This window comes from Pararge aegeria, chromosome 8 (assembly GCF_905163445.1).
Source record: "Pararge aegeria chromosome 8, ilParAegt1.1, whole genome shotgun sequence".
In the NCBI taxonomy this organism is placed as follows: Eukaryota; Metazoa; Arthropoda; class Insecta; order Lepidoptera; family Nymphalidae; genus Pararge; species Pararge aegeria.
Window position 1 is genome coordinate 5508194 of NC_053187.1, and position 270520 is coordinate 5778713.

General features: G+C 35.2%; 2 protein-coding genes across 2 annotated transcripts; both read right to left on the reverse strand.

Moving 5' to 3' along the window:
* Nucleotides 1-56593: 56593 nt before the first annotated feature.
* Nucleotides 56594-195994, reverse strand: LOC120625958. The gene is made up of 31 exons (XM_039893238.1): nucleotides 195790-195994; nucleotides 123598-123763; nucleotides 123018-123097; nucleotides 117600-117722; nucleotides 116221-116390; nucleotides 111654-111808; nucleotides 110362-110530; nucleotides 109845-110004; nucleotides 108565-109309; nucleotides 107881-108024; nucleotides 106603-106803; nucleotides 105643-105821; nucleotides 104692-104838; nucleotides 96496-96614; nucleotides 90048-90226; nucleotides 81701-81824; nucleotides 80322-80433; nucleotides 79462-79740; nucleotides 72993-73164; nucleotides 71907-72025; nucleotides 71239-71499; nucleotides 70039-70209; nucleotides 66541-66735; nucleotides 65356-65554; nucleotides 64495-64632; nucleotides 62513-62599; nucleotides 62070-62214; nucleotides 60684-60756; nucleotides 60509-60613; nucleotides 57472-57547; nucleotides 56594-56729 (listed from the first exon to the last, which is right to left on the reverse strand). Exons 2-31 carry the CDS (start codon nucleotides 123707-123709, stop codon nucleotides 56713-56715), a joined length of 4956 nt encoding a protein of 1651 aa, XP_039749172.1. The 5' UTR covers nucleotides 123710-123763; nucleotides 195790-195994; the 3' UTR covers nucleotides 56594-56712.
* Nucleotides 195995-218888: 22894 nt separating this feature from the next.
* On the reverse strand, nucleotides 218889-220721 carry LOC120625977. Its single transcript, XM_039893259.1, has 2 exons — nucleotides 220498-220721; nucleotides 218889-220187 (listed from the first exon to the last, which is right to left on the reverse strand). Exons 1-2 carry the CDS (start codon nucleotides 220678-220680, stop codon nucleotides 218889-218891), a joined length of 1482 nt encoding a protein of 493 aa, XP_039749193.1. The 5' UTR covers nucleotides 220681-220721.
* Between the last annotated feature and the right edge of the window lie 49799 nt (nucleotides 220722-270520).

Consider the following 270520-nt stretch of genomic DNA (forward strand, 5'->3'; position numbering starts at 1 on the left):
ACTTCTTACTTAACATGTGATTTTGGCCATCACTTACGCTTGTAAGACAGTGGGTTAACACTGTCTTACAAGCGGATGTCCCGGGTAAGATCTCCGGCAGCACTGTATATGAACTGCTACGTAGTTTCGTTTCGTTCGTTTAAGGTTGCCTGGCAGAGATCGCTTTTTAGCGATAAGGCCGCCCACTGTACCTGTGTTTTATTGTGTTGTTTTTGTTTATAATTTAATTTCTGTTAGGTGTACAATAAAGTGTATTTTCATTTGATTTCATTTACGCTACGTTTAATATGGGGTGCTGTGGTTTTTAGTAGAAGGTCCTAGGTTCGATCCCGGCGGGGGCATTCGGAAATTTCGAATTTCTGAATTTTTTCTGGTCTGGTCTGGTGGGAGGATTCGCACGTGTACCGCCAAGCAAGTGAGCGTACCGATATGATGGCGCGTAGAAATCGATTAATAATATTAATAGTTAATTTAACTGCCATACTGCAATCTCACCTGTTAGGGGAACAGGTTAGCCCGCCCTCCATGTGATATTGCAGTCAAGAGCTAACTGGTAGTGAACTCTAAAACCTCGGTTTTTAGATTCGATTAAAAGATTCGTACCAACGATATAAAGAACCAACCTAAGTACATTTTTACGTTTTAATCAGACGATGCGAATAGCTAATTAGATGTTCTATAAACTTAATAGAATTTTTTTATGAGCATACCTAGTGCTCTGACGGTAAATAGATATCGTTATTGTGTTTATGCGCGGACCAGACAAGTTTTACGGTGGTTTTATGATTCCACTATCTCGGATTACTCGTTACCTACTCGTATAACAGCCGAAAATATAAAACTAGACTACTTGATCGACGATGCCGAGAACATTATTTATGGAGGCAGTCAATAAGTCCGTTGAGGAACGGTCAGGAACTATTTGTATATAAACCTATTATGAATCATAGATATAAGTATATCAATAATGCGATTTTTTAATTTCACTACTAGTTAGCCCTTGACTGCAATCTCACCTGAAGGGCAATGGGCAAAGAGCCCTGATGTCCAAAGCCACATAAATTGTTTAACAGACAAGTCAACTCAACGTATAATTCATCTCAATTATCTAAAGTACATATATTATGAATCATAAATATCTACTAACTCACAGCGCCGTAGTGCCGTAGGGAAAAAAAGGAATAAAAGACACTTGCGTCCTGCTTACGAGACGAACTAAACTTGCGTAAAATACACTTGCGACCTGTACACGAGACGTATTAACCTTGCGCCAAAGACACTTGCGACTTTTATACGAGACTATCAAAACTTGCATAAATGACACTTGCTTCCTGTATACTAGACGTATTAAACTTGCATAAGCGACACTTGCTTTCTGTAGACGACACATACTAAACTTGCGTAAAACACACTTGTAACGTGTATTCGAGACGTAGGTACTAAGCTTGCATAGACGACACTTGCTTTCCGTATACCGTATACGAGACATACTTAACTTGTCTAAAAGACACTTGCTACTTGTACAAGAGACTTTCTAAACTCGCATGAACGACACATGCTTCCAGTATATGAGAAGTTTAGTACGTCTAAACTTGCATAAAATACACTTGTAACCTGTATACAAGATGTACCTACCTACTAAATTTGCATAGACGACACTAGCTTCCTGTACACGAGACGTACTAAACTTGCATAAAAGACACTTGCGACTTATACGAGACGAACTAAACTTGTGTAAATGACACTTGTAACCTGTAAACGAGACGTACTAAACTAGCATTGACGACATTGGTTTCCCTGTATACAAGACTTACTAAACTTATCTACATAAAAGTCACTTTCGACACGTACACGAGACTTACTAAACTTGCATAAAAGACACTTGCTTCCAGTATACTAGACGCACTAAACTTGCATAAACGACAGTTGCTTTCTGTATAAGAGACGCACTAAACTTGCATAAACGACAGTTGCTTTCTGTATAAGAGACGCACTAAACTTGCATAAAAGAAACTTGCTCCCAGTATATGAGACGCACTAAACTTCCATAAACGACACTGGCTTTCTGTATAAGAGACGTACTAAACTTGCATATAAGACACATTCGACATGTACACGAGACTTACTCAACTTACCTAAAATAAACTTGCGCCCTGTATACGAGACGTACTAAACTTGCATAAAATACACTTTCGACATGTACACGAGACTTACTAAACTCGCATGAACGACACTTACTTCCTGTATACGAGACGCACTAAACTTGCATAAGCGACTACACTTTGCGTACAACATCTTTGGGAAGAGGAGGTGTGACCAGTGTTGTCAACTGTATTCTGATCTGCTGTCACCACACGGCATAAAATATAGGTTCCTTCAAACCAAAAGTGAATAGTGTTTTTCTAGGCAGACGCTCTCCAGCTTAGGCTTTTGTTAGATGTGGCTGGGTCCAAATATTGTTATTAAGTAGATACTTACTTAAATAGGTTCCACTGGCGTCGTCTAATTAGCGGAGATTGCAAGGTAATAAACGAGTTTAAAATATGCGAACTCACGAATTGTACGCAGAAATTAAAGGAGTTTGGAGGAAATTTTGGACCAAGCGCTAATTACAAAATGGGAAAGTTCCCCAATTTCCAATCTGTTTCGGCCTCAGAGCAAATAATAAGTACCTACTTATTTATCTAACCTTGTTCAAAATTTGTTTTTAACGAATATTGTTAAGAAGTAATACTTACTTATGTAGTATTGTACCTAATCCTTCAAAATAATCCTTCTAAAGCAACAGAGTAAATCTAAATAAACGTATTCAGACGTTGCGAGCTTTGCAATTATGTCGGTTTACCTAAACGCGAAGAATAATTTCGCATATTATAATATTGCTTAGGCGAAAGGAAAGTTTGCAAGTCTCATATTTCCCATATTACCGGCAATTATAGGACCCTATGAGAGCTAGAAGAAAATAATAGACCCACATTTGACCAGCGTGGAGGAAACAGTCTGTGTGAAGAGGGCCTATAGGTGGCCGTTACACTAATACCATCCACACTATTAGCGGCGTAAATCTAAATAAACGCCTCCAGACGTTGCGAGCTTTACAATTATGTCGAGATAAACTGTGGTAGAAAGGTATAATTTCGCTTATCAGCTTGCTTTGGCGGAAGCCAAGTTTGCGATTATTGTAGGTTAGGTAAATCATGTTTATCACATAAATACGTTGTGCGCGAATCCACGTACTGTAGGATAAAAGAATGTACAGTAATATTTTACCACAGATTTAAGAACATAAATCTCATACAGCCAGTAGCGTGCACTGGGTTTCTTAACAGGGTATGCATACAGCAGGAAAATTGCATAAAACGGCAAAAGTCCTCCTCTTAAAAGAGTTATACATTTTAGGGTAGGCAGGCCACTGCATACAGCCATTATTGCATGCAGAGCATTGTGCCCAAGAACAGAAAAACGCCTCGCGCACATTTCAGCACACGATTTTAGCTCACAAACTTTTCCGATTTTCCCCATTTTATGCTAAACGTTGAGAACATTAGAGGTACAATAATTTCTGCCAACTGCTAATTGGAATGAAGTGACCGACCGCCTGTCCGAGAAACACTACTAAAGTGGAGTGGTTCTTGAATTCAATATAATTCGTGCACACGGTTTCTGTAAGTTCTTAATTCTGTGTATTTTACCTATATCACAGTAAAAAATAACAAATAAGGTCTGCTGGACGAGGAAAATAAACAACTTAAAGATCTTTACAGAAAGTTACATCACCATTGTCTCAAATGATGGATTTTCTAAACGGGTTTTTTCAAGAGATTCCACATTTTATGGTCGTGTGGACTTTGTGAGACTAGATTGTTTTTTCTTTGTGATTGAAGGCCTTCCCGACGCTTGGTATACCTGCCGATCTTCGTTACCCAACTTCCATTGGTTTTCGCGTTACTTAATAATAATAATTGTTTATTGTTCAATAAAACATAGGTACAGTTACATTACATCTGCACAATAGATATGACTTATATTAATGTTATAATTTACACGGATATACAGAAATCAACTGTCCCTAAGCTAGGTATAAACCTGTGTTATAGGCGACAGTGCTCTCCTTATAAATATGGCTCGTTTAAAACAAAACAAAATGAAAGATATGAATTCGGAAGTAACGTTGGTAATCATATTTGTACTACGTTTCATATTTTGAACGTTTTATATATATCAGTGAGTGTGTTTGAGAGTGTGTGTGTGTGTGTGTGTGTGTGTGTGTGTGTGTGTGTGTGTGTTTGTGAGAGAGAGAGAGTAAGTGAGTGTGTGTGTACATTACCGAACTAAGATAAAACTTCAAGCAACTTTTCAGTTTCTGCATATGTTTGCGTGAGCAACCACTCTGACACTTTTTTACATTTATTTCCATTTAGTGGATATATGTTAATGATGATTTCATGTATTTTTTATAAAGCATAGAGCTGAGGATGTAGAACTATATACTAATGTGCCTATAGGTTATAAGTGGAGTAATACAGTTAGTAATACAGTATGACTGTAATACGAAGCTTGACAACTCATTGTGATAGTTTAACTCATTGTGTTAGGGTTACCGAAACGTCATCTTATGTAGGATTTTGTTATTTTTGATTTCACACTCATTTTATAGGGTTCTATATGAGCCAAGTATAGCTCGGCCCATCACCAACACTAACATCATCTATTTTTATCAACGTCGTTTAGTTTAGCAACTTCAAGTCCACATTTTTGAAAGCCCCATTTTTCTAATTTTCATGATTTCATCATTATCAACCCGTTCCCGTGCGGATGAGATGCTAGGCCTCAGTCCACCACGCTGGCACAAAGCGAATTGGTGGACTTAACACGCCTTAAAAAAAATATATATTTTTTATCGTAATAATTGACGGACCAAGCAGATAGCTCCCCTGATGGTGACTGGAAAACCATCTCTCTTCAGACCGGAACGCAGCATTGCAACTATGCTGCTTAGCGGCAGAAATAAGCATGGCGATAATACAAACACCTCTACTACTACTATAATTGAGGATTCCTCACGATGTTTTCCATATGTAATTGCTTGAAATGTACCTGAAAAGTTACATGTGCGTATCGGAGATCGGTTTCTGTCCCCCACAAAGCCAATAGACTATCACCGCTTCAAGTATTATGTAAGACGACATTATATACAAATATAGTCAGTTCAACGGGTACATACCACGATAATATTTTGGTTTTGTCGATATTTCGACCCAGCTGCATGGATCGTGGTCACGACGGTGCCTACGCAGTCCCTTCGTTACCACGATCCATGCAACTTGGCTGAGATATCGATAAAACCAAAATATTATCGTGGTATGTACCCGTTGAACTATATTTAAGAAATGTTGATTAATCACGAAAATCTTAGTTTCAAATCTTTAATCATATACAAATATTAGACAGTGGTTATTTTTGTGCACTCTGTCACTGTATAACTGTAGGTAGAGATAGATTTTTAGCCATAAGGCCGCTTGTACCTGCGTAATATTTATTGATTCTATAATGCTTGTTGTGTTCTGTTATGTTTTGGTGCAAGTACTACTATAAAGTGTGTTTCGTTCATTTATTATAAATAAATAAATAAATAAATATACTACGACAATACACACATCGCCATCTAGCCCCAAAGTAAGCGTAGCTTTTGTTATGGGTACTAAGATAGCTGATGAATATATTTATGAATATAATACACATAAATACTTATAATATACGGATAAACACCCAGACACTGAAAAACATGCATGTTCATCACACAAGCATTTTCCAGTTGTGGGAATCGAACACACAGCCTTGGACTCAGAAAGCAGGGTCGCTGCCCACTGCGCCAATCGGCTGTCTGTAATTCATTCAAACACACCGATTTTAATTTCGTCGTGATTAACAGAAGTTTATTTCGGATCAATCGTCATTATTATTTTAATGCACGAAAGAATTCCAAAGCTGTGGGCACGGGTCGTTTGTTTCTGTATAATTGGATCAAAGTCGTCTGGAACCGATTTCAATTGGAATACCTACGTTAACATTCGAAACTGCGATAGGGTACATGCTGCCAGTGATTTCTCTATTGGAGCTTTATGTTATACTTACTTATGCATTTTAATAAATTTGACTCTGTACCTAGTTTTAAATACATATGACCATTTAAATAATGAATGAATAAATGAATGCGACTTGATGATATACAAGATTTACAGAGAAGAACTGCAAAAACTTAATTTGTGGTTAGGTATTTTTAAATCATCGTGTGAATATTTTTATAACTCATCGTTCACAAAAATATCCATGTCAATATATCGAGTATAAAATTAAGATTGTAGAGGCTTGAAAGTCTTGATATTCCGTAGCTTTTAGCAATATTAATTTTATTTAACAGAATCTACTTTACCTAAAAACTGTTTGAGCACGAAGCAGCAGTTCGATAAATATTTAAATATGTCTCGATTTTGTTTTGGGTATTAAACCCCTTAGGAACCCACGTCAACCACAGGAATGATATGTATCCTGTTGCTGTCGTGAGGATGCAAACTATTGCATCCACTCCACTTATATCAAGCATAAACAATAATTTCACGAGCTTGGAAAGTTAAAATAATTATTTATTTATTTATTTACATGAATTACCCAAAGACACTTTTGATACAACCCAAAGCTTCATTTGTAACACACATTAAAAGATTACAATATATGCCATATATCACACATATAAAACATTACAATTTAAAATAAAAAAAATAATTTATTTTTGTGTTTATAATGTTACATAGTGATAGAAAGGTTTATGCCTCTACCCACCTACAATAGAGGAGGCGTAGCATTAGTTATGTTTACAAACCCGTTTGGCCTATTTCAGAAAAATATTCAGGCGGCGAGGTCCTATTATGCAAATTTATAGCGTTTCAGATGACAAGATTATTCCAACGAAAATAAAACTTTACTACGGTTAGTACCTACTTAGGTGCGTTTGGGATCCTTTTGTTTTGCTCGTAAGTGTGCGTAGGTATACATAAGGCACCTATATACTTAATAAAGTTGTGTAGCTGGCTATTAGTTATACAATATTTTCTTTCTGTCCGTCATTAGTATTTTGACATAAGATACAAGAAGACAAAAAATTGCGTAACTATGCCACAGCTTAACAACGTTTATAAGTTTTTTTTTTTCGTTTTCCGCGGGAAAATGCAAAGGCGGGGCAGATCAACGAGGATTAGCTATTACTTGTTGCACACTATTTTATTCAACTCGGACGATTACTGAGTGCACGAGCTGATGACGTCATCCATATTTATATGGCGAATTCAAATTTCGAATTCGCAGTATGAATAATTCGCCGCGTTCCGCACGACGGGTAGATTTTAGTGTTATCGAGTGTAAATAATAAACAATCTAACGAGTTCAGAATCTGTCCAATACCGAATAAATAGATCTGCATATCGTCTGCGAAAGGTACAGAAATCATTCGTGTGATTGAGCTTATGCTTTTATACTTATAGTATAAAACCTTACGTAATTTTGGACCTACCAATGGAGAAGTTTAAACAATCCTGCATAACACATTAATTTATTGACCTACTATACAATTGATATTTTTTTTACTGACATGAATCATCCGGTTTCGCTTTAATTTCTCAAACGATAGGGAAATTAATGTTAAATTGCAAATTATCTAATGTTGGAAAAGAGCACCTGCTGAGTTTCTGGCTAGCTTCGGGCGGTAGAGTCAGCCTTCCGAAACAGTAGTAGATTCAGTACAAATACAGATTTGAAGTCTCAAAAGTGCTTATATGGAGTAAGCCTACTTAAAATAAAATATGTTTAGTATTAGAATAAGAATTTAAAGCGAAATAATATAAGTACCAATGTTTGTGTTATTTTTCTCTCGACATGTGTTTTATCAGAGGAGTTACCTCAATGAATCCACAAAACGCGAGCTCAGGTGCCGGTATCTCCGAACAAATATTTTACGCCGACTTAGACAAAACCATTGGAAACTTCTTGATACACCGAATAAAAGTGAAAACATATGTTTCCCGGACTATTAACTCCAATGTGTAAATGAAAACCGAAATAATATTTCAGAGGCTTTAAAAGTACATTATTTACTGTCTCTAAGACTTATCTGTGAAACCGAAACTCTAATAGTTTATGAGTAAACCATTGCCATAGTTTTTACTGAAATAAATCAGACACAGCCCTAACATTAGGTTCATGCAAAATTAAAATAAAGTCACTTAAGCGTCGCGAAGTATTGGTATGGTACGTGTCGGTCTCTTATCTTAAATAGGGTGGTCATAAGTAAACAGTTGAATTAGTTTTTATGGAAAAATAAATATGCTTATTTTGATTTAATATTATTACAGGGTGATTCCTTATGAAATATACTTATGGACCCTTCAACAGTATTTCGTAATTCCGTTACACGTTGTATAATGTAGGTACCTACCTAGACAAGTCTTTATATTCAAAAAGTGTGCGAAAAGTATAAGTATTCAATTACGAATAGTTAGGAACCTATATATCGTCTGAAAAACCAATAAAAGTGAAGGAGTATCACGAATATTATCGCCTACATTCGTGAGTATACCAGCGCGTTTATGCATTTCGTCTGTGGAAGAAAACTGATGGAACACCTAATTTTAGTTTTTCTTGGATATAGATATCATAGATTTCTTGGAGATAGATACCAAAATTAACCTATTCTAACAACTTAATTTTATATCAAGTTACGTCTTCTTAAGGCTTCACGCCTTAACCGCAGCAAAATCCCGCGGGATTTTTAAAAATGGAAAAAAATACGCCTTTCTTCCTATATCGCAGGTGCCATCTTGCATTCCACAATTTTAAACAGATAACATACTTCACTTCAGTTTAGTTTGGGATATCACCTATGTAAAGGTACAGATTGCGAACCCTTGTAGAAGTAAGGTACCTAATGGAGTAATGGAAACTATATCAAGTAGTTCCTGAGTGAACTCTCCGTAATATATCTCGTAGAGTACCAATATAACAACTATGCAAAGATCTTCCAGACTTGAAGTTAGAACCGAGATAGCAACTAGGTACTTAAAAAAGTCCAAAAGAAACATGGTCTGATGGAGACAACCATTCTGGGGAAATCTTATATGGTAACACTATCTAACTGTATATAAAGTAGGACTGTAATATAAAACAGTTTCCAAAATATTCATTTTATTTATACCTTCTCTTTATTTCCGCAACACTACAAGTTAGTATGAGGAAATAGTAGAAAATAGAAAAACAAAGATAGTAGCTATGTCTGCCAGGCACCTTAGGAATAGGAAAGCAAGAGGAAAGAAGACCAAAGGAAATGTCGATAAATCTTCTGAAACAGGAGTACCACTATTCTGCTTTACATAAAGCACTTGTAAAAACTAGATGGCAGACATTTCATATTCACAAAGAAGACTTGACCACATTTCCTCGATAAAATTGATGCCCCTTAAATATTCATGAGAGATATTGTGTGCCCTTAATTGAACTACAAGTTTTTGTCGGTAATTTATAGTACCGCTTAATGTCTCACTGCTTTGACGGCCGATTTCCGCAGTGGGCAGCGATCTTGCTCTCTGCGACCAAGGCTGTGGGTTCGATTCCCAAACCTGGAAAATGGTTGTGTGATGAGCATGAATGCTTTTCAGTGGGGTGTTTATCTGTATATTATGTCTTTAAGGATATTTTTCATAAAAATATTCATCAGTCATGTTAGTATACCCATAACACAAGCTACGCTTACTTAGGGGCTGGATGGAGATTTGTGACAAAGAAATACCATCGCAAAATAAATAATTTCCGTAGTAATGACAAGATGGCGACGCAACGCTACCTGTTCGACGGAAGACGATAAAATCACTGCCAAACAAGACAGATAGCTGTTTTTATAGGTAAATTAATGCATTTACATATACATATAGGTAAGAATTGATTCCTAATGATATTTAGTATGGATGTTTGAGTTTGAAGTCGGTTTTGTTTTACATAATTTTTACTAACTATTTCAGTTTTGGCTCGGTAGAATTTCCATCATTTCGGTTATGGTTTGAAAACAATTTTCATAATGTAAGAGCTAGCGCGGAGGGCGGACGGCGGCTTCATCAAATATTAAATTCCCCGCACCCGCACTCTTATAGTCAAAGAGCTGCTGGAATCCCTTCGTACCAAATTTAAAGAAATAGGTATACTTACATTAGTAGCCTCGCCATATATTTATAATAATATAATCTTTATTAAAAAAAACATAAGTAATTATAAACAAAAAGTCAATATAAACAGTCGACTAACTAGAAACGGACATAAATGTGGGTATGGGTATATGCTTTTGTAATATGATACCGAAGGTGATATTAGATCTACCTAAGTTTAAACAATGTATTAAAACACATTTAACAAATCATGGTTACTACACGATGGATGAATTCCTTAACGACAAGGCTGCTTGGAAGCAGGCCACTCCGCTCTCATCTCTCACAAAACAGAAAAATTCTAAAGATTGTTAAACTTTAAAATAATGTTGGAAAAGAGCAATCTGCTGAGTTTCTTGCCGGCTCTTCGCAGTGGAATCTGCCTTCCGATCCGGTGGTAGAGTCACTACAAACAGACTGACTTGTCGTTTCAAAAGTGCTTATTAATTAGGCCTACTTGAAATAAATGAATTTTGAATTTGAATTTCAGTGTACTGCCCTGATGATGCATGATGTGGCTGTTAGAGGTATGGCTGTATATTTAATTTTGGACGGCTGATTAGCGCAGTGCGCAGCGACCTTTCTTTCTGAGTCCAAGGCTGTGGTTTAGATTCCAACAACTGGAAAATGCCTGAACATGATTTTTTTTCTGTGGCTGGGTGTTTTTATCTATATTATAAGTGTTTATATTATTCATCAAATATTCACCAGTCATCTTAGTACCCCACATACCACAAGATGCGCTTAGATTTGGGCTAGATGAAGATGTGTGAATTGTCGTCATATATTTATTTATGTAACTTATAGTGTACGCAGTTTCTACGGGGCATCGTGCGATAAAGACATTCCATAATATAAAAGTTTCGGTAAGATATCGCGTAGTTATCGATTAGAGTTACGGGTTTAACATAAGCTTTACTGGTTAGCCCGTTGCCATCTTAGACTGCATCATCACCTTTCATCAGTTGAGATTGCAGTCAAGGGCTAACTTGTACTGGATATTGACAAAGTGGGAAAAGTGTAGAAAATGCTAAAAGTTTCTGCCATAAGCTCCCAAACTATCTCTACATTGCGAGATGAAAACTGATGAAATACCAGTAACACTTTATCTACCAAGTATAAAGGTTTATTTGCAACATTATGTAATAAAGTAGAGTTACTATTATATCTCTTTGTGAATACTGAAATAGTACTTAGTACCTACTAATATTATAAATGCGAAAGCGTTTTTGTTTGGTTGCTTAGTTAGGGCGTAAGGAAAGGACTCCTTACGACCTAGCTAGCCTACAGTGGCGTGCACTCGGTTTCTTACCAGGGTATGTATACACCAGGAAAATGTAAAAAATCCTCCTCTTATAAGGGCTATATTTCAATTTTAGGGTATGCAGTGCTTTTGTGCATGTATGAAGTGCACGCCTCTGCTAGCCTACCATCAACTTGTTTTTTGGTATAGAATCAGCTGCAAGGACGGACGTAACATAGGCTATTTAGTTCAGGAAAAGATACGGTTCCACTTGATTTGTAGAAAAGCGTAATAAACGCTGACGAAGAACGCGGGCAACAGCTAGTTATGTAATATATTTAGAAAGTTACTAATGTAAATAAAATAAAAATAAACGTTTTTATTTTATTTACAGTAGTAACTCTCTTACTCTCTTATCTATTTTATCATCTCTTATGGTTTTTAATTTTGAGTTTGTTAATTAAAGTTTTATGGATAAAATTAGGTGGGGTTTAACTGCCTCGTTGGTAGAGTGGCTAGCATGTTTAATTACGGATTCTAAGATGCAGGGTTCACGTCCTGGATTGGGCCAACTGGTTATGTATTTGGTTATTTTGTTAAATAATTCTCAGGAACAGCCCGGCGGTGTCAACCCACGTGTCCGGAGAGCACGTATAACCGTCGCGCGTCGGTCCTTTGGTCCTGGCTATTGTCGTGTGAAGATATTGTCCTGTTGTTATAGCCCGCCAACCTGCATTGGAGCAGCCTGCTGCTCTATGCTCCAAAACCATCTCTTCTATTTATTTTTTTATTTATTTATATATATGTATCAAAACAAGGTTTACTATGACCTACAAATATTTGAATATATTTAGGTAAAAGTCATAATTTGGCCCTGGTGTGGGTGAGTATCTGACTCCTAACTAGTTATAACTGTATTTAGGATATCACATATTCTACCGCGGACTAGTGGCGTGTACAGGATTCATATTTTTAATACTGTAATGTAATGTAACGTACTTATAAAGTGCACTGTTAAAACACATCACTTATTTCTTAGAACTAAATATCAAAACATGATTAAATAATAGGTCTATAAACTTAATAAACACAAAACTTAACAAACTAGTATTAAAACAAGAAACTTTACTGCATATTATTACTACTTGACATATTTTAATAAAAACTCACTCATACAATACGTGAATACCGAACAACATTGCCTACTGAAATTTGTGTGCCTACCCACCGCTTGCGCCGCAAACGGTCGCTGCGTCGTGCGACATAATCCGCGCAATGAATGCAGGCGTACAATAATTACACCGAACTAGGCAATTAATGCAGGAAGCGCCATTAACCTGGACGTACTTTCTATGAGAGAAAGAAAGAAAGAAATCACAATATCATGTGAAGTGTTACAAACAGTATATCTTATATTCATATAGAAACAGCATGCCCGTCTGTAGCACCAGACAGAATGGGTTTACAGCTCAGAATTTGCCATCTATTAGGCTGATTTTCAGCTGATACCGGAGTGACATTACAGCAAATGTAGAAAAATAAACATAATAAATACAATGAATCAGGTCATTTCCACTCAAGTGATAAAATCAGAAAAATTATGATAATATTTACAAATATTTAAAAAATAAAAATACTGTAAATCTTATATCTTTAAACGAGCAATTCTTGTATATATATAATTGGAATCTCGGAATCGGCTCCAACGATTTTCATGAAATTTAGTATACAGGGGGTTTCGGGGGCGATAAATCGATCTAGCTAGGATTCATTTTTAGAAAATGTCATTTTATTTGTGTTTACCGGTAATAACCGATTTGGTGCAGACGAAGTTGCACGGGTCAGCTAGTTCCTTTATAAAAAAATAACATGTTGCAATAAATATTACGAAGCGGTGATAGCTCAGTGGGGAGGAGCTCGACTTAACTTTCGGGGGCCGTTTTTGAATCCCAAGGCGCACCTCTACCTTTTCTAAGTTATGTGCGTTTTAAGTAATTAAAATATTAATTTGCTTCAACGGTGAAGGAAAACATCGTGAGGAAACCTGCATGCCTAAGAGTTCTACATAATGTTCTCAAAGGTGTGTGGAGTCCGCCAATCCGCACTGGGCCGGCGTGGTGGACAACGTCCTTAACCCCTTTTCATTGTGGGAGGAGATCCGTGGCCTGAAGCGGGCTGGTAATGGGTTGATAAGTGGAGGATGATGATGATGAATAAATATTTAGCGTCAACGACCTTCCCCAGCATTGGGATAATATTAGGCTGATAATTAATAAAAATGTGGCGCAAATTGTAGACTAATTAGATAAGATTGTTATTACCACATCTTAAATAAAGAAGTTATTATAGGCGACTGAAAGAACGTCAGAAAACAAATTGAGCCTAGTGCGGAAAGATCTGCTTCAATTATGAGCCGAATGCGTAGAAGCTCCAACAGTATTTTGAAAAATTAAGCAATACATGGGAGAATCTCTTTATGGAGCACTGGGTTGGTACACACCAAGTGCCCAAGAGGGTACTTACCGTAGTTAGGAGATATTTATATTTATAGGTTTGAAAAATTATTATTGATAAAATAGTAAATAAGATAATTGTTACAAGCTATGGCATTTTATTCGAAATAAACGTTATTATTATAAAACGGGCAGTAGAACAGAGTAGTACATATCCCATGAATAGGTAGCTCCTGTAGAAACTTCAGAAGTACTTTAAAACTGTAACTAATCTCGAACCCTCAGTTAAACTATTGAATAGCTCTCCCAAACAGATTAAGACAGTGATTTCATACTAGCTTAAGCGTCCGGCTAGTACGTTATTAAATCTCCTTGGCCTTCGTGTAGGTATATCGTGTAGAAGATCGAGTACATGTCCGGAAAATTGGTTCGGGTAATATGGAGGACTAGCGTTTAGGTCTAAATTCAAGACGTAGATTGAATGATAGTCCACTCCAGACTAAAACATACATTATCTCCAAAAAAAATAACTTAATTCGACTACAAATGTCCGTTTTCAGTAACGACGGGCAAGGTAAGAGTAAGTAAGTAACGCCTAATAAAAGAAGATTCCTAGGCATACATTTACCTTTCACTGATCGATTTTAACTAGGCAACTCATATAACCTTAATTGTCTATGGTTCTTGCCACATGGTGTGGTATTTTGTGTTTGTATTATCATATTTTTCATTTTTTGTATGAATTTCAGGTTATTACAAAAGACCGAATTTATATTTTTCTCATCTGTCAAGTATCAATTTACGAGTCTTTACGATCAGCCGAAAGTGTCGTATCTGCCTGCTTGGTGCATACCGTGTGCTTACCCTGTATGCACGCCACCGATCGTCATCTGCAACAACTAAACCGATTTAAGTCCACGGTCTTGGGCCGCTTGTGTTTAGAGCTCCCAGCGACTTGACAGCGACCAGCGTCCAATTCGTTGGACGTCGTATTATTTATTATATTTTTATTATCAAGCAGAAATAATGAATGATTCCGAGATAATATTTTCATTTACTACTTCCTTATACCAACAAATTCAATTTGAAGGCATGGTAACGAACCATCAAAATTAATTAGAGCAGATTAACGGAAGGGATGCGCCCGTTACCTTTTTAATCAAGATAATTGCTGGACCGATCGAATTAAAAGTTTCATACCAGGTAATCCGGCTAACCTGCGAATACCTTGTTACTATTTATGTAGCTCAATTTATTAATTATCGATTTGGTTTACGTTTTCTTAACGCGTGATACTATGTCATACCTTTATACCACAAAATATTGTATATACGTATAATACCTGTATATAACCTGTATATATAGTATATAGTATATAACCTGTATCTAGGAATCAGGTTCAAGGATTTTCATGAAATTTAGTATTCGGGGGCAATCGATCAAGCTAGGTTTCATTTTCGAAAAAGCTCGCCTTATCCGTATTTTCAGGCAATAAAATCTTCTACAATATGATTAGAATACGGGGGTAAATTTCGCCACAATCTTTAAGGTTATGCTGTATGTAGGCTCAGGTAGGATTTGGAAAAACGGGCGGTTCCGAAACCTGATGATTATTTTTTCCCTTAAAAAAAAAACAAAGCTGGGTCATCCAGGCTTTTCACTTTTATGTGTTTCGTGTGATTTAAATCAAGGAGTTTACATAACGTTTCGTTTCTTAATAATTTTTTCTTTTTTTTAATACTTATAGTTTTTTTTTAATACTTTCACTTCAAGAGGCTAAATTGAACAGGTCACGTATCCGAGAACCAAATGAACGATAGGTTAACCCCTCCAATACGTGGACGGAATACTTTGATACAACTCCATTTTGTGTTAATAGAAAAAAATGGTAATTTACACACAGCCTCGTTGGTTTAGTGGTTAGCATGTTTCGCTACAGATCATGAGGTCCTTGGTTCGATTCTCAGGTCGGTCCAAAACTTGTTAAGTATTAGGTTAAATAATTGTCAGTATCAGCACAGTGTTAGGAATTTGCCGGTGTCCACCCCCGCGCCTCGGAGAGCACATTTAAGCGTCCCAGTTATTATCAATAACTTGTAAAAGTCGTTAGAGCTCACCAACCAACATTCGAATAGAGTGTTGGGTCTATGCTCCAAAAATATCTCAAGAAGCCTGTGCATGCAGTGGGAAGTTAATGGCTGAGAGTGACTGTGGGACAGATTATTAATCAGTCTGACCAAGTATTGCTGGAGATCTGCTTCTTATAAGAAGCTCGGCGATCAATCTGGTTACCTGAACTTTGAGATGACCAAGTATTGCTGGCGATCTGCTTCTTATAAGAAGCTCGGCGATCAACCTGAACTTTGAGAAGTGACCGGGTGCTTTTATTTAACCATTGTCTGGATGTTCTTTCCCACGCCCTTTTGCCTTGTATCTTTCTGTGGAAAATCATTTGAAGAAGATTATATTTAGTGCCACGGAGAACATGAACCCAATATTCTATTTTTTGTTACCTCACATTGAAAAGAATAACAAATAATAATAATATACTACGCAATTACACACATCGCCATCTAGCCCCAAAGTAAGCTTAGCTTCTTTTATGGGTACTCAGATACTGATGAATATTTTTATGAATAATATACATAAATCCTTATAAAATACAGATAAACACCCAGACACTGAAAAACATTCATGTTCATCAAATAAACTTTTCCAATTGTGGGAATCGAACCCGCGGCCTTGGACTCAGAAAGCAGTGGGTCGTTTGCCACTGCGCCATTCGGCCTTTTACCGTTTATACCAAATTCCCAATACTGTTTTATTTTTAACTTTGTCTTTGTGGTTCGATAGGTTGTTTCAAATATTACGGGTTGATTCAGGGATCTGAGTGTAAACATTAAAGTGATAAAGTAAAACTTCGAACACTTTACAGTGTCCGGAAATTAAGAGCACAGGTTGCCATGTCAAACGTTATCTCAGACAGACACGTTGTCCGGCAGGCTAGCCACGTTTATACTTTAACGTAGTAACAATATAAATTTTATTTAGTCGAGCTTCTCCGCGTTGCCTTGGTTGAAAAGGATTTTCTTTAAAGCTATCGTAGCTTTTATAATCTCATCTTTACTTTATTTAAGCCTTTTGGGTTGTTTTCTTTTTTTTTTATAATCATGGTCAAACCGCGCAGTACTTGTTAACTAGTAATCCTAACAGTTCGCGTTTGTTATATTTACGTTAGGATTAATATTACGAATGTCAATGTTGCTGCGTGAAAGAAGGATAAAACAAAAAATTTACTTTCCCATATCGAATATGTAAGCTTGCACAAAAAATATCGACGAATCCCAAATTTTTGGTGCTATTTTAGTATTAGAATCATCTATTAGATATTTTTTTAATACCTATATTATATATTTTTAAATATCGATACGGTAGGTATATTAATACCTATTATAAGTGGAGTTTCGTCTTTGATCTATGGGGTACCATAGATCACACATTCCGATCTTATTTCATAAAAATCCGTTTAGCCATTTAAGCGTGAAAACTTTAGTTATAACAGACTTGCGCTTCCGTGCAGTTTTCGGAAAAGACCGTCAGATCTATATATCCGTGAAATGAGAGACTTAGTCGTGAGACTTTCTTGATCGAATAAGTGAACGCAGAGATTACATATTTCTAAACTGATCCCGTCCTCATGCTCTCGTAATGATGTAGTTAACGTTTATATATCAAATAATATATATTATTAATATTTCATATTAATGTTATAAACTGTAATTAAAGTGTTTGAGCTATCATCTAATACTACATGATCACTGCAAGTCAGAGAAGATTAACATTATTTGACCTGGCGGACGGCCCACTTGATGGTAAGTGGAAAACCATCGCCTTTAAATTGAACAACAAATCGCAAGGCACGCAACAAAACGCGACCTACAAAGTGCCACTCTTTATCCGTAGATCTGAGACGTAGGTGTTAATACTTATATGCCTGTTATAACACCAGCAACCGCGCCCTTCAGACCGGAACTTCATTGCTGTAATGAGCAGAAGAAATAGGCCATGGCTCTGTCATAAAAAGCTCGACTACTACTGGTAAATAAATTCTAAAAGACAATACACTAGTAAAAAGGCACACAGTTTACCTAATTCTCGTACGCCTTCTTTTACAGAAATATTTACTCTTACACGTAAATAAATTGTAACTATTGAATTTAATAAATAAAAACAAATAACAGTCTACAAACTTGTGAATAGGCATACAGTGTAATTCCCGAATGCCTCCCTGCACCCGCGAATGGTATAAAAACAAAACCCAGTTATGAAAGTTACAGTATTGCACTCTTACAGTTTTCCGAACGAGCCTTTCCAATTAGCATTCACAGTAATGCTATAGCGAACGATACTTGCAGCGTCTATTAAAAAAAGAAAAGATGGAATAGAGCTCTCGCCTTGAGCAGGTTCCGTAGTTATGGGTAACCTAACGCGACATAAAATCGTTTACAGACTAGAGACACCAGGATACAAAGTTTGCGGTTAATTTCATACATTTTTCTGAACTAGGCTTTCCAATTAGCATTCACAGTAATGCTACAGAAAACGATACTTGCAGCGTCTATTAAAAAAAAAGAGAAGATGGAATAGAGCTCTCGCCTTGAGCGGGTTCCGTAGTTATGGGTAACCTAACGCGACAGAAAATCGTTTACAGACTAGAGACACCAGGATACAAAGTTTGCGGTTAATTTCATACATTTTTGTGAACTAGGCTTTCCAATTAGCATTTACAGTAATGCTACAGATAACGATACTTGCAGCGTCTATTAAAAAAAGAGAAGATGGAATAGAGCTCTCAATTTGAGCGATTCCGTTAGGCATAACGCGATTAGAAAATCGTTTACAGATTAGAGATCCCATGATGCAACAAACTTACATTTGCGGCTAATTTCATACAGTGTATGTTTTTCATATGTGTAAACGCAATCATTTTACTTTTTGATACCGTTTGGAATATGGCACGTACTATTAATCAAAATAGGGCATGACTTTTACAGTTTATTAGGTACGTATAGAGATGATCAAGCTAATGGGACTTCATATGCACTTCAATACCAAAGTAAAGTATACAAGAAAGGAAACCAGACCTTTAATTACTCTTAGAGAATTTCTGAGGGAGGAAGAAAAAGGATTTTGACAACCAGCTTGAGAGAGGAGCACATCAAAGCGATTTCTAAATACCTACCTAAGTTTTCCGTTTTCCATGACTTGGCACGGATCTCTGTAAACGTAAAAATGAGCCTTAATTAAAATTGTTACCATTAATTAATCACGCAAACATTATCTCAGGTCTTCTATTTTGCTAGCAATTAAAAACTTTAATGGCTATTACATGTATGAACTATGAAGATGGATTCTTCCAGCGGAATGGCTGGTAGATTAGTTCCAAGTAACTGTTAAGGTTTCGTTGAAATAAGTTAAGATAAATTAGAGAAGAGGACGCTCTACTAAGAATAACGAAGTCGATTCCCAGGTCAGGCCAAAAATTGTACGCATTGAGTTTTCTATGACTTGGTACGCATAAACGCTGGCTGAATAAAATTGTTTTCCTGCATTTTCAGTATCTGCCAGAAGTGTGCGTTCTCCATCCAACTGCCATTGCTTACATCAATATAATTTCGATATTTTGCACGTTTCTTTTCAAGATTGTCACCCTTAATTTAGGAATTACTTTTAATTGATCGATTAATCATCGTTAATAATTTTCTTTGTAAACGAAACGAAATAAATAAATAAATATACTACGACAATACAAACATCGCCATCTAGCCCCAAAGTAAGCGTAGCTTGTGTTATGGGTACTGAGATAGCTGATGAATATTTTTTTTTTATGAATATAATACACATAAATACTTATAATATACAGATAAACACCCAAACACTGAAAAACATTCATGTTCATCACACAAACACTCTCCAGTTGTGGGAATCGAACCCACGGCCTTGGACTCAGAAAGCAGGGTCGCTGCCCACTGCGCCACTCGGCCGTCAAATGATTCAAAAAGTGTTAAATTCACCTAATAAAATCTGTTTCTTATTAAAAACAATCGAGATGACTCACATCTGTAACCAGCTGATTTCTGTTAATTGAGCAAAATGTACCTATAGTTTCTATATCAGGTAGAATAAACGAAACTGATTCAGTTTCGTTGATTTTACCTGAATAGTTCCGACACAAGGATTATTAATGGAAACTGGTTCGAAATTTTAACCGGTTTCTCAGGCCTGCTTACACATTTTAAAAGCCACACTAAAGGAATTGTTTATAAATACTGCAAAATCCTCGTTATTTTCTCAATAGATATTATAATTTTTTTTTTAGAAACATTAACGTAACTAAAGCATTTATATACTTTTACTTTTGAAACTCGTAATAACGAGGTTATTACTCGTTCTCATTCGTTTAGGCTCTTTCAGATTTTTGCCTGTCCGTGTATTAGGTGCTTTGTTTTATATCCTTGATTATTTATTTAATAAGTTATTAAATCATCAATATAAATTAATCCCATTGCTAGCGCTTCAACTTCATTTATGTTTTAATTGTTCAGTAGCCATTCAATTATTATCACAATAGCAACCCAATCTGCTTAACATGATCTGAAAGTGCTGAAACAAAGCGTTTCGAATAAGTCCGGAAGCCTCATTTTAATAAATTGCTTTTTAAACTTAAACTTTTACATTCACGGTTAAAATTGGTATCATTAATTATTCAGTAATTTACGGGCAAAAGCGAAATAAAAGGCTTTATGATTAAAGCGAGCCCGGTTCAATCAGTTTCACTTAACTTTGAACCCATATATGTGGATCATGTACTCGTACAGTTTACCTTAATAGTTATTCGAGCGCTAACAGTAATTATATTATTATAGCAGTTTAGCAATTGCAACATTCGAGGGCATTATAGAACCTCCTTTAAAGAGGAATTAAAAATAATTTTGAAGGGTAAAGTGTATATAAAAAAAATTATGCGATGTTCCGCATGGTTTTTATAACACCCCTGTCGTTTATAAGTTTTTAAATTTTATGTGTATTTGTGAATGTGTGAGTTAACGAATAATCCGTTTTGATCATATATTTTTTGTTTGAAAGGTGAATTAGTTCAGAGTGTTTTTTCTTTGTTTGGTTAAACTCGGTCTAAGATGGCCTTAACACTCTGAAAGTTTCCTATTCATATACTAGGAGACAAGACACCAGGACCCAGGTGGTACATTTGCGCCGTCTGAGCCTCTTAGCAAGACAGAAGTATGTCGCCAATGCATCTGTATTTGAATCGAACATCCGCCGACACAATATGTGGTGAACATTAGTGTGAAATATAATATCAATTAGTTATTAAAAAGTATTAAATAAATTTAATTAGAAATTCAGGATTAGTATATTATCGAAAACATATAAAAAATAGTTATTAAAATTTTTAATATTTACCCACTTTAAACCTTCTAAACCTTGAAGACATGGGATTGACATACAATCTTTCAACATCCATTTTATATAAGAGTGTTTTAGGAGTAGATTTCCGAAATAGAAAGCCTATGTTATCGCCTATCTTATCCTTAACTGTGGAACAAACTGACAGACCGGTTTTTTCAATTAATTTTTTTTTAAGTTACTTATATATTTATAAATAGATTTAATAAAAACAAAAATTTGTTATTACATCCTCTAATTTTTTTATTCGTATAGATTGATAGATGGGTTCTAAGTTTTGCTATTCTTGGCAACCCTGTCTTCTCGTACAGTTTCTGAACTGATTATCTACGCGGTGGCAGCATGTGTTCGAGAACAAAGGATTTATAGTATATCTTATGTTGGTAGGATATATAAGTGCTCCGGTGTCGTAACCTCTATCACTCCATGCCTCTACACAAAGGCGTATTTACTTAGAAGTTCTTCCATCCGTCACCTACGCTGTAGTTTACATGCATTTAATTACAATCCACAATTTAATCGATTTGTGAAACTTCGTTAATTAATGTGTCTTGACTTAGTTTATCACTTAAACATGTAACTAAATACATTAGCGGTATTAGATAATAAAAAATAAACCTTAGTGTCCGTGCCCTAGATTAAAAATGGCAGATCTGTTTGTTGTGACTCTACCACCGGTTTCAAAAGCATATTTTAAGAAAAGAAGCCGGCAAGAAACAGCATTTTTTTTTAAATATTAACATTTATTATTAAACATCTATCTTGTGTGCAGATGCGATCTCATATCTTATCATAGTATAAAACAAAGTCGCCCCAGCTGTTTGTACGCTTCCGTCTCTAATTCAGTTTCAGCTGTGGATAGTGATTCAACAGGATGGTTTGTAACTTTACGAGTATATGTAGTATACGTGCATGTTATAGAAGAGAAAAGCAAAGAAAATAAAAGATTTGTAATGTACAACAACAATATTTTTCCGTGCTTATATTGCAAATCTGGCTAAGCCTCGATATAGATTGTAGCTTGAATTATGTACTACGGAATTGTCCCTAGTAGTTTCTTTAATAAAGTCAGTTTTATTTTTTATCTATTTTTACATTATTTGGGTGTCGTACGAGGTGACTAAGGAAATATAACTGGGAATACTTCAGGCAGCAGTACTTCTACCATCTACTGCGATCGCCAACCTGTTTGCCCACGTGGTGATAATGGGAAAACCCTCCAGCTCGGAAGGATCTTTAGTCTAATTGTGGACGGTTATGGATAAGGCAGCTTACATCACCATGTTGCCTGTTATTATTTTAGAGAATATATTTCGGTAAATGGGCTCAGGAATTTCACAGTCCGATTCTACCACAGAACAGCGAGACGCCGTGAGCTGTGGCGTAATTGTGTTTGACATCCAACCAACTAACACGAAACGTTTTCCATCAACTTTTTTCGTATCAACTGCTTGGAGCGTCCTTTTACTATCCTTGTTTTCTGAGTATCTTCAAGGCCCTACCTATGAGGTCCATCAGGTATGACGTTATCTAGACTTTTTCATTAAAAAAATATATATATGATTAAGGTATAAATGAAAATCATTATCAGACCAATTACCTCGCTGAAAGTCTACCTGAACTCACTAAAGCCATTAAAACGGTACTTCGTTTAAATTAATGTTCTTTTATTCTTTGGATTAGGGTAATCCAATTACGAAACAATTTTCTTAATTGTCTTTTCCTCGATGTGTATTTGATTAGACTTTTGGGGGAAGGGAGGTTACCAAGAATTATTTTGGTAGGAGTCTAGTTACCACTGCCAAGTGATTAAGCATTCGTTTAATTACAGTTATATATATATATATAAAGTGTGTGTATGTGTGTGTGTGTGTATGTATGTGTGTGTGTGTATGTATGTGTGTGTGTGTGTGTGTGTGTGTGTGTGAAAACAATCACTGTATTCAGAAACATCGTTTGATGCACGTGCTGAACTATCTTGTATCAAAATGTACTATTTCCTAAGGTGTGTGTGTTTGCAAATATATATTTACCTAGGTCAGGTAGATGTATGAATAATTGGAAATGGGGCTACACCGAGAGCCATTTACCTAGCTAACGCGATTATTCACCGCATTGTGCGGTATCGACCGTAGAGCCCGACCAAATAGAAATACCGAAAGGAAATTATAACAGAACCGCTTCACATGGCGCCATAGCACTTCTAAATAATAAGATAGGGGAGAAGTTATAGTTACTGTACTTTATATTTTTATTTCATTTTCGTATTGGTGGATTGGTGGGCTTTGACAATTATTATATCACATAATAGTGATGATAATATAGACAGATTTATTGACTATCTCTCTGATGAACAAGGGACAGTGTAATTTTCAAACTTCGTTCACTTATCAGAAAGATCCAATATGTAATTTTTTTCCTGCGTATTTTTGTTTATATTTATTTATTTATTTGCATCTAAGCCTTAATATAGTCTTGAGGCTCTCTCAGGGTGTAGCAATAAAAAAAAGTTTGACGTTTATAGACTAAAGAGCAAGAAATAAATATTTTCTATAACATTTTTAAGTCGGTGCCCAGTAAAATGTAGAAAACTACTGGTACTCCTTGCTTGATTATTGTGATATTATTATGAACAATGTTCATACAATTATGTAATTATGTAATTTAATGTGAAATGCAAATAAATTGAAATTGAAAATTGAAATTGAAATTGATTCTATATAAAAAGGTATACGAAGAAGATGATCTATACATAGTACCTAACTTTAAATCGGAAACACGATTTCTGGCTCATGATTCTACCTCATTGATGTTAGTGGTGTGTCAAGTACAATTTCGATTTCATGTATGTCTGAATAATTAGACACTATTAAAAGATTGTCAAGTTAATAAATCTATTATAATATTTAAAAAAAATTCAAAATATGCATATAACAAACTTACATCTGTCGCCCAAATCGCGAGCTAATATTTTCACTGAATAACGTAAACGTGAACGCGAAAGGTGTTTCTGGCATTTTGTCAGTATTTTCAACTCGTGTTATTCTCTCTCGAATCGGGAATCCAATATTTTTGATGACAGTTACAAACCTGCCGCGCCGCGTCGCCTGGGGCTCTTGGCATTATGAAAATTGTTTTCCTACAAATGCTAAAATATTGTAATGGTTTCCTCATTTACTGAACGCAAAATATAAAAGCTTTGGAACTCAATATAATAATATAAATCGCAATAATAGACGTGATATTTTCCATAACAAATTTTCACGTGTTAGAAAGTTGGTAAATAATAGTTTAAGGTATTTAAACAATATATAAATAATATTTATATTTTAAAGTTAAAACCCCGTCATGCAATACTAAATTTTGTAACTACGTCACTTGCTTTAAGGATAAAGGAAAATATCGTTAGGGAACCAGCATGCCTAAAGGTGAAAGTTGCTTCATTGTAGGCGATATTAATATAGATATTAAAAATGACACAAATGATACGAAATCAGATGAATACTTAAATCTTACAGCCCAGTATGGCTTTGTCCCTGGTCATCAACTTCCAACTCGGAACTATTTAACTATTGCATTGTGAACGCTTAAAACATTAGAGGTAAAATAATTACTGTCAACTGCTAAATATTATGAAGTGACTAACTGATTGACCGAGAAAACCATTTTAAAGTGGATTGGTTTTTTTATTTTTTTCTGTACACGTTACTAATTCTGTGTCAAATTGAATAAAATATCTGGTACATATTGAAAGTTAACAAAAAAAAAAACTTAACTTAAAATTACTTACTTTACAAAATTAATGTAACAATAATTAATTAAGAAACTCATTAGGATCAGCAATTACACCGAATTACCCGAATTCGAATTATCGATCGATAAAAGATAAGTTGAAATACTTTACTGTTTGCTATAAATTGTGCTTAACAAACATGACTTACAACATCGGAAGTGTCAGGAACAGGAACAGGAAGCATCCTTTGATACGGCTCGTAATTAATAGAACGGCGCACGTATTGCTACGTGATAGGGCAGGGTATCCCTCAATGTTTATAAAGGTATACGCATAAGGTAATTTTGGACCTACCAATGCATAAGTTTAAAGAATGTGTTAAAACACATTTATTACAGCGAGGTTATTATACAATTGATGAGTTTCTTAATGACAAGGTTGCTTGGAAGCATCCGCCTCCGCTTTCATCTCTCACAAGATAGAAAAATGAATGTTAAAATGTAAAATGTAAATTTTTGATGTTGGAAAAGAGCAACTGCTGAGTTTCTTGCCGGCTTCTTCTCGGTAGAATCTGCCTTCCGAACCGGTGGTAGAGTCACTACACACGGACAGACTTGACGTTTCAAAAGTGCTTGTATTAGGCCTACTTGAAATAAATGAATTTTGAATTTTGAATTTTCGAATTTTGAATTTTGCATGCTTTTCTCATGTTAAAAGTCAAAGATGGATAGGTTTATGCATACCATCCAGGCCTCCTCTGTTATATTATGAGAGCTTAGATTTGCCACGCTGCGGTTAGACAGGCTTTCTTAACCGAGACCAACAGTTTAACAAACTTAAAAGACTAAACTTCAACAGGGCCCTCATGTATCAAATTTATCGAACAATTTTAGTTCTGTACTGCTATAGACCGTAGGGGGTAAAGAAGATACGCCATATGAAAGAAGTAGAAAGTGCTAGGCTGGTCTATTTTAGTTACTTTCACAGCATTATGTCATATGGAATTTTACTATGGGCTGCTGATATTAGTACTATTTTCGTGCTGCAAATTCATTCGCTCTACGAAATGGGTCCGAGAGAGTCATTGAGATATAAATTTAAAGATTTTAGAATAATGACAGTGTGTAGTCAGAACACATTTGAAAATTAAATGTATGTATGTAGTATGTTCATAAAAACATTTCTAAATTTAAGAAAAAATGTGATTGCAATAATTTGAACATTAGAAGTAAGACTAAACTTACAGTGCAATAAAATAAAAAGAAAAAGAAAAAAAAAAGTCTCTTAAAAAGTTCAAAGTTTGTATTAAATTTAAGCTTATAGAAAAGTCCTATTTTAGTATTAAGGACGTAACTTATTTATATATTTACCTTAAAATAATTGTTTTATAAATATAACCTAAAATAAACTATTTAAAACTAAATAAAATCTAAAACGTCCTCGAAACCACCACAGCGAGGCACAGTTCCTAAGATGCTGGCAGCATTGCCCCTTTGGATGGCCAAACTAATTCGTTGGCCAAGGTAACTGCCCTCTCTAGGATCACCGGTAGACTCGATAACCCTTTTCGATAATTCTTTGAAAAGAGCTCTTTCCTCCGGACCCCACGGTCCCAAAGTCTCTACTCCAAAAGGCACAAAAATGAAGCTTCTATCCAGGTTTTCATATTTACGCCTCTTGGCCAGCTCGGCACTGGTAGCAGCCGCACCCACCATTGACGAGGTGGCCTGGATGTATGATGCAGCTAGGGTATCAACACAAGTTGCATCCAACAGCTGGTACGTGATCGGTAGCAAGAGATCGTCGAATGATGTCGTTGATGGTGCTATGGCGAGAGAAGCGACCAGCGCTTCTTGAACAGGAGAGTCTATGGTAGCCGTAGGTGTCAAAGCTGTCACCGCAGTGGCATCGATGAGGCTGAATTATAGAGGCGCCAAGCCTCAGACCAATCACCACCGACAGAGTGGTGTGGTCTAACGTATTAAGGACTATGTAATCGATAAAAAAGCTTGGGTGTGAACTGGGTTGATCTTCTAATAATTTTAAATGATAATGTGAGATGGTGATAACAAAGAAAACACCCGGCTAAGTTTATTGTGGGCTTTTTCTTAAACCAGGACGCGTTTGGAACCTAGTAGCTTTAGTTTTAAGTTTACGAATATAATTTTCGCCGTCATCACACTACCATGTACTTCTCATAAGTACTATTTGTAAGTATATCAAAAGTGCCACATAAATATATTTTTGACTTTGACAAACATGCTCTCCAAGGCACGGACGTGGAAAATTTGGTGACTTTAGTTCAAAACTTTTATGTTTTTGATGTGCTGGGGTTAAGACGAAGGTTCTGTGCCACAGAACCTCCTTACGGGGATATACTCGTATGTACTCGTACCTGAACTACAAACCAACTTGTTAGATCGCTCTTGTTGGCTTTGTAATAGACGGGGAATCCGATGTAAACTTCCTGGACGTCAACCAACCACCTCAGCTGCTACGTTAAAGTGTAGGGATCAAGACAGCCTGACCCCTCGTCTAAAAGTAGAGAAACTTGTGTAGGGACGGGTAGCTATACGTTCAAACCTCACAGCTTTGACAAGACCCGAAAAGCGAACCCTGGATTTCGTGATCCGTTGTTACTTACTTGCTACCAACGATTTAACATGAAATAGCAAACTAAATAAATTTTCTGGTAAACGACTAACAACAACGACTAACTATATGTTATCTACGTACCAACTATAATTATAAAATAAACATAATTAAAAAAAAAACAATTTAGCATATACAAACATAACTATTATAAATTGTCAGTAAAAATAATGTTGCTTTTAATGTAGTAACATTACGTGAAAACTAGGTCTTGCGATTCAATCAGAAATTCCTCATTTTATGCTTTTGCAATTCAATTATACGGGAGCTTTATTTAGAATTGGAATTTACAATAAAAGTTTATTACATTGCTTAATTACATCAAGCGGTCTCATAAAATAAAACTTTTAAAACAGTTGTACAATACTTCATCATCATCACCATGTCAACCAATGGACGTCTACTGCTGGACATACGTCTTCTGTAGAGAGTTCCAAAACCACGGTCTCGTTCCTCTTGGGTCCAGCGGCTCCACAGAAGTGTCCACCGAATCGAAGGAAAAGTTAAAGTCAAAAATATCTTTATTCAAGTAGGGGCCTACTGTGGCACTTTTGATGCGTACATCACATGAGAATTACACGGTAGTGAGATGATGGCGATAACCATATTCATCCTTAATCCTTCATCCATATGAATCCTTTTCCGTGTCCTATTTATACACATACATAGTATATACATCTACATTGATAGTATGCACAGGCATCCTATGAATGTAGGTGTATGTAGAAGATTGCATTCTCGCGAAGGCTCAAGGATACAATCTTTTTCCTGATACATAATAAGTAACTTTATTGAAGTTGCAGGTTTTCCTAGTTAGAAACGTGCTTGATTCAGACGTAATTATTGAAACGTTTCTAAAAATATTATTTGAAAACTATGCAGCTAAAATGGAAAGCTCAAGAGTGGAATTTTAACAAAAAAAATATTTTTATTTTGTGTGCGGTACCTACTTATTTATTTCGACGATACTTTTGGAATATCAATCAGCCTTAGACAGGAATCGACATAAAGCTCCTTTGAGAAATGTTGATAAGGTAATCAAAATTATACTTTATAAAAAAAGACTAAGCACTGATATTTTACTGTACAAATAAACGCTTCTAATAAAACGTTTTCTGTCAGACGCTTGCTAATCTCGTCCTCTGATCTTATCTTCGGGCATAATCAAGGAGCCTTCCTACGTATATTTTACATAGCGTTTTACAAAACGAAAAAAATGTTGACTTTAAGGACTTTATACACGGGGCAGTCCGTCGCCTTGCAACTCGGCGCAAGATACATCTCATGCTATGAGTTGCAGGTGTACGAGTATGTGCCGTAAGTTTTTCATAGTAAAAATGGTTGAACACAGCAGATGGCCCACTTGATGTTATTGAAAACCATCGCTTGTTAAGAGAGCAATAATTTGTAGCTATTTCATCTACAGTGTACAGTGCCTTAAAGATTTTTCACAAAAGATACTAAAATGAATAAAAATAAATATTTATTTATCAAGAGTTATAAAAAAATCAAATGAAATATATTACATTTTTCTTGCCTTTTTTTGGCAAATTTATTTATTAAATCATTTATAGCTGAAGGCGATTTCGCTTTTTGTAAAAGTAATAAGTCTAATAGTCGATCTTGCCCCATCGAAGTTCTCAGGTAATTTTTTTATCAATTTTAATTTTGAATTATGTAATGATTTCAAATAGTGAAAAAAAATGGAACAAGCACTAAGGAATACGTCAACGATAAAAATGCTTAAGTGTAAATTATTGCTCTAACCAAGTTGCTCCTTTAATAGTTTTAAATGACAATGTGAGGTAGTGATAACAAAAAAAAAACTACCAGAGCGCGCTTTGATCCCTCGTAGCTTTAGTTTTAAGTTGACGAATTTAGTTATCGCCATCAACTTGTACAGTATTTTCCACACACACTTAAATGTATATCGATAATAAGTGACCATGACATTCACAAATAAAAAAATAAGGTCATGTAAACACAGCAAAATAATTATAAAGACAGAGGACAGACAGAGGACAAGAGGGTTTACCCATAATCACCATGCTGGGCAGACGGATTGGTGATCGCAGTACATGGCAGTCGTAGCATAGAGGACGCCGCTGCGCTCCCGTTATATTAGTTAATTATTCTTAAGATGCCGTTTGCCTCGTTCCGTGAATGGAGCGCTTTAAACAAAGAGGACTTGAATCTGCGATTAATTAAAGGTAAATGTAGAAGTTTCGAGTTTATTTGATTTTGTTCGTTTCTCTGAGTATCAGTAATTCTTTCTTTATTAAATAAGTAAGGTCTATAATTAACAACATTATCATTAATATCAAGAACGGAAGCTTCAGCGTATTGTCATGAATCAGCGTAAGTATATATTTTATTTTATGTTTTGATTTGTGTATATTTTGTTTATGTATTCGTATGTAGTTATTTGAATGTAGGTTAAAAATAATTTTACACGACCTTTTTGTTCTCGCTCTTGTTGTCTCCTAATCCTAAGGTTGCCTGGCAGAGATCGCTTTTAAGCGATAAGGCCGCCTTTTGTATTCTACTCCAGTTTTTTGTGTTTCTCTCTATTCGTCCTTTATTTTCCTAACTGTGTAGTGGTGTACAAATAAAGAGTTTAAATAAATAAATAAGTACGCTGCTCGCTATCGGTGTATATATAAAACGAAATGCTGTCAAGTTTGCACTCTACGATTTTTTTTGACGTATTTATAATTACGTTTTATCGATGGCGATTGTAGCATTATTATACTATTGTAAACTATGTAACTCAATCTGCAAATAACTAAATTGAAATTGAGAGACATTGAAATTATAATTACGGTAGTAATGATTCCCTAGAGATATAAAACTCGCGTTTATATATTTTGACTTTAATTATTGTGAAATTGATAGTGCATTATAAAGCTAAAAGTGCCCAAAAGATTTTGAGCCGGTTATTATATTTCTTACGACTATCTCACAGTGATACTTCAAAATTATTTAGCTATCTAGTTAGAACAATGCATACCCAAGGATTTTTATGCTAAAAAGGGGGTTTTAAAAAGACGGTGTTCACAAACATTTGTACTTGGGGAAAAAATCATATTTTTAAGATATTAAATAAGTTCATGTTGCGGTTTGCCACAAGATTTAAGTAGGTACTTTTGTAGCATCTCTTCTTCATATATTTCAAAGCAGTGTATGCAAGTCGAGTTAGTTAGTCGAGTAAGACGCGAGAGTCTGAAACCCTCAAATTTGAGAGTTGACAGTGCCTTAATTGAATATTTCTATTAGCATACGATCTATAATCACTTTGAATTTAGTACAAAATTACTTACATAATTAAATTTATAATACAAAATAAGTTTCAGGTCCAGAATAGGATAGCACTTTGACGCGCCTTTGAAAATTGTAATATGAATAAACGGAAATATAAACAATAATTGATTTCGGTCCGACCGCGTATTCAAAGGGAATTTAATGCGAATTACTTTGCGGTTTCCTTTTAGGATTTAGGCTGCGTAATTGGGTATTACCAATTGTTTTTCTGGTGCTTATTTTTTGTAGTTGCTTTTCAATGATATGCAAGTTGTACCCCGCTTTAACTATGGGTATATCTACTGAGATATACCCATAGTTAAAGCAGGGTACAGCTTGCATATAATTGATCGGCTACTACAAAAAATAAGCACCAGTAAAACAACCCCGTTCACTGGAACGGGGTATCTTACGTAGAAATATTTATTCAAGTTTAGCTCTGGACTGCAATATTACGTGGTATAGTCGTAAAAAAGTAATAGGCCCGTTTTGACATTTGTCATCGCGACGTAACTAGTTATGTAACCATCCGACTCGGTACTCGATACTCACAATAAATAAATTCAAGTTTATATCAGTACTTGATTAATATGATTGTAAAGTGTTCGTTCGTTCAAAGTATTCCTTTAACTTCACAACCAATTCGTGGGACTGGCTGTTGATTATACGCCCACTTTTCAACATGCTGAAACAGAGTTCGTACTATATAACAACAAACACAAAAATCGAGTCAAATCACTATGTTTAAATCAATGTCCAAAGTAGAAGAGCCATAGTTAACGTAATAGTAAACAATATATATCAAACTGAAACGAGCGCACAGTCAACTTTACAAGATGGGGAACGAAAAACTGCGCAGTGCGCGCGGGGACGCTTCAGTCATGTGCCACTTGGTCAGATACATCAACTCAGACTCATTATTTAGAACCCAGTGTCATCAAGTCAAAATTTTATTTGCGGCTTTGAGAACCAAGCTCATTCTTTGCAGTAAATTTTACTACACAATATTTAATTTCGATATTCAGTAAAAAAAATGGTTACAACTCTAGTATAAAAAAAAGACTGAGAACGTAACTGTTTTCGAAACGTTTCGCAACAATTATAAATTGCATGCTACTATAAAGTAAGCGCAAAAAGAAAACTCGCGATATATTCTTTCATATTATTTAACGTCCCAAAAAAATTTACGTATTTTTTAAAACATTTTATGTAATTGTTTTTATTTTATTGTTTCTTTCAGTTTCGTTTCAAGTTACATTCTATGGTCTTGCACAAATGTCAAAAAGGGCCTATTAAATTATTACGACTTTAGTAATTGATGATGCACTCTAAGATGGTAGCAGGCTAGCCTGTTAGGGGTATAGCAATTATATTAAACCTCTACACCTTGTTGGTTTCTAAGCAATAACGTACCGGAACGCTCAATAGGCACGCTTTTGTCGGTAGGGCAAACAGACTAGAGAAAAATTATAAATTCCTCTAGTGCCTCGGCCGGTTATAAATCCAGGGTGATTACGTATCTCACAACAGGCTCGCGACAGGCGTAAATCTCTCTTATAACTTTTGCACACAAAAAAAATTTAAAGTGACATTGACAGTAAAGGCGCTTTGCCGTCACGCTTTTATAATATGATTCCAAATGTAATTTTGGACCTACTAATGCATAAGTTTAAAGAATGTGTTAAACACATTTATTACAGCGAGTTTATTATACAATTGATGAATTTCTTAATGACAAGGTTGCTTGGAAGCATCCGGCTCCGCTTTCATCTCTCACAAGATAGAAAAATGATTTTTTTAATGTAAAATGTAAATTGTTAATGTTGGAAAAGAGCAACTGTTGAATTTCTTGCCGGCTTCTTCTCGGTAGAATCTGCCTTCCGAACCGGTGGTAGAGTCACTACACACAGACAGACTTGACGTTTCAAAAGTGCTTATATTAGGCCTACTTGAAATAAATGAATTTTGAATTTGAATTTAAAGATTGCACGATTTACGCCTGTCGCAAGGCTGACGTGAGATACGTAATAACCCGAAGGCGCTTATTCAGATTTACACTCCTAATAATGACGATGCCATCCTTTGTGATGGCGGTCCCGCCATAATAAATTCTGCTAAACACGACCCGGGCAGAAATCACGGACATTTCGCTGTACGCGATGTTTGTCTATCTTAAGATACTAATATTATAAATCGGAAAGAATTTCGTTTGTTTGTTTGTACCCAATAGGCTCCGAAAGTACTGGACTATAGCAATTTCTTAGCCAAAAGAAAACTTAAACTATCACGAAGTACATAGGCTATAATCTATTAAAAAAAATTGTAGCAAAATTTTCCCATAATTACTTGGCGTGCGCGGACAAAACTATTGTTAATACATAAAAAAATAAGTATTTTATATACTTAATATAAATAGATTTTTTTTTAACTACACGTGTTCTTTTTTTTACCAGAATACATAACTCAAAACAATATCTACAATTTAAAAAACTGTTCTTTCGGGATGCTTTAAAAACAAAAGCAAACGCGGACAATGCCGCAGGCAACAGCTAGTACCGATATAATATATTTGTGTGGTTTGGTTGATTTTATATAAAACTAGCTGTCCCGGCGAACTTCGTACCGCGGATATTTTTTTTTTTTTAAGAATTTTATATTTTAATACTTATTATCCTATTCCGGTCTAAGGCGAATCCAAAAAAATTAAATATCATAAAAATTGGTCCAGCCGTTCTTGAGTTATAAATGGTATAACTAACACAACTTTCTTTTATATATATATAGATGATACGGAAGGTAATTTTGTACCTGCCAATATATATAATCAGAATACATAATATACGTGTGGTCACGGCAGATCAGAATACAGCTTACCACTCCACTTCGCGCGCATGTCGTACGAGGCGTCTAAGGAATATAACGGAGTACGGGCAGTGACTGTGCTACTACTACATCTACTGCGATCACCAACCCGTCTGCCCAGCGTGGTGATTTTGGGCAAATATTCTCGTTGGCCTTTAGTGCAGCTGTTGACTGTTATACGCTTTTTATGACGATTGAAAAATTGAAAAATTATTTATTGTGGCAACATGATTACAATTAGTAATACACAAACAAAAAGTATGGACGGTCTCTGCTGCCTAATTAAGGTAACCCTGTGCTATAGACATCAGCGACCTACCCTTCTTAATATTGATTAGGTACTAAAATAACAAAATCAGTGCATTCTTAATTAACTAATTTACTTTATTTGTGTGTGTGTGTGTGTGTGTGTGTGTGTGTGTGTGTGTGTGTGTGTGTGTGTGTGTGTGAGTGCGATTATGTGAGTGTGCTGTGTGTGTGTGTGACGATGATTAATTATAACAGCACATTTTTTAGGTCTATCTTAAAATGTACTCTGATAATATAGGTACCTACTGGACTGAATGTTCTAAGGATGCTTTAAAAATCTCCCAATTTTAAATAAAGTAAACCAATGTATTCGAAACTTTAATAAGATTTGAAATTTTTCGAATGTATGTTTCCTTTATTTCAATAAAAAAGAAAGAGACTGAAAGAAACATGGTCCAAAGATATATAGGTTGTGCTTTGTACTGGTTAATTCTTTCAGTATAACTAATATTAAATGCTTTTCAATCGAGTTTTTTTATAGAATTTTCTCTGGTCTGACATAATGGCAGGCTTAGGCTTTTTACTAACCTACCGATAAAGACGAGCCACTAAGTAATTTAGCGTTCCGGTGAGATGCCGCCTAGAAACCGATTAGGGGTATGCAGTGGCGTGCACTTCATACAAGTACAAAAGCTCTGCCTACGATAAAATTTTTGCATAACTCATAAAGGAGAATTTTTCCATCTTATGCTATCTTCTTTCTTAATGCTGATCCAGGTCAAAATATCCTTTGCACGCCACTGGGGTTTCATACAACTGCCATAAGCCTAACAGGTTAGCCGGCTACCATCGTAGACTGCTTCATAGTGGTAAGTGTACCACCGGGTGAAATTGCTTTCAAGGGCTAAATCGTAATGGAATAAAAAAATATTTTCTTACTCTGGGCTAATACTGAGAATTTTCTTAAAAAAATCCCTAATACTTGTTATTCCGGGCAGTTTCCTAAATTGTTAATAATCTGCCAATCGATATACACTATGCTCTACGAATTACTGCGCTGTGTGGCTGTTCGCACACATCGTCCCATTAGCGAAATTGCTTATCACAAAAGGGGACGGCCATGTTACCCGCAGAATAGCAGGGTTCATCTTTTAAGCTTAAAACTTTAATAAACTACGTCATATAGAAGTCACCTAGAAACTAGAATGTAATTTCTATATGTAATGCTAACAAAAAATCCTAAGCCTTTCTTCATGATTTATTTAGTAAAGCAGTCATTCAATCAGTCAGCAATTTGATTTTCTGCAATGAGTTGTTGGAAGAACGGAGATTAACATAGCATATTTATCATCCCAAGAAAAGAAACGATTCCAATTGAATGATGCCCAAAACAAGTACCGAATTTGTTAGACTGCTGCTGCCTACATCTAGCTGTATGTTTATACTTTCAGTAGCTTCGCATTTATAACATTGTCTTTGTGAGACAATATATTACTCTTAATAAAAAAAACTGATGTTAACTATCTACTTACCAGAATAGGACAAATTTGAGATATCTACGTATTATCTGCGAAAGGCGCAAAACTCCTTTGTGGTTGAGTATACGATTTTACAACATGATTCTTAAGGTAACTCTTGACCTACCAATGCAATTAAAACAATGTGAAAAACCACAGGTATACATTTGATGAATTTCTTAATGACAAGCTAAATAGGAAGCAGCCAGCTTCGCTCTTATGACCCGCAAGCGAAAAAAAATATTGATTGATTGAAAAAAGAGATTGGTTATTAATAAATTATCTTAAGGTCCTAGTGGCCAAAGTTATGCATAGTCTGTGATCTATAAAACTTCAAGCAATTCGAAATTACATAAATACAGATTCGTAAAGCAATGAATGGTATTAAAGGAATCCGGTGTAAGAAGAAAGGAAGGCGACGAAGGAAAAATAAAATCGGAAATGGACGAAAAGAAAATTCCGATGTTAACATCAGCCTTTTCTTTTATATTTATATAGTTTTATGATCTTTGAGTTTAAATATAATATGCTATAGATAGATTATAAGTATGTAATAAAATAATTATTTTACAGCGTAGGAATTAAAGGATAGAAGTCTTCAAAAAACGTCCGAGACGACAAGCACTCTTAATGTCCAGGAACCGTTATTAGCACTAAAAACTTGCTATGAGAGCAAGTTTTAATTTTTAATTAGGTAATTAAGGTAAAGATAAGATAATCTCTCGTAGGAATTTATCTCACATAAAAGAAACAAGAGAAAGTCAAAAGAGCGGAAGCGGCATACGCTCCTTTTGAAACATGCCATCTGAAAATTAAATTTCGATATTTTATTACTCGCAGCTTAACCCTCGCTTTAAAAACGGGCTACGTCCTTGTAGCCATCAGTCGTGCGGTCACGGTGCGTTTACAGTTAATTGACAATGCGGTTGCCACTTGATGCAGTTAAGTACCTACTGTTGGTTTGTTGCCAAATCGTATTGGCGAACCGCATGCTTTCTCGTGGTAATATTTGCGTTCAATTAAGTATGTTTGCGTGCGTTAAACCTAATATTTATAATGTATATAATCGAATAAAATATAATGGGAAGTTTGGGCGCGCATACAGACACACACGAACACACACATACAGTCAGTCACACCATTGCATAGTTTCCTTGGTTTCAATGATTTAATCTACGTATGGAAAGGCACTGGCTTCTGGGTTTAGGGGTCAGGAATCCAATCAATTATGTGTACCTACTGAGTTTTACTAATAAAGATTTAGTATTTCTGTTTCTATTATTTTGCTCCTTGTGTGTGCAATATGCAAACCTACCCAGTGCTTGCAACGGATTATTATTGCTGCAGCTGCACATTCTGCTAATCTCAGATGCAGCTCTCTTCCTCATTATGCCGTACAAATCATCAACGTGAGCATCTGAAAACATCTGTGATACGTTGCAACAACGCGGCCACCGCAATAGTATCTCGAGGCCATTATTATATTGCACACGTAGATTATTGCAGGCCCTTTGCGTGTATGCCACCCACAGGCTGCACGTGTAAAGCTAATGGCAATAATCTAAAGACTCTTATGCATTCTGCATTACTATATTAATATCATGTCTTGTATACATTCATTTCTGTTATAGTTATAAATAAATAATGTAATTCCATCTAGTTTGTGTAAGTGGCCCTGCCGTGCAAAACAAGATGTAAATAAATAAATCGTGTAAACTCACGGGTCAGTATAATATAGGCTGCTTTACTACCAGGGATGTGCTGAGCTGTTTTAGCCACGGATATGTATGATATCCTCAAATTATGACTCTAAGAGTATGCTCCAACACTGTTTGTACAGACTTGCTTGGTTGTATAAATAGGGCTGCCAACGCCTATAAAATTTTGTACACATTAGCGTTTTAATATGAATTGCTTGCGTTCACGTAGATATTTCTTATTCATATAGCTTAATTTGCTTGTAAATACGTTTAGGTATTTGTTTAAAGCTAACGGGTTAGATGATCTTACTTGAAATTAAATTAATTATCATGCGAAGGTAATAGGTATTATTAATAAGAAAGGACGCTAGTGTGCGGTCTCCTCCTGTGAAACCAGTATAATACAGGGTTAAAAAAAATATACCAAAAAGCTCTCGGCCTTGTATTTCCTATCATTAAAACTAATAACTTTTTTTCTACGACTTTTCGAAATTCAGTAAGTAATAATTTATTTCATACAAAAAAAAATACTAAATCATGTCATTTCTGTAGTAGAAGTTTAAGTAAAAAATAAGTCACTGATTAGTCAAGTAAATAGGCTAGATTGTAATAGGCAATAAAGCATCTCACTGATGCTCTATGGTAGAGGAAAAAATAATTATTATTTCTGTAATGTGACATTACACTGTGCAAACCAAACCGCCGCGAGCGTAACATCTTTAACCTAAAGCTGCAGGACACAGATCTATGCAGACTCTGCAAAGAGGCTGCGTAGATGCCGCTGCACTTAATCAGTTCCTGCCCAGCTGATGCCCAGCTGATCCAGTCGATGCATAAACGTAGCACTCTTTTAGGGAAGTATATAATACAATCTGGATGCAAAATTTCTTCCAGCAAAGAAAGAGCTGCTGTTCCTGGCGGCGAATATTGCTTGCTGGGAGATCTAGACAGCGGCGTCACAATAGATCATAACTGGTCGACGTGACACCCGGGACCTGGCGAACCTGAGCCGCAAGCAGAAGAAGAAGAAAGTGCGAGTCGTGGTGCGCGGTGTAGCCGATGCTACATTACAGAGTATTTACATGTTTTTTTCAATTTTTTTTTCATTACTCAAAAAATCTAAATTCTAAATTCTTTTATTTCAAGTAGGTCAATATAAAAAAAACGTAGGTAATAGGTATTATTAATAAGGAAGGACGCAAAAAAAAAAACAAACAACACTTTGGAAACGTCAAGTCTGTCTGTTTGTAGTTACTCTACCACCGGTTCGGAAGGCAGATTCTACCGAGAAGAAGCCGGCAAGAAACTCAGCAGTTGCTCTTTTCCAATATCAACAATTTACATTTTAAAATTCATTTTTCTATCTTGTGAGAGATGAAAGCGGAACCGAATGCTTCCAAGCAACCTTGTCATTAAGAAACTCATCAATTGTATAATAACCTCGCTGTAATAAATGTGTTTTAACACATTCTTTAAACTTATGCATTGTTAGGTCAAAAATTACCTTAGGAATCATATTATAAAAGCGTATACTCAATCCCCATAAAAGACTTCTGCACCTTTCGCAGACGACATGCAGATGTCACTAATTTATGACTCTATTTAAATTGTAGTCAAAAGAGGTTTTATTTTCCTTAGCAGGTGTGAATGTTGTCTTTACTGTTGTTCTTGATAAAAAGTTCATCGGTCTGTTAATAATTAACAATAACTATGATGTTATTGTCATCTACGTGACCTGCGCGGCAACAATTTGATTGAAAACGAGTCAAGCATCTAGCGGAGTACATTAAATGGTTGCGGTATATAAATTACTAGCTTTCCCCGCGAATTTCATTTCGCCTTAATATTTTTTACATCACAATGTCTTTGTAAAGTACAATACGTACTTACTCCGGATTATTGTAACTCTCCAACGGTCACATCAACCTTTCAACGTTTATAGACAACATGACGTGCGCTGGCAGTTGTGTTTTATTACTAATGAACGGCTAGATGTGTTTTGATTTTAATTTTTTTTTTTTGATTAATATTATATTTTAATACTTGTTATCCTATTCCGGACTCACAGGAATCAAACTAATTAAAAATAATGAAAATCGGTCCATCCGTTCTCAAGTTATAAATGGTGTAACTAACACGACTTTCTTTTATAAATATAGATATTCGAGGTGAGGCCTGAGGCTGGGTAGATGCGCTCGGCTCATTAAGTGCTGTTTGTTGAGGACGGGCCTGAATGGGGCAGGGCCTTTCATGCCTTTGTACACATTAGAAAACGAGGACACAGCGTTTAAGAGCGCTTGAGTACGACATCCGATCCATATCCGATAAATAGGCTCGCGATGAGATAGTTTCGCTCCGATACCGGAGAATGCTCAGGTTCAGCTTCGGGATGCTCAAAGAACTTTACTAAGGGATATTGCAATTGTTATATAGGTATATATTTCTTTAATATGTTTTCAATAGTTCAATTATATATTTCATACATAATATAATATTTATGATACGTGTATGATATATTTTTAAAGACGAAACTCTGAACGGTTATGGAATAAAAAAAAAAATTAAACTCGATGTTTCGGTGATCTTCGTACCACCTAGATCACGTCACACAAATATAATTAAATTAGGATATTTCAGTTTTTAAAAAATTACCGGTTTACGATTCTTGAACCAAGTTTTAATTTAAAGAGAACAATAAAAAAATAACAAATTAATCCAGCCTTTTATATATGTAGTTATCAGTGGCGTGCCCTGTGTTTCTTACCATGGTATGCATACAGCAGGAAAATGCATAAAACGGCTCAAATTCTTAAACGGCTTCTTCTATACGAGTTAAATATTAGTTTTATGGGTAGGCAGTGCTTTTGTGCATGTATGAAGTGCACGCCACTGGTAGTTCTGGACCAAGGGTCTTAATAATAAACGAGGTATAACGTTGGAATAGTTAATATATAGTGTTTTTAACGCCCTGGCAAATCTTGAACTAAGGCTCTAAGTAGCCTACATGATTTTCTCACTCGCAATCGTGGTGTCTTTTTTGGTTTCTCTGTATCGGCAAAGAAAATGGACCTAGTATCGAACATTCTGAACTTCTGATTTTCGTTTTACAAATGTTGCTTGTCAAAAGGACGAGCTTAAGAATTGTAGGCAAATGTGAGCTTTAAATCAATGCGAATTAGACTTTTATTTTAATGTTCAAGTATTTCCATACTCGAAAATGACTCCTCGATAGAGGGAGTTAGTGTAGAGGTGAAAAGTGCTGAGAGTTAAAGAGTGAAAAACGTTCCGACGTTGTGCCACGTTTAATTGTAATGCGCGTGGATTACACTGTACAGGTTATTCCTTGATGAGTGCCGCAGAATCTGGCATAGTAAGCCTTATTATCATTTTATATTATTATTTTCCACTAACTGCCTCGATGGTCTAGTGGTAACAATGTTCAACTACGGGGTATGAATCCCGGGTCGGGCCAAGGATTGTTTTTTCTGTTAAAGAATTTTCAGTAGCAGCTCGGAGTTAGGAAATTGGCGGTATCAAACCCCACGCCTTGAAGAGCACGTTTCTACCTCGATGGTCTAGTGGTTACCATGTTCAACTACAGGGTTCGAATCCCGGGCCGGGCCAAGGATTGTTTTTTCTGTTAAAGAATTATCAGTACCAGCCCGGAGGAAATTGGCGGTATCCAACCCAACGCCTTGGAGAGCACGTTAAGCCATCGGTCCCGGTTATTATTACTTAAATGTGATGATAGTCGTTAAAGCCCGCTAACCCGCATTGGAGCAGCGCGGTGGGTATATGCTCTAAAACCGTCTCTCCTGTGAGAGAGGAGCCCTGATCCTGCAGTGGGGCGCGGTTTATGATGATGATGATATTCCACAAAGTAACATCAAACAACTGATAGAATTTAAGTATAATTAAACTTTCAATAGCTGTAAATTTGTGTGCGATATACCTATAGAAAGCTGGATGAAACTTAATACTTTTTAGTCTTTAAAAATACTTAGAGGCGCAAACACGTCTAGAGCCATTAGTGGTTTAGCGGTTTTACGATGTATTTTTCACGTTAAAAGCAAGCGATAAACAAAATAAATGCTTATCCGCCGCCGCATTTGAATTCCAAAAGGTTTAGAGGTGAGGGCTAAAAAAAAACAATCAGACTTTAGTAAATCCGAGGGGCTGGATTAATCTGGAAGTGGAATGGAACTCTTATAATTTTTCCGACTAAGCTCTAAAAGGAGAAAGATTATCTCTGTCTATGCTTATATGGTAATTGGTATCGGTCAATTAGAAGGAGCTATTTTAAGGTTACTTCTGTGGCAGGTTTTTAATGTGTCGAAGAGAGAAGCGTTTTTTTACTTAAATATAATTTTAAGAAGTACTGGATCGATTACGATGCGACTTTTTGAACTTAATAACTACTTATGTTCTGAAATATATTTTTAGGTTATATTCTTCATGACTAGGTATCACTGCGGGAGAATGATTGGCTATGAGTTGGTACTTGTTTAATTTTTCGAGTATCTGTTATTAATTAAATTTTCTTGGTTTTAGGTCTGATGTAGTGCACAAACGCTTTCAGAGTCACGTAAACAAGCGTATAAACCGCCATAACCGTTATGGGGAACATTTTTAAAGCAAGGTATTTTGTTTATAAAAATACTGAAAAGGACCCTTAATAATTGGTGGACAACTCCTCTGATCCAGTGGTGATAGTTCTAAGTAGAAAGTTTTAAGTTTAACATATAAATTAAATTCAGAATTCATTAACTTTCAGAAGGCCAGATGTGATAAACCTTTTAGTTAACTTGATGTGATAAATCTTTTAGTTTTAGTTGTAGTAGAGCTTTTTATGACAAAGCCTCTCCTGGGAACTACTACCATAAATAACCTAAAGATATCTATCTCTCACAATTCTCTCAAATAAACTATATCTACAGTATGTTTTATGCTATGAGTAGACCATCACCTAACTTAGATTATAGGTCCCGTTGAATGGCAATATCCGACACAAGATAATTTTACGCGTTTGCTTAAGATTATCAATAATAGCAGCCTTTTTTTTACAGAGAAAATGCCTTAGACATACCACTCCGTTAGGCCAAACGGAGTAGTTGTGGGACTTTCTCCCACTAAAAACTCCGTGTCCCTCGATAGACCTATTCGTGAAAGTACGGGATTCACTTGCGTATTCACCACACTCTCGCCAAAGTTTTGACCCCCAATGCGCGGCGGGTCTCATCGTTGATGACCTGGTCACTGCCCAATTCTCCAGGTAGGCGCACGCTACTTGGCACGCCGTTTTCTCAGGCTTGTCGTTAGTCGGGTGACAAACTTCCCCTTAAATTCACCGACCGTAGGTCATTGATTGCCCTCCGGCGCGTGCATCTCCTGCGAGAGGGGAGTGATGATGTCTTTTCTCTCTCTCTATCGCTCGGCCGCCTTCTTTCCGGACAGCGGTATTCCCTGCGTACTCGCTCCGAACTATCGTTTGAAAGAATCAATATAGCAACCTAGGACTTACTAGCTTTAAATGTTAGAGTATGACATTTACTCCAGGAACTAATATTACGCAGATCCGCATTTATTGTATTAAAACAAGACTTGATATAATGTGCCTGCAGGTACAAAGATGTATACCTACCTGTGAATCTTCTGCGTAAAGGTGAAATGAAGGAAGAGGAAGTTGAAGGTGGTTGGAACTATACCTCCAAGGTGTATTATATACTTAATTATAGCATCTTCACAGGTTAACCCGCTACCATCTTAGGCTGCATCATCACTTACTATCAGGTGATAGTGTAACTAACTTGTAGTGGAATACAAAATATAGAGAGTAACGCTGTTTCTATCCAAGATTTTATAAGGTTAAAGTAAAAGAGAAAAAGGAGTTCAGCAAAATAAAACATACAATCTAATCGGAAAAATTTCAACCACGGAACGTTAGTGTTAAATAAAAAAAAAAATATATATATAAATAAATATACTACGATAATACACACATCGTCATCTAGCCCCTTGGTGTATGGGTACATTAAAAAAAGACTTTCATGGCTATATAAAAAAAAACCTTATTTGATACCAATATTGAGGGAGTTGTGTCTGAAAAGAAGTGATCTGCCATTTTATACTGACGGCCATCTTAGATTTAAATTTTGTCGTAGTGTATACTAGTGGAAAGAAATTTTACTAGTCAAGCATTTGTTACCCATATTGAAAGAATTTAAAAAAAAATGTAATTCGCCATTTCGTGGTGGCGGCCATCTTGGATTTCAAACTTAGCATAGTTACAGTATTCTTCTAGTCAAGTTCTTCCGTTTGATATCCTTATCGAGAGAGTTGTCAAAAAATATGTAAGCCGCCAATTTTTGGGCCACCTTGGACCGATGTTCGTGAAACAAAGCTAATAGCACTCGCGAAGAAACCATATTTCAAAAAAAAAATTCAATATCAGTTCATCCGTTTTGCCGCTACGATGCCGCAGACAAACACACACCCATACAGGCACGACAAACTAATTGTAAGACTCCGTCGTTTTGTGTCGGGGGATAATTAAAACAAAAAGGTACTAAGAGTGTTCTTCTTTCTACTGACTAGGTACTTATTAAGTACCTCACTCCGCATAGTAATCCGATCCTAAATGCCTCTTAAAGCCTCTTGTAATTTGGCAGTCGCTTTTGTTCGCTAAATATCGTATTGAAAGGGATAATTATGAAGATTTTTTTGTCTACTCAGCTACTAGCTCTTTATCTTATCATACTTCAACTAATATATAGTATGATATTCGCTTGTACTATATCTTTTTTCAAATTTATGTTATAAGCTTGACACCGACGCATCTTGTTCACATATAGTGGCACTTTGTAGAACGTGTTCATCGTACGCCCGAAGTGTTGCTCTTTTTAAAGGATTAACCAAAAAACAATTATAGGATAAGCAATTATATATAAGCAATTATCGCAATTATAGGATTTAGAGATAAAAGTATGCTGTGTAGTAAGTATTGCAAGACGTAAGATACTTCGGTATCTTTTAATATCATATTTTTAATATCATTTTTATGACAATTGTAATATTGCATTTTACAAACGTTCCGTGCATATGTCTAGTGAAAATGTAGCCTTTTTTACTCTTGGATAGGTCCAAGGTCCTACAAACTATTTTTGTTATTGACAGAATCACATCATACCCAAGTTCTAATATTTGTAAGAATGTACCACTTAAGGAAACACAACTTTTTAGCGAACTTTTAACTTTCAATTTATCTATATTAGTTTTTTATTGCTACAAACAACCTAATTACACCAACATTTTGTGCATTATCATTGGTTTATTTGCTTTAGCAGTTATGCCGCATTGAAATAGTTGCATCACTACACATAAAATTACGGACATTTTTAAAAGACGATCCAATTGCAATTCACTTTTTTAGATTGTTTTCCAATTAGGGCTATGCCAAAACCCGTGCATTCGCGCTGAGGAAATCTAATTGGAAATAGGAATCGTTTTGAAAAAGATGAAAAGTTCTTATGATTTGTGAGCTCAGCAATCGCCGCTCCGAATTATGTTTGTACGTCAGCTTTATGATTTTTTTTTTGCATTAGGTACCTATGTACATTTTAAGACCTAATGTAGCCCACTAAAGAAATTTTAACAATGGGATATTATTGCGTTTTAAACAATTCTGCCCGTCAATTGTAGGTTAGTTGTTCTTTTTTACGGATACAGGCTTTTGTTTGAAAATAATCAAGTCTGAAAGAAAGCCACGAAAATCACTAGATTTGGGATTGCTTGTTTAGCAAAAGGAATATTCAAATGTCTTAAAGGGGCTCAAGTTATACGTGGTTGGAAACAAATATGCCAGGAGAGCGTTATACATCTTGTGGTATCAAAGACGTTGACAAAAAAAAAAAGTTATACTTAAACTCGTAATGTTGTACTTACTCGTAACTCATTATCACTATATTCAGTTCAGAGGTCAGGCAGCTTCATGTGTACAAGTGTTTGTACGTAGCGTTAAATAATCGAATTGCACTAATCGTCTAGTCGAAAAGTTGCAAATGGAGATATTATAGACTATATTAGAGCGTACATTTGTCAGCTGATCATGTTACGGAACATTGGAGACGGATTCTTGAAGTTTTATAAAAAAAATTGTCCGATAACATAAATAGGTCAAGAAATAAAACTTATATTCCAGGACGTGCTATCGAGACTCTGAAGAGTCCTTAACATTAATATCCTCATTCCTCAAGGCTCTTATCTAATTAAGGCCTGAATGCCGAACGACCAATAAACTAACCGACCAATCATTGTCTGCTTACCCTGTATTTTACCTGTATTGCCTATTAAGCCGATTTAAGAATTTTCTCTAGAAATTTTGAGAAAATCGATGGTAATAGGTCACCAAATCGGTGATAAAGTCTCTTTAATTTCAATCGAGTTTCTGAAGTATCCTGGATATTTTTCGCCTAGAGGCTTTTAATGAAATAAGTTCTGGATGCTAAAAAGGCAAACAAAGACACGAAACTTTGACTGGTTCTTACCTTAATATGTCTGAGTAGTCCATTAAATGGATTTTATGATTTTTCGAGATATCTTTAGAAATAATTCATATAAGTAAGCAACATAAAAGGTTAAGAATACTGAGAAAGACATCTTACATTCCGGGATATCGAATCGAGTCTCTGAAGCGTCCTTGATATTCGTCTCCTAGAGGCTCTTTATCTAAATATCTGCTTTTATCCAAATACATTTTATATTAATCCGCCAACTGAGGTATTTAGGTGACCCAATACCTGTCATAGCTTTTCACATCGGTGCGGTGGATTAACTTCCTGATGCTTGACATTTCATAAAATGGCTTTTTATTTTTATATAATCTTACATGCGAGCCTTTTCTTTGTAGGATTACGTACCAACATAGAAAATAATACATAAATTGAACATTTAATAAACCCTCGACTTTCAATGTAGTGCCTTTTCAAGCCCTTAAATTTAATACTTATATTGAAAGTTGAAAAAAAACTGTTACCCCCATTCTGTGGCGGCAGCCATCTTGGACCAATTTTCATTTGACGCTGTTAAGAAACTCCTGACTAACTCACCTTTCAAATAAAATCAATATGTTGGTTATAAAAATAACAAATAATGCCAAAATAAAGACGCTTGTTTTTCTTTAAACATTGATTTATTTTCATTAATAACGGCATATTTGAGTTTGACTGATCTATACTGATTGATATTCTATACCCTTAGTTCCGTAAGTTTTTAAACACGTGAAATCCTTATTAATTCATGTAATAGTTAATTACTTAAACCTGTAAAATGCAAGTACTGCGCTGTATTTTACTTTCCGAATTTAAAGACTGATGATTTTATTTCATGATTATTATTAGTGTAAGTTTAAAGTAGGGCACTATATTTTTCAATTCTATTAAGTATATATTGAATGTTGTTCTTTCACTTAATAAATGCGTCTCAAAAATTTAACATAATTTATCAGTTCCGATGTAAAATAACCGCAATAACGCACTTTACTTGACTTTTAATTTTAAAATATGTTTCATGCAACCCGGGCGACGTAAACTGGCGTGTTAAGCTAAAGTGACGTGTAGAATATATAATGGGGAAATAAAAATGAATATACACGTGAAGCTAAATTTATTCATGAACGGTTCCAAGCAAACTCGGACCATAACATTTCTTTTTTAAATACACTTTTCTGCCAAGTATTGTAAGAAGTTTGCCATTTAAAAATGGCACCACATATAAAGCAAAATTTTTTGCAAAAAAATTAACTAAAAATGAATATATATTTCTTTTTTGGGCAGTCTTGTAATAATAAAACAAGCCATGCCCCGTGGTTTTATTTTGCGTTAATTATGGATAATAAAGTGATTGGAATTTCACAGTTAAATTGTGATTAAATGTACAGAAAGTAGTGTAAAGTGTTGTTGTGTGTTGTTAAAAAAAACTTCGTTCCGCATATTCTACAATACATCCATCTATAATTCTTTACAGACCCATATATATATGTATATAAAAGCGATACAACAACTTCAATACGGATGGGTCTGTAAAGAATTATAGATGGATGTATTGTAGAATATGCGGAACGAAGTTTTGTTCTTCTTGCTCGTTGGCGCAACACTACTTAGTGGAGATCAAATTAAATTTTGCTGTGAGCACTTAGCCCGTGTTGAAGGCTCTCACATTCACTTAGCGCCCGGGGTCCGTCGCTAGTAGCAATTTGGCACTAATTAAGAACCAATTCGGGTTGCTATTAACCACATTTCACTCTAATTAAAACTGAAATCTGTCCATCGTAGTTCTTTTTCGTCGACATGATTTACGTGAAGAGAGAGACGGCAATAATGCATAAACTATAATCCTCTTTCAATACCTTCTGACAAACTTCGGATAGCCTAAACAAAAGTTTTCCCACTTTCTTACTTCATGTCAAGAGACAAAGACAAAATATATGAATAAGCTATCCGCCACTTATCTGGTGAAACTACCAAAACTTCACATTATTCAATTAGGCTTAGCGGGCTTATTAAAACCCATTAAATCTTAAGTAACAATTATTTTGTTACTGATAGTAATCGGGACCAACGTAACGTGTTCTCTGAAGCACGGTGAAATAGAAAAGAATAAGTGTCTCTAAAGCTGGTCAATACTATGCAGTGAGTTTGAGTTAACGATACGTTTGGAAATACACAAAGAAGTAAAGATAGGATAGCCTTTATTTTTAATCTTAATGGTCTCAGACGTAATTAAATTTACCAATACAAAAATATTGTCGACACTTTAGAAATGTTATTTATAAAAATTAAACATTGGGAATATTATTACAAAATTTTAATACTTAGGAAGCGTTGCATCTTTTGACGAACAGAATTTATCCAATGGTTTTTCCTTTGTAAATCCCCATAGTACTCTCGTTCTTTTATTCGCGAGCAACCAAAATATAATTGAAAATGCACAATGGTACACTGTAATTATATTTATGAATACAAACATTAATGGCGTATACGGCACCATGTACTTGAATTTGAATGTAACATACACCAGTTTATAAACATCGCTTATAACTTGTTGAAAACAGAAAGTAAAAATAAGTATTATCATGACCAGAACAATACGCGGATTGTTCTCAGTTTTACTTTTGTTTGTACTTATAATATTCTTCAGAACCAAAATCAGGAAAATACCGTTAGCGCTTAGCACCGGCCATTTAAGTAGGAATAAGTATAAGACGAAAAACTTCACGTCTCGACCGTCTTGCAGATTGTAACCGATAAACAAAACGCCAGAAACTATACCTGGTACAAGCCATGCTGCTAAAGATAATTTCAGCAGACTAGGTGTCCCGACGTTGAACACTTTTACAAAACTTTCGTACATAAGTTTGCTAAATATGCACATCCAAGTAACAAGAACCATTTCGGTGTAGGCGAGTGGAATCGCATCTAAGTAAATTGGATGAAAATAAGAGGGGCGGATATCAAAAAGTTGTGTGATGTCGTAGAAATAGCGCACTGCAGAGTAGAGAAATCTTGCGATCATAAACTGTATGAGAACTTGGTTCTTGTAGATTTTCCTCCACTCGATGAAAAGTAAGGCTGTTAGAAGTAGAAGCACTAGGGCTATAATGCTCAGCACCATCCCAAAGGTGCTTACGGCGAAGGTGAATGTTGTTAGGAGTTTGGAGTGCTGTTCGTGTGATAGAACGATTACCCAATTGATAGAAGTTTCACAAATCTTACACATCTTCAAATTTAAAAGTCTTTATGAACCATAAAGGTTTCGTTTTGTTCTTGATATGTGTTTTTTCAAAGAGTTTGCCCAAGTAAGTTGGTGAACACTGAGTCTGACAATCTTTTAAATTAGTTTTAAATCAAACCACTTTCAGAGTTCAATTCACTTTATCTCTTTGTAAATTTGCATCTTCTTAAATTTTGATAAAAATGTTAGTAACACTTCACTTTTTAAAACCATATTAATTTTCAAGACAGGCATTGTATAATACTGTTTTTTAAAGTTAAGATAATTTTCAATTGTTTTTGTACTTCAATCTATACACACGCCTTTCTCGGGTAGACTTTTCATGTAAATTACATTGTCGCTTCCTCGTAAATACGTTTGATAAGGATTATCATTAATAGATTAGGAAGCTCTCGAAAAAATTCATTATTGAAATTATTTGATGTTATATACAAACAATAGGTATTACAAAGACTACGAGTACATTGGGCAAATCCTAGGGGGTTTTTTGGCTGATACGTTTAAGAATTATTTATTAATTGCTTCTGCCCGCGACTTCCTTTGCGTGGACTTCAGAATTGGGTCTAAAGCTTCGCTCGTTAACAATTTTTAATCTTACCACGGGAACTATTTGAGAGATCGGTGTAGAGAGTATATGTCCGACATGCACACCAAATTTCAAAGCGTTCTGCCTGCGGCTTAGCTCGTAAACAATTTTCAATATTCCCTCGAAAAACTACATAAAATAATAAATATACTGCGACAATACACACATCGCCATCTAGCCCCAAAGTAAGCGTAGCTTGTGTTATGGGTATTAAGATGCCTGATGAATATTTTTATGAATTATGTACATAAATAATTAGAAAATATATATAAACACCCAGACACTGAAAACATTCATGCTCATCACACAAACATTTTCCAGTAGTGAGAATCGAACCCACGGCCTTGGGCTCAGAAAATCTGCGCCAATCGGCCGTCAGGAACACTAAAGGAATCTGGATAAAAGGTAGCCTTTGTTCTTTTCCATGCCAAAAGCCATACGTATGCCAAATTTCATCCAAATCCGATCAGTCACTTTTCGTGATTGATTAACAAACATTTTCACATTTATAATATTAGTAGGAGTAGCTGACACCCGCGACTTCGTTCGCGTGGATTAAGGTTTTTTTATTCCCACGGGAACCTTCTTATTTTCCGGGATAAAACGCCTATGCCTAGCCTGGCCTATGTCCAGACTACAATCTATCTCTGTAACAAATTTGAGCCAAATTGCTTCAATCGTCGCGGCGTGATTGAGTAACAAACATACAAACTTTCGGCTATATAATTTTCTAGCTTCTGCCCGCAACTACGCCTTCGTGGATTTGGGTCCAAAAAGAATTGAAAAACGTGAAAGTAATAAGAAATCCCGGAAGAACACGTTTAGAGCGTGATAACCGAATTAAACGCGGAAGTAGTCGCGTGCTCAAAGCTAGAACCATATAAAGAACAATTACATTATTAACAAATTATTGGTGTGCAGCAATTATTTATGCTTTTCCCATGGGAACCATTTCAGAGATAGGGATCAAAAGTAGCAGTAGTAGCTTCTCGACTTCTGAATTGGGTCTAATGTTTCGCTCGTTACAAATTTTTAATCTTACCACCATTTGAGAGTTCGGTAAAAAAAATACATGTCTGGTACCTAGTATTGGGGTCTTGCTCCTTATGGACCTAAAACCGGCGTATCGTGGCCATCCGCAGCACTGGTTTTGCTCTCGGTCACCCTCTTTATCTCCTAAACTAGTCAGAGAGTAAATCGTGCGGCTAGTTGATCGTTTCAGTAAAGTGTTTGATTCTTATTTTACTGCTTCGATACTTTGGCCGGGTCATGCCGCCAACTGGCTGCTGTCGGAGCCACAATTGATGATTTGTTTTGCGCAAATTATATAGGTGTATAGTACATAAAGGGCTCTTATGACACAATGACAATCTTCAAGTGAAAGGAATTGTTTCTTCCATAATTTTGTTTTGAAATTAAGAGTACATACTTAATTATACTTAAATGCGAAACTTAAACTATAGGTATGGTAGTCGAACAAATAAAACTACAATAAGTGTAAGAAACACAGAGAATATATTTCAGATATAACATCACGACAGGTCCAAAATAAAACTCACTCCACTTCAAGTGAGGAATAGGAAACCACGAATATATAAAACTCTATACAAATAGTTAACAAGGTGAGTGTCTAACATTACGATACAATTTATTGCGTACTTCGTGTAAACGTGATCTTATGCCAGAGTTAAGACTTAGGCTGAGTGCAAACACCGGCTTGCCGCATGCGGTTACCGCATCACATTCATCTGCACATTGCGTACAAGCTGAATGTTATTAGGTAATGTTTACTTCCTGAGTATGGATTACTAAGTAGTCGGTCCATTAAGAATATTACAATTATTTGAAAAAAAATATTAAAAAAATAGTATAGTATATTTAAAAATGATGGAAAATATAAGCTATACTGCCACTCTATAGGTGACTGATAAGTTGAAACTGTTTTCCAAAAAATGTGCAGAAAAGGTTGAAATTAAAGGAATAAAATCCTGATCCTAACATAAGTTTTATAAGGGTCGGTTAATGTTTGGTAGAATACCCTCGAGATTTGACAGTTCCCTCCTCTATTTGTCGGATTTCTGCAACTTCAGAGTCACATTAATTTGGAAAGTTACACTAAAGTCACACATGGCAGGTTTTGTTTACTATAGCTACTAAGCTGACGCATGGAAACCTCCTTACAAACCATAACCTTTTTTTTAAGGAGGGCCTTTAGCATGTTTGACGAAATTTATCTTGTTATCTCAATGTAGTTTTTGCGGTAGCCGCATGCGGTTCCCTGATGTATGCGCTCTGCCTGTAGGTTTTAAATTTAGCTTAGACTATAGAATTAACGGTCATATCATGATTTGAAATAAAACAGTTACACGTTTCGTGTTACATAAGCTATTGTTTTATAATAATACTAAAAGATTATTAAGATACAAGAAAAAAGAATATCACAACATAGTTCAAGAATATACAAATATGGTGCTAGTATAGGTGAAGTATCGACAGAAAACCTTTCGTTTATCAAATAAAATAATTAAAATCATTGATAAAAATCACAATAAGCTACGTTTGACTTTTAGCTAAGTACATTTTACATAGCTAAAAACTGTCGCTAGCTTTAAGCTATGTAAAATATACTTGACTAATAGTCAAACGTGATGATTGCCGCGCTGTGTTTTAAAAAAAAATTGTTATAAGTTTTCTTGTTTAGTGTTTCTCGGTATCTGTCTTATTTTACTGTTCGTTTGTTTTTTTTTTTGTTTTGTGTTAAAAACATAGTTTCATTGAAACTTTTTTGTTACTGTTCAAATACCGAGATTGTAATACTTCTGTGCCGATTCTTAAATAATATGTTCTATGGCAATAATAGACGTTGCGATAGAAAATATTTTATCATGTTTATTTTATCCTGAGAAACGATTTGGCCGATTTCTAAGCGGTCTTGCTTCTTTATTAATAACGGTCAATAAACCCGTGCAAGATCTTCTTTAAAGGTTTTTTTAAGAAGATTTTTAGCGACGTTTTGAGCATATAGGATAGATAGGTTGGCCTGCACAGCATTTTTATTCAAAAACAAATAACACTACTTGTTATTGTTTTTATTCTTACTTACTATGAATCTATTTTTTTATGATGTATTGTACATTCGTATTTCAATTATCATTTATATGTACCGTATTTTACGGTTACATTTTTTTCTAATAACGGAATTCTAATAAATTAAAGAGCCTAAACTAAAATGCGGATAAAAGCTTGTGAAGAATTTTAAACAACATTTTTAGTAAAATGTCAAAGTTTAAAGTAGGGCGCTGCATTTTGCACTTAGCGGATGTTTAAGAGTTTACTTCTGCAATAGGAACTTCAAACGTAAGTTTTCTGCGGATGTTTCAAGGGAAGAGTTCGATCAGATATATTATGAGAATAAAGTTATACAACAGATAAAACACATCTTTTCAAAGACACTAACTTTATAATCTAAAAATAAGTGCAACTACCTATGAATATTATTGCATTTTCTAATTCATAACATCTAATTCAGAGTTAAGTAATTTAGATGAAATCTACTTTTACTAAAAACATTACATTATTTTGTTATAACTAAACAATTTTACAAATACAATCTGTTTCACAAAACGCTTCGTATTGACAATTTTAATTAGATTTATTAATGACATATAATAATATATATAATTTATTAATACATATTGATGATGACATTTAAAAACCTCACCGTAAAAATAAAAACCTGTAAATCTCGAAAAACTACTAAAATGAACAGTTTAAAAATATTTGACACAGTTGTGCGTGCCGTGCGCATTCGAGTACGTGCGTCTTTTATTAAATAAGTATTGTTGGAATAGAACAACCAAATGCGTGAAAAAAATGCGTGTGTGCTGTGTATTTCTTTAAACCATGCCCAGCGCACACTTCTATACGCTGTGATTTTTAGATTCGTTCCGAAGTAAATCTACATTTTTATCTTTAAATAAGCCGATCGTAAAACGGTAACTTCTAATTATTATAAATGAGAGTTAAATTACAAAATTTAGAACAAATTGAAAAAAAAATCGCACCAAAGAATTGTACAATGTATTTTATTAAGTATTGTGTAAATGTTAATAACTATAGACTAGGTGTTCACTAGATTTAATGTACGCTAACGTTATTCACTTTAAATGTACTTATTAAAAAGTCTTTATAAGGGATCACAGTTTGGAAAACTAGTTCGATACGATGATCGGGGAGATTATCTATTATTTAAGATTATCTTAAATTTTAAGTTTTATATTTATTAATAAAAAAGCGAGCCAATAAAGTTTTAAAAAAGAGCATAATATCGACTTTTAAATAGCCAAGCCTGATGCCAAATCTGGCGACTCCCATTGAATCAATAAAACATCAGTTCAATCCGTGACCTTAGATTGACTGATTTATTTAATCTTGAAGAAATACATTGATTGAGATCAAAGTAAGAGATTGATTCATTTTGTTGTTTGTAGTTATGCTATTTATCGTCGAATTCTCAGAAAAAATCAACATCTAATAAATTTCACGAGAGATTTATCATCGAAATATACATCGACAAAGACAAAGAGTCCAACCCGGATTTACATCCTGCGACCGACCAATCACAACAAGTGCATTTATGCAAAGTCCTTGTTTTTGATCGAACTGCTATTTGAACTCCACCGGCGCAGTTTGAACGCATAGGTGTAGCCATCGCTTTATTTTGATGTAATGTCGAGTGATAACTGCTCTAAGGAGATGCAATGGATAAGCAAATATTCTATAATACAATAATATTTTTTTTTAAAGTTGTTATTGTAACAAATAGTAGTTTTTTTGCAGATAATAACAAAATTAGACAGCATCGTATTAAAAGCTGTAAATTCAAAGGAGTTTTTTTCTATAAAGAGTCACGCAGCTAATTCAATACACCCTTAGTTTTATGTTTGTCAGTATAGGTATTTCTGGAATCTATTCTACTTATATCTTATCTCGTTAATTATCTATTCTAGTAAATTAATAACTTAAGGATATTCTAGTTACCTCTAATTACTCCTAACATTAGCATGAAGATGTGTTTAGTTTATTTTTCGTGAGAATTAGAACCAGTTTCATAACTTTATGTCCACAGATATTAAAATCGTTGCGCAAAATGTTGCATACACGGAGTAAAAAGTAAACTATTGCATGTGAATCAGTATTCCCAATTTACTTGCTTAATGCGAAAGCACATAAATCGTGATTTTTTATCGTTGAACCTCAAAATCCCCTTTAATCTAGCAGATTTACAGTAACTTTAAGCAATATAAAGAAAATTACCACACCAGAGATAAAATATTTAAACAAAGTTTTTTGCATTAAGAAATTTGGAAACAGCAGATGAAAGTACATTTCGAACATTATTTTCTGCTGCATGAAACAACGGTTATTGGTTGAATCCACACAACCGCATCGACACTCGCTATGGGATACTTTTTTAAAGTGAACTGAAACTTAATTTTCTTAAAATTTTATTCTAGTGTAGAAGCCGATGTATGGTAGGCATACGTACGTTCGGAGCAATAATAGTTATGGAATATCTATTTAAAGTGCGAGCATACATATACTGACTTATTTATGACTCTTTATCACTGGAGATTAGCAACAGATATATTAAATCAAACTGGTAATTTTTTTCGTTAATTTTTTTTTACGTAACGGAAAATTCACATGGATGAAGCATTCAATACATCGGCAAATTAGTAGTCTTATGAACGTCGGAGTCTTAATAAAAAGTCGTACTAAATCAATGAACTATTGCTCAACCTACATTCATCTATAGAGATAAAAAATAAAAGTTCCGCTAGTTATCTTTTTTACAGAAAACTGTTTTATTTATTTTGTGGAACTATCAGCAGTAAATAGACTTGACGATTCAAAAGAGTTAACCGAATGAAGAATATTTTGATTTAGACATTGACTTAATGTTATGTATCTACGAAATGGATTGCAGACAAGTTTGTGAAACTGCTTTGAAAACTAAGCTAAATCTACAAGATCACATTGCATAGAGGCTGGAAGTCTAAAATTACTTAGGTACCTATTCTAAATAAACATACTAGACTATGCAAATACCACATTAAGGTAAAAGAAAATGATAATTTAAACAAGATAATAAACAGCATACCAATCCTAATATTATAGATTGATAATTCCAATTAGATAGCGATTATTATGCTGCAGATAATATTAAATATTCACGGCATAGTTAAAAAATATATCCAGGTAAAGTGTAAAAACTAAAAACTGTAGATAAATAAAGTTCTATGCCGTTCCAATTTCCATACAGTTCGGAAATGTTGTTCCCGGCATTCGAAGTACAATCATTCGGAACCACGCTTTGTTAACTTCGCTCATGTTCAGAAAAAGGCTCCCAAAAGTAAACAATCCAAATCCTAAATCTAGTAGCAGAAAAATATTCCATAAATTATACAAAACAAATCATTTTTTTATTGCTTCTGCAAATATAAAAATACTAAGTTTAAGTATTTAAAATATTTGCTTGTATATTAATGAAATAAAAATAAAATATAATGAAACACTTGATTCCGCAAATATAATCAGATTCTGACTTACAATAAAAATATTATGAATTCAACAAACGTTAAAATTATAATTATTGTTAAAAACAAAATTCGATTTATTTCGATGGAGCTAAATTATGAGGTGCACAATATTTTAATTAATTAAAACAGCCATACATTTCAAAAATTTAAATAGTAATCCAATTAACTAATTGTGCGAAATCATTATATAAATTAAAATCTGCGTTATGAATTTGCTAATAAAATGAGACCAGCTCGTTAAAATAAGTAAAGATAAAACCTAGAATTAATTACGCTAATTCGATTTAAATTCTTTATTTTTACTCCACCATATGTTCTGAAAAGAAAGAAAATATTTAGTAAAAGCTTAACAATAAATTTCATAAACTACTACGAGTATGAATGTGGGGTGTGGCAATTAACATTGTGTGACATTATCGGCGCCCATAATTCCACTCGCTCACATTTTGAATATATATGTTAATTATTTTACCAACCGCTCTTATAATAATAAGAATTTTTGATTCTCTCTACTGCGATGTAAGTGAAGAGGTAAATGATGTTTTTCACTTACTTTTGGCGAGTATCCGATTGACGATTAAGATAAGCCCTAATGTATATCTTAATTAAAATTTTATGAATATTGTTATTTTAAACTCGGTTTTAGTGAACCTTCCTGTAGTTTTTCGGCAACCGATTAACATATTACTTAGTGATTCTCTCAAATTGTAATCGTTTTGAAATTATTTGCATTTAGGTATACGTTTATGGTGTTACTGTAATGGTAACAAATGGGTATAAAAAGTCACGAAATAAAATAATAATCAAAGTATAAAATTACTTCAAAAACATGAAAAATTTAAAAATTGATAGTTATTGTTGATGTTAAATCATTATGATTGAAATGTTTTACGATTAAAGTTAGTTTTACTTAATAGAAATGATGTCATGGATTTTCCGCATTTACTCGATTAATTATTTAATTTCGTGTAAGTAAATGTTTCGTAAATGAAATATAATTTTTGTAAAAATTAAAATTATTATAAAATGATAATATTAGTATAAAAATCCATATATACCTTGTTCTTCTACTGGAGTATGATCTTCGTCAGATGAATCGACTCTCTCGATCAGAGAACTTTGCTTTGATAATGACTGTAACAATAATTTTTATATTATTGGCATTCGAATACATATTTTTTTTTCTGGAACGATGTTTGCTTTGCGCTTGTTCGGCTTGTGGTAAAAGTTAACTGACCGCATACTAGATTACATCATGTTTTAGTTAGATAGGATGGACTTAATATAACTCCTTTTTAAGAGTCGTAAATTCTTAAGCCCCGTTTTTAAATAAGTGAAGAGCGCTTGCTTTAGAAGTATGTACGTATTAGTATGACGTTACAGAGTATCAGTAGTCGAAATCGACCTTTCATTACGAACGCAGGAATCTTATACCACGGGTACATTTGGACAAAATAGAGTAAAGAACTTCGTTCATGACTGGGGTCGTGACCACACACTTTTTTTTTGATTAATCCAATGAATGTTTCCTGTGAGTATATTCAATAATAGAAATGCTGACCCAAAATTAACCTAATTTAACATAATCTCATCTTTTTGATAGTTTCTTATAAATTATCATGCTATCTACTAAATTGCATAAAATCTATAGACATAATAGACATCTCTGGGAATACCATAATAATAGAGCCACAGATGTCTTAAACCATTACCAGTTTTTAAAACTTATATGTGTATAAAAATTAAAATATAAGTTTTTAAATCTACAAATGAAAAGTTTTACACTCTTAATTGGCACACTCTAAAGTGAACACAGTTATTTTATTTCTGAAAACTTTTAGCAGTTTTAAAGTTATTATTCAATTCCAATGAAAATCTTTCCATCTGAGATTGGTTCAGTTTGAACTTATCGAACTCATTCAATAACTTTCCTTAGAAAACGGAGGGCCAAGAAAAGAATCCATATCATCGGAAGAAAATTTACTTTTAAAGGAGGGAATATTAAATATCTGAGATGTCTAGACAGCACATTCAATGGGTTCATTTATACTAGCTTCTGCCCGCGACTTCGTCAGCGCGGACTTCAAAATTTGGTCTAAGCTTCGCTCGTAAACAATTTTCAATTTTCCCTCGGGAGCTACTTAAGGAATCGGCATAAAAGGTAGTCCATGTTCTTTTCCATGTCAGAGGCTTTCATCCAAATCCGTTCAGCCGTTTGATTTGATTTGATTGAGTAACAAACATCCACACTTTTACATTTATAATATTAATTAGGATTAGCTGTTGCCTGCTACTTTGCCCATGTTTATTTTGGGTTTTTAAAACGCCGCAGTACTTCTTTATTTTCCCGGGATACAATGTATAATATGGCCGCTTTTAGGATGCTAATTATTCCTATGCATAATTTGACCCAGTAAGTTAAGAGTTAATGCTATTTCTCTGAGTCCCACGGGTAACTTTTACCAGCAACTTATCCGGGATAAATTTGACGGCCGATTGGCGTAATGGTCAGCGATCCTGCTTTCTGAGTCCAAGGCCGTGGGTTTGATGAACATGAATGTTTTTCAGTTTCTGGGTGTTTATCTATTGTAGTTTAAAGAACTACGTAATCGATAAAAAAAGCTTGGATGTAAATTATTGCTCTAACCAGGTTGCTCTTTTAATAATTTAAAACGACATTGTGGGATGGTGATAACAAAAAAAAAACACCCGGCTAAGTTTGTTGTGAGCTTCTTCTTAGACCAGGACGCGTTTGGAACCCTCGTAGCTTTAGTTTTAAGTTTACGAATGTGGTTATCGCCATCATCTCACTACCGTGTAATTTTTATGTACGCATCAAAAGTGCAACCTATGGGCCGGGCCTACTTGAATAAAGATATTTTTGCCTTGGCCTTTGCCTATCTGTGTTTTATAAGTATTTATGTATATTATTCATAAAAATATTCATAAGTTATCTTAGTACCGCTAACACAAGCTGAGCTTTAGGGCTAGATGGCGATGTGTATATTGCCGTAGTATATTTAAATTTATTTAAATATGCCTATGTCCAACTGCAGGTAGCAAGCTACATATTTAGCATTGGTTGCTGAAATTCATCAAGAATGGTTCAACAGTCGGGCGTAACATAGTTTTAGTCACTTTTTTGTCTTTGTTTCTAAAATGAACGGTTGTACATTTACCATTTTGACCGATTAGTAACATTGTGTTATGATTTACAGAATGTACCTACTTCTCATATTTATTTATTTAAGCGAAATAATCATGGTCACTATAAAGTCTGAACAATATTTCGATTTGTTCAGAAATTATGATAATTATCATTTATGTGTGGTAAATATTGTATTAATACTTTTTATTTTATTTTTTACTTTGTAAAACTACGAGGTTAGGTTTAATATCTTTACATCTGCATATAGGAAGACAACATAGGGTCCTAACCCTAGACGACCCCCTCTTTGTGGGAGGGGAACAGTGCTCTGTAGTGGGCCGGTAATGGGTTGATGATTGAAATGATGGTGATATAGAAACATGGTGATGATGATATTAAAAAATGCATTTGCATTTATTTGGCTTCTATACAGTATTTGTGGTATAGGTACCATAAGATAATAGTGTATTTATGATGATTGAAAAAATATTTACCCGAAATAAATCACCAATTTGCATTATTGGGCTTATCCTTAAAACATTTACAATCTTTTCATAGCTAGCCGCCTAAAAGTGTTCACATAAGTAACGAAGAATAGCGGTGTTCGTTTATTTACTTTATTGTAATAGATTCTAGCAATACAGATTATCTTAAAACGAGTGTCTGAGCATTCCTTTGTGCACACAGAAATATTATCACTTTATCTAGTACAATAGAAAGAAATACAAAAGCATTCTAGTAAACTAGTAAAATATGCATTTTCTTTCTTGTCTGTGAACTTTTCTTAATCCCGATTAAAGTAATTTGAGCTTCTGCCGATATCATGCTTCTTAGATACATGTTTCCATTCCATATACAAGAATTGTCCTTTATGGAATGGAACAGCCTAGCTATAGTTAAGAGCAACGATTTAGAAACCTTTTGAAATAAAAAAATCATTAAGTTACCTTATTAGAGCGCCGCCGTGGAGGTGATATTTTATTCCATAAAGCTTCCAGCTGATCGAAGTGTTGGGATTGTGCTATTGCAGCTTGTTCTGGACCCAGGCTTACCTACGAATTTTTATAATTAATATCGTGAACACAGAAAAGATTAAAATGATTGTAGCAAAAAAACAATTACCTGTGAACCCAAGTCCTTATTTTTCGCTTCTTGAATTTTAGATATCTCTTCCATTGATGCTGATACGGAAAATCTATAAGTAAGAAAAACTGAACTCAGTTATTTACGATTGGGAAAACGTTATCTAATTAAATATCTAATTGCTGTGTTTGAATTTTATGATTTATAATAGCTATTTTTTTAAACGTAGCAAGCATTAGGCGGGTGGTAGTACTTTTTTTGTTAAGAGTATCTGTTTACTTTTGAAACTAAGTTTAGACTGTGTCTATCTCTGACGTAAGAGGAACGACTCAAAAAATTTAAATTTAATAATTCAAGTAAACCTACTCTCTAAGCATTCTCCAAACGTCACGTCAGACTGCTTCCAGAGAATCAACTCCTAGTTCGTAGACCTAAAAAACTTAGAGAAGAAGCTGCCAAGTAACTAAGCAATTGCTCTTATCTATGCCATAGAATATAATTATGCATGGCAGAGAATGGCATAAGCACAGATGTAGATGCCCACCGTTAGGGCGTACATTGAACTATAATCAAGTAACAAAAGTAAAAAATTCAACTATGTAATCTAAGTTACTAAAAAATACCTGATCAAAATCCGCAACCAATCATGGTAATAGATAATTTCATAGATAATCATTGGCTTGTTTAGAACAACTTTAGCATGTAATAAAACATAAGATCAATATTGATAGCATGCAATCACATCAATAAAACTACGAATTGTAATTTAAATTGGAATTCCAACATCACATTACATTTAACAAAACAATTTAAACTCTAGAATTATAAACTAACCTCGATGTATATAATAAATTGGTTTTAACACGTTGTTTCAACGTATGCATTATGCAACGATGTTTAGCGGCTTTATCGTGAATAATTAAGGGATATAAATAATGTGGTATATAAATTTATTTATTTATTTAAACTCTTTATTTGTATACCACAACATTTAAAATATAACAAAAACAGAAACATCGAAAGAAGTAGTAATACAAAAGGCGGCCTTATCGCTTAATAGCGATCTCTGCCAGGCAACCTTAGAATTAGGAAAAAAAAGAAGAGGAGAATAGACTGCTGGTGGTACAAATATTAAAATACATACATGCAAATAACTACATGCTAATACATAAACTAGTGTGCACAAATAGATAAAAAGTAAATAATATAATAAATAAATAAATATAAAAATAAACTAATATATATAATAACAACACTTACATAATTAAATACTTTAACATACAATAAATGAGTAAGTACATATATACATACTATTAAAAGTCGTTAACGATATAATGGGCCTTAACTGCTCTTTTAAATATCGCCAGTGATTTTGAAATTCTTGTGTGTATTTATAAATGTAGTGTAGCTGTGCAAAATTCTTACCGCCTCTTTAACCGTTCGTCAACTTGCGCCATCATGGCTGCTGAAGTAAGATGTCCATATTTTTTCTGCCACGTGTACGTGTCTAATGAAACTTCCTTCTTGAGTAATCTTCTCATAGGGCGTTTCGGTGCTAGTGGCCGTAATTCTGGATAAATATATTTTGAGTGATAGGAATGCAAGTATGAATATTTAATCATTATTTCAAGCTATTCGTAGAGTTATGATATTTTTATAAGTATTGATCCCATAAGAAACATTACGACAAAAGTTTATTTATTATCTTCATTACTGTAATTATTCTTTTGACCAACAGTTGTTTATGCTAAATTTCATCAAGATCGTTGTATTCGTTGAGCTGAAGATAAGAAAAAACCAACAAATAAACGAACCCATCCTTTCGTATTTATAGTAAGTCTCGTAAATGGAAGCATGGATTGACTTACCATCGACGTCCTTCGTCGGCGCGGCGTATGTCGGTATTTTGACGTAGGTAGCGGGGGTGTTGTGGAGGCATATGATCGGCAAGCAACCTGTTGATACAGCCTTTATTAATGGATCGCATAATAAATTCACTCCTTCGTGAACAACACAAATGTTTTGTTCTATATTCGGGAACAAATGTATTGTTCGTTTGTCTTTCTTCGTAAATAACGTATCTCTATGTTTTAATCCCTTATCTAACGAACCAGGTAGATTAGAATTGTTTTTTTTTTTTCAGAATTACTGAGCTCAATAATTGCATCCATGTTTTTATAAATTATAAATGCCCCCATACATAAGTATTAAGTTTTTCTGTCGTGTACCAGCCTGGAGTTTTGTTTTTAAGAGAGCCCGCTAACCATTTAGACCCAGATATTTTGACTGTTTTAGTAACTGCTTAAGTCCGCCAAACCGAACTGGAACAGCGTGGTGAATCAGTGCTATAAATCCCTCAATACAGAAAAGGCCAATTCCCGCAAGTGGAATGACAATAGGAGAGCGATGATAACAGTGAATAAATCTATCTTTTTATAATTCACTGAAATGTTAGCCTATCTCACAAAAAAATACAACTGTTATTCTTTTATGAAATGGAATTGAATACTTGTGTGAAAATTGATTCATAACATGGCAACTCCATTTTAGTCATTCTAGGACGCTGAGGGATTATCCCGAGAAGTTCACAGCTCGCGGCTATATTTTGCCTTTCCACATATTCTTTGGAGTTATCGTTTGGCATTTGTAAATCTCCAGACGTGATCCTTTCCGCGTTGGTACTGTGTAGTATTTTTCTTTGATAACAGAAAATAATAGAGTTTCGAGGGAGTTATTTTAACAAAAGGATAGACTGAGATGTCGGTATTCACTGGCTGAACGGACACTGGCGAGGGATCTGTATTTGTGATCTATTTGGTTGGAAATTTATCATCAATCCAATCCAAAATCTGTATATAGATTTTCTCATATCCTGTCTATAGGGTGTTTCTACTTATTTAGTTTTTTTTATCGTTAGCTTTGGAGTAAATTAATAATTTACTCGTAGGCCACGGAGGTGTTATAATCATATAAAAGAATTGAGGTGCTAAAGAATCAAATCTAAAAGCGTACATATTTTAATAAGATTGCTCAAAAGTTGCCATATTTTTAAACCACCGCTATACCACTCATAGTAAACATTTATTGAATGGCCAGTTTAACTAAATAAGAATTTGCCCTTTAACGATTTCATGCCATAAAATATATAATTATATATTATATATAGTAGCTGTTGCCCGCATTCTTAATTCGGTTTTTTACAAATTTCTTGGGAACCTTTTGTTTTTTTGGAAAAAAAATGTTACTCTCCGTCCTTTAAACTATCGTTGATTGCATGGTTAGGGCGTAAAGGAAAGACAAACAAACACACTTTCGCAATTATAATGTTAGTAGTGATTATTCATCCATAAAGAACCTTAGGCAATCACCCTACTGGCTACGCACAATCTCCATTCAAGGTTAACATTTAAATCAGAAGTTCTGCAGAAATGATTGTACACCTTTTTAATATCCATCATCATCATATCAACCCATTACCGGCCAATACAGGGCACGGGTTTCCTCCCACAATGAGAAGCGTAAAAGCCGTAGTCCACCACAGTGGCCCAGTGCGGATTGGTGGACTTCACATGCCTTTGACAACATTATGCAGAACTCACAGGTTACGGCAGGCAGGTTTACGCACGATGTTTTTCTACACAGTTGCAGCAAGTGATATTTAAATAACTAAAAACGCACATAGCTTAGAAAGTTAGAGGTGCGTGCTGGGATTCCTACTCAGCCTCCCGAAAGTGAAGCCGAAGTGTTTACTACTATTTCATTTTAACATCTATAGTTTCAGCTAAATCGGACGTGTGTCCATATGGTGAGCGGAGGTCATTAGGGATTATTGGCTCTCGTTATACAATACCTCGGTCCAAAAGATGTACGACAATACGTGAACAGTCGCTTGTGATTTGAAATCCCAACAAAGGGACGTGAAGTGCGAGTGACGTCAGCGCCAAACCTCTCTTCGTCTCCCAAATGATAAGAGTCTTGTCCTCCGCGCCTAATAGAAAAATCTTTTTTTATTATCCGTTTCAGCCAAGTTCCGTTGCTTTTAGACAAGTGATGTCAGGTTATAGTATTTGAATCAAATAATAAACTTAACATTTTTATAGTATATCAATTTATTTCAAGAAAATATATTTCGCTCGCAGGTACGAGTATGTCAAGAGTAAGTTAACAGTGCACTTCACCTAAATGAATTTTTAATAAATTCCTCTCGTTTGCCTGCTCATTTCTCAGCCATAGCTTCAAGAAAAAAGTTCAATATCTGAGATATTAAGGCACTGTTAACTTTAATTATGATTTCTTGGAACAGTTCGTAAACACCAAACATGGGAACATTCTCATTATGAAATTAAGTATTCAGCTACGTATATATCTACGTTATAAGAGGAAGTTATACGTTAACTAAATCTCATGTCATATTAGTAGTATCTACCTTCTTTATTTATGGCTACGCCATTTTCTTACTTTTGACTTTAACGAATTAACGAATGTGCTGATATAAGTAGGAGTTTATAAAATAAAATTGATTACTTTCAGCATACTCTAAAAAAGTCTTCTAATTTACTGTAGCGAGTAAAATCCTTAGTTTCCTAGACATCATATCTCATTAGGAAAAGGATCTTTCTTTAACGAGTTAATTTAAAACACAGTCGCATAAAGTCTTTGGCATTAAACTTTTATTACTACGGAAATTTAATGCCTTAGTTATATCGCTTACCCGAAACTGCAATGGATCCATCTCCAGTAACCTTAACACAAGTAACTTTCCCTAAATGTCCAGACAGCAAATGCACATCGGATCCTGTGTTAATGTCCCACACAATTAGATTAAAGTCCCACGATCCAGACACAACTTGTGTCTTGTTTGTTATGGATACTGCCACGCAGGTCACTATGTCCGAATGACCTACTAACACCTAAAAAAAAATCGATCTGTAGATAAAAAAATATATACTTATTCCATAAAGCAAATTAACATTACACTATTTCTCAATATAACTTGAATATTTTGGATACAAACTTTAACCATGACGGACTACAATTGATGAAACGAAAAATCGACAGAATACTCGTAAAAAAAATTCACTAAAAGAATCTATCTAAAAGCAGTACGTCTTCTTTCTTATGGGTTTTCACTTACAGGGCTTTACTATTATTTATACAACGTGTAACCGAATTCCGAAATACTGTTGAAGGGTGCATAAGTATATTTCATAAGAAATTAACATGTAAAAATATTAAATCAAAATAAGCATACTTATTTTTCCATACATTCGAATTCAAAATATGCTTAGTTTTTACTTATGACAACCCCATTGAAGATAAATAACGATACGCGCATAATACCTAATAAAGTACCTAATAAAGTGGCAGGAGTCACTTAATTTTAATTTTGCACTTGATATCTGATATTTATCAGTTAAAACTATGGCAGTGGTTTACTTCAAAACTATAAGGTTTTCGGTTTCACATTTAAGTCTCAGAGACAGTACATTATGTACCTCTAAGGCCTGTGAAGTAATATTTTGGGTTTCATTTACACGTACATTACTCTTGCACTTTCATTGTCTTTAGTATGAAAATGAAATAAAATGTGTCGTCACAGGGTTATACGATTAAAACCGTTTCTTTTTATTAATAAATAAATAGCGAGCAAACGAGCAAGCGGGTCACCTAATGTTAAGTGAACACCGCTGCCCATGAACATCAAAAGCACCACAGGATCCGCTAAAGTGTTCGCCGGTCTTTGAGACACTTGTTTTTCAGCCCCATTAAGATCAAGTGGAAATACGGCGGATGGAAACCGTTTTACTTTTTGCATGTGCAGTGTACAGCCGAAGAACTCCAGGCATCCATGTAGTCTGGATGAAATTGTACTTAGGTTATCATTTTTTATAAGTACCTGTGATAATTTTCCACCATCCAATTGCCAAACTTTCAGCGACATGTCCATGGAACCTGTCACCACATGTTGCGAGTCGGCCGTCAAGGCGAAACATGTCACTCTTTCTGCGTGCGAAACTGAGCGCTTTTCCTCACCGCTGTCACCTTCAGCCAGTGCCCAGATGCGAACTGAGTTGTCTCCATCTGATAAAACCTAGGAAAAGAAGGCCACTAATTACATAATGCATATAAAATTACCTACATCACCATCAACCTATTACCGGTCCACTAAAGGGCACGGTTCTCCTCCCAGAATGAGAAAGGTTTAGGCCGTAGTCTACTATGCTGGCCAAGTGCGGTCGACTTCACACCCCGTTGAAAACATAATGGTGGACTCCCAAGCATGCAGGTGTGCTTTCTTTGTCTTCCGCCACCGTTTAAGCAAGTGATATTTAAATTGCTTGAATAAAAATTACCTTAGGTAAACAAAATGATTTGGTCCAATCGAAATGAGTTGTTATAAGAAGCTTTGTTGAATTATCCTCGTTGTCTTAATTAACGCTTTTGCTCGCTAATTGGTGCGTTCATTACCTTAAGTACAAACAAGTTGTATTTTTAAAGCTTTTAAGAGTTTACAACCGAAAAATGGAATCAGACACCATAGTAGTGTATGGCTAAGCCGGGTTTAGAAATATTTTAAGGCATATATAATATATGCTCATCCCTGTAACTCATTTGCGACAAGGATGACATAAGTGAAAAAGTGATTATCAATCAAGTACAGAAGAGATGAGTCGTCATCGTTGCAAAGCAGCGATGCGGGCACCTCAGCTGGCTCGAATGGAAAGTCGGAAAGTCAAATTTTCGACCAAATGATAAAATCCATGATTTTGGGTTAATTTAAGTTTCAAACACCCTCTAAGTATTATTTAGGCGCCTTTATAGCTGAGTATATTTATAGTTCTCAGAGAAAGCTAAGGGTAAATTTAACTATGTTAATTCCTTTCAGTAAAGGAAAACGTTACATGCTTTCCATTTACATGATTACTATACCAATTCTTTAACCATAAGGACAATTCATTCAACAAATACATAATATTTCTGTAGAAAAACCTCACATATAAACCGATATCGTGTTTGTATACTTTCGGAGCCCGCATTTGTTAGTTTATAAAGAATAACACAAAACTTGTTCCTACGGATTAGGAATTAAGATCTCGGTGTGAATGATAATAATTGTTACACCAATTCCATGAAATATGCTACTAAAAATACATAAATTTGTCTCAAGGGTTTTTTTTTGTCAAGTAACACATAAATTAAGGAGAGTTTCGCCTGAATTTAAAGTAATGGAAAAGTTTAAATTGCCCGTAATGGCGAGCAGTAAAATATTAAAAGAAAAACTTTAAGAATTACTTAAGCTCATTTGGACAAGAAAAAGTTTAAAGAGCTTGCTAATAATATTTAGGAAAAAGATTGAACATCCAATTTATTCTAAAACCTTTAGAATATATAAATTGCTGAACATTAGAATAAAGATATTACGGATTATGTAAGTGTTAATTAAAGTAGGTACTTAAGTATCAACGAGAATACAACGGAGAATACGAGTAACCTTATTATCAAATAAAATCAGACCTAAATTATAGACTAGAAAGCCTTCAAGTTCTGCATGTAAGTTCTTCGTTGTCTAAAGTAATCATTATTTTATTGTCACTCATCCTGGTCAATCGGAGAATGTAAGGACAATGACGTCAGTTTACTTTACTTTTTTTTTTTAATTTGAAATACATTTAATCCAATGAGTTCAGTTAGAAAGTTAAATTTTACTAATACCGATCACAATTCAAATTTTTGTTTTGAATGAAGATTTTTCTAAGTTTTAGATCAAGTTATTTTAAATTAAGATTAATAAAACAATGGCAATAAAACAACTTTTTAAATCGAAAATGAATGATTTGATGAAGAAAATCTGCCTTTTTGACAAAGGACAAAAATTTCAATTATTTGGATAATTCCCTTAACTTGACTAAAAACTAATCGACAACCCATTGCTAAATTAATCGATTATTATCGATTCATTATAATATTTTTTTTTATGCACATGGCTAATTCTAAGTACGTAGTAGTAGAAAAAGACGCAACAACCAACATATATTATATATTTATATATAACATATAAATATATAATATCTGTAACACAAACTACAGAATTCACTTGTCGAGTTTCCATCCACACGCATTATAATTTGTCAATAATTATTTGTATGGAAAGATAACTTTAATTTGTTAGCTAAAGCTATAATAATAGACGATCAAAACTTTCAAACTAAAACAATCTAGGAAAGTTGTAGATTCCTATACCTAGCTATGATCAATAGTTCTATATTATTATCAAGTTAGTTTTGATATCCATTAAGATGTCAGTGCAACAGCATCCATACATCGCGTAGGCAAAACCAAGATACCTCCCTTGATACCGAATTGGTTTTCACATTTGTATTCACATTTATCTTTTTTCACCTTGTATTTTACATTTATGTTTTGGGGTTTTATCACACAACATGGTAAATTATTTTAAAAAATTCAATCTGTACTAGTAATTTTTTGTTAATCGAAGATTTGAATATTTGTAGGTCTATAAAAACTCACCCATGTACCATAACCCATCTAACCTAATTCATCTATGACTGATGATGTTAAACAGTAAAAGCTACACCATTATAGTAATTTATGCAGTGTGAATCGATGACGTGAATGTTAGAACCTAAAAAATATAATCCATCAACAACCCATCTATTATGCACGTCGAAGATTTAACATTCGCGACAGCTGAGATTGATGGCACAGCATCTAGAAATCGTTACTTGTTATTAGGAATTGAACTAGTGATAAAATATGTAAGGTTCGACACCATTAGAGCTCTGAGAACGTTGATCGATGAATCTAGCAGCGGATTTATTCTAAAGCTAGAATTTGACTAGAGCTTTAAAGTAAGCTTCTGTGCGATTTAACTGAGAGTTAATAGATCAATGTCAAAGTAAAATATTTCTTACACTACAAAATTTTAATGCTGTATTGGTTACTGCAATGTTGGTAAGACTAAATTCGTAAACTGACACTAAAACTATTACACAGTAGAAATTGAGACATGCAAGCACAAAAACGTAGTTATGCTGTATAAAAAATCAGAAGATCAAAAATTTTGTGAACACCCTTTGATAAAATGATCAAAATTAGATTCTTTGTAGTCAATCCTGTCTTAAGGGGGAACATTGCTTTGTAATCATTTATTGTAAAATGCTAACACAAATTTATTGTACCATTAATTGGTCATAGAGATGGAAGTAAATCAGTGTCAACAATTATTGTCTTAGCAAACCTAGAAATTGAACTAAATATAGATTTTGTTTAGTGTTGTATTAGGAGTAGTATATAACAAGCCCAAGCAATAATATATTTTTTTATTATTTTCATCATATTCTACTCTAGAAAAGTGATTGTATTAGGTACTTACTGCAAACTTCATATTCAGAGTGACATCAATGCTAGCAGTAGGGCACGTAGCAGAATGAAGAATAATGCCAGAGTCGACAAGCCAAACGTGAACGTTCCTTGCACGGTCACCGGACATAGCACGGCGACCGTCCGACATCATTAGGAGAGTTTGTAGTGCAGATTGGTGGCCCTAGATGTAAAATATTGGTTAAACCCAACAAACGAATGATTTCAGTATTCAGTATTCATTTATTCAAATTGTAATTACTACAAATTTCAATAAAAAATATCTTAATTTTTCATTTACATATCATCATCATCATCATCATCATCATCAGCCATTGTGCGTCCACTGCTGGACATAGGCCTCTTTCAAGCAGCGCCAACTTTTCCTATTTTCGGCTTTCCTCATCCAGTCGATGCCTGTCACTTTTCGGAGGTCGTCGCTCCATCTAGTAGGGGGGCGTCCGATACTCCGTTTACCGACACGCGGTCTCCACTCGAGAACCTTTCGACTCCAACGTCCATCGGTCCTCCGACAAACGTGACCAGCCTACTGCCACTTTAGTACGCTAACACGAAAGGCTATGTCAGTTACTTTAGTTCTTCGGCGAATCACTTCGTTACGGATCTTATCCCTCAAAGAAATACCAAGCATAGCTCTTTCCATAGCACGCTGAGCGACTTGAAGTTTGTGAATTAGCCTCGCTGTCAGTGTCCACGTTTCGGCACCGTAAGTCATGACCGGCAGGACGCACTGATCGAAAACTTTTGTCTTCAGGCATTGCAGTATGGGTGACGAGAAGACTCGGCGGAGTTTGCCGAACGCTCCCCATCCCAGCTGTATTCTTCTATCGATCTCCTTCTCGAAACTGTTTCTATCCAACTGAACGATTTGTCCAAGATATGTATATTCTTTAACAGTTTTGAGAATAGACCCATCGACAGTGACTTGCCCCGGAACGATCAGATTTACACAAAAATAATCGTGTAGGTGTCAAGTCAATTTAGTTATGAATAACATTGTTTTAGGCCCAAGTTTTTGTCAAGTTTGAGTCTGTTAACATACTAAAGTTTTCTCAAAATTTGAATCCAGTACTCCATAATGATTTTGCAAACAATTACATCACCAATATTCATCGGGTCATTCTAGTTGTACGTATAACAGACGAGGTCTTCATAATTTTTAATTTTTTTATGATATAACTTAGATACTAACCTTATAAGTTAACGAAGATGAGTTATCAGCAAGTTGCCAGACAACAACAGTTCTATCTTCAGATCCACTCAGTACAAGTAAATTGTTGGGGCTAAATGTAACACAAGTGATATGGCCCAAGTGTCCGTTCAATGTAGTCTGTAATCTGTGCGTGGAGAGTTGCCAAACTCTCACCAAGCCTCGAGCACAACCACTCGCAGCTAACTGTCCATCCCGTGACACTTCTAAACAGCTTATTGGAATAAGCTCGCTTTGTTCGGCCTAAAAAAAGAAACTCCTCAGTTATTTGAAACGAAAACTGAATTTTAGATAACGAATTTAGATACAGGTAAAGTTATAATATCAGAAAATAAGTTCGAAATAAGTTAGGTTAGTTCGTTTACATAAAAGTTCAACTGCAAAAACCATAACGGTCGACAGAATTAGTTCTGGTATAAGTTTTTTATTAAGTTATAAATGGCGGACCTAGCAGATGGCCCACCTGATAGGATGTGGATAATCATCGTTTAAAAATAGAGCAACACTTCGCAAAATATGCAAGGTATGAGTCCTGCAAAGTACCGCTCTGAGTCCTTAATCAGAGGCGTAGGTGTAATTCCTCACGTGAAAAAATTGATGTTATGGTTAAAATACACTTTTGTTAAAGATACATGGAACTTTCAACTTACTTGTAACAAAGTAATATTTGTTGTCGATTTTGTTTGTCGTCGCTTCAACTGTTTTGTTGGTCTGAAGTTAGTTAGGTTATCTTCAGTGTGAAATGAATATATTGTCACTCGGTTGCCACCTAGGGAACAAATATATAAATAATTTAAAAATCTAAACTAAAATAACTCTAGAAACTTTAACTACAGTAAAGTTTAGGTTATGATCCTTTAAATTCTAAAAAACATTACACTTAAATGCGGTTCTTGTCATTTAAACACATTGTAGTCTAGAAAAATAGAAATGATTTGTTTACAGTAGTGTTTTTTGGGGAGTATTGCTAAACTAAAATGTGGCTTATTGCAGATTATTCAAACGTACCGACGTTTTAGGTTAGCAATTGTTTATAAACATTTGAGGTTTTCTAATAAAAGTGACGAAAACTACAAAAATTGAAGGAGCAATTACAGTCTGAAAGTAGATAGTCTTTTATTTTGGTAAAACTGAGGGTAGTTATACTTAAACTATTTTCAAAGCTTTTACGTTCGAAAGGATATTCAAAAAACTTAAAAATACAATTAAATGTTGTTAAAAAACAAAAAAATCTACTTTTTGTATAGATATGTAGTATAATAGAATTGAATAGAATGGAATAGAGTTGAATTGAATAGAATGGAATAGAAGAGAATTGAATAGAATGGAATAGAAGAGAATTGAATAGAATGGAATAGAATAGAATAAAACAGAATAGAAATTTACAGAACAGAATAGAACAGAACAGAAAAGAACAGCACGGGTCCCAGAATGCTAAGGGGTTAAGGTAGGTCTAGTGCGGATTGGTGGACTCAACACACCTTTGAGAGCATTATGTCGATCTCTCAGGTTTCCCCACGATGTTTTCCTTCACCGTTTAAGTAAGTGATACTTTAATTTATTTATTTTAAAATACTTAAACCGCACATAACTAAGATAAGTTAGAGATGCTTTGCTTGGATTTTGACTCGGCCCCCGAAAGTGAAGTCGCACTCCTACCCACTTTAATTATGCACATACTCGTACAATTTAAAATATAGTAATGCGGTTAGGTTTCATTCCGATGTAATACTTACCAGCAGCCAAAAGAAAGTGGTCTTTGTCAGCAATTGCCAGAGCAGCTAGGTCGTGAGCTACTGCCAATGTACGAAGGAGCTGGGCAGTATGCAAGCTGTATATGTAGATACGTTGATCAGCACACCCGACTGAGATTCTGGATGAGTCGTGACCAACGCAGAAGCACTTTACCTGTTACAATAAAAGAACACATGAGAAATTCATTGGTCAGAAAGCATGAATGAAAACACCCTTCGGCCGCCTAATCATACAAATATAGTGTTAGGAAACATGTCGTCCAAATTATCTAAAAATTTATATGATTTATATAACGAAGCGGAAAGTTATGTCTAATTTAGTGGCATTAGCAGAGCGGCATAATCGCCTTGGCTACAAAGCTCTTTAAATAAAAATAAAAAATAAAAGAAAAGAAAAAACGCTTTTACACTCAAAAGGGTTAGATGTACATCGGGGTACACACTCGGTAAACCAGTTTCGTACAAAAATTATTTTTTTCCTACTACAAAACATTTTATTCTTTGTACATAAAACTAAAAAACAAGGTATAATATTTTTCGGTCACATCGCAAGGACAGGACATTTTTAGGTACTTCGTGATATCTTTCAGACAACCAAGGAAAAATCTTCTTCTCTTTTATTTAATAAAACAAGCTAAATTTCTATTGGAAAGGCTTAATTGTGTTCCGCAGTAATATATTCTAAATACAAAGAGGATTTTGATTTACGCGCAAAACAATTTACCGTCTATTTAAGTAATTACAACTTTTTTACTTGGAAACAAAGAAAGCATGGCCATAGGTCGAGTTCGCATTGCCTTTGTTTAATTTATTTACGAATGTAATGAAAAAAAGGAATCTGTTAAAAGGCTGTAAAATCTCCTTCGAAACAAAGTGTTGTGTTCAGAATTTGATTTTATTCTACCCTCCTCGGGTATAGTAATCGAGCATCAATGAATTGTTTTAGCTCTTACTTACACTTGGGTGTGAGAAATAAATTACCTTCCATTAGTAGTAAGTGCCTCTCAGGCCGTTTCATCTCATCATTGGGGGACGATCTACTTAAAACTGCTCTCTTTATGGACATTGATGATATGATGATTTGTTTAAGAACTTTATTTTATCTGTTTCGTTATTTCTATTAAATGTTGTCATTAGCTCGAGATTAGCTGAGGATTTATTTGCATTTATTGCTCACTAATATTAATATGTATAAGGACAGTGCACTATGCTTTTAAACTATATCTCCTATCAGGTAAAAGACTCGAAGAAGCGAAGGAATCGCATGCTTCCGAGAACGTGGTGCGAGCACACGTCCGGATGACGTTAGAAGTCGGGGGCCTCGTCCAGCGTCTACGCCGGCGAAGACGCTGTGCAGAGGTTGATTGTGTGTTCTGATAGGGAGAATTGTCAGTAGTAATCTGATCGTCAGGAAGGATATGTTAAGGCCTCCTCTTGTTGAAAGTAGCGCTAAGGTTAGGTGAGTAAACAGAAGCCGCAACTATGAGAGGGTTGGGATGTCGGATAGACTTCTCAAAGTATATTTTCGAGAGTTTTTTGAAATATTGAGCAATAGTTGGGAGTTTGAGATCTCTATGGAGATCGACGTTGCGTACGAACCAGGGACACCCGGTAGCGTTGCGCATGAAGCGGTTTTGGAAAGTCTGGAATCTCTTATATGCAGAAGGAGGGCGAAACGCGAAGGCGACGCTCGCATATGACATGATGGGGAGGTAAAGGCCTGCGCCTAGCAATAGATCGTTAATTGGCTAGGTTTTACAATCTTAGAAAAAAAAAACCGTGGGTACTTGGTGTCGCTCATCAGTATCAGTATCAACCCATTACAGGCTCACTGCAGCACACGAGTCTCCTCTTAGAATGAGAAGGGTTAAAGCCGTTATCCACCAAGCAGGACAAGTTCGGATAAGTAATAAGAGTTTATACGCCCTGAAGAACATTAGAGCGAGAGCACTCAGACATGCTGGTTATCTTACGATATTTTCCTTGACTTGAATATTTAATTATTCAAAACGGCGTCACACCGAAAAGTTAAAGGTAAGTGCCGGAGAACTCGTGCTTGGTGTCGCCTACGTTATTTTATTTTATACTTGTTGAATCTAAAGTGCTAACGCCAGACAGGCTGACCGCCTGTTGTGTTGTGAAAAAATCAAAACAACCGAAACAACAAGTCTATCATCGAGTCAAAAGAAGGTATATTGTGCCGACTCCGCATAACCTCCGATTGTGGCAAGATGAATAGTCGTTAAGCCACGCTTCTCTGTAGCTGAGTTCAAACTCTAGGAATGTAGTATTGTGTTAAAAATTTCCATTCATTGCTTACTTTTGGAGCAAACACTTTATAAGCCTACTTTAATATATTTATGGATATTGTCTCAAAGTAAAACTCTATCCAGTCAGATCATCATTTTCGCTATGTTATTTATAACAAATAAGTTACGATAGCCAAAAAGGAAAGCTTTTTTCTCTCCAGTTATGTTACCGATGATAAATTGCAGGAACTTATACTATAAGTATTTTGATTTACTGATTTTACGTGCTTGTTTCCTAACAAACTTTGTAATGGCATCGACATTGAAACTTGTTTATCTTTGTAGCGTTGTTTAGCACATAACCGAACTCCTGCCCTGTCTATTCGTCTACCGAAATCATCGTACGCACGTGAGGTTTGTAAATTGGCACAAAGGTTATATGAATATGAATGAAGCTCTGCATGTAAATTAAATTATGCACAAAGCTCTGAGACTTTTGCAATTTGTTTTTAATGTTTTATTTAGGCAATCTGTTTAACTGTTTTTAACTAAATTATCTTTGTTTTCCCAATTCAAATATACAAGGAATAATAATCATAATTTTATGTACTCCGCGAAAAGCAGGAGAATCTGTACGGTGCAATTTATAATTTATACAATTGTTAACTCTCAACAATAAACAGATCTTCCGCAGCGTACCGGTACAAAACGTGCGTAGATCTCCGAAACCGGAACATCCTCAGAAGAGCTTCCCAACGAACAATTGTTAAGAAACTTTTCAATGAATAATTGTTAGAACACACTGGACTTAAAAATTCACCTGCTTTTCGCGGAGTAACAAAATGCCTATTTCAATCCTACAATTAAAATAAATACCACTGTAAAATTAACATTGGCGGAGATTTATATCTGAATTATAAATTTCTATCCTAATTCCAAATCTTCAACATAAAGTAGTTCAAATTATATTACAACACTGAAGTCAAGCAACTATATTATTGAAATGTGAGCTACAATTCCCTCATAATCTGTCCTTTGATAAATTTAAACAATAGCACAAATTTGCGTAGATAACCAAGGGTTTCAATTATAAAGTATTATTACGTTACAAAAGGAAAGTTCTCTTTCGTAAACATCTATTGTGTAGGAGATAAAGCTCTCGATACACTCTCATTCTAATTTTCAATTTCAGAATATTTGAAACTCGCAGTAAATGTATATTTTTAAAATTAAATTAAAACAGTTCTTAGATTTGGAATTTAAAAACCATTAGCGATTGCTTAGTTGAACGTTGGGCATATAATTCGTATAATAACAAGATATCTATACTTATATACTTACGGATTTAAAGATATCATGAATAATTCTGGCAACAAGTACAACAATATAAACCATAAATAGTCGTGATCTTTATTTAGATATAGTATTTAGATGCCTATCTCAAATATTTGAGTACTGATTTATTTCAATCATAAAGACCTAAGCAACCAATCAATCTGTAATAAAGTGCGACAGAGCTTGTAACATATTTATCTTATTTATAGAACCTGTGTGTTATTTATATATATTTTTCTCATACCGGAACTAAAGTATGGTGGCTATAAGGAGTACAGAGCCTTAAGGTAGTAATAAATTATCAAGTCGAATTATATTTTACGAAAGGTAAAAGATATGCAAGGTCGCAATCATGGTGTCCTTTTCGAGGACCGTAACACTGTAACATCAAAGTAAACTAGACCTAATGTTATTAATTTGAGAGCTCTTTCTTAAATCTGCTTTCGGCAGAAATAAGCATGGTGGCAGTACTTCCCGGGACGAGCTCTGTCACAAAATTCTCTACTAATGCTTAAATTATGTACGTATTTCTAAAATTAAAGGTAATTCCATGCACTGTTTTTTTTCCTTTTATTTATTTACTAAGCATACTGAGCCGAGGTACCATGCCTATTGAGAAAATGCTTCCGTAATTGAATTAGGCTATTTCAAGTTATTGTAGGATGTTAAACAAAGTAACTTCTTAATTAATGTTTGAGACACGGCCCCGGTACTTAGAAGTAATTATTTAAAAGTCGAATAGTTAATTGGTATATAGTCGAATACTTACAGGATACGGGTTTAACCGAGAAATAAGAAAGTTGGATACAAGTGCTTAAATTCTTGAGTTTCTTGTTTTCTTTTCATCAAAAAAGCACTTTAGGGCAACAATATTAAACAAACAGATATTTCTTAAAGAATGATTCGTCAAAATTTGGATTGTTTTTAAAGTAATCCTTAGTTGATGAAATTTAAATTAAATAAATTATTTGAGATTGTAAAACTTATCAATTCTGAATTGTATATCTAAACGTATATAACCATCGCAATGTTACCGATATTAAGATGGTTATTATATCTGGCGCCCAATCCATTTATTAAATTTGACAACTAAATTAGTTGAATGTTTATTTAATCAACCACAGTTGTATGGGTAAGACTGGTTAATAAAGTTAGTAATTAATTATAGTTATATTTATTTTATAGAAAGGGTTAGTATACAAAGCAGTCCAGGAAATATGTGTGTATTACCCAAATGCTAAAAACTGGGTAACACCCTAATTAAGAAAACATTCGAGGAGCTCATTCTTATTTTTCATTAATGAAGCCAATATGAAATTCATTTTTCAAACAGAAAATTTATTCAGGTTTCAAAGTACGTTGTAATAGAAACGTTGATCACGTTCACGAAGTTCTAAAACAAACCAACAATGGGGTTGCCGGTTGGTTGAATTTAAATATTCGAGTTGAGTTGAGCGAGTTTGAGTAGGAATAATGAAACAAGTACGTTCATTTCAGCAGCAGTTACTTAATCAACACAATAATGATTTTGCAACATTTACTCACGAAGCAGTACAATAGCGCAAAAGTTTCGGAGATCATTGAAAACGTTTGTATTATAATAAGCAAAGGGCACGTTTGAAGTATATTGTTGCAAACTAACAACAAAAGAACATTTTTTAAGGGCTCCTCAACGTGAAATGACGAAATTAAGTTTTTGTTTCCTTTTGCTTGACGAACCAAGACTCTTTATGGTGGAGTTGAATGGAATGGTTTAGGTATCCATATTTTTATATCTCCCTTGCTGTTCTAGTTGGTGCAGTTTTTAACATCCGTAAGTGAAGCAATCAAAGCAGCCAATCACAAGAATCTTGTTCGAATGTGCGCTTATTATTGGTCGTACGCTGGACGCAAACTTGAACGCCTAAGGACGAAGTTTGTACACCATAGTTCGATCTTGGCTTTAGCATTTGGCATTGCGACACCATCAACACGTACTTTTACAGATAGGTTAATATCTAATTATATTTAATTATTGATAAATTCTTATGTCGCACTTCAACTGACAACTCCAACCAAATGATTGAGTGTTGAGAGACTGCACTGCATAAAGTTATGCCATATTTATTAATAAGGCCTTTATGAATCTTTTTATTCATCCTCTATCTCCTATACAATATTATAAATGTAAATATGCGGTGTATGCATGTGAGTTTGGGCTTCTACTTATCACTGGTAATTTATTGCCTCGCCATAAACCCAAGTAAGAGTTAAAACAATTCAGCAGTTCTCATTACTGCGTCCAATGACTGCGGGAACAATTTGGGGAATTCCCATCCGGTTTACTCATTATACCCTCATTTGCCTCGTTAGAGCACTTTACAAATGTAATGCGGTTCTCTGATTTCATCAGTAAATTCTTGACTTGATGCCACCAACTCTTGACGTATGAATAAGAAAACCAGGAATACAAGGATAACTAGATTGGATCTAGGCACGACTCAAGATCGATGTATTGATTCTCAGTTGGACATGCAAAGCACTAGACCAATGCGTCTTTCAATGGAGTCTTTTTTCAAAGGTCCATAAATTCCTATTTAATTTTTTGAACATTTTATGCTTTCAGATTAAAAGCTTGGTACCATTCTGTACTAGTGGGAAGTGGTTTGTACTGATGCTGAACTAACAGAAAAAAATCCCACGAGCACCGTTTATTTTACAGGTATACAAAGTTTATTCTATTCGAGAATATAATTTATCTCTGTGCTCTGTGCCATTCAGCTGTTCTGGCGTAATTGAGTAACAAACATCCTGATATCCAAACTTTCGCATTTTTTTATATTATAGAAAAGAAAAAGAATTATTGGAAAAGAGATTATTGGTCTTACCTTAGTCTTGTGCCTTTTCAGTACATGCAAATGGGTGCCGGTTATAAATGTCCGTATGTGTAGCTCGTTTTCACCCTGGAGCGTGACGAGGAATACATTGTCCTCAGTAATTTCCATCGCGTGAATCGGAACGCCGGTCGATACTGTGCTGAGCAGTGTGAAGCTGTCAACGTTCCACGTGCAAACGGCGCCATCTTGTGCACACGTCACTAGTATGTCACCATCTTGTATGACTTTTATTGTCGTGACCGGCCCACGGTGATGGTCTAGCTTGGTTACCTGAGAACAAAAATGTAGAATCAATATCTCTCTTTTAGTCTTTAAAATTGTAGTGCTTCGTAAAGTATACGTTTCCTAAAGATGTTCTAGTAACGGAGCATAATGTGTATTTTGAGGATCTGAGAAGTGTTGTTGGAAGAATGTGACATTTTGAGCGCTGAATCCAGGGATTCAGTTCATGTTTTTAAGTCTTCCAGAATTGGAACTTTTGTTGGTCTGTTCATGAAATTGACGATATATATATTTAATTTATTACGGAATGAAATCATCCATTTAGTTGGTCCAAACTAGATATTAAAAGAAATAAAAAAACTACGATAATCACCAAAAAAACTTTAAAGCGCGGTTTCCCTAAAAGTTGTTACTTATTTAGGTTATTCATAAATATAATTAAAAAAACAACAGACCATATAATCAGTCATGTTCAAATTGCACTAACATATTCCCTGTCATGTACTCGTATATTAATTTAAATTAGCTAATTAAAACTATCAGTTCATGTGTATAGTCAACCATTTGTTTTTTACAGAACCGTAACCTACATAATCCACTCGAGATAAGTTAATTTGAAATGGTCTTACCAAAGCTCCATCGACGAGAGATGTAACAATAACTGCAGAGTCTTCTCCTCCGCTGATGACTAAGGATCGATTCACTATTGCTGCCACACATAGGACTGGTGCTATGTGCTCTCTAAATATAACAAAAAAAAATATTTCTTAATGCATGGAATTATAATTCTTTGGAATGGCGCTTGTATATGTATAGCTAAAGGAAGCAGTGATGGCCCAGTAGGAGGACTTCGACTTCACTTTCGGGAGGCCGAGTTCAAATCCCAGCACGCAACTCTAACTTTTCTAAGTTATGTGCATTTTTGCAGTTCAAATATCACTTGCTTCAATGGGGAAGGAAAACATCGTTAGGCTCGTCTCTGTCAGTAGTGCTCGTCTCTGGCCAAACCAACCCACTCGACCAAAGGAAATTCAAAAACGATAAATTCCCAAACTGCCCTTGCCGGGAATGTAACCCGGGACCCCCCACTTAAAATCACAGCTCTCACCGCTGCGCCAAGAAGGTCGTTAAAATCAATTTTCGTAACCCGAAGCTCAAATACGTAAAGCCAAAAATGATTACTGGTAGGTACAGTTTCGCACATTCTGATAAGCAACTTGCAATCCCTAAATCAAAACAATTATTGAACTTCATCCCCGAAACCACTATGGTATTAACTTAGGTATTTGAATGCCAAGCAAGCCAAACGCGGATTATATTTCAAAGGGAGTTTCATAAGTTAACACACGAAACCATTAAATTGTGGATTTCACCCTATTGTGTTCCCGTTTAAGGAAAGGTTTTATTTTGCAGCTATCCATTAGCTGTTGTCTCAAAATTCTCAGCCAACTCAGTTAAACCAATAAATGCGGTTTAACATGACTTATAATGTAGATATACGGCATTTTTTTTCTTTATCTTTACATAGTATAAAACAAAGACGCTCCTTCTATTTGCAGGCTTAGTTTTTTTAAACTGCACAACAGATTTTAATGTGGTTTTCAGCAATAGTCAGTTTGATTTATGAGGCTTATATGTCATTAACATGCATATTATAGTAGAATGAGACCACGAAATGGCCCAAGTGAAAACCATTGCTTATAAACAAACATAATAACACCACGTAGGGCATGGAACAAGTCCTACAAAGTGTCGCCCATTGTTAATCCATCATATTCTCATACGGACTGGACCGTAGCAATGCTATGTTACTCGCCGCCCTTTCAACCAACTCTTTGCCAAAAATCCAGCTCATCCTTAGATCCCTATCTATTATTTTATTAAGTAAGGACAAACAATGCAACAAATACACTCAGCAATGTCTTCTAATTGAACTAACGAGGAAACGTAACGCCTGCAACATTAATAATTGAAAAGTTACCCACATCATTCGTGAAACGAAACTTACAGAATTTTTGTCTTGACAGCCAAAGTGTGCAGGTCCCATACAATGACGCTGGTGTCTTCAGAGCCGGTCAGAAGGTATTGCGATTCTCGGGTGACACACATACATAGTATCCGCCCAGAGTGACCTAGAACAAAACTAAATTTATTAAAGGTCCATTATAATAATGTTGCCAGTGGAGACATTACTTAAAAAAAAAAGTAAGAGCGGAGAATTAAATTATATTTCCAATGTTTTAGAGAGTATGGATTACGAGACGATACGTGTATGGGTTAGTCGTTTTTTGGCGTTTATTCCTTTTTTTTCTCGCAGTTATGTTAAAGTCATTTTGTAAAGAGGATAAATAAATAAACTTAATGAATAATTTATTTAATTGATTAGAATTCAACGAATGTGCTAATAATTCCTAACTGTGCCGGTAGGTATTTCGATACCAATAGGTAATTTTTTATTCCACTACAAGTAATCCCTTGAATGCCATCTCAGCTGTTGGTTAGTGATGATGCAGTCTAAGAGGGTAGGAGGCTAACCGGTTAGGGAGTATGAGCCCTAATACCCCTAATAGGTTTCTACGCGAAATTGCACCGGAACACTGTATCGCTTAGCGGCACGTCATGTTGGTAGGGTGGTAACGAGACATGGTCAAAGCCTCCAACCAGACCAAACGTGACCCCAACCAGAACAATACGGCTGCATATTCGATATACTAAAGTCTATGAGACTCGGACGATGCAAATATAATTAATGGTGTCTAGTCGTTATCGAAACAACTGCTATAACACTGGCAACCACATCTTTCACACAACCCTTTAAAAACAATATGCCAACAATTCTTTTTGCTGGCAGAAATAAGCGTGGCGGTACTAGTACTTCCCCAGTCGAAATCTGTCACAAAAGCTGTAGTAGAACTTTTGTGCTAAACGACCTTTAGGACGTTTTAAAATTAGTATTTGTCCGACGATCAGTTCAAGGCGGGTTCCTATGTGTGTGTGGTCGTTTGAGTAGTTTTTGGGAATTTGAGGGAACGCGACGTCATGATTAGAACTGGTCTTCAATTGGTGTTCAAATAATATAATATTGTTTCACAATTTTAAATAGTGATGAGCGTAGAAGCAAGTAGAGAAGTTGTGACATCGTTCAGGAATGTTTTACAATTTGAGTAAAAAAGTATTAGTTACTAAAAAGTAGGTAGGATATGTATTGAACTATTTATACAATTTTAGTGGTAAAAGAGTTTTTTGAATTAAACAAAGTTCGGGTCGACACAGCTTTCATACATCTTCAATCTTGATCATCAACATTGTTTAGCAGATCGATAGAAAACGAACACAATCTGGTAAAATATTGAGGCAAATCTAGACGAATTGCGGAGTTTTTATTCGATCGTAAAAAGTTAACAACTTGTGGCTCTGAGGTTTAGTACGAAGTAAGTCCAGCTGAACAAACTTTATTGTGCAAACTTTCGTCGCGAATGACGTATGTGCTCGAAAATGCGTAATACTCGGGATTTATTTCTTCATTTTCTAGGTGTCGACATTTGGAAAGCTAATTTGGAACCAACTGAAATTTCTGGTCGTTTGTTTTGTTTGAACAGAGCATTTGGTTGAGAGCTCTCGTTGTAAGTTTAGTAACCACACTGTATGATGGGATTGTTTGGTGTTGAAGAGATCTCAGAGCATCTGTGTTTTCGGAGACAACTGTTTCCAGTATTGCAAAATCGGGTTACAAAATACCGCTGTACTGCAGCGCATGCAGTATGCCACTATCTTTATGCAAAATTTAGTTAAGACCTAGTTATAAGTCTAGCTGTGCATGGGTATCAAACGACAGAATTAAGAGCACACAGAGACCGTGTACACGACTAATATTGAAGCTTCAAAAACCACTCCAGTTGAGTAGTGATTCTCGAACAGCTGGTTAGTTATTTCACTCCATTTAGCATTTTAAAGTTATTATTTTACTAATGATCTAAATATTTACCATAAAATGGGGAAACTGGGAAAAGTTTATGAGCTAACCATTACGGGTGTGAAGTAAGACGGGTGTTTTTGGACAATGTACTGCATGAAGTAATAGCTGAATGAGGGTTCTGTATGTTCTTGACTCTGTGCATTATATAATCTAATACTGCAATCATTTTATCATATCGACCCATTACCTATAGGGTCTCCTCCCACAATGAGAAGGGGTTAAGGCCGTAGTCCATTCCACATGCCTTTGAGAACATTATGTAGAACTCTCAGGCATGCAGATTTCCTCACTATGTTTTCCTTCACCGTTGAAGCAAGTGATATTTTTAATTACTTAAAACGCACATAACTTAGAAAAGTTAGAGATGTGCGCTGGGATTCGAACTCGGCCGAAAGTGAAGTCGAACTTCTATCGGTAATGATTCAAGCGGTGGTACTGCGGTATCACTGCTTCAATCATTTGAGATGTTTAATTGAGTATATAAGATAGTCTATATATATAAAAATGTTATGTTGTTTTTTGTACGCTTCAAAAACTCAAAAAGTTTTGCACCGATCGAGCTGAACTTTTAGCAAGATATATAACACGCGTCAAGGATTGTTTTTATCTATTTTTCTCAACCATTCAATCACAATGTGCCAAAGCAAAGCATGGCAGGGTACAGCTTGTTATAACTGGAGTGAAAATATATGATAGTTTCCCTATCCATACTAATATTAAAAAGAGCTTATTTCTGTTTTTTTCCGTAATTAAAGTATGGTATGTAATTCTCTAGGATACTAATGAGTCAAATTTTATCAAGGCAAAAAACGAACAAAAAATCCCACTTTTATAATATAAGTATGGCTAACTGGATCATCATTATACGTCTATGAATATCCCACTGCTGGGCATAAGCCTCCTATACCTAGGGCAGTGTATTAGCGTATAGACTCACCACGCTGCATCAGTGCGGGGAGTCATTATTATATCTTAACTACGAGTACCTATTGCCCAAGTTCTTACAAATCCCTTGGAAACCGTTAGTTTTCCTGGGAAGTGGGAAGAAAAGTAGCCTATATTACTCGCCGTCTTTTCGACTAACATATGCCAATAATGTACGTATGTAATAACGTACCTAGAGAAAGAACAAAAGTGCAACACTTTCGCATTTATAATATTAGTAAGGAAGCAAGGATATGACTTGTCGATCAGAATTAACTTGCCGAGGCACGTGGGCAGATAAAAGATAATATTCCAAGGGATGAAATAAGAAACACTTTATTCAATTGTTGTCGGAACGTCCCAGAGCTGAGTTTCCGAAAAATGAATTATGCTTATTCCGTAGCGTCGCTCTCGCTTAATGAAGATTGAGAATATAACAGCGTCAGGAGAGGCGAGGGATCGTAGTAAAAGGGATTAAGTATCTTATCATTACGTGAGCAAAGTTGCTTACAATTCATGCATATACATCTGTACAATATGCGCCTTTTAATAAAAAATATATTACAACAATACACACATTGCCATCTAGCCCCAAAGTAAGCGTAGCTTTTGTTATGGGTACTAAGATGACTGATGAACATTTAAAAAAATAATATACATAAATACTTAGAATATACATGTAAACACCCATGCAACATTCATGCTCATCACACAAACATTTTCCATTTGTGGGAATCGAACCCACGGCCTTGGACTCAGAAAGCAGGGTCGCTGCAAACTGCGCCAATCGGCCATCAACCGGCCGACCGGCATATATATCTATGTGTCTACCTGTGCCTGATTTAACATTCCGGAGTACGTGTGTTTGTAGTTTGCTCCTATTAAACGTTTAGACCAATTTATATGATATATTTACTTGTACTTATGAGGACATTATCCTAATCCTCGCCACGCTTTTAGAGCGTAAACCCACCACGCTGCAACCACGCGCCAATGCGTAAATTATGGTAACTGACTATTAAAGAAGCGGTGTTAGTTTATTGGTTAGGACTTCCACCTTTCTTCCGAGCTTGATCCCTGTCACGAAACCTACGTAAGTCTGGTTCTTCTACGAATCTCCACATTTCTGATTCGATCGCGTAGTGATACTCCGAGCTCTCTCCATCGCTGCTGAGTGACTCTGAGCCTTCTTTTGAGGCCCATAGTTAACGACCATGTTTCAGAGCCATAGGTCATCACTGGCAACACGCACTGTTCGAAGACTTTCGTCTTCGGGCACTGAGGGCTTATTTATTTATTTATTTTATTTCTTAATCTTTTCCGCGCGAGTAAATGCACCACATCTTGTAAAGTCGCTCGACACAGTACACGGGGCATATCGTCAAAGAAATTGACGACCTACATATACGAAGCCCTTTGTTTATGCGACGACAACACAGCATCAATGGCTCTTGCTTTCTCATCCCACGTTCGTTTAATTAGCACGCCTAAATCTCTCGTCCATATTACTCGGCAAGTTTGTTTGTCTTACACAAAAACGGTTATCCCGCATAACGTTTGCCCTGTCGTGTAAATATGCTGAGCATAAAGAGGCGTACTATAAAGTCTTGCATGTAGGATTTCGGGTTCTGTACAAAAACAAATACATATTCACTACATAATATAAATAAATATATAAATATACTACGACAATACACACATCGCTATCTAGCCCCAAAGTAAGCGTAGCTTGTGTTATTGGTACTAAGTTAGCTGATGAATATTTTTTTTTATGAATATAATACACATAAATACTTATAATATACAAATAAACACCTAGACACTGATGACAGCTAGAAAAAGATGCGAGGCTTCTTTTTCATATACAATGGCAATGGGAAAATTATTCAATTGATTTTCTAATTAAAATTCGGCTTTGTGTGAACATTTTAAAAGTTAGTGATAAGTGATATACGGACGAACAGCTAGCAGACTGCTTGTGACATATAGATAGAGATACGGACAGCAGAGAGTCATTAATATATGGCTCCGTTTTTCCCTATGGGTACGAAACCCTAAAAACGATATCAGCGTAAAATTACAATTTCGACCCGACCTAAAGCGATTAATGTTATTGGATTCTTCGGTGTATCCAGAGCAAAACTCACGGGTTTCCAATTATTTTCTATAGGTAAAATAAGGCTGCCTTACCACCAGAGATATTATGCGAGGGATGTACGAGATCGGCCAATACGATCACATATCTTAAGGCTTTTAAAAAGAAAATAAAGGAAAAGTTAAATTATTTTACGCTTACCTTTATAAGATAGCGCACTAGTGCTCCCTCGTGACTTATAGACATATATATATATAAATACATATATACATATGTATATATACGCTATCTTATAAAGGTAAGCGGTATATATATATATATATAAACGGATTTTGGTCATACATGATTTTATAAAAACTTCAAGCGCTTAAGCAGCGCACGCAGCGAAAGCTCACAAAAGAAAAAACACGATTTTGAAATGTAGAATACATTGGTGCTATGCGCCTATTGGTTTTAGCGTGATGATATAGTATATAGCATTTCTCGATAAATGGGCAATTTAACACTGAAAGAACTTTTCTAACCGGACCAGTAGTTCTTGAGATCATCATCCTATCAACCCGTTACCGGCCCACTACGGGGCACGGGTCTCCTCCCACGGTGAAGAGGGTTTAAGGCCGTAATCCACAACGCTGGCCCAGTGCGGATTTGGTGGACTTCACACACCTTTGAGAACATTTTGGTGAACTCTCAGGTATGTAGGTTTCCTCACGATGTTTTCCGTCACCGTTAATAAAAGCACATAACTTAAAAAAGTAAGAGGTGCGTGCCGGGATTCGAACTTGCTCCGAAAGTCGAATGTCCTACCCACTGGGCTATCACGGCTGTTTAAAAATGGATGGGTTCCCACTAAGCTTCAAAGTACAGCTGGTTCCTCAATTGATACAAAGGCTATATTTTCCATATATCCCGGGAACATTACACTGGGGTTTTGGCAATTCTACGTCTATCTTAAGGATATGAGCTATATATTTGCTAAATTTAATCAAGATCAGTGCATTGGTTACGCTGAAAATAGGTAACAAACAAACGGATAGAGAACGGAATATCTCATGGAAACACAGCTTAAGGGCTAGCTCGTTGCACGCACCTGTACATGTAATGGTAAATTGAAATTCATGGAATCGATACCTTTTGAATGATGAAATTAACGCACGTCTCCATGGATTAATTTCAGTGAGTACAATATCTAATAATACTTTTGTTATTATAATTTTCATTTTAACATGTGATTTTTTAATCTCTTGCCCGCATTATTCGTCCGTGCTACTTGCGGTTTTTTAAAAAACCCGTGGGAACTGTTTTTTTTTCCTGGGATAGAAAGTAGCCTATATTACTCTGCGACCTTTCTATTAAATCTATGTCAAATATCATGTTCATTGGTTGCTTAGATAGGGCGCAGTGGCGTGCACTTCATATATGCACAGAAGCACTGCCTACCCTAAAAAATTATATCACTCGTAAGGTAGGAGGATTTTTCCATTTTCTTCCAAGTCTTTGAATTATGCATACCCTGGTCCAAAACCTTGTGCACGCCACTGTTAGGGCGTGAAGGACGGACAAACAAACAACCAAACACACTTTTGCATTTATAATATTATTTATTAAGGACTAAAAAGGACCTGCTGTTTCCCGCGCGCTTTGTCCGTGTCGGCTCGTTACGGTTTTTCAAATAGATTTAGTTGAAAGTTTGAAGAGTAACACAGGCTCCTTTTTATCCCGGAAAACAAACAGTTCCCACGGGATTTGTAAAAAAATTACAGTAATCGAGGACGAAGAGGGCGGGCAACAGGTATATAACTGTCAATAACAAAAGTAGTACTCCTTTAAATATTCCTTTTCATAATTTGTATTAATACAATATTATGAAACAATACCACTAGCAATTAGGTTCTACATTTACCCCCTTTATTTTCTTGCTAATCGGTAAACTTAGAGTAGGTACACACGACAAGAGTCGAACGGTTAGTGAAACTCTATTAAGGCTTTACAGAATTTCCAGCAATATAGGTTTATTAATATAATAAACGTCCGGTCACTATAAACACGGAGGTAAACTGCTTTCGGCCGGCGTATATACTATATTCAATTAAATTCATGAAAGCCAAACTCGCCCTTTTGTTTAGGTTGAAATTATGGGCTGAAATATACGTTAGAAAGGCTACGATGTTCAGGATGTTACGACGGCATTATACGGCTATTGGATATATTTTAGATGCCGTATCGATGAAACACTATAAATACAGCAGTTAAATAAAATTTATGCATCTTATTTTGCGGACAATATTCCTGAAATTGTCCGCATGAAATACTATGTAATATATTTGAGTGGTGTGTTTGATTTTTCTACATTTTTTCATGAAATACAAATGTTGTTGTTGAATGAAACAAATTCTTTTGCGCATTTATAAAATTAGTAACTTTTTAGGGTAAAGTTTTCAAGACCAATAATTAGTTGTCCTAGAACGTTCAGTTTAAATGAAAATGTGAAAATTACTTTTATCAGTAATAAAAATATTGTTTTTTATCAGCTGCGGCGAAGACAAAAGGGAGAACGTACAAGTAATTACTTACCTCATTGATGTATTGTTTTCAATTTCAATTTGAAATAACTGTTTTTTTCCGGTCGTGTTAAATTTTTCCTTCACAAATTATTTATTTTATATTTAGTACAAAAATAATGGACAAGAAAAGACATGGATAAGAAACATTTACCCCTATAAGATACCTCTTCCAGTGACCCTTAACACTAGGTACGCTAAGTTAAAAAGGGAAATATAGTACCACAATAATTTAAAGTAACAAATAACATATAAATGCAGTAGATATAAAATTTACAAAATAAAAAGCATCAATATTGCTATTAATAAGCAAAAAATTTAATTTATTATTATTATTTTCGACAGTAGTTCAATATTTGACCTACACTTTGTGGTATTATCTTTGTTATCAAGTGTAAAGAAATACCACTTAAAGGCAATAAACTGCTCTTTGAAACTTATTAAAAAAATTTTGTTCACCTACATGTACCAAATAAACTTACCTCCATCGATACGTTATACAGGTAAGTTAGATTGATTAATCTTGAATCTTTGAAGTGAGTTATTTACAAAAATGACGTTGGTCGTTCACGCAAAAGGTAATAGGATATTAATAGGCCCCTTGAAATATACTATTCAATGCTATTGACATCATGACATGCCAGATCAGTGCGTAGGGTTAAAAGTAAATATCATAACTTGCACGTTCCATTGACGCTGCGTATAGCCGCCCGCCTAAGAACACCACGCATATAATTCATGCTGTTAAGGTAACAGGTAAGTATACAGGTAAGTTTGTTTGATAATATTAAATACTTACCTTTGAAAGTGTGGACTTTAGAGTTGGACATGACGTGCCAGAGTTGCGGATCACCAGCAGAGGGCGCTAGGACAAGGTGTTGTCCAGAGGGCGCTAGTTGCAGTAGTCTCACGCCTGCACCCGGCGTCGATCCACCTACAGATACTACGCGTACTGTTGAGGCAATCGGTGGATGTAGCCTGTTAAAAAAAAAATGGGATATTTCTTAAATATAGTTCAACGGGTACATACCATGATAATATTTTGGATTTGTCGATATTTCGACCCAGTTGCAAGGATCGTGGTCACGACGGGACTGCGGAATTCCATTTCCTTGATCTTTCATGCTGTATTTTTATATGATTTAGCAAGAGGCAGTCGTGACTTTTTAGACAACAAATTTTCGATACCAGCCAGGTACATCATCATATGATATGTCGTTATATTTTTTTTGGTAGTAATAATTGAACTGAAGGTAAGTGGAAACCATACCCATTTAAAAATAGCACCGCTTCCCAGGGCATGAAGTGTTCCCACAAAGTACTTTGTGTAAATCAACCTATAATAACATAGCTACGCTATTCAGCCCGGAACACAGCAATGCTAATTGCCGGCAGAATGGTGGTAGTACTTCCCCGGAAGTTCTCTCACGAAAAGCTCTACATAAGATAAATTACCCATTGACATCTTTGAGACGTCTCTTCAAAAGTTCAAAGTTTGTGTTAAACGTAAGCTTATAGAATAGTCCTATTATAGTATAAAGGACTACGTAATGGATAAAAAGGCTTGGGTGTGAAATATAGCTCTAACAATGTTTGCTCTTCTAATAATTTAAAATGACATTGTGAGATGGGGATAACAAAAAAAACACCCGGTTAAGTTTGTTTGGGCTTATTCTTAGACCAGGACGCGTTTGGAACCCTCATAGATTTAGTTTTAAGTTTACGAATGTGGTTATTGCCATCGTCTCCCTACCGTGTAATTCTTATGTACGGATCAAAAGTGCCACCTGTGGGCCTACTTGAATAAAGATATTTTTGACTTTGACTTTGACTTTGACTTTAAGAGGAGGACTGTGCCTAGCAGTGAGTTATTGTTAGCAGAACGTTCATATCGACTGATAATGAAAACCGATTTGAGTTCTCTTGAGGTAAGGACGAAAAGTTGAAGCTATAATCGGTCACCCATTTATCAATTTGGGTCTATGTTAACAGGTCATCTTAGTACGGCAAAATATCATCAAACCGAACTATGAAAGAAATATTAAATAGATAGATCGAGATATCACAGAAACATTACAATAGAGCAATTCACATAGAAGGTATAATTTGGCTGCCTTATCGCTTCGGTATAACGGTATTCAATCTATAATAATACCGTAATATGACGACATTATTGGACGTTATAAGTTCTAATACACATGTTACTAATGGTTAGCGGCCTCTGTAAATGAATACCCACTTCTTTGTTTTATAGCTTTAATATAGGATTTGTACGTTCTTATCGAAGGTCGGTTCCAATTATCGAAAAAGATTCTGACGTCTGAGTAAAATTGTATTTAAGTATCTTGTTTTAAAGCTTTTATCAATACTTCTACATCAAGCGCTTTTGTTAAATTAGAATTGCAGAATTTTAGACTCTTAATTAAGTATCATTAGGTCCATTTTACTTTGACGGTACAGAGTTTCGCTCCTACAAAACGTCGTCGATTGCGAGAGTGCAGATCTTACAGTAAACATTCTAAAGGTTTGTGATATTGCAGCTTTTATTTTAGCGGCGCTGCCTTTTCATTGTTGATTTGAAGAGACCCTTATTATAGGTAGCGTTCCAGATCTTGGCGGTGTATATTAGAAACAAGAAAGCGAAGAGAGCTGGTATTGGAGTGTATATACGCAAAAAAAATATCTTTTCTAAAAATTAGCAAAATATAGAAATATAACTAACACTAATCAAAAAGCCGATTTAAAACTTGATACTATGAATAAAATAAAAAGATTTCAATTTCAAAGAGACGGCACACGTATTATTAATTAATTACCTGTAATAAGGATCCGATGTTATCACTTCAGTCTTTAATTTACTTTAACTGTAGCTAAGCTCTCTAAGTCTCTCAGAAAGAGAAGAGTTTAGGCCGTAGTTTACCACGCTGGCCATGTGGATTGTTAGACTTCCCCACTTGAGAATATTATGGAGAACTATCAGGCATGCAGGTTTACTCTCGATGTTTTCCTTCACTCCGAAATAGAAGTGCATGCCGGGGTTAGAACTCCGTCCTTCGAATGGAAAGCCGCCTTACCTACGCTGACACCGCCTACTTCTCGTTCATACACACTAAAATACCCCAGAAATAAATTAACGTCGTTACAAAACAACAAAATCTAATATAAAAGTTGGCTTTATTAAAAACATTTATCCAAACAATTTCAGCCAACATATTGTGGTTTTATTTGCTGTACAAAAGATGCGGGGAACAGGTGCGGTCAGAATTTTGCTCAGCTGACGGCAACTGGGTCGGGAACCGCAATCTCTATAAGTCAGGGCTGTGACATAACGAAGTACAAATTCGTGGTACGGAAAATTATATTACCTTGTATTGTCTAGCTTCTGCGAACTGGTATTTTGTATGTATGACTTTCATAAAATTTCACGTTGATTGAATTTCATTGTCGCCCCCAACATTAATTTTTGTGAGTCGTTTATAATTTTACTTTGTCTGCTGTCTGGTCAATTTATTCAGATACTATTAGACACCTCCTCCCTCGAGTGGAAACTCGTTGAATAAAGTGTTTATGGTAGGTAATTATAGAATATGAATTTCCCGGTTTTAATGACACCTTTATAGTGATATTAGAAAAACTCTTTCAAAATAACGATTACTTTTGACGATCCTGGCACAGTGTTGCGATGCGGTAGTGTATATCCCTGCCAGAGCTCTTAGATTCGACACCCGGCACTAGTAATTTTGGAAAATTTGAGAACTTATAATTTCTCGATTTCCTCTGGCCTGGTTTTGTGGAAGGCTTCGGCCGTGGCCAATTTCACTAGCGACAAAGACGTGCCACCAAGAGATCTCGCATTCCGGTGAAATGCCTCATAGAAACTGATAAGGATATAGATTTAATATAAAAGCCATTCTAGTTACAGGTTAGCCGGTAGTATCTACACTGCATCACCACTTAACTGGGTGGATTTTCCAAGGCTAACCAAAGCAAAAGAAGCCCACAATGTACTTCAAAGAGTTTAAAGTTTGCGAGCAGAAAATCATGCTGAGAATAATTACGATTCAGGCCTGAAGTAAAGCAATTCACGTCCAAGAACTTTGTGTTTTTAAAACAAGGCGCAAGTCGGAGTCCTTTTAAATAAAGGAGGTCGCTTATTGCTTTTTTCGCCAAGACATCTATTATACTTTTCTCTAATTGGCGAGGAACATTCTTATTTGATTTTCATTCCGGCCAAATTGCTCACTAATAATGAAAATTGATTTCAGAAAATTGTCACAACCCTAATATAAACTTCTGCTGCGAGTGTGTAGGTAGTATTGATTTAGAAGGATAGCTTACAAGAGGGTTGTATTACAAGGGAAACATTTTTTTCACTCCTAGTTATGTTTAATTAGATTCTCATTACTGCAATTTAATTAATTGATCCATGGGCGTTGGAGAGAGCTATGTCAGGAGTATCTGCGTGATTAAACCAGGAATGAGGAGATCCGTAAAAGAACCAGAGTTACGCACATAGCTCAACGATTCGCGAAGCTGATGTGGCGGGGTTGGAAAACCGATGGCTGGAATGGAGTCCTCAAAGCGTTGTTAGACCTCGAACGAGGTGCACAAATGACATCAAACGAGTGGCAAGGAGCCGTTTGACCCTAGCGGCACAAAATCGTGGTATTTAGAACTCCCTAACAAAAAAAAAATATCAACGGTACAAGTAATTTAAATTTGTGTAACATAGGCTGCCGTAGATCACATACAGTGATTTCTACCAGTCAGTTGAGAAAGGGAGTCACTTATAAAATGAATTTCGGTGCGCAAAGTACTAAGAATATACAAACATATATAATAAAATAAACATACACATAATACTATAGGTAAGGAACAAAAATACCGTTAAAAAATCTGAGAACTGGTGCTGTGATTACTATATATGTATTAAATAACCAAATTTAAGTCCTATCCCAAGTCTTTTAAATCAAATTCGCAGATTTTTCTCGTGAAAACACAAAGTACTTTTTAGCTACATACAAATAATGAAACCTCTCAAAGATGAATTGAAGAATCAACTCACTCCACAATCACGAGAAATATTTCTACTTTTCTGCATTGGTAAAACTAAATCAATCGATCTTTTTAGGCCAATGAAAGCTTCAATGATTCGATACTACTACTCATGCTTTACGAGTATAATACACCCATTTCTATGAAAAGGTTTCGGTAACGGAATAGGGTAGCCTTTTTCATGCGTGAGAATAGACGGCGAAATAGCTACGAAGTTTTTTAAACAGGCGATCTTGGTCTTTATTATTTTCCCACGTCCCGACGTCGCCATTGAAATGATTTTATTTAGGAGCTATTTTTGGGAACCCAGTTTTTACACGCAAAAACGTGAAAAGTTACGTACTCTATAACCTAACATGGTTACTTCATATAAGCTTCATAAAAAGTTTAGTGCCATAGAGCAATGCATTTTTATAACGTAAAAGTCGTCCCATTTTTGCTATAAGTGCTACCAGAGTCTGGTGACTGATCTAATGACGTCGTATATCTGGTTATTTATAGTTATAATTGACAGACCAAAAAGGGTGATGGTAAGTAGAAAACTATCGTCTATAAACAAATCAAAACTTCGCAGGGCATGCCACAAACAACATACTGCAAGGTGTCGCTCTGTGCCCATTAGCCTACGGCGTGGATGATAAGCCTCATGTATCGGTAATTCATCATGGAAGAGAATGCTGTGATCCCGTGGACGGCACACAGGACCAACGCATCGCTATTGAGACAGCTTAAAATTACAAGAAGGCTATCAACCACCTGTCTTCAGAGGAGTACTTAGTGGTCACTGGCAAAGTGCAAGGAAAGAGACCTCGAGAACGTAACCCGATTCAATGGTTGGTTATCCAATCCGCACTGCTATCGACACCAAAGTTCATATTGCTTTACACGTTTCTAAAAGCCGAGTCAAATGGCACAAAATCGTCCGAAAAGTTGTAAGTGGAAGGGGTAACGACCCTCAGCAATGAGGAACACGACGTAGAGAAAGAGAGACAGGTAATTACACCTGCAACCACGCCCTTCAGACCGGAACACAGTATTGCTATGCAGCTTGGCGGCAGAAATAAGCATGGCTGTACTTTCCTGGACATGCTCCGTCAAAAAAGCTTTACTACTACTTCATGAAATATAATATGAAATTCAAGTGCTGCGAAGTACCTACACAATATTCACAAAACATTGCACTCGTGCTGCTTCGAGAGGATACATATATATATATATATATATATATATATATATATATATATATATATATGCTGCCCATGTTCGAATAGGTCTGCGGATCACGACGACCTGGGTTCTTTCAGTTTATGCTTTGAATTCGTCTTTCCTACGAGGAAAGAGTAAGACCTTAAAACCTCTTTGCCTAGCAGTAAGCCTTTAAAAGCCTCGATTACTGTTACTTTTTTATAATACCTTTATAGTATACCCATACCATAGAAAATAAAATGGGCTTTATTGCACACCGGAATCAATAAGAATAGCTAAAAAGGAATATCGTACAAAATTTAATCTTTACAAGATTACGTTAAGGAAAAATAGAGATACAGCGTTGACGATCTATTATTGAATATTGGGTTTTCTATCAAAGTATTTTCAGGACGTACCAATCTGGATTTAGGAAATTACTATGCGGATATTATTCCTAAACATGTGAGAATAATCGCTTAGAGGAATCAAACCTAGAATTCTTCTCTACTGTAAAAGTGTATGATGAATGAATGAATGAATACACTTTTATTGTACACCAAAGAAAAAAAAAGTAGTTACAAAGATATAAATACATATAAAGAGAGTACAATTTGGTGGCCTTATCGCTACATAGCGATTTCTTCCAGGCAACCAATGGCGTAAAAGGAAAAAACATAGAAAAGAGGTAGGTGGTGCAATAAATAAGATTTAAAATTATACAAATATATAAATAAAATATATATATATATATATATATATTTTATTGTAGTGGGTCATTAAACTTGGTATAACGTTGAAATTAATTCGATAGCTTAGATAGGGCGTGAAGGAAGGACAAACAAATCAATGGTTTCCCGCATGAAATGGCTATGTAGCGATAAGACTGCCAAATTGTATACGGTGTGTTGTTTTTCTTATTTTTACCTTAGATTGCTATGTAACAGTTCATTCACTCACTTATCAGTAACTGAAGAAGTTCTGTTATGAAAAACGAAACAACTTACCAGCCGTTAAGAGGCACAAGAAGCGGCTTATCGTATCCATCGCACCACGCCATGGCAGCGGTCACCAGAGTCGCCAGAACACCACGCCTCGCAACCGCTGGTCGCAGCCACGCTATTATCTGCACAAGAAGTCCATCCAATAAGTTATTTTGCATGTTTTTTTTAAGAACTAAACTTTACAGTGACAGTCTAGTTGGTGTCCTCTTCTCACGTTTTAAATTTCGAAGGTATTTTAGCGTCTTAAGCAAATAAATATCACTTGAAGGTTCACGCTGAAGGCAAACATCATGAGGAAACCTGCATGTCTGAGGGTTGTCCGTAATATTCTCAAAGACATGTCAATGCCATCAATCCGCGCTTCGCCAGAGTAGTTGACTACGGTTTGAACCCTTCTAATTCTGAAGGATGAGACCCGTGCTCTGTTGTGGGTCCGTAATGGGTCGATATTTTTGAATGTACCTCATCATATCAACCTATTACCGGCCCACTACAGGGTCCCAGTCTCCTCCCTCTTCATAATATTATTTTTCACACTATTTTTTCTAACTGGTCTTATTATGTATGCAGTCTTTTCATTACTTTTTAGTTCAAAGTAATTTTAAAGATAGAGAAAAACAAATGTGGTGAAATTAATAAACGCAAATAGAATATGTTTTTAATATTTTTTAAACGATTTTACACTAAAAAGTAATTGATAGATTGTTAACATAATAAGGCATGTAAGAAAAAATTAAGTGTACAAGATGCAAACATCAGCTATATCATGTATTGTGTATTAAGAAGTTGGTCATAGATCGTTTAAAATAGTCTTAAAATTAAATTTATATACTTGTTTTCCTGGTGATAATCAATAACTGTTACAGACAAAGTTTTGCGATCACAAGATATTGATAAATAATTACAGATTTCCTTCTAATATATATATTTTTTATTTGTATTTTTGTAGAAATTGATGCAACAATAATGTTTTATTAGCTTTTGAATAAGCCGCATTAACAAATATTTCTTGTAATATGTGGTTTACGCAGTTGACGCCGCAGTGGGTAATTAGTTGTACTATGTATACCATTGTGTAATGTGATACTGTGTTGTTGTTTGTGAACCCAAATAAATAAATAAATAAATTCGTATAAAAATTATACTATGCCCTTCAGCATTCAAGCTAATGTATGCTATTATCAAGACCGGTTCGGAATATGAGTCGAGCATACAAGAAGTAACAAGCAAATAAACGAACAAGCAGACATACTTTCGCATTTATAATATAGTATGTATAATAGGTTTATAGTATGGTGTGTAGTTAATAAAAATTTATAAATTTTTGAAAAACATGTAAAAATTTCGGAACCGGTAGGATTTGAACCTGCGACTCTCTGGCAATTGCGGCCTAAGCTCTGGTGGAATGAGAAGCATAGCTTAGTTGTGCTGAAATTAATGTAAATATGCCCCCTTTATCAATCTTATAGCGACTGTAGCTTAGTCGAAAAGCACTCAGGCCGCGATTGCCAGAGAGTCGCAGGTTCAGAGTGACGGTTCCTAAATATGCATTATAAAAACTTATAAATTTGACATTTCCTCCAAGTTTAGGTAAAAGTTATATAAAGAAATAATTAATTTAACTCACTGAGTAGAATATTGAATAAAAAATAAAACATTTCCTCCATCTCAACAATGCTGAGTATACGCTAATTAGCCGCTTGGAATAAGATTAAACAAGGAACATTCGAACACAATGGAAATGGTCTTAAATTGGTTTAGGACAATAGCCGAGTTGGAAGGAAAATACAATGAAATTCTTCTCAAAGAGCACAAGATTTGGTTTAAATGTCGTAGCCTGCGGAGTAAGCTTAATTCTCAGAATAATTATGTTCTGGAGTTTCGAAGCTTTAATTACTTTGATGGCATTATAAAGATTACTTTAATATAATAAATGTACATAACTACATTTATGATATTAAATATTTTATTATTATAAAAGTAAACTCTATTTATCTAGATATATATTGTAATAGTAAACTCATATATCTATTTGATATATATATTATAATAGTAAACTCTGTAATGATATAATGAAAAAGTACCCATTATAATAGAATTCCTATTTAACCCCCGACGCAAAAACGACGGGTTGTTATTAAGTTTGACGTGTCTGTGTGTGTATGTGTGCTGTGTATGGCACCGCATTTACCGAACGGATGAACCGATTTTGATTTTGTTTTTTTTTTGTTTTTAAGGTGAATTAGACGGTAGTGTTTTTAGCTATGTTTGATAATAATCGTTTCAAGATTGTCACAACTTCCTCATTATGGGTATCAAATAAAAGGGGCTTGACTAATCACAAATTTTAAATCCAATATGCCGCCATCCAATATCCGCCTTCACAAAATGGCGAATTACTATATTCAATAGCTCTCTGAAATGGGTATAAATTGAATAATATAATAATGTATAATATGTTAAAAGCCAGCGGTTTTTATTTATTTTTATAATAACTACCTACGACCGGTGAAATAATAGGTATAATGTCATATGCCACATTAGTCACACTACTGCAGGGGTTCCCAACCTTATTAAGCTAGCACCGCATTTACAAGTTAAGATTTCTTTAGGGGGATTGCGTCCAAGCGTAGCTATTTAAAATATATAGGTACATGTTAAAACAGATAGGCGCAAATAATAAAACATCTTCACTATGCAACTAATAAGCCCCAATAGTAATAGTAATAGTAATAAGTTTATTTCAATTAACAGTTACACAGCAAATTAAAAATAGTACAAAATAAGGCAAACATAAGGTATTGTGTATCATGAAACCCAAATTCGATAATACTGCTATAGTGCAAGACTGAGTCGCAGTTATTATCGCCCGTCTCTGGAGCGAGAACCATACACTTAAATTAAATCTAGTGAGATTAATAAAAATAAAAACCGAAAAACTTTTTGAATTTTTTTTTTTTTTTTTTCTACATTTACATAAATACATCCATAATTTTTTTTTTTTTTTTTTTTTTTTTTTTTTAAATATAATAATTAATTGTACTTAAAAAACTAAATATGAGTGTGTGCGTGCGCGTGTGTTTATGTGTATGTGTATGTGAGTGTGGGTGAGGGTGAGGGTGTGATTGTATGTATTATTGAATAAGGTTTTCAGTCTCATCATAAGTTAGGTTAAGAAGCCAATTCGTTAATTCTATTTTACATTTTCGTGATGTTAATGAGTAAATGGATATTTTTTTATTAATTTTGTTATAAAGCATTGAACTTATGAAGTAAGAGTGGCGACCAGCTAAAGCGGTTCTGCGTGGTTCAATAAATAATTTAAACAGAGTCCAATAAATAATTTAAACAAAGAGTTAAGAAAAAGTTAAAACTACCCCAACAATAGGATGGCTGAGTTTGGTGATCTCCATCCAATTGTTCAAGGTGTATGTAGGACAAGCCCGTGTCAGCGCGCGATTGAACTACAGGAGGAGAACGCTCATTCAGCTATTATTGCATACAGTGCGTTGTGTACAAAAACAGTGAAAACGCCCCGCGCACATCTATGTTGTTTACTCACCAATTTTTCCCATTTTCCCACATTTTCCCCATTTTATGCAAAACGTTTATAGCTCTTATACAATATGGTATAATAATTACTGTCAATTGCTAAATGTGAATAATGCGAATAAAGTGACTAACCGCCTGTACGAGAAACACTACTAAAGTGGAGTGGTTTTTGATGCTTCAATATTAGTCGTGTACACAGTTTCTGTATGTTCTTAATTCTGTGTCCCTGATCTAGTGAATTCCATGTTTAACTAAGGATCACGAGATCCCGGTTCCGATTTCTAGGTCAGCTCAAAAGTTGTTAGGTTATAGGCTTTTCTGTTAAAGATTCTTAGTAACAGCCCGTTACTAGGAATTAAACGGTTCATCACGTATCATGTTCTTCCGTAAAGTAATACTTATCGTACTACTAATATTATAAATACGAAAGCTTGTAAGGATGGGTTGAAAGATTTATGTTATTCTTTCACGCCAAAACTACTGAACCAATTCGACTGTAACTTGAAGTAAAGATAGATTATACTCTAGATAAACACATAGGCCACTTTTAAAGCTACGATTTATATTATATTTTAGAATAACAGTAAGGGTATTTTAGAATAACTAAAATTTAAATTTTTCAATAAAATAACCTATTTCTAAAAGCGTTTTATAGCGAAATATAATAAGTTTCAGACAAGTCCGTATTTATAACGAAACATGAAACTCTACGCGGATGAAGTCACGTTACACCGTAGTTTATAATTAATTATTGATACAGATTGCGCTCAAAATTAAATCGTACTTTATGAACTTAATTAAACAAGCAATCTCCTTAACAGGATATTATCAACAGCAGTTCTTGATTGTCATTATTCGAAGCTATATATAATCTCGAATTAATAAATGAAGAGTTAATCTATAAAACATTGTTAATACTATTTATTTAACTACCGAGTTTAAACCCGCGACGCAAAAATGAAAGGGTGTTAATTGTGTCTCTGCGTATGTGTGCGAATGTCTGGTTTGTTGTGTGCGAATGTGTGTGTGTGTGTGTGTGTGTGTGTGCGTTTGTGTATGTGTGTGTGTGTGTTTGTGTGTGTGTTTTTCTGACTGTTGACATCGTATCTTCCGAATTGATGAACTGATTTAGATTATTTTTTGATTATGTCTTTACCTATTTTAGTTACATAGCCGCCGCTACAAAATGGCCGATTATATATTTTTCCACAACTCCCCCAATATGTGTATCAAATGAAAGTGCTTGACTAGTATACAAGATTATTGCATTTGTGTATCTAGGGATTTTTAAATTTAAATTTTATATTGAACTACATTTTCTTTAGAGATGATCTGATGTTCATAATAAAGCGTTGTTTAAATTGAAATCGATCCGCCAATCCTTTGCCAGGGAATGAGTAACACATGTGATTGGAAATATTAATAATATATTTGTGGCTCTGGACTGGAACTATTACCTTATGTTATCAAAATATTTATAATTATTAATAAGCTTAAACAAACTTGGACTTTAAAAAATTTTTATTTAATTTCATTTTATTACAATTTTATGACTTCGATTTTAAAAAAATATTTTTTATTTAATTTCATTTTATTTCAATTTTATTATAACTTCATTTCTATATTATTTTAATTCTATTTTTTTAATTTTTTTAAATTATAACCTTATATATTAGTAAAATATTTTTAGACATTTATTTTAAAATAATTGCAAACGTTGTGAAAACGTGTAATAAGCTGAACATTCACTTAACTCACGACGTAGAAACTTGTGACAAGAGAAAATGTATTAGCTGTAGGTTTTTCTAAATAAACGAATCACGATAGTAACATATAAAATCAATGGCTATATCTTCTGAAGTTTATGTTAGGTGTGTGTAACTAAACAAACCTTAGTAATTTACGTTTACTAACCCTAAGGATTATGGCGGAACTAACGTAAGTCCTATTTAGATGACACTTCTTGTTAGTTGGGATACTCCAATTTCGAAGTAAGCCTGCGCAGGACTGATTTATCTAAAGCCCAAAATTGGATAAGTTTTGTATCGGCTAGTATGAGCAACATAATAGTTACAAACTAAATTTAAAGATATAGGTATACTAACGTAGCCTCACAATATATTCATAACAATATAGTATTTGTAATACAAAATATTAGTATATATAAACAAAAAGTGGATATAAACAGTCGACTTACAAGAAATGGTCATAAATCAGTGACATCTGCATATCGTCTGCGAAAGGTGCAGGGGTCATTTGTGGGATTCGCTTTTATAACATGATTCCTAAAGTAATTTTGGACCTACCAATGCATAAGTTTAAAGAACGTGTTAAAACACATTTATTACAGCGAGGTTACTATACAATTGATGAATTTCTTAATTGCAAGGTTGCTTGGAAGCATCTGGCTCCGCTGTCATGTCTCCCAAGATAGAAAAATGAATTTTGAAATGTAAAATGTAAATTGTTGATATTGGAAAAGAGCAACTACTGAGTTTCTTGCCGGCTTCTTCTCGGTAGAATCTGCCTTCCGAACCGGTGGTAGAGTCACTACACACATATAGACTTTACATTTCAAAAGTGCTTATATTACCTACTTGAAATAAATTAATTTTGTATTTCTTTGAATTTAAATATAACTGACGGTATGTGCACATTACATCTGAGTAGTCTGTTAGTTCTATAATATTCCAACTTTTAAGTAAGACGTGATTTAGCTAACCTAAAAGTTGATAAATTTTGCATCTTTCGTTATTCCACAAGTTAGCCCTTAACTACAATCTCACTATGTGGTTATTGATGATGCAGTCTAAGATGGTAGTAGGCTAATCTGCTAAAGGTATGGCAGTTGTATTAATCAAGTTGTTGTTAACCAAGACAGCTCATATCTTTAACACTGCACCAAGACAGCTCATGTCTTTCTATCTAAATTTGTTCATGGACACAACTTTAAAGCACGTAAATAATCAACAATTAGCCTCAGGTTCGCTCAGTTATCGTTTGTCTATCAGATATTTTTATAATTTTTAAAACTTTTCATCAAAAAATAACACGAAAGCTACCGTGAATCGGACGATTCCTATCGACCAGCTTTTGTTTGTTGCAGAGCTTCTATTTTCCATTCTTGATAACGAGCTACGAATTTAATGGAATGGACGTTATCGTAAGCTTTAGGTAAAACCGTTACAATAACGATTTTTTGCATGACCGGTATTTTACAATATATATCCACTTTTTGATGTACCCTTAAATTTTTACAACTGACATTAGTTTTGAAAGTTGAAACTGTTAGGGCCAGCGCACACTGGCGACGGTATGGCAGTTAATTTTTATCTCAGGTAATTTTGTTACAAGTTATAGCTAATTCAATAAATAAGTGATTCAATTCAATCAATTTCAAACCTTTTGTAACTGTTTATTACTCCGGACCATCTCTAGGTACTCCGGTGTAGTGTTTGAGTAAAATATAGGTGATATAATACAAATGAAAAAACAAACAAAATAAGACGCACTTTCGCATTCCTAATAGTGTATAGGGACTAGCTGTTGCCCGCGACTTCGACCGGGTTTTCTTCGGTATTAAAGTAACACGTACTCGTAAAAATAAGCGACGCAATAAGCTTAAGTGCTACGAAAATTGGATCTTTTAATATCAAACGGCGTCTAAAAAGTCCTTCACAGCAAATCTATCATGAGGTTTATCGCGTATGACATCGGAGCTATAATATAGTATATAATATATAATATGCTCATATTGATTGATGCCAACCTCTCTCAGTTAATCTATCAAACATTATCGATGGTTTTATTCATCTCACTGATTAGTTTCAGCTTCCACTCATATTATCAAAGCGATATAGGTTACAAAAATATTTTTGTCTTACTGATCTAAAAAGTAATTATTATTTAAGTAAATCTTTTTCCTTTTATAATTTTTTTCATAATTACTTATGGATACTCAAAGTAAATAATTTACTTCTTTTAGTTCGGTAATCAATAAAGCGCTGTTTGTTCTGCTGCAAAATTCTCTTTTGTTTTCTAGAATTAATTTCAGTTTTCGATAGATATCACAGTTTCTTAAGGTTTAATGGCCATTAAAAATGCAACCAATTATATAAAAAATTTCACAACCGTCTACGTCACATAACTTTTTGGTTAGATTAATACGTGTTATAGTTGTTTGTACCAGTAGCCTATTCAGTTCAATGTTAATCAAAATCCAAACAAATTTAAATTCTAGTGTAAGTACGAGTATATGATGTGCGAAAGTGTTATGTATTAATTTACTTTACTGTACTATTTTAATAGTATTGTCCGTCCGTTTTGTCGTCTAATCCTGTTTTTTATATCGTTCCAATACAACTCCTATCTGTATATATATTTATATATTTATCTGTATTAATATCTTAGTATGGCAGTATATTATAATATGTATTTATATATAGCAACAATCAATAAGGCCACCTTTGCATATTATTTTATGTTTTGCGTGCATTTAATTTTTCTTTTTCTAAAAAAAGGCTCGACATTATATCAATACAATTTAAATACTCACTGATTAAGTAAATACATTCAAATAACGTCTAACCTTACATATAAATATAAAATATAAATATAGTGATATGTATGCATGCTATGTAAATTTACCTGAGCGCCCAATTGCATCGGATCTCGTGTGAGGATATCGCTGGATTTCCTCACAGCGCCGTATACGAGCTCGACATCCCGGTCCAGGATATAGCAGCGGACGTGCTCCAGGATGCAGCGGAGATACGATATTGTCACTGTCTGCACCTATACGGACATTCAATAAATTTACTACGGAAAAAATGAGTTAACGATTTTCTGTCATGTGTTGTGCTGTTAATAAACTCTTAGGGCCTTATTAAAACCGTGGCATAACGTTGAAATAGTGATACAATATTTTGTCTTTCTTCACTCTTATATATTTAAGTGCTCCTTATATTGATCTTATTGCGTAATATAATTAAATTATTTATATGACATCGAAATTTCACTTTAAAAATCTGACTGAATCGGATTTTTTCTTTTGGTGTGAACGGTGGCGTAACTTCAGAATAGTTAAGCAATGTTTTGCAACTATTCCGACGGTATGCCACGTTTATTAACATAGCACAAAAAGAAAAACTCCATCAGATATTTTTTTAGTCTAAGTATTTTAAATTTCAGGTTTCGGAAGATTTAGTTACATGAGAGAGATTAAAACATTCAACGTACAGAGAAAGAAAGTAAAGCCTATTGGTTCCATTTCGTTCTCATTAATACATAAATCTATATACTGAATAGAGATTTGTGTGCAACATAATTAGAAACATTGTACTTATATCTAATTCAAATGGAGCATGGAAAAGCCTGATTTCAATCAGATTGAATGTGGCAATTAATTCAATCGATTGTTTGTTTTAAGTATTGTTTATATTGCACGGTGCACATTTAAAAAAAAACTCAAATTAAACAGACAACAGTTATACTGAGGGAAATAAAATGAAAACGAAGCAATGTACGGAAACATCCGATAATAGATAGCACTATAAGTTTTCAGAAGAAAGTTCGTTCAGTAAGAGCACAAAAACTTACGGCCGCGAGCAAGAAGTCAAAGTTGCAGACAGTCAAGTCCTTTAGTTTGGAGAAGTCTCCAGCTAAAAGCAGATGTAGCCATGATTCCTCCACGTGTCTCTGTGTGAACGCGGCGGCTGTTCTACTTGCTGAGTGGAATGGTGTCGAGTCAAGGAGGGCATCATCGTCGTCTACACAACCTGGATAAATAAAAAAAAACAATAGAAAGCTGAAGAATAATCCCGGTACTTTTGAACATACTTGCTTTTAATTATTAATCAGCTATATTCTTCCCTCTCTCAGATTTATTCAGGAATACATAAATGCTTATATCATAAATCTTAATTGGCTTTAATTTATTTCGACGGGGAATGGTATACCTTGCAGCTTTGGTCTGAATTGATAATATTTTACATCTTAGTGAAACAAAATAGTTAAACTGGCAAAATAATAGCAATGAAATGTCTTCATGTCTTCTATTTAATATGTCTATGTCTATTTCTGGAATATTTCTCTCTGATTCTTTTTCCTCTTTCATATTATACGCAGTGTATAAATACTATACGGAGTACACAGTATACAGTAATAAACGGAAATTCCCCATAGTCAGAAGTTTAAGGTAAGTTTTTTGTTAGCTTAAATTGTATACCAAAACCTTACGCAAATTTTCAAAATTAATAAAACAGAAGCTAATCAAAGAGATTGAATATATAAACATTTTAGTATAAACGCCGTAGAGCAAAAAAGAAATTGTTGCGACTGCCAAGATGTGGATACTCAGAAACTAAACCGGGAAAATCCAGTGAAGGGAACGACATTTTTTTTCGCAATAATTATTTAGGTAGAACCTACCTAAATGATCGGATGATGCTGGAAAAATATAAATTGAGAGGATACCAGGATCTTCTATCAATCGATTTCTGTCCGGTTAGTGAGTAGGTTGATCATGGACCATAGAATTTTATGCTCGATGGAACTTACCAGGTTCATGTGTCTCGGAAGTATCAGTATCATCAGTATCATTTAGAAAGTTGGCAAAGTGTAGCGCAGCGAGATCAGAATGCGCGTCTCTGAGCGCACTTTGCACGCGCACATATCTTCTTCGAGCGCGCGCACTTGCAGCCGCTGCGCGCCACCTCCATGTACTTCTACCAGATACCACGTTCTCAACTATTATTGTTTCTGCGTACGGAAAGATTCATACATGGCATTTTCATAGAGACAGTTTTTTTTGGGCGCACTAACAATGGATTAAAAATATAACCGGAATCACAAAATCATTATAAAAAGTAATTTACTGATTTTATCGCGTTTATTATGCTAATTCTTTCAATGGCAAATATGCATTAAAAACGTGTATCGTTTTTACAAATAGAAAAAAAAATTAAACAATATATTTCACAATTTACTGTTGTGTTTAAAAATATTGGCTTTACTTCTTTAAGAAGTAAAATGAAATGCTTTATAATCCTCTAAATTGTTCTTTTGTTTTATTATGATTTCATATTATTATCACAGATTAAATTACTCGTGAAACGGAATGTCGTAAATCTACCATACTTTAATTGACATTCGTTAAGTTGGTCTATGTCACTGAAAAACTGGCACTTGTCAGTCAACACGTTGTTGTTTTGAAGTTGTAGTCAGTCTAAAATGATTTTATGTTTTCACGATTTGAAACATCTAAATGAACTCTTTAACCGAACTTTAAGGTTTAGATTGTTTCCATCAATTTCTCAGTACTCCGGTAATACGAGGCAAGGGTAATTATAACATTGTAATATAGAGATCCTAAGGAATAAATCAACATGCGATTCATTAATATACGTCACAATATTTGGTGGGCCTATTCCCCCATTAAACGGTTGTCTCCTTGGATATTTCATAAAACCACTTTGATTAAATCAGCCAGATTAATAAAAAATCATCTTAATTTTAACACATATGTTTTGTTGTGTTGAATTTCTAATTTTCATCTCATTGTTCCTACTGTCGAATTTTTGAATTTGTATCAAGTAGAAAATTAAATAAATCATCAAACAGTAAAATAAGCCTTGAGCTAAAGAATTTACTAGTCTACCATAAATTGCAAAGCACAAATATCGCAGTCAGAATTCTAAAAGTTAAATTGAACAAGAAAGGGTAACATAAAAGGCACATTGAATACACGTAAGCTGATTGCCTAAAACTTTTGAAAAGAATCCAATCTAAGTTGAGTAACTTTGCAAGGAGAAATCTAAATACGTAATTCATACTTACTCATCATATATTTTGCGACACATAAAGTGGAAAAGTTGAAGTTGGCATCCTTTAATGTAATAACTGCTTCGCTGTTGCTAGTTGGCATCAAAAGTTCCAGCAATTCGAATTCCGTGAGACCAAACTCCGAACAAGTTATGTAACCTGAAACGTATACTCACGGTCAAACTACTGATCATATTTTGTGAAGTAGAATTCTCATGAATACGCTAGCGGTGTTCTAGCGACAATGGAACATACCGGACCGTCCATTAATTACGTGAGGTGTTTTGGTTCAACCCACAATCTCTCATCTCAGGTGTTATTTCAAAATACATATTATTAGCATATATTCTATAATCTGTGTTGGGTTTAAAAAAACATGGCTTGATAAACTTATCCTACTTTGCATTACGACACATTTTACTTTATTTAATCAAGTTTATTACAATTTGGCAATGTTGTCTTGCGGAAAATATAACGTGATACTTGTCAAATCAACAAAAAAATTTTTGATTTTATTTATCTAACCGCACTTGCTGTTTTTATACTTTACACTAAAAATTGTTCAAAAGATCGTTTCCATCATAAGACAACCAACAAATAATTAAATATAGTCAGTTCGCATCGTATTAATTCGTTCCTAAACACCTCATGTAATTAATGGACTAAGGAAATTAACGAAGATAAGAAAATAACAATTACCAGCCAATTTACTAAACGATTTTGAACCGAACACGACTTCCAAGTTATCAAAGGCACCGTCTATGTTATCGCCGGAGCTATTATTTTCAGGCGACTCCTCTATCGCGTCCAACAAGTAGTAACAATTTTGAACTTTGAACTTTTCCTTTTGTGCCGGGGTCAATTGCAGTTGTTCTAAAGGCACTGCGCTCGTACAAAACAAGAATACATTTCTAGGCAAAGACATAGGTAACCAGGATAGACCGGTTACGATATCACATTCTAACGGGTTAACTCTGTGAACATTGTCAATGAATATCAACAAAATTTCGTCTTTCATTTCCTCACATCTCTTGAGCAAGCTCTGAAACCAGTTATTTATGTACAGAGGGTCGAAACTGGCGTCTTTCGGTAGGTAGCCTTCAGGAATGTTCAAGATAATAGATATCTGCTGGCACATCACCCTCAGCAATTCTAAATTGTAGGCCGATCTCGGCGTGGCGGCCGAGAAGCGTATTATCCTCAAGACTGGCCTGGGAAATAATTCCTCGCATTTGAAATAGAGATGCGTCAACAGCGTACTTTTTCCAGAGGCGTCAGGCCCATATATCAGCACTGGGGGATGCCGACACCTATTCTCGTAGTTTTCTTTGGCGTTATCTAATATATCTCTAACTGCGTCTTCGATTTTCTTAACATTTACTTTATAAAGACGATTATGTTCTATACATATTCTAAGGTGAGTGATGTGTTCCAAAAATACTTCCTGAAACAAAAAAACAGACTTCAGAAATTAAAACACTACCTATCACTCGTTACGATTGATGATTTGTTTGGGTGAATTGAAATTTTATTTTAAACAGACCCACAATATTTTTGAAATAGCTCTATTTTTTAAGGCCTTTATGTCTATCTCTTTGAGGGTAAAAATGGTACTGCTTACACAATATTAAACAGCTGATTAAAGATAGAAAAGATAACAAGAAAGAATCTCTATTCGACGATTCCGCTTAGACAAATCGTAAGATAAGTGCAGGATGAGGAAGCACTTTGGCCTCAGTAATAAGGAGCCTATCTAGCTTTTACGCACTGTTGCAAGACTATCAGCTTTTACAAAGACATCAATGGCATTGAACAATTATATCTCTTTTTTATTCTGAGATAATACTTTATATTTTAGACAGTAGGGAAATATGACGGCAATTTTAAAGTTGGATTGCATTTTTTTCATTAAAAGTTTTGTAGTATAACCAAGACAAAGGAAAATTTATTAAAGAGTAGTTAATAATTTCACGTAATACCTGTACAGTCTTTTTCCTGCCTTTGCCCTGATCGGGTTCGGTACTGAGGCTGTCGTCGACCAGCGACGATACCACCGCCTGAACCTTCTCCCTGAAGGGCGATAGTTTCTCTTCATTATCTGATGCCACGTCCGTTCGGGACGAGTCTGCTGATGTTGGTCTAAAATCATCCGTCTTAGAGTAACTAAACAAAGTTTTAGCTAACTGTAACTAGAGAAGCTTCTTAAATTAAAAATAATTATTTGAAATACGTATATCAATACGTCAATACGACTTGTTTACAAACACGTAAATTCACCAATTTGAAAATGTTGCCATATCGATTTTATTTTCAAATTTATAGCCAGTGTCACTCGGGATAGTGTTAGGATTTTAACGATACTGCATAAATTCAAATCTGTTCCGGCATTCGGAAGTCATGGTAGGATAAAATACTCAGACTCAACAAATGAGCAAGTAATCAGATTGTATACTAACCAACCGAATATTAAATATCGTATTTATTTATTATACTTACTCTAATCTAATAACATGAGTCTCGGGTAAAATGCCTTCAAATTTCCTTAGTAGTTTTTTTAACCTTTCGTGCACTAACGCTGTTATTTTGGAGTCATCTGCCTCTAAATCTGGAATGTCTCGGAATATAACAATAACACCCTTCGGATGCTTTCCATTTTCCAACAAATCTGAAACAATTTAGTTTACATGATTATCATTTTTAAATAATTAGCCAATAGTATATTCCTGAAATGTGTAACTTTTCTAATAATTGATAATCTGTTATTTCTATGATTTGACACTCGTCGCTACTCACCTATTCTGAATACTTATTACTTCGTGATCGAACATTAAATATAATTGGTTGTTCCTCTTTTAAAAAGTATATAAAAAGCTCTTAGTTACTAAAATATAAAGAAATTAAAGATCTTAATTTTAAGACTAAAAACTTTCAAAAACCGAATATTGAAGATGGAATCAATAAATAATTTACTTTACAGTATTTGACAAGTCTTAGTAAATTAATGATACTATATAATCTAATAAGTAAGTACTTCTAATAGAAATTAGGACTTCTTAATATTTTTTCATAAACGATAACGGTCCGGAGAAGAAAACTTTAAAGAGGTATATTGTTCCGAAACAATCTCCAAGTATCGTAACATTTCTGCAGTATGTGAGCAGTTATTGTTTCGAGAAATCAGGTTAAACTCTTGAACTAAATCCCTGATTAAACTTGTAGTATGGGTATTATTGAAAACTGTAAGTGATTCAATTTATAATTAAATATGACAGATGTACACTATTAGAATTGAACTGTGTTATAAATAAAATTTCATTCATTTTATGTCACGATGTTACTCATCGTTCAAAAACAAAACTCATAGCATCTTTTAAAAACTTTGCGCTTTTTGAGTGTTAACAAGAAGTGTAAAAACTACTGTTACTTACTCTTACTACTTACTCTTCTATACCCTAAGTAGGATCTTAACTGTATCTGATCCCGGCTAAGTTTATTGTGGGCTCTTTTTGGACCAGGGCACATATGGGACCCTCCTAGTTTTATTTTTAATTTAACGAATGTAGTTAATACGATCTTCACAATAGTAGTAACATTTATTATGTATGAACGCTTAATAAGTGCCCGTGATAGTTCTATATGCAAGTTAAGTTCGGTTTAAGGGTTAGATAAATCAGTCTTTCAATTTTTCATAGGTCTATTTGCAGGTACTTGCAATACAGGATTAGTATTTCTGAGCTTACGTTTAAAGTTTTTTATCAAAATTGAATTCAAATTTAGGTTAGACTCACCAATAGCCGTTTCACATTGAATCTCCAAAGGACTCCGAAGCAATTCAGCTACATCGGCACCTCCTTCTAAAGCTTCTAACGCGAGCGTATTGAACACCTTTTGAACTGTTAACAGCTTTTTTCTCTGATCATCCCGTTCGAGTAAGTCGCTGTACCTGATAGAAAAACGATCGATTTAAATTTATTAGAAACTAGCTGTTACCAGCGTCTGCGCTTATTACGATTTTTTTGGAATGAACGTGGGAGCCGTATGTTTTCGTGAGATAAAATGTAGCCTTTGTTAATTTTGGTCCTTTCAAATATCTCTATGCTGACAATGAAGTTGTTGGTTGCTTAGTTAGAGCGCAAAGGTAGGACAAACAAACACACTTTCGTATAAATATAGCACAAGTGCGGTAATTTTAAATAAAACACGCGTGTCTAATATCTTGGATTATGAGCCTTATATCGATTTAATAAGGTTCTCGTTAGGAGCAAGTATGATGCAAATGTTAAATTATATTTGTAAATTATATTATAATTACTTTAAATCCACATAACTTAGAAAGTTAGAGGTACGTGCTGGGATTCCAAAATTGAAGTCGAGCTCCTACGCAACGCGCAATCACCGCATCATTTTCGCTTATCGCTTCTTGGCCTTTTGCTAAGATGAAAGTCTAGATTTTGAGTATAAGCCGTATAAGAGGGGTAAAAGTATTAAATACATACCTCTACGTACAATACTTCAAGGTCAAATAAATGAAATATCTATTTTGGCGCTGATCGTCGTGACCGAAATAGTTTATATGATCGGATTCTTGATGCCCTTTTACAATCCCTACATACATATATGGTATACATAAGCCTACCTAAAAAGGGTCAACGTTTATTGAATAATGCAAGTAATCTTACCATCCTGTAGGTTTCTTTGGGTCTTTTCTCGTTTTTACAGTAAAGATAAATTGGGAGGTGCTATGTTCATGTAGGGTCCCCAATGTAGTTATTAAGGCTCTGAGGATTTACTACCATATTAAACCAGTATGTATTTTTTAAAGATATGTCTACCTTGACGTTTCTAACAATAGAAGTTTTGTTGTAATTTAGGTATTAGAACTAAAATAAGGACTGAAACAAAAGTTTCATCGATATTAAAATAAACCTTTTTTATGAGATGGTAGTAAACCCCGATACTCTGCAATTGAAATAGTATTCACTATTTATGCATAAACTGTTTTTTTGTTTCAACATCTCTGTTCTGTATCGGAGGTTGGTAAAAATAGACGAGATATATCGCTACAGCTTACTTGGGATGAGTTAAGTTATCGGAAATGTTTGCCCTCATTATTAATAAAGTAAATGTTTTCTTACCTGTCTTATTTTGATCTTTTTGTTAATTTTTAGAAAATAAAGTTTATATTATTTTTTTAAGAAAATAATAAAAACACACTTACACAAAAATAATCTCTTTTTATTTTGTTTGGTTTTCTTTATATTATCACACTTGTTTTTCTTTATATTTTAAAAAGTTCTATACACAAAAAGTAATGAAAACATTGTAACACAAGTTAGAGAAAATGGAATGTAGGCAAAATATTCTGCAAAACGTCACCATTTTTGTAAAAGCTTTCTGCGCAGATTCAAACGTTAAAGCTCACCAGGACACATCAAAACTGCAATCACTAGTGATTTACTTTATTCATACTAGAAGAAGTGTTTCGTTCCTGTAAGAAGCATGTCCCTACCGAGATATACTATAAACAAGATTAAGATGGCCACGTAATCCCAACTCTTTACCGGACACAAAGTTTTTAGGACTTACTTGTATACCTTATAAGTAAAAAAAAAACTTCTGTCCTATTAAGTAGTAACCCTAGCGAGGCTTTACTAGCGCAACGTAATCGATGCACATTATTCAGCTAGTCGGTCCCCAATAGTAACAGGCTGGGATTAATGGAAGTTTGAAAGCAAGGCATTTGCACAATAGAATAATGCTACAGTAAATAATATTCAATGAATATTGAGTTTAATGTGATAGGTATAAATAGATAGATAAATTCTTTATTGCACACAATTAAGGGATAAAGATAATATATGTATATTGAAAACAGAAATACAAGAAAAATAAAAATGCGCAAAGGCGGTCTTATCGCTATAATTCACCACCATCGGATAGATCTGTGTAGTGCATTATGTATACTTCATAAAATCGAAAGTGTGTATGTTTGTTTGCTGCATATTTTTGACGAATTTTGTCACAAAGTTTATTCTTTAAAGACTGTCGAATGTCGGATATTATAAAGAGAAAAGATTGTTGGGTTTGTTTTTTAGTACCCAATAGGCTCCGAAAGTAGTGGACCGACTTTAACCATTTTTTTGCCAAAAGATAGCTTAACCATCACGAAATTATAATTAATAACTAAATAATAAAAATATATAACAATAATAAATTAATTATTAATAATTAATAATTATTTAATAAATAACAATATGGCAGCGGGCTAACCTGTTAGGGAGTATGGTAGTCATACTCCTAATCGGTTTCGCTAAACGGGAACGCTAAATCGCTTAGCGGCACGTCTTTGTCGGTAGGGTTGTAACTAGCCACGGCCAAAGCTGCCCACCAGATCAGACCACAGAAAATTAAGAAATTAAAAATTCCCAAATTGCTCCTGCGGGGAATCGAACCCGGGACCTCTTACTTAAATTCACAGTTCAAATTAACCGTTGCGCCAGGGAGGTAGTTCAAAAAAAGTTATCTTTAAAAACCACAACCGATTTTTTTTTTTACAATACACAACTTAAAAGTAGGCTTTGAGAACAAAAACAAACGCAGACGAAGTCGCGGGCAACTGCTAGTGTTATATAAAACTGTAATTTTAAACGAATGCCCAGCAAAACGTAGGTATTCGTTTATGTATGCTTTTATTCCGAATTTATATTTTATATATGGAAGGTAAATTATGGTCACCCTTATAAGGTACAAAGGACTCTTGGTCGTTCTATAAATTACTTTCTTTACGATCCCACTGAGTAATCGGATCTTATTCCGGAGAATGATCGTAAACTGTTACGGCCCAAATATAGGGTTCGAGATGCGAATAAGGAGTATCACTATTAGTATACTATAAATTAGGTGAAAATATACCATTTTTGATGACGTTATATATATTTTACAATACAAATAAATTGTTTAAGACAATGGAGTCATTCGGTAAAGGTTATATATGTGCCGTATGGTCACGGCAAATCAGAATATAGTAATCACCATCGCTCTTCATCGCAGTTGTCGTACGAGTTGACTAAGGGTATCAAATCCTGGAATGCTATAGCTGCTGGCTTGTCTTTATTAAATCCCGTGGGAATTGTGTGGGATAAAGTGTAGCCTATCTTACTCTCCATCTTTTCAACAAACTCTATGCTAAAAACTAAGTAGATTGGTTGCTTAGTTATAGCCTTAAGGAAGGACAAACAAACAAACACATGATGTAGTTAGATATTTTTTTCACAGGCGTTTTCTAATTACACAGCCAAATAAGACATTTTAGCGAATTACCGTCGGGCACGAAGTAAAAATAATATAATACGGCAATAAGAAATGTGGCAATGAGTTGTGGTGACGTTGACAAGTTATTTTAATTTCGCGCGAAGACAACCCGGATTATCGTGACGCGGTACATTAATAAAAGGTTTTAATTAAAAGAAATATAACGGCTCCAACCGTTCGTAAATTATTCCGGATATAAAGAATCGAAAAAATTTATTCTTCGAAGACCACATCGTAATTTCATTATATTGGAATTGTTAAAAGTTGATTTTTTTTTCAGGATTTTGTAGGCTTTGAGTAACAATAACATAGATGACGTTTCACATTGAGCTACAATTTGATTCGTTATCCACTGTAACTTAAATCGTAAACACGACACACAATTTAATTTTTTAAACGAATTTTTTTTCAATTAGACTCAGTATAACCTTGAAATCAAATTTTACGAACATATACTTTTGAGGTTAACAGGCAAAAAACAGTTCTCCTGCTGAAAATCGAACTGGAAGAACTGGCTGCGATTACGTCGTAGGCGGTATTTTAAAGAGCACATTAAGTCCAAAATCCGATACCGTCTGAGTTATTAAGCTACTACTCACCCCCGTTACAACAAGCCCCTTGTCTCTCTTACTACCACCGTGCTTATTTGTGCCGCCAAGCCGCATTTACAGTTTAATTACAGGTCAATGAGTCTTATCACCTACTTCTCTGGTTGATGGCCATAGAGTGGCATTTAGTCAGAAGTGTCTGTCTATTGCATGCTCTGCGAAGTGTTGCTCTGTTTATAGGCGATGGGTTTCCACTTACCATCAGGTGGGCTCTCTGCTTCAGATATATTACTATTAGAATAATAAAGATAAATACTTGAGACCTCCCTGACGCAGTATTGAGCTTTGTGGTTTTTGTAGTGGGAGGTTCTGAATTAGGCTAGTTACCAATCCATTGGCAAAGCTGTGCCACCGAGAGATTAAGCATTCTGGTACGTCACGTAAGCCAAATTAGGTGGTGCTGATATATAACAATGTGGCAAGATGATCAACTTACCATTTCTCATCGCCTTCTAAGTGGTAAGTGCCGTCGCCATTGAGCCTGTAGCAAGCACGTAAAAGTGCAGTTTGAGCTGATTCAGATCTGATGAGATGCTCGAACGTTTCTTCCGGAATCTTGAATGGTAGGACTGGTTGGTAAGACGATGCGTCCCCGCCAATGAAGCACTAGGAAAAAACATTCTGTTTTGCAAACATGTAAGTTCTTAGGAAAGGTTTCTTATTTTTGTATAAGAGTAAGGGTTGAATACTTAAATTGGAATTCATTGAAGGGAGGTGAATAGTCCCCCAAAATCTAACATTAAGCATTTATGTAGGGTTTGAATGATGAACCAACCTTTATTGTCTGGAGAGAATTGCTGAAGAATCCCTTATTACTGAATAGTTTAATACATACAGAAAAATCTCTATGCTTTAAGCCGTTAGCGTAACCTTGACCTTAATTGTCAATTGACAAAGTCCTCGTCCAAAGGAAAGGTCTAGTAGATTTTTTAATAGCTTGGTTGTCAAAATTTAGTCAGCATTCAGCCCCTAACATTGCAAATTGGGCTAGCAAAGGGTTAGTCTATAATTTTTTTTTAAAGATGTTTTTATTATTCGTTGGTAAGTTTTCTAGTAAAGTAGTGAAACATAGTATATATAAGTGAAGTTTTATCCTTTCCCTTTTTTAATAATTTCTACAAAGCATGTCAGTGTCTGATCAGTATTACCAAGAACTTTGACGATGTTTTTCAGTATTCGTCGTTAAGTTACCTGGTAGATACATGGTTACCAGAATTATGTCGAACGATTCCGGTCCACAGCTGAACCCGATAGACCCAAAAACTAAACGTTTATTCACGAAGATGCCAGCGCCCTCGTGCGCCTCTAAAACACTAGAACGCTGAGCTGTAACTTAAATTAACATAAGCAACGATTTGCGTACTCGCTTTCCGTTTCCGTTTTAAGACCATATGCAGTTTTTATCGGATTTGAAACACAAAATAGCTCTAACATACCTACTCTAATATTTCAAAGCAGGGGATTGGCTTAAAATAATTCACTTCAAAATTATAGGTACCATAAAATGTCACGTTGTTAACCAAAATTCTTGTTGAATTCGCTTTTATTAATTAGTAAATATTTATTAGTAAACACCCAAGTCTCTTTCTTGACTTTGCCGTCTCCCGCATCGCGCCAGTACGGATGAGAACAGAGGCCAGATTAAAGAGGCCACCAAACCTGTACCGATATTGCTGCAGATCTCTTGTCCCTGCAACTCATTTGATGTCCTCTAAACACTTAGTGGGTGATTTGACAGAACTACCTACACTCCTTTCCTTTCCTCGCTGTTCTTAGTCCATGCCAATATGCTATTAACTTCTTGAAAAAACTTACTAGAAAGTATCCCGCCTTTGATGTGCGGTTGCAGCATCGTATTTCGTCCAGATGGTATCGCAGCAACGACGGATTCGACTCATCCCCACCGTCCGTCCCATAGTGCATATCCACGAACTCAAACTGTAGGCAAAACAAAATTTTCTTCATCATTATCATAATTGTCATTATCAACCCATCACTGGTCGACTACGGGTACGAGCACGGATCTATATCAATCAACAAGAAGGGAAGGCTGTCTAGGGAGGTTGGTGGACTTCACACGCCTTCGATATTATTTTGGAGAACCTTCAGGCACGCAGATTTCCTTCACCGTTCAAGCAGATTGTATTTAATTGTTTAAAACGCACACTTAACTTTAAAGTTAAGGTTATATGTGCGTGCCAGTGGTCTTAAACAGTCCTCCAAATTCTCCTAAAACTATGTACCATATGTAATGGCATTATGTCAACGTCTGTAGTTAAACTTAGGCTTGCTATCTTGCTATTACTGTCACTGTCAAAACCACATATAATTTCACTCACACATGAAAATACGTGGAGTGCTATTGTATCTTTTATCATAATTTTACAATAAATAATATTATAGGATAAAATCACAGAAAAATAATATTTTTAGTTATTTAGTTCAATTTAATTATTTCAGATGTCCAAAACACGTTTCAAGAATAGAATTACGGAAGTAATATCTACGAGGGTAGAAAATCAAATGTAAAGCTTCGTAAGTGTCTGTAACGACACAAAATTAACGCCTGTTCGAATTTTGAATTTTAATTCTTTTAAACCAATAAATTTACCAAAATTCGTCAACATTTCGAATTGCGGTATCAATCATACAGTATTTAAATTCCAAACTGAAGTTAATTTATTGGTCATCATTTTCATCAATATTCTGAAAAAATATTGCTAACGACTTAATTTTTTTACAATCTGGATCGTATCTAGTTCTTAACAACTATTAATTGTAAAGTCAATATCTCCTGAGGATGCTAAGGTGTCGGAACTGTTTGGTGTGGAGTATGATGATTAAAGAAATTATAAATTACACCGTGCTTTTCGCGAAGTAGGTGTAGCAAATTAGCTTGATTTTCATTTTTATATCATAAAATTCCGCAAAGAATAGCCTGCTTCTATCCAATTTTTGGCATGAATTTAGTTTGCAACCTGTAGACCCAGCAATTGCATAATTTTGAGCTTTAGCAAATATAAAAAACAAACGCAGACGAAATCGCAGGCTAGTAGTACAAATAGTACGAGTATATAAGAATGTTTATGTTAAAGGAACAGTATTTTCATAATTTTCAAAATAAAGTCTAATAGACCAAGATAATCCTAGCGTACATAGTGGTTTTGTCTGAGCCCAATTTAATATGCGAGTGGTTCGAGTGAAGTGAAATTTCAGATGTTCATTTCAATGAATTGTGCGGTAACAATTTTGGGGAACTAGGAAGCGACTGCGGCTGATCCAGCTTTAGCTACTAAATAGGGTTGCCAGTTGCGAGAATAAAATTGTCAGTTGTACATTCAATCTAGGTACAGGTGATTTCTTAATCCTATCAACGAGGTTTTCAAAACTTCTATTTTTTGTCCTTATCCTGCGCGATGTGAGGTCGGCACAACATGTCTTCTTCTTCCATTCACTTCTATCAGCCGTCTTCTCAGTAATCACTTCATTTACACGCACATCTTCTTTCGCCATATCTTCTTTGCCTATTTTATACTTTATTTTGGATAGACTACTTCGGGTATATACTTATCTACACTACTTCGATAACAGAATAGATTGAGATGTTTTTAAATCTAGCCTACTATTCTCTCCAAAAGTTTCCCTTGCTTACATGTACAAATGAAAAAACTTTGTTGGGTTGTTTGCAAAAAGCTACGACGTAGGAGATATCCGTACGTAGAGCCTTTGTTAAAAGTCGGGTAGTCAATACTTTAACTGATGCAACAGAAAAGTTTTATGTTCTACGATTGATAACTCTGGTTTGCAACCACAAAACTTGGCTTATTTTGTGTAGAAAAAACTCAGACCCGGAGAGGATGTGTGTGTGTGTGTGTGTGTGTGTGTGTGAGAGAGTGTGTGTGTGTGTGTGTGTGTGTGTGTGTGTGTGTGTGTGTGTGTGTTTGCGTGTATATATATGCGTGTGTGTGTGCGTGAGTATACATGCGTGTGTATATATATATATATATATATATGTGTGCGTGTGCACGAGTGAACTTAGTATTATATTATATAGTCTTCGAACACAAATCCGCGAACCCGACTCAAAATTGGAACATTTATTTGCGTAGGTACATCATTCATTGAAGCGTGAATTATATGCTTTTATAAAATAGTGATTTAAACAAATCAGCATTAAAAACTATTGCATCATACGTTCGTTAACCATATTATGATGCAGTTCTGTGCTCTTTAGATTTCGGTTACTGAATCAAAGCGGCTAACTGAAAAAAAACAGCTAAATGAAACAACTGAAACAAACCAGCTAACTGATACCCTATGTTAAATTCGGTACTAAAGTTGGTATGTCACAAATTGCAATCTGCAACTTTTGCAAACATTTTGTGAATGAGGCCACATTACATAAATGTAGATACAGTTCAATTTAGTATGTTAGGAAAGCAATCAGCAATTATTCCTAGTTAGGAAATTACTAAATACTTGTCTCTTGGGTTGCTAGTAGTGGAATGGAAAATGGAAATGGTTTGAGCAATTCTTGGATAGCTTAAGCTTTGATGTCGACCTTCCTAGCGTTGTGCTAAGCGCTGTGGCCTTATAAATACGAGGCCCTCGGTTAGGACCACTGCAGGGGCAACTTAAGAATGAGCACGACTAATATTGAACAATCAAAAATCACCCCACTTAGAATGGGAAAAAGGGAAGGTAAATAAGTCAATATTTAATGATCTCAAAGGCGCGAGAAAGTTACCAATTTGCACTTGGCCAGCGAGGTGGACTATGACGAAAACTATTCTCATTCTGAGCATTGTACGACCCCGTAATCTGTTGATGATGTTAATGAACAGAGAAATAGGATAAAGCGAATAGAACAACGTGAAGCCATGGGCAGCGCTATTAGGTAAATAAGGCAACATTTAGGTCGAGTGCCCAGCTCCCGTAACTCACCGAACGATATTGATCCCGCACCGCATATGTGACCGCATGCATTCCCGAGCTAAATGCCTACACATTGCAGGCAATAATTGTTTTGCTATGATAATATTTAGTAGGTAGTTTAATGGTGCTTCATACATTGGAAACAGCATTAGCAGAATTTCCAATCGTTGTTGATAAATAGTTCACAATTTGGGTTGTCTGATTTAGAAAGTAAGTCAGTGCTTTCGATACAGAGTTGTCATATTGTAACAAATTGTTACATCGCTAGGGTTTGTTCATAAGAACTCCTGATTACTCTAGTAAGACTCTTCTCTTCTATACAAACTTCCAGAACAAATTTCCAATCGCTGCTCAGTCAGTCCAGAATGGTCACAGAATGTAACTTTTTTCACACATAACACTTTTTTGACTTAAGTATTGAAAAGCAGACTGACTCAGTCCCTTCGGGCACCCGCTATTTATATCGCTTCGCAGGCCTAAAACCTTCTTTTCTCGGAATTAAACAAGGAAACAAAAGGAACGATCTAGAAACATTTCGCAATCTTAAAGAATCACTTTGTTGCATCGTAGGTCGTTTTCGATAAAAACACGTTACGTTCACTTGCGATTATAACTTTACGTTCGTAACGTATTAAGTTTCCTTGAAACAATATTTAATCAATGATTGTCTTCAGTAATCTTACATTTAGTAAAATATTAAATCAATGGTTTTTTTATCAATTATCCCCAGCATATAAATGTTAATGTTTCTCTTGGGTCTTAGAAATAAAAGCGGTTTGACAAAATACATATGCAGACTGTCTTGCACTTTGTAACACTTAAACTGTAAGCACTTTTCAAATGTTGGAACGTGGTAAAACTCTTATAACAAAACAACAAACTTCTAATTCTCCTACGAGACATTAAGCCTGTATTGGGATAGTTGATCAAGTTTTTGAACTAAAAATCTCGGTCTCTCCTAGAAGAGAAGAGAGTTCGATTAATGAACAAAAACTGATGATTCCGAAGATCATATTATAAATTCGTAACTCCTGCTTTACTTATAAGCCTGAACTGAAGTAAATTATTCAAAAGCGGATCAATATTTTAATTTAGTAAATGGATTTTAAATGCTTTTAGTAATATTCAGAGCGCTCGCATAAGGGTAATGAAGTTTCCCGTTATCTTACGCAAAGTGCAGGTAGTAACCTGAGAAATCTTTTTAGTAAAAAAGATTTCTTTTCCATTACGTTACATAGAGCTTGAAAATAGATACTTTTAAAAATTTATCCAGTGAGTTAAAATTATCGAAAGAAACTATGCTAAACTTTTAAGCCAGTGGTATAATGAATAAAGAAGCTCAGCTCAGTCCACATGAGCTCGAATATTGCTGACAGTATTTAACCGCCCTTTTTAACCGACTTACGAAAAAGGAGGAATCTATAAAATCGGTTGAATTTTGTTTTTTTTATGTTTTATGTTTGTTACCTCTGTCTGTCAGAACTCTGTCATATGTCAGTGGATAAACCGATTGGTTTTTTTTTTGTTTCAAACGGTATTCTTTCCATGCAAAAGATTAAGATAACTAACTCTGAGAGATTTATTCAGAGTTTTTAAACGGCGTGGGAATCAAACCTGCCAATTAATTAAAACGAGCAAAAAAATTACATTTAAAACTTTACGTTTTACGTTTAAGTATAAGATACTTAGAGCCGTGCATTCTAAGATGTTCAGGGGCTACTGGTAGTAGTATGGCAGTTATAATAATGAAATGTTGGCAGCCATAACATATCATCAATAGCGTATAATAGTCCAATGGTGGACTAAAGGGGACGAGTGGTTTTGCCCCAAATCACCACGCTAGGCAGACGGGTTGGTGATTGCAGAAGTTGGTAGTATTAGAACAGAGGACGCTGCTGCCCGTTTCTTATTACATTCCTTTAGTCGCCTCGTAAGAAACTCGCAGGAAGAGGGGTGGTGACAAATGTTTTCTGATCAGCAGTCACGAAGCGACTGTAGCGGCATGTGACTTCTTGCGGTGAGGTATGTAATACTCTCGAAGATTGGTAATTGAATATACTTCATCGTCAAAGTTAGCCTAATTTATATTGATTGAACTAATGTCCAACCAATAAAATGATCTTCTTAAAAACTAACCAATCAGAAAACGACAATACCTAACCAATACGAAGATCTGCCCGTCGTAGTATCTCACTGACATAAAGCGGATGCACCGTTACGTTGGATGCGAGGACATAAATGCAACGGATATCCACATTTAATTTAAATCTTAATGTATATATAAATTCATAAAGATACCTCGATATGTCGGTCATCGTATGTCGACTGCAACTCTGGGCCCACCAACTCGAGAACTTGGCGTCTTTCTTCCCGAAAATCTACGAACATACAATTTAAAATTTAAAAATGCCCGCTTTCATTATAGTGTACATTATTCTACTAGTCATTGGATATCCATATTTACAGAGTTGTGAAAATAAATAATAAATAAATAAATATTCTACAACAATACACACATAGCCATCTAGCCCTTAAGTAAGTGTAGTTTGTGTTATGGGTACTAAGATGACTGTAAATACAGATACATATATGAAATTAGCTAAGCCCTATTTTGAACCATTTTTATCAAACTCTTGTTTGTCGGACCTTACTTCCAGCGTTTGCAGTCAATGGAAATCTCGTATTCCATATGTTACACATGATTATTTATAACGATTTATCGATGTAGCGATATAATAAATATCGCTCCGAAATACTATTTCACATTAGTTTAACATAATGGAGGTAACACCACCGTTTATTTAAACGTGTTATTAGAAAAAAAAAAATCTACAACTTTGAAACACATGGATGTGAAATGCGATACCACAGCACTTACCATTGTAAACGGAAGCGACATATATTTTGACGACTCGGGGCCCGGGCCACTTGTCGCTCTGCTCGGTGAAGCCCTGTAGGGCTTGGAGCACTAATGGCTCCGGAGCGCTCATTGCGCCCCGCTTTGCCCCTCACCTTATCCCGCTGTCATGCCACACCACGCCATGCTGGGGACAAAACAAGAATTCAGATTTCATTTACTGTTACACAGGTCTACCGTAGAGCTGCAGAACAAGCTTCGCTTTGCTGGAGCTTTGTTTAGTGTTTCTTACATAAATAATCATTATCATCATTAATAATCCTTTAGAAGCCCACTACAGAGCACGGGTCTCCCACGATGAGAAGGGTTTAGGCCGTAGTCCAGCCTTCACACGCCTTTGAGACTAAGTATTATGTAGAACTCTCGGGCATGCAAGATTCTGCTCTCTGTGAACTGTCACTCTATAATTCTTCGTTTGTTTACTATAGTCTATGATCTCCTTCTACGTATTCTTCCGTGCTTGTGTATACTGTGTACCTATACTTATTACCGTGCGAAAATTAAACGCATTACTGGTTTTCATGGATCCCGTAGAAGGTATTTATTAAAATAAATATACATATAAAAGATAACCACAACCATAATCTCCTATCACTAGGTGAGATCGCAGTCAAGCGCTAACTTTTAATGGAATAAGACAAAACTAACGTTGTACAATTTAACAATTCTGCAATAAGATTAATGATGGGCCTCTGCTGCGCTCCGACTAGATAGCTCTTTACCTAAGTGAACATGTGAAGTCTACTCGTTTAATATGTAATAATCATACCCGGACAATAGGGTAAATAAAAGTGTCTGGAAAAGAAAATTTGCTCTATACTTATTAATCTTTCATATAAAAAAATATATCTACCAACGAAATGAAAAAATCATATTCGTCGTTTGGGAAAAATTGGACGTAGATAGTATAGAAAATCAGAGCAGATAAAGCACAATACACGCAAATGTTTATTTTCCCAAGTAAGTAGAATGTAAAGGTTTCATTTTGATGAAATGCAACAAAAGGTTCTGATAACAAGGGAGTAGCGATCTCATAGATGGCGCTACTGGTACAAAAGGCTCTAATCAAAAGCAACTCGAATGGCTATTATTATACGCCTTTTTATAGCGTGCCTCCTTCACTGAATAGCGCCTTGGGTGTAGGGTGCCTACGAGTTTGTATATTTTTGTAAAACAATTTGTTTTTTGGTTTAAAGAAATTTAATACCCAGCTTATCAAATGTCATAACTGTCCTAGCAATGTAACGTGAGTTGGATAGTTTGTTTAAGGTCACGTCCGGGTAATTTGTTATTTATTTTTATTTTATTTTTTATTTATTCATTAGATTCATCAACAGATAATACACTGAAACTAGATTAGGAACTACAAAATTTTGAAACATAAAGTTGTAGTGTAAACCCAATTACTGGCAAACCGGTATGCGTATCTGAAAAAAAACACAAGTTCGCAAGTTGTGTTTTTTCAAACACGGGTTCGCAAGTTTCCAATGATATTATGTGATATTATAATGATATTATAATAATGATATTATTGTTGTAACGAAGAAAACACTGTATAATAAAGTATCTGTTTATACAAAAACATAAATTGAAACAAAACTGTGTTATGTGGATCTTATCGATAATTTAAACGGTCTCTTTTTGCAAACGTAACATTTTACTGTTTTTTCCCTTATATAATTTACCATTATAAAAATTTCGTGAGGAAAGTTTGACATTTTCATAAATTATGGTTACCGTATTGAAAAGATTTATTGATAGTACCGATAGTACTTTGTACCTATCGTTGCGGGAGAAATGGAGATACGACCGTTTATTTTCATTAGGCATTGAGTACATTGTCGTTAAAACAAACGTAATGGCTCGCAAAGTATTACCAACGAACATACTATAATGATCATTTATTGAATTGTGATTCTGTTATTTAATATATTGCTCTGTTTTGCATGGATAATGACATGATAATTTACTTACGTTCTGATTTAAATAATATTGAATTAAGGTAATGGTTTTATGTTTGTGTGACGTACAACTATACTTATAGCTTTTTTCATTTCATAAGTCACTCTCACTTGAACACATTCACACGACTTACTTAGGTTTAATAAATCATCGTCATCACATCATCCCATCAACCCATTAGTGGACCACTACATAAGCGCTGCATTGGTGACTTAATCATAATGGAAGTTGGTTGAAAAGAGATGATTAAATATAAATAGGTCCGCCCGCAATAATTTAATTTCGGACGGTAAAATTTAGACAAACAGCGAAATTACGGGAACGCAATTACCCCTGTCAATTACAAAATGCGCTAACACAATAGATTGTTGTGGTCCGGCATAATTAATTAATTAACATTAATTAGTATAGGAATAATATATTATGTGCTTTATTAAATCTTTTTGAATTTATATCAACGTCAATAGCTCACAGTTAAGAGTAACGCCCATAATTAGTGAGATATGGCCATTGACTACCCTACCTCTAGATATTCGATGTTATCACTTATACAGTTTAGAAGTAATAATGGTGCCCAAATTTGATGTTTACTACTTGTTATACTGCATTCTGTAAAAATACCCGATAAAATTTAAAGCGTTCTGTTTTCCTCAGTTCACTATAGAACTATTGCACTTATTGCATCTTAGTGACTTATTGTTTTTCATTTCCCGTAAGTCGGATTATATCGTCCTAATCTTCTATATATAAAATGCAAAGGTGACTGACTGACTGATTAAGCTGCCGGCCTGATCTGATCAGTTGTGTCGAAGTTGCCGTCTCATCTGACTATGATAGTGAGGGTATAGAGAGTTCACATGTGTTCGCGCACACACGTGCACTATCATATCTCCTGCTTGCTTGGAAAATCTGGTCGACCAACATGACATGACATGAAACTGTATGTATAATATTGTAAAGAAACATATGTCTGATTGAAGATTCTTTAATTCTCGTATTCTTTACAGGTATTTCAAAAAGACTCTGTTCGTATTGACTCTAACACGACATGCTTTGTAAAAAGACTAAAGAGAACGGTACGAAACTTGCTAAAATCATATGATTTAAACAGGTTGAATTTCCAACTCTTGAAAAGCAAACAGAAACGAAACCGACAACAATTGATTGATCAAAATCAAATATGTGTTTAGAGAAATACGATATATGAACCAAACAAACTGCTCGCAAATGCAAGTATGAACCAGACAATCAGTTAAATTATCTAAGCGTAACGATACCTGTCAACTTTATGTGCTTCGAGCACAAATACAGATAAGCAAATGGGACAACAGCAGCAAAAGTAAATTGCTAATTATCATAATTGATTCCGACTAATAAAGCGCATAAATTCGTTTCTGTACAAATTAATAAAAAATTTAAACAAAAAAAAACGTGTGTGAATTTTAATTTATCTCTCGCCTTATTCTACGTTTGTAGAAAAAACTACACTAACAATAGAAAAAGGTATTGCTTCTATTATTTAAAGTCAACTGTCAAACCATTTTTAGAAAAACTAAATTTATGACTATAGCTTACTTCATGGTGTCGGTTTTTTGTGACGGAGTGCAAAAATTTACTCTCATCATTTTTCCCTAACGCGCCAAAAGAAGTATAATTTCAATAATGAAGATTTACACAGCAAAAAAACGGTTGAGTAACGGAGTAACGGAGTCCTAGGGAAAATTCTCACTAGCAACAAATAATTTTTCATAAAACCAACTTGCATTGATGTCAAGCCAGTTCTGTACACCCTGAGCTCAAGTTATCTGGAGTAGGCACATCATGTCGTATTCAAACTGAAAGACTGTTGTTTCGGTTCTGACGTATCTTTAACGGCTGACAACTGACGGCTACCCTCGTCTTGGATAAATATTGTTAGTTGAATAACCAATTCCTTTAGCACAGGGTTAAGATTGTAATTTTCTTTTACTAGCAAAGTCAATTAGTCTCTCTTAGTATTGAATATGGAATTTAGTATTGTGTGTAGTTATGTTATTTGGGATTTATTAAAGAAATCGTGCATCTTCAAATTTTACATAATACTGAGACACTCATATTAATGCTGATGTCGTATTCATGAATACAAAGGCGCTCGCTTGAGCTATCGATAGTGATTCAGTCTTAAAAGCTTATATTGCTCTTGGGTTTGAATTTCAGACTCGGAATTTGAAAAAACATGGGAGTGAAATTACAAGATGTAACGAACTGCGCGAAAAGTGAGAGGGGAATACACCGTCCACTAGCTCATTTTTAACGATGCGTTCACACACCGTCACAAAAAACCAACACCCTGAAGTTAGCTATAGTCGACATTTTAGTTTTCCAAAAAGGTTTCACAGTGTACACTTTTTGTGTACTTATTTTTAAAGTTTTGGGGCTCATTCCGTTGTACAAAAATCTCATAATGTAATGTTCAGTGAAACTTGGTGGTTCGATAATGAGGTAACTAGATAATGCGTTATAATAAAACTTTCAATGTATTAAATACCGACAAAAAAGACTAATAAGGCTTGAGATAAAATTTTTGAAAAGATTTTTGTCTTGTTACGCCAAAGAAGTATAACTTCTAACGCGTGCACATAAGTACACACATTTTTTTTTCCTTTTTTTTATTTAAGAAGCAAGCAACACAAGGCTCCTTAAACCCTCTGCAAAGGATCTATGCCGAATAACAGTTTTAAAGTAGAATTTTTTATTCATTAATTATTTATAACATATATATCCATAAATTAAATTTCATCATTTTGTAGTTTTCGGTGTTAGATGTACTTAAACAATACCACATTATAGTAGATATCCTATTTAAGAAAGTTAGAGTTCAGAACCAAATATAAATAATAAAAGAAGAAGAACATTATAAATGGACGAGTTCCGTAAACCCATTAGTTCTCAAGTAAAATGTTCATTAAGAGCAGTTGGAAACAGATGTTACTAACAGAGGAAATATAGTATATGGTAAGAAAAAAACTCTGATACTTGTATCATGTTACATGGAACGTGAAACGAAAACAAGAAAATGTCGACTTAATATCCTGATCCACCAGACATTAGATCCGAGCCAATCCCGCCAAAGTTTTAGTAAATATACAATACAAGTGAATTGTTATACTAAATATATATTCTTTCAATACAAATATAAAAATAAACCAAAGAAATTTTTCTCTTCTGACGAGTCCATACATAATTTCGTATGTAGATACGTAACTTTTTCTGTAAACTATCAAAGACGAGACAAAGGCGTGCCACCAAGCAATTTCAGCGTCTCGGTATGAAGTCGCGTAGAAACCGATTATGGTATGGGTTTAGTAGGTATAACCTAACAGGTTAGCCCGCCACCATCTTAAACTGCATCACCACTTACCACCAGGTGAAATTGCGGTCAACTTATATTGAAATATAAAAAAATTGTATTATTTAAAGTTGAGAGTAAAAATATATTTATTTTTACAAAAAAGAACCGACTTTGTTATGTACAACTAAAAAGCAAGGTATAATATTTTCTACATTTTTAAGTCGGTGCCAGGTAAAATGTAGAAAGTTACTATTGATCATATACTTCGTATACCTTAATATGTAGAAGCAAAGAAGAAAGTAAGTACCAATAGTTTAAACATTTTATTTTATTTTTGGAAGGTCCCCTCGATTTATCTGCCATTATTAAACCCTGATTTCCTTATCACGGGACCACCTTTGAAATATCTTATTTCCAAGAAAAAAAGAATCATCAAAATCGGTTCATAAACGACGATGTTATCTGCGAACAAACATAAAAAATCATATATACGGTCGAATTGAGAAACTTTTTTGAAGTCGGTTAATAAGGAACAGCCATAAAATTACTGTGTCAAAATAAAGCATCACATTAAATTTCATTGGATAAGTTTAAAAATATCATTGAACTGACGAGTTCAGTAATTTCCCCTGAGTGTTAACATTTATACCATTGGAAGCCCTATTCAAAATGTGGAGTTTACGCTTTTATAATTTAACGCCGAACGCAGTTTGAGACCAGTTATTTCTTAATTTCAAAGTTGAAACATCATGTAATTTAACCATGATTTATTTCACTGTAAGTTAACCATTGATGTAAGATCAACTTACTTACTTTGGGGCTAGATGGCAATGTGTGTTTTGTTGTAGTATATTTATTATAATTATTAAAAAAAAACTTGTAACTGATGGCGTAGTATAAGATCGTAGCTGGATTAACTGTTAGTGGAACGGCAGTTATAATTTTTGGTGCTGTTCGGTGCTTGGGGCGGTGGAAAAACTTTATACCTATTAAAACTAAAATTCTTTTAGCTAATACATTATTACTGCCTATTTTGGATTATGCAGATGTCTGCTATTTGGATTTATCTGAGACCATGCTAAACAAACTTGAGAGGCTGCAAAACTTATGTATACGGTTCATTTTCGGCATACGTAAATTTGATCATGTGTCTCAATATCGTGCTCAATTAAAGTGGCTACCAATTCGGTCTCATAGAAACTTACACGCTCTTTCTCTCCTTTACTCCATTTTATATTATCCGCAAACGTCGCCATATTTAAAAGAGCGATTCACCTTTCTTGGTAGCAATGTTCACTTAAATCTGCGAGCTAATAATGACAGCTTGTTACACGTTCCTGCTAGTCGTTCATTGGCGTTTGGCAATTCTTTTACGGTAAAGATGGTTAACCTATGGAATGAGCTGCCGAGGGATATAAGACAGTCCAAATCATTGTTTAAATAGTAATATGTATTTAAGTTTATATATTGATATATATATGGATATTTATATACATATATATAAATATATATGTTTTAACTATATATATGTAGTATTAGTATGTATTGTATATGTAACGTTTATAATTAGCACAATTTTGGTATTGCCCTATCCCGTTTTATCTAATATGTTTCTTCAACCAAAGGTTGTCTGGAGGAGATTGCTTCAAGCGATAAGCCCGCCTTTGTGCATATGTATATTATCGTTTTTTTTTTGTTAACCTGGCTTTATATTTGTATGTGCAATAAAGACTTTTCTTCTTCATCTTCTTATATTTAATCCATCCTAGAAGTAGTACTACTAGCAGTATGGGTATGGGAATATTCTTAAGTGAAATTGAGCTGGTTGAACAGGTCTGATTTGCATAGTAAGTTTCGTTTAAACAGTTTTCATGCATCGCGCACACTTTAACTGAAAATATGCTACATAGTTAGTTTCGGCACACTGAATGCTATGAATAATTCAACAGATAATTTAGCTTCCTTGTCAGCTTTAGTATTAAGCTTTTTGAGTTGCTCTTACATATCCGTTTGAATAAATCTCTTTCATTTTTGTTAACAGCTTCCACAAATTCATAATGAGTTTTGCTCTTATATGAGTTTTGAGAAAGAGTGCTGTAAAAAGGTAAAACCTCTATGAATAATTTCAAAAAGGAACGTAGCTTCTCCACTGTAGGAAGTATCCCTATTTCCGAGCGAATTTATTCATAAAATATAATATTACAAGTTGAACCTACTTGAATTATTGTTATAGTAATTAATGCTTATTTTTCTTTATTAACCTTGTAATCTGTTTCTTCATATTGAGATGCAACAGATAAAAAATAGGTTAAGGCCGGGTAAAGTATAATATGCCGGTAAAATGTCTCGTTAATGTCTTACTAACAGATAATAAATAGACATGAATTGAGATCTACTGGAGTCATCATCATCATCATACAAGCAACCAATTGACGTCCACTGCTGGACAGGTCTTTTGTAGGGCGTTCTAAACTCCACCATTCTGGGCCGCTTGTATCCAGCGGCTCCCCGCGATTCGGGCTCGACCAACGCTGCGTTTACCGGTGCGGGGTTGCCACTCCAACACCTTGGAACCCTAACGTCCATTGAGCTATGTGCCCCGCCCATCGCCACTTCAGCTTTGCGACTCGGTACTAGCTAGCGAGCTATGTCGGTAACTTTAGTTCTTCTACGGATTTCCTCATTACTGATTTGATCACGTAGAGATACTCCTTACGTAGCTCTTTTCATCGCTCGCTGAGTCTGAGCCTTCTTATGAGATATACTGCAGTAATAAATTATATTTTGTCGCAGATACGGAACCAGATATGGTAGTTTAAGTTTAAAAAAAGTTTTTTTTTTTTTAACTCAAGCAAGCCTCAAGAAAGTAACATAAATCCGGACGCAGCTGCTTCATATCAAAAAGTTTACTATAATTATTATAAACGTAAAGTAAAAAGAGCTCAGAAATTATGACGTAGTTTATCTTTTAAATTGCCTTTATTCTACGCGGGCAGAGTTTCTACACCTTGTCTTAGGTTACGAAGACGCTCTAGACTATTATTATCAAGAGATCTTTTGATCAACATAATAATCGTCTTTGCACGTTGAAGTTATCTAAATCTAATTTGACATCATTCATTCACCCGCAGCCCATTAACGTCCCACTGCTGGGCACAGTCCTAGTCACTCATAGGATAGACGGTTTTAGAGCGCGCTGCTCCAATGTGGTTTGGTGAGCTTTAACGACTACTATCTCTTGTGATATTAACTGGGACCGACGGTTTAACGTGCATTCCGAGGCACGGGGATTGACACCGCAAATTCCCAAACTCCGGGCTAGTACTAATACACAAAACCTAACAATTTATGGCCCGATCATGGCCTTTAGTTGAACATGCTAACCACCATAAATTTAATTGGTGGAGTAAATTGATCCGATAGCTTAGAAATTTCCATCAGATTACAACAAACTCATCCAGGTTTTTGTCCTAATATCGTTTGCGTAACGAAATGCAAATAAAAAGCTCGGATGGCGGTACGGAGGAGTAACTATGTAAGGTTGAAATGAAGGGTTTTCCCTAACTCACTCCCTTTACTCTTGAAATAAACTTTATATCTACGCTTGCATTTCCTACGGCAGTTTCAGTTATAGAAACACTTATCATCATCATCATATCAACCGATAGACTTCTACTGCTGGACATACTAGTAGGTCTTTTGTGGGGAGTTCCAAATTTCACGGTTTTGTGCCGCTTGAATCCAGCGGCTACCTGCGACACGCCTAATGTCGTCCATCCACCTCGTCGGTGGTTGACCAACGCTGCGTTTACCAGTGCGGGGCTGCCATTCCAGAACCTTGGGACCCCAACGTCCATCCCTCCTCCTAACTATGTGCCCCGCCCATTGCCACTTCAGCTTCGCGACTCGTTGAGCTATGTCGGTAATTCTGGTACTTCTACGTATCACATTTCTGATTTTATCACGTAGAGATACTCCGAGCATAGCTCTCACCATCGCCCGCTGAGTGACTCTGAGCCTTCTTGTGAGGCCTATAATTAGCAAAAATGTTTCAGAGCCATAGGTCATCACTGGCAACACGCATTGTTCGAAGACTTTGGTCTTCAGGCGCTGATGGATTTTTGACGAAAAGAAGTCACGAGGCACGAAACGTTGTCACGAAACCAAGCCATAAAAACACTATAATTTTACAATTTTTATCAGTGTTTTTAATCGATTAAAATTCTTATCACTTAGCTTCAACGGTGAAGGAAAACAACGGACACTCCTTGTCCGTTGTTTTCCTTCCGTAGTTGGCCAGTAATGGGTTGATATGATGATGATGACTGTTTAAGCTAGTTTCAATTGTTGTTTTTTAATTGTTTTAAAAGCTGGTGGTGAACCAAATCAATTTAAAAAAAATCTTTTAACTAGCATTCGCATTTCCTACTGGTATTATTGGTATATTACCTAATATTGCGTGAAATGTGGTGGTACGAACCCCTTTACTTTGGACTGAGTAATTTATTTTTTGTGCGAACAATATCGTGAACATTGCGAGTATTTCAGAACACACGCGAAGCATTTCACAAAAAGGAAGCATTAAAAACTTTTTACAAGTAAATATTTCAAGTACTACAAAAGAAAATAAAAATAACAAGGAGGCAAATTCTATTGCCAGAATTTCCTGTTTTTGTGTTCCTATAAGAAGCTCAGTTCATAACTTTTCTATTCCTTTGTATAAAGTCTTTTGGTAATAAAATTTTTATTCATTTCAAACCCGTTAAAAGGGCCTTTTAAAAGTATACTTTTATTTTTGATACTATTATTGGAGTCAGTAAATAAAATTTAAAAAGTTTTATTTCAACTTTCTTATTGAAAATAAATCTTAATAAATATCATTAGAATAATTTCCCTTTTTTATGTTTTTTTCAAGCAGCGAGAAAGCATCAGATAGTAGCGGTTTATTTCGCGTTTGTAAATTTACTGCGAATGTAATGTTTTAAGCGGCAATAGCCTAACAGTTAGGACTTCAGCTTCTCTTTCGGGGGGCTGAGTTTGAGTCCCATCACGTCCCTTTAACTTTTGAGTTTTAATCAAATATCATTTGCCTTAACGGTAAAGGAAAACATCGTGAGGAAACCTGCATGCCTGAGCGTCGGCCTGGACCTTGGCCTGGTAAGGCCTAAACCCTCCTCATTGTGGAAGGAGAACTGTGCCGTGTAGTGGACGGTGAATGTGTTGTTGTTGATGTTATTTTTTTAATTATCCTTTCTATTAATTATTACACTTTTCGATGTAAACAATTTTGATAGCTGAATTTTCAGTCACAACTTGTTTTAAACAAGTAATTTTTTTGAATATTTGTTACCTGCACGTGAATAATCATAGTTTTGAGAGAACACCGAAGAGTTACCATCGTTGTCGATTATAGTCGCTAAATTGTCGAATTAGGGTGCAATCAGAGAAGCTGAAGGCAATATTTCGCTGAAACAGCTACATTTCAGTAATACTTACAGCTGCTCATACAACGTTGACATAGTTTATAACATATCGTTTGAATCTTTTCCTATCCTGTTTGCTATTTTTAAACTTTCGATTTCATATCTATCCTATCCTATCCTACTTATATTATAAATGCGAAAGTTGGTATGGATGTGATTTTTACATCAGAAGTTTTTGCGTGCATACCAATTTGTATGATATCTTAAAAAGGAATAGATTTTAGCTATAGTATAGGCTACTTTTTGTTCCGTAAAAATAACAGGGCTTGCGGGACTAATGGACGAATCCGCGGGCAAAATCTAGATCGGTGGAATAATCTATTACATAAAAATAAAAATACTGAGTACTCATCAAATTTAAATCATTTATGCTTGCTTTCACTAAAGCTAGTCATCGCCTAGATCTAATGCCTAATGGGTTGCCTGTCTATAAAAATACGTTTCACCAACTCTTAGGTGATAACTATTTATGACAATGTCTAGGAATCTCCTTAGGTTAGGCGTAACTTATTTACGCATTGCCTTGTTCGGGCATAAGTCTTAGTTTAGAGGAAACGGCTATTACCACGTTATTTTTGAGGCAGTGTAAATTATACCAATAAAAACATTTTAGAATAGTAATGGCAGGATCGCGTGCTTATTGCCGTGTTACGGTTTATTTATCGCTGTAGGCATACGCGATCCTTAAACTGTTTGCAATATAGGGTGTTTTGAGCCCGGCAGCTATACGACATTTGTCCAAGAAACGAAGTATGTACACTGTAGCTGTACGCAGAACTTATACGATCCTGGTACCTCCAAACTTATAAACCGCTCAGCACTGCACCAAGTTTCATGGGCGTTCATTTTACTTCAGGTGACCCGCGATTTATAAAAAAAAGACCACTAACTTAAAGTTAGTAAAGGTTTATTTCTTCATTTTTTTAGAGCAACGGATGGTAAAAAAATCGCAATAGGAGGTGCATTGTATTCCTTTGTTACGTAACTCAATATGGAACTAAAAATATTCCTCTGGTTAAAAAAAAATCACGTTAAATGTGTTCAATAGAGCTTCAATACAGCTGTGCATTCAATCATATTGTGTGTTTGAGAGCGTACAACCGATTGAATTGATGGGCGCGATATTTTCGGAGGGAATCGGCACATGGATAACGTGAAATCAACCGAACCGAGAGTTCACCTCTCGTCGTAAATTACGTAGGAATTCATTCGATTTCATAAATTTGATTTATATCTACTGAAATTCAACGTTCTCCCATAAATCCGCTTTGTTTATGAAGAGTCTGCTTTTATGGTTATAATAGAATTATCTGAACTTGTTTTTTTTTTGGGGTAGTATTTAAAGGAGCGAATATGAATGTATATTCAATATCGGTATTATTGAATATGGCTTACCAAAACGGACAGATAGATAGATGAACACTTTATTGCACATTATTTCGTCACTAAGAAATCATCATATCAACCTGGCCTAATACATGGCACGGGTCTCTTCACATAGTGAGAAGGGGTGAAGGCAATATTCCTTCACGCTGGCCCAGTGTGGATTGGTGGACTTCACACACCTTTGAGAACATTAGGTATGTTCTCTGGCAACCAGGTTTTCTTTCACCGTTAAAGCAATAATTTATACTTGAATTAGTTTAATTAAAAAGTAAATATCTCAAAAACAAGAGAAGCCTAATTCTTACCTACTGGGCTACCACCGCCTGACTGCCTCCAAGAAAGGATTCTGTGAAAATCCACTGCCAAAGGTTAAATTGGGGTAAACTGTAAGTTTATACGAAAGTCTGTCATTTTTGAAGTTTTGTTCGTTTTTTAATTTTGTTTAATAAATGTAGCCTAAGGAGACGAATTGAGAAACTGTTAGCTACATAAATAAATAAACAATATAATTCTTTCCAAAAAGCTTACATCTAACATTAGTGGCATTAGCTAAAGTCGATCTTCAGCTTGGTAAATTTGTGAGCGAATAAAATCTAGTTCATGACTATTTATTTAGTGTAATAAACGTTTCAATCGGCAAGGTGCACTTATTTTAATGTATTAATAACTATAACGTTAAGTGGCCCGTTGGATACTTCGTAACATTTGTCTAAAGAGCTGCTTGAAGTCTTACAAGAGTCAGGAGTACTTATTCCAAATCCTTGAAACCAAGCACGTAAGAGTACGCTAAATATTTAAAATTACAGCGTCGGTCTTAACAATCTCGCTTATCAAGGCAACGTTACATCGTTGACAGCGCGGAAGTCTCCGATTTGACACATATCAGGCGCAAAGCCTTGTAGATCTAAGACTTAAAGCACAACAAATCCCGGGTAACGATGCAATGCCTCGTAGCCTTGACCCCCAACTCGTCAGTTTTATCAATTCTAAGACGACACGCATTATCATTCATACGAAATATTACATGCTTGCGACAAATGGTTGAGACTTGATTTGTAAGAACAGTTAGAAATTATTAAAAATAAGAATGGAGGAGGAGGTTCGGATTGCTAAACGAACAAATAAACTTATCAACTTCACCTCTATTGAATATATTCAGAGGCACTAATGAGGTGGGAGGGGCTTAGATAGATAAGGAAGGGTAGGGGGTTCGGGGTAGAAAAGGTATAAAAGGCGACACATCTGGCTAATTTGCACTTAACAATCACATGATATATTATGAAAATAGTAAGTAACAATACAATGAATAATGGTTAAGTAACAATTATTGACCGTAAAGTTAACATCTCCTGAGGATGCTCCGGTTTTGGAGTGAAACGTGCGTAGAGGGTACATTGAAGATCTGTTTGGTGTGGAGCATAAGGATTGAAGAAATTATAAATTACACCATACAGATTCTCCTGCTTTCCGCGGCTTTTAATTTTCATAAGACGACAAGCGTCCCTCACACAAAACTATAGCATTTTAACAGTCCGCTCTCTTTTCATTTAACGCGACTTCATCGAGAGCTTAAAGTTACCGATCTTAACCAGTTTGCATGATATAACCAGTGGATATAGTCCGCGGTAACAGCTACTTTGTAAAGATAACATCAGCTACCCAATTAATCCACTTGATTGATTGAACTTAAACCAAATTTTCAACACAGCCTTATGACTTGTGGACCAAGAGCTGGTGTCGGTATTTTATATAGTATTTATACTGGTACCTAAAAATATATGCATACCTACTTATATATAAATAATAATAAATATAAATATATATAATATACTACGACAATACATATATCGCCATTTAGCCCAGAAGTAAACGTAGCTTATGTTATGGGTACTTAGATGACTGATGAAGATTTTTATGAATAATAAGCACAAAATACATATAAAACTTAAAATACACTGAAAAAATCATGTTCATTACACAAATATTTTTTCAGTTTTGGGAACCGAACCCAGAGCCTTGGACTCATCCCATCAGTCAGTCCCTCAGTCCTTTCCCATCAAAATTCAGAGCGTACATAATATTGCATTGTGAGAGAGTCGTTGGGCTGTTATAGGCTATTGATTGATGATTGATAATAAGGATTAAAACAAAAGAAACCACAACATTTTTGTTACTTGAACTGAACGCATTAACATTTTACTAGTAACGTACCGTGAACTATTTTACGGTAATTGATGATGAAGTCTATGCAGGTTAATCTGTGAATGGTATATTAAACCGATTTCCGTGATTGGTTTCTATACAGCATCGTACCGGATCGGTTAAACGCTTGGTAGATAGTTGTCAAATATATCAGATCAGAGAAAATTTTGTACTTAAATAGTTAAACCTAAATAATACGAGAATTTCTCGAAAAAAATCCTCTACATACTCTCGTATGTAGAGGATTTTTTTTTCAAATTCTCAGTACCAGCCTCGGGTTAGGAAATTAGCGTTGATCAACACCTTCGCTCGGAAAGCACCTAAAGCCGCACCTTAAGCATCTTTGATATCTTAGTTGCCATAAAAAAAACTGACAAGGGATAATAATCATTATTATCATCATCTAAACATCATCTACGAGACTAAAGTCTTGTGCCCAGCAGTGGGAATTACACATTAGTAGGGATGGCAATCATTGATATCGCGTTAGTTCATAATATTTTTACCGATATCAAAAACTTATGATTTATAGTAAGTATTCTTAGACCATAGAAGACCTTAGATGCTATCGATGTTAAGTTACCCGATTATATAGGTGATGATTAGGCAGGCGTAATTGATATTTAACGTTACAGGAAATACCCGAAAAGTTGGAAGGAAATGACGCATAATTTAGGGTGTTGCTAATTCCTACCGTCGCGTGACGAAAATGGTGTTCAATTTCTAGTCGGGGAAAAATATTACGGTTAACGAACCGATGTCATTAGGGCCAGTCGTAATGTCGTATTTTATGTATGAAACGGCGGGCCGATAAGATTAGGTAGCTAAATAAAAAAGTAGGATAATATGTGATGTTCACACGTAATGCATTAATTTAATTTTTCCAAGGAGGTTTGACGTCAGACTAGTAGCTCTTACAAGAATTGCCCAAAACCTGGTCTTGGCATTCAGAATGGAATAGCATGGTTGTCTTCGAGTTTGAAGAAGTGTATGTTTCACCGACCCACATAACATAGGAAATACAAACAAACATAGGGATAAGGGAAAGAAGAAAAGGAAAAAGAAGTAGGATTTTATTACAAAGAAACGGCAAAACTCATGGAAAGAACAGAGTAAATATACCCGACGAGTTTGGGATCCATCCGGACGTTGGCGTATTTTATTCGTGTACGGTGAAAAGCAAGTTATTATTTTAAGATAATTATGAAAATTCAATACGGCACATCAAATTTTAAGCGTTAAAAGTGGTGACCTAATTAATATTCCGAGTTCAACTCTAACCAACTATTTATAACTATTTTTTTTTAAATAAACGTTTGAATGTAAGATAGAATTTCGTGGACATTATTTCTTTATATTGTGCAATTTTAAACAAGGTATACAGATTATTATAGTTTAATTTCATGTAGTCGGATCTTACGCTATAAGTTGAATTTTGAAAGTAAATTTGTTCGGTAAATTAAGTAGTCTTGGACGTTAACTTAATCGTGACAATTTCGTTTTTAATATATTTAAACGGGGAAATCTTTTAAAACCCTATACATGACTGTTTAAGAAAGTGTTTTCTTTATATTTAATGACTGCAGTTGCGAGTAAGTATATCTATAAATAACCAAAACGACTTTTGAGATTGGATATGAAAATATTGAGTATCTTAGACAAAAACCCGATTAAAAAATTTATCACTAGTAGCTCAGTCGCATAGCTATTTATTATATGAGTCTGCTTTCTAAACAAGCAATATTTCTCATATACGAAGCAATAAAACCGCCTCTTCCCGTGTCCCACTTCCTTATTTATGTTTTTGTTTTTCTTGTATGTTCTATATCTCTTGTGGTGACAAATAGAGATTAAAAGTAAAAAGATGCAGCATTATTGAAAAGCTACTGAGTGATTTTACTAGACCACTGAGTGCTATAGTACCCTTATTAACATATATAGGTCACGTGTAAATTATTTTACTATGCATAGCAGCAATTTGAATACGTGTACCTACAGCGCGCAGTGTGCTCAACTTGTCCATATTGAATTTTAAAACACGCCTATTGAGTCACACGAGCACTCATCCAAAAGTTATACGCAGTCTGTTTCGGTTTGCATTATTAATCTGTTCTGTTATCCGGTATATATATATGTCACGTTAGAATATATAAACATCTTTATTTATTTTTATTTATTTATTTATTTATGCACTTATTTGTACACCACAAATAGTAAAAAAGAACAATGGACACAACAAAAATAAACTTAAAAAGTAGGATACAACGGGCGGCCTTATCGCTTAGTAGCGATCTCTTCCAGGCAACCTTAGGATTAGGAAAACCAAGGGAAACAGATTGGTGGTGTATTATTATAATATACATAACATAATATATATATAACATCATAATATGAGTTTAGCAATAATAATTAACTGGTTCAAATTTATTGCTAAACTCATATGATTGGTTTTTAAAATTGTACAGCAAATTGCATTTTCTGACATGAAAAGGATCCGTGATTGACGTAAAGGTAATTTTTTTTTCAAACTTGTCTATCTGCGTGTGATAATCTTGTCAAAATCAGTTTAGACGAATCCGAAGATCAAGCCAAGAGCAGCAACTCTTTAATCACCGCAGAACACTTAGATAAAATTTTATTTATCTCTCCAATCAGATGGAATTAAAAAAAAAAGGTTTGCAGTGAACGTCCTTCACTATGTATTAATAAATGAAAATTAATCGTAGAATCGTGCCAATCCTGTTGTACCCAAATCTCTAACCAAACTATTTTTGACAGATCAGTGTCAAGGCAGTGTTGTCCTTTTCACACTGTATCCTCTGGATAAGGATAACACTATTTTTTAATGTCAATTTCGTACAGTTCACAGTCAATTCAGTACTTTATGTATAACAGATTTGTCTATTTAGTTACCGTGGAACAAAATATCATTTAAAAGATGTCTTAGCAATTAGTAACGTGATAAATAACTAACAAAAGTTTGATACATAACTTTATTTATTTAGTATGTTTCCTTTAGTGCGTATGGTAAATTATTCCCGTTTCCCTTTTCCCAAACCCAATCCCAACAACAAGATCCGCATAAGTAGGTAAGGTAGAATCCATTATGCGGTTCCCAATGAAGCCCAAATATTTGAGACTTTTTGTACTTCTAAGCCCGTAATCCAACTTTTGATTGTACATAAAACGGAGGGTTCGCCAGCCCTGAAGCTATCGGCAAGTCCTTGCGACGCACCTGTTGCAAAACTTTAAATGAAACGGTCAAATCTCAAACAATGTTTCAAAGGAAATTGAACTTAATAACTAAACCGAAAAGAGCTCAATTTAGGGTGATCTGACTTGAAACGTGTTGTGTATGATAAAATATTGATCCGTCTTTGTAGAGGCATTATTTTGCGAGCCCTGCCGAAATTGGGCCGTGTTCTGTTGGTTTTCAAATGCCGATTAAAATTAATGTAATTTCTGGTATAATTTTGTATATTTTATAACTTCGCAGTTTAGTGTCGCAGTAGAATTTTACTCCGTTCTAAGGAGTTTCGTTTATGTAAATATTTATTATGGAAATCGCCTGATAAGATTAAGCGTAGGTAGGTTATTACTTGTTCATTTCAAAGGTACCTCTTTCCATTCTTACAAAGTTCATATTATATTAGCGAGAATTACAAAGATATTTAACAATATCTTTGATAGAATAGCCAATGAATGGGGTATAAAATTACGTGAAATATTGAAGCATATTTTTTCATCAAAGTCTGAATTTTTTAAACGGATACCAAAACCGACGATTTTTCCATTTTTGAGGTACACTAACCGGTTATCGGTAAACAATTGAAGATCAATATTTTTATTGTCTTACGTTTTGTCCGCTTTCCCTCTATCGAATAATTTATGTTTTTTTTTTGCTTCAAAAATAATCTTAGATAGATCAAGCGAGTACCAGCATATTAACCTTGCCTGCAACTTTGTCTGTTATGAATTCGTTGGCGATTTATATCCAAACTATATTTTTCTCTCCCATTTCCCGAAAGATAGAAAAATGATTGTAAACGATGATGTTGGAAAAGAGCCGGCTCTTCTTGGTAGAATCTGTTTTCCGAACCGGTAGCAGAGTCACAACAAACAGACTTACTTGACATTTAAAAAGAGCTTATAAAGTAGGCCTACTTAAATTAAATGAATTTTGAATTTGAATTTAGTTACAAGGTTTCCACCACCTAGCTACTGGAATTTAGAGCGATTTAAAAATAGGAATGGCACCGATATTATGTCACGTGTTTTTGTATTTCTTTGCTTTAGAGTTAAGTTACCTATAATTCAAAATGAATTTAACTGTATGTATTGCCTCCAATACTATAATACGGCATGATGCTTTTTGCCATGTACAAAATCCCTACTTGAAAATAAAAACAACCTATATTCGAAGCTGAATTTCTTAGTCTTAAGTAACAAATAACTATGTAAAAAAACGTATAAACACAAAGCAACTATGAATTTATCGATATATCAATATTTAATCGGACGTATCGTATCCAATTGCCTCGTCGGTCTAGTGGTTAGCATATTCAACTGAGTCGAGGTCCTGGCTTTGATTCCCGGATCGGGCCAAAACATGTAAGGTAAGTATTGGGTTTTAATTTTTTTCTAATAAATCATTCTCAGTACCAGCCCGGAGTTAGGAAATTGTCGTTGTCAACTCCCGTGCCTCGGAGAGCATGTTAAGCCGTCGGTTCCCGTTATTACCACTAATAGTCGCTAATACCCACCAAGCTGTATTGGAGCAGCGTGGTGGGTGTATGCTCTAAAACCCTCGCCCCCATGAAAGAGAAGGCTTGTACCCAGCAGTGGGACGTCAATAAGGTATCAAAACCAATATTAATGTCTTAGTCCGAACTCCCTAGTCGAAAAGATCAACGCAGATACACAAAGCTGAATTTCGCTACCGTAAGCAAACACAGTTTGATTTATGTTGAAACGCTAACACCCATTGATCCCGACGGAGCTATTCCGATGGTAAATAGTGACATGATGGCCGACTTTGACACACAACAGAAGTGCTTTGAAAACTGAAATGTTTGTACGCAGTTATGAAAACTACTTAAAATCAAGACACAGAAATGACGATGATTGTTGACGATGTGTTTGATTGTATCAGTCGGAATGGCGGGTGTATGATTTCCAAATATATCAAAACTAAATATTACGCATTATCGTTGGTGGATTTATAGAAATATTTAAATATTTCTGGGGGTGAAATGTAAGCTACAAATTAATTATGATTTTTTTGAATTTGAATTTGGTTCTTGTTATTAGTAGTAAAATATGATAAAATCGTTAAAACCTGCCAATCCATGGGAACAGCGTGGTGGATCTAAGCTCCGGGTATAAAAGAGCCCTATATCCATCATTATTTATTACGTGAGTGACATATTTGGATGAGGCATTGATTTTATATGTTACTACTGGTATGAGGATGATTAGACTATGATATATTATATTTGTCTCCTCTTTGGATGCATCTTTAATCTAATAGATAATCAAGAATGTGTCAAAATAATAAAACGTCGATTGTCAATAGAGTATTTATGTATATAACTCAAGGGACTCACTGGATTCGGCATAGAGTTTGGTTTTGGGAGGTATTTTAAGGCATGAACCTATTATACACACAAATTTAATAGATTTTTTAATAAATAAGCTTTTATCTCAGAGGTGGAGTAGGTGTCGAAAAATATAAGATATTACAGACTCAAATATATATATCAGACTAAAATGAACGATCACTGTTAATATTGGCATTAAAAAGAACATGGAGATCATAACCGTATCGAGGACATAAAAAGGGGTAACAGGAGGGTAAGAGTGATAAAGCGAGTGAGAATGGCGGGCTTGTTTTGTCTGTTATGAGCTTATTTATGACGTCACACATGTTTATGGCGCCAAGTAGAGCTTGACATTTACATAAGTATACAAAAACACTTTTTCCCAAGTAAAAGCTTAGAAAGTTGAGAACAGTTCTACGTCGCTACTCTCTAACATAATATAAAGAAAACTTTTGGTACCTACAAATTTAATGTTTTTCTTCTGAAATTTAAGTACTTTACAACATTGAATCGGCTTTGTAAACCGTTTTGCGTCACAGTTCTATATAACTACCTATTGGTAATAAAAGCTAGAAAAACAATATACGTTTTTAAATGTTTATAATTATTATATAATAGGTGCTGCACGGGACTTCGTGCACCTGTTTACGTATTGTTTTAATCTTGCTAGTATAGACGTGGGCTGGACATATAGCTCGGAAGGTGCAAACGTCTCCTCGAATGGAAGCCATGGGGAGAAAAGCGCTCTCAGGGACGATCACAAATGCGCTGGAAGTACGACGTGAAGAAGGTAGCCGATTTGAATTGGATTCACATAGCAATGTCGCGAGAAGTGGAAGATTTTGAAGGAGGCCCACACCAATTTGGTCGATAAAAGACTGAAGAAGGAGAAGTATAATTTATTTTTGCAGGCTAAAATGTATTTTATGCGATGCTAAATAACTCTATGATGCAGGAAGATGGCAGAATATGGAAAATGCATTCTCGTATACCAGCAATATATCTATTGCAGGGTAGGCAGTGCTTGTGTTCGTGAATGAAGTACACGGCTCTGCCTATGACCGTATCCAGGACGGATGTATTAAATTTCGACAAAATCGATGCATTGATTAAGCTGTGCATAGGTAAAAAACAAACAATTAAACACACATAAGTATCCCATTTATAATATTACTATGGGGTAACACTGAATTTACAAAATAAATATACTACGACAATACACACATCGCCATCTAGCCCCAAAGTAAGCGTACCTTGTGTTATGGGTACTGAGTTAGGTGATAAATATTTTTTTATTAATATAATACACATAAATACTTATAATATACAGATAAACACCCAGACACTGAAAATATTCATGTTCATCACGCAAACGTTTTCCAGTTGTGGGAATCGAACCCACGACCTTGGACTCAGAAAGCAGGGTCGCTGCCCACTGCGCCACTCGGCCGTCTAAAATAATGTGATGTTTTCTGGGCCAGGCTGAAAGGACTCCTTATAGAAACCTTTTAAATGGTGCTGCGGCACAGAGCTGAGTAGGTGACCCGTTGATCACAACGAAGCAACATACGCCTAAATTATTGTTTTTTTTTTCTCTTTCTCTCTGTTCCCTTGTTGAAGTATATTGTAATTTATATATTGTGGTTAATAAATATTAAATAAATTTATAAATTGATTTTATCCGGTCTCGGTAATTATTACATGTTCGTGATTTGTTAAAGACGCAGATCTATAACGCATTGGAGCGGCGTGGCAGGTCTAAGCTGATATGTTACAAAAGACCAGTAGCTTGAGTACAAGATTTGTGTAGAGTCGTTTTAAAGTATTAAACTCTGTATCGTCTAAGAAAAATGGACCTAATGACACTCGTCCTAAAGTAGCAAATCACGTAATTATGTTTTTTGTTTTACAAACGTTCTGCCAAAAGCCCGAGCTAAAGAAATGTGGGAAAGAGCTTTAACGCAATGCAAATATGATCTTTATTACTCCGATGTTTAAGTATTCCATACTCGAAAACGACTCCTCAATTGCGCAATTCTTGTACTAATGCTGGTAGTAGGCAGTGGCGTGCATAGAGGGTATGCACAGGGTATGCAGATGATATAAAATGAAGAAAACCTCCGGAACGAGTTATGGAATACTTAAGGTTAGGCTTTGTAAGAGTTATAAAAAAAATCTACCCTTAAGTATTTATAACCTGTACTGGAGATTTTCTTAATTTTATATCATCTGCATACCCTGTGCATACCCTCTATGCACGCCACTGGTAGTAGGATATACCTAACTATATTATATTATTATATGCTGTCTCCAGGCGTCACCGCCCTCGCAGTTTATACGGTGCCTAAGAATAAACAGGGAAATTAATTTAATGATGGGTAGGCTTCGCGGTACCAAGTCGTTGTGTATTTAAATGAGATATTTGCGTTGATAACCGAGACAGGCAGCTTAACGAACTAGGCCAGACCTTGAAAGGAATATTATTATCTGTTTAGATATTACTAGCAGACCCGTGCAACTTCGTCTGCACTAAATCGATAATAAATAAAATAAATAAAATAAATAAATATACTACGACAATGCACACATCGCCATCTAGCCCCAAAGTAAGCGTAGCTTGTATTATGGGTACTAATATGACTGTTGAATATTTTTATGCGTAATATACATAAATACTTATAATATACATATAATAATGATTACGTAGTAGTTACATAAAAGAAGAAATACCCAAATCGGTATGACGTCTTTAAAAATCATCGTTATATTTCAGCCAATTTACAGAAAACCATAATAAAATTTACACTAAAACCTTCCGCAAATGTCACCCTATTCATTAGTGAAAACGAAAATCCAAAGTTTTTCGCGCCTAAACAGATAGACGTGGCGGGAGACTTTTTTTATAATATGTAAAAGATTATTCTTGGTTAGGTTAATAATTAGGAATATATGTTAGTTTCTCGTTGTTTTAATTCATAAAAACTCACGTTACCAATTTGATTTTATCGTTCTGGCTGCGATACTTTTTATCACGGCTAGCGTAGGTATAAGGTAGGAGATATTTTCTCCATGGGGCGTGGGGAACATGTATATCCCCACCCACAGTTTTAAACTCTCAAGGCGGCCTTATCGCTTGTCTATATGTTTTTTACTATCGTTCATTTTGTTAACTTGGCTTTCTATTTGAATGTGCAATAAAGACTTCTTCTACTCTCTAAGCATTAGCGAACGGATATACATGCACTATTGTCAAACAGTGGGAGTTCCGAAATTTGATCTCCGTCATGGGTAATTTGGGAATTTATAATTTCAAAAAATTCTTTGGTCTGATCTGGTGGGAGGATTCGGCCAGTTACCACCCCTCGACAAAGTGCCGTGCCTCTAAGCGTTTGACGTTCTGGTACGATGTCAAAACCGATTATAAGCATGCGTTAAATATAAGGGCCACCATCTTAGACTGCATAAATCACTTACCATAGTTTGTTAACTTGTAGTGGAATAAAAAAAATACTCATTATGAAGCTGACTGTGCTCGTCAGCACAATCTTCGATTTCTCCTTGAATCCTTAGTCATATCTACGTGGCCTTTACCTACCGTTACGAACCGGTATTATTCCGCATACCATATTAGGTACAATAATTAATTATTCCTTCTTGCTACACGTTAATTAATCCATATCAATATTATAAATATGTTATTTAGTGGTTGATTTGTAATAAGTTGTTTTATAGGTTGATTTATGAGGTAGCTACTTGTTTGTTTGAATCGTTAGGATCAACCACTGCACCGAATGGGACGAAATTTTACACAGGGATAGCTTGTTTTCTGTACATTTTATACTCATAAAACTCTTTGACTCTGTTCCCACATGATAGATAAAATCTATGGAACATTGATTAAAATGTTACTTCAAAATATCCATAGAAATATTCTCCAACTTAGAGATTTGTGAGTAACGGAACGTACAAATAAAATAAGTATCACAATCCACAGTGAAACAAACCCGATTAAACAGTAGGGAAAGTGGTCAATGTCTTAAATTTCTAACATTAGAATGTATGTCAAACTGAATATAAACTTTTATAAGTTTAAACTGTCTTTAAAAATAAACGAAATGTCATGTTATATATCTGTTATAGTGGGGGCAGCAGAGCTTGTTGGTGACAGTCTCTTGCGATATAATCGATATCACCGACGCGACGGAAACTCGTTGGGGCTTATCTCCTGATTTTAGAATACTTAACACTTATGCAATCCTAGTAATTTGTAGAGTACATTTAGATTATTTGGTTGTAAATATAAGGTCACCGCAGATAAGCAGAGAGTTTTCAGACCCATCCGATTCGTTTATTTTAGACGTTTTTACAACTGAAGATTTTTAAAGTTATACTTCTTTTGGCGCGTTAGGGAAAAATGATGAGAGTAAATTTTTTACGATGCGCGCGCACACCGTCACAAAAAACCGACACCCCGAAGTTAGCCATAAGGTTTGACAGTGTACACTTTCAATTGTCAAAGTCTGCGGGTTTATTCCAGTGATTTAATTAATTCAATTGTACTGTAGTAAAATTTGGTTATCCGATAATGAGTCTATGAGTATTCCGAATTTAATTATGTTTATTATGTCCATTTCTTTAATTATGTAGATTTTTTGATTTTTGTGATATTTATATAAACTTTATTCAACTAGATAATGCGTTTTATTATAACTATAATAAAACGCATTATCAATGCACTTAATACCTTAGTGTCGTTCGAAAAGATTTTTATCTTGTTTCGCCAAAGAAGTATAACTTCTAACTCGTGTACATAAGTACACACACGTTTATTTTTTTTTTATTTTAGTACAAGTTGGTTGGTTGGTTGTAAGATGTTAGCGGTCTTACCTGTAAAGAGTATAGTACCCCTTACCCTACGTACCACGCCTGGTAAAGGCCACGGCTGAAGCGTCCCACTAGACCAGACCAGAGAAAACTCAGAAATGATTAATTCTCAAATTTACCCTACTAGGCATCGAATACCCACATTTGAAAGACCACAGCGCTCACCTCTGCGCCTGAGGTCGTCAATTATTTTTAAAAAAGCTATAAAGCCATTATACAGCAGAACAGAGCTATAACTATTATTGTAGAGTCTTCGTGCGTTCGACCGTTAGCTGGGATGTTTCAGCTTTTTTTCGAGCTACGAATATATGCGTTACACGTTCCACCAAATGTGTCCAAGAGAACCTCGGGTTTTACAAAACGCTGTTATCGATCAAACGAAAATGCGTTGAAAACTAACGAATGGCTTCTGCTTCCATTTTTTTACTACAAAAATCGTAAATAGGATTATGTAGCGGCCAGTGCAATTCTCTAAAAGGCTATTACTGCGCCGAAAAACGGATTCAAATTTTCCCTCATAAAGCTGGTTGCGCATATTTTATCTGCGATAGCCATACGAGCCGCATCTCTTTGCTGTTATGTTGATTGTCATAAAAAAATTATCCTTACTGTATGTATGTAATTAATATGTTGTATCATAAAATTGTAATTTATTAATTCCTAGTATTAATAAATTGTATCGATAGACTTATTATTTCATTAGTATTCTTGCTATGTTCCAGTACTGGAATTTATTTGACCGAAACCCCTAAAGCTTAACATTTTTAATTGAACAGATTTACTATATAATTTATATTATAGGTATGTTATATAATATTATACAGTCAAATGTTTTGCTATTCTTCCAGGAGTTACGTTCTCTATCGCCGAATTTCTGTATCAGATATTTAACAAATTTAGTAATGACCTAGACAGTAGACCATCAATATGCCAATATATCATCGGAAATAAAAAATAACGTTCAATTTAATTGATAGGACAACCTTTTTTTTTTTAGTTTGTAAAAAGCTATACATATTTGTGTCTGTGTGAGTGATTAAATACGGTGCGTACGGCGTTTGCTAATAGATATGCGATCTACTTTATTTAACTGGTATATATATATATATACATATATACCTACAGGAAAGGCCTCAGATGTGGTCTTTGCAATAAAAATGAACCGTTATGAAATCGTCACATCGAAGCGGCGATAGCGCATTGAGTTCGGCCTTACTTCCGGGGGCCGAGTTCGAATCCTAGCACTCACCTCGAACGTTATGTGCATTTTAAATAATTAAATATCACCTGCTTCAACGTTAAAGGAAAACATCGTGAGGAAACCTGCATGCCTGAGAGTTCTCCACAATTTTCTCAAAGGTGTGAGGAGTCCACCAATTCGCATTGGGCCAGCGTGGTGGACTACTTCCTTAACCCTATCCCAATGTGGAAGGTGACCCGTGCCCTGTAGTGGGACGGTAGTGGGTTGATATGATGATTATGATGATGATCGTGCTGTATATCGTGCAATATATAACACGTCTAGTTATATGTATGATATAATCATAAATCAGCATGATACGGTGATAGCTTAGTGGTTAGAAATTCAGCTTAGGAGAGACCTTTTTTTTTTTGGATTGTTTTTTTTTGGTTAGCTGATTAACCCTAATGATTTTAACAGCGTAACTCGGGCTTGTTGGCGATCCTCGAAATGGGGCTCTGCCAGGAAGAGTTTGAACACTAGGGCTCGAAGAAGCGAAGGGATCGTCGGCTTGAGGCGGCGTCGCCGTCGGCGTCGCCTCATGTGAAACTGAACCTCGCGACGATTGGAGTGAAATGGTTACGGACGCTGATTAGTCCGCACGCTTCTGAGAACGTGGTGCCAGCCCACGTCCGGATGACGTTAGAAGTCGGGGACCTGGTCTTCGCCGGCGAAGACGCTGTGCAGTGGTTGATTGTGTGGTCTGATAGGGTAGCAGAGACCGAGCTCGGACCCCAGCAAGGTCCAAGGTCATTTTAAGGAAGATTATGCTTTTAAAACCATTATATATTATATTTTTGTTTTAACGAGGAAGGAAAGCATCGTGAGAAAACTGGATGTGTTGACAGTTTTTAAAGGAAGTGTGTGTGAAGTCCAACAGTCTGCAATAAGCCAGCGTGGTGGACTACGATGGACATTCTGAGAAGATACTCGTACCCCGTAATGGACCTCTTCTCTCGTAGGTATCTCTCATAGGTATGATAGGAACCTTTCGCCTCCAAATTCGAATTCAAATATTCTTTATTCATGTAGGCCTATCACAGGCACTTATGAAGCGTTCATACACATACGTTTACATAATTGTGTAATGGTGATAACTTCGTTCGACAACTTAAAAAGCTCCTAAAGCTAGAAGAGTTCGAAACGCGCCCTGGTCTTAGAAAAGGCCACCACAAACTTACCCGGGATTTTTTTTTGTTATCAAAATCTCACAGCCAATTAATATTTACCTTTGAAGTTAGAGAGACCTCCCTGGCGCAACGGTGAACGCTGTAATTTTAAGTAGGAGTTCCCGAGTTCGATTCCCGTCAGAGGCAATTTGGCAATTTATAATTTCTGATTATTCTCTGGTCTGGTCTGGTGGGAAGCTTTAGTCGTGGCAAACATCGCTAAGCGATTTAGTGTTCCGGTGCGATTGTTATTTAACTCTTTATTTGTAAACTACTATGAAATTAGGAAAATAAAAGAACAATAGAAAAACAAAGACAATACAAAAGGCGGCCTTATCGCTTAGTAGCGATCTCTGCGAGGCAACCTTTTTTACTGAGATTTTGATTGTATTATTATTATTATTAAATTCTTTATTGCACACACAAAAACGAAATACAAAGAGAAAAACAAAAGATAAAAATAAAAAAATTAATAAAAAACAAGTTTAGGTTTGCAAAGGCGGTCTTATCGCTAAAGCGATCTCTCCCAGACAACCTTTGGCGAAAGTAGTAAAGCTCATCTCTTTAAACGGTTTTTAATGAGAACTTTAAATAGTAAAACGCAGTAGGTACCTTGTAGTTCTTGGCTCACTCTGGAATTAAAACTGAGACTTTGTTGAATATAACAACCAATATGCCAACGAGGCAGTTCTTTAAAAATAATCTAGTTCTGCATCTGGATTTTGTTACCTCATGAATCATAGCGGGGCGAAATCAGCGCAACATAAAAAACCAAAATAGACCAAAACGTATTTGTTAACGTGCCGTGCACCTATTTTATTTCACACGCCGCGCCGTAGTAGTTTGTAATGCAATAGCTGTAAACTTTACGGTATTCGCAAATCCAATATTTGCAGTTGGTATCTACTGGAAGTATTTTATTAAAAAATAAATTAAACTTCAGTCGATTTTCAAATGTCCGATGTATGTATTTTCTCTTTATACCCAACTCTAGTAAGAATCTCTATTTTTTGTAGAGTGCGAGTGTTATATCGTGTATAAATAATTCATTTTTTAAGGCTTAAGATGTTTTATTTTTCGAAAATTAAATTGCAGCTTTACTTACTTACGGAGAATATATATATACACTTTATTTTTAGTATATCAGGTTACTAATAAAACATCGTAAAAATGTACGGCAACACAATCACACAATCTTAAATTACATTAAAATTTGTCGGTAAAACCATATCTAAAAAAATGCATACATAGTCAGGGACGGACTCAGATTTCAGATTCATCAGTTAACAAGGAACCCATAAAGTTTCGCCTTTTTCGTCTGTCCGCCCGTCCGCTTAGCTTCGAGACTCTTTTACTTCAGAAAATGATAGTTTATAATTATTCTAAAAGAAAACATACGCAATATATTTATTTTTCATTCCAATAAATGTTACCTGTTAACTGCAATCTCGTCTGGTGATAAGTGATGATGAAGTCAAGGATGGTAACGGGTTAACCTGTTGGGGGTACTGCAGTAATGTTAATTCCATCCCTTTAAACGGTTTTTACGCGACATCGTACCGGACCGCCCAATCGCTTGAACAAACTGACTTGACGGTTCAAACGTGCTTATAAACTAGGCCTTCTTTAAATAAATATATTACGACAACGCACACATCGCCCCAAAGTAAGCGTAGCTTGTGTTATGGGTACTAAGAAGAGGGTAAAAAGAAGAATTATTTTATGAATAATATACATAAATACATATAATATACAGAACAGTGTCTGGGCACTGAAAAACATTCATATTCATCACACAAACATTTTTCAGTTGTGGGAATCGAACCCACGGCTCAGAAAGCTGGCTCGCTGCCCACCACGCCACTCGGCCGTTAATTAATTTTTACTTCGAATTTGCTTGGAAAAGCGACTTTGTTGGTAGAATGATAACCTGCCATGTCTAAAGCATACCAGAACAGAGAAAATTTAAATAATATAAATTCCTCCAACCGCAAGGGATCGATCCAGGGGTCTTAATAAATAAAAAAACGTGTTTTATTTGTGGTTTTTGCTCGAATAACGCCAGTACACCTAGTACTTGTAGTGTTTTATAATGCACTTTAGTATTAATAAATTGTAGAGTATTACTTAGATCCTGTGAAGTTAAATTAAATTACATCCTCAATCATTGTAAATTATATCCCGTGTTTGTATCTTCATTGGCAGTAACTGTAAATTCCTTACGACACGAAGCGCATTCATTCAAACAGATATCAATTTTTCTTTTTAAATATCTACATTCGTCTTCATTTGACCATTGACGTGGAATTTATCTCAGTCTGCGGAATTAAATATAAGGTACACAAACAAACTGAAAGAAGGTAACCATAAATCTTTGGAGATAGCCCATAAATAATGTCTGCGCTGGCGTGTGCGGTGAATAAACCAAATTAAACTTTAACACCTAAAGTATATGATTGAGTTTTTAATAAACTGAAAATTGAGCTTGTTTGAAGAAGATATTTCGCAATCGAATTTTGAAGCGGAATATCGTCGTTTCTAGAGTTATCTCGGAACCGTGCTAATTCATGAGTTTTCATGGTAACCTCTCATCTTTGTAAGTGAATAAACACCATTCAATCATGGGCGTCATTTCCTATGGTTTTATCACGAATTAAAATCTATCCTCTCGATAAATACTTCGAACTTTGTATGGGTGGCCACATTCAACAATAAATTTTTAGATATATTACTTTTTAGTTTTCTCTTAGTGTTCTTAGTAAAGCAAAAGATTTGTTATGGCTCTCGCGTACCTTCCTGAGCTTAAAATTAATGTTACTGGGCAAAAAACTGGCACACATACTAAACAACAATATTTTTTTTACTGTATTAACAGTTAACGCACTTATAATTTTACCGTTAGCTTTATGTTAAGTATATTCCCTTATCGTTAGCATATTTAAAGTTTTTATTACTTATACTAAGTGTATTACGTTTTGAACAGTATGCTACATTTTTGCGACATCATGCACCTATACACACAGCTACAACTAAGAGAAATCTAACGATGCCCAGTTTACCAAAAATAATCAAACCGCGTTGAGGTTGTGGACCGTGCTTAAGGATTGGAGAGTTTCAGAGGTCTGCCTTTTTGCTTTTTCTGACGTCAAAGTGCAGGCTATTAGAGGCATTAAGAATAAAGTAAAGCAAGCATATTTATAAAGACCCGTATACCCATTTATTTCTAAAGGATACACATACTGTGCTTACACCGGAAAAACAGTGACCTCGATTTTTGACTATAACTATGGCCTACGGAATACAGCCTTATTCTGCATGTTCTATATGAGCTAAATATTATTCACACATTTATTTATTCCAAATAAGAATATATAACTCAATATCTAACTGAAATATAATTATAACTTATAATGTCTCTTTATATGTTAGGGTCTTAATAATTAGCAGGCTTACTGTTCTGAAAGAAGTATGAACACTGCCAATCCGCACTTGGAAAGCATAATGCACTAAGCCCTTGTGAGAAGAGACTCGTGCCCTGTAGTATTATTTTATCTTTGCAGGCATATAAATAAACAGATAAACTACACCAGTTTTTTGAATAATTTTAGCGTGAAGTGATTTCATAAACTGTGACTGTTCTCTTTTATATTCCAAAGTGCATCTAAAATAACAAAGAAATGTCGTATAAAAGATGAAATAGTTGACCGACTTTATTTGTGGAGTTGTGGTTGTTTGCGTACTACCTCCACGATTGCAAGCGCTGAAATTAAAACTGTGGCCACAAATACAAAGTAGTATATTGAGCTTTATTCGCTATGCTCCGCGAAAAGCAGGAGAATCTGTACGGTTTAATTTATATTTTTTTCAATCCTTGCACTCCACACCAAATAATAGGTAATGTATACCTACATTACCGGGGTTTCGGGGCCGATAAATCGATCTAGCTATCTATTCTTAGAAAATGTCAATTTTTTTGTGTTTTGCGGTAATAACCGATTTGGTGCAACGAAGTTGCACGGGTCGGCTAGTATTATTTATATTATAAAAAGCAAAGATTTGTTTTTTTGTATGTTTATTTTCGTTCCATCGCGTGGTTTTCTGTTCGAGTCGTAAGTTTACGTCTATGAGTACGCGTTCTTAAACAATATGCTATTTGGCTACTTTTTATAGTCGATTTTCTTTTCTCAGACAATAGGAATTAAAAGAGATAAAGTACTTTTGAAAGTACTATAAATAGGCAATATCTATGTTCAAAATTTAGGTTTGTCCCTAAGCTCCATACCAAATCACCCAATCTCCTATATGTTACGACTCTTACGCAGGTGAAAACAGTGGGAAACACCTTTTGTATGTAATAATGAAAGATCTTATTTCTAAGTTTAAAAGTATATGTATATAAATTATTTGTATAAGTATGAAGTAACTGTCCATCTTGTTACAACCTAAAAAAGCTGAGTCTAGGGGTTAGGTTAGAATACATCACAGAACAAAAACGCTTTTCTTTGATCACACCATGTTGGTACGTACCGATGTTGTTTTAGAACAAAAGGAAACTTTTACTTTAACAAAAAACGGTAGAAGACTTTTTTATTCGCATTTACAACCATTTTTATTCTTTGCTACACTATTTTTTGTTACCTGTATTTACTGTTTCTAACGTGTCTTAACTTTTTAATGAGACCGTTAAAAGGATTAATAAAACGAGAGTCCTCCGCTGTTAACCACCGCTGCAGATAGGGTTTTGTAAATTCCGCTTACACTGTCTATCTGTATACCTGGTAATTGTTGTTACCTGTTTAATCGAGTGTATGTTTGACTACACAAATAAATAAGATCAAAAATTGTTTTAATTGGGTTTTTATATTTAGAAATTCTCAGTTTCAGCCTGGAGCTTGTTGTGCTTCAGGGATTGGTTATGTTTAAGGTGTCGTTGGTCCCGGTTATTATCAGTTATAAAAAAGCGTGAAAAAAATATTTATTTTATTTCAAGTAGGCCTATTCTATGCACTTTCAAATATCAAGTTTTGCTTTTTAAGTTTTCTGTTTATAAAACCTGCCAACCTGCATTGGTGTAGTGTTGTGGGTTTAAATACTTTAAAATCCTTGTAGATGTGACTATTGCCCAGCTTTGGTACATTGGATATTTACTGCTTAACTACTTATATACCTATACAGGGTTAAATAAATATTACCAGAAAGCTCTCACCCTTGTACTTCCTATCATAAAAACGAATATAATATAAAATTCAACATTATTTTATTTTATTCAAAAAATAATAATAAATCATGTTATTTCTGAAAAGGGACTATACACTGTGAAACCAAATACATGTGATTGGACAAAGTCGCGTAGTCGGGTCAGTGGCCTCAGGACAGAGTAGTATTTCCCGCGCTGTTGCCTATGTTACATCACAGAGTAGTAACAAGTAGAGTATCTATTAAAATCATTGAATCCTACTTTATATAAAAAATGCGAAGGTTTGTATGGATGAATGGATGGAAGGATGTTTGTTACTCTTTCACGCAAAAACTACTGAACCAAATTGACTGAATTTTGTAATGGAGATAGATTATACCCTGGATTAACACATAGGCTGCTTTTTATCCCGGGAAAATTTACGGTTCCCGCAGGATTTATGGAAAACCAAAAAACCGCGTATTTAACAAACTGTCAAGCTAAAAGAAAAGTTGTAAAACAAAAGTTGCTAATTTTTATGTAAACAACTAGGTACAAGCCGAGAGTACATAATTATCCTCTGTACATAATTATCACATCAAGCAGTAGTTGTATCTTGCTCCAGCAATCAGCAGTGCTTGTTAAGATAATAAGCAATAGATATAATAAGAATTTGTTACACTTAAAACCGGCTGCAAGTTGAACAATGGAAGTTTTTTTTTTAAATTACTTAGCGATAAAACTTGGTTTTCGTTGGGGCCCATTCTGTGGTTGCGACAAACGAAAGTCACCCACAGATCTGTAGAGTAGAGTAAAAACCTTTTAATGGCTTAAAAGTTGGTTGTAAATATTTTTTAAACAGTTATATAACCTGATAGCGAGATACTCACCTTAGTTGTGTGAACCTCATTTTGATCGACTTTCACTGAATATAATAATTCAAGCTTTCCTTTCCAACTAACCAATCCAACTTTTATTCTTTTGTTAGTCCCAATGTTAGTCACAGGTCTTTTTTATAACAGAGAAAAGGGTTTTGTACCAAAATTTACATTATTGGCTATCCACAACAGGGCAGGGTTTTTAGGCCATAGTCCACCACGCTGGCCAAGTGAGGATTGGTAGACTACACATAGCTTTGAGAACATTATGGAGAATTCTCATGCATGCAGGTTTCCTCATAATATTTTCCTTTGCTGTTAAAGCAAGTGATATTTGAACGCTGAGGCTGGCTACCGAAGGGTTTTTAGCGGGTAGAAATCACCACATAACCCGAATTCTCCTGCAGAGAATCGGGTATCTTTTAAGAAGATTTCCCCCCCGTCATAGGCAGGAGACAAAAATTATATCCCCCGATTATATATATAATTAACGTGGGGATACAAGGGATATAATTAACGTGTCCACCTGCTAAAGCACGGAAACATGGAATATGGGAAGTTTACTCCCGTTTATTATTACACATATATTATTTAGATATTATTTATTTACCATCCACTTGTGTGCCAGTGCTCTGAGAGTTGATAAAGCTGTGGGAGAAGATAATTTTTTATCCTTTCTCCTGTTCATGCTAGCCGTGCTGGGATTGAACTCAGCCTCAGGGAATCCGAGGTATAAACCATTAAGCTATCACCGCTCACATTACGGGTACGTGGGTTTTAGTGATTACTAACAAATATACGTAATCATATATGGAACCAATGGCTCAATGAGCTTACCGAGTTACGAGGGTGGGCAATGCCAATTTCATAAGCCTAGTTTCCAAATTCAGAAATACCCATAAATATACTGCACCGAATGGAGAAGTTTCCTTGTTAAGGAAGTTTCCTTCCTTTTTGGAATTAGGTATTAGGCTTATTGGTTAGAGAAAATCGACTATTTTTTTCCTATTATACCTAACTAGAACACAGGTACACGTATAACACGAAGTACTCAGGGATCAACGTCATGATTGCGTCCTGTTTTATTTATAAACTTTGACTAATATAAAGGAATACGTTAGACGAAACATAGTAAACTCATTCCTCTATTTAAATCTGGTAATAAAAATGATATAAACAATTACAGACCTATCTCAATCTTACCAGCTCTTAGTAAGATATTTGAAAAAATTATATTAAATCAACTCTTATATCATTTTAATGTAAATAACTTACTACACCCTGAGCAGTAAGGCTTCACTAAAGGTCGTAGCACAACGGACGCAGGCGCTAAACTTATAAAACATGTTTATGATGCCTGGGAATGTTCACAGAACGCCATGGGTGTTTTTTGTGATCTATCTAAAGCTTTCGATTGTGTTGATCATAAAACCTTGCTTCTTAAGCTAAGCCACTATGGTATCCAAAACGTTGCACTAAATTTGGTTGCCTCTTATCTCAGCAATAGAACCCAAAGAGTTTGCATAAATGATGCAAAGTCTCAGGGTTCAAATACCTCAATGGGTGTCCCACAAGGCTCGATTTTGGGTCCTTTTCTATTTTTAGTGTATATAAATGATCTACCGTACCATGTCAGTGGAACATGCGACATTGTATTGTTTGCAGATGATACATCTCTAATTTTTAAGACTGATAGGAGTAAAGATAACTCTGACGAAGTAAACCGTGTTATGTCGCATGTGTCGCACTGGTTTACAGTTAACAACTTACTTTTAAATGCAAAAAAAACAAAGTGTGTCGAATTTATCTTACCAAATGTAAAGAAAATTGATAAAAATATAATGATAAATGGTGAATCACTAAAAATAGAGACTTCCACAGTTTTTCTGGGCGTGACCTTGGATAATAAGCTACAGTGGGGTGCCCATATAGATTCACTAGCGGGTAAACTAAGCTCGGCTGCCTACGCAGTCAGAAAAATTAGACAGATTACTGACGTTGAAATAGCTAGGCTAGTTTATTTTGCGTACTTTCATAGTGTTATGTCCTATGGAATCTTGTTATGGGGTAAAGCAGCTGATATCGAAACTATATTTATATTGCAGAAAAGAGCTGTACGGTCAATATATAAACTTAAATCACGCGAATCCCTCCGTGAGAAGTTTAAAGAAATAGGCATACTTACTGTAGCTTCACAATATATTTATAACAATATAGTATTTGTAAGACAACATATTAGTCTTTATACACAAAAAGTGGACATAAACAGTCGACTTACAAGAAATGGTCATAAATTAGTGTCATCTGCATATCGTCTGCGTAAGGTACAGGGATCATTTGTGGGATTGAGTATACGCTTTTATAATATGATTCCTAGGGTGATTTTGGACCTGCCAATGCACAAGTTTAAAGAATTTGTTAAAACACATTTATTAGAGCGAGGTTACTATACAATTGATGAATTTTTTAATGACAAGGTTGCTTGGAAGCATCCGGCTCCGCTTTCAGCTCTCACAAGATAGAAAAATGAATGTTAAAATACAAAATGTAAATTGTTGATGTTGGAAAAGAGCAACTGCTGAGTTTCTTGCCGGCTTCTTCTCGGTAGAATCTGCCTTCCGAACCGGTGGTAGAATCACTACAAACAGACAGACTTGACGTTTCAAAAGTGCTTATATTAGGCCTACTTGAAATAAATGAATTTTGAATTTGAATTTGAATTTTGAAAAAGTTCGGAGTAGCCAATATTAACAAAAGAAGTCCGTTACGTTTATCATTTGAGTAAATCATGCCGAAATCAGTAGTTTTAGTATAAGAACCCACGACTCACGAGTCGAGGCTTTTAAGTATCTTGGTATAAAGATTTCTAGCCTAAACTAAACTTTGTGAACTAAAAACTGTCTTGTGATGTTTCTTGACATTGCTGCACTAAAGCGTTAGAAAAAATATTGAGATTTTAGGTATATTATCTACATTCCCGTTTGTAATTTTACTTGAAAGCGGAGATGGGACTTAAAGTCACATCACCGGCCATTAAAGACCGATTACAGTCCGAGATTCAGCTTTAGAAGAACGTACATGTGAGGTTCTTCTAAAGCTGAATCTCTTAAAAATTTAAACGCATAACATGTACTCGAGTGATTATAGTTCAAAAACCACTTCTATTTACTTATTTCAAGATGTTTTCGTGTAAATACAATGATGTTCCCGCGTTAATGATCACCTTTCTCTTATATCATTATTAAAAATTAAAAATACTAATTTAGATCTGACTGAGTACATTTTTTTAAATTTTTATAGCAATGTTAAATTAAATTTTTGATGAATCTACAATATATCGAAAGTTGCAAAAAAGAAATGGCGGAAGAAAAAAGTTGCCAATTTAAAACATTCTATAATGAAATGGAATCATGTCATGTCACGATATCAATGACTGATTTATGCACGAGCTCCGTCTATTATTAATAGTCTTTGCGTTTAACAAGGACCGGCATTCGAGAACTACAAGAGCACTCAGGGCGCGGTCCAGAGAGCAGGTTTAATAAGATCACCGTGCGTAGGTACCGCAGTCCAAATAAACGAGGTTAGTTCCCACTTTAACAAACTGCTTCCTATTTTTCCTCGGTATCCACATAATATTCTGCAGAATCTCACATAATATGATTATTATTATTCTACTACAAATTAGACTGACTGTGTTGGGGGATAATATTACAATAATGTACTTATTATGCCTTGAGGTTTATCAATAAATGATTCAGTTATCTTCAAATAATGGCTAGTCTTCGAACAGTATGCGTGGTCGCTTATGGGCGTCATAAAAAGGCTCAGAGTCACTCAGTGGGTGATGGAGAGCTATCTCAGGAGTATATCCACGTGATCAGATCAGAAATGAGGAGATCCCTAGCAGAACTAGAGTTACCGACATAGCTCAGCGAGTCGCGGAACGGCAATGGGCAGGGCGCATATCTCGGAGAACCGATGTACTATGGGGTCTTAAGGTGCTGGAAAGGCGACCCCGTACCGGTAATCGCAGCGTAGGTCGGCCCCCAACGAGGTGGGAAGACGACATAGAACGCGTCGCAGGTGGATCCAAGCCGCACAGAACCGTGGAATTGGGAACGACCTACAAAAGAACTAGCCGTCCAGCAGTGGACGTCTGTCGGTTGATATGATGATGATAAGATTTTCAAATATGTTCAAATTTCAGTTTTTTTTTATGTTATTTTAACTTTACTTGTTTCGACACACTTTATACTGAAAAGTAAAAAGAAATGAAAAGATTAATTACATTACAAGACAAGTGTATCTAAGTAAAATTCTAACAAAGATTCAAAACAAATAAGCCTTTTACGCAACAACGACTAAGGTAATATTTGAATACCTGCGCGATAACGCCTTCGAGATATTTATTCAGTGATAAAAGTAACTAAGCGTGAATTGCTCATACATCTTACTGCGGAGCGCGGATTTAGAAATCAAAGCGGAATAATCTTTTACTATCTACGTATATATATATGTATATATCCATACTAATATTATAAAGAGGAAAGATTTTTTTCATTTGTTCGTTTGTATCCAATATACTATCAAGAAGTAACATAATATATCATTTATTTTTTGAAAATCCTTAAGAAAACTGTAATTTTTTTTAAATATTCTCATTCAAAATAAATTAAGTGATTATTAAGTTTCCTAAATTTAACGCAAATAGATTTAAATCCGAATTTTGCTACGTTTTGTACGTTCCGAAACCATGGCCTTTAATAATAGGTTATTTTTAAAGTGTATTAAGTTTTGTAAAGAGGCGTATTAAGTCCGTCGTTGATTGAACCTAGGATCTCTCATTTTTAACACCAACCGGTCACCACTGCGTCAGGGAGGTCGTTAAAATATATATTAGGTAAGGGAAAAAGTTTCTTCGCATTTTTTAAGACATTTTTTAAGACATTTTTTAATATAGTTTATTTATAGGTACCATTTTGTTCGATAACTTTTTGCCATCTTGTGGGTAGGGACATAATCCCATTGCTATAGAAATTTTGGGGCTTCTGATCAAAAACCGCGACAAGTAGTTTTGGCAGTCCTCTCTTGATGTTAACAAATTCTGGAAATCTGAAGGCGCAAGGTCAAGACTATACGGCGGATGCATTAACACCTCACAGCCAAACTCTCTTAATTTTTGCCGAGTGGCTTAAGATGTGTGAGGTCTAGCGTTATCATGATGAAAAACCACACCCCTTCTGTTGTATAATTCCGGCCGTTCTCTCTCAACTCAGCTTTAATCGCATCAGTTGTTAGCAGTAGAGTTCAGAATCGATGGTCCTGCCTGGTGGTAACAGCTCATAATGAATAATGCCTTTCCGATCCAACCACACACAGCATCACCTTGTTGCGAGTTAATCCGGGTTTCGCCACAGTCTGTGAAGCCTGACCGACCTTTGACCACAACTTTTTTCGTACGTTCGTGTCGTATCAGCTTCATCAAAAATGGTTCGGTTTCATTACGTCGTAAGACTCACAACTGAGTACACGGTTCATTAGGTTTCTTTCATTGAGCTCGTGAGGTACCCAAATATCCAGCTTTTTTTTGTACCCAGTTTTTTTCAAATGCGCCAAAACTGTTGTTGTCACTCAGTTTTTCGTTGTTGGTATGCTCAACTTTGTCAAAAATGGCATCCATTTTATCCATAAAAGGGCGACCAGAGCGAGGTGCATTTTTGACATGAAAATTTCCGGATTGAAAACGCTTAAAACAAATTTGTGCTACTCTCACAGACGCTGCACTAGGTTCATAAACCTCGCAAAATTTTTCGCGGCTTGCGTTGCATTGTACCTTTTTGTAGTAAAATTTTAAAATGTACTCGTGTACTAACTCGCATTTGAGCAGCTTGGTGGGTCTATGCTCTAAAACCGTCTCTCCAATAATACGAGGCATGTGCCCTGCAGTAGATCGTTAATAGGCTGTGGATGATGATGATGCAATATATATATATATATATATATATATATATATATATATATATATATATATATATATGTGAATTCCTTTAAATCTCATTCCTCTAGTTTTATTTCATAGTAAAGCAGCGGTTCAGTGGATCCATACAGATCTGTTTAAAATGCAGCTTTTGAAGGTTTAAATCGAAATTCACTGAAGCGAAACTGATAGCAAATTTAGATGCATTCTTCATAGTCCGTGTTGCATTCACTGTGAAATTACCCATTCATTTTATAAAACTATTTTCTTTCCATAACTTATAAATAAATGACCTTGTTTATACCACACAAAGGACGACAAATAAAACGTATAAAATAATATTCGATTTAGTGAAAATATTCAACTGATATAAGTAACGCATATTTCAGTTTCCATAAAAAATTGCTCATATAACAAAAAGGTTGATATAAGAGCAATTTTTTATGGAACTATATGTTTTTATATAATAAAAATTAAACAGTAAATATCAAGTAGAACACAAAATAGAAGTAGATTTTTAAAAATAAAATCGAATAAGTATATTCTGTTGTCTTAGTAATACATGACCTAATCATATGATATCAAATGTAATTAGAGCATAACACTTTTCACAAACGGCATATCAGAAGAAAACGAACGAACGAAATGTTACGAATAGAATCAATCTTAATTTGCATAATGCATACGTTTACATAGATGCCATTTAAGTTTCAATCACGAAGTGTATTGCCATTAGCTGGCGCGCAAAGATTACAAACCATTGATTGCAATTGACATACAGAACAAATTAAAAAACATGCAATTTTAATGCACTACAATAAAGTGTTAATAATAATAAGAGTAGAAAATTATTAAAAAGATTCATAAATATTAAGTTGAAAATTTATGTTAAATGTCAAAAAAAATACAAATGTCACAGTTGTTTTTTGTCATATTGGAAAAAATCATCTAAGGAGTAGATTTTTTTACCTTGCAACCATTTCTTTAACTTTTACGTAAAATGTTTTGTTGAGCGAAACACTTTCAATAAAACACGTAACTTTACGGAATTTTTAACCAAAGAAACAAAAAGGTGCTTTTAAAAACCAAATAAACGCGTAAAATCTAAGGTGTAGCAACTACTCGTAGTACGTAGTAGTATACCTACTTACTTCTATCAGTGGCCAATTTTATTTTATAAGTATTCTAAAGTTACCGAAAATTTTATTTGGTTTTTCGGGTCACTCTGAAACGTTTTTCACAACATTTCAGTGAAAATATTTGTAAAAGGATTTGTGATTTTCGACTTCGCGTAGAACGACTTCGCACGACCGATAAGATGGGTAATCTGTGAGCCTTTGATCTTTCTGCTAAACCGTGGATTCTAACTTTTTTTGCGACAAATGTTTTCCAATGTATCCTGAGCTTATATGTTTTTGAGTTAAACTCGTGTCTAGTAATCTTATCGTTGCTGGTAATCTGCAGTCACTTTGTGTGGATAAACTAAAATGGAGTATTGACAACAATTGTATCATTGTATCATTGTTGTAACATATTATATTTAGAATAAGTAGAATAATCAGTATCACAATACTGATTATTCTACTTATTCTAAATCATTTCTAAGCTATTCTAAATCTATTCTAAGCATTCGCATGTAACATGTAACATTTTTTTTCATGTTACATCGAAATGAGATTGCGCAGAGAGTAGATTTTGGTAGATCTGTTGTGTTTGTTTGATGTGGCTTATAGACATTTATATACCAAGCAGATTTTTTTCATGTTATGTAACATGAACCAAATTTATGAACATATATTTTTTATTTTAATGTTTTATTTAAGGATACAGAAATTAACGATTACAAAAGATTAGTTCCAGAAAAATAATTATGGCCACCCTACAATAGCTCTCAGCTGTTAACTTGCGATCAACGTTCTCGCACTCGGTCCTATAGTCACAGCGGTAATTTCATGAAATAAAGCATAATAATAACTTAAACAATTACAATTCAAAAACCCATTCCTTACCTATGCATACCACACATTACGATGTATTTTTTTTAAACCACTACAAGTTACCCCATGACTGCAATCTCACCTGGTTTTAAGTGATGATTCAGCCTAAAATGGTAGTGGGCTATTATTTATTTAGGTTGTGACCTATAACGAGTAGCTATGATTTGCTTATTTTATGCTCGGACATGGTAAAAAAAATATGAAAAATTTAATGGGAATATGTTCTATTATCGATACCACGAAAAAAAAATCCGCAGTGGTTTCAAAATTATCCTATGGCAAGGGTTTCAATAGTAGAATTAGAAACGTAATTAATTTTACGTATTTAATTTTACATGAAACCTAAAATATTTTTTGTTTTAATATTCATTTCTATATCAAGTATCTGTGTAAGTTCGTTCTAACTAACCTATCATTTTAAATAAAAGATAATACTTTCTTACGAAAATTACTCGTACTTTTCCGAAAACTTTCATTCGTAATAAACCATTTATGTTATGCCTTTGATCTTGTGAGTTTATGTACGTAATGTGTTATTACTCAATTTATGCGTGTGACTGTTATACCATTATAATAAAAAAAACATGCGATTTGTTTACCTTTTATCTAGCTGAGAAAAAAGACGCTGGGTATAAGTTTTCAGAGCAATTCAGTTAATAAATTCAATTGAAATTTGGCAGAGCGGTAACTTGGGATCGGGAAAAGGTCATAGGGTACAGTCGTGATAAATTGGATATGTCGAATGGAAATAACGTTATTTTGGGTCTATATTTTAATGAAAAAGTAATAAATTAATCTAATTAAAGGTATTCCATCAGAAAACCTTGTGTAGCATTATTAACTAAGAAGTAGTCAAAGAATGTTAGGTAGGTATATAGATTATGTAAATGGCTGAAATCTGTAACAATTATTTATATATATTATATTATAGCTACAATAATTGATATTGAAAACAATGATAATCTTTTACTAATATATTCATCCGAAGAGTTGGTTTGTATGCGCGATGATATCAGGAACTTCTGGTACGATTCGAAAACTTCTTTAAGTGTTTAATAGCCCATTTATATAGCTATTGGCTTTATATCATTATGGTAAAACGAATAGGAGCATAGCAGCAATGAAGACTGTTTCAAAATAAGGGATTTATTTCTCATTTTGAGAGCTTCCGCTTTCCGCTGAGCTGCGCTACGTAAAATGTTAAAGTTTCGATAAAATCATGTACGACAAAGTTGTTCCTCTTTAAAAATTAAAAAAAAAAAAAGCCCAGAGTAGCATGTATTATCTTTTAGGTTTGGCTTTTACGCGGACGTAAGGTCCGGTAAAAGCCAAACCTAAGGTCCTTTCAATTTCTAAACTCGCTATCCTTACATAAACTCTTTCGTTCCTAAGGATGGCTCATTGAGTTACAGTTATGCATTAATACTTTTTTTTATTAAAAATAAGATCACGAAATTTTACTGTTACAGTTAAATTTTAAGCGTACAATTACTAATTGGGTAATCACTTAAGACGACAGATTAGGTTAATCCGATAAGAACCTTCTCTCCTTCACTTCTATATCACTCGAAACAATTTTATATGCGTCACTCAAGACCGCAGTGACCCAAGGTATCGGAAAATAACCCGGGATTTCTAAGACCAAGGCCACTGCTTAAGTCAAAAGATGAGATTCTATTTGTCAGCAACATCATGTTCCTTAGCCCTTTAGGCTTCCAATGATGTGCCATTTCTCGCAGAAGATAGGGCCTTAAAAAGAGTTTTGTTCTTTTTTGAACCTTTGGAGACAAGTGGATTATATGCCAGTCTGTTGGTTAAAAGTGCTCAGGCCGCGATTGCCAGAGGGTCGGTTCAAATCCTCTCGGTTCCGAAAATTTTAAAATGCATTTTAAATTTATGAAATTGATCATTCCTCCAAGTGTAGGTAAAAACACTAATAAGGTAAATTATAAAATTGTAGTATGTATATTGTAAAAACTACTATTGTGGTACAGAGGTATAAATTTGTTTGTATGGTTTGGAGTGTTTTCGACATTATTGTTTTTCCTCAGGAGTCCCGATTTATTTCAACATATTCATAAAAATACATAACTGTTTTTCAGCGAAACGAAAATAGGGCATTAATACCGTTATACCTACTGCAGATTGCCGAATGAATATAAATGATGAACCTGTTATAAAACCCGCTGAATTAAACTTTTGTAGTTGGAGTGGCTACCGTGAAAATATATTGTAACCATTTTTTCCTATTGGGAAAAATGATTACTTTATATTGCCACGAAAATCGTCAACCCCTGGTTAAAGTATAAAGGTCAACAAAATATTCAATTAGGCGTGAAAGGGTAGCCGAGGGACTTTAAGAAATTTGTCGGTAAGTTTCGCCGAGAAAAACCGCTAAAGAATTTATCGGTATTTATTTATCTATCTAACTAATTATAAGTCCGAAACTGATGAATCGGTTCGACCTTCGTTAACAGCGGCCTAATTGTTTATCAATTTGGAAACATCTGCCCGGCGTTTTGGGTTGGTTCGTGTTAAATTTTGGAAAGTTTTACACGCTGTTCTCTTTTAGTTTACGAACCATGTGTTCATTAGCAATAGAGTTACATTATAGTATTAAGTATGAAATATACAACGTGTAACCGAATTACGAAGTAATGTTGAAGGATGTATAGGAATATTTCATAAGGAATCATCTGTAAAAATATTAAATCAAAAGAAGCATATTTATCTTGCCATACAAAAGAGATCAAAACATTTGTGTTTACTTATGGCAACCTTATTGAAGATAAAAGACCGACACGGGCATAGTACCTACTCTACGCGACGCGCAAAAACTTACCTAAACTACCTTACGTAAACTACCTTATAAAATGACAGGAGTCACATTATTTTAATTCTGCATGTGATGTTAGGGCTGTTACTATCTGATTTCTTTCAATGAAAACTATGGCAGTGGTTTACTCAAAAACTATCATGTTTTCTGTTTCACAAGAGATAGTACATAATGTTCATCTAAATCCCGTGTAGTATTATTTCGGTTTTCATTTACACGTTGTATAAACTAGCTGTTTCTTTATATATATACCAGCTGTAGCCCGCTTCCTTCGCACGCGTTTCTTACTTTAGTTTACAATCCCGATATAACGGCTTATAAAAATAATAAGTGCAAATAACCTTAATAATGAATAACTCGATTAAATAACATTTTAATACTTTTGCAGCTGAAGCGGGGTGTGTGAAATATGTCTATGAGAGCTGTAGTGCTAAGTTAACGAATTTAAAGCAATAATCGAAAGAATATCTATGGAAGATGCGTAAGAGCCTTTCATCGGGCTCTATGAATTATTTGCTATCAAATAACACGCAAACCTTCCCGTTTTCCACGAGCAAACAATAATTGTCATCTGTGAAGTTTTTTCAAGATCTCTGGGCAATTGCAAAGGAGGGGATGTTTGAAAGCAACGATAGCTTTTCACAATCCACAATTAAATAGTTGTCGCAGCCGGAAATGAGTACGGACACTAAATGAAACGCAAACGTGCCACGCGCGGCTTGCATGCATCAACAGTTTTGGCGCGCTTCGACAGAGTCGTGACGGGGTCTACTGACTTGATTGGGATTATTAATTAGTTGGGACGCAAGGCACAAAGACGTCGTCACGGAACTCTACGTTTCTCTTAGTGGTTATTATTTTAAAAGTTTGCTATAACTATACTAGTTAAATTCAGTGTAAATAAGTTAAATTCAGTGTTCAAACAAAGCGTGTCAAATCTAAAGGTGTTCTTATTGCACGATACCTGTAAATTGCCCACACGATGTCGGACGGATCAAGTCAAAATCCGCCCGATCCTACATAGTTATTAATTACACTGTAATATAAAATAGTCATTATCAACCCTTTATTGTCCCACTACAGGGCACTGTCTCTTTATAGAATGGAACGGTTAAGGCCGTAATACACCACGCTTATGAAGTGTGGATACTTAGACTTTACACGCAGACCTCTCAGGAGTATATCATAATGTTTCAAACTCATGCAGGTTTCCTCAATTTGTTTCCCTTCGACATTAAAGTACGTCATATTTAATTGCTTAATCGCATATAACTCTGAAAGTTACAGGTGCGAGCCGCTTCCCCATGTAAGAGACGTCGAAGCCCTAACGACCCATCAACACCGTACTAGGTATTGGTGTTCTGACTAAAAAAATGTATTGTAAAAATTTCGTCATTCCTTACAGTCCTGGTTTTTGCGCAAAGACTATATTATTTGTCATGTCTGCGACGTACAATACACCCAATAAAAAAACACATCAAAACAATTATCCTAATGTTTATGTTATAGAATCTTAATTAATAATTTAAGGCAATGAATGCGTTTGCGCTTTTTTAATATTATTTGAATAACAAAGTCAACTTAGCGACGTGCTAGCTCTACAAACATTGTGGGGACTGGGTAAATGTTAATTGTTTACCTTTATATTTTTCAATGTTTATCTTACAGAAAGTCAAAAGATGTTATCTTAAATATTCATTTATTCTGCTTCTCCTATGCCCTTCTGTATATAAATTAGTAATACATTTAATAGACATTCCAATTTCATAAGCAGGCCAAGAGGCGTAAATATGAATACCTGGATAGCAGCTTAATTTTTGTGTAGAGACTTTGGGACCGTGGGGTCCGGAGGCAAGAGCCCTTTTCAAAGAATTATCGAAAAGGGTTATCGAGTCTACCGGTGATCCAAGAGCGGGCAGTTACCTTGGCCAACGAATTAGTTTGGCCATCCAAAGGGGCAATGCTGCCAGCATCTTGGGAACTGTGCCTCGCTGCGGTGGTTTCGAGGACGTTTAGATTTTATTTAGTTTTTAAATAGTTTATTTTAGGTTATAGTTATGTATTAATAAAAATTATATTTTATTTAATAAACATTCCTATTTAAAATAAGTCGGGGATGCTTTTACAAATCCTAAATTGTATCAATCGAACCTTACGCGTCGATAAGGTCAGGCCGATCAAAGAAGTTTATCTATATTTTAGTTTTAAACGTAAGCTTAAAGAAAAATCCTATTATAATGTTACGGATTACTTAAACGATATAAAAGCTTGGGTGTGAATTGCTCTAACTTTATAGCTTAATATAAATTTAGTGTGGGATGGTGATAACAAAAAAAAACAGTTAACCGGCTAAGTTTGTTGTGGGCTCTTCTTAGACCAGGGCGCGTTTGGAACCCTCGTAGCTTTATGTTTAAGTTGGCGAACGAAGTTATCACCATCCCCTTACATAAAATAAACATTCCTATTATTATTATGTAAACATATATGTATAAACGCTTCATAAGTTCCTGTGATAAGCCTAAATGAATAAAGAAATTTGAATTTGAAGATATGAAGATCACATAAATCAACACTCTTTTTATCGTTTTGTATTCTGTAGTGTGTAATTACCTACATGTATAGTAGATACCTATCTAATCTGTTTTGTTTTATCTAGGTTTAAACGTAAATTATATTTAATAGAAATTTAATCTGACTTAATTAATTATTGTCTTCTCAAAATGTCCAAAAGGCGCATTTATTTAATGAACGGCTTCTAAAAATTGAATTCAGCTATAGAAAAACATTATGAAAAAATTTCAACTCGCTACACGCGGACGGACAGACATTGAATGGAATCGATTCCCATGTGAGTTGAAAACGTGGGTTCGATTTCTTATCACTTCTCATTGGCAAACAGGTTTTATGGGAGAAAATGAGTGGTACTTGTAGTATGAAATACGCTTCTGAAGACTGTATCTTTATTGCGTTTATCTAGAAACTACTTTTTTTACAGCTCTCAGAGACCATTGTCTTATGTATTCAGTATAAGTTTCAACTTTTTACTTGACACCTCAACTCTCAAGCCATTACTGAGAAAACCGGCCTTGACACAGGGGCGGATAGACATCTACTTCTGCGCCATCCAGCCAACCATTTACTACCATCGTCTTGTTTCAGAATTTTACCGTCCTTTAAAAATAATCCATCCATCCATGCATAAAAATTAATTCATATTCATGCATTTCTATATGCCCATATTCCATATACAGCCACATAAATTGTGTGTATGTTTGTTTGTTGGCCCTTACTTGACGCTCTAACTAAGCAACTAATCCACATTTTTTGACAAAGACTAACATAGGCTACTTTTTTACCCCCGGCGCAAAAACGATAGGAATATATGTTTGACGTGACTCTTTCGACATGTGTGTGTGTGTGTGTGGTGTGTGTGTGTGTGTGTGTGTGTGCGTGTATGTGGGTGGGTGGGTTTTTGTGTGGGTGCGGATGTGCGTGTGCGTGTGTGTGTGTGAGTGTACGCTCTAACTAAGCAACTAATTCACTTGATTTTTTTACATTGAGTTTGTTATAAGGACCAAGAGTAACATAGATTATTTTCTATGACAGGAAAAAAACAGGATTTGTAAAAAAAACCGCGTAATAAAACCGGCATAAGCGAAAGTAACCAGATCATGTTGCAAAAGGGGGCAGCGGAGTAGTTGATAATTGACGGCTCAACCGATTCATCGCAGGAGAATTGGACTTACGAGTAAGTGCCTCGCTCATGACCTCCGTCACCAGATAAAGACTAATCCTCTAGTTAAAAGGTGCCCCTTGTCTTCCCGATGCGCCTTTGACGATTCGAAAGGACACTATAAAATTTTCCGAAGAAGGGTCTACCACTGGCTGGTTCGATCGCAGATGTGTGTAAAGTGTTCGAGTTGCCCAATCACCTGGACACGAGTTTTACTTGAAATCTGTGACGCAGTGGTATCTAGGTAACTATACTATACTTTCAACACAAAAAAAAGGTACTGACGGAAAGACGACTAAACAAAGTGATCCAATGAAGATTGTGGTACCAAAATGGAATTTCTGTAATTAATCTTGCTTTCCAGTAGAGTAAGACGAAGATTTTGTAGAAACCATCTCCATCGTCATCATCAATTCATTACCGGCCTACTAAGACTGAACTTGGTCTCTCTGAAACGCACGCTGAAGTCCTAGTCCGCATTAGGCTTAGATAGCTATTTAAGTATAAAATTTTATCACTCTGTAATGGCTAAAACAAGTACGCTTCTTTTTAGCCTTAGAATTTACTTGTAAAAATATAACCATTAGTCTAAAAGGGATGGTAATATTAAAGTGTGTGACGCAGACTGCGTATAATGACGGAGTTACAATTGTCTTTTATAGCATTTTCATCTCACTCGTATCTGTAAAATATTATCAGAGTTCATTTATTTTACCCGATTGAAAAATTTACATTATAGTCGTACCAGTTTATGCGTTTGTGATTGGTTTATTCGTGCATTCACCTGTTTCCTCGTACCTCCAAAATGGCTAATACGATTGATGAAAATGTATCGCTGGCTTCATGTCAAAAGTATGGTGTTTTATGACAAAAAATAACACGATAGAAATAGAACATCAGCTTATGGGTATAAATATCCTTCAATATAGTTCCCTGTTAAACCTACTCGGCGTTACCTAAAGGCACAGGGCCTTTTGCGCACCAATTTAATAAATCGAGCAAAGCACAGAATTTCATGAAAAAAACAACCGGTACATTATTTTTGGTAACAGGAAATGGAACCCGGGATCTCGTAATGCTCCCGTATATTTGCTTATTAGATCTAGGCAGTTCGGTCAATGTGTTATCTACTTAATTCAGTTTACCAATCCATTATACTAATTGCGTTTTCGTAGAGAAAAATAGTCAAAAAAAACCTCATAAGATGAATAATTCATAACCTTTCTCTTTTGGAAGTTGGGTGAAAAAAGCTCTTTTCATCTCAGCGTTTATACTTAGTATGCAATTTTATCGGAACACCATTAACGAGTACGACTTACATGAAAGGAGCAGCCACGCCTTTTTCAGAATAAAAGGATAATTATTTCCTCTACTTATTCCTTTGTGGGATTTTGAAGGGTTGTTTCCTTTAAAACAATTCCACCCTTCGTCTGAAAGCTCGTACCACTGAATAAATATATAGCACCTACTTACGGTACTACCTAAATGTTAAATCGCGTGACGCAAGTTACGTAGGTATTCACAGTTATTTCTTTCGTTCGTCCTTTTCAAACACACAACTTTTATATCCATGACTGCAGGTTTTAAATATTCGTTTTATTTTATTATGTAGTGCGATGCCCGGTTTTTTACCCCCGCTACGATATGGTCAGAATAGGTCTATCAAATGGTAATGGTACAAAGGTTTGTAAATTCCAGAACAACCTTCGTCCGCAAATCAAGAAATGGACTCTTTTTGCATCCCATGAATGCAATTTCACCTGTGGCAGCGTTCTGAACTTTTGGGGTATTGCCATTTTATTAAACACATACCCCTAAGCTGTTTCTACTGTTTCCCGGAAACAGCGTACAACGTAATATAATATAGGTATAGGTGTGTTTTGTGTAACGATTTTGTGGTACCTTGTACGCTTCTTATTTAGATATCGGATTACATATCACAATTAGAAGTCAATATCAGAAGTGGGATCCCATACAATTATTTATACAGTTAATATTATCATATACAATTTTTTACATACACATATTAGAATGTACCTTTAGTACCAGCTGCTAGAAATGAATTTACAATTTTATGATGAACAAGTAGTCAATCTTTTGCGGTGAGGAGTCTGCAGAGTGCTTCCCATTGCGAGGCACCGTGTTCGATCCCTGGTACGCACCTCAAACTTTTCGGAGCTATGTGTGTTTTTATTTTAAGCAATTTAATTATCACTTCCTTTAACGTTGAAACAAACTATCGTGAGAAAACCCGCACGCCTAAGTGTTGGACTGTGGCCTAAACCCTTCTTACTCAGAGAGGAGACCTGTAGTGGGCCGTTAATGGGTTGTTGGTGATGATGATGAGTTTGATTCTCTGAGTTCCTCGTTTTGTTACTTTTTGTTCAGCCAGTGAGTTGTATTTTGCGTATTTTTCATACATGAATTGAAACACTTGTTTATTTGCAAGTTCCTCGTATAAGCAAGTTAGAGTATATACTTTGAAGCCAATGAGTATACGTTGATTAGGGTTTGCTATTACCGATAGAGTCACCGCATCTGACACAATAGCGGGTTAATCCAACGTTTATTACGGATCGTGGCTAAAATACAGCACTCCCTATTCCCGTATCCCGTACATAATTGATGTCATATTCCAAGAGGGCGTGGGAAAATTTCTGAAGGGGCTTGATAAAAGATGAAAGTTTCTAAGGTTGTTTTTAGGCGCTACCAGCGTATGGTGAACTAGACGTGGCAAATTTTTAGTTAATGGCCATTATGTCAATATTTAAAACTTGGTAAATAAATGCTTCAATCTGAAAGAGTACCTTGCTGACTTTTTCATATTACGTTCTGACAAGTATAACGTAATGTAAAATATAAACCTACTAATTCTTACTAATACGATATCATGGGCACCAAATTCGTAATCTAAAAATTAAAATATTTGTTATTAAACCTTTTAAGATGTTTTTTTTTTATTCCACCATAAGTTAGCGCTTGACTGCAATCTCACCTGGTAATAAGTGATGATGCAGTCTAAGATGGTAGCGGGCTAACCTAGGGAGTATGGTATCCATACTCCTAATCACTTTCTACGCTTCAGCTCACCGGAACTTAGCGGCATGTCTTTGTCGGTAGGGTGGTAACTAGCCACGGCCAAAGCCTCCCGCCAGATCAGACGGCTTAAAATTTTCTTTTTCAAATGATACTCAACTGAATTACATCTTTTTGGCTTTTGCCACCGCACGGTGATTTAGCTATAAGAGAATAAGTCATGTAATTTAGAAGTTATTACTTATAGGCTCCTCCTCGTTGCGTACAAATGAATAAGCATCTTAAAATTATAGAATCATTATTTGACTGTCAATATTGCATGTTCTTCTTTGCCCTTTCATCAAGCACCCTCTCAGAATAGCAGCAGCTCTCTCGGTCCGTGCATTATGCCTCGAGCCACCTCATCATTTATTTACGATGCCCTACTTGGAGTTTTTGGAGATATACTTCCAAATATAAGTGCCTACTCCGTTGTTCACATTTCATTAATAATGTCCGTCTTTGTAAAGATAAAGGTTATTTATTTTGTAAGGCATTGATTAAATTTCCGTAAGCATGGTTCAGTCTAATTATAAAGTTTTGGGTAAACTTTCATACTTGATAATATTATGTTTTTGTGCGAAACGGTGATAGCCCAGTGGTAAGGACTTCGACTATGATTTCGGGGGACCGAGTTTGAATTCCAGCACGCACCTCTAACCTTTCGAAGTTATGTGCGTTTTAAGACGGTAAAAGAAGATATCATATGGAAACCTGCATGCCTGAGAGTTCTCCGTAATGTTCACAATGGTATGTGTGAGTTCACCAACCTGCACTGGGCCAGCGTTGTGTACCTCCTTCTCACTGTGGGAGGAGACCCGTAACCTCCAGTAGGCCGCTATTGGTTGATATGATGATGTTTTTGTGCAACTCTGTTGCAACAACTTACTTTTCAAGCTTTTCCATTTCACCTCCTTGAAAATTAAGACAATGCCACAGAAATTTCAGTTCTTGTTACTTGAAACAGGAACTAAAATTGTTTCACAAACAAACCCTATCTAGAGCTATCATCATCATCATAAAACCCGATGGGAGTTCACCGCCGGGCCACCTGTTATTTTGTCATAGGGGGTCCTACTGGGGCTCTATCAACGCTGCATTGTCGAGGTGGGGTCGCCATTGGACATCCCCAGTCGTTGTAAATGTTAAAAAATTTACTTTAAAGAAAAAATAAAACAACAACTTTGTAGATTTTTTAAAAATAACATTCGATTTTCGACATCCCTAGTCGTTGTAAACGTTAAGAAATTTACTTCAAAGAAAAAAATAAAACAACAACTGTGTAGATTTTTTTAAAAGAATTTGTACTCGTGGTGCACCTACGTTTAACTGCGTACATAACAAATTATCTATGCATTAGCAGTCGTACAAGCACAGACAGGGGAGCATTCAAATGCAAATTGTGTAACGAACATAATAAGATTCCATTCAGAGCGACTCAGCCCTCGCAGATAAGATTAGTTCCCGCCATTACAGTACCTACAGACACGCCAACATCTCAGTCAAACTTAGATCAGTAGCCGACTTTTCAGCACATGTGCAGTTGTAATCTCAACAGATACCTTTAATTTTATCATACGCTGTTTGCATTAGTGTCCCATTGCACTGGCCTCGCCTCTGATAAGATAGATGGTTTAAGAGCATAAACTCACCACGCTACTTCAATGTGGGTTGGAGGGGCTTAAAGACTATTACCGCAAATATGTGATAATAACCGGGATTGAGGGCTCTACGTGTTCCGCAAGGCACTGCAGGCTGTTCTTCAATGTAAAATACACAATACCTTATATAATTTTTGGCCAGACCCGGTATTTGAACCCAGGACCTGTGATCCGTAGTTGAACATGCTAACCAATAGACCAACGATGGTTTACTTTATTATATACATTAATTATAAACATTTACTAGCTGTGGCTTTGATTTTGAGTCTTGCGTTAGCATTGAGACTAGTTTATTATTACCATACTAATTGTGTCATTGCTGGGCTCAATCTTCCACTTTTAAAGGTAGATATCAATAAAGATAGCCGAAAAGAAACAAAAAATGTTCAACGTTGACTCTAAGTAATAAATAAATAAATATACTACAATAATGCTCAGATCGCCGTCTAGCCCCAAAGTAAGCATAGCTTGTGTGATGGGTACTAAGAACAAATTGACTATGATGAATATTTTAATAAATAATATACATAAATACTTATAATAAACAGATAAACACCCAGACACTGAAAAACATTCATGTTCATCACACAAACATTTTCCAGTTCTGGGAATCGAACCCACGCCCTTGGACTCAGAAAGCAGGGCCGCTGCCGACTTCACCACTCGGCCGAATGGTTATTTTACGTTGCCTCTCAGTTTCAATTTTATTGAAATTTTTGTTATGTAGGTTCATTAAGTCTACAAATTACTTATAATTATTATTTATGGAAGTATAGCAACCTTCTATAGTTAGTATGTTTGGTAGGTCACCATAAACTAGGTTGATACGACTTATCAGAACATCTGTAGATGTTTTTAGGCGAGAAGATCAACGTTGCATGAAATAAACCTTTGCTAAATCTTTTCTCTTTTCCCACGATAGAATGGTAACGAAATATGCGTTTTTCCTTAGTCATCTGTGTATATGTGTGATTTTATATTTTACCTGAAAATTCCACTTAGACAGCGTTGCTAATATTCGGTCATTTGTATATGATATATATATTAATAAGATTTTGTTTGAGGATTACATGTTAAATAGGTACTATAATAATATTATAAATGGGTATGTCAGTTTGTTTATTTGTGTTTTTGTCATTATTTTACGCTCTAACTAAGCAACTAATCAACTTGGTTTTTGGCATAAGAGTTATTTGTAAGGACGGATAGTAACATAGGGATTCGTTTTTATTTCCCAGGAAAACAAACGGTTCCCATGGGATGTGTAAAAATCTGTAATAAGCGCGTACAAAGAACGCGGACAACAGTAATGTTGGCTTCTTTGTAAAATTCATTTGAAATTTTGGGAATACGATAATAATTCGTAGTTATTTTATTGAATACTTCAAAGAAATAATCAAAAATTATAATTTTAATATGTGGTGTACAATAAAATTGTATTCATTCAATAAGTGTTTATGACACGTGATGTCTGTGGGTAGTTTCGTGTAAATATTTTTGCGATTTGATGCAAGCTTGAGTTTCTTCTTGAGATACTCAGCAACCGGATAATAACTAACGTCTGGTATTCAGGTTGTATATTTGATGGCCATCGCGCCCAATCAAATAAATATCATGCTTAATTTATCTTTCGATTAAAAGGTTTATTAGTGTTTGTTAATGTGGCAAATGCTCGCCATCTGGAAATTATACGCGAATAGCAATTCACTTTCAAAATTCATTTATTTCAAGTAGGCCTAATTTCATTTATTTAATTCAAATTCAAAGTTCATTTATTTCAAATAGGCTAATAATAATAATTAATATTAAACTCATTTTTGGATTTAGTTACATTTTATTTTCGCGAGTTACATTAATTAAATGTTAATAAGATTATTTGAATGATTCATCATTAAATAAAATTTATATTTAAGATGTGACTTTGTGGGTAGTTGATTCAATAAAAAATTATCGGTATACCTTCAGTTTTATGATATTGATTGATTACTGTCACGAAAAGGTTATACAGTTAATTATAAACCGAATTACTCCTGCTTCTAATTTATGTAAACCGTGTAGTGTTTACAGTAGCTATTTTATATATTAAATTATTTAGGTTACTAGTTTTTACGACAATATGAGATTTTTTTCCAGTTGCGAGTAACGAAGATAATAAGGTTGTATTCAGCTCAGTGCCAACTAAGCCCCCGCCTTCAGATTAGTTCCCGTCATTAGGCAAAGCGCGCATTGGGCATATAATAACATCGCTACCCGGGATAAACTCTTGTTTTTCTATTTTTTCTTATTTGCTAGAAATAAGTATAAATTTTATGCATTTTTACCTTGAATTTTATTCAGGTTGACTGGTAGAGTATGCTCAGCGTACATACATTGTTTTGTATTTAACAAAAAAGGACCAGGGCTATTTTGAGTGATGAAAAAAAAAACCTGAAACTGCAAAATATAAATGTACAATAGGCGGCCGGTGGAGATAACTTTTTTGCGAATAGTAAAAAAGTTATCTCCATCAGGCGTCAGTGGACATTTGCCTCTTTTGTGAATTGAGTTTTGCTTTACTTTTCATGGCCTGATGAAATCCCACTGCTCACATAGATTGCATATTTTTTATAGTAGTAACTAACTAAAAAAATTAAAACTATTGAACGAAAGTTTCGATTTCCGGCAGAGGCAATTTGGGTGTTTATGATTTCTGAAATTTCTGTGGGCTGGTCTGGTGGGAGGCTTTGGCCGTGGCTAGTTACCACCCTACCGACAAAGACGTGCCTCAAAGCGATTTAGTGTTGTTGTTAGATGTCACGTAGAATTCTATTCTATGACTACCATACTCCCTAACAGGTTAGCTCGCTACCATCTTAGACTGCATCATCACTTACCACCAGGTGAGATTGCAGTCAAGGGCTAACTTTTAGTGGAATAAAAAAAAATTAACCGCAGCTATGGGCTAGCTGTTGGTAAATGGAAAACCATCGGCTATAAACATAGCAGCTTCTCAGGGCATTCAAGAAACGATATAGTGTCGCCTTGTGTCCATCGATCCAAGTTGCATTGTTAACCCTCATCTGACTGTAATTACACAGGGAACTGAACTGCTGTAGTCCTGTTTGGTGGTAGAAATAAAAATGGCGGTCGAGCTCTGACACAGAAAGCTCTCCTACTACTAACATTATTCAAAAGTGGCTCAGATAATTTCTTGACTTATTAAACTTAATTTCCTCATCATCAACCAATTATTATTATTATTATTATAGCACTTTATTTGTCGTAACAAGATGAGTTGCTTTACAAAATTTTTATCAATCGTCTCGTTGCACGTTTGTAGAAATAACTACACTAACAATAGAAAAAAGTGATTTAATGCATTGCAAGGTTTTATTATAACGCATTATCTGGTTAACTTATTATCGGCCAACCGAGTTCCACTCAACATTCAAATTTGAGATTTTTGTACAATTGAAGGTGTTCACTGTAAACCTTTTATTAGAAAACTGAAATGTTGACTATAGCTAACTTCAGGGTGTCTGTTTTTTGTAACGGTGTGCGCGCGCATCGTAAAAATTTACTCTCATCATTTATACCTAACGCGCCAAAAGAAGTATAACTTAAATATTTCAAACAAACTTTTTTAGTTTGTTTGAACTATTAACTTTTAAATTAACTACACGGTATAAAAAACTTGGTATAAAAAACTAAACTAATTTCTACCTTTTAGTTTAGTTTATTTATAAAAGCTATCTTTTTAAGTTTTTTTTTTATCTATTATTTTTATTAGAGCAAAATTTATCGGTAACGCTACCATCAAAGAGATAATTAGAGATCAAAGAGAGAAGTTAAAGATAATGGTTGGAAATTAAAATGAGCATCATACCAGCCTTAGTGACTATAGCTGAAAATTATATAAATTAACAATAATCTTATTTTACAAATTAAAAAATGGAATAATTTTATCAAATTAGTATATTGTCCTAGGTCCTCGATATATCTTCAAAGATTGAACGCAATTTGACCGTTTAAAGTGGGTCAAAATAGCGTCCAAAGAAGTCGGTTACAAACATACAAACATACGGGTTGAGGGTTGAGGCCATAGGTCACCACGCTGGCCAAGTCCAGATTGGTAGACTTCACACCCTCTTGAGAACATAATAAAGAACTCTCAGGCATGCAGATTTCCTGATGATATTTATCTTCACCGTTAAAGCAAGTGATATTTTATTTCTTAAATTAAAAATGCACATATCTTAAAAAAGTATGAGGTGCGTGCCGGAGATCAAACTCGGTCCTCCGCAAGGGAGGTCGAAGCCTTATTTACTAGGCTATCGCCGCTCTATATCATACTCAAAACATATACGGTTCTTCTCGGTGGAATCTGCCTTTAGACCCGGTGATAGAGTCACTACAAACAGACTGACTTGACGTTTCAAAAGTGTTTATAAACTGGGCCTACTTGAAATAAATGAAATTATATTTTGGATCTATTCTAAATACCATGCAATTATTTTAAAGAACATAAATACCATGCTCAATATATATTTCGGGTCGACGCGGTGATTGAACTACAGGTCCTACCGATACTATCTGAAATCGAAAATGCTAAGTACGTAAAAAAAATTGCAGTAAAGTAAAGGCATTTCCAATAAAGTGCTCGGGAATAGTAAAAAAATACCCGTACATTTTAATCCGACTTTTATCTATGAGTTTTTCCATAAAATTTTCTGGGATTAGTCGATTGCACGAGGAATGAATACCTTTTACAAATATGAGCTCTATTTTTTGGCTATTATTTAAAAATGTTTGTGGATTTGAAAAAATATAAATTGATACGAAAACTGCAAAGCTTTTAGAACCACTGAGAGAAAAGAGTTAAAACGTTAGAGGTCAACACTATACACCTAAGGACGAGAGAATTATATTTGTATATTTGTATGTTAAATACTTTTCAATTTTTTCGCCTATAGAAATATATTAGCCTGAAATAATGGTATTCCTAAAGCAAGCCAAATCTGAAGGCTAAAGGGTCAAGTAGCCAAACATAGACACGTAAACAGAGCGGGACACCGCAGGTACTGTCACGAGATGGCGCTCTTCGGATATCATATAAATCGGAGTACACAAAATAGTAATTACACAATGTTAATCATGTACCGGAAATTGTATACAATTTTACAATAAATTACAGGTTGTGATATCTTTGAGATGTCTCTAAAGAAGTTCATAGTTTGAACTTTGAATTAAGCGAAAGCTTTTAGTATAAAGGATTACGTTAACGATTAAAAGCTTGGGTGTGAATGATTGCTCTATCCAGATAGCTTGTAATTTTTTTTTCAATTGACAATGTGCGATGGTGATAACAAAATGAACTCCCGGCTCAGTTTTTTGTGGGCTTATTTTTACACCGTTCGCGTATGGAACCCTCGTAGCTTTAGCTTTAGGTTTACGAATGAAGTTAGCGCCATTACTAGTCTCTACTATGTACATATTTTGTATGCAATGATCGTATCAAAAGTACCATATATGTGCCTACTTGAATACAGAAATATTTAACTTTGACTTTGACTTTTGACTTTATTCACGTGATCGAATAAGTATTGCGTAGAAAATCTCACACTTAGCACTCAGGTCTGTGGAGTGTAGAAGCTCTTAGAAAAGACCCATGTCAAGTAGTGGACGTCTGTCGGTTGAAATGATGATGATGAATAAATCGGTATATTTACTATTCTGCTGGCGTTCTTTTGTTTCTAATAGATATCAAGTTATGTAGAATTCATTTTCACAACATCAACCGCACCACACCTCTCGATGTATATACTCTCAGTTCACACGGGGATCTATGAAAACGTCAAGAGCCGTCGGCAAAGATAGAGTCCCTTGTAACCTGTAAGTCTCGCCATGACCTATCCTGACCCACACGATCTAACCTGTAAGCCACTTCTCGTGGCACAGAAATATTCTATCTCCATTACATACAACAGCTCACGTACCAAAGACAACAAACGCCGCGGACAAAATTTTAAAAATAACAAATGGTAAAATAATAGGTTTGTATTGTTAAATTTTTTTAAATGTTAATGATTAAAGTTGGTTTAGTCATGTTAAAGTAAGAACTCAGTAGCCACTTGTTTTGTTGCTGATCATACTAAACGGAAACGCGCCACATTCGGGAACGCGATTACGCGTTCAAAATAAATTCGACACTTATTTGAATGCGATGTACTGATTTAATACATAATTTATTAATAGTTAGCGATAGACCGCGACGTCGTCCGCTTACGATTTATTTGGTCGTAAATTTTTCCCACTCAAATTTTTATCTTGAAGCTTATTTGAAAAAACGCCACCGGATATATTTTATTTAAAACAACCCAGTTTTTAATTTCCTTATGCAAAAAACATTAATATCTTTCACTCAATCTTCCAAGAGATAAAAAGGCCACCACTTTAGGAATGGATTTTCGTAATAAAATGAAGCCTGTCTTTACTTTTCTAAAGCCTAGAGCCGTCGATTAACAAACTTTTTTTTCTGACAGTTGTCATAAAGAAAATACAAACACATAAAACAGTTATTATTTACCCGTTTATTAGCCTAAAGCAAACGGACAGACGGACAAAAATTAAAAAAAAATGGTTGCACACACAATTGTTTGAGGACCGTACATAGGTACTAAATGCAGAGATAAGTATAAAGTTGGTTTTATTCATTACAAACAGACATTATAATTTAATTTATTTGTATAGACTATAGAGTATAGACTGATCACAATGTTTTGTATGCGAAGCCAAATCGCTTGTTTACGATTGTTTCATTTTTTTTTATCATGGACTTGAAGGAATGTGTGTATCATAGTACCTATCGGGTTTCGCAAACTTTTATTATTAAAAAGGAGGAAAAAATATAGTTTTGTTTGAATCGTTGTTACCGTGCAACTTACTTATTACTGAGGGATGTAACTATATCACACTCGGGCGAATAAATTGATTTTAGGGCTTTTACGACATAATATGCCAAAGAAAGAACAATTTTATCGTGTAAAATATACCTATATTAGTAGTTTTTTTTTTCCAGGGGAACCGTTAGTTTTCCTAGGATGAATTCTTACGTCGATCTCCAGGATGCAAGCTATCTCTTAACGTATATATATAACTTCGCATAAATTCCTTCAACTGCATTAGTGCATACATTCCTTATTCCTATTTTTTTTAAATGCATTTAGGTATTGGTAATAAAGGCAATTCTATTGACAGATTAGTCAGCAACGTTAACTTGTTTTGGCATATATCCTGTATATGGACGCCTATCCATATACAGGATGCATGCTATATGCATGCTATATATATGCCAAATTTCATCAACCTCGGTGCAGCAGTCTAGTCAAATATAGAAAACAAATAAACAGACATACACTCGCCTATGTACGTAATACTAGACTGATTAGAATTTAAACTCTAAACCGCTTACCCGAAAAATAGGTTTAATAAACCGTGTAGTGACATGTTTTTAATCTTAATTTCGGATATCAACTCAGCCACAAAAATAGTTATAAATCTACACGATGCTTGTATGCGAAGGGGTTGTACTTTCCCTATACTTCTCGTAGTTTACAATACAATAAGAAAATAAATCAAATCATCTTAAACTTAAATAAGTGTCCTTTAACATGCTATTTCTGTACCTAATTTGGTTTCTCTATATCCCCATAAAGAGAAACAAAATTGTCTTTATATAAATGATAATAGACATGTTGCTGTTTCCAATCCCTAGTCCACTGCGTCTGGGTTTCCATATTTAACATATCAATTATCACAATCAGAACCGAGGACATTTGCACATAAGATATAAGTATATCGTACATCACCTGTTGCTAGTGATGAATTTATAGCTCCGAAACGTGGCTACTAATCATTATAGCAAACAGATTCTAATCATTATAGAACAGGCACGCTTTCGCACTTCTACTATGATTGTATGGATTACTAGATTTCGCCCGCATTCTTTGTTCACGTTTAATACGGTTTTTACAAGTTTTCATGTGATAAAAAAAAAAATATATAATATTAGCAAAAAATTAAAAAATGTTTATTGTGGCAACATGATTACATTTAGTAATACACAGAAACAAAAAATATGGTAGGCCTCTGATGCCTAATTTAGGTGCTGTAGACAGACATTAACGACCTAAATAGTAGAACCTAGTAGAAGCGTATTAAGGAGGGCAAATTGCCGACGACGACCTAGGGTTCGGTGATGGAGTTAAGAGTTAGTTGACTTATATCACCTGTGGTGATAAAGGATAAAGGCAACCCAGATTCCGTCATCGGGCGATAGACAGATTTATTGTTAAAGTTCATGATGAAGTAGATCCGTAAAAGACATAAGTGGAAGACATAAGTGGAAGACATAGTTTAAAGCTAAGTTAGGTTAGCAAATGGACTGGACACTTTAGCTGAGCGTCGAATAGATAGGGCCCTAAATGCTTCACTTCGTACCAGAAGACGCAAAGTCAGTTAACCCTCTTCTAAGTGGTGAGATGAAATCAAACGAGTATCAATGAATCGCTGAATACAAGAGGCGCGTGATACCTTTGTACAGTAGTGGGTGTTTATCGATTGGAACGATATTGAGTGCATTTATCATGACGAGTGTCATATTCAGTGTAGCTCCCTGTCGCTTGATTGCTTGTTAAAGGGCTCAAATTAAGTAATAATTAAACAAGCAGATTTTTATTGTGTTGCTTCCTTTTTTTCCGACATAGGAGTCTGTTTTGGGTCGCTACCTGTTTTTTATAAGCAGATATTAACGAAAGCATTATTACATTATGCTTGCGCAAAATTAACTAAATAGTGAAAATAATAGAGGGCGAATGGAAATACTGAATGAGTAAAGTCTGAAGCGATAAATAAAGTGCTCTAAAAATATAGTCTCCCTGTGCTAATTTTTGAATTTAATATATCTAATTTTTGTTTTTTTTAGGATAGAACCTAAATATTCATAATCACTTAAGTTTATTGGGTAATTTTAAGTTATGTAGTCGCGCCAATACGTTCGCTCATTTAATATTGTAGTAAGCTTCATTATAATTCGATCGTATAAATACTAGTCGAATAGAACTATTTTATATCTCACTAATTAACTCTCCACAAGAAATTTCCACCACGTAAGTATTACATTCATTTCAAAACTATAAACAGTTTATTTAATAAGAAGATTAGTTTATTATGAGTTATGAGTACGAGTTACGAGTATAGAAACAGGCACTCGTTTATCGTAACAAATTATAATATAGACTGATACTTCAAAGAATCATTGTGTAATCGTGGAGGAATAAACTTGTATACGATTTAAGGTGCCGCGAACATTAATGGAAATAAATTTTCGTAGGTAGTATTAACTAGTCTAGATAAGAAGTAGGTACTAGAGCTTTTTGCACGTAAGGTTTAAGACTTACGCTTTAGGTTAGTTGACGCAGGGCGACACTGACGTGTTCCTTGGATGCCCTGCGAAGTATTTCTGTTTATTGGCGACGATTTTCCGCTTACTATCCGGTAGACCATCTCGTTGATCCATCAATTATAACTATGTTTTTATAGCTAGCTAGCCAAAAATTTTTTTTGTTTGCGACCTTCTCTACCGTAAATTTTTTCTCGCTCATAAAATTTGTAGGGAAATATGGAAACAAAAGGGCGAGGCCGCGGGCTAAGCTGATCTACTATTTTATAAAGTTGACAATAATTAAACTTGTAGGTACCCACTCGGTATGAGTTTAGAAATGTATTTTTAATGCAGCCGCCGTTACGTCGCCTTAAATAAAAATGTTTACATTTAAAATAAATGATCCTGCTAAAGTACTGAGGAATATGCCAGTTGCAAAGATGTGTTTATTCTACTACAGTAACCTTACATAATATGATCACTGTTTCATTATTAGCTCTTACATTTATTGTATTGCTACTTGCTTCACTACATTTTTCTACTATTTAATATTGAATTTATATACAAATAAAACTATAATAAACTAAAAAATAATGACTCTTATTTTTTACGACCTTCTGCAGTGGCGAGTGCTTTGGTCTAATTAGTGACAGGTCCTGATTTCGAACAGACCAGTTGGGGGAATACATAATTTCCGAATTTTTTCTGGTCTGGTCCGATGGGAGGCTTCGGCTTTGGCTAGTTACCACAATACTGATAAAAACGTGCCACTAAGCAGTTTTTTGTTACACGATTTTTTTGTTGCGCTTAGTATAACATGTTGGTAGACCAGTTTATCTTTGTAAGGAGACCCTTTAGGCTCGTCCTGACAGAATCATTCATCCAAATAACACTAACCAAGTCAGTGAGTCTTTTTAAAACCTAACCCTTTTTAGGGTCAGTTTACTATAATTTACACTTTAAAAAAAAAACTCACTTTTAAAAAGTAGGTATAGATAGCCTTTTTAATTAACGTAGTAATCACTGCAAAAAAACACTCATTGAAAAAGCGTTATCTAACTTTTAATGAATTACTGTGACCAGATATCCTGTCGCCCACCATCTTTGTTTGTGTTTCCGTTGATGCGTCAGCTATTAATTTCAATTTATTTGAAAACGCGCCATCTATTTTATACGCTATTCATAACATAAACAAGACTCAAGACGCACCCCAACACTCAATCATTGTTAAGATACCACGCTGTATTATTTCTGCATTTTATTTTACTCGGTTAACCATTTTACTCAGTTTTATTCGTGAAAACGACTTATTGTGACTCGTGAAAACTTAGGCTCTGCATTCCGCAGTAAGTTCCGCAGAGTAGGTTTAATATAAAATAAGGTTTTTAAGATTATTAAGTTGGTTTTTTTTATAATGGCTTTAGTTACAACAATAACGTGATATGTTTTAGTAGGTACAAGCTGTTTTGTGTGATAGATACACGAGACCAAAGGATCATTTTTTTTTCATTTTATCAAAATCAGGCACAAAACTTCTGTTCACCTAAGATGAGAACATTAGACACAAAAGTACCCAAAATTAAATATTAGCACAGCTTTTAAAGTTTCTGAATTTAGAAAGAACTCTTACTTACAGATATACATGAAAAAGCTTTAATTCTACTACGTACCTATCTCCAATAAAAGCGAATCGCCTATCGTGAATATTATTCACTAAATATGCTGATTAATAAAGCAAACTTATTTGAACAATCTAATCTTATCTATTAATAGTGTTACCCTGGAACTACAGCTTCTGATAAGTTTTTTTCCGAAACAAACTTTCACCAGCTATTCTACATGATGCCATGATCCCCGACCCACTACATCGCATGACCCTCCCGCCCAGTGCCTGATTAAACAAGCGCGGGGCCCGTAGCAAATTCTTTAAAAGAGCCTTTGATCTGCTATGTGTTCTTAAGTATAAAGAGGTAAAAATACAATTCAATACTCAATACGTGTCTTAAATACGCATAAACGTATCTTAAATACAATTTGCTATCTGTAGGTTATAATTTTGTGGGTAATTAATAGTGTAAATTACTATAGGCATTGTCTGTGTGCGTGTGCGTGTGCGTGTCTATCAGTCAGTCAGTCAGTCTGTCATTCAGTCAGTTAGTCAGTCAGGCAGAGATGAGCGGTATTTAATATGCGGGGCCTTTGCGTTGGGCCCGTAGCAATTGCTACTCTTGCTACGTGGTTAATACGGCACTTCTCCCGCCCCTATTACTCTGGCTCTGATATATATATATATATATATATATATATATATTAATTCAATATCTATACTCCTATACTAATAGGTATTTTAAAGAGGTAACGTTTGTGAGATTGTCTGGGGTTATCTCTGGACCTACTAAACCGATTTTGAAAACACCTTCTCATTTTTAGAAGAAACAACACTAACATTTGTCTTTAAAACTGGTAAAGTTGATTTTTCCACTAAACTTAATCTTTTTAGGTTTCCGTACTATCAAATTGCATGTAATTCTAGGTACTAAGAACTTGATGAATTTCCAAGAAATACCTGCTTAATAAGTTCAGATGTTGTCGTAAGCGTTTTCATTTCATTTCCCAATAAACCATTGACGGCATTTTCCTCACAGCTCGTCTCAGTCTTCGTTAAAGCCTTCATTTTCCCGGTGACAGTATATTCAATATGCTACACATTCTCTTCAAATGTTCAGTGGTGCGTTCATAATTTTCGTACGGTTGGATCGCTAGGTTTGTCATGGCCTGACTGTGGCATTATCAACAAAGGGTGCAATCTTCTGTACCTACGAGTACATACACGTCTATAAAACATGAGGTTTTGTTCGCAATATCTTAACCAAGGTTATGTATATTATACAATGTGTAAATGAAAACAGAAAAAATACTTTACAGGCTGCAGAGGGACATAATGAACCGTCTCTGAGACTTATCTGTGAAACAGAATACCTAATCGTTTTTGAGTAAACCACTGCTAGTTTTTAGTGAAAGAAATCAGATAAACCCGAACATCACATGCAAAATTAAAATCGTGCGACTCAGTCACTTTATTAGATAAGCGTTTTTGCGTATTTCTAAACAATTTTATACTTAATAACTAAAATACGACGTTGTAATAGAACATACTTAAATATATATTATATATAAAAAAGTCAGAAAAGAAAAAGAAATAACAAAGCGTTTTAAAAGAAGCTGTATAAGTGGGAAAAAAGTCAAATTAAATAAAAATGAAATGATAAATAAATGCACATACTACTATGGTGGTAAAAATTGTTTGAGTAGTTGTTGAAAATGGGTTGACAGCAGGCAAAGGTTTATTTATAGTGCAATAACGAAAACACAATGGTATCAAGTTTGTTGTACAAATTTGTAATCGCAACTAAATCAACATGGTTAAACATAGAGTACCTACCTGCATCTATTCCATATGGAACACGGTGTACCGTGTACGTCTATTCCAGTCTAGCGCTCTAATAATTTTACTGGATTTATGAGTGGAATAATATGAATCGGCTATTAAGCAGTTCGCAGCCGACTCTGTCGCAGTTAGGTAAAACGAAAATGCTAGAAAAATATGATTGTTAGTCACATAACATTTAGTTTAGAAAGATATTTTGAATCCCCGGGCCCCGACGCAAAAAACAATGGGTCTGCGTGTGTGTGTGTGTGTGTGTGTGTGTTACTGTCTATGGCATCGTATGTCCCGAACTGATGAGTCGGAAGTGTTCTTAGCCATGTGTGATGAAAATCTGCTACCAGAAATACAGAAATTAATTGAATGTTCATTACATTGTCATGTTCAAAAGTTGCTAAATAATTTGAATAGGTATGATATCAAATATGGAGGTTTATTTGGGTCACCTGAGAGTTTCAGTCCAGTCGAACATTTATCTGGGTACATGTATATTTATCTATCTATCTATCTTGTAATGAGGCCCGCTTCAGCGGATGCACTTCGACCCTCCAGGATCTTTTGTGCTCGCCCCGTCCTTGAATCCCCTCACCCTAAATAGCTTCAAATATCCACTCTAAGAGTTTGATTGAAGCTTGTAGGTTGAAGGCACAGTAATCCTCTGGTTGTGGATAGGCCACTCCCAAGAGGTCCAACCGCTTTCTAGCCAATCCGTCGCATTCACAAAGCAAATGCTCCATGGACTCGACGTCCTCGTTGTAGGCCCTACATGTAGGGTCATCAATTATGCCCATTTTTAGCAGCATGGACCCTGTGCCAAAGTGTCCTGTTATGGCCGCTATGGCGTATCTTGCCTGTCTCCTACTCAGTCTGTTAATCTTGTTTGGAAAACAAGCTCCATTTGCGCCCAAGAATTTCTTGGAGTTCCTCAGACCTTCTAATTTGTCCCATTCTGCCGCAGATTTTTTCTTGGCATATGTTGATAGCGCCATGTACACCACACATGGTGACATATATATTTAAGTAACATTATAAACATTCACAAGACGGCTAGATACCTCGTATCCCCAATCTACGGCAAATAATATCTACAATAGTATATCTCATCATATATAATACTTGCATTAATTATTATCCTATTACCGTCTCATTGCTGGGCACATAGCTCACGGGAGAGAGAGCTCCACCACGCTGCTGTCACGCTGGTTGGTGGCCTTATAATCAAGTACTGATAATAACTGGAAATCATGGCTTGACGTGTTAAGGACAAAACCAATCTCCCGACACTTATTTACTGGCTACCGATACACACAATCGGTAATAGAATAAATCAATACCTAACAAATTTTGGAAAGACCCCGGTAATGAACCTACGACCTCATGATCTGTAGTTGAACATCCTAACCCTGTAATACTAGCCCCGTGTCTAGAACGAATACCACCAACTACCGGCCGATTACAAGTTGAAGTCTCCTCACACAATTCGAGCGGTTTCAGCCCTAGTCCACCACGCAGGCCAATGCGGATTGGTAGTCTTCACAAACCTTTTAGATAATGAACATTTTGATAGAATGACTCTCAGGCAGCTTTAAGGCAAGTGAAATACAATTGCTATAAGCGCACATAACTCTGAAAAGTTTTTGATGCGTGCGATCGAACTCGTTCCCCCTTAAAATGAGACCAAAGCCTTTACCATTGAGCTGTCACTGCTCATTGTAATAGGTAGCTGATTATGTTATGTACTGTTATATATGATATTTTACAAATAGACCACTACCAGTAATTGTTTTCATCACGCATTCACGCAGTAGTGAGTCGATACAAAGATGTGTCAAATCATGATAGATTATTCTATTTACGTAACGTTATACTAACGTATAGAATCAATACAATATGGATACAATATTGTGTCTGTTTGTTTATTTATGCATTTACTAGCTGTTCACCACCCTTGAAACTATACTTTCCATTCTTTCAACTAACTCTACGCAATAATCAAGTCTTTTCCTAGTTAAGGCATGAATGAAGGACAGACAAACAAACACTCTTAAGCATATATATAATATCAATATTTATTTGTTTCCACTGCAACGATCTCTATGTCATTGTATAGTGTTAACGAATAAGAGACCTAGAGGTATCTTTGAGTCCCAATACAAAACTGTAGTGTATCTCAAATGCACTCGTATTTAATCAAAATATTTACAGACAATTAAATAATGTCATGAACATTCGTTGTAGATCAAATATAATTTTAATTACTTCTTGACTATTCTATAACTAACTGTTCATTAATTAAATTAGAATTAACATGTGTACGAATGCTAATCAATTAATTAAAATATCTGGCACATATTAAACTATAGTTATCAAAATATTAACTATGATTCCAATTTACAAAATTACTGTAACAACAGCTTGCCTTCTGAACATAGAATGCTTTTGCTCTGAAAAATGCATACGAAGTTAAACAAAAATAATAAAAAATATATATTAGAGGCAACAAGCTTTAGAGGCACATTATTTACTGTCTCTGAGACTTATATGTGAAACCTTTAAGCTAATAGTTTTTAAGCAAACCACTGGCAATGGTTTCTGGCATGGCAAAGCCATCACATGCAAAATTAAAATCAAGTGACTCTTGTACTTATTTAATCTATTAGAAAGGTACGCGTCCCGTCACGTAGGTACCTACTATACGCTTCTCAGTCTTTTATCTTTAATAGGGTTGTCAACAACAAAGTAAACACTTAAAATGTTTTGAATTAGTTTGTATTGAAAAATAAATATACTTCTTTTGATTTAATAATTATACTGGGTTGATTCCTTATGAAATATACATATACACCCTTCAACAGTATTACGTAATTCGGTTACACGTTGTATATAATAATGGAATACGTAACACGAAAAAAATACGTTGTTCCCTACTGGTAGTTGACCAATGACAGCGGACCAAAGAAAACATGGAGACAGCCTGTTTCCTTGAAGCGGATATAAATTAATAAGCGTACTACTAGGGGAACACGAACGAGTCTTGCTAGATGTTTGAAATACCAATCCAAATCGAACCCAGTTTCAGGCAACAGCCTGTGGTCCATAACAGTACGTAGGTATGCGTATACGTACATATATACGTTCGCAGGACATTTGTTATCCGAAGCATCAGTACAAGATTTCGCTCGCAATCGAGGAGTTGATTTCGCATATCAAACTCTGTGCCGTCAGTGTAAAATGGAACTAATGTCACTCGTTTTAGAGAAAATTCCTGCACTTCTGTTTTTTATTTTACAAAGGTTCTGTCAAATACCCGAGCTGAAGTATTGTAGGAAAATAAGAGCTTTAATAAAAGGCAAATAAGATCCATTTTACTCTGATGTTCAAGTAATTAATTACTCGAAAGCCTCCTCGATTGCGACCTGCGAAATCTTGTACTAAGGTTTTTAAAATAGAAGCGTCCGTACGGTAGTACGGTACATCGAGGCATAGATGGTAAACTGATAAACTACACGTATAATAGTAGGAACGTAGTGCCCAAAGTGCGAAATTTTACATTCGTCATCAAAAATAGGAAATGGAAAATTTTGCTGATTTTTTATTATTAAGTCGACAAACCTATAATTTAAAAAGTAGGTCCCCTTTAAAGCACATATACTCGTATATATCAGTTCAGAAAACATTTCATACAAATCTACCCCTAAAAGGGTAAAACAGGGGATGGAAGTTTCTTCTGTAAATACACAATATAACTTGAGAGTATTTATTTACAAAGGCAATTACTTAATCTGTGAAAAGCCAGAGGGAAAAAATACAGTTCACTCTATTTTATATACACGTGCAAAGCGTAAATTACATTCCATACATATGACTGATAGTGCAAAATTCATATATCATGACTTCCGCAAAGTAACTCACTGTTTCTAAACCAAAATTATCGCAGTTATCTTTGTGCTATCTTTCAGCGCGGCGTAACGATGAGAACAGCTGAGTCTTACAATACACATGCTAATATTACATTGTTGTGAACGGGAGCCTTGGAGGCGTATCTTCGACGCACGCGCTTCATATACTAATTGTAACCGGTAAAATTGTAATTCGTCAATCGAGATCGCTATGGCTTATCGCCTTGATTACAACAATATACTTTATGGCCGTAGAATTTACCAAACTATTTTAAGTAATAATTGTAAAACCACTTCTTTAAATTGAATAATATTGTACAATATTCGTTGGAGATGAATATAGTTATCTAACGCCGATTTATTTTAAACGATTTTCAAAACTAATAAAATACAAGTCTCATCGTATTAAATTGAAATATAAAATAATACAATACAATCACCATCTAGCCCTAATGTAAGTGTAGCTTGTTTTATGGGTACTGAGATGACTGATGAATATTTTTATGAATTACATAAATTCTTATTATATTTACAGATAAATAAATACCCAGACACTGAAAAATATTTAGGTTCATCGCACAAACATTTTCCAGCTGTGGGAATCGAACCCATAGCCTTTGACTCAGAATGCAGAATCGCTGCCCACTGCGCCAACCGACCGTCAAAATAAAATATGTGGTAAGTTGTTTCCGTTCTGAGGGCATCGACCATACCTATTATAGATCATGCATCCACCAGGATTCCGAAACCCTAGCGTGCTGGCTGCGGGAAACTCGCGAAACGCAAAGCTAAACACTTTGCGGTTCGTGAGAAAAGATGGAAATGTATGGAAATTTACGAAATATGCCACGGGTAGCTGCGGTTGTACCCGATTAATTTCTTACGTGCGAAAATTAGCAAATGTCCCGTACATAAAGGTATTGTATGCAGACCTTTATGTACTAATTTGGGCTAAGTACGAGTGAGATAAATTGACATGAACAGGTTCAACACTGTTAAGGTCTAATATATCTAGTATACCATACCTGTTGATTGTGTTAGCCTGTTGTCATAATTTATTATATTATGTGTGTATTTATATTAAGTATATATTATTTAATTTATTATTATTTGTATATTTTTTTAATGTATTTTTATTATTTCAGTATCATTTTGTGTACACCCTAACCCTTTTTCTTAACTTCATGTCCTTTGGTAGCTTGCCTAGTGGACATCGATTTTAGATGATTTAATTTTCTTTATTTTTATTAATTTGAGATTGATTATCAAAATATCGTTTAAGAAAACAAACTGAACTCGATTCCGATTGTCTAATCACAATTGCCCCGATGCTCTAACCCACGGCGACCCAGTTATAACTGGTATTGTAACTAATATATAACAATAAAACATTTTTATCATTTTGCGTCGGTGTTGGGTGATAAGGAATAGGTACATTTTTATTTTACATAATATACTATAGTTTCCGTTGCTTAGTTTTAGTTTTTTTAGTTTTATCGCGTCTCTTTAACCTCGTCTATCTGTCACAGCAAAACGATATTATTATGAGAATTTAAAACAGAAACTGTATAAGAACATCGTTAAAAAAATTCCACCAGCCTACAAAATGCTGATCACTCTACATGTAGAGTTAAGGCTCTTCAAATTGCTTAGAAACATATACTCGCTAAACAAATTTTTAGTCTCGACCATATTTGGATACAAATAATTTAAATTTTCTCTAGTAAATTTTTCTTCTCTTCTAAAATATTTATTGACTTCACTTCACAGAAAAACTTCACCCACGTAGACTGATTTAATTAAGTTCAACAATGACAATGTCTGGCCTATATATATGTACGACTGCGGTGTACCTTTCAGCCCTGAATAAATATTATAGAATCTAAAAAAATAATATTGCCCCCGATTTCATACCTTTAAGGTTTAATTTGTTCGTATACATTTAATTTAATCTTGATTCTTAATTTAAATTATAATTTCTATTTCATTTATAATTATAATTTTTATTTTTATCGATATTTTAATGTATTTATAAAACACAAGTTAAATTAATTTAATGGAAAGCTGGATTATTTTATCACAGCATTATTTTTTCCACATATAAGTGGAAAAATTAATGCTGTGATGACCCATTATAATAAGTTGAACATTTTATATTTAATATAGTTAATAGAACAATCAGCGCATTGTCTTAATAAACGAATAAATCTTCGAACAAGTCGGCACAGGTATTTTGTTATTCTATTTATAAAAAGAAAAAAACGCAAAGAGTTTTAAGTTATAAAAGAACAGGATCTCTTTAGTTTTCACATCACATCTAGGAAAGGATTTCCAAAAAAACCTTCTGGCCTTTTGAAAAGTGCGTTCTGTCAGTGCGTTTTCTGTTGGTGCTGGTAACGTTTAATAGCTTACCTATATAATAAGAAAAAAACTTTACTAACGATCCTAAATAACCAATTATTACAAGTCATTTAGGCATGTAAAACTGTTAGTTATGTTCTACAGATCAGCAAACACTAAAAAAATGCTGTACATGTAAAGTTATCAGTCTTAAATTTTTAGAATAACGCCTTTATGATCAATTTTTATAACAGACAATTTGATCGTATAGTGGATGCAATTGTCATAAATTTTATAAATCACCGATAATGTATTAGTGCCTATCTTTATCGAGCTTCCAACTACACCACATATTTAGAAGGTTTTAATATTTAATTACATTCACCATTTTATTTATAACATAAATTACAAACAATGTCATTTTAAGTAATTAAGCATCTTATCTAAATCCTTACCTACTAAAATCCCACAAGAAAGAGCTCTAAGGTCCTCGTCACAAAACACACTTTCACCTAAATTTCCTTTAATCACACACACAGAACAAAAATAAATGTTTTTCACTTGCTTTTATCTAATATTCTAGAGGTTTTAATTCATATGTTTAATGTTTTAGTTACGCGGTATGCGCGTGCCAGCAAGGCGAGTAAGATACGTGCATCCCACTCAAGCGCCGGAGGTAGACTGCGGCAAGGTGCGGGGCGATTCGCTTCCCGTAACTCCATCCCGCCACCGCCCGCCCTAGGTGGATCAACATGCTACGCGTCATTGCTTCCTACCTATCTTTATATTTCTGTAACCCAAACTGTGTGACGAAATTATTTCTATATAACACTAACTTCCATTGAATTTCGATGATAAAAAATCTTCAAAATTAAAATTAGCCTATTTTATTTTATTTTTTTAACAAGAAGTGAGAAACTCTACCCGTCATCTACAGATATACTTTAACCTTATATTAGAACCCGTACTGTAAATTCACAATGTCGGATGTCGGTAACAAAAATAACGACCGGCTAAGGTTTTCTTAGCACAGGGTGCGTTTGGTAACCTCGTAGCTTTAGTTTTAAGTTTACTAAAGTGGTCATCACCGTTTTATCACTACCATGTACAAGCACACTAAAGGTCAAGGGGAGGGTTTGGCCATAATCACCACGCTTGGCAGACGGGTTGGTGATCGCAGTACGTGGTAGTACCTAATAGCACAGAGGAAGCTACTGCCCGTTCTCTGTTATTTTTTCACTTAGCTCGTACGACACCCGTGGGAAGAGGAGGGGTGGTGACCACTGTAATCTGATCCACCGTCACCAGAGGGGTAAGGTAGTCTTTAATTAATTATTAGATTTTTATTAATTACAGTTGGTGGGATAAACTAAAGTCGGAATGGGATTTCAGATTTTTGTGATAAGTATTCGAAACAAGGTAGCTATGATGAACGTCAAATCGTGTCCGTGGAATATTTGCAACGCGTTATAGCCATTATAGCTCTTATTTCGCCTCGCAGTTTGAGGGTAAAAAAGTAAAGTGGGGAACAAGATGGAAACAGTTCTTGAGCTCTCTCTTTAAAATATATTTTATATAAACGCTAAAGTGGATGTGGAAACTACTAGTATTGTGTGTAACTACTAATATTATCATATTATCTAGAGGCTTTTGCAGATATAAATCCTACTAGGCTAAACATATATTTATTCTATATCTTCAATAGCTATAACTAGATAGCTACGAGCTTTAGCGCGCGACCCAGTCGCTTTGTTTATTGGCTTTTATGTTTACATATCTAGCGAGTTTGCAGAAGCTAATCAAATATGGCTACATACTAACTAGGCTATATATTTAAAAGCTCAAACTAAACAAATATTAGCTTACGCGACACAAAAACTTTAAATATAAATAAATAAATAAATAAATATACTACGACAATACACACATCGCCATCTAGCCCCAAAGTAAGCGTAGCTTGTGTTATTTGTACTAAGATAACTGATTAATAATTTTATTAATAATAAACCTACATAAATTCTTATAACATATAGGTAAACACCAAGATACTGAAAAACATTCATGTTCATTTCCATACATTTTCCAGTTGTGGGAATCGAACCCACAGCCTTGACTCAGAAAGCAGGGTCGCTGCCCACTGCGCTAGTCAGCCGTCAAAATTCCGTCAAAATAGAATTCATTTCACAACCATGAAATGTATTCTATGAAGCGATTTATTTATAAAAAAAAATACATCAGCCATCTCAGTACCCATAACACAAGCTACGCTTTGGGGCTAATTGGCGATGTGTGTAGTGTCGTAGTATATTTATTTATACATCTGGGGAGTTTGTAGTATCCCACAAGGCTACATATAGCTAGGCTATATCTTTATACGTACGTAACGTGGACCTTAGCTCACCACTAATTGACGTACAGTGGATACCGAATAGGCAATCAATCATGCGGTATCTTAATGGCTATTTATTGTTTGATTTTCGCTGATAGTAGCGACTTCCGACTAACGTTCTGACATGGAAGAATTATACTTGAAAAGTATATCAGTTGACGGCCCGGTGGCGCAGTGGGCAGCGACCCTGCTTTCTGAGTCCAAGGCCGTGGGTTCGATTCCCACAACTGGAGAATGTTTGTGTGATGAACATGAATGTTTTTCAGTGTCTGGGTGTTTATCTGTATATTATAAGTATTTATGTGTATTATATTCATAAAAAAATATTAATCAGCTATCTCAGTACCCATAACACAAGCTACGCTTACTTTGGGGCTAGATGGCGATGTGTGTATTGTCGTAGTATATTTATATTTATTTATATCTAATCTCAGGCATTGCTATAGGCTAGTTCTGGGATAGAAATTAAAACAAAATTTCTCGTATTTCAAAGTTATTTACCATACGTAAAGTTTAGCTTTAATTCGTGTAGTGCTCGCGAGACAGTACGCGTATTACATATCTGCTCGCTCGCAATCGACGAATCGTTTTCGAGTATCGAGTTACATGAACATCATCATTTTGTCTCTAAAAAGATCTTATTTTTATTGTATTAAAGCACAAATTTGATCATTTCATCATCACACCATTTTTCAGTTGTGGGAATCGAACCCCCGGCCTTGAACTCAGAAAGCAGGGTCGCTGCCCACTGCGCCAACCGGCTGACTATATAGCTTATCTATAGGCTGTAGACTATAGGCTATAGGCTTTATCTTAAATACTAAACGTGCAACGTAGTACTTCACTAATTGCCGTAGGTTAGATACCGGATAGGCGATCAATCATACGGTACAGCGTAATGGTCATGTATTGTTTGATATTTTCTCTGATGGTAATGCTTAAGCGTCGCTTATCGTTTTTGTGTGGGAAACAATGTTTGTAAATTATACCTAAATCGCCAGCATTTATTATTATTACTGTAGCTTGGGGTTCTGGGCTTTGTTTCCATTACAAGTTAGCCCTTAACTGCAATCCCGACTGCTGGTAAGTTATGATGCAGTTAAATGGTAACGGGTTAACCTGTTAGGGGTATGGCATTATATAAAACCCCTGATCGGTTTCTACGCCACATCGTACCGGAACGCTAAATCGACTAGTAACACATCTTGGTCGGTAGGGTGGTAACGAGCCACGGCCGAAGCCTCTTACCAGATCATATCAGAGGAAATTCAGAAATTATAAAATTCCAAAATAGCCTCTGACGGGAATCGAGTTAAACCGTTAAGGCGTTGGTCTCGCGTTGTCATCATTGTCGGGAATTTTTCCCGCTTTTTATCACTTCATCATCAACTGCAGTCAATTAACGGAACACTGCTGGAGCATAGACCCACAACGCTGCTCTAATGCGGGTTGGTGTGCTTTAACGGTTATTGTCACAAATTAGTCACAGATACCGGGACTAACCGGGTTAACGTGTTATCTCCGAAGGCACGGAAAACAGAAAAAAATATAAACAATAGGTAGGTACCTGACTAAAAGGTTATGGCCTGACCCGGGTTTCAGACCCAGGACCCAGTGATCCGTAACCATTCTAATCCCTAACCCAATGAATCAGTCGACGAGGCTTTTTGTCATTTAAATGTGATAAATCGTTAAAACCCGACCGCTCGCCTTAGAGCAGAGTAGTGGGTCTAAGCTGTAATTATCTCTCTCCTATAATATAAGGCATGTTTCCAGCTAACCGACATGAATTGGAAAAGGATGGTCGTAATATGAAAAGAAGATTGAGCTGTGCGTCGATGGTAAATTAACTTTGGGGAACGAGTGCGTGTTTACTTTGTATTATTAATGGTGTACGTTTAACTCGTTCATCACTGTCGATATTAAATAGGCTCGGTACTGAAGTTACCATCTGTACCGAATAACCGATCAATTTTTCACATACTTTAAACACCGTTGTACCGCCCGCGGCGGTTCAACTCCAACTTACGATTCACAGAGTCGTCCACGAGTAGTCGACTTACGATTCACAGACAACGTCCGCGAGTCGTCGACAAGTGGACAAAGCGTTGTCAACCAGTCTGGACGATCACTCCTGCCACATCAGCGTATGGTCGCGGTGATACCATACCAAAAAATGACGTATAAACCAGGCTTTCATTTTCAGAGCTCGTCTGGGAACGAAATACCACCATTCTTAGTTTTTACGCCAAGCTTTAGTGTGTTCCGGTCAGAAGAGTGTGGTTTCAAGTTTGATTATAGGATTGACACCCACGCATCTGGTTAACAAAGACAAGGTGGCACTTTTTATGATGTATAACTGCGAATTGTTAATGCGTGGTTTGACAATATTGTATATATTTATTTATTATTGATATTAATTATATAGGTACATATTAATTATTATCACTATCTATATATTTTATTGTAAGTTTGTTATATGTACATATTATATTTGTATATATAGGTTTATGCATGTTTATTTGCAACACAGTACAGTTAAATGCACCACCTACCTCTCTTCTTGAGCTGTTTTTAACGCCTTTGGTTGCCTGGAAGAGATCGCTATGTAGCGATAAGGCCGCCAAATTGTATACCTTTTGTTAATTTTTACTTTTAATTTGTTATGTTTATGTGGTGTACAATAAAAGTGTATTCATTCATTCAATTATTACTCTATTTATAGGCAATGGTTCTATGTGGTGGGCGATATGCAAAAGTGCAGTCAAGCAGAAGAAATGAAGGAACAGAGGAAATTCATCATCATCATAATTAGGAACCAATAACATGACAGAGGTCTCAGAATAAGAAGAGTTTAGGCCGCAAACACGCTGGCAAAGTGCGGATTTGTAGACTTCACACGCCTTGGAGGACGTTATGGACAACTCTCAAGCATACAGGTTTTCTCACGATGTTTTTCTTCACCATTAAAGAGTTAATCAAGCAATTATCAATTACCAAATTGACCATGCCGATCATTGAACTCGGGACCTCCACAGAAATCACATTGCGCCAGGAAGGTCGTAATTTTGTAATAATATCTCTTTTATACAATAATAACTTCAGATGTCGAAAAGATATTCTTGACGGTATATTACTTAAAAGCATCAGCCATAACTCAGGATGACTTCCGAAACTGGACTTTAATTGGGATTCTTTAGCATAAAAAGACGCTATCGAGGATAAACTTTGACTTCCCCCTTAACGCTTTCTGAATTATTTATCGAGTAAGCGCCTTAGTCTAACTTGTGGAAGGAGCGATTGTATTCAAGATTTAAGCACGCTGACGTAGTTTTTATAGCTTTATACGGAAATTAATTACGTTTAAGAAATGTTTATATTTTATGTTATTATATTTTCACTAAAAAGATAGCTTTTTACAGCATACCAGGCTCAAGTCCGAACCAGGATGGAGTACTGTAGTTACCTGTGGAATGGCTCTTCCATGTACCGGATCGAAGCCGTTACAGTAGCCAAGTTTTTTTTTTATTTCACTACAAGTTGGCTCATGACTGCAATCTCACCAGTCCTGTTGGTAAATTACGATGCAGTCTAAGATACCAGGCTAGCCTATTAGGATAATTTTTATATTTATTGAGGGGACGCCTGCCATTGCCAGACGGGTGATCAGTCCTCTGTAAGGGCTATTCCACCCTAAAAGTAGTGCTCAGTTTTCTACGCGGCATCATACCGACACGCTTAATTGCTTTTGGTAGGGTGGGAAATAATCACTGCCAAAGACTCCCACCAAGTAAAAAATCTGAAACTGAAATACACGCTATAAAGAGTTAAAGATTTTAAACTAAGATTTTCGTGGTTAATCAAAATTTCTTAAGTATAGTTCAACGGGTACATACCACGATAATATTTTGGATTTGTCGATATTTCGACCCAGTTGCATGGATCGTGGTCACGACGAGACTGCGTAGGTACGAGATGTCTTGACGTTGAACTATACTTAAGAAAAGCTATAAAGAGTATTTTGCATTATTTTAAGGTGTCGGGACACATGTACTTATCTTAAGTTAAAGCATTCAAAAGTAAGTTTCAATGACCATGAAAGGAAATTAAATTATTAGTAACATACAGCGCACAAAAAGTTAAACATGTTCCTAGTAACTCTTAATATGGTATCGTTTTAAAACTTGTATTTTCTCTCAAATAAACATTATTCACGGAGACAAAGCTTTTATTTATTGGAGATCTATCGAACGTAAGGGTCGGTACCAACAAGCTAGTAAAATGTAAAATGTAAGATATTTATTAAGTTTAGAATGACTAAAATAAATCCTAAATCCTAATATACTCGTACATGCAACTTTTGATCAAAATCAGTTCAGCGCTTTAAGAATGAGGAGGTAATATTAGGATTACGTAAAACTGTAAATAAATTTATCTCAAATAGGCTTTCTCTATAAGCATTTTTGAAATGTTAAATATCTGTCTGTGGTGACTCTACTACTGCTTGGGCTCAAAAGGCAGATTCCACGGAGAAGACGCCGGGAAGAATCTCATCAGTAGTTCTTTTAAAACATTAATTATTTACATTTATTGTTTGACAGCTTATTGGCGCAGTGGGCAGCGACCCTGCTTCCTGAGTCCAAGGCTCTGGGTCCCAACTGGAAAAAGTTTGTGTGGTGAACATTAATGTTTTCCAGTATCTGGGTGTTTATCTTTGTTATCTTAGTACCCATACTGCAAGTTACGCATACTTTGTGACTAGATGGCGATATGTGTATCGTCATGGCATTTGTTTTTAATTTTATTTTCTATCTTGCTATCATTTACAAATATGGAACATGCAACTACATAGAAATCATAAAAACAAAAGTTTTGTCATGAATAGAAAAATATATTTAAAAAAAAAAACACTTTAAATAATTAAAACTACTAAAGGTGGTGACAATGTGGATAATGCGTCACCTTTTCAGTTTTGTGTTTAAGAAATTGCAGGTTGAATTAGAAATTCTGCAACGCCAATTTTCAGAAGTAATAATGCATACCTATATTTAAAAAAAAAAAACAAGTCAACTTGAACGAATATTTCTCCTTACCACTTACTATGCTCGGTAAACTCTAATGTTTTAACTTTGTCTTCCGCCATTTTGTGCGAATCGCAAATCGCAAAATGGCGGACCAATTGTGACAGATTAGCGTGCACAGTCGCCGAACTTATTTATAAGCCCGACACAAAAACGACTGGTGTTATTTGATTGACGTGTCTGTGGCAGCGTAGTTCCCGAACGGATGAACCGATGTTGATTTTGTTTTTTTTTGTTATTACAATTACAGTTATTGATTGTCAGTCGGTAAATGTAAAAAGTACTTATAAAAACAAAACCGTTCGCGTTGGTACACGCACTAAGATTATTATTCTTATTAATTTAAGAGTAAGCGTAGCGAATAGTTAGTAATATAAATGGCCGCAGAAGAAGGCTAGAATCGAGCGACGGCGAGAGCTATGCTAGGAGTATATATATCAACGTAATAAAATAAAAAATGAGGAGATCAGTAAAAAAACAGACAGAGTTACAGACATTGACTACTGAGTCGCAAAGTTAAAGTGGCAATGGTAGGGGCACATAGCGCAAATAACCGATGGACGTTGGGATCCTAATGTGCTGGAATGGCGACCCCGCACCGTGAAACACATCGTTTAGCGGTTGGCCCCCGACGAGGTTGGTAGCGAGTCGCTGGGAACCGCTGGAAGCAAGCGGCCCAGAACCGTGGATTATGAAACTCCCTCCCAAATGACCTATAGTATACGCCAATCGGTTGAAGTGATGTGCAGTAATTAATTGAATAAATAAATCTATTTATCTAAATAAATAAAACGAAATCAAAATCGGTTCATCGGTTCAGAAATATGATTCCACAGGCAGGCAGACACACACACGCACACACACACTCACACAGACACATAAATCTAATAACGCTGTTCGGAAACATGCTACAAACAAACTTCTTTGCCTATTTATTGCAGATAATATTTTAATATAATTTTTTTTAATATTTATTATTGACAGATAACTATGAAGGGCGACCGGCACATAGCACTAGCAGACTTGGATCCCTGATCAGTAAAATTGACACTAATAGTAAAATAGTGGACATAAAGCTTTACTGAATGTGACATCGTTATAACTAACAAGGCAAGAAACGAATGCACTCCAATCAACACTGACGAAGACCGAGCTCTTTGCACAGTAGACATCGATTCTCGTAACAAGATTAGTTTTGTTGGCTAATCGAAGCTTTAAGTATTAAATGAGCAACATAAGAGATGGTGGGAAAGTCGTGGACGTTTCACATAATAGTTATTTTTACCATTGATTGAATCTTTTTATATTTATGCTGACAGAAAGACTACCATTCCAAAGGTACATTATTGAAGTTAATTAAGAAGTTTTTTTTTTATTAACGATAGGTCTAGGTTGGTGCACGCTTGCTTGGAAAAAGCCGCAAAAGCTCTTGCTTTGTAGGTACTCAAGTTATACGTGGCAGGAAACACAGTTGCCCGGAGAGGGTGTTCCACATCCTAGCGATACGTATCAGAAACGAAATCAAAAAACTGGTTAAAGAAGTACCGTAAGTACCTACTTAAATTTTATTAGAGCTATCGGTTACATGAAAACGCAAAAGTGTTTATTTATTTGGTCATGGAAAGATAAATAACAAATTTTTGCATTTATAACTTTGGCATTATAATTCGAAAACTTTGTAAACCTCTTATAACTTACTAATTCAATCGTGCGATTAAAAGTGAAGATAAATCTTTTGAATTCCTTGTTTATAAAGAGAAAATAGTAACAAAGTGACGAGGTAAATAAGACCCCCATTTATGCTTAGGATATGACCCCCGTTTGTGTGATTATAGAACATCGTGAATATTAATGGGGGACAGATATCCGGCGAATTAATAATGCTCCATTAAACTTTTCCTGTCTTCCATTAATTCAAAATTTTATCATACCTACGCTTCCGAATTTAGTCATTCTAACTTTACCCTCTTTGGAAAACTAATAATATTTTACTGAAAGTTAAAAAGGGCTTAAGACTTTGAATCGATTTATAATGTCTCACATATCTCTATAATTAGCAATAATTTGTGATAAGGAATAAAAAGTAAAATGAGAAATGTGTGAAGTAACACTCTAGTAAAATGACCGATCCGGGGACTTTTCCGGATCGGAAGATATATGAGTAGTCCACTTTCAAACCCCGTTAAGTTTATGCAGCAATTAATTGAGAAAACTAATTAAAATGTTTAGACTTAAAATTACGATATTAAGATGCATTTTTTTGTGTATTACATGAACTTAGTAGCACATCGAATTAAATTATGTTAGCAAATAAAATCACTCTTTCATAATAATCATTTAATTTGCATTTTAAAATTAAACATAGCTAGTTTTGCAAAAGATTTTTTAACATAGATAGTTTTGCAGTTGTATGCAATCAACATAGGCAGTTTTGAAATAATCAAATATAAGCTTCTATTTTCCTCTACTCTTAAGAAATTACAATTTTTATCTATTATTACACTCTTAAGTCTATTTCTTCGTGTATTATGGTTTCTTCATTATCAGTCTCTTCTATAACAGTCTCATTTGGTTCTTCTTGAAGAAAATTGTAATATTGTAAATAATCGTAAGAAGCCCAATCTTCACCGAAATGTTTTTTCAAAAGATTTCGCACATCATTTAACTTTACTGGTTTTACTGGAACTCCAACATTCATCATAACGGGCACAATATTTTCGAATGATTTGCCTCTTTTGCAAACGTTGCCATAATTTATTACCTCAGATACATAATTAGGTTCCCCTTTAATGGCAATTCTATTATTTTTATCCTTTCTTAAAAAGAATCTTTTAGAGGCATTAAATTGAAAGTGCCAAGATCCAGGTAACTTAAGTACGTTTTTAACGCTTGATTTCCAATCATAAAAATGGAAGTCGCTGCCTAGTCTGAGAACCGTACCATACTTTTTAAAAATATCAAAATATGTCTGGGGTTCCACAATGACTTCTAAAGGACGTATTTCTCTTTCGATATTTCCAAATACACGGTCGGGGGGCAAAAATGAATGCCCCACTACAGGGAATATCAGCGTAAGTTTCTTGATGTGACGTGGAGCTTTTGTTTTTAGCCAATATGCCAACATTCCCAAAACGATTGAGTTTTTATTTTGCCCCCCACAACCGTCGCAAAATAATTTAATATGACTAACAGTGTCTTCAAAATTGGTATTCATTAGCCGATGAAATACCGCCGAAGCAATCTGATTAGATCCTTTCTTTGCCTCAGTTTCCAACCACGTGTAAATAAATGTGTTTAAACAGTTTTGAGCCCCACGAGATGGCCCTTGACATACTGTTAAGTTATACGTATACAATTGTCGGCTAAAGTAGGCACTCTGGTCTGGTACTTTTGGTAAAACCAAATTCTTTTGACAGTCAAAAGAGAAAATTATTTCGTTGTCGCCTTGTGTTTTGAGGCTAGTGTAAAAGCATTTGGCCTTTAGCTTGTGAATACGAAGCTGAGCTATTTGCAGCTGTTTTTTTGCTGTGTCGCGTTCTCTTTTAATAACTTCTTTTAATTGAATGCATTTAGAACATGCATCTGTAGCGGGAGACTTAAAACTCAAATTAAAGTACTTGTTAAAGATACGTCGGAAAAATTCATATCTCACTGACACATTCTGAGCGTCATCGTTGTAAAGTTTATGCAATTTTTTTATACTTAGATCGCTGCTCAGATATTGCACAGTAGATCTTCCTCTAACATAATGTGATTCCAAAGCTTCAAGTCCCTTTATAAACGATTTTACGGATTCTGTGCGATCAGAATACAGATTGGACTTTCTATTACCTCCTCTTCTTTCTTTCGGCATTGCCATCGTGATTAAATGCTGTTTACAAATTCTTTGAATTCTGTCCCTAGAGATTCCCAGAATTGTGGTCATTGCTTTTTGACACACCTTAATTAATTTGACGCGGCGTCTTCCAGCCAAATTTTCGTGCTTTGGTATAAAATAGCATATAGTCTGGGATTTTCTCTTTCCTTCTTTTTTAGGAGTTTGCGCTGTACAGTATTTTAATAAAAAAGTATCTTGGGTGACTTTAACTGAAGTTGAATAAAAATTCCGATGAAATTTACTGTAGTCTTGAACCGTTAAGTCGTTACACTTGTATCCCTGTTTTGAATTTCCATGTACACATTGTGGTATAACTGGCAGTCCCTTAGGCATATGTCTAAAACAAAACAGATAGGCACATTAATAAATAACAATAGAGCAAAAAAATCCCCAGCAAATAACCAGGTATCTATCCTATTTACAAAAGGTAACCATAAAATAATAATCTTACCGTTTCGACTTCTCAAGTTCTCTCTTCCATGTAGATTTATCAGCTATCTTTTTACGTCCTCTTCTGTTTGGTGCCAAAACAACTTCTTGTTCTTGATACTCCATGATAATTTTAATAGAAAATACCTCGTTTTTAAAAGCCTGCAGTATCTGAAGAAAGCAACGCGTGCATGCACTTCGACAGTATTATGCGTACTGGCACTCAAGATGGCGGCTTTTGCAAAAGTCACCACGCAACTTAGCGTCGTTTGCAAGTTAATACAAACTTAGCGATTTTTGAAAGTGGACTGCCGATCAACATAACGACTTTTGCAAAAGTATTGAGATTTCAATCCCATTTTATTCTTATCATAGCGAGTTTTAACACAGTATATTAAATGCTGACGTTAATATTTTAAATCCTTAACCGATTGGCGCCATTGGATAAAAAATGTTTTTTTTTTAACATAACGTGGTTTGCAAGTGGACTACTCATATATAGGTATAGATAGCTTTTTTTTTATTCCACTCAAAGTCAGCCCTTGACTGCAGTCTCACCTGCTGTTAAGTGATGTTGTGCTAGTAACAGGCTAACCTGTTAGGAGTATGGCAGTTAAATAAATGTTTCTTCGTACTGGAACGCTAACGCATGTTGAGTTAGCCTTTAAGTGAGTATACAATGTTACTTAGTTTAATTTTCTACTTGTTTATGTGTATTTATTGTATACCGTTGGTTTTCTAATAAATATACTACGACAATACACACATCGCCATCTAGTCCCAAAGTAAGCGTAGCTTGTGTTATGGGTACTAAGATGAATGAATTTTTGAATAATATACCTACATAAATCCTTATAACATACACATAAACATCCAGACACTAAAAAACATTCATGTTCATTACACAAACAATGTCCAGTTGTGGGAATAGAACCCACGGCCTTGCACTTGGGAAGCAGGGTCGCGGCCCACTGCGCCAATCGGCCGTCTGCCGATTAACTAACTGCCGGTGGTACGTTTAGTCGGCAGGCAGCACTCATCCTTACATCTTATAAAACTAAAAAAATGTCCCCCATCTCGTCTGTCTGTCTGTCTAGACGCGAAAAACTCAAAAACTACATAACAGATTTTCGCATGGTTTCTATTAATGGACAGAGTAATTCATAAGGAAGGTTTGAGTATATAATTCACTATTGTTTTTCGGTTAATTGGCTGAAAATTAACGATGATTTTTAATGATGTCGGAAAAAATTATACCGCTTGGGAGCTTTACTGGGAAATGATTGATGACACATAAAATAAAGTATTGTTTAAAATTATCATTATTAACGACAAAAAAGTTCGCGAGGCTATATGTCTATTATAGTTAAGTCACAATAACCGCTCTTCAAATTTTTCAATCAGATGAACGCGACGGTGCAATCGAAAGATGATGAAATTCCATAATAATAAATATTAATCCTTATCCACCTTATGTATTACATGATTAAAGTACTTATTATTACCCAAAAATTGATGGTTCATGCAGGATCTGCAAAATACCGGAATTAACGCAGACAATGTCACGGCTAACAGCTAGTATAGAAATAAAATATAAACACATATTATTCACGTCAAAATCATTCTCAGTTTTTTGAACTGTGTTTTGTCGCTAGTTTTACTATCTTTTTTTAAATAAAATTTGACATCATTAAAAGAATATCAATATTATAAAAGCTAACAAATGTTTTTCTATGATTAAAAAATCTTTGCGTTATATAGTTAATTAATTGAGGAAAATTAATTGATTGTAGCATTACCTGGCGAACCCTAGCTGACGCGGATGAAATCGGGGGGCACCGCAAGTCAACAATTTCCATATGTATAAATAAAAACTTACAAATTACATACAAATGTATCGTTTCGATTTCAGGAAAAAGATCGCACAAACGCACGTGCAGTTTACTAGGCTACACAAAATTGCAAATTCATTCAAGGGCAATTGTATATTATTTTATAACAAATTACCAAATGAAATCTTGTCTCTCAATAAGTTCAAAGTTTATACAAAACGTAAGCTTACAGAAAAATCCTATTATAACATTAAGGATTATTTAAACGATAAAAAAGCTTGGGTGCGAATTGCTCTAGCTTCATAGCTTAATTTAAATTTACTGGAAGAGGGTGATAAAAAAAAAAAAAATTAACCCGGCTAAGTTTCTTGTGGGCTCTTCTTAGACCAGGGCGCGTTTGGAACCCTCGTAGCTTTAGATTTAAGTTGGCGAACGAAGTTATCACCATCCCGTTACAATTATGTAAACAATTATGTATGAACGCTTCATAAGTGCCTGTGATAGGTGCCTGGGATATGAATAAAGAAATTTTGAATTTGAATTTGAATTTTGAATTTTCACACAAAGTTTATAGATATGTAAAGGTTTATATATGTGATAATGCTTATCACAGTTTACAGAAACTATTAAATAATAAACGTGGTTTTGCGCTAAGAAATCTCTTTTTAAAGACTTTTGCAGGAAATTGCTGTTTACATAGGTGAATGAAAAAAGTTTCCGGATCGTTTAGAAGTTCATTTCGAACTCGAGCGTTGGTGTGAGAACTCATTCCTCTTAATAATAATTGTGAAATTGCTAAAATTGTTATAGTATGCGTAGAAAATCAGCACTTTTTTATTAAGCCCTATGAAATACGTCCATGCCTCGCTTTAGCCATATTTAATTAATTTTCGTTCAGTTGGAACTAAGAAACAAAACATTTTTATATAGAAATGCAAAGTTGCGTAAATTTCTAAGACCATCCATCGAATGTTTTTGAGTTTTGCGGACACTAACACACGAATGCTAGTAATATAATAAACTAGATGACACTACGAACTGTGTTCCACTGTTTGCATAGAACGTCATCCATTCAAAGTTATTCAAAATGGGAATTCTATATTCTTTCGAGGTTCCTGTTTTTTTCTTTTTTTTTCCCTGTATTGAGGCCACAGAATTAAAAACATACAGAAACCGTGCACACAACTAATATTGAAGCATCAAAAACCACTAGACCCTAATATTATTTCACGAACAAGTGGTTAGTGAATTCATTCCATTTAGCAGTTGACAGTGAGTTGAGAGTGAGTGAGAGAACCTGTAATATTCTAAACGTTAAACGTACCATAAAATGGAGAACATGTGAAAAATTTGTAAGCTAGCAACATTCCGCGGGTGTGAAGTTAGATTTGTGCGGGGCGGTTTCGCTGTTTCTTGACACAATTAACTGCATGCGATAATGGCTGAACGTGGGTGCTGTATATTCTCAAGTCTGTGATTGTCGCAAACAAAATAAAAATGCTTGGTCCAGCTATTTAAGAGTTTTTATATACGCAATTCAGTTAGAGAATATCATAGATAAAAAAAACCACCACCTGTTATCTTGAGAAATTTTTGCATTACCCGATAGCGTGCATTCTAGAAACGGGTTTATCGTTTACTGTAGGAACATTTCTTAACCTCACGGGAAATCAGACAGAGTATACGAACGAAGTAGCGAGCTGTAGTATTTCATACAAATTTGCAATGCGCTGATGTTTAATAAAAGTTATAAGTTGAGTAATTTAATAAAGGCCTAAGTGATATCAGCTAATACGACAGGCGCTGTCAAATGGCCCTGAAATCGACTTACAAAGGATCTTTCACGTCATCACGAGTCTTCTTCCATAAGTTTCATAATGATTAATCTGCAATATATACCATAGTGACTATTTTACCTTACATTAAAGTCGGCAGGGTGATTACGTCTCTCGCGACAGGCTTGCGACAGTCGTATATCTAGCAATCACTACTGTCAAACGTCACTTTTCCATGCAATAAATAAACAAATGTGACGTTTGACAGAAGTGGTTGCAAGATTTACGCCTTTTCAGTAAAATTCTTAAGTGGCGATTCGATCATACAATTGAACGAGAATTATTGAGAGTAAAATTATCAGAAACGATTCACGTGCATATTGCGTTACACGAGTGAAACAAAAAATTAGAGAGAAGGAGAAGAAAGTGATATTATACATTGTACTTAGTCTAATATCGATATAGGATGTTAGAGAGAATGATGCACATGCTCACGACTTTGACATTTCCCCGTTCTGTTATAAACGATATAATCGATGAAATTTTACAGCTAAGTGATAATAAATCTAAATTCTATACAGCCGACCGATCAATAGGTAATAATGGCGTAGAAGTCCACAAAAATTGTACCACGCCCTGTTCTATTGACGTCTATAAGCGACGGGTTGGCAAACACAATATTATGATGGAATGTCCCCGGGCACCACCTTAGCCCCGACAGCCACGAGGGTCACATGAAATATTGTAGGTATTTCCGAAACTCAAAGCTCTTTTTATATTCTTATGATCACTTCAATTTACTTAATGAATATATTATAAGAATTTTGTGTGTTTTTATTAATTATCTGTTCATTTTCATGTCATCTTCATTTATTAAATAGCGACCCGCCCGGGCTCAGTACGGGTGCAAAGGTTGAGTGTGTATCTGATTTAGAAGGAATTTGAATATCGCGCTAAGTAAATCTCTGATATCCTTGAAGGTATTTAAGCCCTTATATCGCTTCTCTATACCGATCTATTATCGATCTAGCGATCCTTGCAACGCAACCTTAGAATTGAGAAAAAAGAGGAGATTATGTGCATAAGAAATAAAATAATTATAGTTGTTTTCATTTCACTATACTCTTCTTTCTTTCTTTTTAAATTAGTTTACTCCTACTTGTCTCGGCTTCTCTATACTTTTTCAATTTTAGTGTTTGTGAACTTTCGATAAGCGCATTTTTTCATTCGTTATTTAGTCATTTGCCTAGGGATCCAATTTAAAGGCCACATTTTTTTATATATCTAATTCCCTGTTTGTCCCCCAAAAAAAATGTGCTATCAAAAGCAAAAACATTCTTCAAATCCGACGGCTAATACCAGGGCACAGAGCATAGAAACTAAGCTTTCATTCCCTATATTTCCCTATCTATATAGCCCATTGGGGGATGAATTTTCAAAAGTCCTTTCTAAGGAGACGCCTACCTTTTGAAAGTTATCATATGTATATGGCTATAACCTTATAAGCACCTATCTGTTTGCCAAAGTTCATACCAATGTAATATAAACATAACTGATCCTCTATGTGTCAAAATTCCAAATCAAATTCTTCCTACCAAGCGTGATCAAAAAGTTATATGTTCCTTGAAATAAACTTGATGGTCACTCGTCTGTGACAAAAGTTTCGTTGTTAGCGATGAGTGCTCTCATTCAAGAAGGTTTTTACTATCATCTAAGGCAGTAGTGACTCGGGTAAAGTTAAATGGAAATGCTTAAGACGCTAATGGGCAAAGTTTACAGCAAATAACAAACTCCTAGTGATGGTTTAAATGTGTTCGTATATCTTAATGATTAAGTTTTATTTAATTTTCTTCGGAACTTCAATCTACTTATCATTGCATATATCAAACAAGATAAGCTTATATTAACACGTCAGTCAAGTGTTAAAACCCCGCGTTAAGTGCAAATACATTGAGACACAGTTCACTTCCGTACCTACTCTCGAAAAATACAGAACACTCCGACTGATAGCCGGCTAGAATGCCGCTGGTGTTTTATTATTTTTTAAGAAACTTCTTACTTAAGATAGCACATAACAAGGACGAGGACAGTTTATTATGTTTGTTTGTAGATGCTCGCTATCTATATTTAACCGTCGACAGTTCCACAGTTGCATCGCGAATTTGTGGGTAGATATAAAAAAACCCAATGACATCCGCGCCTCGCGGTCCTATCTGCCTGAGAGTTAGTCAGAAATCCGGAGTCGAAGTCCTCAGAACTGGCTAGGCCCGATCTGCCGTATCGACACGTCCGCATTTTCGCAGATAGCACCAATTATAATTCAGCTGCCTGGTGCAAAGGTATCATTGTGTGTGTATCATCACACTGGGAATCAATAAGTTGCAACAAAAAGGGAACTATCGATTACAGAGTAACCAGTCAATTCGTTAGATGTTGTGAAATTTATTTTCAGATGAAATTTCTTAAGTTTTTTAGTTACGCCTGAGCTATCTCTATGGAAGAATGTATGTCTACTTATTGCAATATTTTGTAACATACCTTTTCTATAATTTTATTTTTTAATATTATTCATTTTATCATTAAATTTTCACGGGACTGGGAATGAATATAAGACTGAGCAATAAGGGATTGTGGACGGGTATAGCTAGTTTTAATTTCGAATTTTCAAACAAAATTCAGTTGACTTCAATGACCCGGACTCAAGCAAGAACTATTCTATAGATATCATTTGATTTAAGAGATTTCCATGCGATCCCCTTATCAGATCCTGACTTTGTGACAATGCTATATACCACCTTGATAATATACATACAACCATAAAATAATTTGGAAATCAGTCCATTCCAGTCCATCCAATCAGTTGGCCGTGAATAAATATTTCAAAAAATAGATATACAGTTTAACGTATCATATTATACCTCATATATTTTTTAAGTTTCAACAAACTATAGCTGGTTTTACTTTCTGAGCATACTTACGGTACGTAAATAGTTGCAACTTTCAGCAATATAAACTAATCAAGCACACTTTCAGCTTCCCAAAGGCATCGAATTAAGCCCAGCTTTGTTCAATACCAAATAGTTTTACAGTTTGTGCTGAGTAATTGTGTAAACTCCACAATGTGGCCTAACTTTAGTGAAAAGTGGATGTTGTATAAAGTTTGCTATTGGGTGGATTTAGTTTTGTTGTTGAGTCATTCTGTTTATTAGATGTATTATACTCGTACCTATAATCTTTTTGTCAAGACGACTTTAAAAAGCGCAAACTTCAGGTTATCTTAAACAAATATCGAACTACTCGTAAGTCACCCTCGCCAATATAATCCTTACTTATAAAATAATTGCGAAAGTCTGTTTGTTTATTCATTTTTTGTTTTTGATTGTGCGTAACTTGATTTTTGGTACAATGTTAGTTAAAAGACGGAGAGTAACTGTACTACTAATTCTTCTTTTTATCCCAGGAAAACAAACGCTACATAACGCGGACGAAGACCGCGTAACTGCTAGTATATAATATAATTTAAACGTTCTCTACTTACCACTCAATGTTCTGAATTCTGATAGGCAAAATACATATTATCATTAGTTTAAGACCAGATGTTCAGCAAACTCAAAGGCAATGTAATTGGGCCCAGCTTTGTGCGCAAGCCAAAATTGTTTATCGCTTTGGATAAGCAACTTCGCTGTAAAGTGGATTTAGATAGGCACAACGAAGTTAAACTGAAACGTAATAAATAAATATTGGGGGAGTAATTTAATTACATATGCCGGGTTTTTCAAAGTTATTCAATCCACGATCCTTAAATTATTTTTCATCACACTTGCTTGTAACGTGGCCCTTATTAAATCAATGTAAAGTTCATAATCCAACATATTAGACCCGCTTGTTTTGTTTACTATTACGGCACTTGTGTTATATTTATGATGTCCCGACTAATTTAAGTTTGTACCTGACTGCAAGTTATATGTATGAAGATGAAAAATTTGTTTTTTTAATAAGAATTATCTGTGAAATAGAGACTCTAATAGTTTTTGAGTAAACCACTGCCATAGTTTTAACTGATAGAAATCAGATACATCCCAAACAAAGTCATGCAATATTAAAATCAAGTGACTACTGTCAGTTTATTTGGTACGCCTCGCGCAGCGTAGGTACTATGCACGTGTCGGTCTTTTACCTTCAATAGGGTTTTCATAAGTAAACACTTAGAATTTTTTCAATTCGTTTGTATGGAAAAATAAATATACTTCTTTTGATTTCATATTTTTGAGATGATTCCTTATGAAATAAATATACTTATGCACTCTTCAAAAATATTTTGTAGTTCGGTTGCACATTCTATATCTATATCTCTAAAAAGTAAGAAATTTGAATATGAATCTTCGTCCTGAAACAAATTTTCACCTAAATAAATTACATTTTCTGGTGAGTCATTTTAAAAAGACACACTGAAACGGTGACAATAATAATATAATTATCATAATTTCAACTATTTACTTAATATGTTTAGGGTGCAAAATAAAAAGAAGTTTTGTCTAAAAGGTACTTTTTTAAAATTAAACTTATTTACTATACTCGGCTGATTTGTGGCACGAGCACCCTAACCTAGGTCAACGATTCAAAGCTAACCATCGGAATCCGCTGCGCCAACGTAACTGGAAGGCATACTATTGCTTACATATCCCGCGGGTATGCCTACGTAGCAAATAGATGGACGTCTTTTGATAATTATTTGTGTATTTAATGAATTGTCATAGGTTGCCATTGATAATCCTACATATTACATCTTCATATAAAACAGTATTTTAAATTTTAAGATACTCGTATATTCTGTGGTCGTGTTACAGTGCACAGCAACGTTACCATTTTTTGTGGATGCGTATAAAAATTTTCAATCAATCAAATATACTTTATCTATAAGCACTTTATTTATAAGCATACAAGAACAAAACAGAAATAAATAATAAAGAACAAAAGGACAAGTCATTTAGATTTGTGTAAAAAGACAGCCTTATCACTTATAGTGATTTCTTAAAGGCAACCGGTAATTATGAGGAATCGATTCACATAGGAATCGTTATAGTGGTGCACACAGTTCTAAAAATATACATACATATTAATTATTACAAAAACAGTAAATATATAAAATCAATAAAATAAACTAATACATATTTCACTTCGGTAAAATAAATTAATTAATAATGTTAACGGAAGAGAACGTTAATGTGGAATATAATAATAATAATAATATAATAATAATAATCTTTATTCCAGATATTACATCCATTTTGTTAGTAATACAAACAATTGCTTAAGACTATGTTAGTAACTAGGTTAGTTTATTTATTATAATATAAATTTATTTGACTAGATACCCATCCATGAGACACTAAGAGTGCATATGCAAACCAATCCAGTGTCTCATAAATGGATTATCTAGTTTTTCAGACAAAGTCTTCAGAATGCCGTTGGAGCTACCACGGATTCTGCTCATCACCGATGCTGCTCTTTTTCTCATAATTGCATAAAAATCGTCGGTACGAGCCTCAGCAAACATCAGTGACGCACTGCAGAACCTCGGCAGCTCCATCAGCACCCTGAATCCATTATTATATTGGACGCGCAGGTCATTGTAGGTCCTCTGCGTATATGACACCCACAGGCTGCACGTGTAGAAAGTTTGGCAATATGCCTTAAAGAGAGTTATTTTTACTTGTTTGTTGCAACGTGCAAACCTGCGAGCTACCATATTGCATCGGACTGCCAACGCCCTGCGCTCCCTTTCTATATCTTTTATATCAGACATGTCTTCCGTAACAATATGCCCTAGATATTTAAACTCTGTGACTCTTTTAAGAGGAACTCCGTTAAGAGTCACAGGAGGGATATCATCCGGCGAGTTACCTTTGCTCTTAAAAACTAATAGCTCACTTTTTTTTACATTATACATGAGTCCATGCGACTCAGCATACGACTCGCACATCTTGAGTAACTTTCTCAGTGCGCTAATTGATGGACTCAGCAGAACCATATCGTCTGCATAACTCAAGTTATTCACCATAGTGCCATCAATAGAGCAGCCAATCCCGGTTCGGCGGAGTCCATCAATCAGCTGATCAATGTAGACGTTAAACAGGGAGGGAGATGTTAGTCCACCCTGTCGAACTCCGCACTCAAGGTGATATGGATCCGAAAAAGCACCAGCCCATTTGACCCTGTTCGTTTGTGAGCTATACCAAAACCTTAATATATTAACCAATTCTGGTGGCACATTAAGGTCCCTCAGCTTTGTCCACAGCTGTTCGTAACAAACAAGGTCAAATGCCTTAGAAAGATCGAGAAAGGCGGCATAGACAGGTGTCTTCCTGTCAGTATAGTATTTAACAGTCTGCTTGAGCGCCAGTATAGCACTTTCCGTGGATACATTTCTTCTAAAGCCGAACTGTGCATCATTTAATTTTATATATCCACTGAGCTGGCGGTCAAGCAGACCATCAAACACCTTTCCCAATACTGTGGCCAATGCAATTGGCCTGTAGTTACCTTTATCGGCAATATCACCCGTTTTATTTTTAACTACAGGCACAACTACATTATCCATTAGTTCTGCAGGAAGGTACGAGTGTCGGATGCAAAACGTATAAAACATAGCAAGGATCCGGTAAACATGAGAACCCGCATTCAACAGGTGCTCTACACTCAGTTCATCATGTCCCGGAGCCTTTCCCCTCGCCAAGCTCTTTATAATACTCTCTACCTCTTTAGCGCTAAATGATAGAGAAGAGCCCGACACAGGCAAATCAACCCTCTGCGTATACTGATTCCGAGTTAATGGTGATTGGACTCTAAAATGCTCCTTGAATATGTTAGCTATACGTTTTGCATCCGTTTCCCCATCGACACTAACAGGGAGGCTCGCTCTAGGGTTTAATTTGTTTGTTTCCTTCCAAAATTTATGGAATTTTTTCTGTCTATGCTGCTCTGCTAATACATCCATCTGCAATTGCTCTTTATTTCTCTGACAAAATTTAAGTTTATTTTTAAAATTCTTCTTGCTAGATTTCATGTCTTGAAATTCTTTACCATACAAGAGCATGCCATGTATTTTCCACGTCTCAAATTTTTCACGAGCCTCCCTGCGTGCGTCCTTGACGTACTTATTCCATCCAACCACACGCCTACGCCTCCCAACTCGTCCCGGCTGGTTGCTCGCGATCGCTGCCTCCTGCAGCGCGTGGACTACTTTTCGGTACAACTCATCAATCACAAGCCTATGACTTCCATCCGTACATATATCGTCACAACATGCACTTAGTTCCGGAGGGAAGTCAATGTTTCTCAAAAAGCTGTTACATACTTGTTGATATATATTGGTCTGAGTTCTGTCTCCCCATCTTATTTTGTCTTTGTTTTGTGTTAGTACATCATAATTCCTTGATTTTATTCTTGTAACATAAAGATTACAATTGATCTCTAGGGGAAAATGATCAGACCAATATACATCGTAGCGCACCTTGGCCTCACTGATCGACAGCCACGCTGCCTCCGTGGCCACACAGTGGTCGAGCCAGCGACGACATCCATGTGCGTCACTTATAAATGTGTATGTGTCGCTGTCTCGCCCGAGCTTAGCAATATCGGCGCATATCCATTTCTGGTCGGTACAAAAATTTAAAAGTTCCTTACCGAAGAGTTCGCCAAGATGCGCATTAAAATCGCCCAACATATATACCGACTCAATGCCACAGGTATCAATTATAGCTACAATTTCACTTAAACAATCATTAAATTCAATAATATTTTCAGCTGAATCCGTAGGCATGTACACATTAACAAACAACATCTCGCGATTGGCAGTTACGCCCTTTATCGCCGTAATGCGATCACTATGACACGGCACTATAGACACTGAGGTAAACACACTTTTCCGCCACAATACCGCCACGCCTCCAAACGGCCTGCCTCTCAGTATCCCAGTGGAGAGATTTATAGATGACTTACCAGTGTACATGAAATCGTTATGTATTTCCCCGAGTAAAGGTATCTCATAAGGCATAAGCCAGGTTTCTTGAAGGGCTATTATATCTGCCGATTGACAAAGTGACTTCACACATTCACTAGATCTCTTAAGGCCCTTGCAATTAAAAGTAATCAATTTTAAATTTAAATTTTTATCCATTATTAGAAGTTTCTTTGGCCTCTGTTCCATTTGCCTGAGCTGAGTCTGCCCTCCTACCTTTGAAATATATGTACCGCCTAAATGCTATACCCTCTGGCCACATGTTTTCATCCATAAATACCGATAGCTTGTGGTGAGGAATATCAAATTTGTAGGCTTCATACTGTTTATCCTGTTTCATTTTTATTTTGGTGAGTTCTACTGAGACATTCGTCTTTTCATAAATATGCCTTTTAATATCACTTATTGAAGCGCCCTTGTCAACGTTATATATGTAAAAAGGTATTTTGACTTCCGCAGCCTTAAAACTCCCATTTGACACGGTAGAACCCTTACCCTTATTTCCTTTAAACTTGTTTTTAATTTTACTTTTATAAGTTACCTTAATCCATTCCTCTTCTTTAGGTTTTTCGCTCGACTTTAAGATATCGGCAAATGTTACGGTCGAAACCGCAGTGGGCCTCTCCACGTGTCTATCTAAAACAAGATCGCTGCTATCGGAGTGCATCCTGTGTATGAGCGGGACATCTTGATGCGCTTGCGTTACTGACTGCACTCTATTGTTATCTAGCCCGACCGGTTTGTTCGAAACCGCGGTAGGCCGCAGGTTACACGCGCGCGGCGTGCAATAAGGATGCATAGCCGTGTTCGCACTATGTTGGAGCGGAATAGATTGCTGACCTTGGCCTTGCGTATTTGCTATGCACTCTCCGTTCATTGACCCCGCTGTCAGGTGATTATTATTGTTCGGAGCAAACTCGATGCTCGCGACTTGTTTCTCCTTTGTAACTTTCAGTGGTGAGACAGAGATAGCACTAGTACTGTTGCTTACGTTTAAGAAATCGCCAACGGTCATTGCTTGCTCGCCGGCTGACTCATTAACAGACGATTTTAAAACAATTGGCGGTAAGCCGATCGGCCCGCTATCGACATAGCAACTTTCTGATAGACATGCACCTCTCTTAGTATTTACATAATCGCCTCTAGGACTGCAGTCTCTAAGGTCTATTTTCGAATGTTCACCTCTCACCGACTTCATGAAATCTTCCTTCATTACATATGTTTCCTTAATATTTTTCACATCAGCCTTTAAGATTAATAGATCTTTTAACAGTCTAGTTACATCTACGTGATCAAACGTTAGCGGGGGCAGTTTCTGTAGATCCCGCGCCACAAAGATTGGAAGTTTTTCTGGGTCTGTATTCTGGAAAAGGCAGATGATGTCCTCTACTTCCCGTTGCATTTTACCATCTCTCCTTCTGGATATATTCCGTTTCTTTGCTGGCACTGCCTCGAGGACTGCAGTCTCTAAGGTCTATTTTCGAATGTTCACCTCTCACCGACTTCATGAAATCTTCCTTCATTACATATGTTTCCTTAATATTTTTCACATCAGCCTTTAAGATTAATAGATCTTTTAACAGTCTAGTTACATCTACGTGATCAAACGTTAGCGGGGGCAGTTTCTGTAGATCCCGCGCCACAAAGATTGGAAGTTTTTCTGGGTCTGTATTCTGGAAAAGGCAGATGATGTCCTCTACTTCCCGTTGCATTTTACCATCTCTCCTTCTGGATATATTCCGTTTCTTTGCTGGCACTGCCTCGAATAGCAATCTCTTTGCTTTCTTGATGTCCTCAGCAGTGAAACCAGAGACGCAAACACGTATAAGGCTTTCCACATCCATAATATTTAGCTTTCCTTCAATAAAACATAAAACCTCCGAAATTACAAGGTTACACCCCACACATTTCACTGTACTTTCACTAATTTCACTCGACGACATCACGATCGCTGTTCTAGTGACCGGTCGCTACGACGGTCGCGACGCGACTCCATGAATATAATAATCATAATTACATTTTAGACACACGATATTATCTAATGATTCTAAATTAAATATAATTTTTAATTCTTTTAAAACGAAACAGTTGTACCTATATTGATAAACAGTTGGAGAATTTTCCCGAATGATAAAAATTATTTCTCCCAGTTATTGAACAGCCGGCTGGGCGTTTCACACAATAGAGCACTACGCCTCGAGCAGCTTAAAGAACAAAGGCTGCCCGCACAATGGCCTGTTGTGTGGCGTAAGTTATTAGTGACACAATTCCGAAACTCCTGAACCATTTAGCGATGCTTCTGCAACAAAAGGTGGGTCATTAGTGCAACAGCCCGTAGCAACTGTTGCAGTTTCACGTGTATTCCAAATTTCAAATGTTTTTTTTTCCGTAGTTACGATACCTGACTTATGCCTGACTAAAACCTAGAAATAGCCTTAATCGGTTGCCTTGTGATTTCGGTGATTCCTAGAGAAAAACGTATCACTAACTTTTATGTGATGACTGATGACGTTAGGCGCCACCGCTACGACACCGATTCGGTGGGCCGTAAAGCTTAGGGGATTCGTAAACTGGCTGAGGACAAAAATATTAATCGGTTTTTTAATTCGGAAAAGTGGTAAATATGATGTTATCGAATCATAGAAAAATTAGGTTATATGAGTTGCCTATTAACGGCCGATTGGCAGTCTGCAACGACCCTGCTTTCTGAGTCCAAGGCTCGATGGGTTCGATTCCCACAACTGGAAAACTGAAAAATGTTTGTGTGATGAACTTGAATGTTTTACAGCGTCTGGATGTTTATCTGTATTATAAGTATTTATGTATATTATTATCATTAAAATATTCATCAGTCATCTTAATATCCATAACACAAGCTACGCTTACTTTGGGGCTAGATGGCGATGTGTGTATTGGCGTGTTCTTCTTTTTTCTTCTTCTGCCTAGTCTTCCTTACTTAGGCATTAGGTCGTTTGAGAAAGCGGGCATAAGATGACTGAGATGAAAAAAAACGGAGAACCGGCCGTAGTATCCGGCTACTATCGATCTACTTCGGCCAACCGCTGGTTTTTTTCCGTTGTTTTCGATGAGCAAACTCTCTTGTTCAGACAGGCCATATCTCCATTAAGTTCTCAATGGTGTGTGAAGTCCACAATTTGGCCAGAGTGGTGGACTACGGCCAAAATCCTTCTCATTATGGAAAAAAGACCCGTGCCCCGTAGTGGGACGGTAATGGGTTGCTTTAATGATGATAGTGATGAATTAAGTATTACTTGCTTTGTTATTGAAGGATAACATCGTGAGGAGACTTACATCCTTGAGAATTTTTCATAATATTCTCGAAGCCTTGTGAAATTCACCAGCAGTTGTTAAAATTGGAAAGATTATATATTCGGCTTATATAAAGATGAACCACAAAAACACACTGCTTTAAGTATTTATGGTTCATTAAAAAGAAGAAGACTAGTCTAAGCGATATGGTAAAAAAATACGAAAATGGATGAGACAAGATAGGACGAGAGTAAGTGAGGCAAGGCGAGATGAGGAGAATCGTTCTTCCAAACCTTGGAGTAGAGTAAACTACTCTTCTCAGCGGTTCAATAACTTGCAGTTGGGATTCGGTTTTCAGACAATAAGGTAACGCCTGAAGCGGCTTAAGGAACAACGAGCGCCCTCGAAACAGCACAACGTATGGTGTAAGTCATAAACATCTAATTCGTTTCGCTTTCTTACTTTACGATACAATTAAAACATCGTGAGGAAACCTGCATGCCTAAGAGTTCTCCAGAATGTTCTCAAAGGTGTCTGGAGTCCACCAATCCGCATTGGGCCAGCGTGGTGAATTACGAACACTGTGTTAGTTGGCCGGTATTAGGTTAGCCTTTTCTGTTTGTACGTTTAACGACCTCTCCTGGCACAGTGGAGAGCACAGCGGTGTTGCAAGTGGCAGGTCCCATGTTCCATCCCCGGCCGATGTAAACTCGTTATTTTGTATGTAAACTGCGGTTAATTCTTCATTTTGATTTGCAAAACAAAGAGAAATGATTTTATTTTATCTTTTTTGTTATTTGGCGAAACGTTTCGTTATTTGTCATTCCTAATGAGACTAGATAAGACGAGTCAAAAAGGAAGTTTAATTTACTCTTCTTACTCACACGGGTTTCATAATTTTCAAATTAAATTCTTTCCAAAACAAACAAATGCCTTCGAAATCCTACCACACACGTAATAACAACGTGATGAATGTGATAATTTTCGCAGGTTTTGCTGAAAATGTGCCAAATTATAAGTCATAATATACATTTTGTGCATAGTAACTTTTACAATGTTATACCGAAATAGCATTTATTTTAGCTTTCTTAGGGTTCCTGATGGTAAATGAGAATGCAGTTTAAGATGATAGCGGACAAACTTATTAAAATTCAGAATTCATTTATTTCAATTTTGAAAGTCAGTCTGTTTTTGGTGATCCTACAACCATTTTAGATTATACTGAGAAGAGCCGGCAAGAAACTCAGCAGATTGCTCTTTTTCAACATCAATTTATAGTTTACAATCTTTATAATCTAGTGAGAGATGACAGCGGAGCCAGCTTCCAAGCAACCTTGTCGTTAAGAAATTTATCAATTGTATCGTAAATTTATGCATTGGTAGGTCCAAAATTACTAAAGGGTCATATTATAATAGCATTTATACTCAAACAGGTAGATAGAAGGCACTTTGGAGGGGCGTAGAGGCAGAGGAGGACCTAGGGGTTGGTGGAGTGATGGAGTTGAGAGGGATATGAGGGTTTTGGGAGTTCGGAGCTGGAAATAAGCAGCTTCTGACCGCTTCAAATGGAGAAATATGCTTGACCAAGCCAAGGCCCACCCAGGGCTGTAGTATGATGATTTATACTCGATCCCACTTATGGCTTTTGTAACTTTCGTAGACGATATGCAGATGTCACTAAACTTACGTCCATTTCGTGTGAGTCCGTCGTTTATTTATTAATGGTATAGCAATTATATTAAACTCAGAACCCTAAGCGGGTTCTACGCGACAACGTATTGGGACGCTACATCACTTTGCGGCACGTCTTGATAGAACAAGAACGCAATATTTCATATAGCGTGCGGCGAGACCGTTTCCTTTGTACAGAAAATATAGTACGTATTTTATTTTCTGCTCCTATCATCAGACAATAAAAGCGGAGTAGCTAAAGTTCGTAGCTAAGGATAATAAATCTAGGATCGATGCATATACTATTTATTGACCAAGTTTAGCAGCACGTGAATAGCAAGTAACTGCTCGGTCGTTTATTGTTTGTATATTCCCCTACAGATTTATTTATTTATTTATTAAGAGCACTAACAACATGCATATTACACGTTTTTAAATATAGCACACACAAAAACATGGACTGATATGCACGTCAATTACAAGTGCACATAGCATTGCAGCGTCATGAAAACTTTATTTGACAAGAAATTAAAGTTTTTTCCTAAAAGCTGTGGATGAGTCATGGAAAATATCGATGCCAGTTATCTTTTCAGATCACTCTTTGGATTTCGCACATATACGTATAATAGGAGCTTGTTTTCCGAGATGGGATTTAGTAAAAAAAAAATATTTAGTAGTGAAAAAAATTACGAGGTCCTAGGTTCTATTATCGGAGAACGCTAAAAAATGCTACATATGTATTAGTTTATCTGACAAGAAATTCTTAGTAACAGCCCGAACCAGCCCGGAGTTAGGAAATAAGCAGTATCTTCTCCTTTGACGGCCGTTTGGCGCAGTGGGCAGCGACCCTGCTTTCCGAGCCAAGGCCGTGGGTTCGATTCCCACAACTGGACAATGTTTGTGTGATGAACATGAATGTTTTTCAGTGTCTGGGTGTTTATCTGTATATAATAAGTATTTATGTATATTATTCATATTATAATTATTCATCAGTCATCTTAGTACCCATAACACAAGCTATGCTTACTTTGGGGCTGGATGGCGATGTGTGTATTGTCGTAGTATATTATATTTATTCTCATGGTTCTCACCAACAGAGGATTCGGATTTGATACACACTGAGGTTTTTCTATACAACTACTTCATCCGCGTGGTAAACATAAATCTTTCCCATATAAACTTATATTCCCTATTCTACCCGTGGGAAATAGTAAACTGCAAGCTCCTTACGTAAGTAGATCATTTAAGTAGCTTTTTTTAGTGTAGCTTCAGTGGTTAGTAGCAAATTGCACTCTATGCACCCTTGTTAAGAAATTAATTGCACGCTTCGTACGTAAGTGGATCAGTGGAAGATTTGATAGTCCAGCTCGTGAGGAAACCAGGCGGTCGAGTTAGATGCGATGGGTCGGGGAATATAGTTAAACAAAAACGTATAGATAACGGAAGAACATTGTATGGGAAACTAATAGTATGAATTATGCGCAACCCCGTTCAAATCTCTACGTCCTAATTACTACGGAGGTCAACAGTAAAGCAACGTCCATATTCAGTGAGGCTTATGAGTTTCCCTCGCACAATACGCATTGAAATGGGTGTATTAGACCATGGATATGTACCTAACTACAGTAACAGTGATAATATATTGCTGTAATTTAGATGGAACGTGTTGGGCGGAAAAGGTTTAATTTTTATAACGTTTAAAATAACGAGTAAAAACATACGCTTTAAATATTTTTGAATGTTAAGTACTGGACGAGTGTTTGGTAAAATGTTTAATTTTAGGATGAACTCGACTAGTGTGGAGCACGTTGCGGTTTTTTTAACTTATAAATGAGTAATTCAACAAGTACATAGTTATATAAACTTCAAAACTCGACTGAAACTGGCGAAATTTTCTCATTTGAAAATTTTGCCCGCAGCCGCAATTAAAGCTTATGTATAAAATATGTATATATAGGTAGTACATATTTGAGCAACTGCTGAGTATTTCGCGGGCTTTTAGTCATTAGAATCTCCTTTCGGAACCGATATGGCAGAGTCACTACAAACAGGCATACCACGATTAAAAAGTTATTAATTGGTGTAAAAAAAGTTAATTTATAATTTCTTCAATCCTCCACACCTATCGATCTTCGGCAATGTACCCTCTATGCACGTTTCGCTCCGAAACCGGAGCATCCTCAGAAGATGTTGACTTTGCGATGAATAATTGTTAAGTAAAAATTATTTTAATTTTTCGGATGGACACTTGCCGATAACCACCTGAGGGGTTGCTACGGCATCACCGGAGTAGTGGGGCGAGAGCGAAAGCTCGCTATGAAAAGAGCCCCAGGGCTCGACGACATCGGGGGGAGAGTGAGAGACGTCGACCCAAGGGTGCCTCCTGCGAGGGCTCGGACCTCGGCTCGGTTCGACGTTTATCTGAGTGTTGGTGGACTTTTGGACTAATCATTGTTTAGTCCGAACGCTCCCGTGACCGTGGTAAGGATCCACATCCGGCGACGTCAAAAATCGAGGCCGTTATACAAGAATAGAATAGAATAGAAAAACTTTATTGCAACACAACAAAAAAAGGAAAATACAAGGAAAACAGTAATAGTACTTAGTGCTAGGGTGCAAAGGCGGCCTTATCACTAAAAGTGATCTTTTAAAGGCAACCTGAGCGTACGAAGCCGATAAAAGAGTGGAAAATGGATGGTGCATAAAGTAAGTTACAAAAAAAAACAAAAAAAAAAAAAGAAATGTAATATAAACTTACATGAACATACATACTACATTTACATATTAACTACACAAATACCAACATAAATTTATATATACTATGATAGATATATGTGATATATATTTATGCTATTATAAACTTACATACTACTCAATTACATAGATAAGTAATAATTCTTTAAGCGATGTTTAAACAGGTGAATGGTTTCGGAATGACGTATTTCCCAGGGGAGCGAGTTCCACAGTGTTACAGCTTTAACAGTGAATGACTCGTTATAGCGCTGAGAGCGAGATAAGGGAATCTCAAGCTTGTTGTCATTCGCTGACCGGAGACTGACAAGATGCTGAGAGAAGGAAAAACGCTCTTTAAGGTAAAGCGGAGAGATAGGACTATATAGAAGAGAATAAAGTAAAGTAAGAATATGGATATTTCGCCTATCATTAACAGTTACCCACTTGAGTTGCTGACGGTAATGAGTAATTTGGTCAAATTTCTTAAGCCCAAAGATAAATCTTATGATTAGATTTTGGAGCCGCTCAAGTTTATTAAGAAGGTACTGGGGTATATCAGAATAACACGTGTCTGCGTAGTCCACTATAGGAAGTAAAAGAGAGTGGGCCAGACAAATTTTGGTACGAATAGGTAAAAAGTATTTCCACCTTTTAAGCCTACCAATTACAGCGTAGATCTTGCGACTAAGCTCGGATATTTGAGGACCCCACGAGAGCGTATTATCCATGATAATACCCAAGTTTTTAACAGAACTGCTGAACTCAAGTATAGCGCCATCAAAGACTACAGAAGGAAGAGACGAGAAGCTAACTTTAGAGATTTGCTGCCGGCTGCCGATTAAGATGACCTGGGATTTACTAGCATTTATAGACAACCCACTCGATTTACTCCATGAACTAATTAAGTTCAGGTCCGAATTCAAACGAGTGATAGCCCCCGATATGTCATCAACAGAGGTTGACGTATAAATCTGCAAGTCATCAGCATAGAGATGGAAAGACAGCGAAAGCAAATCTGTCAATGAGTTTATCTGTCAATTAGTTTACAAGGTTACCTTGTGACGGAGAGATAATTTGCTTTTACGGCAAATCAACGGATAGAGTAAAAAATTAGCCAAATGTGTCGCATTTTATACCTTTCTTACCCCTACCCCCTGCCCTACCTTATCTATCTAAGCCCCTCCCACCTCATTAGTGCCTCTGAATATATTCAGAGCATTCGTTCGCTGTAAAAGCTATTGAATTGTGGAATGCACACCCGTTGAACTTAAGACAGTCTAAGTCACTAGGCTATTTGAAAATGCTTTTAGGGCTCATTATCTCGCACAGTAAAAACGACTATTGTTATTTATTTACTTCTACTCATATTTAGGTATTTATGCTATGCTTAAGTATATATAACTATTTTTTAATTTACTATCATTTATTGATTTTCATTTCTTTTATTTTAATTCTTAACATGTTTAAAAAAAAATACTTTTAAAAAATTATAAGAATAAACATCTACACCCTCCGCTTGCGGGGCTTTTTTGGCTTTTTTTTTACTTTGTTTATTTTTAGTATTGTTTTATGTGTAGTCAAGTTTATGTTTTAATATCTTAACTCGAATGTAACATTGCTACATAAGAATTAATAGTGTGTGCCACCTTTTTGTTTTTTTTGGATTCCTAATCCTAAGGTAGCCTGGCAGAGATGGCTACATAGCGATAAGGCCGCCTTTTGTATGCTGCTTCTTGAAGAGTCTGTTTTTTTATTATCTTAGCATGTTGTTGAGTACAAATAAAGAGTATAAATAAATAAATAACAGAATTTTGAATTTGAATTTAGAACATACATGAACGGGTAGTAATCAAGTGGACAAGAGTCAATAATGTCTATACAAAACATTGATATCTCCTTGTTAACTAAAATAATGATGTAATTCTGCTAGTCTGTTGTTGAAATACCATCAACAAGTACAAAGAGTTTTGCTTCTTCCTTTCTGATCCGCAACGCAAAGGCCTGGAATTCCCTCCCATCTTCCGTCTTCCCCGATACCTATAATCTGGGTATCTTCAAATTAAGAGTGAATAGGCATCTTCTAGGCAAGCGCATCACATCTTAGGCTGCATCATATACCATCAGGTGTGATTGCAGTCAAGCACTTGTGTATATATTTAAAAAAAAAGCCCTACAAATGAACTTATACACAGTGGCGTGCATACAGGGTATGCACAGGGCTTGCACTAAGCGGGCAGATAATATAAAATGAAATTAATCTCCAGTACTAGTTATACAGTATTATGAAAAGCCTACCCTTCAGTTTTTATAACTCGTACTGGAGATTTTCTTCATTTTATATTATCTGCATACCCTGTACATGCCCTCTATGCACGCCACTGCTAATACACATTTGTCTTTGAAATATTTATCTTTATTTATTCAAACAAACAAAAAAAGTGAGCACAATGTTGTACAGAATACACATAAACCCTGTGATTTCTACATTAGGATTCCGTATGTCGTTGAGATCACAATTATTACCGGGTCCAAGTTTTTTTTCCTGTAACAAAAGAATCGAGAAAGAAACTATTTCTTTGCAACAACCCGTCATAAATCAGGACTGTGATGAAACAGTTCCTATTATTTGATATGCAAAATCCCTGTCGATATATTGGAAAGCAATTTCCATAACTTTCTTGCGAGGCACGAGTTCCGCACGTTAGCGCAATTTATCATCGACGTCGTAGATTTTTGTATGTAAAGAAGTAAATTTTGTATGTCATTAATAAATAATAAATAATAATAAAAATCTTTTATTTGGGATAAAAACAACACATAGCAATTAACATATAAGGTACGAGTTACGCAAATAAAAAATTAAAAATAAAGTTATCATTTCAAATTTCAAATTCAAATCTTTATTTGCGTGATTGCAGGTTAACATATTAAACTTTTTAAAAATAAAAGAAAGGATCTTAGAATTAGGTTACAAAATAAATATGCTAAAAACAAACAAATATAGTTCAGCAGTGACATATCTGTGGTGTTGTTCCTCCCAAACAGAGTATCGCCTCAGCGTTATGCTGTAGCAGTGGTTTTATGATCACACCTAAATTCACAGCGCTCACCGTTGTACCGGGGAAAAAATACACTAATAAAAGTCTTATTTCAAGAATATAAACATAAAAATAGAGCACGGGTGTCCTATCAGCTATTTCACGGCCGGTTGGCGCAGTTTTCAGCGACCCTGCTTTCTGAGCCCAAGGCCGTGGGTTCGATTCCCACTATTGGAAAATGTTTGTGTGATGAGCATGAATGTTTTTCAGTTTCTGGTTAATATCTTAATATACGTATATTCTAAGTATTTATTTATATAATTCATAAAAATATTCATCAGGCATCTTAGTACCCATAACACAAGCTACGCTTATTGTGGGGCTAGATGGCCATGTGTGTATTGTCGTAGTATATTTATTTATTTATAAGCAAGAATAGGGTTAAGAACGAAATAAACCACACTGGTCAAGTGGATTGACAAGGATTGGTAGACTTCACACGCCTGTCAGAACCTCATGGAGAGCTCGCAGGCATGCCGGTTTCCACGTGTGTGTCCTTCACCGTAAAGGTAAGTAATATTTAAATTGCTAAAATTAAAAACGCATGTAACGTCTTAAAGTCAGAGGTGCGCTCCGAAGATCAAACTCAATCCCGTCGAAAGGAAAGCCGAAGCCCTAACCACAAGGCTATCACGATTTTCTAGGCACATATGTACAATATCCGAATGTTCTCAAAGTTATGTGTAAAAAACAAGTCTGTTTACGGTTTTATTCCCACTGAATTATAGGATAATGAGCTTCAATACCTACCTATCATATAACGGTTGCCAATAAGCTTCAATAGCAATGTAATATCTCTAAAACATAATATATGAATGGATTTCCGCAAGAACAATTTAACAATGCCAAACCTGCCTATGATTCTGATCAATAGAGTGCATTGTGTGATTGAAATAGCTAGGCTTTGACAGAATACCTAGAGTTTCTCACTAATGAAATACCTTCTAGAACTCACACATTAAATATGTGTAAGTAGTTATATATTCTGTAACCTCTTAATATTATAGAAGTTAGTAAATGAAAAATTTATCGTAATTTGTGCTTAATACTACAAATAGTGAAATTTTCCGCAATATAATCTTACTTTTGTTGATTCGAAAGATGATTACGTAACTATATTTGTGAACTACTTTTTGTTGCGCCAAAGAGATAGAATCACAAACCCTCGGCCAAAGGAAAACGTTTTAAACTTATAAAGTTAAATAACAATATTATACATAGAAAAGTATGTTTGTTGGCGTGCCCTTTCATCATTAAACAAAGCAAAGGCTGGATGTGTTTTATTGCAAAGAGTTAGTTTTTTTTATTTTCAATAAAAACCTACTTATTTGCAAGCCAGTTCAATATTTAAATAAAGCCTTTGATAAGTAACCTTCCTGATTGTCATGTTTTGGAGTAAAAGATCGTTCCATTTTTAAATTACACGACATTATTATGATTTTTAAGAAAGAAGAAGAAACTATATTCTAACACGTGCATATAGGGTATGCACAGGGTATGCAGATGATATAAAATGAAGAAAATCTCCAGTACGAGTTATAAATAATTAAGGGTAGGCTTTTTATGACTCTTACAATGCCTATCCTTAAGTGTTTTATAACTCGTTCATTTTATATCATCTGCATACCCTGTGCATACCCTCTATGCACGCCACTGCACGACTGATATGTTTATACAACTTTTGCAGGCCGCTGCTAGCATATACCTATTTGGCTAGTAAAGAAATTTAGATTTATTTCGAATTACGTTGCACAATAACTGCCAAGCATGTTTGAGAAAAATATATTAATCAATAAACTCCTCAGTCCAATATTTCGTGTTTGCACAACTTCCTACGAAGCGTAAGACGGAGCGTCTTTGTTTACACCAGATCCTTCTAACGCAGAAGTTAATGAGCTCTCGCTTGGTTGTTTACTTTGCATACATTATGATTACTTTTGATCGCCGATAAGTAAATACCTAATACTCACTATAAGATATTGGTTTTCTGAGAAACTCCAACTAGCAATTTTCCAACCATTATCCACGGTATTATATCAATATCGTCATCGTTATCAAACCCATAACCGGCCCACTACGGACCACTGGCCTACTCTCAGACACACACCTTTGAGAACATTATGGAAAATTCTCAGGGATGCAGGTTTCATCTCAGTGATTTCCTTTACCGTTAAACCAGTTTATATTTATTTGCTTTAAACGCACGTAACTCAGAAAGTAGAGGTGCGTGACGGGGATCGAACTCAGTCCCACGAAAGGTAAGTTCGAACTTCTTACAACTAGCTCTATCTATTTTATACGTCTACTAGCGTACCCAGCCTTCTCCGCCGGGCTAGATTTTGCTTTATTTTATTTAAACAATAAACTTACATAATTAAATTTTTAGTTTAAGTCTCATAATATATTAAATCATTAATTTCTCTCCGTATTCATTCTCTTCTATTCTCTTCTCGAGCGGGTGAAGATCATTATCTACACCCAACAATAGAATATCGTCATAGTAAATAAAAGGTGTATTTGACAGTTTGACAGTTCAAAAATAGGATCGTCACTAAACTTTAAAGGATTACTCGCCAGGTCAATCCGGAGATTCCCTAAAAGTTTCATTGAAATCGGTCCAGCCGTTTCGGAGCCTATACGGAACATATCCACACACTTTCTCTTTTATATATATATATATATATATATATATAGATGTAGTACTTGTGTCTTTGGCATATAAACGTCTAATGCCGGACTAAGGCCTCTCCCATCGGGGGTTTTTTCCTAGAATTAACAAGCTGGGCAGATGGGTTCGTGATCGCAATATACAGTAGTAGTAGCAGCATTGAGGACAATGTTGCCCGTTCTCCTTTGTATTCCCTTAGAGAAGAAGACGGGTGGTGGCAACTGTATTCTGTATAATCAAAGTGATGCGACTTTGTCAACTTGTCCAATACCCACGCTATTATATAGAATTCAAAAAAAAATCAAAATTAAAAATTCATTTATTTCAAGTAGGCCTACTTTATAAACACTTTTGAAATGTCAAGTATGTATGATTGTGGTGACTCTACCACCGGTTCGGAAAGCAGATTCTACCGAGAAGAGCTGTCTAAGAAGCTCAGTAGTTGCTCTTTTCCAAAATCAACATTTACAATCGTTTTTCTATCTTAAACCGGGAGATGAGAGCGAGGCTGGCTGCTTCCAATCTACCATGTCATTAAGGAATTCATAAAATGTATAGTAACCTCGCTGTATTAAATGTGTTTTTACACATTTTTTAAATGTATGTATTGGTAGGTCAAGAATTACATTCATTGAATTAGGAATCATGCTGTAAAAGCGTATACTCAACCCCACAAAGGAGTTCTGCACCTTTCACAGACGATATGCAGATATCGGTAATTAATGTCCGTTTCTAGTTCTAGTTTATTATTATCTAATGAATACTAAATAATTTGTCAAAATAATTCATTAGTATTAATTTATATAATGAGAATGTGTTTGCTCCCTCTGAAACCACGCGACAGGTATGAGAAATGAAATAGTTGCCCACCTGGGGACTTCATAGCTAAAAGCTTTCCTTTGTTAGACCATTGCTACTAATGAAGTAGAGGGAGAGTCTCTAACACTTTCTTACTCATATGTATGGAAAAAATATCTTTTAGCCAATACATATTTCGGACGGCCGAGTGGCGCAGTGGGGAGCGACCCTGCTTTCTGAGTCCAAGGCCGTGGGTTCGATTCCCACAACTGGAGAGTTTGATGAATGTTTTTCAGTGTCTGGGTGTTTATCTGTGTATTATAAGTATTTATGTATATTATATTCATAAAAAAAATATTCATCAGCTATCTCAGTACCCATAACACAAGCTACGCTTACTTTGGGGCTAGATGGCGATGTGTCGTAGTATATTTATTTATTTATATATATTTGAAAATTTAATGTATGTTCCCAAAAATATATAAAAATTTAAAAGAAAATGTGACTGCAATAATTTGAACGTTAGAAGCAAAAATAAACTTGCAGTGCAGTACACTAGACTACACAAAATAAGCAATTCATTAATATATATATATATATATATATATGAAATTGTATATGATAATTATTTTACAATAAATTACCGGTTGATATCTTGGGGATCTCACTAAATAAGTTCAAAGTTTGTATTAAGCGAAAGCTTATAGAAAAGTCCCATTATAGTATAAAGGATTACGTAAACGACAAAAAAGCTTGGGTGTGAACAATTGCTCCGACCAAGTTGCTTCTTAAATATTCGCTAATGACAATGTGAAACACCCGGCTAAGCCCACAACAAACTTAGCCGGGTGTTCTTTTTGTTATCACCATCTCACATAGTCATTAGCGAAGTGATGGCGATAACTTAACTCGTCAACTTAAAACTTAAACTTAAGTTAAGGATTTATTGTCTAGTAACTAAGACTCAGTATTACTTACTTATAAACTTTTTATTTATTTAAACAACTTTATTGCATAATAATGGAAACACACACCGGAACACTTACATTAACATAAATTATATGCAAAAGGCGGCCTTATCACTAAAAGTGATCTATTCTAGATTATCTTAACTATTGGACTAAGGCAATGAGAGACGGGAAATCGCAATTCTATATATAAAATATATATATATATATAATATACATAAATAATAAAATAAAATAATAAATTTAATAATATAAAATATATTAATATATATGCATAAATACACATACATAAACATATAATATGTTAGTACTTAACTTATTTTTTTTTAATAAGATTATTTTCACATGCAAATGCCCTTGACTCGCTTCATATACTTACCTTTTCTCTCTTGCTCTTGAAAAGTATCTTAACTACATCCTTCATTCGTATTCTATTGATAAGAAGGCTCCGTATATTCTTTTCAACAATCCCCTATGTAAAACTTGTATTACAGATTACACTGGCGAACTACAGAGTTAGGATTTCGCATATCTGAAATTCAAATAGTAAAAGAAATGGAAGCAGCTTCAAGAAAAACTTAAATAAGGGTATATGCTTTTGCATTTTATTTATTAAAAAAAAAGGTATCTTTAAAGACCTATCCTTATACGATGAATAAGCTAATTCTGCAAACCAAACAAAAACATTACATAAAAAATGGTACCTTTAAAATTCTAGCATAACTTTTCTTGCTCATACTATAATAAATAGCAAATAATACGTGTAATATTAGAAGTGTTTATATGCATATATATTATGAAATAACCACTTGTAGCTATATCTCTATGTCATCGCAAAGTTATTTTAGTTGTTTAATTTACAACATTTATAATGGTCATACTATATCTCTATGTCATCGCAAAGTTATTTTAGTTGTTTAATTTACAACATTTATAATGGTCATACAATATTACATCATAAAGAATTGATCTTTCTTGCGCACTGTAGCTTGTTACTCTAAGCACGTCACCGAATAAATAATCCTATTCACAGCTTCAAAATCACGTATGCTATCCCGAATTTGAATATTAAAGTTAGGCAAACTTAAATTCTAAGGGATAGGAACTGTGGGAACTTCATTCGAAGTCTTCTATCAATGCATTGAAATATCTTCATTCAGGTCTAAATTGTGAAGTAATATTGGCTCAGAGCCTTTAATGTGAGTTTTTAATTTTACAAACGAATTTTCGAAGTTACGTTCATCATATCAACCCATTACACTCCTCCCACAATGAGAAGGGGTTAGGCCGTCCACCACGCTGACTCCAAACAACTTTGATAACATTATTGAGAGCTCTCAGGCATGCAGGTTTCCTCACGATGTTTTCCGCCACAGTTGAAGCAAGCAATATTTTTATTACTTTAAACACACATTACAAACTAGAAAAGTTAGAGGTGCGTGCTGGGATTCGAACTCGGCCCTCTGAAAGTGAACGTTAATGTGCTAAAATTAAATGAAGTTGAATAATGACGTCTGAATGACAATATTAAAGAATAAAACGTGTAAAACGAGGGAAAATATTTAAATCAATTAACAGCTAACAAAATTAGCTGATAAATAACTCCGGCGACGAGTCAATAACTTTTATACTATTATTGTAAAGAGGACATATGTTTGCTTAGGCTAAAAGAAAGCTAAATTATTTGGAAATAACATAGAGTATGTTTTTTTTACTGAAGATTTTTAAGAAAGTTTCTATTATGTAAACTACAATATAATTATGCAATCACTCAATACTGCTGCTGACGTGAACTGAGGAAACTATTGGTGTTACGTAAAAAATATGTACTACATGATTATACTAGTTTCATTATCTACTGTAGTATCAGTCAGTCATAAGCTAATACTGAAAAGCGTACCTACCTATATCTTCGATTCCACGACATTCGTATGAAAATAGAAAAAAAACTGCGACGGAATTACCAGGGCAACATGAACACTCCATTCAGAGTAATTAAGACTATAGTCGTAAAAATGTAATAGGCCCGTTTTGACATTTGTCATCGCGACGTAACTAGTTATGGAACCATAAGACTCTGTACTCGATACTCACGATAAATCAATTCAAGTTTGTATCAGTACTTGATTGATATTATTATCTATTGTAAAGTGTTCATTCGTTCAAAGTATTCCTCACAACCAATACGCGTGACTGGCTGTTGATTATACGTCCACTTTTCAACATGTTGAAACAGAGTTAGTACTATATAACAACAAACACAAAAATCGAGTCAAATCACTATGTTTAAACTAATGTCCAAAATAGAAGAGCCATAGTTAACGTAATAGTAAACAATATATATCAAACTTAAACGAGCGCACAGTCAACTTTACAAGATGAGGAACGAAAAACTGCGCAAAGCGCGCGGGGACGCTTCAGTCATGTGCCGCTTGGTCAGATACATCAACTCAGACTCATTATTTAGAACCCATTTTGAGAACCAAGCTCATTCTTTGCAGTAAAGATAACTACACAATATTTAATTTCGATATTCAGTAAAAAAATGGTTACAGCTCTAGTATAAAAAAAAAAAAGACTGAGAACGTAACTGTTTTCGGAACGTTTCGCAACAATTATAAATTGCATGCTGCTATGAAGTAAGCGCAAAAAGAATACTCGCGATATATTCTTTCATATTATTTAACGTCCCAAAAAAATTTACGTATTTTTTAAAACACTGTATGTAATTGATTTTTATTTTTTTGTTTCTTTCAGTTTCGTTCCAAGTTACATTCTATGGTCTTGCACAAATGTCAAAACGGGCCTATTACATTATTCCGACTATAGCGACATATAGCTGTCACAACAATGCGCAATGTTTCGCGGCATTGCACGCTTGGAATAATAAATCAGGCAGTTTGTTCGCTTTATACCTAGTTGGGTTGTAATCGTTTTTAATTTAATGTGTTTGCTTCTATTATTGGTGTCATGTAAAAATAGCGCTTACACAGCTTAACATCATTATTCTGATCCTATTAACTAATCCGTCCCACGGTTGGAAACAACCCTCATATCACATCGCAAAGAAGGGTTTTGAGCTTGCAGTTAAGTTTTAATGGCTGATGGTTGTTGGGCTTTCACTATCCCATCTCAATGACAATAAGGGTCGACGGCTTAACATGCTCTCAGGAGCAAGAGAGTCTACGCAAATTCAAAAAGAATTCTGTTTCTAGAAGGTTTAGGCCATAATCTACAACTGTGGCCAATAGGGTATATAGTTCATGAACCGATTACTTACCCATTGCAGGGTCCGGGTCTCCTCTCAGATTGAGAAGGGTTCCGGCTGTAGTCTACTACAGTCTACTGGATTGGTGCACTTCACACGCCGCTGAGTATATAATGGTGAGTTCTTAGGATGCAGGTTTCCTCACGATGTTTCCTTCATCGTTTAAAGCCAGTTATAGAAATAGACTCAGTTACTTAGCCATAAATGCTGAAAAGCGTTGAACATATTAAACTTTTGATTCTTCAAACTTTTTGTTATACGATTGCCATACAAATTCGAGATGGAATTACCAGGGCAACATGAATACCCCAATCCGAGTAATTAAGACTAGTGACTTATTATAGCTGTCACAACAACATGCTATGTTTCGCGGCAGTCCACGCTGGGATTAATAAATCAGGCAGTATTTTCGAAACGCTCCATACGCCTTATTCTACTTCATAGTTGGGTTTTAATAGTATTTTTATTTAGCGCATTGCTTCTATTGCTGGTGTCACGTAAAAAGAGTACTGGCGTGTAGGATTATTAAACCTTGACCTTGTGTTGACCTTTACTGCAATCTCACTTGGTGGTTAGAGATAATGCAGTCTAAGATGGAAGCATGTAAGCGTTATATCATACCCCTACTACTATACTACACTACACGGCATCGTACCAAATACCTTAATCGCTTGGTGGAACATCTTAATGCCACGGCCGAAGCCCGTGTTATAATTTCTTTGAAGATTGCTATAACATGTTAGTTATACCTAAACACCGTAGTTTTTTAAGACCAAATATATGCTGGCAGTCACTAACCATTTTTTAATACTGAAACCCTGCCTCCGGAACCTCCGAAGCCTTATTCGATTATGCTCACCACTAGATGTCTTCACAAGCCTATTATTAGCCCAATGCTGGCGACGGACATTTGCGATTATTATCACATGTTAGGAATACCAACCGAGACCGACAATGTGACGGCATTCTAAGGTATGAGCGGCTAAGGCTGTTGCTGAGAGTTTTTTACAAAAAAACCCAGTTTACAGTTTTATTAGTTATATTTACTGGAATCGAATCTAGTGCGCTTATGATCATGCTAACCAAAAATCATAAATAATTATATGGTAATTTTAATGACCAAATTAGTTATTGCCAGTGGCTTAGAGTAAATTGATTTTAAGCTAACGTTTGGTTTTCGTTACCATTTTGGTTATGATAACATTTTAGTACCTAATACTTACACTACGAAAAGCTCTTATAAATCGTTCAGTTGGAATTGCGTTATGCAAGCACATATAAATAAACCGACAAACGTTATTAATGCATCGAATACATCTTATATCATTTTCTGCCAACGCATACGTAATATTATTCCTTAACAGCATTTTCTGTAGGTACGTTTACCGTAAAAATATGAAAGACTGAAAGCGGAGAAAATTACGCGCGACGTAAACTTATCGCTGTCATGTCAAAATATTATTTCTCTTTTTACGGGAGACAATTTAATTTCGCGTGACGGGAAATAGAATGAGAGCGCTCGCCTAATTTACCGATACACGCACGTCAATTTACGAAAATACTGTGAGAACGACGTTCGGCTAGGCTTTTAAAAATTATATCGATGTGTCGATATTTTATGATGATAGGTATATATTATTATTATTATGTTATATCGATATAAAAAATCAGATATAGAAAATGTATCCCAGAAACGAAACGTGCAAAACAAGTAACAATAGAATTTTACTCACGTGTTCTCTAAATATCGATACTATTTGGCACTTCCTGTTATACACCACTACATTCGGCTTTTGTTACACAATTTAATTTATTATGTTCATTCTCTTTAACAATATGGAGCCCTATATTGTTATTACACTAGCTGTTGTAGGAGGCTTCGGCCGTGGCTAGACTACCCTTTTTTTGGCGTGGTGGAATAGCTTTATGACTACCTCCGACCCTTGGGCACCCACCGGGCTGTGCACCACCACGAAATCGAAAACCACCACCAGGGTATAACTGATATAACGTAACAGGTTAACCCGTTATAGTCTTACATTGCATCATCACTTAGGGCTAGCTTGTAGTAAAAAAAAGATATAATTTTACGAATGAATGAAATACAAAAGAACAGTGCTTTTTAGATATAAAAACGCGAAAGGCGGTTTCATTCGTTCTTGTCCAACATAACTACACTCTATTTCCTGTTATCAAAATCGATTTATCCTGGAGCGGTACAAAAGAAACCCATTACGAAGCGAAATTGGTATGAAAGGTGCATTTAAAAGATTTCATACCCCATTCTGCGTATAAAAAAACTTATACATATATATGTATATATCTAAAAGTATATACACATATATATTTGTGTATAGATATATAAATAAGGTTATAAGAAACGGTGATAGCCCAGTGGGTAAGAGCTCGACTTCACTTTTTAACGGCGAAGAAAAACATCGTGAGGAAACCTGCATGCCTGGGAATTCAACATAATGTTCTCAAAGGTGTGTGGAGTCGACCAATCCGCACTTGGCCGAACTCTTCCCACAGTGGGAAGGGTTTACCTTCCCACTGTCCACTACAGGGCACGGGTCTCCCCCAACAGTGAGAAGGGTTTAGGCCGGAGTCCACCAAGCTTGCCCAGTACAGATCGGACTTATAATTACTTTAGAATGGTTAATGGTTTGGGCTTCGGCCGCCCTTTCATATGTGATTTTGATAGTTCATCCACAGGTGTATATAAAAAAACTATAATAAAAATTATAAAAAAACAACGTGTATTGTTTAAAAAAGTATCTTATTATATTCTATGTTTGAAAAGTAGAACGAAACTGTAATGTTTCCTACTAGATGGCACTACAATCGCAGTAAAACTGATAAAGAGTGCATATTATAAATATATATGAGTATATAATATATGTCTTTATTACACATATAAATACAAATAGATGAAGCTAATGCAGTTTTACTTTAGTCGTGTGATCTAGCACAATCTTTTTTTTTTCTACGGGCTAGGTCTCCCAGGCGAAAAGCTTCTAAATTAGACTATGAATAGTAGGCTTGATGTCAAATGGTGTTATTTTGTATAAATAGTTTGTATTTAGAACCAATAATAATTTGTAGTAGAAGTTATAAAATTCAGAGAATGTCTGTGTCACGATAAAGAAAAATTTAGTCGCAGGGAAGTTCAATAACCCAAATGAAAAGCTTCGGTAGGGACTATTGCACGCCCGTCGTTTACGACCATTCGTCCACTTCCACTGATGGCGGGACTCGTTTTTTTTATTTATATTCAATTTACTACGGAGACACGGATACTTTCAGTGTCTCTTTTTACTGATCAATTGATTGAAGAACGTAAACTCTTATAAGGAAGGAATTCGGAAATATAAATTGTATTAGTGTGCGTTTTAAAGTATTACTTGTTCTAATTAAAAATAAGGGTGGATTTTTTTTTTTATCAAGGACTTTGATTTGTTTTCCGGGCTAAACCTATATTTTAAAATACACCTTTGAGATCGCATTAAGTTGTCAGTTCCTGATAATTATTACTTATTCATTTATACCGTAAGTATTCGTTAAAGCCTGCTAATCGGCAATGAAAAACAGCTCCGCTTTCATCTCACACAAGATAGAACAAAGATTGTTAAATTGTAAAACGATGTTGTAAGAGAGCAACTGCTGAGTTTCTTTCCGGCTTCTTCTCGGTAGAATCTGCCTTCCGAACCGGTGTTAGAGTCACTACAAACAGACATACTCGACGTTTCAAAAGTGCTTATATTAGGCCTGCTTGGAATAAATGAATTTTGATTTTGAATTTGAAAACCTTTTTAGGTCTGAAGAGGCCTAAGCCTAGAAATTAGATATTATTAGGTTGATGAAGATAATCATTTTGATCAACCTATTACCGGCCCAATAAAGAGCACGGGTCTCCTCTCAGATTGAGGTCTGAATGGATACGAAAGTGTATCCCGTACTCTCACTTATAGGTTGAGGGACACAGATAGTTTCTCAATGGTGCAAGCAACCAACGGAGTGGTATGCGTCAGGCATTTTTTCTATATATACAGGGTTAAACAAAAATACCAGAAAGCTCACGGCCTATAATTGCTTATATTAAAACTAACAACTTTTATAATTGCTCGATAATTTGTAAAATATTCAATATTCAATATTTTACATAGATACTCTACTTGTAACTACTCTGTAGTTTACCATCGGTAAGAACGCGCGAAACACGACTGTATCGTGCGTGCTCGCAGCGGTTTGGCAACAAGGACATGTTTTTGGTTTCACAGTGTAATGTTTACAGAAATAACTTATTTCTAATGTTTTGTATGAAATATATTAATGGTGACTTCTGAAAACTCGTAGAACAAAAGTTTTTAGTTTTAATGATAGGAACTACAAGGCGGTGAGCTTTCTTGTATTTTTTTTTAACTCTGTATAAAAAATAGCCGAGTTGGACTAAAGCCTAAACAAAAGCCTAAACAAAAGGTTTAGGCTTTAGTTTAACTCGGACCAAATGCGATTGAGAACGTTATGGCGAACTCTCCATCATGCAGGTTTCCACACAATTTCCTTCACCGTGAAGATGATAATGTTTTCATCATCATCATATTCATATCAACCCATTAGCGGCCCACTACAGGGTATGGTTCTCCTTCCACAGTCAGAAGGGGTTAAGGCCGCATTCCACCACTCTGGCCCAGTATGGATTGGTGGACTCTTATTTTTAAACTAAACTTACCAATTCCAATATTATCTCATGGCAATCATGTATCGCTATTAAAGCGTAATAACACTAATATATTATTCCGGAGCCTGTGTCGTATATCCGTACACATGTTGTTTATGTTTCAGTATGGAAACATAAAATTTTATGAGCCGAACCAGGGCTTCGCAGGCTTTAGCCGACTTTGTGAGGCGGAGATATTTTCACACGGGGTCTTGTTGGCTTGTCTTGAATTACAAAATTCAAGTCTTGAAAAACATTATATGAAAAGATAAAAAGGTATTTCAACATACCGTGGTGCTGCATAGATAACAATTCTTTTTTATTTAATTTCATATATTTCTTTTCATTTCAAGGTATTTCTTTTGTTCCCCCGGCAGCGTTATCCTACTAATGTTATACATGTGAAAGTGTCGATATTTGTTACTCATTCACGCAAAAACGGCTGAACGAATTTTGTATGAAATTCAACGAACATGATATGGAAAAAAAACATAGGCTACCTTTTATCCCGATTCCTAAAGTAGTTCCCGAGGGAAAATTGAAAATTGTTTACGAGCTAAGCCGCGGGCAGCTTTGAAATTTTGTATGTATGTCTCCTATGCTATGGAAAAGGATATGTATAAACAGCTGCTAATATTCGCTTAACGAGTTGCGTAAATCAGAGTATTGGAGTATGCCAGCCTGGCTGGCAAATAGCAATGTCAAGGCAGTTGTAGGGTTTTGCTGGACACAAGCAGCTTAATACCTTGGAATCCCTCCCTCTGTCTGCTCAGTAGGTGTGGTAATGAATTGAATGAGGTAGGAGAAAGTACTCTTACCGTTTTCTTATACTCTATCCATATTACATCAATGCGTACCAAGCGCTTTGCTTCATCGTTTTTAAATCGCACGACATGGATCTATGCTGAATGTGTTAGCTCAGAGTCATTTATGTTATGAATATTTTAAAGTTTTTGGCAAGCGGACTTTCTTTGGGTGGGCGCGTTCCATTTAAGGCTATACTTATTATATATATTTAAAAATAAAATGAAGTCGGTGAGGGATCCCTCTTCGAAAGTAGGTATCTTAAAGTATATCTTTGTACAGAACTCGATACGAAAAATGTTGGTGACAACTGAGACCCAGCGATTCAATAGCCGATCCCAATCATAAAATTGCTTGCATTCTATTGCATTCCGGACCAGTATATTTTCCGTTTTCCGAGTTTCCCAAATAGCTTGGCTAAGGATACGAAATTCAAAAGGTATTTCTTAGATAAAGAGGCATTTTATGAATGTGCCATTTTATTACAGAATTTCATTTTATTACAGAATTTCATGCTGAGAATAAGGTCCAGTGGAAGCTTATTCAGAAAACGTAATCAATTGGAACATGAGATACAGGCAGATGTCATGAGGAAGCACAAATGTTCTGGAATAACTCTGTCGCTTTGATCATATAAATCTTATTTTCCTTTGATGAAGCGAATAAACTATTTGAGTGAACATCTCACATGATAGTTATCGCTACATTTTATATAAAAATAAATTTATCGAATACAGACATAGATAAAATTCAGAGTATAGTACAGTGGAGCTCTTTGTGACAGAGCTCGTCCGGGGGGGTGCAATGTTATGTTCCGGTCTGAAGGTCGTGATTGCCGGAAAATTACATGTACATAAGGATTAAAACCTACTGCTCTAGTTGATGGACAAAGGGCGTCACGTTGCAGGACATATTCAAAGCTGCAAAAAGTTGATTTGCTTATAGGCGATCGTTTTCCAATTACCAAGGCCATCGGCGTGGTCCGTCACTTCTTAATATCTAAAAATCTAAGTGTATGACTGGTAAATCATTATAACTGCCTCTTACTAAGCTCATAATATTTGAACTATATTTTTTCGGTGCTCGAAAGAAAAAAAACCTAGATTGGTAGAGCAAACCCCTTGTTTTTTCTCCTGTTACTCAAAGGCCCGAAGTGAAAACCTTATTCTAAATACATAATTCATATCGTCATTTACATGCACTATAGTGAAACTGTTTCGTTATAATATCGCGATTCGAGCACTTTCAGTTAATTACTGCAGGTATGGTCTTCTATTTTTTAAGCTATTTCATTTTATCCAGAAATTTAAATTTTAGCGCGCGTTAATTTAGAAGCTACCTTTGCATGGGCTAGATGGAAGTCAAGGTATTCGGCAAACAACTTTATATCTCGTGCGCGCAATGCTTTCAACAGCAAATATAGTGAGGCGGATATTTTTCACGTCAAAATTGGCACTTTAAGGAAAATTATTGTGGCAAAATAAGTAAGTCAAAGTCACAGGCGATATTTAAAAAAGAAGTTAGTTATGTTTTATTATTTGTCCAACTGAAGTACTATTTAATTGTATTTATTTACTTTTATCCAAGTATTTATTATTAGTTTTTTTTTAAATATTTATTATATACTAGATGTATTTGTGTATATTACTTTATGTTTTAGTATTTAGTTATTCGTATGTATTTATTTTATATTTTGTACCACCTGCAGTTACTTCTCCTCTTTTTTTCCTAATTCTAAGGTTGCCTGGCAGAGATCGCTACTAAGCGATAAGGCCGCCTTTTGTATTCTACTTCTATTTTTATGTTTCTTTTTTTGTATAATTCTTAATGTGGTGTACAAGTAATTATAATAATAATAATAATAATAAGTATTATATATAAGTTTTTAAAGTTTTTTATTTAATTTCGTTGCGTAACTTTCGCGTGGTACTTAGTCCTAATCGTTTATGTGTTTATGAATAACTAAGTTGTGGAAACTTCATTGGTTTATGTGATATTCTGTTTGTTTCCCTTGAAAAGCTAATAAATAAATAGGCAAAAAACAATAAATACTTTTATTAAGGCTTGTACTTATATTATTAATTTAACAACCGCCTTTAAGCAATATTGAACAGAAGAACAAAAAAATGACACTCCCATCGCTTTAAAAACCCAATATTTAACAGTTTTAGAACCGACCAGAAATCAAACCCGGGTACCGTAATCTCGTAATCCGTAGACATATTTGGTAATTATTAAATCCACTATTTCGGCATTCAGCTTCATCAGAATTACCTTCTAAAAACTCAAATATAAAAGTAGGTCATTATTTATTATTTATCGTTAATATTAAACTGGTATATTAATTGTAGTGGAAATATAGTTTAGTATTTCAGTCAACATTTCAGCATCCATCAACATAATTTTCACCCTTTGTAAAGTATTCCCACGGGGTACTTTCAAAGAAAACGTTATGATATGAGTATCGAAAGTTTATTTAACTAATTTTTCAATAACTTTATAAAATGTACAAGAGCAACAATGCGACATTTTTAAGGCATTTGTAATACCTGTAAACTGAAGATTCAAGAAGAAAAATTATATTCAGTAAAATGATAATATAAAAAAAACATTTTTCTAAATAAACCATAACGGTAAACTTTAATGTAGAGATTTATTGCTATAAAACTATGATTTAATATGTTACTGTTTAAACTACATACATACTATATATATACTACATGTTACTGTACAAAAAACTATGTTTGTGTTGTGTTGTTTTGTATTTTTACTTCCGAAGTTTCACACATCGGAATTAAAAATAAATAAAAATCTATTTTTTATTTAATTAACATGATTTGGCCTCGTTATCACAGTTTAAGATTTCAATTACACGACTAAAAGTAGTATTTTATTGTATACGAGAGTAAGCACACAGCACAAAGTAGTTCACTAAAGAGCGTTAGTCCATTTTCCGTGACGGCAAATGGGTTGATTTACTGCCAAATCGCGCGATGCGCTACATCAAAACATAAAACATATCATGTAGCTTCACTAGAAAATTCACAACACGGTCGGGAAGTGGGTTTCATAAAGTCCATTGAAATGCTATTTTTCATGTGACCCTCGTCCGCAATGACAGGGATGGTACTCGGACCGGAGGCGTTCCATCATATTGCGTTTGTCGACCCAATACTAACCGTCGGGATGAGCGGCTGAAAATTTTATTTTTACATAAACTAAATTATGCAGACATGTAAATACTTTTCTTCTTTAATCCTGTAAAAATATTAAATCAGGGTTTATCTTAAATAGGGTTATCATAAATAAGCACTTAAAATGTTTTGAATTAGTGTGTATGGAAAAATAAATATGCTTCTATTTATTTTTCCATACACACTAACTCAAAACATTTTAAGTGCTTATTTATGATAACCCTATTTAAGATAAACCAGAATCAGGTTTACTCAAAAACTATCAGCATTTCGGTTTCACATATAAGTCTCAGAGACTGTAAATAATGTACCTCTAAAGTCTCTAAAATATTATTTCGGTTTTCATTTAGACGCTGTATTGCGTTTGGACAAAAAAAACTCCGGCGTTAGGTTTTCTGTCTAGGAAACGAACTCTAGAAGCTCTGTGTCCCACATAGACTGTGGTTTCCAACTTGCGATGCCCGTATTTGGTTTACAAATGAATAATTGCGAAATCGGAATTAGTAACATTATTGGAAATTTTTAAGACATGCAAGGAAAACATAACAAGGAAGCCTCCTTGTTATGTTTTCCTCCGGTGTTGCAAGTAATATTTATAATTTGTATTGTGTTTTAACTTACACTTGAAGGAATTATTACGATGGACTTCATTTTTACATGCATATTTTTGAAGAATACTTTTGTAGAGACCGATCTCTGTTACTCCCTGAAACATGGATACTTAGAAAATTTATAAACAATTCAGCTGCTGAAATATTAAACGCAATTTCTTAGAGCACAGGACCCAGGTCGTAAATTATTGAAAACTGGCAAGTGCGCCATGTTTGAAACGGGAATGTTCCAGAGACGCTTTATTAAATTTTCATAAATTGCACTCCCCTGCCGACACCGTAAAGAAAGATTACGCAGTTAATAAAATGATTTTTCGACGAGATTCCGCTTTACAAAAAGCAATAGGCCTACTATAAATTGTTTAAGGAAGGTTAAGGTTATTTTGCGTTTATATTTGACCGTTGTACTAATGTTGTTGTTTTTAATCGATGGTATTTCACAGACATAAACAATACCAATTACTACTGACCATTCAACCCTATAAGTTGCTAAGTGTCTCTAAATATGTTTTTCAGTGTCTGGGTGTTTATCTGTATATTATAAGTATTTATTTGTATTATATTAATACATTTAAATATTCATTAGCTATCCCAGTAGGTACCCATAACACAAGCTATATGAAAAATATACATACATACTTATAATATATCTAATAGATAAACACCCAGGCACTGAAAACATTTATGTTAATTCACCAGTTGTGGGAATCGAACCCACGGCCTTTGACTCAGAAAGCAGGGTCGCTGCCCACTGTTAATTCATATTAGTATCGATCAAAGGAGAATGCGGTGTTAAGGTCACAGAACTGTCTTTATTTAAGTTTACTTTATTTATGTCTAAGTAACATTAATTTTGGGTAAAATTAAGTGAGATATTATGAAACGGCACAAACGTGCTCTAAGTGCCCACGAGTAGGATTTGTAGCGAAAGCCTAAAAGCTTTCTCATGTTCAGTCTGCTTTAGCGTATTCATGATGCACCAGACGTCCTCGAAATTAGAGATAAACTAATAGTATAACAACTTTTATCGTTAACTCTTCAGGCTACTTGGAATCAATATAGAACCTTTGAAGCTATTTATATTGAATCCAACGCAAACAAACGTAAAGTTATGCCCGAACAAACATAAAATCAAATATTATATCTATACTAATAATTATAAAAGGGAAAGATTTGTTTGTTTGTACGAATATGCTCCGAAAGTACTGGACTGATTTTAAACTTTTTTACTCCAAAATATAGTTAAATTATTACGAAGTAACGGCCATAGGCTCCGAAAGTACTGGACCGATTTTAACCAATTTTTAACCAAAAGATAGTTAAATTATTACGAAGTAACGGCTATAGGCTATAATTTATTTTCAAAAAAATTGGAAGTCCTCAAGAAAATTTGAATAAAGTAACCCAAAATAACAAACTTTTGCCTATAAAATTCATTATTGGTGTTTGCTGAGAAAACTATTGCTGGTAAATAAAACATATATATAACATGATTAGTACCCCTTATTACCTAAAAAAAGTTCAGTAACTAACTATCATAGTAAAGGCACAATAGCAGCTTTTGTGTCAAAAAAAATATTAAATTGCCGGTAGAAACAAAAGTGTTACATTTGTATCGCAGAATTAATTCTTATTCAAATGAATAGTTTTATCATCAAGGGTTTTATATCAGTAAAATACTTTTGTGTTAACTCTAATTGGACATTTAATTTACAAGTAGTAGTAAGTTAAAAAAAATTACTTAAAAATACGACAAGCCAAAGTCAAAGTCAAAAATACCTTTATTCAAGTAGGCCCATAGGTGGCACATAATATATAAGAACTCGTCCTGGTCTAAGAAGAAGCCTACAACAAACTTAGCCGGGTGTTTTTTTTGTTATCACCATCTCACAATGTCATTTACAATTATTAGAAGCCGTTTAGACTTCAGGGCGTGCAAATATACATACATACTCGAAAAATTAACCCTCCTCCTTTCGCAATCGCGTAAAACCCCAATACCTAATAATTATTTTAAATGACAATGTGAGAACTTTTTTGTGGGCTTCTTCTTAGACCAGGACGCGTTTGGAACCCTCGTAGCTTTACTTTTAAGTTTACGAATATGGTTATCGCCATCATCGCACTATCGTGTAATTCTCATGTACGCATCAATAGTGCCACCGATAGGCCTCCTTGAATAAATATATTTTTGACTTCACAGACTTGATTATTGGTTGAATCCGGAAATCGAACCTAGTTGAACATACTAACTTAAACCAGCGAGGCGATTTATATGCATTGTTTCGTAAATACTTCATCCTTGTTGCCATTAGCATCATAAGCCAAGGAAGCTTCTAAAGCCGGTGCTGAAGTTTATACGGAGCGAAGTTATAGTTGCAAATTTGAAGTTTAGAGTTGATAGGAAGACAGATTAAGCGTATTAATGAAATAGCTCACAGTCCACGATAGGCGAAGTAATTGCAAATTTAAACCTTAAGAATTCTCGACTACTTCATGAATATCTATATATGGGAACCTTGCCGTTATTTCTGTTTGTTGAGGACGATCAACTTACTTAAGTGATAAGATGAAATTGAAATGGTGAAGTAGCAGTGGCGTGCATAGAGGGTATGCACAGGGTATGCAGATGATATAAAATGTTATAGAAAACTTATGTAATGGCATTATTAGCGTTATAAAAAGCCTACCTCTAAGTATTTATAGCTCGTACTAGAGATTTTCTTCATTTTATTTCATCTGCATACCCTGTGCATACCCTCTGTGCACGCCACTGAGAAGTAGTATAGCTTTTTGTGGCAGAATTAGTCCGAAGAAATTTACCACTATGCTTATTTCTGCCGCAAATCACCATTGTTGCAATGCTTTTTTCAGATAGATAGATGTATAGATAAACACTGAGCATAAAAAAATGTGCATTAAGCACACAAAAAAAAGAATCAAAACAAAAGACAACTAAAAAAAATTTAAGCAAATATTGGCATGCAAAGGCGATCAATATTCTACCGGACACCCAATAACAGCGCAATATATAAATATGAATACATACTAAAACAATATATACGTAATACGTATAACATAGAAATGTAAGCATAATAAATACAGCTTTAAATACGTTAATCAGTGGCTGTTCGACAAATACAATTGTATGGCGTCGTTTAAAAATATTTAAAGATTCTGAGCTTCGAAACTCTTTTGGCAGAGCATTCCATAACACAGCGTTAACTTTAAATGACTTCCCGTAAAACTTTGAATGTCTTTGCGGACACTGTAGCTTGTATCACGAGCGCAAACACATTTGACGAACCAAATCGCTAAGAAAGGTGAAGGGGTCTCTCGGATAAGGAGGAGTATGAGGAGTATATATAAAGCATAGAATTTAACAAAGAGAGAGCTTGAAAATTTCGACGAAGTCTAATAGAAAGTCACTTTAGACAAGCACGATATTCTACATGGTGCACTTATATGGTTAGACCCAGGTTTGAAAAGCGTGGGTGCCAGTGTAATTACAGGTAAGTGTTCGGAGGCCTGCGAAGTGTTGCTCTATTTATAGTCGATGGTGGTCATCTGGCCTGTCAATTATTACTAGAATCGACTAGTGGGCATCGCACTTTCCAGTTTTTATAATAATTTACTTTATGCCGTAAAACATAAAGCTCACTTTTCCATGTTCTTATTAGAGTGGAATTGGTGACAATACGATGGGGTGGCGGTTGCGGGCACTTTGGTCCATTTAGCGCGGTTGCGGTGGGGTTCTGTTAGTCCAGGCCAGCCGGCGGTTGAATAGGTTTTACGGTTACTATCATTAAGATTACATGATCTAGCATAACAATTTATTTTTAAAGATTCTATGGTCTCCCTATTTTCTGTATTTATGGCAAGAGAACCACTAAATATATGCTACCTAGATTAATAAATGAACTGCCCCTAACGTTGAGAAATTCAGTGACGATGAGTAACGTAAAACGCATTCTAAACAAATATTACCATGAAATAAATGTAACTTGAAACCTTTAAACATAGTAATATTGGAACACCTGTATAACGTATGCATTCGGGGCAGCGCCAAACCGGCCGCTCGTATCTACTGAGCGACGCGATGGCTCGCAGTACAGAATTACCTACACTGGATTTATTAGTGTACTACCTGCTGTATACTGTATTGCTATTTAATGGTTAATATATGATAAACTTATGAGATTTTAGAGGAATGTGCAGCGTCCAAATAAACTCATGTGAGTTTCAGGATTCGAAGATTTATAATTTTAGTAGTTTGTGTAATAAATAAATAAATAAATAAAATAAAATAAATAAAATGTAGTTTCTTCTTCTAGTGTCATCTCCTATCAGAGGTTGGCAACCAGATCAAACTTAACTTTATGAACAGCTGCTCTAAACAGTGACTTTGTACTAATGTGAAACGACTGTCGTAGATTATTCAGAAAGGAAATTCGCCTTCGACCAGGCCTACGCTTGCCATTTTTATTCCCTTGTGTTATAAGTTGGAGCCAGTGGCATGCCTAGGGTTTTGAATTTGAGCAAGCCCAGTTACCTAAAGGACAAATTTAACTCGTCATGATCTCTTAGTCACCATTCTTGTTGTGCTAAATGACAAACAATATCAACAAATCTTTGAAAAATACTACGATTAAGGTCAGCACGCGAATTATGATAAAGAAGTTTCTATGCAATGTTTGCCATAATTAAAAAGTAATCATAGAAATCCCAAGTGTTTCTTTGAGTTCTACTCTCTTTAATTCTTATGATGCCTGGTAATTTATGTCGTAACCAGCCGCGTTAGAACCATTATTTTGAAAAAAAATATGCAAAGACAAAAAACAATTCTTAAATTAAAAAAATTTACTTGTTGTTCTCCAATTATTTTTTGATTTCGCCACAGAAACAATTTGCACACAATTTGAGCTCATATTTAACAATATTTACTATAATTTGTAAGAAAACAAACCAATAAAATTCCCTATTCAATTAAAAAAAAAACAATAATAAACTCCTAACTAGTTACTAATCAATAATAATGAATCTGTCAAGTGTCAACTAGTTGTAACGCAAATAATAACACGCGTGAAGTTCTTTCAATTCGCTCGCTGGTCATCTTCACTAACTTCAACTCGCAATCTGGCATTTGATCTCCATACTAAATTATTAAATAATCTAGATTGTCTCTGTTAAATACATTGAAATTTCTATAAGAGAGAGCAGTAAAATAAAAGCCCCATATAAGCAAATGAGTGTGAGCGAGACAAAGCGGGACCTCCGATCGCGTACGAAGACACGCGAAGAGCGCGATAGTGATACTTCGGCGCGGCGCCGCGCCGTTTGGCTGGTTGCTACCCGCCAGAGTAACGTAGTGCTTGCAGTAAAGTAGACAAAGATTATATACATTATTAAGCAAAAGTTAAAACATTGTATTTATATCCTCATTGCTATTAAGTTTTAATTATTTTGTTAATTTCATTTCGGAATAGTCGGGAAAAATTTAAAAGAGATATTTATTGTAACGCAAGCCCGGCTTTTCGGCTTGTATGGTAGTACCGCCACTGGTTGGAGCAGGTCGTTCTTTGGACTGCGCATAAAATGTCCCAGATATTCGGGCTTTCTCCTCTACACAGTTTTTAGTATCTCAGTGGACTTTCCTATTCTCTGCATTCCACCACCGTGTGGTGGTGGAAATAATTTCTACGTAGTCGGGTTTTAGTTTTGAAATTTCTACTTCTATAATTTATGCGATTGAAATATGACTTGCTTTAACGGTGACGGGGACCTCGCTATGAAACCTGCATGGCCAAGAGTTATCCATAATGTTCTCAAGGGCGTATGAGGTCTACGAATCCGTACTTGACCAGCGTGTGCGATCTTTCTTTCTTTCTGAGAGGAGACCCGCAGTCTGTAGTGGGTCGATGATGGGTTTATAATGATGATGACGATAACGGGTGTATTTACCACAGAATTAAATAAATAAATAAATATACTACGACAATACACACATTTGACGGCCGCTTTCTGAGTCCTAGGCCGTGGGTTCGATTCCCACAACTAGAAAATGCTTGTGTGATGAACATGATTGTTTTTCACATTTAACAAGAAATGTGGAAAATGGGAAAAATATGTGAGCTAGTGTTTTCACTGTGGGCACAATGCTACCACACAATTTAGAACATAATTGAAATATAATTATATACTTCATAATTGAAATAAAGGACTGAAAATTTTACATTAAACTTATTAAAAATAATGAAAAAACTTGAACTAATTATGTACCAAACAGAAATTCCAAGAGTTCAAAAGGCAGAATTTCCTTTATTCTTGTAAAAAGTTAAGATTCGGTACATTTCGCGATTTCTTTAATTTTGGTTAAACGTAAAACTTTGCAAAGACACACTTAAAGAGCGGAGAAACTTCTAGTAATATTTTATGTATTCTTGAATAACACAAGGACTTCGACGACCACCCTGGCGCAATGGTTGGGGCTGTGGTTTTAAGTTGGAGGTCCCGAGTTCGATCCCCGGCAGGGACAATTTGGAAATTTATCATTTCTGAATTTCACTCTGGTCTGATCCGGTGGGAGTCCTTGACCGTGATTAATTACCACCCTGCTGACAGAGTTGTCCCGCTAAGCGATTTAGCGTTCCGGTACGATGTCGCGTAGAGACCGATTATGAGTTAATAGACCGAGTATAAATTAAATTCAATTTCAAATTCAACATTCATTTATTTCTAGTAGCTTATAATCACTTTTGACTCGTCAAGTAAGTCTGTTCGTAGTGACTCTACCACTGGTTCGGAAATATAAATGCTCTAAACGGTTAGCTCGTTACCATCTTAAACTATATCATAACTAATCAGCACGTGACGTTGCAGTCAGAAGCTAACTTGTAGTGGATTATTAAAAAACAAAAATAATAAAAAAAATACTTATTGTTGAACATGACATACAATCATGTCGTTTATTCGCGTTCTTCAAAAGAACTTTCCATTAGAAAGCGAATTTTTAATTTTCATTCCTCGCAGACAAAGGCATCAAATATCTAGACCGCTTTACATATTTAACGTCAAGCGAAATTAAAATTGCATCTCACACCGCCAAAGGGGAATGCTAACCCACTAACTAATGCAAACTTTAATATCCCGTGCTACCTTAGGTTGCTCGTCCAACGGTCAAATTTAACTACCAAGCGCCACATCTTTGGCATACCATTTGTAAGCTATAGCAAATATTCATTGTAAAGTCAACATCTCCTGAGAATGCTCCGGTGTCAGAGCGAAACGTGCGTAGAAAGTACAGTTAGGAAAATAAGTTTGGTCTGGGCTATACTTAACACCGTACAGCTGTATAAATAATAAAGGAGGCCAGCTAATAAAGGATGGTTCTACCATCGGTCGCCAGGGCCTGGTCGGTAAGTCTACAAGGTGCACCCCGATGAGATTGGCAATTTTGAAGGATGTTCTCTATCCTTCCCCTTAGACTCCACAGTGTTTACAGAAAACGTAAACGTTTTCTGTAAAGACTATGCTGTATGTATGCACAATGTTTACAGTGTTTATTAATATTACAGAAAACGTTAACGTTTTCTGAAATATTAATAAACACTGTAAACATTGTGCATTACAATTATGGAAGACTGTAATCTAGGTGAAGCGGTGATAACCCAGTGGGTAGGACTTCGACTTCACTTTCGGGGGGGGCCAGTTCGAATCCCAGCACACTTTTTATAAAGTTATGTGCGTTCTAAGCAGTTAAAATATCACTTGCTTCAACGGTGAAGGAAGTGATATTTTAACTGCTTAGAACTGTTAAAAAACATCGTGACGAAACGTTCATGTCAGAGTTCTCCATATTGTTCTCAGATGTGTGTGGAATCCACCAATCCGCACTGGGCCAGCGTGACGGACTACGGTCTTAACCCCTTCTCAGTATGGGAAGAGAGCCGTGCCTTGTAATGGCTCGATATGGGTTAATATCATAATGGGTTGATATGATAATGTCGATAGAATAGAATAGAATAGAAAAACTTTATTGCAACACAACACAATAGGAAAAACACAAAGAAAACAATAATAGTACCTAGTGCTAGGGTGTAAAGGCGGCCTTATCACTAAAAGTGATCTTTTAAAGGCAACCGCGTGCGAAGCCGATACGACGATGTTGATTATGTAGGTAGATAAATAAAAATTTAAATTTTGCCTATATATATGAAAATACTGTAATATGCTCGCTTTATGGGTCCCATAAAATCCACCATACCAATAGAAAATAAATTGTCAGCCCATAATTCCGCGGCAGTAAATGTCTTTATTGTCCCATCCAAATCACTGGGAATTAAGTGGCAATTTACGACACAGAAATAATCGTCCCGGCGCGGTCTGTCCCTATAATATCAAAGACAATATATTTCAACTTAGATTGGGTCGTCTGTTAGAGGTAACATCGGATTCCATCGGAATTAAATAGGGTACACAGGCACCAATAACATTACCAAAACTGCAGCCAGTGGCGTGCAGAGGGTATGCACAGGGTATGCAGATGATATAAAATGAAGAAAATCTCCAAAACGAGTTATAAATACTTAATTTTTTTATAACTCGTACTGGAGATTTTCTTAATTTTATATCATCTGCATACCCTGTGCATACCCTCTATGCACGCCACTGACGCCGTGATTCTACTTGATTAGTAGAATCACTTTAGTGCATCGAAACACGAACAAACAATACTTGAAAACAAATATAGGGTAGCCTTAAATATAGTGTTACGTGTGTTAACTAGTGCAAACATTACTAGTAGGAAAATATTCTAAATAGACGCCGTGATTCTACTTGATTAGTAGAATCACTTTAGTGCATCGAAACACGAACAAACAATACTTGAAAACAAATAGAGGGTAGCCTTAAATATAGTGTTACGTGTGTTAACTAGTGCAAACATTACTAGTAGGAAAATATTCTATAAAACAAAAAAATATCGTTGTATTAACGCTACCATTTTGCGCACAATTTCGCAACGTATGCTTTCAAAATAATTTCATTGGAAGCGTATCGCATCTGATTCTATTTCCCGGTGGCCGGAGATGAGTTTGATGCCACCGGTACCAAACATATTATACATTGAGAATTTTATCAATTTTTATGCACGAATCTGAGATCTGTTACCAAATTTTAATATTTAACAGTCAGTCAACGACAAACGTCATTTCAATAATATATTTTTTTAAATCTTATCTATGTATTTATTGAAAAGATTTAAGACCTCAATATCATATAAAGTAAAAACATTTAAGCCACCAAAAAACCCGCTAAAATCATTAGGTAATATTCCTTAACCAGAACTGTTTCACCGAAATAAGAGATTGAATTGAATTGAATTTACCTGTTCACATTATTGTGCATCCATCGCATTAAACAACGCATTAAACACCACAGCCGAAGAACGAACAGATATAATAAAATGGGGTTTATGACAGAGTTATAAAAACTTTTTTTTCTGTTGCCATCAGATTCTGTTTTTGCTTATAAACACTTTATACACGAGAGTATAAAAAGCAGTTTTATTCCGCTTACACCTATCATTATTCCTGCACTTTAAGAGCATTAGAAATAAAAACGTTTTTAACAATTATGAGGGACTAAGTTCTTTTAACTTTTTCTGGTCTAGCTTTTACTTGTAAAAGCTTGTAGATTTGTAAATTCCATTACAGCAGGAATAAATTAAAACTGGTAGGAAATGGGGAGGCAGACACGCTCACTTGATGTCGTCGGCGTCCCCTGGTACCTGTAACACCTCACTAACCGAGAGCCTCTCGACCGCTCTCCCGTATCTGGGTCACGTATAATTCCCGCTTTCCTCTTCTGCACGCATTTGCGTAGCAATTTTTGAGTATTTCATTAAACTTGCTGTTTATTTTGTATCGACTGTCGAGACTTGTAAATTCATTTTCATTCATTTAAATCTTTTAAACATGAAATATCGGGAATTCCCTTCCCTTCATGTTATTGCGCTATTTTTCTCATCGATTGTCCAAAAAAGCATAGTCAGCATGCATTAGCAGTGTCTCCATATTAATTCCACTGAATTTCTTCATATTTTTACGTTCTAAGGTTCGTTAATTTAGAATCAAAACACCTGATGACTCTTTTAAGACTTTAATCTTCTGTGCAGAACTATATTTCACACTTATCTCTTGATTCACAAAGGTATCACATCGATGTTACTTCACTTCGTTCTCAGAGCTGACTAACTTGGTCGCAGTTTTCGAATGGACACTTGCCGATAACCACCGCGCGAAATCTAATGGTGAGCTTTCCCGCTCACCATGCCCCAAGGCTGAACGACATCGGGGTGGTCGCGTCGAACATCCGCTATTTAAATCGCTTCGGAGACGAAGAACACTTTTTTCTTGAAAATCACAAACAAGTAAACAAAAGGAACGATTTAGAAAGTTTAGAAGTTCGCCTTTTCTCGGAATTACACTATTGCATCATAGGTACTTTTTGCCCGACGCTTCTAAGTTCCTTCGCCACGTTCACGCGCGGTTATAAACTTGACAATCCTCATATTATTGAGATCCTTTGTAACACTATCAATTCCATGCTAATAGTATTATAGATGGAATGTATCATCCGCTTCTTAAATCTGCTCCTTAGACTTGGGATACTACTATAATATCTAAGCCGCGATTTTGCAGAAGAGAGTTAAGTTCCATTCCACAGAAAATCAATTTAAATACTCGGTTAGAGGGGAAGGGAGCTCGAACAGGCGCTAACTCGTTGTCAGTGTTCTGGCACCTGTCACATCCCACTAAACTCTCGACCGCCTCCGGTATCTGGGTCACTCAAAATTCCCGTTTCCCTCTTCTATAATTCCTGCACGCAACAACCGTGTAGGTTCGTGTTGTGTTTTGAAGGCTATATAGGCGAAGCGATGTAATTTGATAAAGATGAAACGTGGTAACCGTTTAAAGAGTGGCTTTATGTATACCGTATAGTACAAGACGGGGAAATTAAAAGCATTAACTCAAATATTACAGAATTAATGCATACACCATCATTATCAACAAATTACTGGCCAACTACGGCGCTCGGGTGTCCTCACTGAATGATAAGGGTTTATTTACACTGTGACCAGCGCGGTTTGAGTGACTACACACGCCTTTAAGAATGCTATAAAGAACTCTCAGGCATACAGGTTTCCGCTCCATGTTTTTTTTCTCCGTCAGAGCAAGTGATATTTACAGCAATTCAACGGACACATAAGTCCGAAAAGTGAGGCCTAGGATCACAGTTGATCCCTCCGTAAATGAGGCTGAAGTCTGACTCACTAGGCTGCTGTTTCTTAACATAAATCCAAATGAAAGTGGAAAAGTGGTCTGGTCACAAAATATGGTCCTGTCATTGGCTGGTATCTTGTTGTGCTGGCACGCTTCTTGCTGGCAAAACTGGGTACTGTGTGGCTAAAGTGCGCCTATCGTGTTCGAAAGCGTTCCTGTGGGTACATCCTTAGGAACACTGTCCGACTGCAGCAGCTCTGCGGCTTTCGGCAGTATGTCTATGAGGATTTCATAGGGTTAAAAAACCAAGTTAGTAGTAAAAGAGCTTTTTGTGACGGAGCTCGTCCGTAGAAGCTGTGTTGTGTCTGAGTGTGTGTGTGTCTGAGTGAGTGTGTGTCTGAAGGACGTTTTATACCGATTACCTATGTACCTATTACCGATGCAATATGTCATTAAGTGAGCGTCTCAGTAAAGTAAATAAGTTGTATTTATCTTTAAACTTATAAATTAGAATATCTAATTTTTTCGACATGCGAGGCACAGCGGTGAGCACTGTGGTTTTAAGTGGGAGGTCTTGGGTTTGATCCCCTACAGAAGCAATTTGGGAATTTATAACCAGTAAATATTCTCTTTAAATTCTGCATATCTGTCATACCCGTAAAAGTTAACCAGTTGTGATCTTAGCCAGCACCATCACCTACCAGCAGGTGAGATTGCGGTAAAGGGCTAACTTGTAGTGGTAAAAAAAAGGTACTCATAAAAGCCTTATTCGCGAGCAACGCCGTAAAGATAGCTAGTGAGACATAAACATTCAAATGAATTCCATTTTTCAACTCCAACCTTAAGTGGAATAAAATGTATGCAACCACGTGTAACAGCTGTGCTTCAGAATTTCTTTACGGAATATTTATACGCCGTTACGCTGTGCCTCTCAAATGAAACGTAGTTGATTTCTTTGAAATTGTTGACCTCGTTCGGCGTTGGGCTTTTAACATGATGAAGGGCGTTTTTGTATAAGGGAGTTCTTGCACTTCAATTCTACAAGCATAAAACCCAAACGAAAAGCTGGATTGAAAATATACTTTCATTTATACAGAAGGTTTAATATAAGAAAGTATGTATCATCAATCGTCAGCCAAAAATCATCAATCATTTAATTGTTTGGCGTAATCATCAATTTCATCTTTGTCAGTGACATCATTTTAAATCATCATTTTTAACCGCCCTTAACCGTCCACAGCTGGACTTAAAACTCTTCCATCGGATGAGTTTGCCCATAGTCACCTGATAACGACTAAGACATCGGGAGGTATCTTTGCATCGTTCGAGTCCATGTACGACTGGAGTGTATCTTACTTTTACTTTTTCGGATTGAAACTTGCCGATAGCCACCTGAGGGTTTGCTACGGCGTCACCGGGGAAGAGCGCGAGAGCTCGTCATGAGAAGAGCCCCAGGACTCGTCGACATCGGGGGTAGGTGGGAGATGTCGACCTGAGGCTGCCTCCTGCGAGGACTCGGACCTCGGCTCGGTTCGAATTTTGGACTAATCATTGTCTAGTCCGAAAGCCCCCGTGAAAGTTACAAGGGTCCACGTCCGGATGACGTCAGACTAGAGTGTATGGTTAATAGAGTCGTATTTAAATGGAAATACCCACCAACTCAATGTCATGAGCATTGGTTGTTGTTAGTCAAATATAATTTTATTTAATTATATTTGGGTTCGAGATGCAGTCATTGGGTATTTGGGGTAACTTTCGGGGGCCCGAGTTCGAATCCTAGCTCGCACCTTTAACTTTTCTAGCTACGTGTGTTTTAGGTTATTTAAATATCACTTGCTTAAACGGTAAAGGAAAACATCTTAAGGAAATCTGCATGTCTGAGTTATACATAATGTTCTCAAAGGTGTGTGGAAACCACCAATCCGCAATTTGCGGATTGGTGGTTTCCACACAAAAGACACGTGCTCTGTGGTGGGATCATCAAAATCATTATCATTCAACCCATTAAGGGTTGATGTGATGATAATGATGATGGTGATACTTGGGTTTCAGGTTCTCTTCCTTTGCTTTCAGATTTTGAATATATGGTTTTTGAATATATGTTCCTTTAGCGCGGGAGTGTGTTAGAAGCAAGTTCAATTTGCGTTATAAGCAAATTCCAAGGCTGAAGTTGTCGGCAGTCTTGTGAGCGAGAACCTTTACTAGTTACCAGCCTGTAAGTTATTACAGTCCTGGTACGATGATAGGGCATCCGAGGATAAGTGAGTTTTATTTCCAACACTACCTGAAAAGTTTGATGCGCACTGCAATCGTTTAAAATGCTTAGACTATGATCGGCTATGGGCCGATTTTAATAAGATTTGCATTTGGTTTGTATTATCTCAGAATAGATTCTTGATAGATTCTTGATAATAATAATAATAATTCATTTATTTGCATTAAAAATGGGTTAAATTATAAGCAATAAATAGAGGTACAACTATATGTGCAAATTTATTGCGGATAAAAATCTATTTAATTAGTATATTAGGTATTAGTTTTAGATTCATCAACTCAAAATGTTAACTTATATTAGTCGAATTAAGAAATACTATTTTTAAAATAGTTTTAAAAGCGTAAACATTGAAGATGACAATTGAAGACTGTACTAACGCAATCACATTAGCATACTCCGTAGGCGCTCAAGTGGATTAAATACGTAGCATATAAAGCTATTGAGGTCAAATATACTCAGCTAACTAGATGTGACAGGTGCTGGGACACCAAGCAAATATTATATTCCTGAAACGCCTTGCTCTATCCTAAGGAATTTGCATGTATAAGTTTGCATCCCCACATTTAATATTATTGATTCGAAACATAGTCTGTTACCATTCGGATTAGTTAATTCAAAAGGAAAGTGATATATAATTAATGAATGAATAAATATACCACGACAATACACACATCGTCATCTAGCCCTAAAGTAAGCGTAGCTATATGGGTATTAAGATAGCTGTTTTTTTCATTCATAAAAACAAAAAAAAAAGAACAAACACTTAAACACTTTCATTGCACACCACAAATATATTATAGACTAAGGAGATACAAACTCCACACGAACACCTTATTTTGGAATACTAATATTTATAAAAAGTAGAATGCTATATTTATATAATGTTTATTTTTTTTATAATCACATTTGTGGATCTTCCAAGTATACGTGACATTGGCGAAATATAACGTGCCGATCGCACACGTGAAAGTTAAAAAAGCAAAAGAAGAAGATACAAACTCAAGTGACAGTGGCCAAGCGATGTCTGTTGCAGATCTGGAGTAAAGAAAAAAGCGCAGTCAATTATTTCCCCGTTTACTTATTCTCCGGACTTCATCTCCAGACAGAAGTCTGGTGATTAATGATCATAAGGAGGTGAAGTAGCGGGATGAAGAATGCAGAGGATCGTGTATCGCGCTCTAAAGTTGCATTGATGATTGAAAGCTCAAAAATATTATCTTTAAGAGTTGGATAACAAAGTGTAAGTATATTTACTTAGCGGGTAATGGAGAGGACTTTTCTTGGAATACGTTATCGGATCAGTAATGAGAGAATGATATGAGCCCCCCATCGCCTATAAATAGACCTACTACTGTTTTCGAGAAACATTTCAAACTGCGTAGATAGTATTAAAGCCGAAAAATTATATAAGCTTCTTTTATATAAATAGCAAATATACGCTGAGTATATGCTTTTATAACTCGATACCCACAAAGGTTTTCTGTACTTTCCTAAGACGATATGCTGATATCACTAATTTATGACCGTTATATTAGAATTACCACTCTGTAATTTATCTCCACTTATATTCTTCAGATCTACGCGAAATTTTAGCTAACCTAAATTGATATTACAACCTATCCCATATAATAATTATTATTTAAATCAGTTTACATTTGACGGAGTTGTGTTGTAAAATCGTCTAACACTTTTAACCCTTCCCGCCTGGTTTCCAGGATAAAAAGTATGTCGTAGATCTCATATCATGCAAAGTTTCCTTAATTCAGTAGTTTCGCGGCAAAGTTACGACCAGAACGACAGACAGACAGATAGACAGGCAGACAGACAGACAGGCAGACAGTTGGATAATAGAGTGCCTTCCTTAAAAACATTTTTAAAATAACTTCAATGTTCTGAATTCGTCACATATACAGTTTTATTATAAGTATGTATATAAATGTATACATAATTTTGATTTATTTTGTTAGTGCGATAGGTATCATGGAATAATGCACAGGATATTTTTGAACTAGAAAAACACTTGTAATAATAATATTATAAATGCAAATATAATTTTGTGGGATGGTCTTTCTTTTACGAAACAACTTGCATTTTTCATTGCTTTTGTGGTAGTAGGGCAAATAAGCATGGTGTGTATAGTGCATTCAAGTAGAAAACGAGGGACTAGCCGCCGGCATTCTTAGTCGCAGATAAATAAAATGAGAGAACATTCATCCTCAAAACTGAGTTTGAAAATATATTTCCTATCTTCAAAAGAATACAATATTACAATATTACAATAAATGTGCTGAAATTTGTAAAGTTGGATGTAAACAAAGCAATTTCCACAGCGAAAGAGCGTAGCTCTATTTATCCTTGCAGTGTATATCGTTTCATTAAATTATCCCGCGACGGAGACCGATGGCAAGTCGTCCAAACTTGACGTGGCGTCGACTTGTCTCCCTGGCATTTCAGTTTGTGTATAAAATAAAATCGTTTAAAGGAAAACAGTTAAATAGTGCATCGCTACTGAATACTGCAAGAATAAGGGATACCAGATTAAATGGGTAGGTAATAGAACAGTATTGTGAGTAGCCTGTCAAATTTGAATATAGATTGCTTGTAAGCTGAGTATCCTGCATCAGCAGATTCTACACACACTTAAAAGATATTTGCTTCTTCCTAGCGTTTTACTTTTTTAAAACGCAAGCATGGTACGCAATGGACAATTCTTTGTCCAATGCGAACTTGCAGAAACCATGAACACGACTAATATCAAAGTGTTTCTGGAACAGGTGGTTAGTTACTTCATTCCATTTAGCAGTTGTCAGTAATTAGTTTACCTCTAATGTTCTAAACGTGTACCATAAAATGGGGAAATGGGAAAAGTTTATGAGCTAGCATCAAAACGCGGGTGTGAATGTGCGCAAGGCGTTTTCACTGTTACAATGCTTATGCTATGCTACTGTATACACTTTGCACTGCATACAATAATGGCTGAATAAGGGTTCTGTATGTTATTAAGTCTGTGGCATCGGAGTTATTACTATGTCCGTTACTTCGACGCATCTTGAGGCAAGTCTCTGTTACTTTTTTGGTGAGTTAACGTCTGTTATGATGATGATACGTTGAAGATACTACATTATTATTATGATATTTTCTGCTATATAAATTCATAAAAAGTAGGATCCTTTTGTAGATGTAGTAGAAGAGGAGTTCACGCATGAAGACGGGCAGTCAAGCTGCAACACTCATCATACAATAGATATTAGTTGTCTCTCTATGAAAAATTAGAAGGAGGTACATAGTACCCAGACCCGTCTACATGGCTTAATGGTGCGAAGAGGCTTTATCATCATCATCATTCATCACTTCAAGCAATGAACAATGAGAATGAGTTAAGGCCGTAGTCCACGACGCTAGCCAGTGCGGATTGGTGGACTCCACACACCTTTGAAAACATTATATAGAACTCTCAGGCATGCAGGTTTCCTCACGATGTTTTCCTTCACCGTTGAAGCAAGTGATAATTTAACAACTTAAAACGCACAGAACTTAGAATAGAGAGAGTTCAAATAAAGAGCACCGCAGAGATCGGTACAAAGATGTTCAAACTTGACAAGGCATAGTTTTATATGTTTGTACTACTTCGCAACCTGTATTCAATAAATCAATAGCTCTTATTGCCATCGACATATGGGTTGCAATAAAACTAATAATATTACAGCTTTAGATCTTGAGTATCAATAGAACTCAACTCGGAACAAGGATTTCACGGAAACTTGACCCCTCTTAGATGTTTCTCAAAGTCTTTGAATACAGAAGTACACTTTGATGTTTATAAGCATCTGTGAGAGAGCGTATTTACGTAACTTGTTTCGCATTTGAAGTTTCATACTTATATAATATATTTAAATATGTGAACTGAGAGGCTTCCACTATTTTGAATGGAATTCATATACTTACCTAATTGATTTCTTAGCCGCATCGTGCGAAAAGTTTAAACTTTTGACATAAACGAAGCGTTAAGTTAGTGGTCCCGAGTTTGATTTTCAGCAGGGCCAATTTCGGAATTTTCTGTGGTCTGGTCTGGTGGGAATCTAGTGAGAAGAGATGCTAGTTAACACCCAACCGACAATGACATCGTCATCATCATCATATCAACATATTACCTACTGGCCATTACAGGGCACAGGTCTTCTCCCTCAATGAGAAGGGGTTAAGGTCGTAGTCCACTACGCTGGCCCAGTCCGGATTGATGGACAATGGCGTGCCGCTAAGCAATTTAGCGTTCCGGTACGATGTCGCGTAGAAACCGATTAGGGGTACCGCTATTATCTTAGACATCATCACTTACTATCTGGTTCGATTGGAGTGAAGGGTTAACTTGTAGTGAGTGGGCTAAAAAAAAACCTTAGTTTCTTAAAAACCTTACCCTTTACCTTATTCTTATTTACCTTAACCTTATTATTTACCATCCCTGTAATAGCTTAGTGCGTGCATTTGCACCAGTTCCTTTGTGATAGGCACTTCACGTGTTTCACGTCACAACCATAGCGAACAGGCGTGTTTCTACAAACAAAGTGGGCCAAAGGAAACTTTTTCTATTTTCTAACATCACCAGCAAAACAGTCGTTAGGATTCTTTTATAGAGCTTATTCACTGTGATTATACTATTTGTTTAACCTATACACAGTATATATTAGGTATTTAAAAAGTTACCCTTCATTCCTTGTAATTCATTTCACCACAGATTATAAGGCAGGTACTAAAGGATGAATAGGGGAGAGTTTGAGGGCTTATTACATTTTAGTGATTTTTTGAAACGTTTTTGTACTTTCAGGCTTAGAAGCAAGCATTTCTAACAAATAATGTCTGAAGTCTCATATGCCTTCACTATAGGTTTCCCTGCACCGTATGTACCAACAACTGTGAGATTGATGTAGGACCTTATACTTTGCATGTTTAAAACTATTTTGGATATAATAAAGTTTTGCCCACGAAATGAATATTCTGAGGATCAGTGGCGTGCATAGACGGTATGTACAGGGTATGCAGATGATATAAAATGAAGAAAATCTCCAGTACGAGTTATAAATACTTAAGGGTAGGCTTTTTATAACTATTACAATGCCTGTCCTTAAGTTATTTATAACTCGCACAGGAGATTTTCTTCATTTTATATCATCCGCATACCCTCTATGCACGCCACTGCTGAGGATTATGCATATTCCTATTGTTTATTAGAAACAGAGCAACACTGCCAGAGGACTAACTGACGTGACTCTGTCCTCTCTTAAGTACTAATGTTATAAAAGCGAAAGAAACTAAAGTTATATAAAATAAAGTCAATATGTTTTACTACGATAGGTTTAATAGCGTAAATATGAAAATTATCATATCGTACTATTTGTTGCCCGTGACTTCGTCTGCGTTTGATTTTGTTTTTTGATGTGGTATTCAATTTAGTTGTAGTTCTAAAAAAATTAAAGTATTCAGTATTGCTAAGCTTTAAATGAGGGGTTTGCAGCTGTCCGCTAAGGAGTTCTGTCCTCTATCTCCAACCACATTCATATATAAATCCTAAGAATTGCTTATTTGACATGGCTGTAAAGACAGTCGTTAGAAGAGAGAAACGTGGATGAAAACGCTTAATCTACTTCCATTCAATGCGTACAATTCATTTAAGCGCATACACATAGGTATTTAATACTATATCGATTATACTCGATAAATATCTATAGTATCTGATATTTATTCATCGATGCGATTCGTCTAATTATTCATTAGTGTTATGAAAATGAAGCTTAATTTACTATACTCCGCGAAAAGCAGGAGAATCTGTGTGGGTAATTTATAATTTCTTCCATCCTTATACTCCACACCAAAAAGATATTCGGCAATGTACCCTGTACGCACGTTTCGCTCCGAAACCGGAGCATCCTCAGGAGATGTTGACTTTACAATGAATAAATGTTTAAGATACTTGTTAATAATTTTCATAATATATCATGGACTTCCACAAAGTAACGCCTGCTTTTATCCAATATAACTAATTAGTTCGAAGATACTTATAATAGGTATTCCAAGAAAAAACTTTCTGTCCCGAATTTATTTAAATCAAACAAAATAACGGGATTTCGTTAATCTAAATGCTAATAATGCGCGTTCTAATATAAGCGAACTGGGTTTTCATCCCGACACCCGCTTTGTTTTCTTGATTGGGAAATAAAAGTATTTATTGTCTCAATGATTGGTCGAAGATTTATATCCCATTAATATTTTATGAATACTCTACGCCAGAGAAATAAAAGAGAAATTCTACATCACACTAATTTGTAACTACAGATATCAGTGGAAATTTATTTACAAAATTTATTAAAACTATACAAATATATATTATACTATATAAATTTGTATAACTATATATAGTATAATATAACTTTACTATATAATACCATTATTACATACAAAAATATGAAAACCCCCAACTTTCAATACATACAATATACATATATAGTATATATAGTGTAAATTATTCTCCTAGTCTAGCCCTTTTCTTTTCAATGCCCTTCTTGAGGGAGCTGTGAATGATGATGATGATGCTGTGGCGGCATACAGTGTGAGCATACAGAGTATACAGTGGATCCTCAGTGTTTAACACACGGTGTAATATTTATTTGGCAAAACTGTAACTAATAGCAACGTTTTTTTACAAAATGCAATTTATGTAACGTGATATCTTGCCATTTTCGTCAATTTTTAACTTTTCCTATCTATGCCAAAATAACACGACGTAATATTAAAAAGATACGTTTGTTATTTATTAAATAAAAGAAATTTGTTGAACTGTAAACAACGTTCTTTGTGACTTAGCTTAGCAAGAATCGAGAAAATTAATTCAAACTTGAAACCATTTTTTTCTTAGTATTCGAAAATACATTAAGATTTTTTAGATTAGAATAAAATAAGTTATTTCAAGAAGGTTCACAAGATCGTAAGATACGCGTTTCCAATGGACCGTTGCTATTATGAGTTTTAATGACTTCCGTCATTGCTTCTGAACTTTTCGCCTTTTCCCTTAATTCCACTAATTACGATCTGAACCAATGAATACGCTGATCTTTACTGATTTGCTCGATAACTTTTAATTTTATCAATTCAGAACTAAGCTTTGTCCATGATATATACGGCAATAATTGCAGTGTTGTTTGCCTACAATAACTGGCGTTTGTTATTTCAGTCAGTTTTAATATTAAGTGGTTCCCTCATGGATTGACCACTAAATAAAGGTTTTCCTTCGATTCTCTTTGGCAAGCACCACCCAAAATTGTTTAAAGATACCAGTAGCACTTTGCATGAGCCAGCCGTAAAGATTCAGTCTCGTGTAATCCCATTACAAGTAATTTGACTATGAAATCTATGAGTATGGTATGAGCCATACGATTTGGTGTTTTGGTTGAATTTGGCTAAATGTTATTTTAGTTAAGTATAACGGAATGCAGCGCGAAAATTAGTTAATTTTTTTCTTTTTCGTGGTAGTCAGAGTACATATTTTGTGTGATACAACTGATGACACGAAGTCATTCTTTGCCACTTTTTCTTCTTCACATTTTCCATCTACTTCTTCTTTTTCTTCCCCTTACTCCACTTATTGTGTAATGCCAAACTTGAAGACTTTGGTATGTCAGTCTTGTTTCGCCTTATACGTACTTTTTTGTAAAAATACTTTTGTGGTGGAATAAACGCCACCTCTCGATCTCGAAGACTTGAATGTTACCTACTTATTGATATAAGTAAAGCATGCTTGATTCAATAAAATGATTCTTAGTATCAGTTGTTCCAAAAAAATCGGAATTTCGCATTAGTTTTAGTTAGCGACTAATGATCAACCAATGATGGACGCTTAAACTTTTAACAAGAAATTATCTAAGCAAACGTCTTACTACTTTCTACTGTCCTTCATAGTAGTTTGGTACAAAAAGACGAACATGGTGAAATGGCCAAAATTAATCATACATCCGAAGTTACATGGTAACTATAAACCACAAAAGCATAGTTCCCGCCAATAATGAAGATAATATGACCTTATCCATACAAATCCGATTTGGAGAAGGGACTTTTTTAATAATCAAATTGGAACTAAATATTAATGCGTTGAGATTTCGTTAAATATTTGAGAACGTATCGTAAAATTGACTTTATGGATACAATAGAGGAAGAAGGATTAAAAGATAATAAAATACATAATTAACGTTGTATTATTTATTTCTGTCTGTGTTCCAGCCGCCCGGTACAGCGAGCGGCGTTTAATTGTTATGTTAAGTACACGTAGTAACGCTACTTTACCAAATACTGATATTATCTTAGGGCCGATGCCCCGCAACGCAAACAAACCGCAGGGGCAATCTTGAGAAGGAAACAATTCAGCCAATAGTACTCTATATATTGAACATTCATTTACGATATAAACATTCATGACACAAACTATAAAACAAAACTATTTACACTATGTGAACCATCTTTACATATATTAATATTGGTTATTGCTATAGGTGAAAAGAGATGATTTTTATTTATTCAAAGCTCCTTTTAAAGCGTCAATGAAAATTTAATTAAGTTTTACCTAAATGAACACTGAAGGTAAAGGAAGGAATGCTTTGGCACCATCTGTCAATACTATTGCGTAAAGATTTGAATTTTATAGGAATCTAATCTTCGATTTTCGTATTAGTGCTATTCTAAACGATATACTTATATTTGCTAAATCCTAATCACGTTAATGAGATTTATCAAAATAAAGATTTATATTATCTACACATGCTAACATTCCGAAACGAACATTAAATTTATTTATATTTTTTAATTTCTTGTAAGTTCTCCGTAAATAAATTATTATTTAAGGTATATTTTAGAGTATAAATATTATTTTTGTAATTTTTTTCTCCTCAAACTAGATCTCTCTAGAGAAAAAAATTGAGGATAGTATTTTATAGACATTTATAAATAATAAACATTTAAAAATGGTGTCCCACAGGGCAGCGTGCTGAGACCTCACTTTTTTAAATTTTACTCTAACAACGAATTACAAATTTTGCTATCACAAAATATGTATTTTATAGTAGCATCGCTAATATAAACAAACATCTAACAATATTTGAAAATTGTGCGATTGAAACTACCCTGGTTAAGGTCAACAAACACGAAAAGTGTGTGTTTAAGTCTAAGTGTCTCTTTAACATGATTAGGTGATTTATTTAATAAATTCACAACATATAGTTTTATCTACATAAATACGGCTACCAAAATGTTCTTTCTCAGGATTACCACCGCGTCAAAGCCAACTGAAGCCGTGCGCCGTAGTCACTACACACTATAGCTGGAGAGCTGGTTGGAAATTTTAAAGAAGTACTTATGATACAATTTGAATGTTTGTAATACGTATCTTCTACTTTACCCTAGATTATTGTTTAGGCCCTCTAGGAAAATAACAGTAAACTTACTTACGTTTTCACAAAAGTTAGAAATTTTAATATATTGCGAGTTCACAACGGCAATTAGCAAACAAAAGAGAATTGATGGAGCCTGACCAATTCAGATGTCAAATATTTATTGTATACATAAAAAAATGTGCCAAATGTTGACGGCAAACCAGAATACAATTTCAAACCCCCAACAAAAAAATGGTAAAGTACCTTATCGTTTTACGAACTCTCATTTTTTATAAACTACTTACTCAAAATTTCCAACCAGAACTCGGGCCACTACTGCCGCTATTGCGGCCGGCTACTTACTGTCGAGCGACACTTCAAGTCATATTTACACCTATAGGTACTGTATGTACGGATCGTACTATTGAATTATCGTTAATTACAGTAAACATTATTATCAATAACCATTTATATGTTAATTATAAAATTGCTAACTTTTAACATTATTCAAAGTGGTGAATGTAATAAGATCTGTATCAAGAAACTTTACTAGAAAGTCTAACAGTGCATCCAGACGAACCTGATAGGAAAAGATTACGCACTATGCATTCAGAAACATTATATATTTTAAGTCATCATTTCCGAAATAATACTTAAAGGTAAATAAAAGTAATAGAATAACAAATAATTTCTGCAAATTTGAAGAATTCCAATTTAAATAATTCAGTCAGTTATAGAAGTTCACATACAGTTTCGCTTAGACTTTATCAGAATCTAAAACGAAAACTCTTGAAAATAAGATCAATTATTAATTTGATGATAATTATGATAGAAAAGAAGTACTAGGTAGTAGTAGGTCTTTAACACCACTCTGGATAATATTAATTATAAAGTAGATGCCTATTTCATAGGCTCCCATATTAAATTCTAATTAGATTTTATGTAAAAGCGATGTACAAATATCATAAAAACTTCAAGTCGTTCGAAGAAATGTAGATATTACAATGATTTTG

Coding starts and splice junctions, on each gene's coding strand:
- LOC120625958 (XM_039893238.1), bottom strand. CDS start 123,709: ATGAGCGCTCCGGAGCCATTAGTGCTCCAAGCCCTACAGGGCTTCACC. Junction 66,736..70,038: donor CTCTGAATATGAAGTTTGCA/GTAAGTACCTAA, acceptor TTCTTTTCCTAG/GTTTTATCAGATGGAGACAA. Junction 64,633..65,355: donor TGGATCCATTGCAGTTTCGG/GTAAGCGATATA, acceptor TTTTTCTATTAG/GCGCGGAGGACAAGACTCTT.
- LOC120625977 (XM_039893259.1), bottom strand. CDS start 220,680: ATGTCGTCGAGTGAAATTAGTGAAAGTACAGTGAAATGTGTGGGGTGT. Junction 220,188..220,497: donor CAAAGAGATTGCTATTCGAG/GCAGTGCCAGCA, acceptor GCAGTCCTCGAG/GCAGTGCCAGCAAAGAAACG.